Source organism: Antedon mediterranea, chromosome 9 (genome assembly GCF_964355755.1).
Source record: "Antedon mediterranea chromosome 9, ecAntMedi1.1, whole genome shotgun sequence".
Taxonomy (NCBI): domain Eukaryota; kingdom Metazoa; phylum Echinodermata; class Crinoidea; order Comatulida; family Antedonidae; genus Antedon; species Antedon mediterranea.
Genome location: NC_092678.1, coordinates 12768888 through 13033513, shown reverse-complemented (window position 1 = coordinate 13033513; position 264626 = coordinate 12768888). Strand labels below are relative to the sequence as shown.

Sequence of the window (264626 nt, the reverse complement as noted above, 5' to 3'; positions counted from 1 at the left end):
AAGAAATAATAATTGTAAACCATTTTCGATTTAGGTAGTTTTTCTTTTAAACAACATTTCTTCAGCTGTTTAAATTGTTTATTTTCATTTTACAACTCTGTTTTGTTTTATTTGTTCTTACATTTAGATAAGATATGTTGTAATTTAATTTCTATATTAATTTATATTTTATTATCTCGAATCAAGAAAGGTGATCAGTTCATCATTAATTGTGTATATAATTTTAGATGAAATAAATATTGACATAAATTAACTTACTTGTTTTAGGGCTTGATTGAGGTGTTGGTACTGAAAATTTATAGAAGTATGTATTATAAGTTTATAAGAAAATTGAATTCAAACTTGGCCGGCTTCAAGTCATTTAATATGAACATTTTTTAAATCTGTATTTATTTATATTTATTTAAATATAAAAATGCATATTAGAAGCATAAATATTTTTATTTTCTGGAGCATAACTTTGTGCTACTGTGTATGAAAATCAAAATAATAGACAATTTTGTTTCCATACAATTTTTATAACAGGTGCTGCATTAGAACAAAATAAATATAAAAAAGTACAGCTGAACTTACCAGGAACTGATGCACGGTTCATTAATTGTGTGGATCTGCGTCCTAAAGTATTTAATAAAAAACAACTGAACAATTTAACATAATACACAAATATAAATGTGGGGTTAGAAGAACCAGTACGGTGACTTTAACAAGAGAAATACAACAGCATGCAAAATAACAAAATTATGAGTTTTTCCCTTAGTATTTTTCATTTTATTCAAAACAGTAATGTATGTGACATCACACAAATGAAGTTCCACGATGACATTTGTAATCAAATAGTTAATTTTTGCTATTAACTTTATTATTAACTGCGGGTAACATTTACAGCTCAATATGCTGGTCGGTCGGTCGGTCGGTCGGTAAACACTAACTTGATCATGCGACTGCAGCCATGTATAATGACCTTGTTTATATTTGTATTATGTTGCGGAAGTTTTTACATGTGTGTAGATTAGTTACATTTTACTGTACCACAAAGTTTTAAGATTTGTATCGAAAACAATTTATTTTGTCGTTTTAAAAGACAAATATGAAAGCATAGTTTCAGGTAAGTAACCGAGACGGATATATTTCCATTTTTCGTATTATTCCCGCCTAATGTATTATGATTATAATATGCTGGCCTACCTAATTTGAAACGTATGTCTTGTAGAACGTACCTCCATAATAATATCTACTTCTAGGCCTATACTGATTTCCATAAAACCCTCTTCTTCCATAAGGTTGCCGTCCATAATAACCACCCCAAGGCGGAGATATAGCTGGAGCTATTATAACGAGAGCAAATGATGTATTTTTAAAAGAATAAGAGGTGCTAATGTTTTAGAGATGTTATTTTCAACAATTTTGTTTTCATCTAGTAAAATAAAAAAAGATTACATTTAAAATTTGAAACTTACGGTGTGCAGATTTGTAACTATTAACAGGAAAACTTCCGGATGAGACAGACCCAGAACTTCCTGTAAAACGTAAATATTCAATACGTATTATTAAAGTGTTGGTTTACATGAATATTGTGTTTATTTATTAATTATTATAAATTCGGTAAAAATTGCGAATAACGGAATATGCAAAATACCCATCACAAATTCAAAACATTCCATAAGCTCTCTATATTTTATTCAGAGAATTTAAACTTTTTAAAATCCCTTCTTTAATATATATATATATATATATATATATATATATATATATATATATATATATATATATATATAGCAGAGTAAAGTGTTTTATTATAGTGTTCTTAAATATGTTGACACTTTTTAATCAACAGTTTTGACTATTTGAGGACAAAAAAGTGAAATTTGCTTAGGACTACGTAATAAACTGAAATGCAGTCAAGATGACATAAACGTACATACTCACAAGACTGTATTAATGTACATAGATAGGCCACGATTTTTTGAAAAAAACACATGAAATCTTTAATTTTATTTTCAAAGCAAGTAATTTGTTATAATATAGCTCTCAGAGTACTGTAGATCTATAAACGTTTTTAACAGTTCTGCTTTCACTTCTACATACAGTTACCGACAAAACATGAACAAATTAAGAATAATAAAATCAGACTAACTTGTTTATATTTTTACTTATAAAAACACAAAACAAACGGGTAAAACGAAACCTATTTTCTGACAGACAAATTGAATATTGTTTTCTTTCAATTAAAGTTGTTCCGGAAAGTCGTTTTTTAATCCAATTTGTGGTAATATTATAATTAGCGTGTAAATAGCACAATACTTATAATAGTGTAACCATTTAAATGCATTTTCAGAAACGGAGTATCCCTCCTAATTAAATTACCTTTACTCTTACTGTTTGTAGGATGAGAATCAACCTCTACCTTTCGTCCTATCGCTTTACGCTCTAAAGTAGAAAGAATTACATTTTAATTATAGGACTACTACCGTTAAACATTATTATTAGTAGTTTTTTTATGGATTTGGGTACGTTTATCCTTTTGTATACAAAAGTGCCTGTCCAGAAAGTAAAACTTTAGCGTAGTGAACGAAATGTTGTTGTTTCATCGATATACTGTCTGTATAACTGTGAAAGGAGGTAACACAGAAAGACATTTTAATAGCATAGTTATGAGGAGGAGACCCGGAATAGTCAAACATTCACGCACACGGATATTGGATTTTGCTGTTAACCTGAAAGAAATTAGTCAATACAACCCAGGATATTGTCACAAAACATGAAATCATGAAGCTTTCGACGCATCAATATAAGATTGGATATGACAAAGGATTTGCAGCAATGTCTTGGTCTATATTGATATGCAAAAGCTAAGCATTATTGTATTACAATAAGTTTTTTATGGCAAAAGTGACTCACAAATTATATTATATTAATGTTTTACCAAATGAGTATTAAACCGGTGATATTTTTTAATTGTATGTAATATATATTTAGGCCCAGTAGGAAAGTAAGCACAGCAAACATGTATGATTGTATGACAGTAAACAGTAATATCAAGAATTTTTAGATTTTCAAAAAGTAAAACCGAAAATCATATCTCACGTATTGGTTGTTGAGGTTGTTTTGTTATTTTAGATGAATTCCCATTTTCTGGCTTTACAACAATAAGCGATGTTAATGGAGTAACAAAATGATACTCTAATGACAGTTTCAAAGCTTTTTCTTTCAGATCATCTCTTTCTGATTGATTGTCGCTTATATTTCGTTTTTGCAGAAGTTCTTTGATCGACAGGTAGGCCCACAGCCTTTGAGCAAAATCATCAACCGTATCCTCACCGAGAAGCTCTTCGTTTGGCTGAAATAAAACATAAATCAGCTATGTTATGTAGCATTTATATTATCTTTCAAAAAATGTCATAATAGTAATACAAAAACATTTATTATACTCTTTAATTTCTATTGAGATTAAGACCTAGCAAATCGTCGCGTTGTACGCGGCATCCATATTTTATGTCTGGATTAGCCTATCAATACTAGACAATCGGTAAAGAAAGGATTGTTCATGTCATGTAAAACAATGAGAAATACGCCAAAAACAGAGACGATGCCCGGTGCATATTGATACACAAGTTCTGTTGACGACACAATCGATAAGAATTAGAATAGAGTTTATTTGTTTAGTATATTCTATTCGTTGTGTCTGTGTCATACATTTCATTTCACCTCGTATGTTACGAGATTATTATACGATTTGAGAATTACACGTGCACATGAGTTGATCAATGTACGACATAACCTAACTATGGTACGTTTCTTTTTGTTTTCGTAATATTGTATTGCCTTTTAATCACCCGATTCTCAGTGCTGTATCTCAACATTTCACTATATTTGTCCAGTATCATAGAAAAATTCCGGGTACAACATCTTTTGTATCTCACTTGGGGTTTCTATATTATGTAAGGTTAGGCCAAGAGTTGAGGGTCTGTTACAAAGTGATACATGTGAAACTCTGTTTTCCTATGATAGGATATGAACAATTATTTAAGGTACATGCCAACAGAATGTATTGTTAAATCCAATGGCCCAAAGTTATGTTCTTGTCAAATTAAATACGTTTAAATTAATTTCAATTAAATTAAAAACACTTTTGCTGCAATGTAATCGTAGTCTAAACTTGACCTTATCTCATGTAATAATGATAATGCCATTAAACAACCACAAACAACAAACCAGTTTTAATTTGTGTAGAAATGACTTGTAACGCGACCTTTGTTATAAAACAAAATACAAAAACCAGTTTCAAAGTTCCAATAGAAACCGGTGAATTGTTTGTAAATACAACAATAATAACAAATAAATGATAAATAATACTAACGCACCTCTGTGTGAATTGTAAGTGGAAATTCTAAAGAGTTTGCTGCAATCGTTACATCAAGAATGTCGTTGCTGTTTGATGCTTTCAATTTTCCACTTACAACAATCTCAGTTCCTTGAAAGTAATTAGGAAACGTTGTCTGCGTTACGCTGTTAAGTTCTATCAAATCTTCTGGGTAGTTAAACACAATGTTATGGAGAAGTGGAGTTGAAACTTCGTCAAAGAATCCTTTCAACTGAATGCTTGCAAATGAGTCGTCGTAAATCTTCCTTGCCAGACCGTCGTTTCGAAGCGCTAACTTTTCAATAAATGAATAGTCAACATCATCTCCAAATCCAATGTTAAATAGAGAATATTTGCCTTTTATTGCTTGTTTTATATTGGTTTGTATTCTTGTAAATGAAGTCACTCCATTTGTAGGTAAGCCATCGGTAAGCATGACAACCATAGATACGCCACTATTGTCACTAATACGTAGTAATCTGATGCCTTCCATAAGACCACCATTCAAATTTGTTCCTGAAAAAAAGAAACACAATTACTATTAGTGATACTAAAAAAATACTAATAGTAAAACAAATAAAGTTATGCTTACTGTATCATTTCCTTAACAAGTGTTCAGCACTCTATCTAACTTACAACATTGATTGAGATACAAAAATAATCTTTCAACAATTGAAATGATCATTGTTTGTTAACAGTATATAAATAACTTTTTCTAGTACATAGTATTATTACGTGTTTATTACTATTATCTTCTATTCATCAACACAAAGTTCACTACATATAACTGCTTCTTATTAAACGTAAACCTAAAATTTTATTGTTGAAGGTTCTTTGTAATTTGTTTTTATATACATATTTATAGATAATCTTTGTTATTGTTTTTAATATATCAATAATTGTTTTATTTTCAAAATGTGTTAAATATTATTAGTAAAGACAAAACCTCTTTATTACTATTATGAGAGTCTTCTCAATTGTTTTCAAATTTTATACTGTTATAATATTTTTCTTTTTATGTTTTTAGGGGCCTATTAATTACACTCAACTATATTTTATTTTATTAGTAAAGCAAAGTAAAATAAATGAATCAAATGAATGTGTTTTAAACGTCATCATTACATTAATATATAGTTCATTATTCTCACTTCCTTTGGCATGTAACGACTCTATATAGTTCTTTCCACTTCTAATATTGTCAGGGCTTGCTTGTTTCAGATGATCTTTCCATTTTCTTATATTACAGCTAAATGTTACAATACTGAAGAAGTCAATTTCTCTTAAGTCATCCAATATCGTGTACATAGCTTGCTTGGTTTGTTGAAGCTTCCGTCCAGACATAGAACCACTGACATCAATAACAAACACAACATTCTTACGAACCGCTGGTAAGCCTTCAGGAGAAAAGTAATGAACAAAATAACCATTCACAATCTGAAAGAAATAAATTTGGGAAAAATGACATGTGATTCTCTTTAATATATTATTAAAATAATAATAATTTGAGTTATAGTAATTGTTTTGCTTTAGTTGCCTCTCATCTTTGTGCTTTGTTTCTGTTCTGTATCTGTGTATTGGTCAAATAAATAAATAAAAATGTATTCGGTTGATAAATTGGTTCTGTGCAGTTACTATAATTGATAATAAATGCAATGAAAGAAATTCATAGAGTAAATTTGAATTTGTACTATAATATTTTATTTTAGAAATATATCTGAATGCTTTAAATAATTTCAACTGTGAAAATAATTATTTAGGTGCGAATTACTATTTTTCAAAACTTTGTAATGCAATAAGTTTTTCCTTTAACCATACGTAATTAAAATGTATCTTTACCTGTAGTTCACCTCCATTTTTTGGGTGTTCAACGTCGTACCGAATGACAAAGTCTCCGTGAATTCCACCTCTCGATTGCTGACGTTGTTCTTCCATGGTCGGTGCATATCTTAATACAGCTTTGGTATTTCTGTCTTGAAGCTGTATTTCGCCAACATCGTGTTTTGTTACTTCGTCTCCATTATTGCGACGTTCGACCCAACTAGAATTAACTTCTAACAAGCCTTGTACCTCAATAATCACCATTTGTATGTTCATTTCCTTTACAATCTAATGTAACAGTTTGCAAACAATGTTTTCCAGATTATCTTCATAATTGAAATGCTCAATAATGCAGTGGACTCTGAAGCCCTTTACATAGGCTAAGTTCTACCTTGATAAAGATTGAGATTGAGCACCTCTGATCAAAATTTAAAATTGACCTAAGCCACGATTATTTTCAAATAGCATGATTTGTTTTATCTTTAAAGTTTCAAGATATTATTATAGAATATTATGTTTTTGGTTTTGTTTTGTCTTTTGTATGGGTTCTCCCTATAACGGTTCATTATGGTGATATGAAAGTTATGAATATGAAAAAGTAAACATTTATGTAGGATAACTTAAAGAACACTTTTATCGCCGGTGTTTAGTTGAAGGGAATCGACATTACAAAAGACCACTAAATTAAAAAGCTGAGTCCAAAAGTGGCTATAATTAGAGAGAGACCTGTAGTGAAAAATAATTGAACTATTTCAATAATTGAATTGTTTCAATTTTTGTTAATAGATCTACAGTATATTTGTAATAAAACTATAGGATCTTCATAACTGTTTTATATAATCTCCATTTTCATGAATAAATATCATGTAATGAGATGAATTAAATGCAACATTTAATTATAAGAAAAAAGAATTATCCTAACCTGGCCCGGGTGAACACTTGTTCGATGCTCAAAATAACCACGCTTACGTCTCAGCATCTCTTGGTAGATAAGTTCAAACGTTACATAGCTTTTCTTGGCTACATTTACGGATACGGTGAAATTCTTTTCCGATCTACAATAAAATAATACTCTCATACTGTAGATATATATTATACTATTTAGAAACAATTCAAATAAAAAATATATCAATTGTAAATGTAGATAGGTTTTAGTTTTTTCGCCATTGATTTAGACTTTGCTTACTTTTGCTTTACTTGAGCTACACTTTGACCTCTACTCCTGGCTTCTTGATACATTCTTGTAGCTACTTCTTTCTCTTTTATTTCTGCTGGATATGTAACGTCGTCTATTTCCCTAAAGTATGTGAATAATAATGATAGGCCTATAATCATACTTTATTTCATCTGAATCATTTATTACAAAGTACGAATAATGTATTGGAAAAAATTATTGTTAAGAAACTAGTTAGTTTCTAATTCTAATTAGCTACTTTATTGTTTCATTGACACATAAAGATAGGCACTATATTATTAGAAATGGTATATTGATAAACGGGACTTGTGTGAAAGGAGTGTCGTGGTTGTAAATGAATAATAACACTGCTATTATTACTAATATTTAAAATATTGAATTATAACACTAAGAATTCTTAAATGTTTAAAGTTATTTAAAATTAGATTACATATGTGTTAATAATAATAACAGTAATAATGCTTAACAGTATCATAAGAAAGAGATGCGAGGTTGTATAAATTCCAACTACATTTCTCTAATTTCGTGCCTGTAAAACTAATAATAAAAAGACAAAATAATAGGTACTTAAATGTGCATGAAATGTATATTGCATTACTGTGTCTTACCGAATGTTGTATTGAAGTACAGTGATGGCAACCATGTTATAGGTTTAAGAATTAAACTAGGCCTAAATTATGCTACATCTTGAAGAGCTATTATTTTATTCGTATTATAAGTAACATACATTGAAAAGTTTGCAATGAACGCTTCCTCTGGTAGAGTGAAAATGAAAACAGCTTCCGCTGCGTTGTCGGCATGATTCATCAAAACACTGGTGACTGTGGTGCTAGAAAATCTGGACGTCACGGAACTTTTTATATTTAATTTAGTGATTTCTGGTTTGATCTGTAAAAGAGTTACATTATAGAGTACGGTATTACACATATTCTTTGTGTAAACACAGGTTAAAGAGGAAATACGATACACGTCTGTGAAAGGGATACAACATGACTAACTTAGCTTTGAAAGAACTTAAAGAAGTGTTTTACTTTCATAGTAGATAATATAAAGACTTGCTTAAAGGTTTATAATTGCGGTAAGAGGGGTCTTAGGTCTCAGACAGATCAGAAATGAACTACTGTTATCTTGAAAAAAAATTGAACTCTACCAATAACCCTTTTGGTGTTAGAACGATCTTCTTTCCGAAATAATTCGTGAACCAACCGCCGTTTTAAAATTTAGAATAAAAAAATCATAAATCCTAATGAATGACTCCTTTTCCAATTGTCTTTTATGAATAAAATAATACTAAATAATAAACTACTAAAACTAAATATTTTCAAATTTAAGTAAAATTATAGAAAAACAACAGCAAAGATAATTGACGATTCGTTTACTCATATATTAATTTCTTTATGATCCGATTTCTACATTTACAATCAGCAGAATTTCTCATGGAAACTTTTGTCTAGCGTGCTGATATGGAATATCAATTGTAAATAATTAAGTTACATTTAATGGAAACTATAATTAATGATAAAAGAGAATATAGAAATATAAAAGTTCACAACAATTTCAGATGTAATCATACACAATTTATAACTTACGTGTGCTGCAGTGCCTACATCTCTTTCCACTCTCTGTAATATAATTTGTTTCAATTAATTAATTATTACTGCAAGCTCTTTAAATTCTTAAAGGCCAGGTGCGGGCAAAAAATTTCTATTGATCATACATTCAAATAATTATTGATCTATAGTTTCCCCTATGTTTCATAATTATTGGGATTTTATTTGTGTTACACGAGCTTGTTGAAAATAAGCACTTTCTTATCAGTGGGGGGATAGTTCAAATTACACAGTGAAATCTTTATTTTTTTTGTACACAAATTTTGTAAATAGAGAGGCATTTTATAATAAACGGTGTGGTAAAAAAATGTTATCAGATGACTAAATATAGGTAATATAACTTGAATTTTACATTTCTGATATTTTTATTCAACTTCAGGTTTTTTTTTTCATGCTATAGCAAAAATTATCCACCGTATATATACCGTCTTTTTTTTACCTTCTAGGGAGTCACCAGAAATGTTATTACATTAGGTTAAACTACCTAACTACTGAAAAAAGTCTTCCTGGTTTTTATGGCAAAATTTTTTGTATTTGACCATATTAAGGAAAATTCATTTCTGTTTCAAATATTTGTTTTGTGTACAATTAACCAGATATTATATTTAAAATTCATGCCTGTACCTGAGCTTTAAAACATCATTAATGAATAATTAGATAACACCAATATTATAGTATACATTAAGGTCCATCAAAAAGACTGCCGTCTAGTACAAAACATCCTGAAGATATCAGCATGTTTAAAAAACCTTTAAAAAATAGGTTCAAACGGTAGCAAAAACACATCCAATGTGTGAATCCAGTCGTCTCGAAAAATGTACTCGTTTGTTTTAAATGCAAAATGGCAGCCAATTATGTACACTGAACCAAATTTATATAGTCCTATAGTCCAGTCAAAATAGTACCTTCACCCACCACTAATTGCAAAAGAATTTTTTTTACTACAATACATTTTAGTATGGTCCCCTAAACACTATACTAAAAGTCCCCCAAAATCCCAACATGGGAAATTTGTCTAATTTACATAATATGCAAATTAGCATTTTTTCATGATGAATTAATCTATTTTCTTTATAAATGTGCATAAAATGCTGCAATTCAATATAACTAAGCAGTAAAACTCACATTTTCATGGTCAATAGAAAGATTAAACACGCGTTAGGAATAAATTAGAATAAATTTGCATATTATTCAAAATTAACATTGCAAATGTCGTATTTTTGTTTTAATAGTGAATTTTCGAAATGAAAATATGCATATTAATAACATTAATAGGATTATGTATAATTTGTAATTAGCTCCTTCATACAGTAATCACGCAACAAGGATCTTGAATTTGGATTCAATAAAACAATGTCTAAAGAACCACATTGATTTTAAAATTTAAATCAAATTTGCATATAATTTAGGCAAACTCGGATCATCTAAAGTGTAATATTGTTCTTGATTTTACCTGTTTAAAAATAATCGGGAAAAATAAAAAACTTTATGATTCTGGAATTTCAAATGTTGTAAAGCATATCAATCATTATCACTGAGATCATCTATATCTACTGAAGAAGAGTTTGTGCAACTGGAACCTTTGCACACCCCACATATCCATGTACAACTAATTGAATATAGTTTACAAGTGCATCTGCAAGTACTGCAACCAGTTTTGCAGTTACATCTGATTTATCTTGATCAACTTTTCAGGTGCAGCCGGGAGATGTGTGTGCAGCAGTTGTCCATTAGTTACCTTCCATCTCCATTCTTCTGCTTTCATTTGTGCAGCAGTTTCTTTCTTTGTATCTGAAAATATACTCGCAGACTATGGTATTGTGTAGCTGCAGATGTTGGAGGCAATGTCTGTGGTTCAACACATGTGCTACTCTTTGCCACCTTCTCACAGAATCGCTTGTACCGTAGAACGTATATACTTTCACCATACTTGCCCTTATAGAGATGAATCAGAGAGTCCTCTCCTGCTGCAATTATATCTTTCTTTGTCGCACCCTCTTTAGTAACCAGGTCAGAAAATTGCTGGAAATCAACACTGTTCTGGACTTGCTTCAGTGCTACATTTCCGATCTATACCAAATACTCTCGACGTTGTGTCGCATCCAAGTAAAGCATGCACAAAGAAAAGTCTGGAACATAATTTATTCCCCAAGATCATCACTGTTTTCTGTATGTTCCATACCTTGTGCTTTTTGGTGTTGGTCTTTATTTCTGGTATAAAAAAGAGGTCCTTCTCAATTGTATCTCCATAATAGCAAAGCAGGATTAGCAAATCAGATCGTCACCAACAAGAACTCCCTTGCTGACTCAACTGCTGTCTTGACAATTAGGATATCTGCATCTCCTTTGGCATGAATTGTTGTATAACCTGCCTTTTCAAGATGTAAACTCAGCAAATGAAGAAATCGTTGCTTGTTTACTTTGTTGGTCAGAAATTCATTTTTCTTCTTAATTAGCAAAGTCTCTCCTGTAAACAAAAAATTTGGTCCATTGGAACTGCCTGTATGTCTGCAGTGTGTAGCATCTTTGATTGCAGGTCCATCTTCATAACCATCAAATACAATAGTTGGAATTCCATACCGACTTGTCACATATGATACATATTTATGACAAATAGTGTCAAATGTTTGACCTCTTGACCATGATAAACGTTGCAAGAGGGCACCACAATCAAGCACATAATGTGGATCATTAGGGGGGGGGGGTCTGTCTGATTCTGCTTTACAATCTCCCAAAGGGCATCGGCTAGTGTCGCCTTATTTGCCTCCCTTGGAAGCCCAACATTATCGAATAATGCAGTTGGATGACTGCAAAATTCATATTTAAATAAATTTGCGGGATCTCCCACCTCTTCACGTGTTGCGATAACACTTAATCGCTGAAAGAGTAATTGTGGATCAACTGGGACTGGATCTCCGCAAATGACAACAGCTGTTTTGGATCCAAGTGTGACTGCTTGTTTTTTTCTTTGGAAAGAGAACTCATCAATGTTCTTTCCAACCATCGATTCAAGTATACGCTGGCCCACAGACCTTGCCTGGTCAACATTTACATTGTCAGTAGCAGCAACACCACTTACTATGCTACGCAGTGATGACTCACTACCAAATGGATCCCACTCCTTGAATGCTTCGATTAGTTTATAAGTATCTTCTGTGTCTTTTTTTTGACGAGATTGTGATGTGTCTTTGTGTTGCTCCCTAGTGTTGTAGTTAACACTGGTGAGCTCTTGCATTGCAAAGTTTACCTCGGCACAAGAAGGCATTCCCAGTACCCAGGTCAACCGATGAACTTCTGTCATGCTTCTACCTCTCGTTAACCCACCACTTGTTTTGACACTTCTCATTAGGACTTGCTCAATAATAAGATCGGTAGATAGTCCTGCCCAGTACCGATCACTTCTTCTAATCACATGAAAACCATTTATGAAGTTGGTGCAGACATTGGGGTGAGTCTTTTCGAGTTGGTACATTTTTTGCAAGTACAGATACGCAGATTTTGTGTACAGGTTATGCCCAGCCGCAGCAAAAAAAGGTAACATATCCTTTACTGCTGAAAGATGTAAAGTCCAATTCCCACGTTCAGCTTTTATGAATTTTTTTAAAACAGCAACCATGTCCAAATATTGCAACCAGAGTTGGGCAGTCCTTTTATCACTAAGTAAGTTCCGCTCGTCTTTCAATCTATGAGTAATTCTTGTAAGGACATCTGAAGAGGAAAGGTCAATATGAGCGTCGGGATCATTTATTAGATTATCCAAAATCTTACTGGCTTCGAGCAAATCTTGATCTGGCCGTGTGTTTGGAATAATGTCAGCATCAACTTCTATTTCCACTTCTTCTGAATGTTCTGTTGTTTGATCGTTCTCACAGGTTGTTTCCGTGTCTCGATTGTGTTGTAGTTGATCAGGTTGAAAAGGGGATATAGGAAGATTATATGCATTAGCTAGTAATATGGTATGTAAGGCAGCATCAACCAAGAGATGTCCTCGGACTGCTCTGGAGATTGCTTTTCCACTCAGCATGCTTGACGGCATTTTCTGCATATGCTACTTCAAGGATCACTTGTAGACCACTTCCTGCCATAATATAACCAATGTAGCCCAAGAAGCTCATTTCCATATGTAAGCCCCCTAGTCTCAGAACAATGGACTTCAGATAACTGCAATCTGGCTCTGATTCGATGATCATCATGGCTTTCCACCAAAGTGGTTGATCAAATGTAATAACCAGTGTGACATTGTATGACTTAGCTTGTTCACAAACATACGAGAGTGTGGAGAAGATACATGACATGTCAGATGGATTTAAATCTATCATGAGCAGGAATCGCATCGATGATTTTCCAGGATAATTACCATGATTTACGGCCTGCATTAGACCTGACCACCCAGGCATTTTGGGGCGAAGAGCAAACGTCCCACAGAAGATCAACATGATACGTTGAATCATACACTTCCATTGATTGAAGTCCTGTGTGCTGGGATTTGAAAGTTTTGATGTTAATCCTGCCTACTTTGATGATGTTGTAACTGACATTCTAGGTACAGGTTTATGTAGACATTTTTCTGGTGTAAAAGTGGCAATGAGTCCCATTCTATGAAATGTTCCAAAATGATTTATATAACTGATTCCTAACAATCTGGATGCAGTGTATGGTAAAACCTGAAATTCATGATGTACAATATTCACACATAGATGTGATGACTTTTTTATATGGTTCATGTATTCAGGAAAACCCCACTTGTTTGTTGTATATTTGTGTATCCAGTCTATTGGTAATTTGCATATTTTGTAAATATTCATAAACTGTAATTTGATTAAGGGTATGACTGTCTTGTTTATATATTATGAATACTTTTGCTGACTTTCTGATATATGACTTCTAGTTCATTTATATTTTCTGCCAAAACCTTACCGGTACTTGCTTATTTAGTTAGGTGCTTCCAGTCTAATGTTTGTACCCAGAATAAAGGTACTTCTATTTATGAGCTAATTTGCATATTATGTAAATTATATGCATTATACTGAATTGAAATAAAAATATGGCTATCATGGTAATTGGTCATTAATACTTCTGAACATTTAATTGTTTAAATCAGACCATCCAAACTAAAGTTTTAGCATAATTCTGATCTGTTTTACACAATTTCAATAACTAATTTGCATATTATGCAAATTAGAATCAAATAATTAATTTAAAAGTATGTTTATCTTGTTCACTGACCATGACAACATACCTTTGAACACTTAATTTGTTTCAATTGGACAGTCCAATCCAAAGTTATGGCAATATTTTGATTTTTTTCTAATGGCGGAAGCTAATTTGCATATTATGCAAATTAGCAAATTTCCCATGCTTAGATTTTTGGGGACTTTTAGTATGTTGATTAGGGAGCCATGCTGAAATGCACTGCAGTGAAATAAATTCTTTTGCAATTAGTGGTGGGTCACCCCCTTATATTTGCTAGATTGACTGGACTACTAGCCAGAGACGATTATTTGGTTTTGTGAACCCATGTCATTCGAGCAGTAATGGATTACGACGTCTCTCACTTAACTTATCTGCTCTGTCAATACATATTATCTAGTATGTTTTTATCTACGACAAAGGTTTGATTATAAATGAATTTGACATAAATAAATTAGACCGAGTAAGTAGTACAGTTTAATATTAGTTTTAACATTGATCAAATCAACAAAGTAACAATGCTAATGATGTATACAACGTTACTTACTTCTGGAGTTTTATCTATTTCGTTAACAGAATTCCGTTTCATGGTAAGGAAGGCTGACACAGCACTGGCATCATTCACTAACCAGCTGGAGATCAGTACCAACACCAAAGGAAAATATGCATGCATTTCCATCTAAACACGAAAACAATTTACTATCAAACAATATAAATGTTTGGAGAATGTTCTGTATCTTGCATCGTAACTAACTACGCGAAATAGGTGAAATTAAAAATACAACTAAATTTATTTTTCCTTTTGTGTGTGTGTGTATTGGACAGCCAAACGCGGAAAAAAGCTGAACTGGACACCTAAATAACGTGCTCACGAGCCGTATACGTAAACTGAACCTCCCGTTTCCTACCACCAGAACTAATGTTCAAAAAAGAGGCTTGAACCTGTGCCCATCTTATGGGTATGGTTGCGGTGCCTTAACGCATGACCACTCCGCTCAACCGGCTGCAATAGACTGGATTTTGTTTAAACTACACTAATTTATATTTTAAATACTGTTGAAAAAGGCATTCTCAATTATTAAGCCTATTTAAAAATATAAAAATATAAAATAATAATATAAATAATCGACGTAGGCCAACTATTATTTAGATAATAGAATAGTATGTATAGCAATCAATTTTATAAAATCTCACTTACCTTTCAAGAAGTAGGCAGCCAATAGACAGTCAATAAATTTCATTCATTTCAATTTTATAGCAGAGTTCACAGTTGATTTTTTGTAACTAGCCAATAGCGTTAGACAATGACAATTAGGAAATGGTAAGGTAACTCCGTGAATAATTATGAAACTTGTCAGTTTATAATGTTTACTTCCGACCATAAATGCCTACTTAAATTCACCACGTTTGTACAAACATCTGATTATAGGTCCACTGAATGTTCCTTAGTAAGGGATCCTAATGGAACGGGAAAAGAAAAATGAAGAAAAAAAAACATTTTAAAATAGCTTTATAAAACTGATTCAAAACGCGATGTCGATTTAAGCGTTATTAATATATACGGTACGTATGTGGAAGAATATTTAAAGAATGTATACATTGTAAGATCAATGAAAATAAGGCCATATACATGACTGAAGTCGCCTGCTCAAGTTAGTGTTTACCGACCGACCAACCAACCAAAATTGCTGAACATGTTTAAAAATGTTTAAAAAGATTTATATTTTTTTAATATACACGTGCGTAACCTGTCACTTTTGACGTGCTCGTATAACGTAAATTTGAGTTGGAAAGTGAATCAAATATGATGACATTATTAAAGAAAGAAAGAGTGCGTACTTTAATTTTAAGCGCGCGTACGCATGTGTTATATGCGCTACGCACGTAATTGTATTGTCATATGGTGCAATATGACCTTGAATGTATGAGTACCAAATTTTATTTAATTGTGATTCATGCTTTCTTGTGAAGATATGATTACAAACGTGATTTATTTAAATCTTGCGTAGATTGCGTAATTTTTGATTGCGCACCGTGAAAAACAACTACATCGAGTCCTGGTCATAAGGAATATACTCTGAAAAATTGACTTAGCTAGATGAAACTGATATCAAGACACGGCCATATACAAGTTAGTGTTTACAGACCGACCAACCGATCGACATAGTGAGCTGTTGCATACGACTAAAAAACACCAAATCCAGATTTGAACCAGGAATCCTAAGCTTGACATGCAGTTACTTTACGATTTAAATCCGAATGGTGGATAACTTCGACTCTTTAAGGTCCTCCTTGTGGTCCTGTGGACGATTTTCATGGAATCGATTGTAGGACGATATGTCAATCAACTCAACAACTATTACCTATAAGCAGATGAATCTACTTGCAAGTTAAACAGAAACTAAACATTGAAGCAATACTGATTACTACAAGATGACATTATGTAGGCCCCTATTATATTTACAATGAATGTAGGCATTTATCTGTGACTCCCTGGAAGAGGAAGAAAGCTGACTCAAATAAAAGATGATGATAGTTGGGCATGTATTTGTAACGAACGTTCGATTTGCACAATAATTCCCGCATCGGCTAAATTGTTCTGTATATATATATATTTTTATTTTAAGCCTATCCTGTAAGTTTCTCATTAAAAAGATGTAATCTTATCTTCGATAACAATTATCCGATGCATCTCATGATGCAAATAACCTGTGACTACGGAAATATTTGAAACCACACAGTTCGATACAAACAATATAACATAAACAAAATCTCCTTACATTACATAATCGCGTTCGTTGCTAACCACTAACGGCATAATTTTCTCACACCAACAATTTTTTTTTATGTATCTTTACTGCCCCAGTACACCACTAGCACAATGTACAACACTTCGTTTATTTAAGGTAAAAACAAAATAAAATAAAAAACTAGAATATAACTAAAACTATAAGACAATAAAAAAGAATGAGTTTATAACTTTAGCAACTTGTTAATGTTATACAATTGTGATTGCAATCACGGGAAAAACAAACGATTATTAGAACTTGACTTTGAAAGTAGGGGGAGGGGCAGATTATTTTACTATTTAGTCCAAACGTTCAGTCGTCATATATTATTTTTTTTATGAGATAACATTTCTTTTCGAATCAGCACATTAATAACATAATGTAAGCTTTTTATGGGTATAATGCACGATACCAGTGTACCTGTATTACAACGCATAACATTTAATGCACGATACCAATGTACCTGTATTACAACGCATAACACTTAATGCACGATACCAGTTTACATGTATTACAACGCATAACACTTAATCTAACAGCGAAAACATTTCAAACCACCACACAATAAAAGAAATGGGACAATAATAACGAAGAGAGAAAAAATATAAACCATGTTCTATTGACCGTTTTTCAACATAACCAATAAAAACCAGGCCATATATACATGGCTGCAGTCACGTGCTCAAATTTGAGTTAGTGTTTACCGACCAACCAACCGACCAACCGACTGACATATTGAGCTGTAGAGTCGCGTTCGCACGCGACTAAAAACTTACATTAAAAAAAAACTAGCAATTTGTGAAACTAAATTCTAGTAATCGTTTGAAAAAGTTACGTGGGTACTGGAATTCACTGCTGCACACTTTCTATTGACAATTTTTGTTAAAATGGCCACATTCATGGAAAGGACACATTTTAAAATGGAAAACACATTAATATTTTCCATTTATGGTGCGTTCCCGTTCGTTAGGTTACTATCATATGCATTTACTCGAAAGGTTTTGTATTGACCGTTTTCTAGGAAGCAAACATTTCTAGTGGTTTCTTTTTTCTTGCAAAATTGGTTTCCGTATATAATTTATCTAATGCCAGTACATCCTTTTTAGTGCACTATAATGGGTACTTATAGTTAACCAGAATAGTTTTGTGCAACCTTCTAAGAAAATTGTTAGAGGTCAAAGTAAGTTTCACATTTCTGGTAGGCCTATTATTTGTTTTATATGGAATTATTTTCAGGTGGATGAAGAATGGTTTACAACATAGGCCTACTAATTCGCATTGAATAAACAAAATAGAAATATTAGTAAGTTTTTCAAAAAAAGTTGGCAAAAAAAAAATATCTAATAATAATGTAGATTTGGAACTAACAGTGAGGTTGGGCCCTACTGGTGGTACGCTCTTTACTTTCTTGACTATTTTATTTATTGTAATTGGCTATTCGTTCACTCGAGGTCCTATTTTCCAAGGTGAATATAGACCTACTCTGTAAATAATTTGTTTATTTGTTTAAATTATTTTAGTTAAGTTCTTTTTTATTGTTTTTTTTTTTGTTCTTTTTGATTCTTATAGGTTAATTTTTAAGATATTTTCTTTCTTTTAAATTTTGTTTACTTGTATTAATATATGAATATGGAATTATAAAAGTTATTTTATGTGAGGCATCCTAAAGGCAATGATCTGCTTATTGTAAAATGTTTGTTTTAATGCAATTAATGTTCACTCATTTAATCTTCATTACCGGTATTTGGCAAAACACTAATATAATAATAATAAAAATATTATTATTTAAAATTTCCAATTTAAAAATAAATAAATAATGAATAACGGAACCGCAGTCCTTTTTCGACAATAGGGAGCTTTCGCATCGGGACGGTAAACGAATGGATCATTAACAGATCGTAACGCAGACTATGCAGACGCGGGTTTAGTGGGCGTTTTGGAAAAGTTTCTGTGTTAGAGCCTGGACGACTAAGACTTAGATTTGCGAAGTTCAAAGGATGAACTAAAAACACCTAATTAAAACCTTACAAGAGGCGAACGAAGATTCTTATTTTTTTTTTTTATGAGTCTATAAGAATGAAAGTGAAATCACAGCCTATATACGCATACGCAGATATGATTAATTATAATATAAATTTTATAAATAACCGTATCCTAATCCTATGTACCGTCCCATTTCGTCTATCGTCCAGATGCGAAAGCTCGGTATTGAAAATTAATTGGAGGGACCATAAACTAAAACGGAAAAAATTACTACAAATCTACCATTATGTTTAAATTTTTCTCAAAATAAATTAAGTTGAACAATCTAAGAGTAGGCCTACGGTCATTCAATGTCAATTTGTGACTTTTGCAACAGCGCGCCAGAAATCAGATGCTGCGTTTTTTTACTCGCTATTAATAATATAATTTAGATTGCCTTTATAATTATGATACACACATCAATATATAAATTATGGTTAATTCTGACATAGTTTTATTATTTATATAAAAAAAATAATGATGATGCAATACACTATGACGCAATCTGTGGTAATTTTTGTTTTTGTAAATAACACTTGATTGAGGTCGCACTACAAGTAATTCTTAAAAGTTTTGTAGAAAAGCTATATTATTTTATTGGTGGCGCTGTTTAAAATTGTACACACCACCACCACACCTGCGTTTTTGTTTTTACCGGTTGTGTTCTCGTGGCACATCATCTGTTTACAAAAATCATGGTTTTAGATCTTGATTTATTCCGTGAAGACAAGGGAGGAAATCCCGATAAAATACGAGCAAATCAGGCAAAACGTTACAAAGATGCCACTCTCGTTGATAAGGTTGTAGAAGCCGACACAAAATGGCGAAAGCGTAAGTTCTGATGCACACGCATGGCCGGCCCCGGTTCGCGGCCTGATCCTAGGCCTATCTCAGCCTATAAGGCCTAGGCCTAGCCTAGTAGTGCAGGCCTACATACATAATACTATCCGGCTGACAGCCGCCTCAGCCAAGGTTTTTACTTAGTAGCTTACTAGAGGACTAGGCTTGGTCTGCATGCTATCTAGTAGGGAGCCTATAGTAATCAGTAGAGTAGGTAGGCCTATAAATAACTAGATATATTACTATAGATAGTTTAAATTAGGCCTACAGTAGTATAAGTTAGACCCTAGCTAGGTTAGACTAGCGTAGGCCCTACTACTAGGCCTAGCCTAGTACTACTACTAGTAGCTAGGCTAGTAGTAGTAGTAGGGTGGAACGTAGGGTAGCCGATCACTCCGGCCGCCGTATCAGTTTAGCGCGATGGTATGCACTCCGGCCGCTATTCAATTCGACTTCCTGTGCAAAGGGGCCGTTAGTATGGAGCGCCCATATCTACGTTTTCTATACTGTTCAGTGTTATAACAAATTCTTGGTGAATTTAAATGGAACTAGTTGAATATTTATTAGCAACAATTTTACTTTTTTCATTAACAATAACATTCAAAGAAGTTGGAACTGCTTTTTCTTTCAAACTAAACTTAATTAAATTCAATAATAAAATAATAATCAAATACCCGTCTAATTAATGCTTGAATAACACTATTTAATTTCTTTCTATGTACATTTATTTTTATAGCTTTACATTTATTAACATTAAAAATTTGTTAAAACCTTTATTTTTATAACACTTTATCTTGCCAGTACCCATACTTACTAATTATAGTTATTAATAACAATATGTAAAATATTAATTTATTTATTTCAAATAATCAATTTTTATTGATGTTTGTTATAGTTAATAACAATATTTACAATATTAATTTATTTCAAATAATCAAATCCGTGTAATTAATGTTACCTGGAATTGTATCAAGAAATAACATATTATTTTTGTACAGTCCAATTTACAATGATTTTATATTTTAATTTATATATGATAACAATAATAATTATGACATAGGCCTAGGGTACATTGCAATAAATTACATTAATTAATCACATTACAATTAATATACTAGCCTATTACATTTAATTGGATACAACACATAAATTATTTTGTTTTAGCATTAGACCTAATTTAAAACACTTGCGATGTTGTTGTGATCCTGAAAGAGAAAAAATATACTGTATGATTACAAATATTTATTTTGATTCTCTACAAAAAAACGTGTCTCAGTTGTAAAAGACTCATTGGGCGCTCCATAGCTGCGGCCGAAATGAATCGCGGCCGGATTGAAGCGCGGCCGGAGTGATCTGTATTCGAACGTAGCCTACGTGGCACTGCAGTTTCGCACCTAAAAGGAGGCACTGATGGACTAGGCTAGACGTATTATAACTGACTTATCATCATTGCTGTATCTGTATGCATCCCAACAGTAGCCTGCCAAAGTTAGTGTGTTACAGGCTTTTAGGCTAGGCCTTGATTTAAGAGGGACTTGTTGACTAATAACGTCACAAATGTATCTTTTCTTTACACTATCATCTATCCTTATACAAATATTCATAGTCACGTCATAGTTTTTTGTACGCCGTGGTTAGGATTCCGCAGACATTCCAAAAAAGCAAAAAAATGGAAATTCCATTTAATGTACACGCACTATACCCCTCTTGTAAAAATCACCACGTGTATTTATCGTGCGAGCCGAACGGTTGTTGTGGTAAGTCACAGACACCAGGCTGGGCCGGCTCTGCAGCTTGTCGTAAGTAGAATGTACCACAATACTACAGATCTCCCTGCCGTTACATGTACATTTTTGTCTTAGCGCGCGTAGAGTCGGCTGGGTTCCCTTCTACCTGGACCACCGACGTCTTACATGCGAGCATGGACTATGATGCGATGCAAGTGAGTTATGACTGCAGATAAGGAACAATCGTACTCGTTCATATTTGATTGGTTATGAAATATAAAGGCGTATCGTCTTTTAATCGTAGTTTCCAAAAATATTGTTTCGTTATTTTTGTTTACTTATTAAATATTTTGAAAGTGGGACAATTCAGGGGTCGGGCGGGACAGCAGGACACAACATCAAAAAGCGGGACAATCCCGCCGAAAGCGGGACAGTTGGAATCTATGATTCCGGCACCGGAACTCAACTGCCCAGCGTTAGGGAATCCGACACGCTATTGCGCATGCCCAGAGCGAGGTAATCAGCGACTCTATACTCTACCAGACTAACAACGATGGATCATTTAATAGCTGCGCGACGGCGAACTAGCCTCGATGCCTCCAGCTTTATATATAAAGTTTGTAGAATTATGAATAATTATAATTTACATGACTAGTTTTATGATTTTCCAAGTACAAAATAAAATATTTCATAAAACGCATTATACTGTACATAACATGCAATCGTATACAACCAAGTTGATTTAATTGACAGCAGCTGCCGCGCACTGATTCTTATCAATATCATAATAATTATTTTAATGCGTAGCGTAGTCGTATTTTAATTATTAATTCATGTATGGCCTAGGCCAAGTTTCATCCATCGCTCTCTCTCCCGCGCGACGATTAACTAGGCTACAGTAAATCCCTAGTTGTAACACTCGGACTCTTGGTGGTGTGGTGTGGTGACATGCGCGGTCTGTGGCACTAGTGCAAGCTATAATTACTTCGCTCTGGGCATGCGTTTGTCGGATTCCCTAACGGTGGGCAGTTGAGTTCCAGTGCCGGAATCCTAACCACGACGTTTTTCGTATTCTGAATACAGTAATAAGAAGTTCCGAAACTAGGCTAGGCCTACTGCCGCTGCACTTACTGTGGTATTTATTGTCATGTTGGACTTGACGGACTTGCGCAAACAAAATGTTCATTGATGACGTTAAATCAATCATGTCGTTGTTTGGCCAGAATCCACATTTACCGTGCAGTATTTTCACAAAATTGAATCTTTTTATCCTTGAACAGATTCGCCCGTCCGCTCCGCGTTCTGTGTAAATTGGCCTTTATACATTTTGCGATAGATCTGCCAATTGACATATTGCCACCACTCACTCACTGGCCTTATAATTTGTTATTCTTTTTTAGTTCGTTACCAGGCAGACAACTGGAACAAGCAAAAGAATCTATGTAGTAAAATAATTGGCGAAAAAATGAAGGTAATGTAGGCCTAGGCCTTATTATTACATTTAAGAATTAACCAACCTTAACTCAAAATGTACCTAGTAGTATGGTGTAGGCGTCATACAACATTACTGATAGTCTTTATATCAGACTCATACAATAAACTGAATAGTGTTGCGGAAATGGCCAAAAAAAACCATAACCTTAATTAACTTTAGATGATATGTGTTTATGATTGTGTTATAAGAAAGTTGATAATTGGCTGATAAAAGACATCCTTTGCATAAAGAGTTTTCAACAATACTGTGCACATAGTAAAGTCTGGTAGACTGAAAGTGATGTTTATAAAACAACTCAATGAAAAATTATTTTTCATAGACTCAACCACTGACAGGGGCCAGAAAATGTAACCCCAGTTAGAGAGATTTTACCATGTTTGTCAAGGAAAACATGATTTGTATTTAAATTCTGTATGTTAAAATGTTGGTATTATTTCATTTCTTCTTCCGTACATGACTCTCAGATAGCCCCTAGTTTTACATCCATACCATTAAGCTCTGTCTATACTATCAAACTTTATGAATAAATGTGAATATGCCCATATATGGACATGATGATGTCATATCACTACCATATTTGGGAATATCACTACCATTATTTGGGTACATCACACTTTTTTGTCAAACTAGTTTGATGATAGTATAGACAAAGCTTTAGTTACTTGGATTAGTTTGTATTGCTGGTATCAAGCTGATACAAACACCATCTGTATCTTTAGAAGCAACTAAATCACACTTGAGAAATGTCAAGGTTCCCTTTTCTCCTCCAGGGCTTACTGTACTACTATACGGTACGTACAGTATATTACGAATTTACCTTTTTTTTATTATTCAGAAAAAAGAGCCTGTAGGTGATGATTCAGCCATCCCTGAAGATGTGGTGGCAAAATTGGATTCTCTGTCAGATGATATACTTAAGGTACAGGTAACAATGCATCATGATGCAAATATGTCTTCATATAAAAACACAAACTATACTGTACAGTACAAAAGCAACAGATAGAAAAAAGAGTAGTAGCTGCTTGCTATTTTTTATTTCACTTTTATTTTACCTCAGTCAAATAAAAGAAAAAATAAAAGATAATCTCATTTAGGAATCTAAATTTCCAATAAATAGCACTTGTGTTGGCTTTCTCTCTTAGATAAAATAAACAGCACGACGTAAACAATAGGAGGTAGGTACTGTGGTTTGCTCTCGCCACCGATTGTTTGAAATTCATTACAAACTGTGCCCCTACCCCTTTTCTTACGCTTGGATCTGCCCATGTGGGAAATAAGATTGTTTTTAATTTTATATCAAGATTTACATGCATCTTAAATATAGATTTGTAAATTTCTTTCTAATTATTCAGGTTTTAACAGTAAATCAAATAAAGAAAGTGCGGCAACTTATCAGCGATGCTATGGTCAAGTGTGATGAAGATAGAATAGAGGTAGAAAGGATACGAAAAGATAGTCTGTGGGAAATTGGCAACTTTGTGCATGACTCTGTGCCTGTCAGCAATGATGAGGTATGATTGGATATTATATACCACATGTTTTAAAGTGTTGCCATCTGATTGGTTATTTCTTCTTCTTCTATTTTTAAGGAGCAAACTTCATAGTTAAAGGCTACTGCTCCACTAAGGATCCCATTATGTCATCGGTAGCCAATGGCGCTAATACGTCTGTCCACGACAGTGTGTGTGTATGAATAAACTAGTACACCGGGGTAACCCCCTACTCGTCTCGAAAGATGTACTAGGTTCTTTAAAGTGCACATGAGCCAGATGTACACTGGACCTACGGTTTATAGTCCTTTTCCAAGAAGACTTGTTCTACCACCAGAACCATGGAGCAAGTGAGCCTCTAACCCTTGCCAATGTTATGACTATGAATTTCGGTTCCACTGTCTTAATCGATTGGCCACACTAACTCATAGGCTAGCCTGTAGTATATTTTCAACTATTTCTCCTGCAATCAACTTTTTATAGAGCTTCCATAATATTTGGAAGCTCTTTTTGTGGAAAAATCCATGGATATATAAAATGAAGAACAATTGTTTTCTAATTGAACACCATTTATATAATTATTTTTGCTTTACGGTGACATTTTAACCTGTAAAACTGTTCAAATGTTATGGAAGTGAACTCTTAAGAAAGTGTATAAACCTTGTAGTAAAGTATTTTGAATGCCCTGATTACAATTTCCGAAATTTAGAGAGGGCCCGAGCTGGCTGGGCCCTGCTTTAATGTAATGCATTATTTTTAGATGATTGCACTTAATATTAAATTCGATTTATTTCAAACATTAAAAGAGTTTATTTTTTATTCTTTAAGGATGAAAATAGAGTTGAAAGAACGTTTGGAGATTCATCAACTAGAAAGAAATACTCCCACGTTGACCTCATCCACATGATAGACGGAGTTGAATGTGAAAAAGGCGCTGTAACGGCTGGAAGCAGAGGCTACTATCTAAAGGTATTGATCATTTTTGGATCAAACACGTATGGAAGCGTCCTCCCATAATGCAGCTAGTAAACGTATGTAAAGTGTCTTACAAGCAATGCGGCGAACGTTACGTTCAGTAGTCCAATGTCCAACACACTGCACTACATGCCTCTACAGTTCAGTTACTACAATTAATAATACTAATATGTCTGTACAGTACTCACTGATTCCTTGGGCTTGAATCTAACCCTAGACATGAGCTCAAGTCCCATATAGGAACGCCTACAGGCTAGTGATCTGGACGTTTTTTATTCCTATCTTATAACCTTTTGACATTTGCAAAACTTAACAACTTCTCACATGTTCTCAATGTACTTTATAGACTTTATATGATTGTCAGAGTTAGAGTATAAAGCTGCAGACTTATCAATATTAAATTAAAATGCATGTTATTTAAAATTGTATAATCAATAAAGATATTATAAATAAATACTTACTTTTACTTTGTATCTTTAGGGTCCAGCAGTGTTTCTGTCGCAAGCTATTATTCAGCATGGCTTGCAATCTCTTTACAAGAAGGGCTATGAGGCCCTATATACCCCATTCTTCATGAACAAACAAGTCATGCAGGAGGTTGCCCAACTTAGCCAGTTTGATGAGGAACTTTACAAGGTTTTTTACAATTTGTTATTTTGAAAATTGCAAAATAATGATACTTTAGTATATAATTGATTGATAAATTTAAATGAATGGCATGAGCTGAATGATGAGAGGTTATGTTTTATAAAGGATATATAACCTTTCATCATTCACCAAATGCAATTTGTTTTACCATTACACGCATATAAAACATTCATTATTTGTTTTATAATATAACATCTAAATAGATTCCTGTCATTTGAATCAAACAAAAAGTAGGCCTAGCGAAGGCCTACATTTGATTCAAATTGAATAAAATAGTAATATTTGGTTTTTAATATTTATATTAAATATTATTATTTATATGGATTTTATAAACGCACCTACTGTAGTGTTAATTATGTCAACAAACGACCAAACAATCCTAGGCCTACAAAGGCTAGAACGATTAGAGGCCTAGCCTAATACTAACAGACCTAGCTAGGCTGAAAGGCAACAATACGATAGGCAACTGGAACTCATCTAGGCTAATTATTTTTTTTCCAACGATTCCACATCTTGTAAAGATGTTCCCATTATTTATTTAAAATCCTAAAATAAATTTAAATGCCTTTTTGATCTAAATTAGTAGATACAGTATATATCTCTCCAAAAATGTACTTACGAAACCAGTCACAACAATAATATTCGTGGCGAAGGTACAAAATAGATGGCGCTGTTGTATTTCAAAAGCAAAGGTAGAAATATTTTCCAAACGCGAAAATAATTTTCGCATCAAATTTCAATATCAATATCAGGTTATTGGAAAAGGCAGTGAGAAGGCTGAAGAAACGGTCTATGAAGAAAAGTACCTGATTGCAACTTCTGAGCAGCCAATCGCAGCTTACCATAAAGATGAGTGGATGGCAGTTAGTGACTTACCCAAAATGTACGCTGGCTTCTCTACCTGCTTTAGACAAGAAGTCGGGTCACACGGAAGAGACACGAGAGGGATATTTCGTGTTCATCAGTTTGAAAAGGTTTGTGTATGATGCTTATGGTTTGTCAATTCACCATAGTAGAGTTATGGCTTGGTGGATTTGATGCTTGGCTACCAGTCCAATTGTCCTTGGTTCAAGTCCTGCGTTGTCAGGATATTCCATTCCATTCCCAAAGACATAGAATAAGACTTTGTCTATGTAGAAGATCTTGTGTTTATTTGGCTTGTGAACAGGATTGCCACCTTTAAGAAGGACAGTGAATGATGATTCACTTATGGTTATTCTTGGCAATTTAACAAATATAAACAAAACCAAATTACAACAGATCATATGAATTATTAAAATAGTATTACAATTTTAAAAATTCACTTATGGTTATTCTTGGCAATTTAACAAATATAAACAAAACCAAATTACAACAGATCATATGAATTATTAAAATAGTATTACAATTTTAAAAAATTACAGTTTTAATACTTTTAGTACTATAATTGGAACAATGATTGAATCTGTCCACAAAAACCCCCAACACAGTGAATAACGCATCCATTCTTAGTTTTATTCGTTTTGTTTTTAAGGTGGAGCAATTCTGCATTACTTCTCCTCATGACAATAAATCCTGGGAAATGTTTGATATGATGATTGCCAACGCTGAGGAGTTCTGCCAATCGCTTGGACTGCCATACCGTGTGGTCAATATTGTGTCAGGTAAGACACTTGGTAGTGGTGTTGGTGGTTGAAGGATGATGTAGAGGTGATGCTGTACCTAGTGTCTAGTGGTGTGTAAATGTAACTTCGGAGTCTGGTGTTGGTTGTATCTGGAGTGTGATTGCTTAGTATGGTGGAGTCATGTGAAGCTTCTGGTGAGGAAAGGAATCAGAGAATTGGTTATGAGAGTACTCTGAGCCTTAACTATATGATGTGTATCGAATCTAAAGATACTGTTTTATACTAGAATCTATTATATTACTGTTTCTGGAAGTTTGAAAGTACTGTAATATATTTACACAGTACATGACAGTTGCTAGTTATTACAGTAACAAGAAAATGTTCCATTTGTGTGAGGAAATTTGTTATTGGTAGTGGGTCTAGTCAGAGGTTGTAATATACAGCACCTGATATACTGTAAAGATGGCTGCTGTAAAAAGAAAATTGTTGTGGAAACCTTGCTTGTCATTATTGTGATTTTTGGCCTTATTTTGGTTCTAACAGTATAAAATACCATGCGGTAGCGGTATTCAAGACCGTAGACCACCACAAGTTGCTGTAGAGTTGGATTTGGAATCTATTTGAATTGATGCAAAGTAGCCTCAAACAATCATCTAATTTTTTAATTTACAGTTTATCTAATTTATTTAACAGGCGCTCTTAATAATGCAGCATCAAAAAAATTGGACGTAGAAGCATGGTTTCCAGGTGGTGGCGCTTTCCGAGAATTAGTGTCATGCTCAAATTGTACCGACTACCAATCAAGAAGACTCCTAGTACGATATGGACAGGTTAAAAAAATGAATACACAGGTAAATCAGAGTTACAATGTGCTTTTGCTTACATCATATCTTGTACTGAATACAAATCATTGTTATTTGCTATGAGTTGTCTTGGTACAGTAATAATCCACAACTAGCATGGTAAGCAACTGTGCTATATTGTATTCTCACCAATATGATGTACCAGATGTAACAATATTTATCAACAAACTCTTAATAATTTGTATCATTATTAGAAAAAAATATACATTTGTCAGTCATAATAAGATAAGCATTGTAGTATGTGCTATTTAAAATATTCTATGTTACAAATTATCTAAACAGCTAATAAATGTTTGGGTGTTTTACGGGTTTATTACATGAGTAGGTTGTTTTTTCAGATAAGACATAAAATAACACAACAAATACAAAAAAAGTCTTTATTTCAAAAAATATGTTGACCAATACCACTACTTTTTGTTAGTTTAAAGAAAAGAAATAATCTCTGGTGGCTGGTATATTTTAAAAAGCTCTAGACACAGCTGCATGTAAACTAATAGACATATGCAAAATAGCTGACCTGTCCATTATACCAGAGGGGTGTTTATCACAATTTTAAATTTGAATTGTTGTTTTTTATATACCTGGGTAACAGGCTGAGTATGTGCACATGTTAAATGCTACAATGTGCGCTACCACACGTGTCATCTGCTGTATACTTGAAAATAATCAAACTGAAGAGGGCATTGTTGTTCCTGAAGTTCTAAGACCATTTATGCCTGAAGGTAAGTCAAAAATTAATTTTGTTTAAGTAAAATAAAAACAAACCATCTAAAGACTTTTTGTTTGCATATGTTGAGGTGTTGATTAGCCATGTATGGTTAAGATGATTAATCATTTAGTTTGAATTCAGCACTTTGTAGAGTGTACTGCTTGTTATTCTTCAAGAGCTTTTATGTGTGAAACTAAGATAATTTGTTTTTAGCCGCATGGACGCGACTCTATAGTTCACTATGTCACTATAACTAGCTAATTCAATTTTTCACAGTATATTCCTTATGGCCAGGAATCGATGTGGTTATGTTTTCACGGTGTGCAATAAAAAATTATGCGGTCTATGCACGATTTAACGAAATCACGTTTGTAATCATATCTTCACAACCATGAATCACAATTAAATAAAATTTGGTATTCATAAATTTCAGGGCATAAATCATCATATGGCAATACAATTACATGCGTAGCGCATGTAACGCATGCGTACGCGCGCATAAAATTTTCAAAATTTATTAATTAAATAAAATTTGGTACTCATAAATTTCAGGGCATAAATCATCATATGGAAATACAATTACGTGCGTAGCGCATGTAACGCATGCGTACTCGCGCTTAAAATTTTCAAAATTTATTTTCTATGAAATAAGAGTACGTTTCAGGCAATTTTAAGCGTTTACAAAATTGCCATGAGTGCGGAGATTTTTGCGTGCGCACTCTTTTTGCCCGATTTCTGTTTTCTTGACTTACTTTTCAACTCAAAATTATATTATACGAGCACGTCAAAAGTGACAGGCTACGCACGTGTAAATTAAAAAAATATAAATGTTTTTAAACATTTCAACATTTTTAAACATGTTCAGTAATTTCGGTCAGTTGGTAGGTTGGTCGGTCGGTCGGTAAACACTAATGAGCACACGACAGCAGCCATCTATATGGCCTTGTTTGTATAAAAATACTGTATATGTAATAATAATAATAAATACTGTATATGTAGCTCATGTATATGTTGTGTTCATTGCAGGCTTGAAAGAATTAATTAAATTCACTAAACCAGCACCAATTGAAGAACAACAAGGAAAGAAACAGAAGAAACAAAAAGAAGGAGGAAAGAAAAAAGGAAAAACAGAAGATGTCTCTGCCAAGGTTGAAGACATGAAACTAGAATAACAATATTAAAAAAGATGTTTATTGGCCAAATACTTCATTAACACACTGAACTAACCATGTCCATTGTAAAGTAAACAAATAACGAAGGTTCAAGTCAATCAATCACATTAAAAAGAATACAGAATACATTCCTTATTTTGTTTAACCCTGCTTTCCTAAATGTTATTATGTTGCTTTCTGTCAAAAACTAGATCACAACCGAAAGGTGGAACAGAAAATGTTGACCGAAAATCACAGCAGTTGTAGGCTGTGTACTTGGTTTAGATTGTGGATAATTGGTGTCATATGATGACTGGGTCATTGATATTCAATCGCATTTCATAAACTAGATTGTTGATATTTTGTCACATATATAATAACTAGATTGGTATTTAAGTTACATGTCACTCAGGTTATATCTAATGACTAAAATGTCAATATTTAGTCTCATGTAGTGACTAGCGATATTTGGTCACTTTTAGTGAGTAGCGATATTTGGTCAAATGTAGCGACTAGCGATATTTGGTCACCCGTAGTGACTAGCGACATTTGGCCACACGTAGTCACTATCGATATTTGGTCACATGTAGTGACTAGGTTGTCGATATTCAGTTACATGTACGTAATGACTAGATTGTCGATATTTGGTTAGTTTGCAATGGCTGCAATATCGCTCTTCATGTTTACATGGAATGCCCATCTTGTTTATATATTCAGGTCACATGTATTAACTAGATCACTATTAAGTTGTTTACTATTTAGGTTTATGTGATTAAAACAAAATGTCAACAAAAAGTACAATCACAAAAAGATAAAAACAGTATCATTTGCAGCACGAAATTGTCACCAAATATCTGTTATTATTTGCTTGAGTGGAGCAAAGCAGCGAGCAGTCTCTAATTTGTGTATTTTTAGCAAATTTTAATAAATTTTAACAATTTAACGTAATGTTAACGATGTGTCTATAAAATTGTTATGGGCATGCAACTGCGATAGCATTTGATTGCATTACTTAATTACCCTTTTCACAGTATTTAAGTACCGTATTTATTCGAATAAACGTCTTTTTATTGTTTGCATCTTAAAGTGCGTAATACAGTTCAATACAATATTCACTCATGATATTTGTTACTGTTACATGAATAAACATGGTTTAACATTATTTATATATGATATAATTTAATAGCATTGACCAACAAAAACGTGAAAGTCACCAGGAGGTATATCTACTTTTCATGTTTATAAGTTCAATGCACTAGTTTTACTACAGTATGCTAATCTTTCCTTAGTCTGGGTTCTAGACAGAGTTTTGACTTATTATTAGTAAAAAGATCAATGTTTTGGCACATATGGCGTCTTATACGTATCCTATTTGAGCTCGTAACATCGAAATGCCGACTGGTGAACTACAGTATATAAAAAAGAAAAAACTCCAAATTTTGGACAAGTCCAACCTTTCCTCTGTAAATGCGTACAATTTGAATATCATAAAGTACTGTAACAATAAAAGAGTGTATAACCTTAAGAATTAATGTACTCAAAACTTAAAAATGCAATGTCACCCAAAAACATGAAAATTAATCAAATTAATGGCTGAATAGATCATTTTGCAAAATGGCATTCACTTCCGTAGAATAAAAATCCCAAACATATTCAGTACAAAAAGAGACAAAATAAACTGTTAAATTTAAGTTTTCAAGTATCCAACTGTTGGTTAAAGTAAATAATATGTGACTTTAAAAATGTTTTTTTTTAATTATTATTTTTGTTCTGTTTATTTGACATTTAACTTTGGATTTCACAAAACTTGCTTATTAAGATAAACACTTTATTATCTGTTTTATAGATATATTATTTAAATAATTTATTTGTACTCGGATTTATGTAGTGGGATATAACAATTATTATAATTACATTTCGTATGTATCGCGTTTAAAATCTCATTACTGTAAAGAATGCTATGAACTTTGAAAATAAATATAATAATGAACATTATTTTTCTATGTATTTCTTTGTGTGGCAAATTTATACCGCCAATCACTGAGAAACTTATTTGTCTTACATTTACAACATTCTAATTTTGATCATAAATAATTACAATCTTCGATGAAATTTAACAAAAGTATTATACCTTCTTTCATGTGCATTAGCGGTTACCTAACAAATTTAATAGTGTGATTATTACTTGTTTGGATATTGATTTATTTTATGATATTTTAAATGTATTGAAAATTGTTAAACCTCTATCCCAATCTTTGTTGTTGTTGCTTATTTGGTTTTATTATAGTTTATTATGTTTAGATTCAACCTGTTAGTGGCGGTTTCATCGCTGTTGGTTGTCAACTGAATAAAATATAGAAACAATAACATTTTAAAAAAAAATATAAATTCAGGAAATACTGTTCTAATTAATTTAGAGCAAATTTAGAGAATGTTTTAAGCATTTTAAAATTATCCACATATATAACAATTTAAAAACAAGGTTTTTATTTTCTATACGTGGTAAATTCCAATTATTATGATGTAACGACACACGTACACATCAATCTTAATAGAGAGACGCGCCATAATGACGTAATGCAACGTGATTTGACCAATCACAAGCAATGGGTTATTCAAACTATCGCTTGCCATTGGTCAACTCGCTCCTTGCATTGCGTCTCTAGAGGAAACCAAGCTTTAGCTAATATTACATTGTCAATATTCGTATTAGAAGAAAAGGGTTGCCATCCATTTAACCTGTGACAATGGATAATACAAAATTCTGTATTACCTTGCACGTTTTGGTTTTATGAGCAAGTTTAATGCCGCTCTCATGAAAGTATAATTATTTTTAAATAATTATACTTTCATGAAAATATCAAAACAACATCAACTCATTATTCAACATAGTACAATATAAGTATTATTCTGACTCCCACATGGCATTAAATTAAAAACTATGAAATATGATTATAGGGTGTGTTATGAATTAAAAGTATCGTTTTATTGAAATTGTGTGACTCTGAATAAATTATCTATTTTTATTTAATATTGATTTAATTTATTAATAATACAATTGCCACATTTAACCTTGAATAATAATTAAAATTCATTAAGAATATGACATTTCTTATTCACACTTAACACTATAACTGTTATAAGTTAAAATATCGACACAAATCATTACGTGTGTCAAAGCGAAATTGTTATAGACGTAAAGCATTCGGGTTTTTTTTTTTCGACGGATTGGACAATGTCGATTAACTGCGGATTGTTTTGATAACTTCATAATGGCTTGTTGGACAATTGTCTGTGTTTTTCTTTGGATAATACTGCATATGAGTAAAGGTATGAGGGCCTTCTGTTATATTTTAGATTAATAAATGCTGAAACAAAATAAAATTTCATTTGTTATTAGGACGATAACGATCCACTATAAATATACATTTTCCTGTAGAACAAAATGAATTAGAAAATATTTAAATATATTTTGCTATTTTATGGTTTATCTTTATCTTCACATTTATCTTTAAATGTTGTTGTGTGTCTCTTAATAGTTTAAGCCATTGAAAAGTCAAACTTTTTAGATCTGAATCAAATTTAACCTGAATTTTTATAATTAAATGTAAAATTATAGGCATATTATAACCCATTAAAGATTTAATTTAAATTAAAAGTTTAAGAAATAGCAGTAGGCCTAAGTTTCATTCAGTAGTAATTTATATGACATTTACATTCTTGGCTTTGAGTGATTTTAGCTATTCATAACGCCTGTTTGTGTTTGTACCCACAAGTATGTTCCATACTGTTGATATGGAGAGGAAAAATGCCAAACAATGCTCATCTTAATAGACCTAAATTTAAAATATTGGAGAAAGTTATGTTTCAATATTGCATTTATTACCAAGACGATACGACTTTTGCGGTTTTAGTTTTAATTCACCTGAACGAATAGCAATTTTATTTAAAAAAAAAAAACCTTTTACAAGACTGATCTTTTTAAAATTTATTTATAGAAAATTTTCACTATTATCTGATTACTTCAATAATGTTTACATTAAAAATGTTAATCATGAAAAATATTTTGTGAGACTAAGAGAATGAAGACTTTATAAAGTTACTATTTTATTTAAAGAATCATGCGATAGGGATCTAGGAATTGAGAGTGGTGACATCCCTGATAACCAGATGAATGCATCAAGTTCCTACGATAATGTTTCAGCCCATCATGGAAGGCTACATGGCAATAAGTCTTGGTCACCCGCTACCGCCAATGTCAGTCAATGGATTCAAGTAGATCTTGGTAACATAACGTATATAACCCAAGTGGCGACTCAAGGAGGTAGTCGAGGTTCAGTCTCGAAATACAGCATCAAATATGGCATCGATGGCACTAACTTTATTGACGCTGAAGGTGGTGGGGTATGTACATTTTTACATCGTATCAGGATAAACAATTAATTAGTAGTTTTGTTTTCCAAACATTTTCAAAAACCGTTGAAATGATATAACTCGCCCTTTGATATCAGTATAAGTCTTGTCACCTGAAACCTTCATTTTTTTTTTATCTTTAGTCCATGATCCCACAACACTATTCCTTTCTTCTTAGTATTGTATTATTTACACGGTAACTAACAATTTTTAATATATCTATATACGTGAGGGCATGTGGCGCAGGGTGTTGGACGTTGGACTACTGATCGTGAGACCGAGGTTCGAATCTAACTCTCGCCACATTGCTTGTATCCTTAGGCAAGATACTTTACTTACGTTTTCCTCTCCACCCAGGTGTATAAATGGGAACCCGGTTAGATCAAGACACAACTTTGCTCTGATTACTACCTGTATTATGGGAGTATGTTTCCATACGAAAAATTACTGGGGTAACAATGTTAATAATAATAATAATAATAATCAGCGTAGAGAAGTTTGCTTGTAGAACGCAATATAAGAATGAACTATTTTATTATTATATTTTTCTTGTTAACATCATTTTGTTTCAGAAGAAGTTTACCTGTTGGTGGGAGGGGGAGGGGGTGCATGGTAACCCCTACAGCCCATGAACTACTAGAGTTAATGTTGATCTGCTGCAAAGAACAACAGATCGCACATCGCACGAGGTTGTTCAGGCGATGTTGCTTTTCGATATATTAATTATGTATAAGACCAAATATTTATATCTGGAAGTGTTTAGTTTGTTTCTGTATAAGATTGAAAGAATGTTCTTTCATACCCTGAAAAAGGGTCGATAAAGAAATAAAGAATCATTGTCATTGTCATTGTCATTGTCATCGCACGAGGTTTTACTGTATAATGACTACTACCACGATCCGATTTCGAACTGTTCGCAAAGCAAGTAGGCCTATACCTTTAATAAAAATTTACCTAAGATTGTTGTAAGCTCTTTTGTTCAAACTTGTTAATATTTATATAGCGATAATCCAACCGTTCCGACATGCACATAATGCCTCTAGCCTAGGCCTCAATCGATCGATGTCTCTGGTGGTGGGATTTTTCCCGCGATAAGAAATCGGCGAAATATGGCCCATAACGGCCAACATTTTAATGTTATATCTTTAATGCCAGTGTAATTACGTATAGATAAAACTCAATATTTTTCATCTGATCATAGAGATATTATAGTGAACATAATATCTCTATGATCTGATATAATATCATATGTTAACTCGCGTAAGGTGGCATATAGCGCGGAAATAGTTTATTTCGATCTTGATTGTTTTTGGCTTTCAAAATGGTAGTTAGGCCTAGCAGCCCTCTAGGCCCGGATGCCTAAAAATGCTAGGCCGATGTTTAATAAACCTTTTTAAAACTATTTTCGAAACAATATTTATAGCTAGCGTCCGTGAGCCTAGGGTGCTATGAAATATGTGTAAAAGTCTTTTTGTATCATTTGTGTAAATTGTTTATTTTTTTCCCGCCAACACATTTTTGGTCTGAAAAAAAAAAAACAATTTTCTACCGACATACCCATTTTTGGGATTTACCCAAAACGTAGCCAACACAATAATCTTCTTTTTTTTTGGCATTATAATCGATACAGAAATACTTTAACCAAAATACTCAGAACTGCTGAAAGACATTTTTTATAACGATTTAATTTCAAATAACAAAAACGATTCCACAAAAACATGGCAGATAGTAAATAACCTACGGTACTTGATATCGCCAACCAAACTACCAGACAAAATCACAGTCTCTAAACCGGACGTTGATGTTAATGTTATGGATGGTAATGCAATTGTTAATGAATTTAATCATTTCTTTACTAATGTCGGTTCTGAGTTAGCTAAAGATATTCGCAATGATGACCTAATAAATTTTTCTTTTCTTGTCCAACCATCTATTAATTCACTGTTTCACCAGTTGAGGTTTTTAATTTACTTTCTTCTTTTGTCAAGAAAAAAGCTACAGTTTATGATAATCTACCCGTAAAATTAATTTCAATTTCAACACCATTTATATATTTGCCTCTATGCTATATATTAAATATCTCATTTCAATATTTCCTTCTTCCTTTAAAATTGCAACTAATTATATGATTTTTCATTCTAAAAATTAAGTTATTGGAATTCAATGTTATTCAACTATTAACAATGTTTTAATTAAAGGTAGTTCATTTATTAAATTTGTTAGAATTAACTTTGACAAACACTTATCTTGGAAACTCCACATTGATGATGTTTGTGAAAAGAGCTAGAAAAAAGGCTGGATTTCTATCTAAATTAAAGCATTTTTTAGAGATAATTTAGTTACACTTTATAACCCATTTATATTTCCTATGTTAACATATGGAACGTATTTTCTTTAAAAAATGATTGTCAGATGTATTTCTTTTTCTCATTTCAGAGATCATATACCGCCATTGTTCTATAAACTTAAAATTCTTGATATTTATAAATGAAATGAATTATATTTTCTTAAATTTGTTTATGATATTTATCACAACCGAACACCACATTCTATTACTGATTACTTCCAAACTATTGATCCTTCGTATCTATATATAAATTATGGTTAATTCTGACATAGGCGAGCACATTGGAAAACTTTGGGACAAATCTCCGCCTTGGTTACCTACCTTATCTATCTCAGATGTAACGCAAAACGTAGATTTGATAACATTATTTTCCACTTTTACGATATTGTTCCATAGTTATTAGGAAGGTATTATAAAGGGTTTAACACCAAGTTTCTGATTTCATCAGTAGATTTTCAATTCAAATTCAATTTTACGCGGTCCAAGTAATTTCCAGGTTCACCTTGCAACATCCTGGTTTCTATTAATTTGGACGTTAGTAGCTATAGCCATTTTAGTTTTTTTGTTTACTTTGGGATCGAACCGCGCGCGTGAAGGTATAGTAGTTGAAAAATTAAATGGTACTGCAAATTAATAAAGATAAAATTAAATATACGCAATAAAGCATCGGAGTATATTATGGGGAATAGTATTATAACATTAGATAGGGAGATCTGATGATAAGACCTTTTGTTTAAAATCGAGTGAATCCCGATAGCCGAGTTTTATTGAGTAAGCTGGCAGGGATAACTGTGGGCTATCTGTGTCCAGTTAGGACCAGGATACGTCTGCCCATGTTGCAAGCCGTCTACAACGTCTTTCTTCTTGGGCAGAAACGGCGCGGAAGTTAGTTTCAAAAGATGTTTAAATTAAATAATGTATTAATTATTAGGATGGTATTTATTTGAATAACGCCCAAAACCTCCCCAATAAAAAAATCACTTTGAATAATAATCCCCACTCGAAAATTTGTTGAAATTGTTAAAAGAAATTTATTTTAATCCACCAATCAGCATGATTATTTTTAAATTTGTTTGGGTGATATTTCCGAACATCCCTATGCTTCCAAAGACGTTGCGTCAGAATATATGCCGAAGATGACGTTCTTTGTGACGTCACAGGTATTTTAAATAAAATTATAAAATTCACTTGTTGGCACAGATATATACTGTTTCGTACGTTTTCTGCGTTTCTTGAAACCATTATAAGGCGTTCCATGTGATACAATGTCAAAATGATAGCTACAACATACATATCTAGGGCATTTAAGTCATTACCTGATTTTTTTCTACGAAAGTATTCAGTGTGTTCCGTTAAAGTTCTGGTCATGTACAGCGCCATCTACCGGTGGTTCTGGCCTAACATCACTCTAATAACTCAAAGGAACAATCATTGGGACGATATTCATAAATATTAAAATTAATGAATAATCGGCAAAATCTTACATAATTTAATAATATAATAATGATATGTTTATTTCCTAAATTCTAGATGTTTATCGGAAATGTTGATGAAAACAGTGTTGTTATTAATTCGTTTTCCTCTCCTGTAAACGCTCAATATATTCGTATTTATCTAAAAGCCTGGGTTGATTGGCCAAGTTTGAGAATAGAACTTTACAGCTGTGCAGGTAATTACATAATAAGGTTCAAATATGTGGATTATTATGAAGTTTTCGGTACACCACGTATGAGAGATAGAGAAAACTCAACAGAACTATATACATTTACATATATATTTACAATAATGTTCAAATAATAAATTTGGCAGTGTTTATTCCATAAAAACCCAAGTCTATATTTTCTTTGATTGATTGATTGCTAAAACATAATATTAAATGATAATGAATTGAATTGGTAAGCAAGATTTTACTCATAGAATCGTGCAATACAGCTCTGGGAATTGAGAGTGGTGCAATTTCTGATAATCAGATGACGGCTGATAGTTCTCTTAATTACTTTCAACCGTATAAGGGAAGACTTCATGGTAGATCGTGTTGGGCATCTGCAACAGGTAATCCCAAAAATCATTGGATTCAAGTTGATCTTGGTAACATTACCAAAGTAACTAAAGTCGCCACTCAAGGAAATACCAAAAAAAAATATGTTGAGGAATACAGGGTCAAATACAGCACAAATGGAACTACTTTTTGGGAAATAACTGCTGAAGAAGGTGGAGTAAGTAATTTTACTCTTAGCATTTTTTTTATTTTCAAGACTAGATATATGGCAGTAACAGGCAGTCAAGTGTCTGACTATTATCAATTTTATTCAAGCAAGATAAAAGCCATGAATTATTAAATTATCGTAATATTATTAAAAAGGTAATTGTAGCTTAAAATTGGGTTTAGCTTTGCAATGTATATTAGTTTATTTTATCATATAATTTATGTAAACCTTTAAAGCAATATTATGTTCGAAATGTCTTTATTTATCAATGTAAAAATATACAATTTTATCAAAGTATTTACACAAACCACAATCTTAGCCTATAGTGCAATATATCATTTTATCATTATTATACCGAATCTCAATACTGAATTTCAATCTTTATATCGTTTTAGCTCTGTAATATAAATTTTCTCAGACAGATAGACAGATATCTATCTAACTTTTATCATATTGTTTTTCATATGTGCAATAATAGTGGACTGCCCCCACAAAAGAGAAAACAAAATAGATCATCAAAAATTGATATCTGTACATCTTATTTGTAGCGGTTTCCGGGAAATTTTGATAAATACAGTGTCGTTATCAATTCTTTTAATTCTCCTGTAAATGCTCGATACATTCGAATTTATCCATATAAGGCACGTGGATGGCCAAGTTTAAGAATGGAACTGTACGGTTGTCCAGGTAATTATTTGTTAAACTTTATCTTAAAATCCGCAAAAAGCATTACATGTATGTTGTAATTTGCCGATTTAAACACAGTGGAATATTCTTCGCTTTCCAAAAATCACGATAAAGTATCGTAAATAAAATCATATATTTTTCTAGCTAATCGTAAACCATTTGATTTTTTTTTACTGTTAACTTAAGTTATTGATACCGTCATGGATGTGAGCATAAATGTTAACGATTCAAAATTCTACTATGGAGCAGGAGACAAAGTGAAGACGGACTTCTTCATCAATACTACTGGATTGACATCCGGAACAGACTTTACAGTCACCCTTACAGCTGAAAATATGGAGGTATATATCTTTATTATCGTGAAAGTGCTTATCTAAGGCACTGTGACAGTAGAACTAACATGAATACATGCTTATAATATATTACTCTGTTTCATTTAACTAATCTTTAAGAATATCAACCTGGTTTTCTTTACTTGTACCCTACCAACTCTCAGTTAACATGCACATACGTAATTCCCGTTAGTATACTGTTTACCGTACGGCTAAATTTAACTAGAATACCACTAGCTTTACGGAATTATGATGTGTAAGTTCTAGCGGTTTGGAGGTGATACGTTTGAAATACGAGGCAATAATAGTAAAGTAAGTAATATTTCTGCTGCCATCTCTATCAATCTTTTTCTCTGGTAACTAAATAAATTTGATTCTTCTTTGAAACATAACATTTTAATTTCAAATTAATAAAATACAATAAAAATAAAATATGAATAATTTAAATACATTGGGTCAAAGTTTAAAGCTTATGCGTGTGTAATATAACGGCAATATTCGCATAGGCACGTTAAATTTGATGTTGTCGAATTTGTATAGCCCCAGAGCACTTTTAAGATGGGAAAAAAATAAAAAAGGGTTTTGACAACTTCAATAGAATGTGTATCATGAGTTGAATTAGAGAAATGTTTAATTGTTCCACAGTATATGAGCTGCAAATGCATTATCAGCATTTTAGGTCTTTGTTGGGTAAAATACAAAAAAAAATAAGATTAATTATCATAATTAGTATAAAAGATGAGCTATTGAGAGTCGTCAACATCACTTACAGTAAATCTAATCTAGTATAAACCTCGTTTTCAGTTCGATATGTCCTCTAATCCTTTTGTATGGACTCTGACAAGAAACGGAAATACAAACTCAATCTAATCTAGTATAAACCTCATTTTCAGTTCGATATGTCCTCTAATCCTTTTGTATGGACTCTGACAGGAAATGGAAATACAAACTCAATCTAATCTAGTATAAACCTCATTTTCAGTTCGATATGTCATCTAATCCTTTTGTATGGACTCTGACAGGAAACGGAAATACAAACTCAATCTAATCTAGTATAAACCTCATTTTCAGTTCGATATGTCCTCTAATCCTTTTGTATGGACTCTGACAGGAAATGGAAATACAAAATCAATCTAATCTAGTATAAAACTCATTTTCAGTTCGACATGTCCTCTAATCCTTTTGTATGGACTCTGACAGGAAACGGAAATACAAACTCAATCTAATCTAGTATAAACCTCATTTTTAGTTCGATATGTCCTCTAATCCTTTTGTATTGACTCTGACAGGAAATGGAAATACAAACCCAATCTAATCTAGTATAAACCTCGTTTTCAGTTCGATATGTCCTCTAATCCTTTTGTATGGACTCTGACAGGAAACGGAAATACAAACTCAATCTAATCTAGTATAAACCTCGTTTTCAGTTCGATATGTCCTCTAATCCTTTTGTATGGACTCTGACAGGAAACGGAAATACACACTCAATCTAATCTAGTATAAACCTCGTTTTCAGTTCGATATGTCCTCTAATTCTTTTTTATGGACTCTGACAGGAAACGGAAATACAAACTCAATTTAATCTAGTATAAACCTCGTTTTCAGTTCGATATGTCCTCTAATCCTTTTGTATGGACTCTGACAGGAAATGGAAATACAAAATCAATCTAATCTAGTATAAACCTCGTTTTCAGTTCGATATGTCCTCTAATCCTTTTGTATGGACTCTGACAGGAAACGGAAATACAAACTCAATCTAATCTAGTATAAACCTCATTTTTAGTTCGATATGTCCTCTAATCCTTTTGTATTGACTCTGACAGGAAATGGAAATACAAACCCAATCTAATCTAGTATAAACCTCGTTTTCAGTTCGATATGTCCTCTAATCCTTTTGTATGGACTCTGACAGGAAACGGAAATACAAACTCAATCTAATCTAGTATAAACCTCGTTTTCAGTTCGATATGTCCTCTAATCCTTTTGTATGGACTCTGACAGGAAACGGAAATACAAACTCAATTTAATCTAGTATAAACCTCGTTTTCAGTTCGATATGTCCTCTAATCCTTTTGTATGGACTCTGACAGGAAATGGAAATACAAACTCAACCAAAACAGTAAGTTTGGTTTCTTTCTTAATAATTATTTGTTACTTGGCATTCTTCTGTTCATGAGGTCAATTTTAGAGAAAGAGAATTATGTTTAGGAAATAGGAAAGCTATCTTGCAATTGTTGCCGTCTATGTTAGCCATGACGTCACGGGATTATGTGAAATGGAACCTATATTCACGCTTCATTGTATGACTATACTTACGTCACAGTAATAATTTTATTCATATTAAACAGCGTAATTTCTGCCTTAACAATATTTCGATCTGCTGGGATTATTTTATTGTAGAATTTTCTTGTTTAAAGTATATTGCAGTTTGTTATATTTATGAGATATCATGCTTCAGTTATACTTTCTTTTTCAGAGCCACTTTGTTGTCACCCCAGCCGTAGGTGTTACATCAGAAATTATCTTGTCTTTTAGTAGTATTTCTTACTTTTTATCTGACATTCAATTTGAAGGGACGATAAATTCTACTGTTAATGGTAATTAAATTGTGTTTTATTATGAAGATTAATTGTAATTTTACACTGTAAATATTAAACTGATTAGTAAATCTTTAAAATGGTTGAATCGTTTACTGTCCTGAGCATCGCTTGCTAATTCTGTCGCAAGTGTTAGTATACAGTACAAGTTACTTCAAAACATCTGACCACTATTAATGATGATGATGATTAACAATGTTTTAAGGTTCTTATCTACAACCTAGGTGCATCAAAAGATATCATCCTGTCTAAAAAGTACTAGAGAATGTTTAAAAAACGTTAGCTTTAGAATTACAAATAAAAGAAAATGATATTTTATCCATCAGGGTTTTTTTTTAGTTTGTGAGGGAATCATAAAATCAACTGTTATTTACTACCTATTCATGCTTCAAATTATTTTATATGTACATGCTTTTATAGATGATGTGAAACCTGGAATTAATCTACGAGTTAACATTAAGGCTGAGATTAATGACCCCGGCTTAGTCTCCGCAGAAGAAGCTGTCAATGTCGGTTTCAGCAAACTACCGCATTTCTTGATGAACGTTACCGAGCAGTCTGAAGATGGTAACGTCTATGTTAACGTTGGTCAAACGGTGCATATAAACCTTGTTGTTGAGTTTCCAAGAGGAATCGCCGATCCCATAATTGAAGTCACGCTGCCATACAACTTTTCAACAAACAAGACAAGCAACCAGTGGAGTATTAACAAAGTGTCGGTTTCATTTGTTAGTGACTCTTTATACTGTACATACTCGACAGAGTTCTGTTATTATGCTCTTCAGACGCAGTACATTGCCACCGACGATGTCTATGGCATTCTTAAAGACTGTTCGGTGACGCGGATTGAGGGATTTATCGAGGTGACCGACCAAGACGCTTCCAATAACGTCTTAGCGTTTGAAGTAGAAGTTGTTCTAGACAATACAGACGAAGTAGTCAATGGTTCTGAGCACTGGTTAGGAATAGGAATGCAGATTGGTGACGGTACTCACATCTGGGTTGGAGAAGTACCTGTCCATACATTGATTAACAAAGTCCAAGAACCGAAGATGTCATTTAAGATTTTATACGAAACTAATTCATTTTATAAAGGGTGAGTAAAACGGTATGCGTCTTTCTTGGATAAAACTGTTTATTTTAATATAATAAAAGTATAGACTAAACCAAAAATGTAGAAACTGGATTGGTAGCCAAGGCTACAAATATAAAAAACCTACTGATTCTAAATAATATCAAATTCACAATCATCGTCAGAATATTTACTAATCATCTAATCTTCCATCAATACGATGATACTGTAGCTGATACGGTAACGTCTGTTATAAATAATGCTGATATTTAGAAAACGAATGTAAAATACCGATGATCTCTAAAAATTCCTGTTTGATGTACATTATTTGATTGACAGGTATAAACATTCATGAATGTTTATAGTTGGTGAAATTGTTATGACTACAACGAACAAATTAATATTGTATTCTGGTCTATGTTTCTAGTGAAGATGTAATACTATTGATTGCAATATGGCATAAGGGGAACTCAACAGGAAAAGCGGTAGACGTAACTTTTACAATAATGACGTCGAAAAACGTCCAGTATATTAGCATTGAATCGGAATACACAGAGCTGTTGCAGCCGCCAGTGGTAAACACAAGTATGCCTGGTCCAACTCCTGTTCGATTGAATGTAAGTTATTCTGCAATAAAGTTACCGTATATCATTCATTTATGTACGGTTCCACAAAGCAAGCTTGTTAAAAATGCAAGGAAACCTACTTCAAGTTTTGAATGATGAGAGAGAATATTTCGAGCATCCTCCTCAGAATGATAATAATAAGTAAGAAATAACCGTTGGTCTAATATCAGCCAGGAAAAAATCAAGCTTGGCTTGACAGATGTTCTTTCGGCCTATATAAATTACTTTATTTCAACACGATTGGCGTGGGTGTTTTTTTTTTTCATTTTCAGTTTTCCAAAAGGAAGAAAATACTAACTAGGGCGATAGAAAATGTATTAAGGCTTTATTTATTTTACAGCTTGGAACCATTCAGATTGCCGCAAAGCCAACTTTCCGTGTACGCTTGGGAATCGACAAAAATGGTAAAAGTGCTCCTGGCACTCGACGTTTTGTCGGGGTGGCTGATTTGTTGTGGCACTCAACGGTTAGCTCAAAAGTTCTAGGTTCTACCAATCTTTTTCAGTTTGAGTATTCGGACAGACCAGATATTGGATGTGGAGGTAAGCGTTACATTTCAGAACCTAAAGCAAAATCGTTCTAAATGAATAAGCGTAAATGTTATATTTGCTATAAACTCATCCAAAGATTGGTAATATTTCTCCTATGCTTTGTCACGAACTCATTTTACGTATGTTTTCGAGCGGTTGAAAATACTTTAGGAAGTCCCTTGTGACATAAAAGTATATAAACAAAATCCTCAAAGTTGTAAAATAACTAAAAATTAATTTCAATCAACTTCAACTTTCAACAATCCAGTAAATACTTTAAACAACGGCTTCACAATAACTTTTACAATCTAATATCCAACCTTCTTCAAAATAAATGCTTTAATCAAAAATCCTTCTTCTCCCTCTATTACAAATGTCATACTTCCATTTATATACAATATGTTCATAACCTTCCAGATCATTCCTTATACTTATTACTCTTTTGGATTACAGTTTTTATTAATAGTATACTTCTTCTGGAATCTATATATAAATTATGGTTAATTCTGACATAGGCGAGCACAATGCAAAAACTTCGGTACAAATCTCCGCCTTGGATACCTACCTTATCTATCTCAGATGTACCGCGAAACGTAGATTTGATAACATTTTTTAGTTTTCACATCGACGCTATTGTTCCATTTTTGTCGTTTACAACGACAAAATTTAGCGTTACCTATCGAAATTTGTGGATCACACACTATACTGTAATTGCATTGTTCTGATTAGTCAATAAACAGTTGCCTCGATTCCAGTGTTGACATTGTCCTTGCTTTCCAAAAGTGTGACAATATTATTTTTCCAAACCTGAAACAAATTCAATCAAGTTACTGTAGTTTAAAAAAAAAATAATACAGTAAAAAATTAATTGAAATATTTATTGTCCCCAAAAAACATGAACAATGAAGATTAATACAATCATACTTTGAATACCTTGCCATTTTGCAATTTTAACAATTTAGATATTCACTTGCCGTAGAAAATAAACAAAAACAATAAAGATTTCACTTAACAAAAATACAAAATAAACAGTATATTTAACCAAAAACCAATTGTTTGTTTAAATTGTCCCCCTTTTCAGTTACAAATGCATTTTTTTTAATCTAATTTTTGGTCAAAGTGAACAACTATATAGTGACGGCATATTCAACAAAACATTTTTTTTTTTAAATTGTTCAGTTCTATTATATATCTTTAACACATTGTTCAAAAATCATACTGTACATAAACAAAAATTCAATTCAGAACATCATTTCACACTTACACGTAAAATATGCAATCAATTCAATTTATGTAAATAATATTGCAACACTGTATTAATATTTACGCCGTGGTTTGGATTCCGGCACCGGAACTCAACTGCCGAGCGTTAGGGAATCCGACACGCTATTGCGCATTCCAAGAGCGAGGTAATCGGCGACTCTATTTTTGTCTACAACAGACTAAAGCGTGGTTCCCACTAGCGACACGACGCAACACAAGGACGTAACGCAACGCAAGTGAATTGACCAATCACAAGCGATGGCTTATTCGCTTGTGATTGCTAACTGTCTATAACTTCGCTTGTCATTGGTTAAAACGCTTGCGTTGCGTTTACGTCCTTGCGTTACGTTCTAGTGGGAACCAAGCTTTACAGCGATGGATCATTTTAATAGCTGCGCCACAGCGAACTAGCCGGCCTACATGCCTACTAATACTAGTAGGCCTACCAGCTAGATGTGACCATTGGGCCTATTTATTTCGTAATTTAAAAAGTCGTTGCTTCATTCATATATAAAGTTTATATAATTATGAATTATAATTACATGACTAGTTTTAATTTTTATGATTTTTCAAGTACAAAATAAAAGATTTCATATAACGCATTTATACTGTAGGCCTCATGCAATCATATACAAGTTGATTTAATTGTTGAAAGCAGCCGCCGTGCGGATGTGAAAAAAACACCAGAACTGTTCAGGAGAAGTCAGTGTCGCAACGCTACGCTATTCATTTTCGTACATTTCTTGAAATACGCAAGCTGATTCTTATCAATATCATAATAATTATTTTAACGCGTGGCGTAATTATTAATTCATGTATGGCCTAGGCCAAGTTTCATCCATCGCTCTCTCCCCCGCGCGACGACTAACTAGGCCACAGCAAAGATATCTTTGGCTACACAGTACATCCCTAGTTAACACTCCGACTCTCGGGTAATGTGGTGCGCGCGGTCTGTGGCACTAGTGCAAGCTATAATTACTTCGCTCTGGGTATGGGCAATAGCGTGTCGGATTCCCTAACGGTGGGAAGCTGAGTTCCGGTGCCGGAATCGTAACCACGGCGAATAAAGAAAGTATTGAACTAAATAAGGCCTAATACATACCATTTTATAACCATAAGTACAGTACTGTAGTTATCTTTGGCAAGGCAAATGTTTCCCCTTGACAGGCATGATACTAAATGCTTCCACTAGGCCTAGTGAGTGAATTCAGTTCATCAGTTTGGCAGCCTGCCTAGCCTACCTAGGCCTAGGCTAGGGCCTAGCCTCTAGGTATAGCCTAGCTTAACTGGGGCGGATCCAGGGGCGCAGCCAGTGGGGGGGTCACGGGGGTCCTGACCCCCCCTTTTTTTTAGAAAAAATAAATAAAAACATGAGACAACAATACAGATCAAATCATCCTGGAGATACTGTGGAAGATTACTGCCGAGCAGTATTACCAAATCAACTTCTTGATTACAAACCGAGTTAAAAACCCGTTTTTCTGCCGATAACAGGCCATGCTTTAAAATATTTGGCGTAGCACCCGAGTCTATAGTGAAGTGTAATGTTGAAGAAGTCTTCAAGGAACTTGAATTTGGTACGATGATCTGCCAAGACACGAACATCTTCATTCCGCCGAGCTTCAGTGATGGAAGCGACTGTGTAAAATTAGCGGATCCAAATGTGTTCCCGAATGTGCGTGCACTTCTTCTAATCGCGTAGGCCTATGCCCGTAACGTCTGAGTTTTTCGATTTATGGAGAACGAAAACCTGTTTGGGAAATCACATGTCTTATGAGCAGCTTTTGGGATTGTGCCTCATGAACATACACTTTAACATGAACATTAATACAGAGAATGTCATTCGCGAATTCTGTCTCCAAGCCAAGAAGAATGTATGTTCCAAACTTATGTTTAAAGATGCATCACGCGATGTCAAGAGCGCCGTTTATAGTAACTAACGTAAAATGTATGATAATAATTTAGAAGTTAGTTATTACAATTATGTATAAGCTATCACCTATACTATACATTCGAACAAAATAGGTATATTTTTAAACAAAATATTGTATGTACTGGGTATGATAAGCGTCTCACATACACACGGAGCCAAGATAGCTTCTTGGACTTCCACAGTGTATGAACTCTAACCTTACGGTTCTCATTTAATAATATCACTCCCTCCATGCTATCATTCTAATTTCTTTTTTCAAACTTTTGCATCTCTACGTTCATTTCATGCAACTTTTGTATTGGTGAAAAGGGAGGAATTCAAATAATTCCTCCTCTGAGTTAACAGCCTCTCTACACAAATCAACAAACAAGCAAGAAAAAAAGTGTTTGTCTGTGGCAGCCTGGAATATAAAAATGTTCTGTAATGAAAATGAGAGTTGTTTTTTGTTTTCTTTGTTTCAGTTTTTTAGTGTTAACATGTCATATTTGTGTGTGCGTAAACCGATTCAAATGATCTAGATTGCCCTAGACCGCCAAAGCTTCCAGGGGGCTTCGCCCCCTGGACCCCAACCGGGGGCCCTTGGCGGCCCCCTGGCCCCCAGCCCATGGTTGCTCGCTTCGCTCGCAAAATACTCACATATTGGTTGACCCCCCCTTTAATTCTTTGCTGGCTGCGCCCCTGGGATCCAGACATTTTTGAGAGGGGGGGTCCGCCGATAAAAAGGGCACATCAGGTATTGAGTATTTGAGCCACAGCCCCCCCATGGTGGGGGTTGTGGCGAAGCGAATTTTGTCACAGGACACACTTAGATGGCCGGAAATGGCACTCTCGCACGCAAAATCCATGATAAATGGCACCTTTCTAGTTCGCCGGAAATGACACTTTATTAGCAGGGATAACGATGCAAAATTAAAAGTTGTTATTTTCAACCAATTTAAACATTATCTGTTGGTATTTTGTTTCAATATTCCAATAAAGAAAGAATTACGAAAATCTGACTTGTAGTTTTCGAAATATACGGTCTAAAAAATTGCCGAAAATGATCGTTTTTAGCCACGAACGTTAACAAATTGCGCCATTTTTCGCTAAAATAATTACATATAATTACGTTTTATAGTAATTTCTTTTATATATCAACATTGGAAATATCAATAAAATATGTTATTAGGGCCTAAATGTTTATAAAATATATAGAGTTGTTTATTTAACGGAATTCGTACAAATTCATTGCTCTAAATTTGTGTAGTTACCGTTCAGTACAGAGAGATCACGTGACTTCTTGGCACACGCGAGAGAAAACATTCCGCGCTGTGGGTGATTCGCGTCCACCAATCAAATAGCCAGAATCCAAAATCATTCAACCGTGAGCTCTGCCGATCGCGGGCAAGCTCAGCTTTGATTGGCTTACGATGACATCATATCACAAAATGGTGGTTTTGTAGTTGAGCCTCACGTAATTTTCACAAATATTGTTTCAAAAATGAAATAAATGAACCTTCTTTATGGTATGTGTGATTTTTCTTTAAAAGATTTGAATAATAAAGGCTTCATATCGAGAAAAAAACATTTTTTTGCCACTTATAATAAATATTTCTCAGAGAAAAAAGCACATGGCTTGTAGAGCTATATTATCTTGGCGTAGGAAGACAAACAAATCCCAGGTCATGAGAGGTTGAATAGTGTAAGGACCGTTCGATGATTTTTGAGTAAACAATCTACCGCGTATGGTCGTACGCGCTAGATAGTACGATATTTTAACTACATTTTTTACATGTTTGGTTGGATGTAATGGAAATAAAAAATAGTTGATCTGATGGAATGATATGTAAATAAACAAATACTCAAAAGAATTATGTTTACAGTTCAATTATTTTCAGAATAATAATACATAAAAATGTGTTTACCAATGGACAAATAATCGCGTCAATGACATATCGCGCATGGTAACGTACGCGGAGTTGAATCGTAAAAAGTTTACATGCGCCCTCTGTAGTATGTGAAACGATCTATTTTTAGAAGTTTAAGTAGAGATCATCACGCGTCACCACCTCTCACGATGCTCTTTGATCGGCCGCCGTAACTTAACATCGCGCTCATTGTGATAAATTTCTGTTTTTATTTTTGGGGTTAGTGTAGCCTACTCTGTACACACAAATATGTCACACGAATAAAATATTGAACCTCTAAAAAAAGGGCACCCTTAAAATTTAGGATGGGTCCGGACCCCGTGGTCCCCCCCCCCCCCTCTGGATCCGCCCAAGAGCTATGCATTACTACAGTAGACTAGAGGCTAGCTATTGATCAGGGTAAAATAGTCAAGCTCTAAGCTTATAAATTAGTAGATTACAAATAAAAAAGATTGTTTTCCTACCTGAAAACATACTTATTTGACAATTTCAATGATGAGCCTTTTTTTTTCTACACACCACTACTACTGTAGGCGCGCCTAGCCTACGTCGAAGTAACTGAAATTACTGACACCAGTTTCAAAATTTTATCAAAACGAAACTAACCAATGACAAGCTCGTATCTTATGAAATTTGATCTTGCATGAATGATCATTCAATTTTCAACACAACTTCTAGAACATTTTTGTATTATACAGAGACAATAATATTTGTCAATCTAAAATTCCTAAATAACCAATAATCATTTGTTTTACAATAAAGGATGATAAAATAAACCGCCAACTGAAATCTAATGTTAATGTAACGTTGAAACATCAATGGCAACGCACTTAAACACATATTATTTAATATTAAACGTTAAAAACATGTCATTTTAACCAAATTATTAAATAGAATTTATCTTTAATTTAACGTTTAATTAACATTGAAAAACAAAAATAATAATTGTTTGAAAAAACAACATAATTTCAAGAGTTTTTCAACGTTGAAAACATGTCATTTGAAAATGACAACTGGATTTCAACGTTAAAATAACGTTGGAATAACATTGAAAAACAAAAATAATAATTGTTTGAAAAAAATTTCTAGTTAAAAATACAATGTTATTTCAACGTTGGATCAACATTGACAAATTAACGTAAATTACTAGTTAGAAAGACAATGTTATTTCAACGTTAAATCAACATTGATAAATTAACGTAAATTACTAGTTAGAAGGACAATGTTATTTTAACGTTGGATCAACATTGATAAATTAACGTAAATTTCTTGTTAAAAATACAATGTTATTTCAACGTTGGATCAACATTGATAAATTAACGTAAATTTCTAGATATAAAGACAATGTTATTTCAACGTTGTATCAACATTGATAAATTAACGTAAATTACTAGTTAAAAATACAATGTTATTTCAACGCTGGATCAACATTGATAAATTAACTTAAATTACTAGTTAGAAAGACAATGTTATTTCAACGTTGGATCAACATTAATAAATTAACGTAAATTTCTAGTTAAAAATACAATGTTATTTCAACGTTGGATCAACATTAATAAATTAACGTAAATTACTAGTTAAAAATACAATGTTATTTCAACGTTGGATCAACATTGATAAATTAACGTAAATTACTAGTTAAAAATACAATGTTATTTCAACGTTGGATCAACATTGATAAATTAACGTAAATTACTAGTTAAAAATACTATGTTATTTCAACGTTGGATCAACATTGATAAATTAACGTAAATTTCTAGTTAAAAATACAATGTTATTTCAACGTTGGATCAACATTGACAAATTAACGTAAATTACTAGTTAGAAAGACAATGTTATTTCAACGTTGGATCAACATTGATAAATTAACGTAAATTTCTAGTTAAAAATACAATGTTATTTCAACGTTGGATCAACATTGACAAATTAACGTAAATTACTAGTTAGAAAGACAATGTTATTTCAACGTTAAATCAACATTGATAAATTAACGTAAATTACTAGTTAGAAGGACAATGTTATTTTAACGTTGGATCAACATTGATAAATTAACGTAAATTTCTAGTTAAAAATACAATATTATTTCAACGTTGAATCAACATTTATAAATTAACGTAAAACATTTGTTAGAAAAACAATGTTATTTCAACGTTGGATCAACATTGATAAATTAACGTAAAACCTTTGTTAGAAAGACAATGTTATTTCAACGTTAAATCAACATTTATTAATTAACACTTTACATCTACATCTTTTCTAGTATCACGAATACATGACACAAATGTCCTAACATAGCCCTATGTCTTCTGTTTATGTTATGTATTTTTTTACGAGCTCAACAACATTGATTCTAGCTCACGTATACCTATGGCACGCCATATGTTTATCTTTTAGCAATGTTAAACCAAATCGCACTAAAAGTCGTCACATGTGAAACATAATATTTGACGCTATAATCTTGGAATTTGCCCATGGTGTTAAATAGTAATAATGTCATTTTTAGAGAAAATATCGATCATTTTGCGAAATGAATTATTATACTATTAACTTTAAAATCTAAGCTGTATGTCGACATGGTTATACACCTTACAAGAAAACGTGTTACCGAGTGTTCAACGACACGCTAGAAACTTGGGATGCAGCAAAAGTGGCTTGTGAAGCAGACACTGCTCAATTAGTCACGATCAAAGATGCTTTTGAACAACAATTTCTTCGGGGCCTTGTTTCTATACAATCTCCTTACAGATATTGGATTGGTTTGAAAGACGTTGGAGTAAGTATTATATTATATTATTATATTTTTATATTTATTACTTTTAAAGGATAATAATTGTTTAAAAACGATACCATGAACAAAACGATGTAATAAAAGAAGTATTGTTGAAGATATATCGTGGCTAATCGAATGACGTGAATTTAAGTAGAAATTATTACACGTTTCATACTACTAGTGTAATATGGTGTTATGAGGTTTCTGACTTGTAATGAAGACTCTACTCGCTTGAATGTAGTAACACATATATTGTTTATTCAATAATACGTTATATACTCAATACAATACAATATAGAAACAGGAACAGAGGATACGGTGATGCTGTCGGTGAGGTGTGAGGCGTGTAGGTCTGCTTCTGTAGAAGTGGCTGTGAGGTGTGTCTGGGCTCTTCGGAAACTTGGGGGTATATTGGCTTCGATTCATTAGCATATGTCATTACATCATTTCTGGAGCTAATGATTGGTCCTAAGTTGATCCAGGGGTGTTTAAGTGGGAATGATTGATCTTATCTGGGGAGGTTACAATGATGAAATGGCCCTGTTGAATCTTTGCTAAAAACTGTCAATATCTAATTGTTTTACGATGGGAATGGTTAGAGAGGTCAAATAAACTGTTTACTTTTGGGATTTAATTATGAACTAAATGGACATTAAAACATCTGGATAATTTCTCCTCTGGTCTTTCTGGGCCAAGTTCGTGAACTTAGTTGAATTCTAATACAAAGGTTGATTTCTTAATTATAAAAGTATATCATTGCATTACATCCCTCTGTCTCCTTCTTTTTCATAATCTATTTAAAATATAAAAATGGTTATATTAGTGGCATGCAAAATTAAAGTTATATAAAAGAAAAAAAACATTATTATACATATAAGCAAAATTGAGTTAGCCAAAACCATTGACTCTGAAGTGTAACCTTATCATTTTAACTCTCTCTCTTCTCTCTCTTAAAAAAAAATTAAAATTAAAAAGTGAATTTTGTATAAAATTCAGGAATTCATAAAACAAAATTGGAAAAAAATGTATAAAAAACGAAAGTGTTGTTCAAGATCGACGTAATTGTGGGTCCGTTGCTTTGGAGGCATGCTACACTCGGATTACCGAAATAAAGACATCACAACGGTGGGGTTTCACTAAAGAACATCGGTCACGAAGTCGTTAATTATCTTGTTAATTATGCACTCTAATCTATAATAACGGGATTCGCGTAAATCAAACAAAAATCGGTTAAAAATAAAAATACAAAACGTATAGAATAATATGTTACATTGAACATACCTCCGATCGTGCGACAACTCATCGCGTTCTAATGGCCTTCAAACATAAATCAATCAAATCAAAACATAAAACTCAAGAAAACTGTCGCTGATTAGCCTAAAATCAATAATTGACTCAAAATATAAAACACAAACTTATTCACAATATATTGTTATCGTCACAACTTTATCGATTTAAGCATTTTTATTCACAAGTAATTACGATTTCGATCGGTCGACAAAATTCAAAATTAATCTTTATCAAAAAACTCGTTACAAAATCAATACTTAAACATAAATTCAATTCTCTTTTAACTAAAATCACATCATTACTAAACACATCTAATCAAATACGTAGACTATGCTATCATTAATTTAGCAAATGTCGTAATTTTAAAAAAAAATCTTGCAAAAAAATTAATTCAGTAACTGTTTGCATTATACAAACGTTTTATGAATCGTTTTGGCGATCCACTTATCGGTATCTGTTTATTATTAATAATCTCTTTAATCAATTTATCTGTATCGTTATATCTGTCGTCAATATTCCACCAAAATTTGCGAACATTAGGTTCGTGTTTTGTATTATCGGTGTTACGTTTGGCTAATGTCAGTTTAGAATACGAAACTAAAACTTGGAAATGTCCTGCTTTAAATCTACCTCGGTTTATTGTCATATTAGAATCATTAGGTGCTGTCATGATTAGATTAGTTTGTTCCTTACTTTGTTCTTCTTTCATTTGGAATGGGGCTGCTAATCCCATGTTATTCTCTACACAGTCAATGTAAGGTTGCAAGTTAAGGGGTTCTACTTTAGTTGGATGTGTAAATGTATCAGATTGCAATTGGGCTAGTGTCCTATCATGTTCGTCGACAAATTAAACATTATTTTCGTCATTTACTACGTTAACGGTGTTCTGAAATTTCTCATTATTATCGGTGGGTTTATTCAACAATTATTTTAACAATTTAAAAAACAATTTTAGTGTATACCATGAACTTTCACACAGGGTGATGAGTTCAAGTGGACAGACGGTTCATCAGCGTCATATACAAAATGGCTACCTAACAGACCCGGGACAAGCTCGAATAAAGACTGTGGAACTGCGGCTTATATAGAGATCTATGACGCAACAGACGACGTCAGTACTGATCTTGGAGACTGGGACATTATGGAGTGTACCGCTATCTTACCAGCCATTTGTGAATATTCTATGCCTCAAGGTAGTATAAAGAATACATAGCTACTGTATTTGAACGAATTGGAGAAGCGCCAAATTTGGTCGTTTCAAAGTAAATCAAGATTTTATATAAACAAAATTGATCCATTGATTTATTTGAGTATTCTTAGTTTAATCAATTCAATGTTTAGTAAAACAGTTTTTAAGCCTACAAACCAGCACCACGTTTTTAAAATATTGTAGTCGAATAAAATGGAACCAAATTGAACTCTAAACACAAAATAAAAGAGAGTACATAATTATTCGTCAGAGATACGTGTACAAAACTATGCTAAAGAAACTGTGATGAGGTACAGCAAGTGGGCTAATACTCAGACATGCGTCTGCCATTACGACTTGGGATCTAACCAGTGTGATTGTTGTGTAGCTGGTGCCCATAAATGTGAAGACGGAAAGCACACTGTGTGTGTCAGAGATTCTAGTAACTGTCCAGTTCCAGGTACTTTCTTAACAATGCTTAGTAAACAAAATGATTTTAATATTTTGAAGAAAAAACCTTCTTTTACGTAGGCCATAATTGATAACATCCAAAACACCACGTTCCAAGTCTGGGTATTTAGTGTAGACGTCTGCAAGTGCGATCTTTAGAAATGCCATACTCACTCACCACTAATACAAACAGCTTTAATATACAATGTTATCAATTTGTTTTAATGCTCTTTTATACAATGCTGTGTGAACATTATTTTTTTTTAAATACCATGCAACTCAGTTATAACTGCGATTTATAGCACGCTGTATTAATATTTAGATTAATTTCAAGAACAAACGAATAACTCGTACATTGCCCACATTGCATTTTATTTGTGTTGCTTTTATGTTGACAGATTATTATGATCGGGGTTTTGTAATAACTAAGAAATTGAACGATCCAGCTAATTACATCATTTTTGCTTGTAATCCTTCATATGGACGTCTATCCCAGAAGTTTGTTCCGTCCTGTTATGTACAAGATGATCCACCAAATGGGAGATGGAAAGGTGAGTTTAATGATTTATTATTTTTTGTATCTTTACTCCAATGATAGCACTGACCCATGGACTTCTACAAACTTAAACACTTTCAGCTGCCACAAACCACTACCCTATGTCGAATCAAGTAGCAGAGGGTTTAAAGCAGAAGCGCCTTAAATCATATCCATTTTGTTTAATCGGCAACTTTAGTTCTGATGGTGAATAGTGAAATGAATTTGATAAATTGCGTTTAAATCATTCTCCGTGAACCTAAATACACATAATTCACATTTTTCGTCAATAGCACTGCCAATGTACCTCCACAACGTTATTGCTTCGGACCAATCCAAAGGGCATATCTATGGAATTCACAAGGATATGCGCAGTTACATGCGCAGTAAAGATAATGGAGCAACATGGCAGTTTGTCAGTAAGGACAAGTGGGACTCATCAAAAGAGTTGCCAGACTTCAAGACCGCAGGATCTAATGAGGGTAACTGGCTATGTGAGTTATTATTATTACCTTAATTATCACTAAAATCATAGTTCCCGTATACAGCTACATTTTGTTTATTTTTACGGACAAAGTCCTGTCAATTCTTTGTTTAATGTTTCCATTATTCAATCAAATGACGCAGACCTTCGTTCCATTCAAGTGTGTATGAAGCTTACGACAGGTTAAGAATGTTATTATGGTTGGTGCGCAATGCAAAGACTTACGCACAACGAAATTAATTTGACAAATCAAAAGTGCTAGCTCATTTCAAATGCTTGTGAATGCGTTGTCAGTATATCCATGTGGAAATACACTAAAAAGAATATTTTATTTTAAGTACTACGTAATATTTAAGTTTGGTCAAAGCATCTCGAGTTGTAATGATTCGTACAGTGTGAGACGTTGTGTGCAATATGTTCGAGTTGTAATGATTCGTACAGTGTGAGACGTTGTGTGCAATATGTTCGAGTTGTAATGATTCGTACAGTGTGAGACGTTGTGTGCAATATGTTCGAGTTGTAATGATTCGTACAGTGTGAGACGTTGTGTGCAATATGTTCGAGTTGTAATGATTCGTACAGTGTGAGACGTTGTGTGCAATATGTTCGAGTTGTAATGATTCGTACAGTGTGAGACGTTGTGTGCAATATGTTCGAGTTGTAATGATTCGTACAGTGTGAGACGTTGTGTGCAATATGTTCGAGTTGTAATGATTCGTACAGTGTGAGACGTTGTGTGCAATATGTTCGAGTTGTAATGATTCGTACAGTGTGAGACGTTGTGTGCAATATGTTCGAGTTGTAATGATTCGTACAGTGTGAGACGTTGTGTGCAATATGTTCGAGTTGTAATGATTCGTACAGTGTGAGACGTTGTGTGCAATATGTTCGAGTTGTAATGATTCGTACAGTGTGAGAGTTGTGTGCAATATGTTCGAGTTGTAATGATTCGTACAGTGTGAGACGTTGTGTGCAGTATGTTCGAGTTGTAATGATTCGTACAGTGCAGGCCCGTAGCCAGGGGGGGTTTTTATGGTTCGGGCGAACCCCCCCTTTACAGCGAACCCCCCTTAACCGACTGCGAACCCCCATCCCCGACATGCCCAATACCTCACCCTCATCTCCGAAAATCGTCCAAATACGTGCCCCACAGTACAAAAAGTTGTTTGTAAATTAAAAAATTCGTAAACTCGTTCGGAATAACTCATACAGTACCTTCTTCCCTGTATGAGCGTACTTCGAGCGATATAGTCTGTAAAGAGTTGCAAATGAATTGCGGATTTTAACCTGAAAAATAAATGTAGGGTCCCTGCATGTAACATGATATTGACGCGTCTCACAGCGAACTGGGGGACGAACGATTCGTACAAAGGACACCGCCAGACAACTGCGTACCAATTGTTTAGATCACTGGCAGTCAGGCAGCATGCATAAAGTATATAGCCTTCCGACATACATCAGTATTTATGTGTGGCTATGAAGTATAATGTATCATAGAGGATTATAGTGAATATTAATATTTTACACTATAATATCTATGGTATCATGTACTGTAGTTCACATTATGGCATCCGATTATACTCAAATGTATCAATATCAGGGGCGCAGCCAGTGGGGGGGGGGGGGGTCACGGGGGTCCTGATCCCCCTTTTTTTTTAGAAAAAATAAATAAAAACATGAGACAACAATACAGATCAATCATCCTGGAGATACTGTGGAAGATTACTACCGAGCAGTATTACCAAATCAACTTCTTGATTACAAACCGAGTTAAAAACCCGTTTTTCTGCCGATAACAGGCCATGCTTTAAAATATTTGGCGTAGCACCCGAGTCTATCGTGAAGTGTAATGTTGAAGAAAAGTCTTCAAGGAACTTGAATTTGGTACGATGATCTGCCAAGACACGAACATCTTCATTCCGAGCTTCAGTGATGGAAGCGACTGTGTAAAATTAGCGGATCCAGATGTGTTCCCGAATGTGTGTGCACTTCTTGGTACGATGATCTGCCAAGACACGAACATCTTCATTCCGAGCTTCAGTGATGGAAGCGACTGTGTAAAATTAGCGGATCCAGATGTGTTCCCGAATGTGTGTGCACTTCTTCTAATCGCGTAGGCCTATGCCCGTAACGTCTGCTTAAGCTGAGCGGAGTTTTTCGACTTTATGGAGAACGAAAACCTGTTTGGGAAATCACATGTCTTATGAGCAGCTTTCGGGATTGTGCCTCATGAACATACACTTTAACATGAACATTAATACAGAGAATGTCATTCGCGAATTCTGTCTCCAAGCCAAGAAGAATGTTCCAAACTTATGTTTAAAGATGCATCACGCGATGTCAAGAGCGCCGTTATAGTAACTAACGTAAAATGTATGATAATAATTTAGAAGTTAGTTATTACAATTATGTATAAGCTATCCATGCACCTATACTATACATTCGAACAAAATAGGTATATTTTTAAACAAAATATTGTATGTACTGGGTATGATAAGCGTCTCACATACACACGGAGGCAAGATAGCTTCTTGGACTTGCATAGTGTATGAACTCTAACCTTACGGTTCTCATTTAATAATATCACTCCCTCCATGCTATCATTCTAATTTCTTTTTTCAAACTTTTGCATCTCTACGTTCATTTCATGCAACTTTTGTATTGGTGAAAAGGGAGGAATTCAAATAATTCCTCCTCTGAGTTTACAGCCTCTCTACACAAATCAACAAACAAGCAAGAAAAAAAGTGTTTGTCTGTGGCAGCCTGGAATATAAAAATGTTCTGTAATGAAAATGAGAGTTATTTTTTGTTTTCTTTGTTTCAGTTTATTAGTGTTAACATTGTCATATTTGTGTGTGCGTAAACCGATTCAAATGATCTAGATTGCCCTAGACCGCCAAAGCTTCCAGGGGGCTTCGCCCCCTGGACCCCAACCGAGGGCCCTTGGCGGCCCCCTGGCCCCCAGCCCATGGTTGCTCGCTTCGCTCGCAAAATACTCACATATTGGTTGACCCCCCCCCCTTTAATTCTTTGCTGGCTGCGCCCCTGAATATCACCTATTTACATTGGCATATTTAATTTCCTCAACACATTGCTGTAAATAAATATTATAGATAGAGCTATATAAGAATTGCATTTGCCTTCACCCAGTGTGCTTTTTTCGGTGCTTCTCCTAGACGTACGTTCGCATTGAACTTGAACGCAAAACAAAATATCGAGTAAATGATCAAACAATCGGCGGTTCCGCACAGAGCACGCGCATCTAACATACGGCAACAAATGTTATCGTTGAAATAGTCAACGAGTCCAAGTACGATCGTTTTGCTCATTGGTAGCATGCTGTGCATGAGAGTGTCTTTTCCGGCCATCTAGGGGTGTCATTTAACAAAACATTTAACATTCAACTACTTAGTGTGCGAACCCCCCCTTGACAGATCCTGGCTACGGCCCTGCAGTGTGAGACGTTGTGTGCAATATGTTCGAGTTGTAATGATTCGTACAGTGTGAGACGTTGTGTGCAATATGTTCGAGTTGTAATGATTCGTACAGTGTGAGACGTTGTGTGCAATATGTTCGAGTTGTAATGATTCGTACAGTGTGAGACGTTGTGTGCAATATGTTCGAGTTGTAATGATTCGTACAGTGTGAGACGTTGTGTGCAATATGTTCGAGTTGTAATGATTCGTACAGTGTGAGACGTTGTGTGCAATATGTTCGAGTTGTAATGATTCGTACAGTGTGAGACGTTGTGTGCAATATGTTCGAGTTGTAATGATTCGTACAGTGTGAGACGTTGTGTGCAATATGTTCGAGTTGTAATGATTCGTACAGTGTGAGACGTTGTGTGCAATATGTTCGAGTTGTAATGATTCGTACAGTGTGAGATGTTGTGTGCAATATGTTCGAGTTGTAATGATTCGTACAGTGTGAGATGTTGTGTGCAATATGTTCATCCTTAGGATGATAAGAAAATATATAAAAATACTAATTAAAATGTCTCTTTTATTTTCATAAACATAATAATATAATTATAATTCCATATAATATAATAAGTTATGGTATTATGTAATAATAACAATTGTAATTTCTATCTCTTTAACAGATGATGACAGCGGCCTAAAGTATAACAACGTTGTGAAAATAAAAACAGACTGCTGCTAAAAGTTAGCGTCTCAAATTGCGTCGCAATTATTACGATTTGTCCATTGTTGTATTTTCAAAATGTAACAATGTTTACAATTTCATTTTTGTTTTTTAATGTAGTATTTATGATATTTGCATTTTGCGTATTTAAATATTGAAACTAGAACGAAATATTTGGTAATATATATGATTCAAAATTGATAATAAATCTTGTTTATTAACCCTAACCCCAAAAAACATGAACTCAGACTTTGAATAGGCCATTTTGAAGTTTTAATCAAGTTATTCACTTACAAACAAACAAAACAGTTCTACTTATAAAGAGACGAATTAAACGGTTAAATGTAACCGAAACCGACTGGCTGGCAGCCAATTTTTTTTTTTACTTTAAATTAGGCCTACAATTTTTTTTCCATTTAATAATTTTTTATCCAATTTTTAGTCAAAGTGAATACCTATTATGTTACATGGCATATTCAACAACAAGCATTTTAAATCGTGATCTTTAATTATATATCCAATGAATGTGTTGTCACGTGATTAAATGAATAATAGTAGGCTAGTATTTTTATAGCCACGCAAAAAATATAGATATTACTGAAATTCAAAATACTTATTGTTTAATATTTACAGAGATGACTAATATTTTGTGCATCAGTAAATATAAATGTGGGAGAATAAGATGTGTCTTGCAGTCTACCTAAGTTGAATTGCGCATGCGTGTGGATGACACATACACTAACTTTCATTTTATAAACCTTAGAAGCACTTATATAATTATTATTAATATATGGTAATATTTAAAAGAAATAAATGTATTACATTACATTATGCATATTGAAACTGGATTTCTGCGTATTTTAATATATATTTATTTATACCATTTGATTAAATATTGATATTTATTTTAATAAATGTAATTTAATGTTAATTAGTATTGGTCAAAAGCTTATTATACATATTTTCTTATATGGTCAGTGAACGTTTTTATCTGTATTGGTACTTATAATAGGCCTATTTAAGTAGCTATAAATCTTTAGTGAACTAAATTATAGTTACAATAGTTAATCAGACAAACGTACGTATTTGCAAATATAACCAAAAGCTTATTTACTGCTATTAGCAACCAGCGTTTGTATCATCAGAAAGTATGATCACACCTGTGTCCTCTCTTCTTTTCTGATTGTGTCGACGACTTTGCTGGATTTCTGAGTTGACATACGCTGCTTGTTCTTTCGACGACGACGACGACGACTTACTTACTTTTGTTGTAAAAACTTCAACAGTACTTTCATTTATATTTGTACCTTTAAGGAATGCGTCTTTAACCTGATATTTAATTAAAATATTAAAATATTAACAACGTTTACTCAAATGATAAATGTTAGAGGCAGAATGATGTTTGCACGGGAAATGCACATTGTTTTACTAAGATACATGTAATAATTAATTTTATTTGGTATGTAAATCGGATAATAAAATGGAAAGCCTTTTTTTAATTTTAATACATGAAAAAGTGTTGATTGAAGTACTCTAATTGTTCACTATTAGTTCAACTGTTTAGTACAGTATAGTAAAGCCGACGTGTATAGATCAGTAAATCTCTTTCTGCTGGTACACTATCAAAAGATCTGTATATAATTATTTATATTTACCTCTCTTAAATATTTGTCCGTAAATGAATGAAGATTCACTAACACACTCGACTTCTTAAACAATGTGCTAAATGGCTGAGAATAAAAAACGTTAGTATTAGTATATAATGTTACCGTATTTATGTCTATGTTTGTATTTATTGACATATGCCTATGCCTTGACCTATGCCTATTAGTTTCTTTGAGAAATAACAATATTGATAGTCTTTGTACATACCTGTATAAGAGAATTTACTTCATCAATAACGTTCATGCGATCACAAGATGGAGTATGCTTGACGTCACTATAGAACTTAGTAACAAGTTGGCGGTATCTTGGAATCTCTTTTACATACATCTGTCGATGACTTGGCGAATTCTTTGAAATAAAAAATTTAAAGTTAAACAAGCACTAAAGAACACATTTTGACCTGACTTTAACCAAAAATAGGCGTTTCATATTAAATGACTGATGAAATATTACAAAATAGTCATGTAGCTATTAAAACATAAGTAGCTTGTGAATGCTTGCATCATTCAATATGTATAAAGATATAAATATTAATCATAATATTGAAACCGTAGGGTGATCTACATTGATGAGCTGTGAAGCGATTTGCAGATGAAGGTTTGGAATATAAATAATCAAAACAAAGTGTATTCGCGATAAAAATTATGCCAGATTTAGAAAAACTGTTCGTTTACGGTATATTAGGTTTAGTTCTTAATTTCAACAAAATCGTGCAAATATATAACTAAAAGAATAATATGAACAAATGATTCTCAACAGAAACAAAAGCAGTAAGACTGATTCATTACCGGTAACCTTTAGAAGTAGGTCTACGGTCAGATGTTGTCGATGACCGGAAATAACACATTAAATTAGCCGGACATACGATAAATAAATAAATAAATGCATTGTTTTGCTTACCTTTTTAAAACCAAACAGCTCAATTGACCAAGATTCTCGAAAAACAGTAGAGATGACACCGAGAGTGATATCAATAGGGGGCGTTTGGTGAATGTCACAGACATAAGCAGGGTTTCTCAGAATTCTTAACCAAAACATCTCAGCTAAACTAAAAAAGGATACAAATATGATTATTGATCTAGTCCATTTCTGGTTTCTCTTGCTATTTTGATTATATTGTATGGACAATGGAAGAAATACAAGATGATATGGAAATTGTAAGGAAAAATCATTTAAAAAAATGCTCATTATAAATGAAGAAATAAACGCTCATAGGCCTATATAAAAATAAATGATTACATTTTTAATTTGAATTTTAAATAATTATAATTTAAATTTCTTAACATTGTTTCTCTTAATATTAAATAATTAAATAATTGGGAGCTAATTCTTCGATGTAAATCGTAGATACACCGTCGTGAGCTTTAAGTAAAACCTCATTATCTAACAATTTTTTGCAATTTCCATACCTGTTGTTCTTCCATATCTTCAATTCATTGATACTAACACCATGCTTAGTCGCCATGTTATCCAGAAAATCAAAAAGATATTTAACAAATAATGATAGGTGGATGTTCGATGATGAGCTGAACACATTATTCATTATGGAGTCAACATGCTGCTGGTATATTTGCTGTGGACATGTGAGATATTAATATACTTATTACTGTAAAATATTAAGGAAAAACATGATTCATCAAACCAAACCAATGATGTTCGATATATGCAGAACAACAATAAAAGTGAGTGAAACAAGTTCCCAGTATCCAGACGGCCAACACAAGTTTGACCAACAACAAGATACATTCAGAGTGATTCGTCTCATATGCATGTCAAGCTGCATCCTATTAAAACCCAACTGTTTCAAAATAGTTTAAATCAAAAAAATTTGTTTTTATTTATTCCTACCTTAGTTTCAGTTAACCTTTCAAAGATGGATTCATCAATATCTGGCTTCTCGCCGTCCATTGCATCATAAGCACCCGTGTACACATTTCCTTCCAACTAAACATTCAAAAAAATTCCATTTCAAAATCAAAACTGACCGACTACACTTGTCAATTGTTTCTTTTTACGTATCGCCACGAGCGGTGATTTTGGTTTAGTTATGACAAGCAATGTATGCCAAAATATTTTTTAAACTAGAACGTCTAAACGACCAACAGTAACTGGTGTAACGTCAGATTATCAACTATCGTAAAGCTACTTTCCTGCATATTTAGTTCACAGTTAATTATTAGATGTCCAATAAGCAATAAGATTTGTTGATATCAAATGTTATTCAATTAATGGTTCAAAAATATTTGAACTAAAAACACTCACAATGTGGAAAGTGCCATCTGCATTGATTGATGTTTGGTAGATGTTAGTTTCTTAAAAAGTAAAGTTAGACCATAGACAATAATAACAATAACAATAGCACAAACAACAACAAATAACTTGGTCTATTCTGCCACTCATTGGCGCAATAAAGCTGTTTGATGTTGTTTGTTAATGTGTTTGCCGAAATATAACATAATACCAATAAGAAATATTTAGTATAAATGGCCGTGACTTTATAAACAGTATTGTTTTTTTTTATATTATTAATCTATTATTGAATAATTATAATTACATAAAATAAGAAGAAACTGAAAAAGTAAAATATATTAGTAGATACTGGTAAGGTTGGAATGTAGTATGTATACCAATACATATTATCATTATTACCATGTCTAGCAACTATTGGTTGCTTAATTGTATCATACTGGTCTGACGCGTTGATATCTTCCTTCCAAACGTCTACAAACGCTACCACTGCTTCATTTTGAATCTGAAAAAAAATAATTCTTCAAATTTACGATCCGAGTAGTGATTGATTTAGAAAAGTGTGTAGAAAAGTATTTTTTTTTAATCAATTAAGGTACATGCGTCATGTTCAGCTTGTGTACACTGACGTCCGGCCTGTACACAGCCTATGTCTAGTAAGCCTATTATAGGTTTAATACATTTTTCTAACAGTTAATTTATTACAAAACAAAAAATACTACAGTAATATTACTCCAAAATCTGCAATTGTTTTTAGTTTTCTTTCTGTCTGTAAATCGATATCTTGTAAAATAATTCGTTGATCTACATTCATTCTCCATTCTAGATTTTAAAAAAATAGGTTATTATGTATTTAATTGAAATCTACAGAATAAAGGAGCAAGATACAATTAAATTGCCTGTTTGTTGGTGTACTAACCTAACTGAACGTATGAAACGTTGGGTCTTTTTGAAAAAGGTTGTTCCTTAAACATAACATTTAACAGTTTTTGTTTTACTTGAAATAGCGTATCACAACTGTTTACTTTCACAATTTCTTGTTTTTCCTCATCAACTACCAAACTCAAATTCTAAATTGAAACAAAATGCCATTGAATTTGTGTGGAAATTCAGTATTTTTTGGATTGGCTAATAATTAAATATTTACGGGATTATCTGACCTTCTTAAACATTTTATTATATACACATTTACTTGTCATGAGCTCTAAAAATGTATTAAAATAATTGTTTGCAAGTAGTATTATGCTTCAGTGTTATATGTTATATACTCAAATGTTTCCAAAACATTTGCAGATATCTTACTATATTCTCTCCAGTAACATCAATTGGCAGAAGGCAGTTCTCGTCTAAAGAATATTGACAATGATGATGAACAGCGTCTACCGCACCACTATCTATTCTCGTAGTTATAGCATCTACAAGTTGCAAAAGAGGCCCTGATACATACTTCTGCAAAATTGAAGTGAACCAAGTAGTTTACAACACACATAATATATTTATATACAGTACGTTATTTTAGATCTGATCTTATTTGATTGATTGATTGATTAATTGATGATTGATGGACTTTATTTGATATTCCTAACTAATCAAGGTAACTTATAAAAGAGTCAAATTTGTTACAAATAAAAAAGAGACTTTTATTGTTTAGAAAAGATAAGATAAGATAAGATAACTTTTATTGATCCTCAAAAAGGAAATTCATTGCTCGTCATAATAACAAAGAAAACACTATAAAAACAAATATAGCATAAAACCATTCATATAAAAACATCTAAAAAATTACAATATAAAATTATCTTCTTGACTTCCTGTTGTACTGGATGATACCGGAGGGAATAAAGGATTTAGCAAATCGATTTGTTTTCACACTGAGGAGCCTCAATCTACCACTTGGATTAAGTTGATCTATGATCACTTTGTGGAGAGGATGAGAGGCATCCGACTCAATGCGTTCGAAATCTTTCTGGAGGTGTTCTAGGTGCACATCGGTAAAGGAAGGCAGTTCCAGACCAATCATTTTACCAGCCCGACGGATGAAAGTTTCAAGGCGTCCTTTATTCCCTCCGGTAACATTACCAGCCCAACAGGAGAGGCAATACGTCCAAACACTACATATAACGGATCTATAGAACGAAAGTAACATCAAATCACAGGAGTTAAATTTATATAAAGTTCTCATACAATACATTCTGGGACTTAATTTTTTGCTGATGAAGTCTATATGGTCTCCCCAACTCAGTTTATCATTGAAAACAATTCCTAGATACTTGTACTGGTCAACAATTTCAATTTCTTTACCTTTGATTGGTTGAAAATTAAATTTATGTTTAGTCCTAAAATCAATGATCATCTCCTTTGTTTTTGATGCATTTATTTGGAGATAATTATCGTCACAAAATTTAACAAATCTTTGTATTTCGCTACGATAATTTTCATCATTGTTTGAAACTATGAGACCAATAGTACTAGTGTCATCAGCGAATTTAACAACGGGGCAAAGCTCATCATTTAAAGATCTGTAATCCGCCGTATACAAGGAATATAATTTAGGTGCGTTGACAGTACCCTGAGGAACACCGGTGTCAGAGGTTACGATTTCTGACTTAACACCATTAATATTAACAAATTGTTTTCTATCACAAATGAAATTTAAAACTAAACGAACAATCGGACGGGGAAACTCCATATTCAACATTTTGTCTGCTAAGATATGGGGTTGTATGGTATTAAACGCAGATTGAAAATCAAAATACATAATACGTGCCGAATGGCCTTTCTTTACATTATCTAGATGTGAATACAATTTATGTAATTTAAAATAAATCGCATCACTGGTACTACGGAGTGATCGGTAAGCAAATTGCAACGGGTCTAACACTTTTTCAGCATAAGGTTGCATAATTTTTAAAATAATACGTTCCAATATTTTCATTGCGACAGACGTGAGTGCAACGGGTCTCAAATCATTCATGCTGTTAATCTTAGGTTTCTTAGGTACCGGTATTATGCATGAAAGTTTCCAAATATCCGGGAACGCATGATAAGAAAGACACATATTGAAAATAAATGTAAATATACCATCAAGGTGAGGAGAGCAGACCTTAAGTACTCGTGGTGGGATTTTATCCGGCCCAGCAGCCTTCGATGAATTGAGTTTCATGAATTCGTTATGTACATCAGAAATGCTTATACTAAATTTGGGATCATCTTCAGTCACCCGACACAAGCTAAATAGAGCCTCTCTTTCTTTTTTAAAATCATGAACATTAAAACGGTTATAAAATTCATTTAACTCATTAACATATTGCACAGTAACATTCGGAATCGAGGTGGGTGTATTACCACCGTTTGTGTAACCACTCATAAGTTTCATACCCTGCCAAACTTGTTTCATATTATTAGACCTGAAGTTATGTTCAACTTTTTTCCTATAAATGTTCTTCTGTTTCATTATTTCAGATTTAATCTCTCTAGTCAATATTTTCATACGATTAGAGTCGCCCATCTTAAAGGCTTTACGTTTCTCACACAACAGTAATTTAACGCCTTTCGTGATCCATGGCTTGTTGTTAGGGTAGATTTTCACTTTTTTAACTGGAACGCATTTATCAATACAAAAGTTTATGTACGAGCTCACTGCATAAGTAATACTATTCAAATCTTCATCCTCCGTAAAAATATCCCAATCGGTAGATTCAAATTCCGCTATCAGGGCTTCCTCGGCTTCAGGAGACCATTTACGTACATTAATAATTTTTGGTTGGCATGTCTTATTTAACGGGCGATATTTAGGACTGAGTAAAATCAAATTATGATCAGATTTGCCCAAGTTCGGTAGTGGGGTCGAAATATAGGCATCCTTCACACTAGAGTAGCATAAATCAAGAATCGCGTTGTCCCTCGTTTTACATGTAACATGCTGATAATAAGTGGCCGTTGTTTTCTTGAGCTTGCATCTGTTGAAATCGCCATTGATAATTACAAGCGCCTCAGGGTGACTACACTCAATACCTTCGATAATTTCTGCGATCTCATTTATAGCAGGCTTTTCAAGCTTTTTGTTAGGTATGTATACCATAACATTGATAACATGCGAGAACTCTCTCGGAAGATAGTAGGGGCGAATACCAACAACCAGCACTTCCGAGTGTGGCGAACATTTATGAAGCTTAAGCGTAGAGTTATTTGGATGACAGTATTTCTCATTAATGTAGAGGCAAAGACCACCACCGCCATCTTTGTTCGCTTCGGCTGTACGATCCCCACGAACAGATTTAAAGCCAACTACTTGAATATGTTGATCGCTATGCTTATCGCTCAGGTAGGTTTCCGTGAATGCAAGTAAGCTGGCATTCCTAAAATCGCTGAAGTGTATAAATCAAATGACTTCTTCCACAATACAATACAGTCCAAATATACGAAAATAACGTCAAAAAATGAGTAACAATAGTGAGACAATGAGACGAGCTGTGTCGCCGTGTTGCACAGCGCCACTTGATCTTGACTGATAGAAAGAAAATCTTATATTATTAAACTAACATAAACAAAGCTAATTTTACATTACGTAAACCAAATCACATCGTATTACTTACTAATATTTAGTAGAATAATGTAGATATAATTATTAACTTATAAAATAATTTACATACCATTGTGTATTTATACATGCATAATGCCACCACGTGAGATATCATATGTTCGATAACAGTTTCGCCGTTTCTGTAATTGAAGGTAATTGCTATATTACATTTGATTAATATAGCAATAGATTAAAAGTATATGAAGTATATAAGAAGTATATAAGTACATATTGAAGTATATTTCACATTCACAGTCACTAAAAGTAATATGTCATAACTTGATAAACACACGTTTGCAAATTAGGTTTTAATAATTAATTATTAAAAACACAAAATAACTGTACCCACTTGCTTAAAGCTAACTTGACATTTTTGGCCTTCACTTTGTTAGCAATATGTTTGCTTAGAAGCATATCCATAATACTAAAATATTTAATCACACAACATATTAGAATTAAGCGTAACCATAGAATTACTTAATAATAACTATTGTATAACGATCATTGCTACTGTGGACTTAGATAATTTACTTTCCAACTACATCTTGTCGCTTAAGTCAGTCAGTGCTACCAATTCTATCGTTCATTCTTGCATACGTAATACACAAGAATTGTAAATTAATAAGGTATATACTAAGTATTACTCACTGAAATAGATATTCTGTTTTATCATCACCAACCATGGCCATTAAGAACAAAGCGGAAAAGTTTTGCCTAAAGTAAAACAGATAAAAGTTTGTAATAATTGTAGGCATAATTATAGTATTATAGTAACCAATAGACTGTAACGGTTTTTCTTACGTGTTCTGCCACCAGAACCATATAATAGACAAAGTTAGACGTGAACCATTGTAACTTAAAAGTGGCACTGATTGCAGCGTCCTTGTAGGCCCTACCTCTTGTACCGATATTGTATCATAACCATAGACTTATTATCTAAATCTAAATCTAAAATCATTACAATTTGTTTAATATACCTTTGTACAGATGTAAACGATGAGTCATTGTCTAAAATGTTAATTATTTTCATTAGAATCTTCTCGTCCAAAAATAAATCCAGTTCAGGTAAACCTCGATGATCTTCCAACAGTTCAGTCTACAAAATAATAAAACAATACCACATAACATATAAAGAGTAATAATGCTTGTTGGATTGGTAAATGGAAGAACAGAATAGATAGACCTTTAGAATTAAATTGGGTAAAACACCCGATCAAAATTTTAGGCATATATGTAGGGTATAATACAGAAGAATGTACCAGAAAAAACTGGGATGTTAAATTAATAGAGCTAGAAAAGACTTTAAAACAATGGAATGCTAGAAATCTCTCAATTTTTGGTAGAATAATCTTCCTGAAAAGTCTTGCACTATCTAAATTAACATATGCTGCAAATATCACTGATGTTCCAAAATATGTATATACACAAGTTACAAATCTAATGTATAATTTTATTTGGAACAATAAAAGGGAAAAGATAAAAAGAAAAACTCTAATTGGTGATGTTGAGATGGGAGGTATTAAAATGCCTGATTTTACTCTTCATGTTAACGCACTCATGTGTGGCTGGTTAAAAAGAATTATGAATGATGATGGTGCTAAATGGAAAAATATTCCAATGTATTATATTAAAAAAATATGTGATGTTAATGTTTTACTTAATATGTCATGTTATAACATTATTGATGTTAATTCTGATAAAATTCCACTGTTTTACAAAAACATGATAAAAGCCTACATAAATTATAACAGAATCTCTAAAAAAAACCTGAAACTTATAACGATATAATGGTGAAACTACAATGTAAAACAAACTGGTTGAGTATCTGTGCATTATTAAGGCAATACCAATTCAATGGAAATGTATTATTAAGGAGGTAGATATTTTCAATTGTAATGATAATGATGAATTAGTTGGGACCAAGTATGAGATTAATACTACCAAACTAATATACTCATGGTTTGTGAAAGAATATTTCATTATTCCAATGTCACAACTAAAATGGGAAGAGTACTTCAATGATAACAACATTGATTGGAAAACTTCTTGGTTACGGAAAGTATGTAAAATGAAAGATAAGAAACTAGCACAATTCAATTATAAGATGTTACATAGAATACTGCCTACCAACAAACGGCTGTATCAGTGGAAAGTTAAGGAAACACAAACGTGTGACAAATGTGGAGAAATTGAAAATGAAAATCATTTGTTTTTTAGTTGTAGATTTATTCAGAAATATTAGAGGAAAATGCTTAGTATCTTTGTAAGTTTAAATCACAATAATATATCATTTAAACAATTAATACTAGGAACGGGAGATAAGCTAATAGATTATATTTACACTTTTGCAGCATTTACTATTTATAGAATAAAAATGTTATCTGCACTAAATAAGCCAGTGGGTATTTCTTTATGGAATTCATTTAAAAGCAATATGTTATATAACATTGAATGTGAAACATATAACAATAAAGAAACAAGTATAGAAAAATGGGTAGCTTTAAGAAATAAGATTATGATAATATAATTTCTAATTTGATACGATTAACCGAAAAAGAATTACAGTGATACGGGTTACTGGTGGTACTGAGCTATTATTGTTTTTTTTAACATGTATATAAATATATTGTATAATCCGGGTTGTAAAATGAAAACAAACAAATGAAAATGTGTGAACTATTTTAAAACGGGATAGATGATAATGATGATCCTGTCAAGTGTATAACAAAATATAAGAAAATTTATGAAAAAAGAAGTCATACAGAATTCATATAATGTAAAAATGTTAATTATGAACTGTAACGACATTTACAAGTTAAATAATACGATTTTATGTAATATGAGATAATATGAATGTGAATAAAAGTGGTGTTTGCGCCACAAAAGAGAAAAAAAAGAGTAATAATATTATAATATTATATCGTATTCTCTTACGTATTTGTAAATAAATGTAAAACCATAATTTTCTAAAACAAGATTATGTAAAGTTGAGAATTTTTAATTTTTAACAATTTCCTTTCTTCCTTTCGGATGACATGGTGTAAATACTGCAAAATCCTTACAAAATACAATTAATCATTGAGGTAACACCCTGCGTTAATTGATATCCAACAAAATGTTTTGTAACGTTGTGTAATCACAAGCAAGTCGCAATATCTTACATATCCACTTTCTTGCATTACTGGAGTCATCTCACATCCTAGAAACAGCATACATTGTATATAATGCTCTTTACTCTGACTAAATTTCCTTGCTATTATGCTGTCATGCGCTATGCCCATATACCTTACTTCTGAATTATCGTCATTTATTTCTAGAAACTCCTCTTCTTTTTCTTCTTCTAAATGAATGAATTTATTAAAAATTACTTAAATTGTAGGTATTGACTTTCTAAGTATATACTGAATGTAGCTTAATGTGTAATTTATTGTTTCATTATAATGCCGATATGCTATCATCATCATCTATATACAGTACCTAAAGCCTAAACCCGGCGCTACAAATTTCCAAACATTTTGATTAATTGTGCATATTAATTTGCCAGTAGCGTATTCATATAGGCACTCCCATTATCTTGTTTGTTTTGTTGAGCATAGGTAGATGCCATTTATTCTAAATAATGCATTAATAGTGAAGATCACAAGGTAATTGTATTTATAAAAATTTTAGATGACTTGCGATAGTAATTTAAAATCTGCACCGGTGAAATCTGCCTATTTCAAAAAGTAAATCACTACTCTTAGTTTATTGAACATTTTTGTAGAAATAATCAGTTATATTTTACATCAATCATATATCCAAATTTAGTTTTTACTTTTCAAAGCCCCATATGATGTAAAATAGTTTGAATTTATCTATACTGCTTTCTAGCTTACTTTTTCTAAAAAATCTCACTGTTGTTTCTTCCAATTTTCTCTCGAGTATTCTTGATCTACGCCAGTAGACAGGTATGATCGTAATGGTGATAGCCACAATCACAACAATCGTAATTATAATAATTATGACGGTGGTAGACAATCCAATGCCTACATATCTTATTGCACCGAAAGTTAACTTTAGATTTCCATGACGGATCTAAAGTTATTTGGAGACAATCAATATTAAAACACTAACATTGGTTACATTCTGTAGTACATTTTTTTGTTAAAAACAATCTAGTAGTAATAATGTTAGAATGAATATATTCAAAAATGTTTAAGTAGAATTTTGTAAAATTAGGATCTTGACAAACACTTTTTGTCTCTAAGTTCTACACGTTGTTTTACTTATTCAGCCTAAGTCTAAACAGCAATTAAAACAGAACAACATAAATAACGTAGTCCATCTTAAAAATAAAATAAATTAATTAATATTACAATATTGCTGAGTTCGTTTACAAAAAATTTGTGATTTTGACATTATTGGTTACAGACTATTGAAAATGATAAAAATATTATATATAATATTAAAAGTATTATCTAGTGAGCTCACGACCTACCATAACAATAGGATGATCTTCACCATCTACTGGATTAGGTTCCTTGTCTGGTATCTCAACAAGAACTACTGTACGTGTTATTGAATTTACAGTGCATTTAACACTTCCTATGAAGACTTCAACATCCTCAACATCACTAGCAAGGTTGATGTCAGAACCCTAATGTACAAAAGCATTTGTTAAATTAATAATAACTAATCACAATCAGTAAATTACTGATTCAATAAGGATTTGAAAAGTTCTTTTTTAACAAAATAAATGTAGCTCAATAATACACTTTACAAAAACCAACTATAATAGAACTAAATTCAATTATAACAATTCTGAGATTTGTGTAAATATTTTGTGCAGCAGTAGAAACTATAGTTAGGTTGCCACTAGCACGCATCGCATGATGTAAGCACAACACAAGTAACTTGGTTGCAACTAGCACGCATCGCATGATGTAAGCACAACACAAGTAACTTGGTTGCCACTAGCACGCATCGCATGATGTAAGCACAACACAAGTAACTTGGTTGCAACTAGCACGCATTGCATGATGTAAGCACAACACAAGTAACTAATTGGTTTCCACTAGCACGCATTGCATGATGTAAGCACAACACAAGTAACTTGGTTTCCACTAGCACGCATCGCATAATGTAAGCACAACACAAGTAACTTGGTTGCCACTAGCACGCATCGCATGATGTAAGCACAACACACGTAACTTGGTTGCCCCTAACACGCATCGCATGATGTAAGCACAACACAAGTAACTTGACTATTCATTAGACGACTGATGCATTATAATAGTCAAATGACTTGCGTTTCAATTACATCCTTCTATTGTGTTAAGTCGAGTTGATTCAATGCTTTTACGCAATACACTGCTGAAGAAATAAAACTATATAATTACCATCAACTTCATAAATTCATCAATATGTTTGTCAAATCTGTATATTCCATCTACTACAGTCTCTCCATAAAAAGACATATTATCAAAGGGATAATATATTGGATTAGGGTAAACTGAGAATCCAAAATCACCCCTCAATGCAGGAATGAAACCATCAAATGAAAAGGTCAAAGGTAAAACTGTCTGGTCTGCCTGTCGTCTGCTACGATGACCTGATGTGGAGAGATCTGCTGGTGGACTTTCACAATCCATCTCCTCATTTGACAGAGTTATACAGTTCTGAAAAAACACCACACAATTTCTTTATTTAGTATGTACATTAAAGAACAATTTACAAGGAATTTTAAAAATAAATAATTAATGTTCTTAAAGTCATATGCTTTGCTTAAATCTGAAAAAAAAATCTACTTTGTTTAGTAACAATTATAACCAAAATAAATACACAATAGGTCTATTTTGTGTAGAAAAGAGAAAATCAGCGATCTTAAAATTATCTACTTGACATCTAACTATACTTGATAATCAGATGCTTTTGCAGATGATTTAATGTACTGAGCATTGAGTACAATTACATCAGAGAAGGGACTATGCTTGGTTCCTACTAGAGATGCACAGGGACGCATGTAACATAAGTGATTTGACCAATCAGAAGCAATTAATTATTCCAACTGTTACTTTTCATTGGTCAACTCGCTTGCGTTGGGTCTACATCCTTGAGTTGAGATGGATATGGATTATAGATATATTCATATGGATGAATGATATGGATGTAAACATTGTTGACATTGAATGAAAACCTCTCTTTCTGTTGAAATTTATTAAATTAGAAATGTAAATCCTGTATCTAAAGCTTACATTTTCAGCTGATTTGCTATTTAACAACATCATTGCTTTCTGTACATATTGGAAATTTGTTCCGGTCACTCTGATGGTTTGACCACCTCTGCAATAATAAGCATTTTAAACAATATCATTACTTGGAATATGGTGCTTTAATTGTGAAGGAGTCAATTGATTTTACTTCCAATTTCTTCATACAAGCCAAAACGGACACTGAGGTCATCATCAGAGGTTTTACTCAGGCCTATACCTACACAGCCTTCAACAAAATATTATCGACAACGCACCTGTTCCTGTTCAGCTGTTGTTCTTCTCAAACTGAATCAGGACAGCCGCTCGCCACATTTAAACAACTCCTCAAATTTCACCGTTATATTTTGCCTTTTCATTATTAAGCCTTTGCTCTTTTATAACATTTTCTGTTGATTTTTCAGCAATTAGAGGCGCCCTGTATTTTGCTCTATATAAATTGAACATTATTATTATATTAAGAAGATTCTTCTTACGCTTGAATGCCTTTATTAGGTTGGAAGTCAGTCACAGTGGGATTTGTAGTGTAAGTAAATGTAGGACCATCTCTAACAGCATTTCCAAATGTAACTGTTACTGCAACTTCAGCTCCAGATGTATAATTTGATGTTGTACACATTATCTGATTTTCATTGATACTGTAAAATAAAAAAAACAGTTGTTAGAATTTGGTAAAGGCAATCATTTACATGTCAATATATATACAATTATGATTTATTTAGTAACATAACCTGCAGCTTCATTAAGATCATTGGACTTGAAAATAATGAATGTACAAAATGTTATTTCATACCTCCTGGTAACATAACATTCACTTCCATCAATATATACCATTACATCATTCCCAGTGTTCAGATTAGATCCACTGAATGTTAGTGTAGTTCCACCAGCTTGAATGCCAAACCTTGGACTCAAATCAGATATAATTGGATTCTAAAATGAAACAAAAAATGTTTATTTTAATAAATATATACTAATAAAACACAGGTATTACAATCTGTATGATTAATAATTGTTTTTAATATTTAAAAAAAAAACAAATGTTTATATACAAACATAACAACATATATATAATATATATTTATAGTATGAAAATTGGTCAGCGGAAAATATTTCATAAAATTGTTAATGTCGTAAGGTGGTTTCCCGATTAATCGTACGATCAAAACGGTACTGGGTATGATCAACTAGCGTTCGTGTTCCCACCGAATCATCCATTCATAGAAGTACTGATGAAGATATCAATCTGTGGCGACAATAGAATGGACCCGAGACCTGGCTATCTTCGACTTTTAAATAATAGAAAGTTTAGAAAAATGTTTTTGTTAAAATAGAAATGTACGTTGTATGTATATAGAAAAAAATGGTTGTAGTTTTCAAAATTACGTTGTATAAGTTGCGATGTGAAAAAACTGTTATTTGATCGTTAGTTGTCGTGTACATAAAGCAAAAAATATAAATAGCCTATAATAAAATAAAATAAAAATCGTTAGTAAAACTTTTAAAAAGAGTAAAGATATAAGGAAGAAAAGCAAAGAGATCATGGAGCGGCTGTACCAGAATATACAACACTAAGTATTGTAAAGTTAAAAACTAAAAATTTAGGCGATCTTGTCAAAGGTCAAGCGCCTTCAGCCTGCCACGTTTCGATATTCAATATTGAACTTGACCTGACGTGGTTCCACAATATCTTTATATGAAAATGGTAGAATTGATAGAAAATAATAATTAATTCAAAATTTACCTAAAAATGGTATTGAACTGAATCGATGGATGTCTTGTCGTTGTATGGTTTTGGTTTGGTTTAAAAGTATGTTCGATAAAGTGCGTGAGCGTATTAGAATGAAATGCTAGCGTATACAATGTGCGCGATGTCAAGTTGTGTACTGTGTGGTACATGTAAGATTATAAGTGTATCGTACATTGTAGTAGAGCGAAAATAACATAGGTATAAAGGTAGGATATAAATAAGTAGTATAGGATGTATAGAAAAAGGAATGGGTTGTTAGTTACAGGAAAGATTTTGAATGTGAGGAATGACTATGATGGTTAACTCCCACTAGAGATCTATGTCGGCACCTAGGCCTGTATAATGTCGTGAGGTGGTTTCCCGATTAATCGTACGATCAAAACGGTACTGGGTATGATCAACTAGCGTTCGTGTTCCCACCGAATCATCCATTCATAGAAGTACTGATGAAGATATCAATCTGTGGCGACAATAGAATGGACCCGAGACCTGGCTATCTTCGACTTTTAAATAATAGAAAGTTTAGAAAAATGTTTTTGTTAAAATAGAAATGTACGTTGTATGTATATAGAAAAAAATGGTTGTAGTTTTCAAAATTACGTTGTATAAGTTGCGATGTGAAAAAACTGTTATTTGATCGTTAGTTGTCGTGTACATAAAGCAAAAAATATAAATAGCCTATAATAAAATAAAATAAAAATCGTTAGTAAAACTTTTAAAAAGAGTAAAGATATAAGGAAGAAAAGCAAAGAGATCATGGAGCGGCTGTACCAGAATATACAACACTAAGTATTGTAAAGTTAAAAACTAAAAATTTAGGCGATCTTGTCAAAGGTCAAGCGCCTTCAGCCTGCCACGTTTCGATATTCAATATTGAACTTGACCTGACGTGGTTCCACAATATCTTTATATGAAAATGGTAGAATTGATAGAAAATAATAATTAATTCAAAATTTACCTAAAAATGGTATTGAACTGAATCGATGGATGTCTTGTCGTTGTATGGTTTTGGTTTGGTTTAAAAGTATGTTCGATAAAGTGCGTGAGCGTATTAGAATGAAATGCTAGCGTATACAATGTGCGCGATGTCAAGTTGTGTACTGTGTGGTACATGTAAGATTATAAGTGTATCGTACATTGTAGTAGAGCGAAAATAACATAGGTATAAAGGTAGGATATAAATAAGTAGTATAGGATGTATAGAAAAAGGAATGGGTTGTTAGTTACAGGAAAGATTTTGAATGTGAGGAATGACTATGATGGTTAACTCCCACTAGAGATCTATGTCGGCACCTAGGCCTGTATAATGTCGTGAGGTGGTTTCCCGATTAATCGTACGATCAAAACGGTACTGGGTATGATCAACTAGCGTTCGTGTTCCCACCGAATCATCCATTCATAGAAGTACTGATGAAGATATCAATCTGTGGCGACAATAGAATGGACCCGAGACCTGGCTATCTTCGACTTTTAAATAATAGAAAGTTTAGAAAAATGTTTTTGTTAAAATAGAAATGTACGTTGTATGTATATAGAAAAAAATGGTTGTAGTTTTCAAAATTACGTTGTATAAGTTGCGATGTGAAAAAACTGTTATTTGATCGTTAGTTGTCGTGTACATAAAGCAAAAAATATAAATAGCCTATAATAAAATAAAATAAAAATCGTTAGTAAAACTTTTAAAAAGAGTAAAGATATAAGGAAGAAAAGCAAAGAGATCATGGAGCGGCTGTACCAGAATATACAACACTAAGTATTGTAAAGTTAAAAACTAAAAATTTAGGCGATCTTGTCAAAGGTCAAGCGCCTTCAGCCTGCCACGTTTCGATATTCAATATTGAACTTGACCTGACGTGGTTCCACAATATCTTTATATGAAAATGGTAGAATTGATAGAAAATAATAATTAATTCAAAATTTACCTAAAAATGGTATTGAACTGAATCGATGGATGTCTTGTCGTTGTATGGTTTTGGTTTGGTTTAAAAGTATGTTCGATAAAGTGCGTGAGCGTATTAGAATGAAATGCTAGCGTATACAATGTGCGCGATGTCAAGTTGTGTACTGTGTGGTCATGAGGTAATTTCCCGATTGATCGTAATCAATTCGGTACTGGGTTTGGTCTACTAGCGTTCCTGCTCCCAACCAGTACATCCATTCATAGAAGCCTTAATGAAGTAAGCCTACCTGGTGGTGGCCATAGAACGGTCCCGAGATAACGACTATACTTCGGCTTTAGTCGATAGAAGATTGAATAAATTGTTAGAGATAGAGTATACGATGTTATGATTATGTGTAGATATGTGATTTGTTCTTTTTATTCAAATGATGTTATGTATTTAATAAATTTGTTAGGCCTAGCCTATATCAATTAATTAAATTATCGTAGATTGCATATTATGCGATGAATATTATTTAATAAATTTTTAATATATTATTATTATTATATTAATAAAAAAGATATTTGTTAGTATAAATTAAAAAATATAGATATAAGGAAGAAAAGCAAAGAGATTATGGAGCGGCTGTACCAGAATATACAACACTAAGTATTGTAAAGTTAATATATTAAAAATTTAGGCGATCTTGTCAAAGGTCAAGCGCCTTCAGCCTGCCACGTTTCGATATTCAATATTGAACTTGACCTCGGGACCGTTCTATGGCCACCACCAGGTAGGCTTACTTCATTAAGGCTTCTATGAATGGATGTACTGGTTGGGAGCAGGAACGCTAGTAGACCAAACCCAGTACCGTTTTGATTACGATCAATCGGGAAATTACCTCATGACGTTATATAGGCCTAGGTGCCGACATAGGACTCTAGCAGGAATGTACTTTCTAGTCATTTCTCACATTCAAAATCTACACTTTTGCACTAACAAACTTTTCCTATTTCTACATCCTAAACTGCTTTTTATTTTTCTACCATCATACCTTCTGTATTTTCATCCTTTATCTATTATACGATATAAACAGCATTACACGCGTACATCGTAACGCGAGCATTTCATTCTATACGCATACGCACTTTTATCGAACATAATTTAAACCAAATCATACATACAACGATAAGACATCAACCGATTCAGTTCAAAACCAGTTTAAGGTAAACATTTTAAATTTAAATTAATTTATGTTTCTATCCACTCTACCATTTTCATATAAAGATATTGTGGAACCACGTCAGGTCAAGTTCAATATTGAATATCGAAACGTGGCAGGCTGAAGGCGCTTGACCTTTGACAAGATCGCCTAAATTTTTAATATATTAACTTTACAATACTTAGTGTTGTATATTCTGGTACAGCCGCTCCATAATCTCTTTGCTTTTCTTCCTTATATCTATATTTTTTAATTTATACTAACAAATATCTTTTTTATTAATATAATAATAATAATATATCAAAAATTTATTAAATAATATTCATCGCATAATATGCAATCTACGATAATTTAATTATTTGATATAACAAATTTATTAAATACATAACATCATTGGAATAAAAAGAACAAATCACATATCTACACATAATCATAACATCGTATACTCTATCTCTAACAATTTATTCAATCTTCTATCGACTAAAGCCGAAGTATAGTCGTTATCTCGGGACCGTTCTATGGCCACCACCAGGTAGGCTTACTTCATTAAGGCTTCTATGAATGGATGTACTGGTTGGGAGCAGGAACGCTAGTAGACCAAACCCAGTACCGTTTTGATTACGATCAATCGGGAAATTACCTCATGACGTTATATAGGCCTAGGTGCCGACATAGGACTCTAGCAGGAATGTACTTTCTAGTCATTTCTCACATTCAAAATCTACACTTTTGCACTAACAAACTTTTCCTATTTCTACATCCTAAACTGCTTTTTATTTTTCTACCATCATACCTTCTATATTTTCATCCTTTATCTATTATACGATATAAACAGCATTACACGCGTACATCGTAACGCGAGCATTTCATTCTATACGCATACGCACTTTTATCGAACATAATTTAAACCAAATCATACATACAACGATAAGACATCAACCGATTCAGTTCAAAACCAGTTTAAGGTAAACATTTTAAATTTAAATTAATTTATGTTTCTATCCACTCTACCATTTTCATATAAAGATATTGTGGAACCACGTCAGGTCAAGTTCAATATTGAATATCGAAACGTGGCAGGCTGAAGGCGCTTGACCTTTGACAAGATCGCCTAAATTTTTAATATATTAACTTTACAATACTTAGTGTTGTATATTCTGGTACAGCCGCTCCATAATCTCTTTGCTTTTCTTCCTTATATCTATATTTTTTAATTTATACTAACAAATATCTTTTTTATTAATATAATAATAATAATATATCAAAAATGTATTAAATAATATTCATCGCATAATATGCAATCTACGATAATTTAATTATTTGATATAACAAATTTATTAAATACATAACATCATTGGAATAAAAAGAACAAATCACATATCTACACATAATCATAACATCGTATACTCTATCTCTAACAATTTATTCAATCTTCTATCGACTAAAGCCGAAGTATAGTCGTTATCTCGGGACCGTTCTATGGCCACCACCAGGTAGGCTTACTTCATTAAGGCTTCTATGAATGGATGTACTGGTTGGGAGCAGGAACGCTAGTAGACCAAACCCAGTACCGTTTTGATTACGATCAATCGGGAAATTACCTCATGAGGTCTCGGGTCCATTCTATTGTCGCCACAGATTGATATCTTCATCAGTACTTCTATGAATGGATGATTCGGTGGGAACACGAACGCTAGTTGATCATACCCAGTACCGTTTTGATCGTACGATTAATCGGGAAACCACCTCACGACAATATCTTTTCTTTTACTAGTAGGAATGAAAGTAGAAGAGAAGAGTAAAATTGCATTAATTTCACTTTTATCTTGTTCTAGCAGGAGTGAAAGTAGACGAAAAGAGTGAAATTGCATTAATTTCACTCTTATCTTGTTCTAGCAGGAATGAAAGTAGACGAAAAGAGTGAAATTGCATTAATTTCACTCTTATCTTGTTATAGCAGGAGTGAAAGTAGAAAAAAGAGTGAAATTGCATTAATTTTACTCTTATCTTGTTCTAGCAGGTGTGAAAGTAGAAGAAAAGAGTGAAATTGCATTAATTTAACTCTTATCTTGTTCTAGCAGGAATGAAAGTAGAAAAAAGAGTGAAATTGCATTAATTTCACTCTTATCTTGTTTTAGCAGGTGTGAAAGTAGAAGAAAAGAGTGAAATTGCATTAATTTCACTCTTATCTTGTTCTAGCAGGTGTGAAAGTAGAAGAAAAGAGTGAAATTGCATTAATTTCACTCTTATCTCGTTCTAGCAGGTGTGAAAGTAGAAGAAAAGAGTGAAATTGCATTAATTTCACTCTTATCTCGTTCTAGCAGGTGTGAATGTAGAAAAAAGAGTAAAAGTAGAAGAAAAAAGTGAAAGTAGAAGAAAAAAGTGAAAGTAGAAGAAAAGAGTGAAAGTAGAAGAAAAGAGTTAAAGTAGAAGAAAAGAGTGAACGTACAGTAGAAGAAATAAGTGAATGTATCTTCACTCTTGGCTGGTTCTAGTGTTCATTTAATATCATGAATACCACAAGTTTACAACAAATATACATGATTACTGTAGAATAAACATTTTAAAATAACTTTAGTAATTATATAAAAATATTTATTAAGGTTGACTCTTCTTTCTACATTAAGGCAAGATTAAAACAATTGTGAAATTTGAGTGAAAAAATATACCTGATAGAGTATGACTACAGGTGCGCTTGTCTTTCCTTGAACAGTTATGATGACTTCACGTTGAGAGACACTATCAAACACAGGAGCTTTACATTTCACACTGTGTATAGTAAATAATAGAATTTTCTTTTTTACTGATATACACCACAAAAATAATTATAATAAAAAAAATAACATGCAATGTTACTCCCAATGTTGAGGATGGATCGCAATAATGCATGGCACATGATGCTTAATAAACGAACCAATCAAATAGTTTATGGATTATGTTACGGTTACGGTTAAGGCAGGGGCGCCGTTTACCGTACCTAAAGAGCCAACAACAACCTCGGCAAGGGTTCGAGGCCGACTCGCTCCTAGTTCTGGTGGTGGAACAAGTCTTCTCGGATAAGGACTATAAACCGTAGGGCGAGTGTACACAGTTATGACCTGTGTGTACTTTAAAGAAACCCAGTTCATTATTCGAAAAAGAGTAGGGGGTTACCCCGGTGAACTGGTTCACACAATAGCCCCTGTATCAGGGGGATTACCACCTATGTGATAGGACAGTGATTAATTCACTATTGGTAATCCTTGGCCACATTGCCTAAAGACATAAAATAAATAAATAAATAAATGTGTGATAAGTTACAGAAGTGTTGTGTATTTCATCTCATGTTAGTGGTGGTTTTCCATAAAAATGCTTTTAGAAAATGTTTGTATAAGATGAGACAAATTTGAGGCATCTTAACATGGTAGCACAGAGTTGTCAAAGATACCCGTCTGTAGGATGGGTATCAACTACTTATATTATGATCTGTTTTGCATTACATCAGTGAAAGCTGAATACATACAGTAGCAATCATAATATATTTACTTGTTGTCCATACACACATTATCACAATACACAGAAAGAGAGGCATATTCGGTTAAACTGAGGGTATTACCTGTGTTGTGCACTGAACCATGAAATAGGTTTGGTTCACGGTTCAATCGCCATCTCTCTGTGTTCTAACTTATGGGTTGGATTACATGAATATAGTGCACTATCTTCCGGATGAGATGTTATTCCGTTGGTCCTGTATGAAACTTGGCTTATGTACAGCTTGAAGGATCTCACCAGAAACAAGTACAGACTTAGTGCTACATAATTAATGTTAAATTAAATTTTATTTAAAATACCTTTGTAAAGCTATGTTAAATCCATCAGCAACTATTACACATTCTTTGTTATCTATCATAAAGTTGTCAATATCTGACATCATCTGTCCAAAATCAGTTCCGAACAGTTCAATGACCTCTGTGAAATCAGGTTCAGGTTGAGTAGTTACTGTAGCAACTGAGATGGGAAGAGTCTGAAAATAATATTAGTAAAACATAAAAGCATGATGGATATTTAAAAAAAAACAAACATGATTGGTATAATCACAAAAAAAAAACCATTGGATATTTTGGAGTAAAACAATTTGCTCAAATATCATATACTCTTTCAGTACCCTTTTCTTCTAATCTTCTAATTTTCAGACTAAATGTTCTGCCCTTTCTGCGATAAATATATACTGTAATGTAAATTACACACTACTAGATGGTACGCGAGCGAAGCGAGCGTACCATCTAGGTCGTGCCCACAGATGGTTCTCGAATACACAGTAATTTCAGCGTTAAAAAACTGGCGATTTCAAATGTACAATAATGCAGGACAATAATATATGTCGTTTACATGAACGATTAAATAGACACTGTGATTTATGTACTCAACTAAAATTAGCACCCTGAGAATTACTTCCGAAAGAGAAAGTTGTCACAAAATGAGACCAATTGTTTAAGTCAAATTTAAACAAACTTAATTTGTGTTTTGTATGTAACATTATGGTTGAGAGATGGGGAAGAGGATGGGTGCAAAGAGGAACAATTTTTAAATATATTCTTTATTTTGTAACGAAATATTAATTAACATGTTTTACAAATAATATACCACTAAACACAGTAAAACATTGCGATGTAATACTTTGTTGAAACTTAACTATCACCGTCGTAGTCGATTGAAATAGTACAGTACATGTAACGATACACTACGACGTATGTTTATATATAATGTTAAACAATTTGTGAAAACCACCTCTATTCGGGGCAAATCATAAATTCGATTTAATCGGTAATAAATATTAAATTACGGTGACTGAAAACGCTAGCTCATTATCCGTTTAAAAAAAATTATATCCAACCTCTGCAGCACAGATTGAAAAAAAAATGGATCGAATTTCTGTTATGAGTATACAGTACTTTCCTTTACGACGCCTGAGGGAATAGACACTTGTGGAACGACACAGAGATTGGAATGTTCCATTCATCGCAAATCAATACATTTGTATAAACGTATATTAAATCTATCAAAATAGTATTTTTTTAGGAAAACCGGCCTGTCTTCAACATTATGATACTGTACTCGAGCTGTTCAACCGGTTTTCAGCTATTAAAAACAATTATCGTAGGAGGAGATAGGAAAATGCGAAGCCTCCTCGCATTTTTGTGGCGGGTATTTTTCAAGATGGACATCCATTAGACAGTGTATACCACGATCGGAAAACACCCCTATCTGGGGCAAATCGTTGAACCTAAATTCGTTTTAATCGTCAATAACTAATTATCTAACTTAATTTAATTAGTAAACAGGGTTACATCAGGTGGTTAAAATCAGTACCGAAAGTACGAACCAACTTTACATTCTAAAGTAAGGCGCGATTTACCGAATTTTGCCCTTACGTAAATTTATATATAGATGAACGAGTAATAGAGGGCGACTAGCAAACAACATTTCAAACAAATTTAAGTTAGGCTAGAGTGCTGGATTTTAAAGGAAGATAAAATGATTCAAATTACCTGAATAATGACAGGTGATGGACATTCATTCACTATTGATGAACACAATGGACTGTAGGAACATTGGTCTCCAGTACACCAGACACAATCAAGTCCAGACCTAGTGGTGTTCATTGAATAGCATCGACTGCAGTCTGGACGTTGAACACTACACTTGTACAATGTGACTGGTAAATAAAAGTAGAGAAATTAAATGTAAAAATGAAGCATTAACTGACAAAATATCATATCATTAGCATATTACGAAGGTGTCACTATCAGTTATGATCTTGTGACTTTGTTTTGAATATTAAAATGCCAAAAACAACATAAAAAAAGAATGATACATATTTTTATCATATTTTGACAGCGTTCGTATAAAATGGCTGTATGCTAACACATGATATTTAATAAATTGGTTTTATTTACCAGGTTTTGAAAACACGTCTCAAAGCCTGGTTGGATGAGAGTAGATAACATTAATATTATATATGTATTATGACAAGACATATGTCATGATAACATTTAAGGATAAACTAAAAACTGTAACTAATAATTATTCAAACAAATACACATTATCCATCCATTATGGGTATAATATTATTTGCACAGAATGACACCAGAACAATAAAGGGAATGAAGTAGGGGTTTATAGTATACAAACAAATTGACTGTAATTATATACATCCTGTTGTTTGAACAATGTGGTGTTGAGTCAATACTTAGTAAAGTAAATTGTTGTTAAACTTCCTGTTTAAAATTTAAACAACCATTTAATATGTTCATTAAAGAACAATTGTACTATGTTAAAAACACTTAATTGTCTGTCAGTGTCAGCTGAAACCACATCTCTGAATATCTGAACCAGGAACCTATCATAATGTTCAAATGTTTTTATTGTATTTACATGTGGACAGTTTGTCTGAAATCAAGTTGAACAAAAGCGTTGAATTCTGTTTATACTTAACTAAAACTGTATGTAAAATTTATTTGGAAAACCAGACTTTCAAGAATATGACAGTTTGGGCGAGCTTAAAGAATTTTCAGTTGACTGTTTTTAAGCTGTTAATAACTGTATAATGTTCTTTTTTTTGGTTAATAACTGTTTGAATAAATTATCCCTAATTTGTAGCATAAATGAGACAGATTTGTGGTTGTTAAATGGCATTCACAAAATAAATAAATGTTTGTGCATAATTTGATTGATTGTAGTTAACCTTGGGTGAACTACAGTAGCATTCCAAAGCTTGAGCGGTTCTCAGCATTTTGGGTAATCTTACCGTTTTTTTTGTCCACTATACACCGCACACTGATTTACTGGTTTTTTGGGAGCACAAAATAAGCAGAAACAGTCAATATAAAAATAGGGTTGTTAAAGAGGTACTAGGAATACTGTATTTGTTTCAGGAGTTACATTTTTTTTTAATGGAAAATTGAACAGGGGTATGTGGATATATGATAACAAAATGTATGATGTTATGTTTACCAAGTAAATAATTGATTTAATGATATTTATCAATGTAAACAATCAGGTGAAACCAACCTTGATAAGCATTGTCAATTTCATTGTCGTTCCAAAATACTTTAATATATGCGTTTACTTCCTGCTTGTCCTTAGCTGTGTAGTCATACTAGATAGAAAGAAATGTTTTCCAAAAAGCCATTAAAAGTACACAATAATGCCAAAATGAAATATGACATTTACAGGAAAATTATACCACAAAAACTTCCTGAAACTATGGAACGCCGTTTACGCAACATTTCGATGATATGAATTTTATGACGCGATATGTGAATGAAATGCATCGATATGAATTGAATGGCGCGATATATGAATGAATTGAATGCTTTGAATTTATTGTTTTGAATGAAATGTTTTGAATGAAATGTTTTGAACGAAATGTTCTGAACGAAATGTTTTGAATGAAATTTTTTGAATGAAATGTTTGAATTGAATTGAAAAGTCAAACTATTGGCGGCGTATGTCATTCCCGTTCGCGATTTTTTTCTCAACCTCTTATGCCTAAGCCTGGGTACCCTCATCTCTTTTCCACGTTGCCTTTACAGAGAATCCTTACAGACCTGGATTTGGAAATATGTATTACACTGTTTCAGGTCTGTTAGCATTCTCTGTAAAGGATCCATATTGATGACAGCGTGGAAAGGAGATGAGGGTACATTCAAAACATTTCATTCAAAACATTTCATTCAAAACATTTCATTCAAAAAATTTCATTCAAAACATTGCATTCAAAACATTTTATTCAAAACATTTCATTCAAAATATTCAATTCAAAGCATTCAATTCAAAACATTTCATTCAAATATCGCGCCATTCAATTCATATCGATGCATTTCATTCACATATCGCGTCATACAATTCATATCATCGAAATGTTGCGTAAACGGCGTTCCATATGAAACAACAAGTTTTTGGAAGTGGAGTTGTTATCGAGAATTCTAGTGTATATGAATTAACTAACATGGTATTGGTAGAAATAATTATTAAGTAACAAGCTAGATACATCCATTCATTTTAAAATAATATCTCTATCAATTTTTGTTTTGTGGTTTTTAAAAATAGATTTAGGCCTAAGTTTAATAAATAATTATTACAGAGTAAATTTATGAATAGAAAATTAATAAAAAAAACTTTATAAACCACTTCTAACAAAATCAGAAAACATAAATTTAATTACATATAGTTATAATAACTTTTTGTATATCTCTTGCTATTGAGATTAATTATCAAGCACTCTTTAACAAGAGGTTTGTAAGACGTGTATGTACATGATAAGAAGTACCATGGACATATAGGTCCATGGTTGTACTACAATGTGTCAACTTTAATGTAATATCTTTGTTTCATTATGCATTTGAAAATGTAACTAAATGCTATTTGATTTGATGCTGTTCAAATGTCTTGGTTGCTACTATACTTACAGTGTATTGTGAACATGTGATATTTGAGTTTGATTCATCAACTGTTGCTGGAATCCTGACAGTTTGTGTTTCAATTTCCAACTCACATTCATAGCTGTTTATCTACAATAAACAGCTCAGACAAATAAATGAACATGTATAATCTAGGTAGGTGTATATTGGTGTTTTTCTACATTATGAAGTAAACTTTCCTACCTATTAAACAATTCTATATTAATACCCAACTGTATCTCTTGCGGGAATTGATTCCTGGAACCTTAAAGTAGACGGAAATCTCACACACATCTCACTACTACGCTTCAAGTTCCTTTAATTATTTTATAATTAAGTTATTTATATAATATTGTGACCCATGGCTAATTAGCATATTGCATGGTCCTCCTGTGATTAAGTAACAACTCTGTATTTAATGAACAGTGTGCTATTGTTCGCTCTCTGTTCGCTCACGGCTGGCATTGAGCTTATATGTATATGTTAACACCAATATATGATTTTCTGAGATTTAGTTGTTGTCTGGCCATCTTACTCTAACAATATTCATTGCAAACTAAAAGTATCAAAACTTCATTAATATAGTACTTAATCTACAAATTCATTGAAGTTTTTAGTAGTGCACTTTTACCAGCTGATAAGTTTTATAAAAAGAATTTAAGTGCAAATTGCCTGCTATAAAACAGGAAGAAAGTTTAAATAACTTAGTCTGTCAATGGGTAAAACTTCTTTTCCATTCACATTTTGAATGGAATATAAACATTGAATGGAATAACATTATTGGTCAGTTGAAATCATGCAGTGTATTATCATGACTATACAGTAGTAAAACTCAAGAGTTGAAAAAAAGTTTATTTGTGGAGAGTGAAAGGTTTTTAATTTTCAATAAATGAATGAATTAAAGTTCAGTTTATTTCAGTGTAAATTATCATGGAGGAAATAAATTATGAAAATTCATAAAATTATCAACTTTAAATGTTTACCTTTGTAGCATTTGGTAAATTCATAATTGGTATTCTGACTTCTTTCCGTATATTTGCATGAATAAGTTCCTCATTTGGTTGATAAATTTGTGGACATGACCCTTGACCTTGAAAACCATTTGGTGGTGATACTGCCTACATATTTAAACAATAGCTTATAAGTGATAACAATAACATAATTAAACATTTTGGATGCAATAATTACATAGATAATCTTCTGTTTGTTTTTCACACCGATAACTGTAGAGGATATAATGGAAACTGTTAGTGTTAATACGAACCGTGGTAACTACTGTAAAATACCGACAAACATCACTACAATATAAAGAATACTCCATTAAGTTCTATACCTCGCACCCAATATTCCATCTGCATAGATTGAAGTATCTTGCCTAAGGACACAAGGCATGCATCAGCCACATCATACTAATAATTTCCATTAGTGTCATACTGAGCAACCCATTCGCACCTTGCCCAACCCCTTCCAAAAACAATTAGCCTATACCATGTTGTCTTAAAAAGTGAGCAATAGAAGTTCAGCTTCCATTTGATTATACAGAACAAAAAGGGAAAAAAAGTCATAATTACTTACGTTTCCATTAAAAATAATTTTGTCGTCTGCTGTGCACAATGTTAATGTATTATGGGTACATTTATTGTCGTAGACACACCAATCACAAGTAAAACTTGAAGCACATTCAGAACAGCTACAGTATTGAAAATAAAACAAAATAACATTGTTAAAAAGTAAAATATCTTTTACTTATTTTGCACAACAAATAACAAAGTGCCAATCATTACCTCCGCCAATGAGGTTATATTTTCACCCCTGTATTTTTGTGTGTGTGTGTCTGGGAACAGCCTGGAGGCCACAGTTTTTATCCGATTCTCACCAAATTTGGCCGCAAAGGGTCAGGGTCAAAGAAGAAGGTCCACAAAAAAAGAAATAAAAAAATAATAATAATAATAAAATATCATAGGGGCCGGGAATTTTACAGTAGGCGGAAGTTTGTACTTTCAGAGTACCCTCTAGTTATCTTATGTAATGTCAACGATATAAAGATGTTATTAAAGATAATTATTAAATCATATACTATCATTTTTCTACTCCTCAGGGGACATTTTACTGCCAAACGAGGGGCACTGTTTTAACACTGCGGCCAACCCTTACAAAAGGAACACCTAGACTGGGCCTCAAATCACTGAATTAACATAATGATCTATTGTATTTATTTAACAATTCTGAGCACAAATGTAAACAGTAATTTGTTGAGGTAATGACCAGTGCAAACGCATCACAGTTTGCTAAAGTTTAAAAAGGAGATTTTTTTAGATCCCAATAGTGTCCTCTAGGGGTCTACTGTATACTATTTTGATGTATATTGTTAATATTACTTTGAACAATGGGAGAAAATAATTCACAGTACATGGTACGAAATTAACCCAGTAACTGTTTTTAAACATGGTGTGAGTATCACCCTGGGAAAATTTAGTCAAAATAAGTATTTATGATGAGGCCAAATACAATATATAATTGAGTACCGTACAACTTAAGTTTGGTCTCTCAACAGCTATGTTTTAAAAATGTGTAAATACGCCACATAAATAGTTTTCTATTACAATCTAAACTAAATTCCTTCCTGTAGTATGATTTATGACATATACAGTCAACTTTCTGTCAGTTAAAATTAGAAACTAAGCTGGAAAAATCACAATGTTCTTAAGAATCCAAAAGTTCTGGATATTTGTTGGAAAACCTTAGTGTGCTCTAAGGTGTTGGCATGCTTTTATAAGCAACCAGATATTTATTTTGTTTTTCAGAAATGTTGGAACAACTCAAGAGCTTGATTGATACTATTTTAATTTTCAAAACATAATTACAAATTATAAGAATAAAGATGATTAAAAATAGTATTTCATTGCCTTACAAACTCAAGTTGATTAAGGGGACCTTTCTTTTATTTGATTATAAATAGGGCCTAATGTAATACAAATAAACTAAACACAACCCATAACTGATAAGTTGATAGTTCCTTGTTGCAAAATGTCTTAAAACTAAGTTTTATTGGTTAACTTTAATGAAATATTGTATATCTGATTTCAAATACTGAAGAATAAAACAATACTTATTAAGTGTTGACACATTATGGTTTTAAATATTTGATTCTGTTTATTAATTCCCTCAGAGCTATAAATATGTGTTATGTTCACAATCCAAAATATATTTGAAATATAAAGAACCAATCTCGTATGCTTTGTACATGTTGTCACCAGTGGTGGCGCCAGCGGGGGGGGGGGCTACGAGGGCTGTAGCCCCCTCGTCGGGGAGCCTAGCCCCACGTCGGGGAACGCGAGTACTTTTCGTCGGGGAATATAATATAAAGTAAAAATCATTCGCGTTCACTTCGTAGCTTCAGCGACTAGAAAACCGCGAAGTTCCATTTTTGTTAAGTACGTCGGAGGGCTATTACACTTTATTATGCATGCATTATTGCCAGCGATCTAATAAACAAGAGGTATGCACTTGTCTGGCGGTGTCCCTTTGTACGAATCGTTTAACATTGGGCCCGGCCCATTGCGGTTTACGCGTGATACAGAGGTGGCGCCAGGATCTTCCCGACGCGGGGGCTACATTCCCTGACGAGGGGGCTATGCGAGCGAAGCGAGCATCACAAGGCTGGGGGCCAGGGGCCGCCAAGGGCCCCCGGTGGGGGTCCAGGGGGCGAAGGCCCCGGAAGCAACGCGTTCTAGCGTCATTTGAGGTCATTTTAATCAGATTTAGAGTAGCCATTTTTTCCATTTTTTATAATGCATAAATAAAATACTGCGTGCAAAAAACGATGCGTGATGACTGTTTCAATCCATATTTTTCAATTTAAAAAATAAAAGTTCAAAGAAATTTAGAAAAATAGAGTTGGAGGTCCTGGAAATTGGACTTATTATACTTCAAAACATGAAACAAAATATATAAGTCCCTATCATGGTTGTGACTGAGCTAAGAAATGTTTGAAAAATAGAGATGTTAGGTCCCGGAAAATGCACTTCTTGTACTTCGAAATATGACCAGCTTTATTGTTGGGGCTGAGCTAAGAAAATGTTTCAAACTAGAGCTGCAGGTCTTCAAAAAATTGCATTTTATACTTTGGAAACATCAGGCCTAGAGGCTTAAAAAACGCAAGCGTAGACCTTTTTCAGTCGGGGAAATAAGTTTATTCCTCCCAAGTGTATGCCTGCGTACCATCTGGAGTTCCGAGGGGTGTCACGAAAGCTCAGACCCCCTAAGACCTAAGATCACGAAAGCTAAGACCCAACACCTAAGATTACAAATATTTATCTTTCGCACCTGCCTTGTATTTTAACTCCCAACATTTTTATTCTGAATACCACACCTTAGAATTGGCACTTTCATGAAAAAGAATCACATAAAAAGTAACAAATACATTTTTAAATTGATGATTTTACAGACGTTTTTCTCGCACACAAAATGACTAGCCTACAGTACAGTAGGCCTACCCCATGGGCCATGTTCAATGTTTTTGTTTCTATGGAACGTCAAAAGAGCAAAAATTATATAGAGGGCTGAAAACTCTGTGGAGTCCATATCTACAGTGTGGATGGAACAATGTAAAATTAAAATTGTTATGATAATAGTATAATCATGCAAGTACGAAGAAATAAATACTGGCAAATAAATTGTAATTTAAAAATCATGATAAGTTTTTTTGTTTCGTTTTCTTTCTGTTTTTATACTTGTACTATTATTGTTGCTCTTTTGGCGCTCCATAGAAACAAAAACATTGAGCATGGGGAGCTCGAGGAGTTACATTGTCATTACAGTATACAAAGAAACACATCTGTAAAATCATCAATTTAAAGGATTTATTTATATGTTATTATGTGTTTCTCCTTCTGAAAGTACTTATAAGTCCTAATTTTAAAGTGTGGTGTTCAGGATAAAGTTAGTCAACAAATTTGGAGTCAAAATACAAGAAAGGCAGGTGCGTAAGAAAAACATCCTCTGAAGCAACACAATGGAGTAAATATATACCAACAACAAGTTTGTTTGTTGTAAAGAAAAAATATACATTTACTCAACGGGCGAAAATAATGTGAGTTTATCTATGTTTTTCGGTAGTATTAAATTATATTTATGGTAATAAATGAAACCTACTGTGTTTAAAATTATGTATGGATAAACAAGTATTGTTTTTAAGCTGTAGTATATCTTAGTATTTGTAATCTTAGGTGTTGGGTCTTAGCTTTCGTGATCTTAGGTCTTAGGGGGTCTGAGCTTTCGTGGTCTGAGCTTTCGTGACACCCGACTTCCGAGTGGTGAGAGAGTCATGACATACAAGACATTGAAAATTTAATAACTTAGCTATAATAAGATGTTGGCTAAGCGAAAATGGCATGTTTTTTTGTTTAGTAATGGATGAAATATTTATTTTAGGTGCCCCACGGTACAAAAGGTTACTTGTAAATTAAAATATTGGTGAACATACGAACAATTAACATAATTCGTTTTTGCTGTAGTGTAGCGTACGTCGACACAGTACACAACGTAACCGTCGGTAAACTTCGCCTGGAAAATAACTACAGTACACATTTTGGTCCCTGGATGGAACATGATATCACAACCCAACGTTGAACGATTCGTACAAAGGGATACCGCCAGACAAGTGCGTACTTGTAGCTATTGTTTAGTAGTAAGTTAGATCGCTGGCAATAATGAATGCATATAAAGTGCATAATATCACTCTGACGTACTCTCACGGTCAATGAAACGTCGAAGTTTTCTAGGCGCTGAAGCTACGAAGTGAACGCGAACGAATTATATTCCACGACAAAAAGTACCCGAACCGTCGGTAAACTTCGCCTGGAAAATAACTACATTACACATTTTGGTCCCTGGATGGAACATGATATCACGCGTCTCGAACGATTCGTACAAAAGGATTCCGCCAGACAAGTGCGTACCTAGCTAATGTTTAGTAGTAAGTTAGATCGCTGGCAATAATGAATGCATATAAATTGCATAATAGCACTCTGACGTACTCTCACGGTCAATGAGACGTCGCGGTTTTCTAGGCGCTGAAGCTACCAAGTGAACGCGAACGTTTTCACGCTGCTGCTCTAGCCCGCTACGTCACACGAGATGACTCATTCATTAGATGAAATCAAGCAGCTTTATAGTACTACACTTTGACATTTTTGTTAAAATGGAAACTCCACTATAATTTATTGGTACCACCTGTTGAATCCAAAAACGGCTGAGAAAAGAGTCTAATGACAAATCCCAAAGCATTCTGGTATTTATGAGTCCCATGATATAATTCGCTGTCAGATAATCATTGAATTATTATCAAAACAGTCCATTGAAGTTTTTGTTTGTAATAGGATACTTGAAGTATCTAGGCGTGATGAAGTGACCCCCAGACTGGACCTTAGCAATACCAATAAGCGAGCAGCGTTTTTTGTAAGAAATATTCTTGTTTATTGTATATTATATTCCCCGACAAAAAGTACCCGTGTTCCCTTCGGTAACCGTCGGTAAACATCGCCTGGAAAATAACTACATTACACATTTTGGTCCCTGGATGGAACATGATATCACGCGTCTCGACCCAGTCGAGTGCGTACTAGCTATTGTTTAGTAGTTAGATCTCTGGCAATTAGTAGTTAGATCTCTGGCAATAATGAATGCATAAAAGTGCATAATAGCCCTCTGACGTACTCTCACGGTCAATGGAACGTCGTGGTTTTCTAGGCGCTGAAGCTATATGAAGTGAACGCGAACGTTTTTTACTGAATGTTATATTCCCCAACAAAAAGTACCCGTGTTCCCCGACGGGGGGGCTAGGCTCCCCGACGAGGGGGCTAGAGCCCCCGTAGATGCTACGCTTGTGGATGCATTCCCCTCCAAATAAAAGGTAAAAAGGGTAACTTGTTTAGGCCTCTATGTCTGAATTTTTTTAAAGTATAGGTGTAATTTTTGAAGACCTGCATCTCTAGTTTTCAAAATTGTCTTAGCTCAACCGTCCCCAATTATAGAGCTGGTCATGTATACTTACCGTACATTTTGTTTCATATTTCGATGTACAATATACAGTCAGTGCATTGAACCTAGAACTCTATTTTTTCAATTTTTTTAAATATCCATGGTAGGGCTGGTTCTGGAGACGTACCGGTATATATCTTGTTTTATGCTTCGAAGTATAATAAGTTAAATTTCCGGGACCTAGCTCTACTCTATTTTTCAGAATGTTCTTAGGTCCACCCCAACCATGGTGGGCTGGACCTATAATTTCGTTTCATATTTCAATGTTTTGCAGGGACCTAGCAGCTCTATTTTTGACAATTTTCTTAGCTCTGGTTCTGTAGACTTATAATTTCGTTTCATTTATCAATATGGGCCTATATAAATGCAATTTCCAGGTACCTAGCAGGTCTATTTTTCACAATTTTTTTAGCAGCTGAACACTAATGGTATGGCTGGTCCTGGAGCCTTATATATTTTGTTTCTTTTTTTCGAAATACTATAATCCAATATCCGGGGACCTAACAACTCTAGTTGTTTAAATGTCCTTAGCTCCATCTCAACCTCGGTGGGCTTGTTCTTCTATAATAGACTTGTAATTTCGTTTTATATCAATGTATAATTGCAATTTCCGGGGACCTAGCAGCTCTATTTTACAAAATTTTCTTACAGACCAGGCCATGGATATCTCGCGCATTTACAATTTTCGCACCCCCAGACAGCAACCTGCCTACGTCTCTGCGATTATAACGATATACCTCTTGGCCCGTGGGTAGGTTTTACGTTCGCGTATATTTTCTATGATAGGCACATATTGAACTTTAAAAACTTCATTTTTAAATTTGAAAGAATGGATTTACACAGTCATCGTACCGGACCTCTTGCAATATGTTTTTCACACAGTATTTTATTTATGTACCATACAAAATTGAAAAAATTGGCTACCCTAAATCTGATTAAAACGGCCTCAAATTACGCTATAACGTGTTGCTTCCGGGGGCTCCCCCACCTGGACCCCCACCAGGGACCCTTGCCACCCCCCTGGCCCCCAGCCAAGTGATGCTCGCTTCACTCGCATTGCCCTCCCGTCGGGGAATTTAGCCCCCGCGTCGGAAAGATCCTGGCGCCACCCCTGGTTGTCACAATTGTGACATAAAGTTGTATATATATTTTGCTAGTCCATTTTTACTTTCCCTTTGTTTTTCACTATTTGAACCTTTCTTTTGTTTTAGGAAGCTACTGTGTGAAGCTAGTGAAGCAGAGTATTTGTGTTGCAGAGAAGGATTGTGTGGAGGTTGCTGATTGGAGAAGAGGTATAAGAGTTAAGTTAGTGTGTGAGTTGCTGATTGGTGGAGAAAGATAAGGTGGTGGCATGTGTATAATTGAGGGAATTTGGGAAGAGATGAAAAATGAGAGGAGACAGGAGAAGGATGAAATGTTAAGCAAGAAAGGGATAGGTGAACGAACATTGGTATGAGAAACAAGACGTACAGTGGAGAAGAAAGTAATTGTTGTGGTGATAAAGCAGAAGCATAAAGTAAATAAAGTGAGATACATAAAGTAAAATACATAGTGAAATGGAAGTAATCCTATAAGGCTGTACTTAAATGTAGAACTGTTAATTGTTGAGATTACTGAAGATTAATTGAAATTTTGTATGTAAATTGAAGAAAGAAATAACTGTTGGAAATAGTAGAATTAATTGAATTTAAAGAATTGTTGAAAATATTGAAGAGTAACTTTACGTGAAAGGAGAAAGAAATAATTGGTCGGGGAGCGGATTGCAGTACAGAACGACATCAAGAAACATTTTAACTTTCTTTTTAATTTATTTATATGTAAGAAAATAGTTGCAGTTTGGGAAGAATTATAATTGGTAATACCAGCAAAACAGGAGCAGAGGCGTGGGAGTTGTTTAGTTGCAGAATCGTTTTTATTTTTCTAATTTTTTTTGTGTCAGCGTAGGAGAGAAAACAAAAAGGAACGATATTGTGGACCTTTATTATTCGTTTAATTATTCATCCTGTGATATTATTGTATTTGAAAGGGGGGTTTCTAGGATTTATTTGGCAATAAGAAGATTGTTGATATTTTGTCTGGAAGGATTGGGAAATTTGGAAAATGGTATAAATTGTATTGGGAATAGGGATACTGTAAAGGGCGATTGTTTGAGAATTGGTTGGTTTTTTTTTGTTGCATTACATTTCTTGTTACATTATTGAGAGTTGTCCAGTTGTGGCTATTTACTGTTGTTTGTTGTTGGTGCAAATGAATTATATTTTCAAAAGAGCCGTGGTTGCTGCTGTCTGACACATGTTTGTACAGTATCGTATTACACAATTACAACTGTCCCATTACAACAATATTATCAATATTTTATTTTAATTCCTATACTTTACATTACATTACAGTTTATGTTTACATTCTGGTGCAGTAGAAACTAAATAAACATTTATTTCCTTAAAATAATGTGTCACTTGAATTTTAGATCCTTTTATTTTGTTATTATCTTTAGAAAATGTGTGTTTACAATAAAAAATGTGATAGTTTAAGTAGTGAATTTGAAATATTTTAAATGTTTATTTTTTACACATGCTTATAAAAAAATTCAGTCAGTACTTACGAAGTAATGGCACTGCAGTCAAAGAATGTAAAGTCAGTGGAAACAAAATCAACATCAGTTACAGATGAGTGAACTGATAAAATAACATCTACAAAAGCTGTAAACAAATTATTTAGAGGTTAGCTAATGTGTAGGCCTAGGCCTTAATTTCAAATGCATTTCATGGGTAAATACAAAAAATCTCTACAAAAAACCTAAATGTAATATTTAATTACTTACTTTTTCCCGAGGTAGATAGGTTTAAATAGTTGGTGCAAATAACTACCAAAATATGTTATGTGCCCATATATGGAGAGGATGATGTGATATCACTACCATATTTGGGCATATCACTACCATATTTGTTTTGTTAATCTAGTTTGATAGTGTAGACAGAGCCTAAGATATCACTAGGTTAAAACAAGGGTCACTTTGGGGGATCCCCCTTGTTGCCAATGTAGAGTAGTGACGTGTGCATGATTTCTGTACTCCATGGTGTGTGTACAAAAACCTATTTCCTCATGAGCTATTAATAGTATACACCTCCTACTGAGAAGAATGCATACCATGTGTGAAATACTAGCCACTGCTACAGTTACATTAAATAAAGAACAATAAAACAGAAAGTAAAGCATATTAGCATAATGTTTAACTCACCTTGGCTGGTTGGTATCTGTGGCACATGTGATAAAGGTGGTGAATTACAAGTCAATGTTTCTCCATCTTTTATTGCGGATGATTGAAAGTCACCAAATGTACAATTATAATTTTGGTTGATGTTTAAAGAAGGAAGTTGCTCAACAGTTACAGAAATCTATGAATAAACACATTTAAGCTATGAAGTTGCATACATATTAAAACTTGTTATTATATAAATGGATAATTCCCTTTTTGAACAAGCATCACAAGCCAGATGTACACTGGATCTCCAGCCAGTTTTGAGTCCAGAATTACTATGGCTAAGGATAGGCTTGAACCCTAAGATAGATGTGCCGATAATATAGATATAGTTTGTACTAGTACCCCTGCCTTAGTAGTGCTAAAATTCTCCAGCCAATGGCATGTTATTTATTATTAAATATTAAAAGCCTAGAAAACAATTTAATAAATTGTTCTTTACAACTCACGCTGATATTTTCAAAAGTTTTAGGGATAAAAGGTGGTTCAACATTTGTAATCTCAATGCATTGTGCACTGTTGCTTGGCAACCAGGGAGACTGTTGGCATTCTTTAAATCTGGTACATCTAAAATAAAAAAGACAAATGTAAGTGCTATCTGCACTGAAGAACATATAAATTCTTTATTTGTATTAAGATTTGTTTTAAACTGTTTAAAAAACTATATATAAAATAAAATAAAAATATTGAAGAAATAATTAAGCCTGAAATAATTTAGCATTTAGACAGTTACCTAATTTCTAACATTTATTATAATTGTTTGCAAAAATATCTGAAAAAGAAAAAAAAATAAAAAAACAAACAAAAATATCTTAATAATTTGTCGAATGCATTAGGAAAAGACAAAATAATAATTTGGGATTGAAAAAGAAAAGAAAAAGAAAAGAAAAAGAACTCTATTTACTTTTTGTGTAGTGTACACCATCCACAATAAGGATCTGCATCTAGTTTACCTGGTCTGATACACTCATCACATGTGATAAACTGACTGCAGTTTGCTACTTGTAGCTTGACCAACTAATCAAAAGTATAAAAACATTAAGCTATTTTATTATCAATTCACGCAAAGGCACATTTCGGTAAATTTTTTAAATAGCATGAAATAATAAAAATAAATGTAAAATCGTGTATTTTCAGGATGTTTTACTGCTTTTTATTCTTTTGGTGATTGTCCCGGCCTTTGTGAAGAGACGGGGAAATTTTTTTTTTTGTTTTATCAAATATTTATATATGAATGTTCAAGGAAAATATACTATGTATAAAACAAAATCAAATATTAAAAATAAATTATGATAAACATAACATAAAATTAGAATAAACTGACCTTATTTGCTGTGAGTGCTATTACATAATAAGATGTTTTATCTATAAATGTGTCTGATCTGACCTCTTGACCTGTATCTATGGTGATAGTTTCATACGGTCTAGATGATGTTTTGTTTGTTAACTCAGCCTGACAAATTGGAAGAAAATAACTTATTTCACAATACTTAGGACCTGCCTCATTATTGTAGGAATGCTAAGAGCTATTCCTAATTAGGTCATGTAAAGAATGTTCATCCGATGCAGCACATCCGACGAATGTTGGTTTTTTTTTCTTTGCTGAAGGAAATGCCAAAATTGTAATCATATTTATATAAATTAAGTCGACAGGGAAAATACTGATACACAAAACATAACAATCATACTTCATTTTTTCTTTGTTGTCCCCAAGTGAGTTTTAAAAGACATACATTATTTGTTTACGTGCCCTTTGCGATTTCTTTGTGGACACTTGTTATATTGAAATAAAAAAGTGTATTTGTATCTCTGTAACTTTATAATCAATTTCAAAATTTCAAATTGAACAATTCGTAGTAGGCCTACTAACCTTAATAAGTTGTCCATTACCTGTGCCTATGAATGCTATTGTACGATTCTCTTCAATTTCTGTAGTGACTGATGTTAGTATTTTATCATTAACTGTTAGCAATGCCTCTGATACTGCTGCTTCTGTGTAGGTACCTTGTGAATAACGTCTGTATAGTTGCCTACCGTCATTTGGAAGACTCATCAATGACTGAACATCAGCAGCAGTAAAACTGAAAGACTTTCACAAACGTACAACGTATTATGATAACAGTAAGCATATTATTGTCTTTTTATCTTTAATGTTTTTTGCTACCAACTATTTTTTAACTTTTGCAACGTTTTAAAGTTGTAACTGTTCAGGCACATTGGTAATTTCAGCTTTGGTAGCTTTAAATCTACGAAAAAAATAACGTGATTGCTAATTTCTTTTTACCAATTTTATCGCTTTTATCATTTCCCCCAAAAAATATTATAGTAAGACTTCAATTTACAAATTTACAACCAAGACAATCGTTTATTCTACAATTCTGTATAACTAAATTAATATTGTGATGATAATTTTAGGTTATATAATGTTCATTAGTAGGCAATTGGCAATGTCTTTAAGTCTATTTGTTGTATATGAAAAGCAGCTCGTTGCTTTCTTACGTCGTGAGGTAATTTTCCGCATGATCGTAATAAAAAACGGTACTGGGTTTGGTACTCTAGCGTTACTGCTCCCAACTAGTCATCCATTCATAGAAGCGTTGATAAAGCAAGCCAGTCAGTATTTTTAAATCACGACTGAAAGCCCATCTGTTCTCATCCGGTATTAATTAACTTATTCATTCATTCATGTATTCCTTCCCCGAAACCTTGACTCAGAAATACCGGGATGGTGTCCGGCGGAGGATAGTTTAACCGTAGCTTAAGTTAGTGCATGCTTCATTTACTCTCTATTCTTAATTCTGGCCCCGAAACCATGACTCAGAAATACCGGGATGGTGTCCGGCGGGGGATAGTTTTACCTTAGTTAAGCATAGTTAAGCTTAGTTACTTTTTTTTCCACATTATTGATTGTCTCCATCCCCGAAACCTCGACTAAGAAATACCGGAATGGTGTCCGGCGGGGGATAGTTTATTACCATTAGTTAAGGTCTAATGTAAAGTACCTAGAGGGGTCAGTGATCAATTAGGCGCTATATAAATACTGTTTATTATTATTAATAAACACCTATAATCATAAAAATGTAATAAAAGACCAAATTGTGCTGCAATAAATGTGTTATAATACATATACATAATACATTGTTGTAATTGGTCAATTTTGAACTTTGACCCTTATATCTAGAAAAAGCTTCCTATCCTGATCGATTACCTTCCATATTCGTAATGTACGGAAAATTTTGGTCTAGAAAAGTTGGATGGCAATTTGTCCCCTTTCGAGTGGTGATTTCTCCTGCCACCGGACTATTAGGTTCTTAATAAAATCATGATCATATAATTTCTTTACGGCAGTATCTGGACTAGAGCTCTCTTCAAATCCAAAGATTACATTTTTTTTTCCTTTCGATCTTTCATTAATATCTTCACATTTTAATCAACAAGCTCAGAAACCTCCTCATTAAATTTACCAACATGATAATCTACCTTACTAGACTTCTTGGTCAAGATTCTAATCTGATCTTTATTTACTTTCACATCTTTCTTCACCTCATCAATATCCGATTGCATTCTTTCCTGTCCGATTTTAATGTCGCCGAGTAAGGTCATAATTTTGTTTGCTAATGCAGAACACGTTCTGCAATACCAGAAAAACTAGGATCATCATTCTTTAACCAATTATATTTTACCTTAGATACTTGTTGACAAATGCAATGAAACCAAAATTGGAACACACCACCAACACGTATCTTGTGGTACCCAGGATGCGATTTTTTTTTTCGTACATAAGTTGGGGACCCCCTCATGAAACGTCACAAAATATACATGAATAATTCATCAGTTAAATTTGTTGTTCCGTGTGCACCCAAGCGTATAGCAACAAGAAGTGATCTGATTACACAACAACCGCGATACGATTCTTTCTACTTAAACAAACTGTTATTGATCCAAAAGAAAACCGTAAGATACATAGCAAATGCTCTCCTTTATCCCATTCCAATCCTTTATTTTCTTCATTTGGTCTTCTTAAAATTCAGGATATTAACCATCTTCAACAAAGTGTTTTCCTCTATTCATGGCTAAACTCGATCCTGCCATCACACTTTAATGATTTATTTAGTTTCAATCTTAATTTTCATAACCACAGTACTCGAAGCGCAAATCAAATACGTATTCCTTTTTTTAAAACTACTTCTTTTAAACATAGCATTAAGTTCACTGGTCCTAAACTTTGGGATAACGTACCAGTTAATATAAAAAGTGCTTTGTCTAAGAAGAGTTTTCCTTTTAAATTGAAACGGCACCTCTTATCTAGTTATGTTTAATTATCCTTTCACTCATTGTAGTTTTGATATTTAGTCTTTTCGGTACCCTGAATCTAAAAGTCTTCATTACTGTTTTTGTCCTGTTTCCGGTTCCCGTGTTGTCCTGTTTTTTTTTTTTCATTTTCTATGGGCTGCCTTATACAAGCTTTGCTTTTTAGGAATGTTGCCCCTCTTATTTTAAAAATTTTTACTGTTAATTTTTATTTTCTATGAAAGACAAGAGAAATAAATGTTACTTTGATTGATTGATTGATTGATTGAGGCCTAGGATTCTAGGTCAATTCACGTGATTGCCTTCGCGCACCTCTTCTTCACACACACGTCCACTATGCAAAATGTGTTGAGGCTAATCGACACCTAGGCAAGACATTAAACTAAGTAGTAATTGGACATAGCCCAAAGAAAGCTTAGACCCACAAGAATAAAGAATGTGTATAATTTGTGCACTGTAATTTTTTAATTCTGCTATCAATTATCAAACAATATGCATGTACTCAAAGGAACTTTAAAAATGCGCGTATATGAACACATGAGATGGGAAGATTAGACCCACGAGAATAAAAAATGTATTTTTGTGTAATGTTTATTGTTTAATTTTGCTGACTTATTACTCGGACTGTGTCATACCTAACTAACACACACGTCACACACACCAACACAGCTACTACTAGAATAGACATGGGTTTAGAGACTAGTAATTAGGCCTAATAGTATCATTAGAAACTATAATTTTAACACGTAATTCTTTAGTAATAAATTATATTAAAAACACCATAAACTAAAGGCTGATTATTTCGACAATCCACACAAAACGCCGCTATTCTATTATGAAATAATCGCACGCGGCAACCACAGCGGAGATAGGCCTAGAATCGTACCGCACTTGTGTAAACTGTAATCACTTCGCTATACGCTTGGGTGCACACGGAACAAGAAAATTTAGCTGATGAATTATTCATGTTTATTTTGTGACGTTTCATGAGGGGGTCCCCAACTTATGTACGAAAAAAAAAATCGCACCCGGGATGCAGCCACATTGGATATCTGTTATTCCAATGTGAAAAACGCGTACTCGTCGACGAAACTACCGAACTTAGGAGGATCACAAACTTAGTTCTCCGAAATATAAGCCCCTTGTACAAAGACAGAAACAGAGGAAGATAGTAGTGAAATGTTGGTCACCGGAAAATATTGATCGATTAAACTTGACGCCACCAACTGGTCTGTTTTTACTGAAAAATCGTCAGATATAAATGAATTGACAGAATCCGTGAGTTCATATATTGGTTTCTGCACAGATATCGCGATACCGTCCAAAGAAATTAAGTTATACAGCAATAACAAGCCATGGATCACTCCGAGTGTTAAAGCAATCATCAATAGGAAAAAATCGAGTTCAAAAGCGGTGACAAAGATCAACTTAAAATCATCCAACATGAACTTAAACGTGAAATAAAGGAACAGAAACGTATATATAAGAAGAAAATTGAAAAAAATCTCGGTGATAACGACGTAAACAAAGTTTGGAAAGGCATGCGACAAATAAGAGGTTATTCAAGCGTATCAATGCCGGGAAGTAACAAATAGTAATATGAATGGACAATACGCAAATAAACTTAACAACTTCTACAACAGGTTTGACAAATATGATTTTGCATCTGAACAGAAGGTTATCAAGGACACCCTACTATCAAATCACGACGCCTGTGCATACGAGTTCCAAACTGATGTAGCTGAAGTGAGGAGATATGTTTCCCGCCAGAAAGCTTCTAAAGCAACTGGCCCGGACTTTATCTTATCAAAAGTTATTAAAACATGTTCCTCACAGTTAGCTGGAATTTTTAATACCATTTTTAATGTTTGTTTCTTAAATCATTTACTGCCCAACATTTGGAAAAAATGTATCGTCCCTGTCCCGAAAAATAATAGTGTCAAATGTATGACCAATTGCTTTAACCTCTGTTGTTATGAAAGTGTGTGAAAGGATTGTCCTCAATAAGTTAAAGCCGTTAATCTCCCAATATTTAGACTCGCTGCAATTCGCGTACAGAAGTTCACGAAATACTGAAGATGCTATATATTGCTTAAACTCGAAAAGATATTATACTCTCATCTTGAAAGCGTAGCTAAATTCGTTCACTCTGTGAGAATCATATATTATGACTTTAGCTCCGCCTTCAACACTATCCAACCTCTCCTAATTAATAAATTGTTTAATATGGAACTCCCGCACTCACTAATATTCTTTATATATAATTTTTTAGTAAATCGTAGTCAATATGTTAAGTTAAGTACAGGAGCCATCTCGGATTTAATTTTTACAAACACAGGCGCACCCCAGGGTACGGTGTTAGCTCCATTTCTATTTTCAGTCTATACCGCTGACTTTAGATCTAATGACCAAACCTCCTGTCCTGCTATTAAATTCGCTGACGACACTGCTCTCATTGGTTAATCAGGGGGTATGATGATTCTCAGTATATTTCAGAAATTAAACGATTTGTAGAATATTGTGATTTAAATTATTTGGAATTGAAAGTCTCAAAAACCAAAGATATGGTGATAGATTTCCGGACTGAAAAGAGGGTCGAGGCTAAATACGTGCTTATAAAGAATACTAAAGTAGAGAGGGTATCTAGTTTTAAGTATCTGTGGGTGGTTTTTGCTGAATATCTGTCCTGGGAGGAACACATAAATTAAATTATAAAGAAACTAAATTCACGCATGTACTGCCTACGTAAACTACGCTCATTTAATGTTGATAGCCACATCCTTCGTATGTTTTATTTGTCAGTGATTAGTTCTGTTTGGGGATATTGTCTGTTGGGTTGAGGTTTGGAATGTTGGTAGGGGATATAGGGATAGAATAGACAGGTTGGTGAGGAGGGCAGGGAGGATGGTTGGATGTGAATTACCTGTGGTGGACTGGGTCTATCATGAATGGTTGCGCAATTTGTTTAGAGTGATATGGAATGATTTTAGTCATCCCCTTAACTCGGACATTGCCGACTGCCTTATTAGACCGGCAGCCCAGAGACATTTGGTTAGATGAGCTAGGTACCAATATCTGACTATTTAAGTGTGTTGTGGGTCACTTGAAGTCAATGAAAATGGGAGTCTGCCGGGTACACCCTGCTGCGTCTAGACTGGGGGGGGGGGGCCCAAAACGTGCTAAAAAATCGGCCCCGGTTAGATGAGAGAGATAGCACCTAATTTTACCACCATGGGATGCCCATTGGCATCCTTATAACAGTATCACAAATGACAGACTTTTGTCTGCTGTAAAAGGCCCGCCAGACCCCCCCCCCCCCTTCTCCCCCAGGGAGGGCCTAAAATGGGGTTAGCATAGATGAGTGAGGTACCACTCAAAATTAATGCCAAATGAACAAGTTGTGTTCATACAATACTAAATGGATGACAACAGACTAATTGTCTGCTGCATCGCAGACACCTGCGAAGTTAGACTACTCTCCTTTCCCCCACTAGCCCAGCTTAGATATTATAGATACCACCAGCAACCAATGTTACATAATTTAGCACATTGTAAGCAATACCAAATGACCTATTACAGACTAGTACACTGCCTTGGCCCTGGCAGACCCCTCTAAAGTTCGATTAGAGACCCCATTTACCCCAAGTATGGCGTAGCTTAGATATTGTAGATACCACCAGCAGCAAAAAAAACACCTAAAACAACATGTTTAATTTAATAAAGTTTAACTAACACAAAACAAAAAATATATCACATCAATGACGATAAAATGATCATTACCATTCTAAAAGGAAAAATAGTTTAAGAGTTTCACTTAAAACGTATATAAGCCAAATATATATAACAAGTACAGACTCGGGTAAATTTTTTTTTTCTCCGACGTACTGTTTTCCACAAATATTACAGTATATGAGATAAATGACGTTTTTGGTTAAACGATATTAATTGATTGTCTTATCCGAATAATGCGGCCAGTTTGGTTACTCTTAAATTTTTCATTAGAACCAACCAATGAACAAGTTTTGCAAGATTTGCCTCAAAGGTGACTTTTTATTTTGTCAAACTAGTTTGATAGTGTAAACATAACTTAAAATCAATGAACTGTTTCATTAGAATATGAGATTTCACAATTAAATTAGGATCTGACTAATATATCACGAAGGTTGGGAGGTCTACGAAATGCAATAATGGGTGGTTCCGGAAAAACAGTTCTGGGAGGTTCTGTGGACTTTAGAATGAGCATATGTTTCTCAATAAATTAATAGCCCGTAATGGAGGCAACCTAGGGCGATAGGTTGTGACCAATGGCACCAGTCGAATTTGGCTGACGTAGTTTGTACGTCAGTGTTTGACATCGAGGAATATTTTTTGCTTTCTTTATAGCAGTTTTGATGCATTCCTTCTTGTAATTTCTATTCCGGAGATGTCCGGTTAGTTCTTCGGTACGATTCTGAAAATCTAAATCTGAAGAACAGATGCGTCTGACACGTAATGCTTTACTGTTCGGTATGTTTTTAGTACAGTGTTGGGGATGACAACTGCTAGAGAGCAGGTACATATTTTTATCCGCAGGTTTACGGATAAAAAAATCAACGCTACTAGTGGATTTGGTAGCTGTAAATTTGATAGTTGGGTGGGCTGAATTAATATTGAGAAGAAAAAATTACAAATTAACTTCACCATGGGTCCAGATCATGCAGATGTCGTCAATGTATCTATATATATTTTATTTATGGCGATCCTGTTTTTTCTTTACACTGTTGGATCTTGAATAAATAAATAAAACCAAAAAAAGTGGTTTATTAGGTTGGAGGGACAGACATTTGGCCTCAAATTGTCCCATAAATAAATTTGCAAAAGATGAGGCCATTTGTGCCCATCGCTGTGCCATGAATTTGAAGGTAAATAAAATTGTTGTTGTTAAAATCAACATGACCTGTTCTCATAAATGAGCTTTAGTAGGCGTTTTGCCTGTAATTTGCTTGTAATTTAAAATACATGCGTCAGCTCCTTCTTTGTGAGGGATATTCGTATACAACGATGAAACATCTAATGTAGTCAGAAATTTGGTTAATTTTGCGGATAAAGCCCGTGGAGTTCTGAATGTATGAAGGGAGATTAGTCACATATGGTCTAAGTAAATCATCCCCATATTCAGAAATTTCCTCTGTAGCAGTGCCATTGCCCGAAATAATGGGTCTACCAGGATTGCCTGCTTTGTGGATTTTAGGTAGGAAATAAAATCTGCCTGGAACTGGATTGACCTGTTCCAAATGAAGTCCAATCTTAGGATCGATAGAGTGTTTTTTTACCATCACAGAAACAGATTTGGCCACCTTATCCGCAATTTCCGGGGGGGGGGGAGGGGTCCGTTTACGATATATAATGAAGAGGATTGTTTGGCTGTCTTAAGGATTCCTTTTCATAAAATTTGATGTCCATAGCAACAATGGCAGAACCTTTATCAGCGGGTTTAATGATGATATCATTACGCTGACGCAACTGGCCTGCCTCTCTTGTTTTGGGAGAATGTCACGTTTATCTGGACTCGGGACGTAGTTTTGTACATCCTCCTCAATAGCCTGGATAAATGTTTCTAAAGCTGGACAACGATTTTTAGGTGGATTCCAGGAACTATTTGGTTTAAATTTGGTAATGTTGCCTTCGTTTTGCATCGTGCTGCTGTCTAAATCAGCAAAATATTCACGTAATCGTAATCTTCTGGAAAAAGACTCTATATCAAAAGATAGTTGTTGTGCGCCGACCTGCCTTGGTTTGGGGTCCTCGGGAAAGACGTTTTTTCTCTCCTTTAGAAAGTCGACAATTATTTTTAACAACTGAATCAGAGGTGTTGCCCTGATTCTTGTTATAAGTCCCAACGAACCTTCTGCAGGGTTTCCTAAAAGCCCTGAAGTCATCCGAAGGTAGAGTCATTTTTGTTGAAATGACTAAGTCTGCAGGTAGACCAAATTTGTGATGTCCCTTTCAGGCCATTACCGTTGATTGCTTACGGCAATCATTGCCAATAATCCTGAGTTTGTTTTGAAACTCGGATGCAAGAAGTTTTCTTTTTAACTTCTTAGTTCTAGAGTTTTATAGATATTTATATTCACTGTAATGAAAAAGTTTAACAAAAAATGGTCAGAAATGCCTGTTTTGATATTTGACCCTAAATTTGGATTATCTCAATATCTCATCAACAACTGGCCGTAGAGACTTCAAAGTTGTCCCAAATTATTCAGAATGCCCAACTTTCTATTCTATAAAATATGACCAGATCAAGGGTTCAAAGGTCAAAATAGAAGGTTTCTAAAGGTTTTTGGTATTTTTCTTTCATTAAAGTAGATAGAAAGTTGGGCATTCCGAATAATTTGGGACAACTTTGAAGTCTCTACGGCCAGTTGTTGATGAGATATTGAGATAATCCAAATTTAGGGTCAAAGTTCAAAACATGCATTTCCGGTCATTTTTTTAAAAACTTCTCCATTACAGTGAATATAAATATTGGTCTTCTGAGTATTTTGACACCAATTTCACTTATGTACTCCTATCGATCACTAAGATGTCTATAAAATTAAAATATGCTTAGGTCAATAGTTCAAAGGTCAGAACAGAAGGTTTCTAAAGGAATTTAGTATTTTACTTTCATTAGAGTGAATAGAAAGTTGGGCATTCTGAATAATTTGGGACAATTTTGAACTCTCTACGGCCAGTCGTTGATGAGATATTGAGATAATCCAAATTTATGGTCAAAGTCCATTTTTTTAAAAACTTCTCCATTACAGTGAATATAAATATTGGTCTTCTGAGTATTTTGACACCAAAATTGTTTACTTACACCTACTGTTTGTCAAAATATGGTAAATAATGTTAAGATGGCCGCCATTTTGAAAAATGGCCCAATCAGGTTGAAGCACAACGGGGAAACCCGGGGACTTTTAGTATGTTGTTCCAGACAACATTGGGGACCTATCCTGAAAAATTCAGCTTTAGCATATTTATTTCTACCTTTGGCCCTTTTTTGTCTAATACTCCTGGACTTATAGTTCAAGTCCGTAGTATTTTTCAGTAAAACAGGTAGTGCCTCATGTCTTGAAGTGGCTGCTGCACCCCCCCCCCCCCCCGTTTGGTTTATATACAAGTGACCGGGGGGATCCACTGAACGCCATCGTCTCTCCTTCCTCCCAAATGGGCATACGAGACTATAATGAAAGATATCAAAGATAGGGGAATTTATTACGATACACTTTTATTTTTATTATCGTTATCACACTTATATATTAGGCCTATCATTTCTCTTTTCTTTACGGCATTGTTATAAGACAGCAACACAATAAATAGTTTCTTTGTATCCAACAGATAGCCCTATCACTATCCGATACCGGACTATTACAAGAACCTCACTTGAGCTTAGGCTCAGCACGAGCCCTCCTTCTGTTGTATGTATTGTGAATTCGAATATGATACAGATCTTCTTTTTATTAGGTTTAAACTGAAGAAGCACATCGTCTGCAGATGTCGAAAATGTTGACAGACATTTCAAAGAACATACCAGAAACACGTTGAATATTTTAGATAAATCATTTTTGTAGTAGGATGCTAAAATTGACAGTTCCTGAAATTAGACAGACATGAGGTGTAGGGAACCAAACTCAATTGCTTATAAAAAAAAAATGAATGCTATCCTTATTCTTTATGGCTTCGAAAAACTCTAATATGATATAGGCCTAATGTTATGTTCTGACGGTAACTCAAAGAGATTTTTTACAATTTCCATGTTTTGTGACAAAAACACTGCATTCAAAATTTAACAAAAATTGATACTATAGGCTTTAAAATATTTCCGAAAAAAAATACAGTGAGCGTTGAAATTATAATGAAGCGGATGTAATGACATGTAAAATCCAACGTCAATATCTGATGGTATCAGACAGGCGCACTGGTCATTGCCTTCATCGTCCGATGTATCTGTGTCATAGCTGGATTACTATATGATTTTGCTCACCTTTGCATGTTACACGAAAATAACTACTGACATGTTCTCTATACCACAGGCATACAAATCTTGAGTTATATGATCTCTCCATTGACGATAGTGCTTATCGCATTCCAAACACCACCAAACAAATATCAGTATTTTCATTTCCAATATAATGGAAGCCAAAATAAATATTGGTCAAATAAGAATAACAATGAAGTGCTTGTTGTTTTCTTTTTTTTTGTAAAAAACTCAATTTAATTGTTGATGAATTTTACACCATACACTTACGATGTACTTTTATATAGATTTAAACTAAGTTCGGCGGACCTCTTAGTGTCGAAGACGTTCGTTTTATTAATCACGCTTGGTAGTATAAATCTACAAACTGAGCAATGTCTCGTGTTGATCTAAGCCCAAGATACCAAATATGTTTTTTTGTATTGTCAAATTTTAAAAGTCATACACATGTTTTGTTTGTATTGTTTTCCATTTTAGGCAGTATTTGTTATAACATGTCATCACACATACATCAATAGAAATAGGCATATAGCCTAAGTATGATATTTATAAAACGCTTTTATTGTTAATTCTTTATATAAAATTAATTAAAGATGTTGTAAGGGACCTTTTAAGGGTCTAATTTATGATTAATAGACCCATTTAAAAATGCTTTTGATTGATTTTCAAAATATTAAAATGTTTTAGTTTATTATTAATATTCTATAAGAAAAGAATGAAGCTGTTTAGTGTGCAGCATTGTATATTTTTTTAATTTAATATTTTTGAGGTACAGTATCATTCAATATAGAAACTTCTTCATCGTTATTCAGATATTTATATGCTATTATAATGAAATTATAATTACAACAAACAGGTAATACCAATGCAGATGTAACCTATATTAAACATGCAATAAAGAAATGTTCTTCTTGTGAAAACAACTATGTACATGCTTCACTTTAGTATGACTGATTGGTTATGAAGACAAAAAGAATACAATGCATACCTGTGGACAATCAGCATCCTCAGCATAGTCTAGAGTATGAACATCATTATTAACGTTTATACATCCATTTAAAGCTTTGAAGAATGCATCTTCTATGTCATTCCACTTGTAAATACACACTGCAGATTGTCCAGTTGCAACTCCACTTCCATCACCTTTAGCAAATACTCCATACAATACATTATCTCCAGCTTGTAGTAGTGAGGTAGCCAATTCAGATCCTACAGGACCCATAGACATGCCTTGTATCAAGTTGTAATCTACATGATTAACTACACAACGAATGTAGACCTCGGAAAATGTGAAGAATGAGTTGTCTTGACAAACACGACTCAGTCGAGAATGAAAGTAATCAGTATCATCAGGTCTAAATGCAGCAAAGTGAGTGTATCCTTTATAAGTAAATGCTGTTTTGAATTGAATAAGGTTATTATAGGATGGTGAGATAGCATTGAATACAGAGTTAGAAATTTGAAATAGCCGTTCATTATCAAGACGTCTTCTAGAATAAACATAATTGTAAGAATATTCTACGGGATCCAATGATGTATGTCCAGATGAAACATATAACAAATTTTGTTTAAAAACATCATCTCTATCATCAGTACCATCACCCAACACTCCAGGTGCAATGATTCCAACTGCTGACAGTTCACTTACTATTCCATCAAATACATCACTTCCATCTAAAGTTAAATCCACAAGAGACCTTCCTTCACATCTTCCATTGTTACCCCCTCCACACGTGATCAATCTATCATGATCATAATCAATTTCTAATATTTTATTAATATTATTGCAATCACCTGATGAACATGTTGAAATACTATAAATAATAGTAAAATCTTCTGACAGTCTGTACAGTGAGTTGTAGGCCCCTATGTAGATATCTCCTGTTGTACTATGGATTCTGATATGGTACAGATCTTCATTTTCACGAGGTTTAAATTCAAGTAACACATCATTGTCAGATGCTTGGATGGTTAGCAGAAATATTGTAGAATATAGCAGAAATGCAAAAATGTTTAACAACGTTGAAAAACTCATATTTAATGATGAGAGAACATCATTACCTTATAAAAGAAAATGTTTAAAATTACTGTAAAATACAGTATACGAGAATAAATACAACGGATCTGTATGCCTATTTAGTAGCTATTATTCTAACCATGTTATATTATTAAACAGCACTATTCATTCTTTCTTATTTCGTAAAATGAAGTATAAATACCATACAGTGAATAACAGTGTATATTATACAATGTAGAAGACTCCTCATGGATTTTGATGTGATACACATTTTCATTATTTTGGCTATGTTTAAATTGATGAAGTAGATTGTGGGCAGATTTTAACATTTCGTTAAAATCATTATAGAACATACAATAACAAACACATTGTTGAATATGTAATGTTGGTACTAGACTTTGCATACTTTGAATTTAAACAGACATGAAAGTAGCAAAATATACTCATTGTACTGTCATTGTTTACTAGCAATAATAAATGTTTGCTTGCCCTGTGTAGCGTCGAGAATGTTAAAAAATATAAAAAAATATATGCATTATTAACTGGTCAATGTATCATGTTGTTTTTGTAGTAGGCCTATAATACTGGTGGTCAAACTCTTCATCACTAGACAGGATGACCGGCTACCAAGTATGACATATCAAACAATGTATTGATTATTATAAAACGTCAATAAGGTCATAATTTACCTAATTTGCTTCTGAATATGTTACTAGTTTGAAGTTTCTTTGTTCATCTTATGAGCATAATTATGTTGAAATACTATAAGGCATGGTAACGATCTCAAATAAATAAACATACATTTTATTGATGAATAAAACAAGCGAAATTGATTTCATTCTAGAACTATAACCATTTATGTCTGTTTATTTTATGATAAAAATATTAATTAAAATCAAATGAAATTATGTCGTGATCATTAAAGAACAAATAGACCGGCAGCCCAGAGGGATTTGGTTAGATGAGCTAGGTACCAATATCTGATGATTTAAGTGTGTTGAAGTCAAGTTGGTAAGGTCAATGAAAATGGCAGTCTGCTGGGTACCCCATGCTGCGTCTAGACCGGGGGGACCCGGAAAGGTGCTAAAAAATCGGCACCGGTTAGATGAGAGAGATATCACCTAAGTTTACCACCATGGGATGCCCATTGGCATCCTTATACCAGTATCACAAACGACAGACTTTTTGTCTGCTGCAATAGGCCCGCCAGATTCCCCGAGGGAGGGCCTAAAATTGGGATAGCATACATGAGTGAGGTACCATCAAAATTAATGCCAAATGAACAAGTAAATGGATAACACAGACTAATTGTCTGCTGCACCGCAAGTGCCAGACACCCTAAAGTTAGACTAGAGATCCCCCCCCCCCCATGTGCGCGTGCGTACAACTGAGGACTAGTGCTGTTCCTCCGTACCACGCCGGGAATGTTAAAGAGTCGCTATCCACTCGAGTTTGAACAATACCATGAAAGCCCCAGTGGTCTAATGGTTAGGACATCTGCATTTCAAGCAGGCGGCCCGAGTTCGAGTCTCGGTTGGGGGGACTTTTTCTCATTGTCACAGATTTCCTCATCTTTATCTTTTCAAATTAATTAATTAAATTTAAATATATCACCGGGCGGTTTCGAATTAATGTTCATTGCCTAATGTGTTTTCTTTTTCTCATATATAAATCCAAAGGGAAATTACTGAAAAAAAAATGAAAATGCTGTAGGTATCAGTGGCTGGATCTCAATGGAGATACAAAAATAAAAAGCGAAAAGCTAAATCAAAACGATAAAGCAAACAGCCAGAAAAGTTAGCAGAGCTTTCGGGCAACATTAGCCCTTCATCAGTGCAAGTGAAGGAATTTGGATAACGTCATAGTATAAAGCTGGCAAGTGCTGCCTGGGTGGACAGGAATAAAAGAAATATAACAAGGGGGGCCAGGGTGGAGTCTGAATAAGAGTAGAAAACAAAGAAGGTAGCTTGGTAGTAGAGATATAAACACTTTTGGAATGAGACTAAAAAACAGCTTAAATGGTGGTTAATATTGAAACTTAAATTGTGGTAGTCAATTGAATAATTTTACCGATCTGGGAGTATGTTCCTAATGTTAAGTCCAAAAGGTTTTGTGGTTTTAAGTTGTAATTCCCAGTGGTTTTCTGTCTTTGCGAGTTTTGTCGCTCCATTTGACATCGTGGTCTATTGCAATAACTCTGAAATTTGCAATCGAGTGACCAGCTGAATTAAAATGTTCGGCTACAGGTTGATCAAGCTTTAAAGCTTTGATAGCTGATCTGTGTTGTGTCATTCTCATACGGAGAGTGTTTTTTGTTTCCCCAACGTACTGTTTGCCACAATATTACAGTACAGTATATGAGATAAATGAAGTTTTTGGTTACTAGACAATTTATTGATTGTCTTGTCATATATATAATGTACATTAACAATTTGTAAGTAAAAAACTGTAGTTGTAGCCAAATTCTTAATTAGAAGAGTATATTAATATTTTCAATAAGTACTGTAGCCCAATGCTGATTATAAATGATTATACTAATTTTGTTTAAGTACCTTTTTTAATAGATACAGTACTACATATCTAGCCCAATGCTTATTACAAGAGTATATTAATCATTATTTTGAACAAAGTTTGTGATTAAATAAATAACTTTTACAATAAACTGGTTTCCAGAATGGCATTACCCGAAAACCTTTTTGAAGATGTACCTGTGAGCGTTAGCGAAACCAACGAAGATGATATAAGTTCTGGGCCGGAATGGAGCGATGACTCTGACAGTGAACTTGAGATGTTCTGTTTATAGAAATTAGAAATTTACAGAATAATTCATAAATCTCCCGTTAGATCGTTTTTTTTAACTTAAAATTGTATGTACAGAAGGCTATAGATAAATAGTTCAGTATGTTGTACTGTCCCTAGAAAAAGGGTATTTAAAGTTATTTCTGTAAAACTACAGCGTTTAGTCAGTAAAATATGTTTCAGGTACATTCCAACCATATCACACGTTGAAAAGTTTTTATTATTTGGCTTATATAAGTTTTAAGTGTAACTCTTACATTATTTTTCCCTTTAGAATCGTAATGGTCATTTTATTGTCATTGATTGGATATCTTTTCAATTGTTTTGTGTTAGTTCGACTAAAGTTAAATTTTATTCAATTAAATTCTTTTTCCTGCTAATGGTATCTACAATATCTAAGGTAGACTATGGGTAAATGGGGTCTCTAGTCGAACTTTAGAGGGTCTGCCAGGGCCAAGGCAGTGTACAGATAGTCTGTAATAGGTCATTTGGTATTGTTTACAATGTGCTAAATCATATAACATTGGTTGCTGGTGATATCTACAATATCTAAGCTGGGAAGGCGGTCTCTAGTCTAACTTTAGGGTGTCTGGCACTTAAGGTGCAGCAGACAATTAGTCTGTTGTTATCCATTTAGCATTGTATGAACACAACTTGTTCATTTGGCATTAATTTTGAGTGGTACCTCACTCATCTATGTTATTCCCATTTTAGGCCCTCTGTCTGTTTGTCGTTTGTGATACCGGTATAAGGATGCCAATGGGCATCTCATGGTGGTAAAATTAAGTGGTGGTATTTCTCTCATCTAAACAGTGCCGATTTTTTAGCACCTTTCGGAGTCCCCCGGTCTGCAACAGGGGGTACCCGGCAGACTCTCATTTTCATTGACTTCAAGTGACCCCCAACACCGTTAAATCATCAGATATTGGTACCTAGCTCATCTAACCAAATGTCTCTGGGCTGCCTGTCTATAACATCATTGTATTGACACGATAATAGTGCTCTTAAGCTCTGTCTACACTATCAAACTAGTTTGACAAAAAGAGTGTGTGCCCAAATATGGTAGTGATATTACAAAGATACAAGGCAATAATTATAATACAAAATAAAGGTAGACATACTCACAATTGAGACAGCAAACGAGTTGTATTTACGTCAAATGTAAACAAACACGTCAGCTGAAGTTCATGATTGAAAGAAAATATCACTACGCTTTGTTGATTATTACAAATCCTTTTTTATAAACTCATCGGAGCAAGACCAACTGAATTTACTATTTGAATATTAAACCACACTAGATTACTTCCTTATAACAAAAATATTAATATGTAGCAATATGTGTGGATTCGCTATAAAACATCATTAAATGTGTTGACGGATCAACATTTTAATTCTAAAAGTTCCGTTTTCCAACGTAGAAAGCAAAACAGACTGCAGTACTATTTAATTTTTAACACTTCCAAGAAGATTGAGTAATGAACAACTTTGTGGAGTTGAAAATGAAACATTTATAAAGCTATAGTGTTAAAGATGTGAAAGAAAAAAATATATATATGCCTGAATGCCATCACATGACACAATAAAATAAAGACTTTTGTATATATGTTGTGATGGGTTTGTCACGGTGACTACTTCTTCGCATGCAGCTAAAGTAAAATGACGTCACGTTAAAGCGTGTCGTCACAGAGTCTCATGCATATGCAAAAGGAGGTTTTGTCTCTGCTTCTTGTGCGCTCATGATTTTACAAAATGTTTTCAGAGTGATTAATTAATGATGGTGCGATCAGTGGTACAGAAAATAATCCGATATTGTTCCAGATAACAAAGAAGCAGATTAAATATAGTTGTTTATTCGACCCATTTGGCTTATAAGCAGATTAAATATAGTTGTTTATTCGACCCATTTGGCTTGCTTAGATGCCTAGCCCTATAGACAGACTTTCTATGATACCTACTCACTAGCGGCCTAACTAAAGACAAGTAAAATACAGTACACTACCCACTATCAGGCCATCCATATCCTCCCCTTCATCGTTACCGCGTGGCATTGTGCAGATACTAACCCAGCATACTAGCTAACTTCCCACCCACCCTAGCTCTCAGGTATGCACTGCGCTGCCACTAACTACAGACAGTAGGAGGCCTAGCCTAATTCGGGCCTCAGGTCTTGCACTCAGCATTTGAAAATACATACTAATATTGTACATTATTATTATTTTGTATTCGCACTGGGAGTATCTAGGCTCTCCTGTCATGTTAAAATTAAAGTATATTATTTATTATCCTCAGCAGTGAAAACAATTATAATTTTGTTGTATATTTTCGATAAATCTCGCGTCGCGTGTGTGTGGTGGTGGAAAAAACTCTCAGCAAGTTTGCTTCATTTATATGCATGAGACTCTGTGACGACCCACTTTAACATGACGTCATTTTACTTTAGCTGCATGCGAAGAAGAGTAGTCACCGTTTGTCACAACTACAACGTGTTTTGTTATGTTCTTATTGTTGGTTTCAGCCTAACGAGCGAGCCCGTAACAAATTGGGGGGTCATCGGAGAACAAAGTACGGAATTGTAGTTGTAGATCGAACTAATGGTAATTTTAGTTGTTTATTCTAAGCTGGTTTTAGGTTTAGAAGCGCGTTTTATAACGAACGAGGTTTGGCGGTCGTCGAGCCAGTACACTGTGGTGTTGTTTTAGGCTTGTGTAGGCTTGCCTGTGATAGTAGAAGTCTGTTTGGCTTTGATTTTAGGGGTCTAGTTATTGAGACCACGGCGCACGGTAGGTTTAATACTGTGTGGGCTTGGCAGGTAATTTATTACTGGTGCCTTAATTATCGTCATATTGGTTATTTTAACCTGTGTTTTTGTTTGTTTGTTTCGAATAGAAACTATGTCAGAAAGTGATTTTGACGAGGAATTTTTGGATAGCATGTCCATTGAGGTGGTAGCTCAGCTATCAGAGGAGCGTTTGCGACTCCTAGATACTAGGGTTGGAGCATCTATAAATGATTCCATGAATAAATATGACTTGATAAATGTGATTGGAAATCATGTTGGTTTAATTACCGTAAAAACTGCGGGGAATGAGGTCGAGTTGGCTAGAATTGAGTTGGAACGTGAAAAATTGATTTTTGAAAAAAGAAAAATAGAGATGCAAACTCAAAGAGAAATGGAAAAAGAAAAACATGAATTTGAGTTAAGGAAATTAGAATTAGCTAACCAAATGGGTCACACCACACGGGTTTCTACACCTAATGATTCAGAGATTACTCAGAATATTAAATGGGTTCCCAAGTTTAATGAGGACGAGGTAGAGACATATTTTTTAGCTTTTGAGAAAATTGCTAATAGATTAAAGTGGCCTACTAGACTGTGTTGTTACAAACTGCTCTTGTGGGTAAAGCCCAAGAGGTATTTTCTGCATTGGCTGATGATCAATGTGAAGGCTATGATGCGGTTAAAACTGCTGTTTTGTCAGCTTATGAGTTAGTTCCAGAGGCGTATCGTCAGAAATTTAGGAACTTAGGTAAACCTTATGATCAAACGTTTACAGAATTTGCACGTAAGAAGCAGATTCTTTTTGATAGATGGTGTAGTTCGGAAGGAGTAAAGGGTGAATTTGAAAAGCTTCGTGAGCTTATGTTAGTTGAGGAGTTTAAATCTTGTTGCCCTAAGTGAAGTTTGTACACATCTAGAGGAGCAGAAAGTTGATAATTTAATGAAAGCGGCTTCTGTTGCCGATAATTATGTGCTCACGCACAAGGTGGTGGATACCAAATCGGTTTCCAAATCTGTTGATGATTCTAAGGTCCAAAGTCAGAAAACTACAGTTAATAGTAGTAGTAAATTTGTCAGAACTTGTTTTTACTGCAAGAAAAAGGGTCATATAAAGGCAGATTGCTGGCTGTTTCAAAGCAAATCTAAAGGGGATAATAAGAAACCCCAATCACTTCCAAACACGTTAGTAAATACAGTCCCGTTGAAAGTGACAGCGAGTCATGACGTTGATGAATGTGAGAAGTTGATCCAATCTTCAGGTCCGGAAAAAGTGCGAAAGCTATTTAAGCCTTTCCTCTCTACTGGTTCTGTAGCATTGATCAACGATGTGAATCTGAGTAAAGTTCGTGTCTTAAGAGACACAGGGGCGTTACAATCCCTGATAATAGAATCGACATTGTCATTTTCAAACGAGTCTTCTGCTGGAGCAAGTGTGCTCATTTAAGGAAGTCCCACTTCATGTAATTCGGATTGAAACAGATATTGTTAGCGGAGATTTTGTTGTCGGTGTCATTCCGAGTCTTCCAGTATGGGGTTTCACCCTCCTTTTGGGGAATGATTTGGCCGGAGACAGAGTGACAGTAGAACCGGTTGTGTGCAAGAGTCCTGTTGAAGACGAAAGCACGGTGTGTTTAGAGAAAGAATTATCACATGTGTTTCAATCATGTGCGGTGACGCGATCTATGGCAAATATAACCATAGATGAGGATGAGAGTATTGACTTATGTGATAGTTTTTACGGAGACATTACGGATCGCGTTTCCCAAGAGGCTGTCTGCTCAGGTCCCGAGTCACACACTGCCCAGGCTGAACAACAGCACATAAAAGTGTGTGATTTCGGTCCGACAGTTCTCAATCGGTCCAGGTTAGTGGAAGAGCAGAGTAAAGATCCTGATTTGGTGTCATTTGGTCAGAAAGCTCTTTCTGTAGAGAAAATGTCTATTGTTCCTGTTTGTTATAATATAAAGGATGGCATACTTATGCGTAAGTGGAGGCCACCAGATATTCCAAGTAGTGATGTTTGGAATGAGATTCACCAGATAGTTATTCCTAGTGGATACCGTCAGGATATTATTGGTATTGCGCACGATGATCCTCTTTCAGGGCATTTAGGTGTCAATAAAACGGTAGACAAAATTCTCAGGCATTTATTTTGGTCAGGTCTTAGAAAAGATGTGTCTAACTATTGTAAATCTTGTCATGCGTGTCAGGTAGTGGGGAAGCCTAATCAAAAGGTTCCAGTAGCCCCACTTAAGCCTATTCCTGCATTCGGTGAACCATTTTCAAGGGTTATTGTTGATTGTGTGGGTCCATTACCACGTACTAAAAATGGAAATGAGTATCTATTAACAATAATGTCCAGAAGCGATTCCTCTTAGGCGTATTACAGCTAAGAATGTTGTTATAAAGCATTGGTAAAATTCTTTACATGGGTAGGATTGCCTAAAGCTGTTCAGTCCGATCAAGGATCAAACTTCATGTCAAAGATATTTAAACAAGTCTTAGAGCAGTTAGGTGTTGCCCATATAAGTTCAAGTGCTTACCATCCACAGTCTCAAGGGGCACTTGAGAGATTTCATCAAACACTTAAGAATATGATTAAAACCTATTGTTTTCAATGTGAAAAGGAATGGGATGAGGGAGTTCCCTTATTGTTATTCGCTGTTCGTGAAACAGTGCAAGAGTCCTTAGGGTTTAGCCCATTTGAGTTGGTGTATGGTCATTCGGTCCGAGGCCCTCTTAAAATAGTCAAAGAAAGGCTGTTAGGGAATGCAGAAGAGTCTGTATCGATACTAGACTATGTGTCTGAATTTCGTGATCGATTAAATCGTGCTCGTGAGATGGCTAGAAAGAATCTTGTGAAGGCTCAGGGTAAAATGAAGAGATTGTTTGATAGGAAATCAGAAAAGAGAAGCTTTAGTTCAGGTGATGAAGTGTTAGTTATGTTGCCTCTTCCCAGTCAACCATTATCTGCAAGATTTGCTGGTCCTTACAAAGTATTAGAAAGAGTAGGAGAAGTTTACTATGTGTTAGATACTCCAGATAGGCGTAAGAAGAAGCGACTGTGTCATATAAACATGTTGAAACCATACACAGCGAAAAATAATACTGATACCTGTACGTCAACACCAGTTACGTGTGTTGTTGAAGAGAATTCTGAAGAGTTTGGTGATCCTGATACATGTGTTAAGTTCAGTAATTCAGATGTTCTTGCAAACATTGAAGAGAAAGTTGGTCATTTATCTCGTGATCGTAAGGTTGAAATTGTTAGTTTGATATTTGGAAATCTGCAGTTGTTTTCGGATGTTCCTGGTCGAACAAACTTAGTGGAGCATGATGTTAAGACAGCTGATTGTTCACCAATAAAACAAAATCCATATAGAGCAAATCCGTTCAAGATGAAGATATTACAAAATGAGATTGATTACATGATTAAGAATGATATCATCGAGCCTAGTTGCAGTGCTTGGAGTTCTCCGTGTATATTAGTTCCGAAGCCAGATAAATCGTATCGTTTTTGTACTGATTATCGGAAGGTTAATGCTAAATCTACTACAGATTCATATCCCATACCGAGGATAGACGACTGTATTGATCGTGTGGGTAGTGCTAAGTTTGTCAGTAAATTTGATCTTCTAAAGGGTTACTGGCAAATTCCTTTAACAGAGCGTGCGAAAGAAGTGTCAGCTTTTGTAACTCCTATGGGTCTTTATCAGTATAAGGTCATGCCTTTCGGTTTAAAGAATGCACCAGCCACGTTCCAGAGATTGGTTAATGGTATAATTTCAGGGTTGGAGGGCTGTGAAGCTTATATAGACGATTTGGTTGTTTATAGTGATACATGGGATGTCCATGTGCAGAGAATTAAGGCATTTTTTGACAGGTTAGCAGCTGCGAAGTTGACAGTAAATTTGTTGAAAAGCGAGTTTTCCTGTGCAGAAATTGGGTTCTTAGGTCATAAAGTTGGTTGCGGAAAAGTGAAACCATTAAGTGCTAAGATTAAGGCAGTCTGTGATTTCCCAGTTCCAAAGAGTAAGCAGGAGTTAATGCGGTTCCTGGGAATGGCTGGGTTTTATCGACGTTTTTGCAGAAGTTTCTCAACGCTTGTAGCTCCATTAACGAATCTGCTGAAAAAGAATGCGAGCTTTGTGTGGTTGGAGGAATGCAGTGATGCGTTCATTAAAGTTAAAGCGATGTTATCAAACGAAACAGTTTTGATGGCTCCACAATTTGATAAACAGTTCTCGTTGATGATTGATGCCAGTGATGTTGGTTCTGGTGCTGTGTTGGCGCAAACAGACGAGAATGGTGTTGACAAGCCTGTGTGTTTCTACTCGAAAAAATTCAACCAGCATGAGAAGCGTTATTCTACTGTTGAGAAGGAGACATTAGCTTTGATGTCAGCGTTAAAGCACTTTCAAGTGTATCTTGGATCTACTCCGTTTCCAATAATAGTTTGGACTGACAGCAACCCATTAACGTTCTTGGCAAGAATGAAAGACAAGAAACAACGCTTGTTGAGATGGAGTTTAGCAGTTCAAGAAATGAATCTGGAAATTCATCATATCAGAGGAAAAGACAATGTTGTAGCTGACGCTTTGTCAAGAGTTTAGATAAAACATGCATGAAATGATTTTAAAAGTTTTGTTGATTTTAAAAGTGTTTATTTAATTATAATATGTTAGTTGTGATAGAGTGATGCATTAATGGCATACACAGATTTAAAGTAATTATAACTTGTGAAATTTTAAAGAAGCAGTTAAAGTAAATTCATATCAACGACCTGTTAAAATAACTACTGTATAAGAAAAGATTTAAGATGTTATAGTAAACAGTTATAAGTTTAATCATATCAAACTTTCTTTAAGTGGGGGTGTGTGATGGGTTTGTCACACGGAAGTCAGCCCTCTAGAGTAAAAGAGGGGAGATGAATAAAGATGGACGACAACTACAACGTGTTTTGTTATGTTCTTATTGTTGGTTTCAGCCTAACGAGCGAGCCCGTAACAATGTTCACATCACATTTTTTTGTCACATAAAGTTTTATTAATGTAGACAGAGCTTGAGTTTGGCCTTTTTAACTAAGATAAGATTCATGGCTTGCATCAATAAGTTTGCTAAGGGAATACCTATAAGGGTCATTCTTCAGTAAGTGTCTAAAATCGTGTCCCGATACTTTGGTGGGATAGAGACTGAAAATTCATTAAAAAACAAAAATTCTTGACTTATATCATAATCAACATTATTGTAAATATTATTAATTACATAAACCAAAGATAATAACATTGATATTGTTAATTTTTATTAAAATGTTTCAGGCAACCCCCTAAAACCTCATGTCCCGATCGTACATCTTCAATTTTATGATCGTCGTATACATATTGATAACAGGACTTTTGTTATTTAAAATATTGTAAAAAGTTAGTTAATCATGATTTCATGCGATTTTATTCTTCAAAATACATCTCTACATACATTAATTCTCAAATTTTTAAGTTTTTGTTTGGAAAAAGCTTGTCCCGCAGTTTTGTGTCATATCCGTCACATAATTTAAATGTGCCGTCTACAGTTTAATGAACGACGGGGGAAAAATTTATTGTGCGTTGTAAACATGCGAAGATATTGAAATAAAACTAGCCGCACATCATTTTCAATAAAAGAGGAAAAAGCTAATTAAACGAGGTTTTAGGAAAATTACAGTTGCGTACCTTTATTGAATGTCATTTCCGAACGGTATAGAACTCATTTGATAATTACAATTTTTGTTCTCCGTCACGGTCAGCTCCGTCACATTTCCCAATGTTTCGTTGTGACGGAGATGACGGCCAGTGACGGATATGATTTTTTGTTATTGCCAGGGCCTTTTTTTGTTGTACATTTTGTTTTGTTTATCTTTATTATGTTATTACATTGTATATCTGTGTGACTCTGGTCAATAAACATATTCATATCTTAAAGTCATTTCCGTCACATGATTTTTGAGGTTTGTCATATCCGTCACGGTTTCATCTCCGTCACATGGAAATTTTATCCTTTTAAATCCTAAAATATTTAAGTAATGAACGCAATTATGTGGTATAATTGAAATATAAACCATATTCTTCCACTATGTCAATGGTTAGTAATATTCGTTCAACAAAATTTTGTAAAACATCACTGACAGTCATACTATTTTCTGAAATTTATTATTTTTTGGAATAGTAAACGGTTTTGAACGTATAACCATACTAATAAATGTTAAAACAATCATTTTTTTATTAATGGAGAAAAAAATACTGTATAGTATCAAAGAATTAATAATGGAAATAATGTTATAATTCCTAACTCGTTATTTTTTGTATCTTTGTATATTCCATAAACGTGACGGATATGACAGTAACATAAACCCATGTATTCATAAATACGAATAAAATACGAAATGTACAATAAAGATTGCGCCAAACATACGCTTGCCATGTAATACATGTTCATTTATCTGAATAAACTTTTAAAATTTAAAAACAATTTTTTATAAACCTGAAATTAGACACTTACTGAAGAATGAAGTGCGTCGCCTATTCCAAATCAATTTTGTTGTCTTATAAAATAAACTTCGTCATCTAAGATTTAATAATAACAAAATTATAAAATATATTTTTAAAAAGGTATTAAAAACAAATAAGTAAATATTTGCTTATGTGATTTTAAAAACTGTCTAAAGCAACTGAATAACTTTGATAAGCACATTGGATCAAAGCTGGATTGCGTTTGATTGGTTTTAATCTGAAGATCGGTAAACTTATAATGCTGCCCTCTCTATTATAAACCAAAACAAACTACTTATAATGTGATTTGCGCGAGGAGGTAGTAGTAGGTGGAGACGTACATCAGAGGGGACGTGACCCAGCAGGAGGAGGAGAGAGAAACGATCGAATCGAATCTGACTTACTTTTGTTGGTTACTTGTTAAAATAGGGCATAGCCTAAGGCTACAGCAATAATTTGGATTTTCGTGTGAAAAACTCTTGGATGTTGGTGAACAAAACTGGGCTAAAAGTAAATTCTATTTTTCTAACTCTAATCTTATTCCTACCCTACTTACTTCGGGATCCCTCTTCTTAGGCCTAGCCTAGCTACGGCTAGGCCTAGCCTAGGAGGCCTAGGCCTACTTCTACTAGCCTAGGCTAAGCTAGGCCTAGGTAAGCCTAGGCCTAGGCTAGCCTAGAGGCCTAGCTAGGCCTAACCCTCTAGGATAGGCCTAGCTAGGCCTGGCCCTCTAGGATAGGCCTGACTAGACCTAGCCATCATATAGGCCTAAGAAGGGGGCTAGGCCAGCTAAGGCCCTAGCCTACTACCCAAGCCTAACTAGCTAGGTGCTAGCCTATGTTACGTATGTATGTAGGTAAGCTATAGATAGCCTATAATTCTATATGATGATGTATGGGTATGCTACCTTACCTAGGCCTAATGCCTATATAGCCTATTTAATGTTGAACATGAACGTCCCATTTGTTTGGCGCCGCCCCATATACAATAGCCTAGCTTACTGTACTGTAGCTACCCTAACTAATGCTGTTTCTACAAAAATGCAATATGTGAAATTGATCTTTATTGTTAACACTATTAACAGTTCGGTTTTTAACACTAGGCCCTAGGCCTAGGCCTAAATCATTTTCGCCGTGGCTAAAGATACGGGTACCATATCCTAACTTCCGTTTACTAAAGATATAGTAAAATTGCATTATGTCATAATCGACCAATAGAGTGCTTGTACGTGTGTGACGTCATCGTATAAGGATTTTTTTCACATCGCGTCTGTAGAGAATGCCTACCGGCGGCACCAGGTTGCATGGATGTGTGCGCTGATTCTGTGACTCAGTAGACCTGGCAATGTTCGTTCATAGTTACTATATGAGGATTTTATTTTTATTCCAAATCGCCTAGGCCTATTTAGGCCTATATTTTTTTATTAAATTTCGTTTACAGATGGTGACCATAAACAAAAAGCAAATGCGGACAATAAAAGGGCCCTCAAATACTATGATTTAGACAGTAGGCCTTTCCCCAGGTCTCAGTCACAGAAATCAGCGCACACATGCAGCTGGCCCAGCCTGGCAAACAAATATAGATTCAGATTTGATTTATTAAGTCATTCATACATAGTATAATGATAATTGTTTTCTTGGCAGAAAAACACAACCAAAACAATACACACATAATATTTACATTCGTGATCAACTTGGAACTAACAAGAACAAATGATCAGCAATAAAAAATACAACAGACCTAATGACCTATCTTTGAAACTCACTGTTGTATAGTCTAATAGCACTAGGTAAGAATGAACATTTATGTCTATTTGTTTTTACTGAAATTGTTGTTAATCTACCAGATCCAGGCCTCGAATTTGGGGATTTTAGGGGCAAGGCCATTTGGCCTCCGGTTTTCATTGATTTTAGGGGCACCAAGGCCAAATGGGAGGGCACCAAGGCCATTTGTTTTAAATCAAAGGGGCACCAAGGCCAAAATTAAAAAATATTTTAATAACTAGGCCAAAATTTAAAAATAGCTTGTTTCCGGTTGAGGGTGGAATTTTTTTCCAAAAAAAAAATTCTACCCGCAAAATGTTTTGGGATTTCCCCCTATTCATCAGATCGCGGAGTAGTAGTAGGACTGTCTACAATACATCTTTTTGTATTTCATATAAATATTACGTGTATTTACGATCTATATAAATAATAAATAGGTACGATGTTTAGCGTTTATAGTTTACCGTCCTGTGTTGAATGTTTCGTTTAGTTTCAAATAATGCGATAAAAAGGCATGTGAAGCCAACCAAGTAAGGCCCGGAAAAGGTATAAAAACCCTTCCAACAGCAAGCTACTTAGCCTTACTTAGCTAGCAGCCGACGGAGAAAACATGATACAAAAACAATTTGTTTGTAGGCCTTACCTACAACTATTCATACACAGAGTGTTAACCACGGTAAAAATAAAGCCAATTACATTATGTAGTAGAATATAAATTATAGTTATTTTCCGAGTTTCGATTTCTGAAGCTTTTTTGTTAGTATAACCCATATTTATAGGAATTCAAAAACACGACGGACACCGACCCCTTTCTCTCTCTGTTTAGCCTTCGGCACGTGTATTCTGGACTATACCATTTCCTTGAATTCGGTAAAAACGCGTTTGGTAATTTAGTGTACGACGTTGTTAAACAAGATTTTTCGATGATCTGTCTGCTGGATTATTGAGGTGGGTGCGATAAAATATAAATATGATATACTTCCAACGATCTTCGGGTTGAGGTGCAGGTTTAACTTTGGTGCTAAAGGTAAACACCCCTAATTTTACACGTATAATGGACTACACCATGCAGGAACGCACATGGTATTTTCTTCTCAGAGGGTGCGTGTACGTCAAAAGGAATTGTTTTTCCAACGATCCGCCGATCCTTCGCGCGTGGTACTCTCACACGACGTTTTCTTATCAGAGGGTGCGTGTGCGTCAAATAGAATTGTTTTCCCAAATGCATTGAATTGCGTGTGTTCGACCGGATCGGCGGCGGGAGGATAGGCTAGGCTAGCTAGGAGTGCGTGTAATATTTTTTTCATCGAAGGCGGCTAGCTCGATTGTTGTGCGACTTTAATACTTTCAGTAACCTCCGATCGAGGAACGTTTTTAGCTTGATTATTAAAAGTTTACACCCCTGTATTTTAATGTACTATCTATACCATTATTTACCACGCACGGCGGCCGGGATGATATTGTTTTGGTTACCCTTGCAATGTTCGATGTTTTGTTTACTGTTTGTGTATTAATAAATGCGTTTAGGGAAATCCCCTTGCAACGAAGACAGGCGATAGTTTTGCGTCTCGTCCGAGTCGTGTAAACAAATCTTCTTGACATTATTTTCTATCTAATTCAGTGGTTTTTATTGTGGTAAAACTCGGGAAGGGCACTCGCGGCCAGCGATTTTTTTTTTCGTACATAAGTTGGGGACCCCCTCATGAAACGTCACAAAATAAACATGAATAATTCATCAGTTAAATTTTCTTGTTCCGTGTGCACCCAAGCGTATAGCAACAAGAAGTGATTACACAAGTGCGGTACGATTCTAGGCCTATCTCCGCTGTTGAAGAATAATAGCGGCGTTTTGTGTGGATTGTCGAAATAATCGGCCTTTAGTTTATGGTGTTTTTAATATAGTTTATTACTAAAGAATTACGTGTTAAAATTATAGTTTCTATTAATACTATTAGGCCTAATTATTAGTCTCTAAACCCATGTCTATTCTAGTAGTAGCTGTGTGGATGTGTGTGACGTGTGTGTGTGTTAGGTATGACCAGGGAGTTAACAACTCCCTGGTATGACCAAAGATAGTTACACTATCTTTGGTATGACACAATCCGAGTAATAAGTCAGCAAAATTAAACAATAAACATTACACAAAAATACATTTTTTATTCTCGTGGGTCAAATCTTCCCATCTCATGTGTTCATATACGCGCATTTTTAAAGTTCCTTTGAGTACATTGCATATTGTTTGATAATTGATAGCAGAATTAAAAAAATACAGTACACAAATTATACACATTCTTTATTCTTGTGGGTCTAAGCTTTCTTTGGGCTATGTCCAAGAACGCTTGGGTGCACACGAAACAACAACTGCGATACGATTCTTTCTACAATAATAGGCCTAGGATTCTAGGTCAATTCATGATATTGCCTTCGCGCACTCTTCTTCACACACACGTCCACTATGCAAAATGTGTCGAGGCTAATCGACAGCTAGGCAAGACATTAAACTAAGTAGTAATTGGACATAGCCCAAAGACACAAGTCACACACACCCACTACTCTAGAATATACAGGGGTTTAGAGACTAGTAATTAGGCCTAATAGTATCAATAGGAACTATAATTTTAACACGTAATTCTTTAGTAATAAACTATATTAAAAACACCATAAACTAAAAAGGCTGATTATTTCGACAACCCACACAAAACTCCGCTATTCTATTATGAAATCAGCGGAGATAGGCCTAGAATCGTACCGCACTTGTGTAATCACTTCTTGTTGCTATACGCTTGGGTGCACACGGAACAAGAAAATTTAACTGATGAATTATTCATGTTTATTTTGTGACGTTTCATGATGGGGTCCCCAACTTATGTACGAAAAAAAAAATCGCTCGCGGCCAACGCAAAAAAAGGGCAGGCCAGTAGTGGCCGTGGGTGCTATTCATTTTCGAGGGCATTGAGGCCAACTGGGAGGGCACCGACGGCGGTGGCCGCGGTAAAATTCGAGGCCTGCAGATCTGGTAACTACTAACTTATTGTTGAGAATATGAGATTCATCAGCTAAAATACTATTTAATTTAGATATCATTCCATCATTACACATTTTGTGCGATACCTTTAATTTCGACACCAGTAATTTTGCTTGCATTCCTAACTATTCTGTTTAACTTACTCAAATTTTTCTTTGTTAGACCATTTACCCAAGTAACACAGCAAAAGCTTAAAACAGATTGAATAACACTTTGATAAAAAAGAAATAAAGAATCACGGCCTATATTATATTGTTTCAACTTCCTTAAGGAATACAGTTGTTGAACACCTTTAGCATACACTTAGCACCGATTCGTATCTATCCAAACCCCTAAATATTTATGAGACTCTGGATTTTCAACATAATTTCCGTCAATAACAAGTGGAATGTGATTAACATTTCTTCTGAAGTCAAATATAAGCTCTTTGGTTTTTTTAGAATTAATACAAATAATTAGTATTACACAGATCTAAAACCCTTGTTACTTCTTCTCTATATACAAATTCATCCCCTCCTGTAATAAGACCATTCAACAAACACATGTCATCCGCAAACTTGATAATGTTACAGGAATTAACATTACATCTTAAATCACTAACATATATTGAAAATAAATAAAAGTGGGGATAACACACATCCTTGCGGTGTTCCAGTATTAGAGTCAATATAATTTGAATAAAAATTGTTAACCGTAACTCGTTGACTTCTACCAGTAACAAAATTGCTTATCCATGAACATAAATAAGGATTTACATTCATTGTCATCAGCTTCCTCAATAGTACACTTGGCCGAATAGTATTGAAAGCGGAACTGTAGTCAATAAACAATGATCTTACATAACACTTTGCCTTATCTAAGTGCTCATAGATTGGTTGTAAGAGACACAAAGTAGCATCCTCTACGCTTCTGTTTGAACAATAAGCAAATTGGTATGGGTCCGCTTGATTCTTTGTTTCTTTAATTAACTTGTTTTTAATCAATCTTTCAAAACTCTTCATAACAAGCGATGTTAATGCAATGGGCCTATAGTCATTCATACCTTTAGGTTGAGTAACCTTATTTAGCCGAGTAATATTTGCAGATTTCCATAACTTGGGAACCTTGCCACTCTCTAGCGACCAATTAAAGATGTCAGTGAAAATCGGCGCAAGATCCTTACAAAATAATTTTAGCACCTTCCCAACAATTTGATCTGCCCCAGCAGACTTCCTTTCCTTTGTACATTAAAAAATGTTTTCAACATCTAATACATTTACTCTAAAATCATCAAAAGCATTTTCATTATCATACTGTACATCTTATCAATGATTCTTTCAATGTTATGAGTTCATCTTCCAATTCGTTAATATCAAACCAGCCTGTTAAAAAATTCATTAAGCTTATTTGCAAAATCACAAGGTTCAACATCTGACGGAATAACCATTTTCTTTCTCTTATCATTAACAATAATAGATTTTAAACCATTCCATGCACTCTTGGGATTACCATTTTTAAAACTATCCCTAATCTTCTCGCCAAACTTTCGCTTCCCATCTTTAATCAACTTATCTAAGTGCAATTGAACTATTTTCTTTTGATCGTAATCATTATTATTTACAGCAGTTTGTTTTAATCTATGTAATCTTTTAATATCTTTATTAATCCTAGGCTTGGAATTTGGATAGACTTTAATAGTTTTCTCCTTAACACAAGATATAATACAAAAATTTAAATAGCTACTTATAGCATCGGTTGTCTCATCAATCGAATGTGGATTTACAAAAATGTCCCAATTTGTAGACTCAATACAGCACTTGAGTTCATCAATCGTCTCATCAGTCCAAACTTTAACTTTCTTGATTTCAGGCTTGCGTTGTTTCAGTTTCTGCTTATACTTGGGTATTAGGTGAATAATACTATGATCTGATCGACCCAGGCCTGCTTTAGCGTTCGCTTTGTAAGCACCTTGTCCTTTGATACTACTTCCATAGCATTTATCAAGTATATTGTTGCCTCTAGTCGGAAAAGTAATGTACTGTTGATAATGCGGGAACGTACCTTTAATTTCACAAGCGTTAAAGTCGCCAAGTATAAGTTTAAACGCGTCTGGTGATTTCGATTTGCAATCATTGTTAACTTCATAGATAATTTGTAGCAACTCTAGTATCAGCTGTTTTTATTTATTTTTTTTTTTTATTTATTCAATTTCTGCCATATACATAAACAAAGAAGACAAAACAATTATAAAAGGAGGCAGGAAAGACCAAACAGGTGCTAAACACCAATGCTAGTTGGTCAACCCAGAACATTGTTGGTGGTATATAAACCAAGGTAACATAAATATAGTTTATTTTGCGTGGGAGATAGAACGGCGGAGTGCTACAGTCAAAAGTTCAATATTTTCAGAACATATTCGTTTCTTGACGGAAATGTTTTTACACCAGCGATTATTTACATACACGCATACTCTACCACCACAATTTTTCCCGGACTCTATAGATCTATCAGCTCTGATACAAGTAAAACCATCAATTCTTGAATCACATTCTAAGTCACTATCTTTAAACCATGTTTCAGTGAAACACATCAAATTCGATTCTCTGAACTTGAACAGATGATCCGTACATGACTTCAACTCGTCGACTTTATTTCGAAGTGATTGTGTATTTCCTAGGATAACTGAGGGGAGTGGAGAATTAAACTTACGATTTCTAAGTTTAACTCGAATTCCTCTCTTCTTCCTCGTCGCCTAGGTTTCCTAACAGATTGATATACTGAGGCTATAGGTTATAGCATGGTTATAGTACGTAGTAGGCCTCTTTTAAAACGATTTTCTGTATTCTAGAATTAAAATCAACTTGTTTTGGCCTTTCAATAATAACAGACGTAGGCTACATTTAGTATCACACGACGGCGATAATAGCGATAAATGAAGCATAAAGAAAATGTTAAGTTGCCGGTTGATCACTGTTTTTGCGATATGAAAAAAAATCCAAAGTCCTTATACGATGACGTCACACACATACCAGCACCCCATTGGCTGATTATAACGTAATGCAATTTTACCATACCTTTATCTTATCTTATCTCTTATCTTTTTTTTAGATATATTACTATACAATGTGGATATAGAATTAAATTAAAAAATGATATCCATATGACTTTCCGAATTATACAATTTTATAAGTTAATTAAATTGTTCATAATCAAGCTTTTTCTCGTAGAAGCTTCTGGTCTCTGTTTAACTTTGTTTGGTTTTTGTATTAATCGTCTTGATAATATTGCAACAGTGTAATGTACTAAGTCTAATTGTACAGTAATAAATTGAAGAAAAAGAAATTGAATTTATTCCATTTTTTACATAGGTTGGCTGATGGTAACTGTACATCCATCAGAGATACTTATCAATAAATATTTATTACATAAAAATAAACCAGTTTTAAGTGGAGAACCCAAAATAAATCTTCAAATTGTTTGACTGTTCGAAACTTAGTTAGTTATACCCTTTTCACATTGCAAAATGTAATGTAACAACTTTATAATGTAAGAAGTTGTAACCAGTTTTGCATAGTGTGAACAGGATCTCGGGAGAAAAACACAGAGAGAGGCCTGTGTTTGTTCTGTGCGCATATGTATTGCCCTGGTATTAAACTGACCAATCATAGTAATCAAATAGCGTGCAACTACTGTACACTTTCCTCCCGATATTTCCCAGCATATGCGTGTATGAAAATGTGCAATAAATCAGGAGATTAAACACTGGTTACAAGTTGTTACAAGTTATACAAATTTATGCAGAAAAAGGGTATTAGACAAAATTGATACTATACTGATACTATACATACTGTACTTAACTATCAGTCCAGCATGTAATCTGAAATGAGCAATATTATCTGTGTGGGATATTTTTCTATGCTTGTTGGTCTTGTCAAAAAATCAATCTTAGTACAATCCAGTTTTAGCTTTTTAATTAATGAGTATAGGTAGTACAATGCTATTCAGTACAGGCATATAAAACTTAATCATTAATGATTCATTGTATTTCGTATTTTAAAGTAGTGTTTTGTTATTTTTTTTTATAAGGTAATGACGTTCTCTCAACTTTAAATATGGGTTTGCCAACATTGTTCAACATTTTTGCATTTCTGCTATATTCTTCAACATTTCTGCCAAGCATCGAAGCATTCGACAATGATGTGTTACTTGAATTTAAACCTCATGAAAATGAAGATCTGTACCATGTCAAAATACATAGTACAACAGGAGATATCTACATAGGAGCTTACAACTCACTGTACAGACTGTCAGAGGATTTTAACATCAGTGCTAATATTTCAACATGTTCATCAGATGATTGTGATAACATTAATAAAATATTAGAAATTGATTATGATCGTGAACGATTGATCACGTGTGGAGGAGGAAACAATGGAAGATGTGAAGGAAGATCTCTTGTGGATTTAAGTTTTGATGGAAGTGATATGAAAGATAGAATAGTGAGTGAACTGTCAGCAGTTGGAATCATTGCTCCTGGTGTGTTGAGTGATGATGATAAGCAATATGACCGTTATATCAAACAAAATGTTTTATATATGTCATCTGGGCATACATCATTGAATCCTACTAAATATTCTTACAGACATATTCATTCCAGAAGGAGTCTTAAAACAGATAGAATATTTCAAACTTTTACTCCATTTAATGCCATCATACATTCTTACAGTAAACCTGTGCAATTCAAAATTGCATTTGATTATGAAGGATATACTTACTTTGCTGCATTTAGACCTGATGATACTGATTACTTTCATTCACGACTGAGTCGTGTTTGTCAAGAAAATTCATTTGATACATTATCCGAGATATACCTCAGCTGTGTGTATAGTAATGTTGATTACAACTTGGTACAAGCCATGTCTGTGGGTCCTGCAGGAGCTCAGTTAGCTACGTCACTAGGCTTACAAGCTGGAGATAATGTATTGTATGGAGTGTTTGCTAAAGGTGATGGAAGTGGAGTTGCCACTGGACAATCTGCATTGTGTATTTACAAGTGGAATGATATTGAAAATGCATTCTTCAAAGCACTCAATGGATGTCTTAACGTTGATAGTGATGTCCATACTCTAGACTATGCAAATGAAGCTAATTGCCCACAAGTATGATATTTATTTTCAAACTTACATTATTTAGTCTTGTTACTTATTTGGTGTGGGAACCTTATTTCAAACATGTGGACAGATGCTGTGTTTTCTAAATCCTACAGTATGGCAATACTAGTCAATCAGTCTATAAACACTCATTCTGGTTTGTTTTCAATTATAAGACATGTGAAAAAGTGGATTTATTATAATTCTAAAATTTAATCAGTTTATTAACTGATACAAATTCAAGTTAATAATACTGTTTTGTTTTTTATAATGAAGTCTTTCAGTTTTACTGCTGCTGATATTCAGTCATTGATGTGTCCAGCAAACGGTGCTACACTGTTCAGACTTTATTCACAAGGTACCTACACAGAAGCAGCAGTATCAGAGGGATTGCTAACAGTTAATGATAAAATACTAACATCAGTTACTACAGCAATTGAAGAGAATCGCACAATAGCATTCATAGGCACAGATAATGGACAACTTATTAAGGTTAGTATGAAATTAGTACTGTACGCGACAATGGTTTATATAAAAACTACTATTTTATCAATTTAGAAAAACGACTGGTGATATTAAGACCTAAGATAAGGTACAGAGGCATATTTGTCAGCAGCATTTATTCACAGGTTGTTCTACTAAATTAGCATTCTGTCACTAATATTGGCTAGTTTTAACACTGCTTAAATGTAGAAACATGTTTTTTCAGGCCGAGTTAACCAACAAAACTTTATCTAGAATGTATGAGACTGTCACCATAGATACAGGTCAAGAGGTCAGATCAGACACATTTATAGATGACACATCTGATTATATAATAGCACTCACAGCTAAAAAGGTAAGTCTATTTTATTAATTGTTTGTCGTTTGTTGTGGTGTTTGTTAAATACTTGTTACATAATGTTTTTAACCCTATATAAGGCATTTTTTTAATTCAATTTAAACCCCTACAGTTTATAAAATGTTTTCATTACTTTTACAATTATCATTAATTGATCCTTGTTTGTAATGGTAAATTTGAGTTTTAAAGTTTCTTGTACTTTTTGTTGTTTTAGTTGTTGATTATGTTTCATAATATTTCTTTATTTTTCATAATTACCACATTACCTGTTATTAGTTGGTTAAGTTGCCAGTAGCAAACTGCAGTCAGTTTATCACATGTGATGAGTGTATCAGACCAGGTCAGCTAGATGCAGATCCTTATTGTGGATGGTGTACACTACACAAAAAGTAAATAGAATTATTTTCTTTTTTTCAATCCCAAAATATTATTTTATCTTGTATGGGCTCTGTCTAAAGTGTCTTTTTCTAATGCATTTGACAACGTTGAAACACCGGTTCTCGTCAGATCACCGAAGTTAAGCAACGTTGGGCCTGGTTAGAGCTTGGATGGGAGACCATCTAGGAATAGCGGGTGCTGTATACGAAGCTGGGGTCTCGTTAGGCATTTGAAATCCGCACTGCTGACTCTTATGGCAGCCCCTGCATCTAGTATCTGCCTTAGACCTCTGGTCAAGGTGGGCACTGGACGAGAGAAGCCCTTGATCAATGTCAGGACCAATCAAGGTGCTTTAAAACTGTCCTGGCTTTGTTTGTATCAAACCTGTTAGTGGCAGTAATTATCGCTGTTGGTTTCGATTGAATAAAATAAAAATAAAAAAATTTAAATAAAAATCTGTTTGGAGATTTTGAGTTTTTTTAACTTTTTCAGATATTTTTGTAAAATAATAAACTATTACTTATTAGAAATGAGTTTACTGTACTGTCTAAAGGCTACATTATTTCAGGCTTAATTATTTACTGTATTCAATCTCTCTTTTTTAAATACAAACAGTTAAAAAAATCTGAATACAAATCAAGAATTTAAATTTTCTTTAGTGCAGATGGCACTTACACTTGTCTTTTATTATTTTAGATGTACCAGATTTAGAGAATGCCAACAGTATCCCTGGTTGCCAAGCAACAGTGCACAATGCATTGTGATTACAAGTGTTGAACCACCTTTTATTCCTCAAACTTTTGAAAATATCAGCGTAAGTTGTGAAGAACAATTTATTAAATTTGTTTTCTAGGCTTGTAATATTTAATAATAATAACATGCCATTGACTGGAGAATTTTAGCACTACTAAGGCAGGGGTATTAGTACAAACTATATCTATATTATCGGCACATCTATATTAGGGTTCAAGCCACTCCTCGGCCATAATAATTCTGGACTCAAAACTGGCTGGAGATCCAGTGTACATCTGGCTTGTGATGCTTGTTCACAAAAGGAATTATACAATTATTTAATAACATGTTTTAATATGTATGTAACTCCAATAAACCGATAGTTTAAATGTTTTTATTCATAGATTTCTCTAACTGTTGAGCAACTTCCTCCTTTAAACATCAACCAAAATTATAATTGTAAATTTGGTGACTTTCAATCATCTGCAATAAAAGATAGAGAAACATTAACTTGTAATTCACCGCCTTTATCACATGTGCCACATATACCAACCAGCCAAGGTGAGTTAAACATGGTAATATGCTTTACTTTCTGTTTTATTGTTCTTTATTTAATATAACTGTAGCAGTGGCTGTACTAGTATTTCACACATGGTATGCATTCTCCTCTGTAGGAGGTGTATATACTATTAATAGCTCATGAGGAAATAGGTTTTTGTACACACTATGGATTACAGAAATTATGCACTCATTACTCTACATTGGCAACAAGGGGATTCCCCTAAAGTGACCCTTGTTTCAACCTACTGATATCTTAAGCTTTGTCTACACTATCAAACTTGATTAACAAAACAAATATGGTAGTGATATGCCCAAATCATTGTCTCCATATATGGGCACATCGCAATTTTTGGGAGTCATTTGCACCAACTATTTAAACCTATCTACCTCTGGAAAAAAAGTAATTAAATATTACATTTAGTTTTTTTGTAGAGATTTTTGTATTGAATTTTCAATTATTGTATTTACCCATGAAATGTATTTGAAATTAAGGCCTAGGCCTACACAGTAGCTAACCTTTAAATAATTTGTTTACAGCTTTTGTAGATGTTATTTTATCAGTTCACTCATCTGTAACTGACGTTGATTTTGTTTCCACTGACTTCACATTCTTTGACTGCAGTGCCATTACTTCGTAAGTACTGATTGTTGTGACTGAATTGACTAAAGCATGTGTAATAATAAATTTCACTACTTTAACTTTCAAATTTTTAATGTAAACACACATTTTCTAAAGGTAATAACGAAATAAAAGGATCTGAAATTCAAGTGACACATTATTTTAAGGAAATGAACATGTTTAGTTTCACTGTCATCTTTACCAGGTTGCAATGTACATAATTTGTTATAATCTCACTGTCATCTTTACCAGGTTGCAATGTACATAATTTGTTATAATCTCACTGTCATCTTTACCAGGTTGCAATGTACATAATTTGTTATAATCTCACTGTCATCTTTACCAGGTTGCAATGTACATAATTTGTTATAATCTCACTGTCATCTTTACCAGGTTGCAATGTACTTAAGTTGTTATAATCTCACTGTCATCTTTACCAGGTTGCAATGTACATAATTTGTTATAATCTCACTGTCATCTTTACCAGGTTGCAATGTACTTAAGTTGTTATAATCTCACTGTCATCTTTACCAGGTTGCAATGTACATAATTTGTTATAATCTCACTGTCATCTTTACCAGGTTGCAATGTACATAATTTGTTATAATCTCACTGTCATCTTTACCAGGTTGCAATGTACATAATTTGTTATAATCTCACTGTCATCTTTACCAGGTTGCAATGTACTTAAGTTGTTATAATCTCACTGTCATCTTTACCAGGTTGCAATGTACATAATTTGTTATAATCTCACTGTCATCTTTACCAGGTTGCAATGTACTTAAGTTGTTATAATCTCACTGTCATCTTTACCAGGTTGCAATGTACATAATTTGTTATAATCTCACTGTCATCTTTACCAGGTTGCAATGTACATAATTTGTTATAATCTCACTGTCATCTTTACCAGGTTGCAATGTACATAATTTGTTATAATCTCACTGTCATCTTTACCAGGTTGCAATGTACATAATTTGTTATAATCTCACTGTCATCTTTACCAGGTTGCAATGTACATAATTTGTTATAATCTCACTGTCATCTTTACCAGGTTGCAATGTACATAATTTGTTATAATCTCACTGTCATCTTTACCAGGTTGCAATGTACATAATTTGTTATAATCTCACTGTCATCTTTACCAGGTTGCAATGTACATAATTTGTTATAATCTCACTGTCATCTTTACCAGGTTGCAATGTACATAATTTGTTATAATCTCACTGTCATCTTTACCAGGTTGCAATGTACATAATTTCTTATAATCTCACTGTCATCTTTACCAGGTTGCAATGTACATAATTTGTTATAATCTCACTGTCATCTTTACCAGGTTGCAATGTACATAATTTCTTATAATCTCACTGTCATCTTTACCAGGTTGCAATGTACATAATTTGTTTTAATCTCACTGTCATCTTTACCAGGTTGCAATGTACATAATTTGTTATAATCTCACTGTCATCTTTACCAGGTTGCAATGTACATAATTTGTTATAATCTCACTGTCATCTTTACCAGGTTGCAATGTACATAATTTGTTATAATCTCACTGTCATCTTTACCAGGTTGCAATGTACATAATTTCTTATAATCTCACTGTCATCTTTACCAGGTTGCAATGTACATAATTTGTTATAATCTCACTGTCATCTTTACCAGGTTGCAATGTACATAATTTCTTATAATCTCACTGTCATCTTTACCAGGTTGCAATGTACATAATTTGTTATAATCTCACTGTCATCTTTACCAGGTTGCAATGTACATAATTTGTTATAATCTCACTGTCATCTTTACCAGGTTGCAATGTACATAATTTGTTATAATCTCACTGTCATCTTTACCAGGTTGCAATACATAATTTGTTATAATCTCACTGTCATCTTTACCAGGTTGCAATGTACATAATTTGTTATAATCTCACTGTCATCTTTACCAGGTTGCAATGTACATAATTTGTTATAATCTCACTGTCATCTTTACCAGGTTGCAATGTACATAATTTGTTATAATCTCACTGTCATCTTTACCAGGTTGCAATGTACATAATTTGTTATAATCTCACTGTCATCTTTACCAGGTTGCAATGTACATAATTTGTTATAATCTCACTGTCATCTTTACCAGGTTGCAATGTACATAATTTGTTATAATCTCACTGTCATCTTTACCAGGTTGCAATGTACATAATTTGTTATAATCTCACTGTCATCTTTACCAGGTTGCAATGTACATAATTTGTTATAATCTCACTGTCATCTTTACCAGGTTGCAATGTACATAATTTGTTATAATCTCACTGTCATCTTTACCAGGTTGCAATGTACATAATTTGTTATAATCTCACTGTCATTTTTACCAGGTTGCAATGTACATAATTTGTTATAATCTCACTGTCATCTTTACCAGGTTGCAATGTACATAATTTGTTATAATCTCACTGTCATCTTTACCAGGTTGCAATGTACATAATTTGTTATAATCTCACTGTCATCTTTACCAGGTTGCAATGTACATAATTTGTTATAATCTCACTGTCATCTTTACCAGGTTGCAATGTACATAATTTGTTATAATCTCACTGTCATCTTTACCAGGTTGCAATGTACATAATTTGTTATAATCTCACTGTCATTTTTACCAGGTTGCAATGTACATAATTTGTTATAATCTCACTGTCATCTTTACCAGGTTGCAATGTACATAATTTGTTATAATCTCACTGTCATCTTTACCAGGTTGCAATGTACATAATTTGTTATAATCTCACTGTCATCTTTACCAGGTTGCAATGTACATAATTTGTTATAATCTCACTGTCATCTTTACCAGGTTGCAATGTACATAATTTGTTATAATCTCACTGTCATCTTTACCAGGTTGCAATGTACATAATTTGTTATAATCTCACTGTCATCTTTACCAGGTTGCAATGTACATAATTTGTTATAATCTCACTGTCATCTTTAAGTACATAAGGAAATCAAATACAATATTGATTATATTGTTGTAATGGGACAGTTATAATTGTGTAATACGTTACTGTACAAACATTTACAATGCACACAAGATTGGTTCCTTCAAATTGAATTTGGATTGGAACCATGATAGCAAATATGATAGCTGTGAGGGAATGAATAAACACAGTCAAATACAGTATTTAAAACCATAATTTGTAATCAGATAGATAGTTCAGCAAAATTAACCAATAAAACTTCCTTTCAAGTCATTCAACTCTTCAGATATGTGTTTATTGATAGATTAGATAACACTTTTTTTATTTATCTTAGTTGTAATGTATAATTTAAGTATTTTTTTAAATTCATTTATTATCAGACTCTTTGGTTGGTCAAAAATGTCTGGAAAGTTTTCAGAGTTCCTATCAGAACAAAATAAATATCTGGTGGCTTTTTAAAAGTATGGCAACACCTTAGGAACACAATATGGTTTTCCCACAATTATCCAGAACTTTTTGATTCTTAAGAATGATTTTGACAGCTTAGTTTTTTTTTTTTCTAATTTTCACTGACAGGAAATAAAATCATAAACTACTTTGTGTATAAAGTACATGAAGAAATTTAGTTTAGAGTGTAAGAGAAAACTGTTTATATTTTAAAACATAACTGTTGAGAGTGATACTCTCACTGTGTTAAAAACAGTTACTGTTAGTGTTTTGATAATTGAACTAGATTCAAAAGATTCATTTCATTTGATTATTATTATTGTATTAAGTTGAGTTATTATTTGTGTTATTTTGAGAAAGTAGTTGTAAGCCTATTAAATGTATAGGTTGTAAGTATGATTGCTTTCCTGAATGATCTTTAACCTTCACAGAAAATTTAACAAGAAGTCGAAAAAGCATGTGGACAATGTCCAGTGTAGGCTGACAGTGACCAGGAATTCATATAATTCCCTCAACCCTTAATAAATTCCACAGTATAATTGTATGCAATCTTGATAATCAACGCCGTTTACTTGACTTGCATGTGCAGTCAAGTATGCTTTAATGCCATTCATTTACAATCAGGTTATTTAATCAAGCATAGAAAATACAACAATGTTTGCTTTTACTGTTTCTTGGTATTAACTTGTCAGCCTCTGACTTGCTGTTACTGAAACCAGAACTGTAAACCTTCTCTATTATGTCATCAAGGATTTGATTCTGTTGGTAAAGTTTTCTGTATTGTTTATTGAATTTTATTTCAACAATAACTTTACCTAAATTTAGCCTATTATTTTTGTAACAAAAAAGGTTATTTTGAGTCAAAGGGAAGTTGCCATGGGAAAATATGTTCATACCTTTTTACCAATACTGTACTTTTGTATGTACAATTATAACAAACTAATACTAGTGCTCTCTCAAATCTGAACTCAGTGAGTTATTCTGTTGTTAAATGTACTATAACAGACCTAAGTGTATCCACTGATTTCCTTGGTTAATTTCGTACCATGTGCTGTGAATTATTTTCTCCCATTGTTCAAAGTAATATTAACAGTATAATCAAAATAGTTTACAGTAGACCCCTAGGGGACACTATGGGACCTAAAAAAGTCTCCTTACAAACAAAAACAAAAAATATACGCGTAAATGAATGAATTGAACTCTTGATTTTGAGAAGAATTTTAACTTTAGCAAACTGTGATGCGTTTGCACTGGTCATTACCTTAACAAATTACTGTATACATTTGTGCTCAGAATTTTTAAATAAATACAATAGATCATTATGTTAATTCAGCGATTTTGAGACCCTAGGTGTTCCTTTTGTTAGGGTGTTAAACCATAATTCCCCTCGTTTTGCGTTTTATGTCCCCTGAGGAGTGGAAAAATGATGAAGTATATGATATAATTATTATCTTTATTATAGAATAAAAACATATTTATATCGTTGGCATGCGTGTCAATAAGATAAAGATTGACACACTTGTAGTACAAAATAAATACATGGTGTTTTACTTTTAACAATATTGTTTTGATTTTGTTCTCAATACTGTAGTTGTTCTGAATGTGTTTCAAGTTTTACTTGTGATTGGTGTGTCTACGACAACAAATGTACCCATAATGCATCAACATTGTGCACAGCAGACGACAAAATTATTTGGAATGGAAATGTAAGTTATTATGAATTTTTTTCCGTTTTTGTTCTGTATAATCAAATGGAAGCTGAACTTCTATTGCTCAAATAAGCACTTTTTGAGACAACGTGGTTAGGCTAATTGTTTTTGGAAGGGTGCGATTTGGTTGCTCAGTTTACAGTATGACGCTTAAGGGAATTATATTACGAGGTGGCTGATGCATGCCTTGTGTCCTTAGGCAAGATACTTTAATCTGTGCAGATGGAACATTAGGTGCCAGATATAGAACTAGTAAGAATAATGGAGTATTCTTTATATTGTAGTGATGTTTGTACTACAGTAGTTACTACAGTTGGTATTAACAGTTTCCATTAGATCTCTACTGTTATCGGTTTGAAGAACAAACAGAAAATTATCTATGTAATTATTGCATCCAAAATGTTTAATTATGTTTAATTGTTATCACTTATAAGCTATTGTTTAAATATGTAGGCTGCATCACCACCAAATGGTTTTCAAGGTCAAGGGTCATGTCCACAAATTTATCAACCAAATGAGGAACTTATTCATGCAAATATACGGAAAGAAGTCAGAATACCAATTAAGAATTTACCAAATGCTACAAAGGTAAACATTTAAAGTTGATAATTTTATGAATTTTCATTATTTATTTCCTCCATGATAATTTACACTGAAATAAACTGAACTTTAATTCATTCATTTATTGAAAATTAAAAACCTTTCACTCTCCACAAATAAACTTTTTTTCAACTCTTGAGTTTTACTACTGTATAGTCATGATAATACTTGCACTGCATGATTTCAACTGACCAATAATGTTATTCCATTCAATGTTTATATTCCATTCAAAATGTGAATGGAAAAGAAGTTTTACCCATTGACAGACTAAGTTATTTAAACTTTTTTCCTGTTTTATAGCAGGCAATTTGCACTTAAATTCTTTTTATAAAACTTATCAGCTGGTAAAAGTGCACTACTAAAAACTTTAATGAATTTGTAGATTAAGTACTATATTAATGAAGTTTTGATACTTTTAGTTTGCAATGAATATTGTTAGAGTAAGATGGCCAGACAACAACTAAATCTCAGAAAATCATATATTGGTGTTAACATATACATATAAGCTCAATGCCAGCTGTGAGCGAACAGAGAGCGAACAATAGCACACTGTTCATTAAATACAGAGTTGTTACCACAGGAGGACCATGCAATATGCTAATTAGCCATGGGTCACAATATTATATAAATAACTTAATTATAAAATAATTAAAGGAACTTGAAGCGTAGTAGTGAGATGTGTGTGAGATTTCCGTCCACTTTAAGGTTCCAGGAATCAATTCCCGCAAGAGATACAGTAGGGTATTAATATAGAATTGTTTAAGTGTAATAGGTAGGAAAGTTTACTTCATAATGTAGAAAAGCACCAATATACACCTACCTAGATTATACATGTTCATTTATTTGTCTGAGCTGTTTATTGTAGGTAAACAGCTATGAATGTGAGTTGGAAATTGAAGCACAAACCGTCAGGATCCCAGCAACAGTTGATGAATCAAACTCAAATATCACATGTTCACAATACACTGTAAGTATAGTAGCAACCAAGACATTTGAACAGATGGATTTAATGTACACATATCAAATAGTATTTAGTGACATTCAAATGAATAATGAAACAAAAATATTACATTAATATTGACACATTGTAGTTCAACCATGGACCTACAGTATATGTCCATGGTACAACTTAACCATGTACATACCAGGAAAAATAAATATAAATTCCAATACACGCGTTACAAAACCTCTTTTATAGAGTGCTTGATAATTAATCTCAATAGCAAGAGATATACAAAGAGTTATTATAACTATATGTAATTAAATTTATGTTTGCTGATACAGTAGTGGTTATAAAGTTTTTTCATTAATTTTCTATTCATAAATTTACTCTGTAATAATTATTTATTAAACTTAGACCTAAAAAAATGTTATCAGATGACTAAATATAGGTAATATAACTTGAATATTACATTTCTGATATTTTTATTCAACTTCAGATTTTTATTTTCATGCTATAGCAAAAATTATCCACCGTATATCCACCATCTTTTTTCACCGTCTAGGGAGTCACCAGACATGTTATTACATTGGGTTAACTACCTAACTACTGAAAAAAAGTCTTCCTGGTTTTTATGGAAGAATTTTGCCAAATTTTGTATTTGACCATATTAAGGAAAATTCATGTTTTTTCGTCTCGATTTCTGTTACAAATATTTGATTTATGTACAATTAACCAAATATTATTTTTAAAATTCATGCCTGTACCTGAGCTTTAATAAAGATTTGCTACCAATTCCATGTTAGTTGATTCATATCCACTAGAATTCTCGATAACAACTCCACTTCCAAAAACTTGTTGTTTCAGGAAGTTTTTGTGGTATAATTTTGCTGTAAATGTCACATTTCATCTTGGCATTATGCCAAATGTTATGTGAAATTCAAGTGTACTTTTAATTGCTTTTTGGAAACATTTCTTTTTAGTATGACTACACAGCTAAGGACAAGCAGGAAGTAAACGCATATATTAAAGTATTTTGGAACGACAATGAAATTGACAATGCTTATCAAGGTTGGTTTCACCTGATTGTTTACATTGATAAATATCATTAAATCAATTATTTACTTGGTAAACATAACATCATACATTTTGTTATCATATCCACATACCCCTGTTCAATTTTCCATTAAAAAAAATTTAACTCCTGAGACAAATACAGTATTCCTAGTACCTCTTTAAAAACCCTATTTTTATATTGACTGTTTCTGCTTATTTTGTGCTCCCAAAAAACCAGTAAACCAGTGTGCGGTGTATAGTGGACATTTATGCTACAAATTGAGGATAATTTATTCAAACAGTTATTAACCAAAAAAAAAACCTTTTAATAATGTCAGTTTAAAAACCCAAAGAACATTATACAGTTATTAACAGCTTAAAAACAGTCAACTGAAAATTCTTTAAGCTCGCCCAAACTGTCATATTCTTGAAAGTCTGGTTTTCCAAATAAATTTGACATACAGTTTTAGTTAAAGTATAAACAGAATTCAACCCTTTTGTTCAACTTGATTTCAGACAAACTGTCCACATGTAAATACAAAAAAAATATTTGAACATTTTAGCTAGTTATGATAGGTTCCTGGTTCAGATATTCAGAGATGTGGTTTCAGCTGACACTGACAGACAATTAAGTGTTTTTAACATAGTACAATTGTTGTTTAACCTTTAAACAGGAAGTTTAACAACAATTTACTTTACTAAGTATTGACTCAACACCACATTGTTCAAACAACAGGATGATATATCTTTAAATTACAGTCAATTTGTTTGTATACTATAAATCCCTACTTCATTCCCTTGATGGTTCTGGTGTCATTCTGTGCAAATAATATTATACCCAATTTGTTGGTGCCAAACCTGTGGATAATGTGTATTTGTTTGCATAATTATTAGTTACAGTTTTTAGTTTATCCTTAAATGTTATCATGACATATGTCTTGGCATAGTACATATATAATATTAATGTTATCTACTGTCATCCAACCAGGCTTTGAGACGTGTTTTCAAAACCTGGTAAATAAAACCAATTTATTAAATATCATGTGTTAGTTAGCATACAGCCATTTTATACGAACGCTGTCAAAATATGATAAAAATATGTATCATTCTTTTTTTATGTTGTTTTTGGCATTTTAATATTCAAAACAAAGTCACAAAGTCATAACTCATAGTGACACCTTCGTAATATATTTTATTATTTAATGCTTCATTTTTACATTTAATTTCTCTATTTTTATTTACCAGTCACATTGTACAAGTGTAGTGTTCAACGTCCAGACTGCAGTCGATGTTATTCAATGAACACCACTAGGTCTGGACTTGATTGTGTCTGGTGTACTGGAGACCAATGTTCCTACAGTCCATTCTGTTCATCAATAGTGAATGAATGTCCATCACCTGTTATTATTCAGGTAGTTGGAATCATTTTATCTTCCTTTAAAATCCAGCACCCTAGCCTAACTTAAATTTGTTTGAAATGTTGTTTGCTAGTCGCCCTCTATTACTCGTTCATAGTGTGTAATTTACATTACAGTATATATTTATGGCAGAAAATGGCAGAACATTTAGTCTGAAAATTAGAAAATTAGAAGAAAAGGGTACTGAAAGGGTATATGATATTTGAGCAAATTTTTACTCCAAAATATCCAATGGTTTTTTTTTTGTGATTACACCAATCATGTTTGTTTTTTTTTAAATATCCATCATGCTTATGTTTTACTAATATTATTTTCAGACTCTTCCCATCTCAGTTGCTACAGTAACTACTCAACCTGAACCTGATTTCACAGAGGTCATTGAACTGTTCGGAACTGATTTTGGACAGATGATTTCAGATATTGACAACATTATGATAGATAACAAAGAATGTGTAATAGTTGCTGATGGATTTAACATAGCTTTACAAAGGTATTTTATTTTAATTTAACATTAATTATGTAGCACTAAGTCTGTACTTGTTTCTGGTGAGATCCTTCAAGCTGTACATAAGCCAAGTTTCACACAGGACCAACGGAATAACATCTCATCCGGAAGATAGTGCACTATATTCATGTAATCCAACCCATAAGTTAGAACACAGAGAGAGATGGCGATTGAACCGTGAACCAAACCTATTTCATGGTTCAGTGCACAACACAGGTAATACCCTCAGTTTAACCGAATATGCCTCTCTTTCTGTGTATTGTGATAATGTGTGTATGGACAACAAGTAAATATATTATGATTGCTACTGTATGTATTCATCTTTTACTGATGTAATGCAAAACAGATCATAATATAAGTAGTTGATACCCATCCTACAGACGGGTATCTTTGACAACTCTGTGCTACCATGTTAAGATGCCTCAAATTTGTCTCATCTTATACAAACATTTTTTAAAAGCATTTTTATGAAAAACCACCATTCTAACATGAGATGAAATACACAGCACTTCTGTAACTTATCACACATAATCCATAAACTATTTTATTGGTTCGTTTATTAAGCATCATGTGCCATTCATTATTGCGATCCATCCTCAACATTGGGAGTAACATTGCATGTTATTTTTTTTATTATAATTATTTTTGTGGTGTATATCAGTAAAAAAAGAAAATTCTATTATTTACTATACACAGTGTGAAATGTAAAGCTCCTGTGTTTGATAGTGTCTCTCAACGTGACGTCATCATAACTGTTCAAGGAAAGACAAGTGCACCTGTAGTCATACTCTATCAGGTATATTTTTTCACTCAAATTTCACAATTGTTTTAATCTTGCCTTAATGTAGAAGAGTCAACCTTAATAAATATTTTTATATAATTACTAAAGTTATTTTAAAATGTTTATTCTACAGTAATCATGTATATTTGTTGTAAACTTGTGGTATTCATGATATTAAATGAACACTAGAACCAGCCAAGAGAAGAATACAAGTGAAGATACATTCACTTATTTCTTCTACGTTCACTCTTTTCTTCTACTTTCACTCTTTTCTTCTACTTTCACTCTTTTCTTCTACTTTCACTTTTTTCTTCTACTTTCACTTTTTTCTTCTACTTTCACTCTTTTTTCTACTTTCACACCTGCTAGAACGAGATAAGAGTGAAATTAATGCAATATCACTCTTTTCTTCTACATTCACACCTGCTAGAACAAGATAAGAGTGAAATTAAAGCAATTTCACTCTTTTCTTCTACTTTCATTCCTGCTAGAACAAGATAAGAGTGAAATTAATGCAATTTCATTCTTTTCTTCTACTTTCACACCTGCTAGAACAAGATAAGAGTGAAATTAAAGCAATTTCACTCTTTTCTTCTACTTTCATTCCTGCTAGAACAAGATAAGAGTGAAATTAATGCAATTTCACTCTTTTCTTCTACTTTCATTCCTCTAGAACAAGATAAGAGTGAAATTAATGCAATTTCACTCTTTTTTCTACTTTCATTCCTGCTAGAACAAGATAAGAGTTAGATTAATGCAATTTCACTCTTTTCTTCTACTTTCACTCTTGCTAGAACAAGATAAGAGTGAAATTAATGCAATTTCACTCTTTTCTTCTACTTTCACTCTTGCTAGAACAAGATAAGAGTGAAATTAATGCAATTTCACTCTTTTCGTCTACTTTCATTCCTGCTAGAACAAGATAAGAGTGAAATTAATGCAATTTCACTCTTCTCTTCTACTTTCACTCTTGCTAGAACAAGATAAGAGTGAAATTAATGCAATTTCACTCTTTTCGTCTACTTTCACTCTTGCTAGAATAAGATAAGAGTGAAATTAATGCAATTTCACTCTTCTCTTCTACTTTCATTCCTGCTAGTAAAAGAAAAGGATATTAACAATTTTATGAAATAGTTTCCGCTGACCAATTTTCATACTATAAATATATTATCTTTCAAACATGTTGTTATGTTTGTATATAAACATTTGTTTTTTTTTTAAATATTAAAAACAATTATTAATCATACAGATTGTAATACCTGTGTTTTATTAGTATATATTTATTAAAATAAACATTTTTTGTTTCATTTTAGAATCCAATTATATCTGAGTTGAGTCCAAGGTTTGGCATTCAAGCTGGTGGAACTACACTAACATTCAGTGGATCTAATCTGAACACTGGGAATGACGTAATGGTATCTATTGATGGAAGAGAATGTTATGTTACCAGGAGGTATGAAATAACATTTTGTACATTCATTATTTTCAAGTCCAATGATCTTAATGAAGCTGCAGGTTATGTTACAAAATAGATCATTCATTCATCATCAATTGTATATAGATTGACATGTAAATGATTGCCTTTACCAAATTCTAACAACTGTTGTTTCATTTTACAGTATCAGTGAAAACCAGATAATGTGTACAACATCAAACTATACAACATCTGGAGCTGAAGTTGCAGTAACAGTTACATTTGGAAATGCTGTTAGAGATAGTCCTACATTTACTTACACTACAAATCCCACAGTGACTGACTTCCAACCTAATAAAGGCATTCAAGCGTAAGAAGAATTTTCTTAATTATATAATAATAATGTTCAATTTAATATACCGCAAAATACAGGGCATCTCAAAGCGTTGAACAATCAACAGAAAATGTTATAAAAGAGCAAAAGCTTAATAATGAAAATGCAAAATAAAAAGGTGAGATTTGAGAAGTTGTTTGAATGTGTCGAGTGATTTGGCATTCCTGATTGAGTTTGGAAGGGCGTTCCAAAGAGCAGCAGCTGACCAGAAACAGGCGCGTTGTCCATTATATTTTTTTTAAGGCTGTCTAGGTATAGGCCTGAGTGATGACCTCTGATGATGACCTCGGTGTCCGTTTTGGCTTGAAAATGTTTTTGATAGAAATGTTGGAGCCATGTTTTGGAGTGATTTAAATGTGATGAAGTATCTTGTACATTACTCCCTTCTCAACTTGCCACCAATGTAGCTGTTCCAATACTGGTGTTATGTTATGAGATGCAAAGAATGACGAGCAACAATGTTCTGAAAATGCTAGACCTAAGCGATAGCCTTAGCTGCAAGCCCTCAAAGAAGAGAGGTTAATATACTTAATTTTGTAAATGGACAGAAACATTTTATTATCTAAAAAAATACTTGAGAATTATAGTCTTAAGGCATGTTCAGACCTAATCTGGGTTCCTGACGGAGTTTTGACTTAATATTAGTAAAAAGAAAAATATTTTGACACATATGGCCTTTCATACGTACACTGCTTGAGCTTTCAGGACAAAATCAAAACACTGACTGGTAGACTAAAATAATAAAAGACAATAATATAAAGTTGGGGCAATTAGTCTAGTTCAGACCTGCAGAGTTGTTTACTATAGTAAGATACAAACTGTACTGACCTTGACAAAAGCTCAGTGTATCAAATTATTATACAAAACAATGTGACAATGTTGGGCTTTAAGAATTGGAAGTAAAATCAATAAACTCCTTCATACTTAAAGCACCATATTCCATGTAATGATAATGTTTAAAATGCTTATTTTTGCAGAGGTGGTCAAAACATCAGAGTGACCGGAACAAATTTCCAATATGTACAGAAAGCAACGATGTTGTTAAATAGCGTATCAGCGGAAAATGTAAGCTTTAGATACATTTACATTTCTAATATAATAAATTTCAACAGAAAGAAAGGTTTTCCTTAAATGTCAACAATGTTTACATCCATATCATTCATCCATAAGAATATATCCATAATCCATCCATAAAATCTGAGTGCTTTAAAGCTTGGTTGCCACTAGAGACGCAACTCAAGGATGTAAACCCAACGCAATCGAGTTGACCAATGAAAAGTAAAGGTTGGAATAATCAATCGCTAGTGATTGGTCAAATCACTTATGTTACATGCGTGCTTGTGTTGCATCTCTAGTAGTAACCAAGCATAGGTCCTTCTCTGATGTAATTGTACATTAAATCATCTCCAAAAGCATCTGATTATCAAGTAAAGATAATTTTAAGATCATGTTTTTGTTTTCCAACATTAACACTCTGATTTCTCTTCTGTCTTATTTACACAATATAGGCCTTTTGTGTATTTATTTTGATTATAATTGTTACTAAGTAGAATTGTTTTGTCAGATTTAAGCAAAGTATATGACTTTATGAAAATTAATTAATTATTTTGAAAATTCCTTGTAAATTGTTCTTTAATGTACATAATAAATAAAGAAATGATGTGTTGTTTTTTCAGATCTGTATAATTCTGTCAAATGAGGAGATGGATTGTGAAAGTCCACCAGCTGATCTCTCCACATCAGGTTATCGTAGCAGACGACAGACAGACCGGACAGTTTTACCTTTGACCTTTTCATTTGATGGTTTCGTTCTTACATTGAGTGGTGATTTTGGATTCTCAGTTTACCCTAATCCAATATATTATCCCTTTGATAATATGTCTTATTATGGAGAGACTGTAGTAGATGGAATATACAGATATGACAAAGATATTGATGAATTTATAAAGTTGATTGTAAATATATAGTTTTATTTCTTCAGCAGTGTATTGCGTAAAAGCATTAAATCAACTCTACTTAACACAATGGAAAGATGTAATTGACAACGCAAGTAATTTGACTATTATCATGATGCAATGGTTGATCCATCAGTCGTGTCATGAATAGTCAAGTTACTTGTGTTGTGATTACATCATGCAATGCGTGCTAGGAGCAACCAAACTTAGTTTCTACTGCTGCACAAAATGTTTACACAAATCTCATAATTATTTAGTTAGTTAGTTTTTGTTCAGTGTAAAGTGTATTATTGAGCTACATTTATTTTAAAATTTGAAAAAGAACTTATTGAATCAGTTATTTACCGATTGTGATTTATTATTATTAGGGTTCTGACATCAACCTTGCTAGTGACATTGAGGATGTTGAAGTCTTCATAGGAAGTGTTAAATGCACTGTAAATTCAATAACACGTACAGTAGTTATTGTTGAAGTACCAGACAAGGAACCTAATCCAGTAGATGGTGAAGATCATCCTATAGTTAAGGTAAGCAAATGTTTGTGGTCACCAGATCACAAGAATAATAATCTAATTATTACTCCTTTTAAAAGTAACCTCTTAGACAGCATGGTACAGAAAAGGACATTTTATAATATTATTATATAGAATTTTTAGTTCAATTAAAAGCCAAGTGAGGTAACCTCTCATTTAAAAATAAAATACTCTGCTCCTGATTTTGCCAAATCTTCTGCAATTGACATATCTTTTATCACAAATAATGGCTTTTATAACACCTCTATGATTGTACTCTTGGTACCCGTTAAATGGGAGCAGTCAATCTTTCAAATTATTAAATATTCTAACCATCAACTCATAAACATTCATTATGTGTATAATATCCAAATTAATGATTGTTCTTTTTCCACAACAACCAAGAATTTATGTTTTTAAATGCTTTTTAGAATTTTTTTAAACTACTGCAAAATATAAAAGTTCAAAATATTATTTTACAAAAAACAAAATAATGGTGTATAGTATTATAATTCAATTTTTTTCTTTTCAGATTCAGCATGGTAACATTAATGTGACGTTTGGGCCCATCGAATATTCTTCCAAAATTCAAGTAGAAATAATTATTGTAGTTTGTTCAGTAATAGGTGTTGCAATACTTCTCTTCTTAATCATTCTTCTGATCCATAGACGAAGAATTAAACAATATGACAAAGAAAACAAAAAAGTTTATGTTGAAATGGAAAGAATTCAAGAAGAAGTACAGGAAGAAGCTCAATCAGGTGAATCATTAAAATCAAGCATAACATGACCTTATTTGGGCATAACACTGACCAAATTGCAGGTTAACCATTATAATTTATAAATATTTATTTTTTTAATAATTTTGATAATGAAAATGTGTGTAGTTGGTCGCTTTCTTGTCGATGCTTTTATTGTAGAACGTAATTTATTTATTTTTCTCTGTTCTGGGTTGACCGACTAGCATAGGTGTTTAGCACCTGTTTGGTCTTTCCGTGCCTCCTTTTATAATTGTTTTGTCCAGAATATACAATCTTTACAACTGCCTTTTAATACATGTATACCTGGCTGTACTGTACATTCCTTAGGTGAACAATTCCATTTGTGCCATGATACTACCCCCAAACCCAACCCTGACCAACTCAACAGTTGCAGATTGTAGGCAATAGTCCAGTATAGATTTGTCATACAACCTTAATAAAGAAAAAAGGATTTTTATCAAATTTTGTATAATTATAAACAACATTTTTTTTTAATGTTTTTTCTATTTTAATTTAGATAAAGGATTGTAATTAGTATCATTCAACTGTTCATACATTATTAATCTCACTATACTTAAAATGTTGTACTTACCTTGTTGATATTAATAAATTTCCCTTCACATATTAATTAAAAATCATAGAGAAAATACAAACACAATAATATTGAATGAAGTATAGAAATGTGAACATTATAACCTAGTGTAGAATATTTGATTAAATACTTGGTAAACACAAACTTATCATTTTTATTTTATTTATTTTTGTAATAGCATTCGCTGATTTAACTGTTTACTTGACTGATTTGACGGCAGATGATTTTCAAGGGATTGTAATGCCTTTTGTTACTCATAAACAATATGTCTGTAACATGATGTTCAATGGCTTTGAGCATATTCCAGATTCACAAAACAAAGTAAGTTTGTTTATTGATTTCTCCACTCATATTATATCATATCACAGGCTTTGTCTCTTTAAAATTGCTAGTATGCTACAAAATGTACTCCTCAGCACATTTAGTGTGCTCTAGGTTTGCTGTTTTTCATGTGTAAAAGTTTACCAAACGGTAAATGGCACGACTCCAGGGAATTTTTTGGAGTGTATAGGCCCGTTCATATCGAACTTAGGTCGATAAATTTACTAGATTAACGAGATGATGTCGCCATAACTTCGATGTGAACAAATTATTAGGGCGAGATGAAGGAATTTCCTCGACTACGGTCAGTCAAGGCCATCGTCTCGACGGAATAGTAAATCCACTGGTAAAGCTAGAAAACGATTAAGGTAATTAACACAGCATGAGGCATTCAGAATTGGAGGTCACCAATACACCAATCAGATTAAAGCAAATTTCAACTTTGACATTATAAACATCAACAAATTAGCTTTATTTCTGAACCACATGTTAACCGAGAGCGACGATCTGTCATATTACTATTTTAAAACTTATTTCAATACATCTGTACCGCATTCATCATGTCCGAAAAAGTAAAAGCGAAGACAAAAAATGTTACATCTAGGCTTGTATGTAAAAGAAACATGATCTTCCCAAGTTCGCGCTGTTCCTCGGCATATCGTAGGTATCTGAGCCGTCGTCGTTGTCGCATCATTCGCTGGGATTCCATGCAGCTAGAAACGAACTCAACTAACGCAAACAGCAGCAAAGCAGTACCTTCATCTAGTTCAGTGTCGTCATTAATCATTTGTAAAAATATAGGTAAAAACTCCGATAATGATAATAACTGAGGAAGCATTGTGTCGACGGATCGTTAAGCAGTACTCGAAAAAGAAGAAGAAGGTGGTAGAATGGGTGCGTATACACACAAGGAATAGCCCATAATAAAGTGCCCTAACCTGTTCAACTGTACTTCCTGTTTGTGTCGGCGGGGTCGCGAGCACGTGATGCTTAAGTTATCTCGCCCTAACATGAGCCGTTGAACGCAATTTAATGAATTTAATCGAATTACCGCTCTCGTAAAATTTAACTAGATCAGTACTTATCTCGCCCTAAGTTCGATATGAACCCAACTTATTAGGCAAGCACTCCCACGCCTGATCTTATGAAGTGATAATTAGAAAGAGTTAAAACAACTATGAACAAAAATACTTAACATTCAACTATTCCCTATTCAGTTGTATTACAACCAGAGTTGTACTCCATGGTCATATGCCATAAATATGGATGAGTGATAGTGGTCAAAGTAACAGTTAAGCAGCAAACATTTCTGTTTGTTGTCCTAGAATCTAAGGGTATGTTCAGACTCACAGCTTTAGGTTAGTTATCTAACGCAAGGCGTACGGTAATCTGTGGCCTTAAAAATCCCGGTGTTCTTAGACAACGATCAACATTCCAATTTCTTGCCTTTAAACACTCTGATCAATAAAATTAATAATATGAAATAAATATTTGTGTTGTAATTATTTCTTTTCTAATAATTTACTTCACTTAGGATATTGAAAACATTACAACACGTTTACAACAACTTTCAGAGCTTCTTCTTAACAAGAGTTTCTTGTTAACTTTCATCAAAATGTTGGACAGCAATTCAAAAGTTACTGTTAAAGAGAAGTAAGTTTTTTACCCTTAATACTGCACATTTCAATTATTAGTGAGCCATCTTTACGTATGTTTTATATACTGTTTCAAATTCCACACAATCTAGCCAGTACTAGAAAATATTGTCTCAAATTGAATTTACAAACCGAAATTATAAGACTTTTAAAGTATACATCAACTCAAAAAAAAACTTTGCCTTAATTAAGATGTCTCCTGAATAGTGGTTAGCCGTAGTGTTAAAACACATTACCCTTTGTCTGTTTCACAAGAAAGTGTCCACTAAACAAGGTAATTGGCCATAATGTTGAAACAATATTGCCCTTGTTCATTTCAAATGACAGTAGTGTTTTAATAGAGGTGTGTATTCCCTTAATAGTGAGGTCTCAAAGAAGGTGTTTCACTGTAGTGTGTATCACAACATGTATTTTTTTAATTTGCCTCAAGTTAATATCATACCATTTCTTCACAGCTTTTACAGTTTTCAGTTCATTGTGGTAAAGTTTGGGTTTTTAACCTTTTGCACTCAACATTTTTTTTTTTATTTCAGTTAATTTGTTTGCATTCAAATTGTTTTATTCTTTTTGTTGTTGATATGGTTACATTGTTTGTACCACATTTTATGTTTACCTCCCTTACATATTGTTGTTCATTCCATTTTATTGAAAACTTGCTGCATGTTTGAAATAACAAATGGGGAAAATATTTGTGGTGTAACATTTTAAATCAAATTATTTTTACTTTAATATTGTGGTTTTTGTTTTTCATTTAAATTGAATATGATTTGTTTTTTTAAACCAACTTTAAAGATAATGTAATATAATGTTGCGTTGTTGAGGTACTAATGAAGACTCTTACTCGCTTGACTGTCGTAACACATATATTATTTATTCAGTATAATACTTCAGTACAATATACAACTATAAGTATAGATAAGGAACGGACAATCAATGATGCTGTCAGTGAGGTGTGGTGTGTGTAGGTCTGCTTCTGAAGAAGTGGCTGTGAGGTGTAGATGTTCTTCTGAAGAAGTGGCTGTGAGGTGTGTGCTCCGTGAAATGGCTGTAAGGTGTGTCTGGGCCCCCCTGAAACTTAGGAGCATATTGGCTCAGTTCATTTGCATAATGTCACTACGTAATATTAGAGGGTAACGATTGGTCCCAAGTTGATCCAGGGGTGTTTAAGTGGGAGTGATTAACGGTATAATAAGGTATTTCTGTGATGGATGACACTGTCAAATCTGTACTTAAATAGTGTCAATCACTCCTGGTTTAACGATGGGAAAAGTCACAAAATTAAGCTAAGTGTTTTCTTTAGGGATTCTATTATAAACTAAATGGTCATTAAAACATCTGGACAAACTCTCCTCTGGACTTTCTGGGTCAAGTTTGTGAACCTATTTGAATTCCGATACAAAGATCAATTTCTTAAATATAAAAGTATATCGTTATATTACATCCCTCTGTTTCCCTTTTTTTTTCTTCTAATCTATTTTAAATATATAAAAATGGTTATAATAGTGGCATGCAAAATTAAAGTTATATAAAAGAAAAAAACATTATTATACATATAAGCAAAAATTGAGTTAGCCAAAACCATTGACTCTGAAGTGTAACCTTATCACTTTCACTCTCTCCTCTCTCTTTAAAAAAATGAAATTAAAAATGAATTTGGTATAAAAATTCGCGTAAATCAAACATAAATCAGTTAAAAATAAAAATACAAAACTTAAAAATAGTATGTTACATTGAACATACGTCAAATTGTGCGACAACTCATCGCGTTCTAATGGCCTTCAAACATAAATCATCAAATCAAAACATAAAACTCAAGAAACTGTGGCTGATTAGCCTAAAATCAAAATGTCAAACTTAATCACTTAAAACTTTAAAAGAAACAAATGTGTGTGTCCCGTTGACACAAACTTATCCACAATATATCGTTATCGTCACAACTTTATCGATTTAAGCATTTATATTCACAGGTAATTACGATTTCAATCAATCGACAAACTCGACTTTTGTACTCAATGTCAAAAAATTACAATTAAAAGTACTAAGAAAATCTCCTGTTATTGTATATCAATTAATTAATGCTTGAGATTAACGACTCAAAGGTTAAACAAAATATTTGTTACAAAATATTTGTTACAAAATGATTGTCGTTCTTTTCAATATCTCAATATATCGATCATCAAAATTCAAAATTAATCATTATCAAAAAACTCGTTACAAAATCAATACTTAAACATAAATTCAATTCTCTTTTAACTGAAATCACATTATTATTAAACAAATCTCATCAAATACGTAGACTATGCTATCACTAATTTAGCAAATGTCGTAATTTTAAAATAATCTCGCAAAAAAATTAAATCAGTAACTTGTTGCATTATACAAACGTTTTATGAATCGTTTTGGCGATCCACTTATCGGTATCTGTTTATCATTAATAATCTCTTTAATTAATTTATCTGTATCGTTATATCTGTCAATATTCCACCAAAATTTGCGATCATTAGATTCGTGTTTTGTTTTATCGGTGTTGCGTTTGGCTGAAGTCAGTTTAGATTATGAAACTAAAACTTGGAAATGTCCTGCCTTAAATCTACCTCGGTTTAATGTCATATTTGAATCATTAGGTGCTGTCATAATTAAATTAGTTTGTTCCTTTATTTGTTCTTCTTTCATTTGGAATGGGGCTGCTAATCGCATGTTATTCTCTACACAGTCAATGTAAGGTTGAAAGTTAAGGGGTTCTACTTTAGTTGGATGTGTAAGGGTATCACTATCTGATTGCAATTGGGTTGGTGTCCTATCATGTTCGTCGACAAATTAAACATTGTTTTCGTCATTTACTACGTTAACGGTGTTCTGAATTTTCTCATTATTATTATTATCGGCGGGTTTATTCAACAATTATTTTAACAATTTAAAAAACAGTTTTAGTGTGTATATATGTAAACTCTCACTTTTTCAATCAAGGTTACAAATCAAAAATCAAAATGGTTTTGACTTACCCCTAATGCTTCGGATCCAATTAAAAATGAATTAAAGGAATGCAAAAAGTGTTCAAAAATGTCTAAATGTTCAAACAACGAATTAAAGAAATGTTAAAGGTGCTCATCAATGTTCAAATTTTCAAACAACGAATTAAAAAAATGCGAAAGGTGTTCATCAATGTTCAAAAAAGTAAATGTTAAAAAAAACGATCGAAAAAAAAACGGCGTGAAGTTGAAAGTCTCTAAACGAAACAGTTCTTGTCCGCTTGCTTCTGTTTTGATTCTTCTTGGGTCTTCCTCGATTATCTTCTTTGTCTTTATCCAATGGTTATAATTTCATAAAATTTCTGCTTGTCTCGATTTCATTCAAATATAATTTCAGCTTGTCTTTTGTGTCTTCCTCGATTATCTTCTTTGTCTTCATCCAATGGTAATAATTTGATAAAATTTCTGCTTGTCTCGATCTCATTCAAATATAATTTCAGCTTGTCTTTTGTGTCTTCCTCGATTATCTTCTTTGTCTTCATCCAATGGTTATAATTTGATAAAAATTTCTGCTTGTCTCGATCTCATTCAAATATAATTTCAGCTTGTCTTTTGAGTCAAAGTAAATTTCTGGTTTTCTCCTTTCAAACAAATATGGTTATTTTTGTCTTCGTCTTCGTGTCTTGTTAAGTGTTTATTTCTTGTTTTCTCACTCCGTTCCTTATGAAATTTGGGTCTTCCACCATGTAATATAATGTTGCGTTGTTGAGGTACTAATGAAGACTCTTACTCGCTTGACTGTCGTAACACATATATTATTTATTCAGTATAATACTTCAGTACAATATACAACTATAAGTATAGATAAGGAACGGACAATCAATGATGCTGTCAGTGAGGTGTGGTGTGTGTAGGTCTGCTTCTGAAGAAGTGGCTGTGAGGTGTAGATGTTCTTCTGAAGAAGTGGCTGTGAGGTGTGTGCTCCGTGAAATGGCTGTAAGGTGTGTCTGGGCCCCCCTGAAACTTAGGAGCATATTGGCTCAGTTCATTTGCATAATGTCACTACGTAATATTAGAGGGTAACGATTGGTCCCAAGTTGATCCAGGGGTGTTTAAGTGGGAGTGATTAACGGTATAATAAGGTATTTCTGTGATGGATGACACTGTCAAATCTGTACTTAAATAGTGTCAATCACTCCTGGTTTAACGATGGGAAAAGTCACAAAATTAAGCTAAGTGTTTTCTTTAGGGATTCTATTATAAACTAAATGGTCATTAAAACATCTGGACAAACTCTCCTCTGGACTTTCTGGGTCAAGTTTGTGAACCTATTTGAATTCCGATACAAAGGTCAATTTCTTAAATATAAAAGTATATCGTTATATTACAATAACCTTTACAGTTTAACCAAGTTGTGTTAACTTTTTTAGTTTTTAATAAGTACTGTACTCTATAGTGAAGGGAGACATTTTAGTGCATAATAATTAGGTAACATGTTGTCATGGAATTCCGCTTTCAGCCTTTTTCTTGATTAACTTTCACTTGAATGTTGTTCACAGCGCTTAAAGATTTTTTTTTTTATTTGCGCTTTATAAATTCAGAACCTGTTATCATTAACACAAAATGATGAAAAAGCCTGTGAGTTCAGGTCTACAATTTACAGTCTACAGTTTTTTAACCAAATTTAAATTGCAAAATCAGCTCAAATTCATTTAATTAAATTTAATGCATTGTTAGGCAACATATTTTTTTTCTTGTTGACCAATGTCATATGTTGAACATTCTTTTATTTCAAGATACAACATAACAATTTACAATAAACTTTAATTTCAATCAATATACAGTACATAACATATAACAACAATTTAGTGATGTTCAGATAAATTTTTTTGTTTATTCAAAAACATTTATTAAATTTTAATTTTAAAAATAATTTTAATAAGGCCATTTAATGGAATTTAAAAAAATCACAATCACATATTAATTATGACATTGTTGTTTTAAGCCTAATGATGATAGTTACAACGAATGCATTTTATTTTGACATCTGACATCAAACTTATTTTTACTGACTAAGCAAAATGAAAGCAATTTAAAATGTGTAAGATGTATTGTTTTTTGACCCATAATTATTATAATACAGGATAGGGTGAATAACACACTATTTATTGCTAGACACCTTAACCTATTTGATTGTATGAAGCCTTACATTCTATAACCTAGCATGTTTTTGTTGGATTCAATATTTGCATGTTAACTCCTCTAAAAACCATTTTTTTACTTATAAAGTTGTGATCTACTTGTAGTCCAAATTGATTGCAAGATATGCTAATGTTTATACTTTCATTGATTACTTTTTATTGTAAATTGCCACTTTTCCCATAATTTTATATCTAAGATTTATATTTAAGAAAAATATTAATTTGTTCTTATATTATTTTGTCCTTACAATAGTTTTTAATAGTTTTTGCCAAAAAAGTTGTAATTCAACAATGATTTAAAGTGTATTATTTTGTCATGTTTTAGGTGTAACATTGCATCGTTACTTGTGGTGGAATTTCTCATCGAAGATAAAATGGATTATTTTACTGAGTAAATTACTTTTTTTTTATATTATAATACATTTGATGGAAATAATTTCACTTCCATTTTGTCTTAATCAAATTGAACAATTTTGATGTTCAAACCGTGTTTTTTTTTGTTTTTTTTTTTCGTTTTTATTTCACACTTCATCAAACATTAATACAGATTATCAGTAAAACAATAAAATACATAGGCTGGAAGAAAGCCAACCTTAAGTGTCTTTAAGTCTTGTTTCACCACAACAATCCAGCAAATATAGACATTTATTGGTTACAATTAATTGTGTAAATAAATGAAACTGACAATAATTTGTGTTGTGTTATAGGGTACTTGAGGAGTTGTTAATAGACAACATTGATTATTGTGTGTCATCGCATAAAGCCAAGCAGGTCCTAGCCAGGTCAGTTTGTTTTTATTTATTCTTTGTCAACAGCGTATAATAATGTCCGATATTATACTAAAGCAAGACAACAAAAACACAAGATGATCTACAAACCTAATCCAATATTAGATAGCATGGAATAAACTAAATCCAAATATAATAATGAGATGGAAGTCAGTTTTCAACGTTTCAATCTTTATTGATCCAATAAAGATCAAAACGGTGGCTCAATCATAGCTTCTGTCTCATTATTTTGAGTCAGATGTATTCTATGTTAAAATCATTGTCTTTGCAAAATGGAGTTGCTGAGGTGATCAGACATGGCATTAGTTTCTTCATTGAGTATCAAACCAAATTGTTAAAGTTGTTCACTGTCATAACTACTTCAGGTCATCTTGTGTATATTATCTTGTGTTCTATGCAAATTAGAGGGCACATTCTTTCTACCAAATAGAAAATATTTTACTACCATGTTACTGTACATTGTTAATGTTGGTGCAATGAAAGTCAATTTATTTATTGTTAGTTACAGTAAATGTGAAAATATGTTTACAACATATTCAAACTGAATTATTGTTTAACATTTATAGAACAGACTCTGTGACTGCAAAGCTGTTGTCCAATTGGATAGCTTTATCGATGTATAATTGCCTTAAGGTATGTTTATATTGCTTTTCTCACATTCATATAATAAAAATAATCATTTGGAAGATTTACTTAAAATGTTTATTAGTTTTATATTAACTAAACATTGAAATTAACCCAGAAATATTGCACATTTTTATCATATTTATTGGTTCGACTTTCATCTATTAATGCGTATGCGTTGTGATGCAATTATATGCCAATAAGTTCAATTCTTAGTCTGTGTGTAGGAGTGTGGTTCTATCGTGAAAATTATTATATTTTAATTTTTTCTTTCCACTCCCTGAGTGTAGTATGTCTTCATACTGCACATTGAACAGAAAAGCATAGCTTATCGCATTGTAGTGGAGCTGTAGCTTGGTGGTTAAAACATGCTTGCCTTCCAATCCCAAGGTCCAGGGTTCAATCCTGACCCCGTGGCAGGGTTGTAACTCAAGACTCTTTTAACTCCACTCTCTAACCCTCAAATGAGACTTAGTTTATAAGCACAATAAAATATTTCATCCATCCTGTAATTGGCGAGTTTGTGCTCGCTGTTGGATGTGTATGAAATAAAATAAAAGAATAACAAATAAACTAGCACACAGTTAAAAACAATTAACTATCCAAGAAGACTCGTTCTACCACCAGAACCATGGAGCAAGTGAGCCTCAAACCCTTGGCATAAGGCTATGGATTACAGTTCCAATGTCTTAACTTTTTGGCCATTTGCTCATTTAAACATTCATGTGTTTTGCAGGACTATGCCGGGCATCCACTGTATGTTCTGTACCATGCACTGAAGTTAAGGATTGAGATGGGTCCAGTAGATGCCATTACTGGACGTGCTACATACTCATTGAACCTTGATGATTGCCTTCAGTCAGACGAACGTCCTCAAGTCATTGTATGTATTCTATTTCCCGTATACATTCATTCCGTTTTCATTATATTAGATGAAATTTCATGGCCACAATGGATTTCTATTAAAACAACAGTAAACAGTCAAAGTTAATCTCTGTATTTACTTTGTCTTGTGTGTGTACTATATTAATTACTTTAATTACAACTTAATATTCTAAAAATATATATTTTTTTTATTTTACAGACACTGAATGCAATACAAAATTCTGACAGTGGTGAATTTCAAAAAGTGAAAGTTCTTAGCTGTGACACCATCAGTCAAGTAAAGGAGAAGATACTGGATACATTGTACAAAAATGATCCATACACAGATCGCCCAAAAGTTCAACATTTAGACCTCAGTAAGTTGAGTTTAAGTCCTTTATTAACCAATAGCAGGCCTTGTCTTTTGAGGTGTGGGAGTGTAATAGAAACCTAATGCCCTTCCAGCACAGTTAAACTTGGATCTCATCTCAGCCCCCGTTAACCCCATACATGAACCAATGGAGACAAATTGTCTAAAACGTGTTTATTCGCACACGCCAACTTCCATAACCCCATGTACATCGTATAAATAAATAACAAATAATAATTGCAATCTTTGTTTCTGGATGACAAACGAAATGATGAAAATTAAATAGTCGTGTGTTATTTTACTTTTCTGTTGAACCAAAATTGTAATATAAATAATACTGTATGAATTAAAATTAAATATAAATTTCTTAATTGATTTTTATCAATTATACCTGTATAACCTCAATATATCCAATCATGTTAACATACAATTAAATGAACTGAAAACAAATGGATGCTAACCCGTAATATTCTACTAAAACACTCTTAACCTTGAGATAGGCAAAGAATAAACGCCTGATAACTGAATTGGGGGAAAATCTCTACAAATTCCTATCTAGCCCTGAGTGGCGACGGAGCGTACAGCACATGTTTTTGAACAATATTTAAATCTCCAAGGTCAAGAGCGATTAATATTAATGCATAACATATTACAATAAAATATCTGGCATGAACCAGATATCTCCCTACCGGTGTAAGCAACAGTACAGCATAAAGTTGTATGGCAGGAAAGAGTTAATACAATACTAGGCAACTTCTAATATACAAGATTAGTAAAACAAAAACTCATTTACATAACAACATACGGCTTACCAAATCGTGTAGTTACAACTACGATCAAATATAAATTCTTTTCTAAACATTATTAAAAAAAAAATTATTAATAAACTTCTACACACCAAGATACTATACTAACAGCACACCACAATCAGAATACCTGAATGTGTTGAAGCAATTTTCAAAGAGAGAGAGATAATTTCTTGTCAAATCAAAATGGTACTGGGTTTAGTTTACTAGCATTCCTGCTGCTTATTCATTCATAGATGTACTGAAAGGTGTTAATGCAATTCAATTCAACTTTATTTCAGACAAACTGTCCATATGAAACATATAAATACAATAAAAAATAATACAAAGATTACGTGACAACCGTCATGGAGAGAGGACTAATAATTATTTGTTGACATATAGTGCCTCTTAAAATACATGTGGATTATGTTTTGGGATTTATTGGATGTAGACTGTAGACATTATTATATTATTGATTACTATAGTTTACAAAACAACACATTATTATGGCTAAACTACAGAAAGATCTCTTTTATCTTAATTTAATGTTCACTCTCTATTGCCTCCTAGCAGTTTCCTACTATGAACATGCAAACCTGCTATTATAAACAGTCTATTGTTTAGTCAGTCAAAGATCATCTTCAACTCTTGAAATACATCCAGATATTACCAACTTTTCCTACAGTACTTCGTTTTTAAGAATTATAGAGGCCTTTGGGATATGTTTTGATTAATTATTAGTATATTTGGTTTATTTCGATACCATACAAATAAAAATGTTATGGAATATCTATGTTGTTTGAAGATAGATGAAGGTACAGTAAATTCAGTTATCCTGTTTTCCTACCCTTTCATATGCTCTACTTTTTTTTATAGGCTGGCGCCATGGGCGAGGTGGACACCTAATTCTTTCTGACATCGATGCAACATCACAACGAAATGGTCAACTGATAAAACTCAATACCATTGGTGACCTCATACCTAAAACTGTTAGTAGAATATTTACACATACAGTCAATCATATCTGAATGATAATTAATCTTACTGCTTATTTTTTTTAATTTAGAATTAGGGACCTTTTTAAAAAGTAATTCTATTTTGCAACATGAATAAATTGTAGAATTGCATTAACATTTCTAGAAGTATATAATAATAGAATCTAAGAATTGCATTCCTAATCGGTGTCGCAGATCGCCAACAGAAGATGATTGCCTCTTTTGCCATTCCTTTGGCACACTCAAGCTATTTGTGGATGTCTGTTAATGTTTGCCAAAATTAATAAAATAAAATAAGTACCGAAAGTGATCCAATCATTAATCCCAAATCACTATTTAAGTTTATGAAGCTAAAGTAAAGTAGTACAACCCCAAAAAATGTATTAGAAATTAATTATGTATTCTTCTTATTTGCTATTATAATGATATTCTTCTAAGCGCTTAACATTATTACGCCGTTCATTTTTTTTCAAACACTTATTGAAACATTCTCCCATAATGCGGCTAGTAATTATCTTTCTGTCTTGATCTAACCGGGCACCCATTTTATACACCTGGATGTAGAGAGACAAACATAAATAGTTGTGTCTTGCCTAAAGGATACAAGCAATGCGGCAAGAGTTGGATTCAAATTCACAATCAGTAATCCAATATCCAACACACTGTGCCCTTATTCACAATCAGTAATCCAATGTCCAACACACTGTGCCCTTATTCACAATCAGTAATCCAATGTCCAACACACTGTGCCCGTATTCACAATCAGTAATCCAATGTCCAACACACTGTGCCCTTATTCACAATCAGTAATCCAATGTCCAACACACTGTGCCCTTATTCACAATCAGTAATCCAATGTCCAACACACTGTGCCCTTATTCACAATCAGTAATCCAATGTCCAACACACTGTGCCCTTATTCACAATCAGTAATCCAATGTCCAACACACTGTGCCCTTATTCACAATCAGTAATCCAATGTCCAACACACTGTGCCCTTATTCACAATCAGTAATCCAATGTCCAACACACTGTGCCCTTATTCACAATCAGTAATCCAATGTCCAACACACTGTGCCCTTATTCACAATCAGTAATCCAATGTCCAACACATTGTGCCCTTATTCACAATCAGTAATCCAATATCCAACACACTGTGCCCTTATTCACAATCAGTAATCCAATATCCAACACACTGTGCCCTTATTCACAATCAGTAATCCAATGTCCAACACACTGTGCCCTTATTCACAATCAGTAATCCAATGTCCAACACACTGTGCCCTTATTCACAATCAGTAATCCAATGTCCAACACACTGTGCCCTTATTCACAATCAGTAATCCAATGTCCAACACACTGTGCCCTTATTCACAATCAGTAATCCAATGTCCAACACACTGTGCCCTTATTCACAATCAGTAATCCAATGTCCAACACACTGTGCCCTTATTTATTCTTTTACTCATTTAGCATTATTATTTTTATTATGACTTGCTACCTTTATTATATTATGCTTCTTTGCATATTAATCATGTTGGTTATCAACACTGTAGGTTGCAGACAATGGATGCACTGTAGCTCTTGTCAAGAAGCAGACGGTTGCAAATGCTGACATTGATTTAAATGCTGTCAGTCCAGCAACAGCAACACCTGCAGATGGTGCAGCTTCTAAGTTTGGTTAGTACAGTATTTGTCTGTAAGTTTTTAGGATTTTGATGAAGTAATGGGAACATCTCTAAAAGACGTGGAATCATAATTAGCCTAGATGAGTTCTAGTTGCCTGTCGTATTGCGGTCTTCAGCATACTAGGCCCAGGCCTGTTAAGATTAGGCAATGCCTAAGCGTTTTAGCCTTGTTAGGCCTAGGATGTTTGGTTGTTTGTTGACATAGTTAACACTAACAGTAGGTGCGTTTATAAAATCCATATAAATAATAATATAATAACCAAATGTTACTGTTTTAATCAATGTGAATTAAATGTAGGCCTTGATTAGGCTAGGCCTACCTTTTATTTTATTCAAATGAATCTATTTAGATGTTATATAAAACAAATAATGAATGTTTTATATGAAAGGTTATATATCAACTCGGCTGTTGCCTCATTGATATATAACAACCTTTCATCATTAACCAACCTCATGCCATTATTTGTACCATTACAGTCATTATTTGTATATTATCGCACTGGTTTTTTTGTTATTTCTAGTGTTTGACAATGCAGCATTGGAACCAGATAATGGTGCGATTTCAATGAAGTCTTTAGAAGAATCTGGAATGAAGCATTATCATCTGGTAACAATATATGTTTTATCTTTAGTGACATATTTGCATTTGACCTTTTTAAACTTGACATGGTGGTCATCTCATTTCAAATACATGGAACATGTACACTTCATTGAAATATGAAACTTTATTTTAACTATTTTTATCAACTAGTAAAACAGTTGTATGTAAAGATAAGTTATTTATTTTAGACACTAGATAATGTCGGCAGAAGTGATCCTAAAAGAAAAAGTCTCTTCAATATGCATAGAAATGCCAAAAGAGACATCAAAGAAATCAAGTTTCTCAGAGCAATGGCAACAAAGGTAGTTTATCATTTATTTTATATATTGGTTTATTTATTCAGTTTGAAGAGCTTATAAGTGACTAGTCAAAACCTAGTTCACTGATGACTGCAACACAAAACTTTTTAATTGAAAGATTTTCTTTTTTGTTATATAGGAAGCTATTAAAGAATATGTGGATGAGATGTTTAATACAATATTTTGGGCATCCAGCTCTCATCCTCCAATTCCTCCATCTGTTAAGTATCTGTTTGATCTATTTGATCAAGAAGCAAAGAAACAAGGTGTTGATGACCTCACGTTGACCACCTGGAAAAATAACAGGTGTGTTCCAAATTGATTTTTTTTTGTCCAATCCATCATTTCAGTGAGTTTTGTATTTTGTTTTTTATATTGGTATTGTTTCTATTTTGACACAGAACACTTTATAGAATGTTTTTTTTTTCTTTTCCTCTTAGCGTACCCTCTAAATTCTGGGTACAGGTTATTAAACACCCTGAATATATATTTGACATCAAGCAGACAGGACCCATAATGGGTACTTTGAGCATTATATCAAGAACATTTATAGAATCTTGCTCACCAAAGAAAATACAACTCACAAAAGTAAGTAGGTTCACTGCCAGGGACCAGTATCGTCCAACATGGTGTTGTAGGCCTAGTAGGTTCACTGCCAGGGACCAGTATCGTCCAACATGGTGTTGTAGGCCTAGTAGGTTCACTGCCAGGGACCAGTATCGTCCAACATGGTGTTGTAGGCCTAGTAGGTTCACTGCCAGGGACCAGTATCGTCCAACATGGTGTTGTAGACCTAGTAGGTTCACTGCCAGGGACCAGTATCGTCCAACATGGTGTTGTAGGCCTAGTAGGTTCACTGCCAGGGACCAGTATCGTCCAACATGGTGTTGTAGGCCTAGTAGGTTCACTGCCAGGGACCAGTATCGTCCAACATGGTGTTGAAAATGAGCCAACGATACATATCCTTTATTGATCTGATTAAAATCTATATACATCTGCCGCTAGTTATGGTTAGGAAATATTGTACTTAAGCACCCATAGTAAATAGCAGCAGTGAATACTGATACAAAAAATAAACCATACATTTTTTATTTTTGTTTTTATTTTACCTTCAAACAATTGCCAAACATATTAAGGTAATGATTTTATAGTTTTATTTGTATGGTCTGTGTTTCGTTTTTTATTTCATATTATTGGATTTTTTTCTTGCCAATAAATGTCAAGGCAATGTTTTATGGTTTTATTTTATGGTTTATTTTTTGGTTATTAAATTTATACATTGTTTTTTTTTTTTGTTCATTTTAATTTTCAAACTATCGCCACAAATGTCAAGGCAATTTGTTTTATGAATAAATTAATACTCATTACTTTATTTCAATATCGTTTTTTATTTCATATATTATTGTTTTTTTTTTCTTTCCAAAAATGTCAATGCAATGTTTTTACGGTTTTATTATAGTTTTTGTTTTGTTTTTAATTGTATACATTTTTTTTGTTTATTTTACCTTCAAACTATCGCCACAAATGTCAAGGCAATGTGTTTTATGAATAAATTAATACTCATTACTTTATTTCAATAACTATATTATATGTTCATTGTTTTTTAATTAATTACTTTATATCAAGAGCAACCAAATTTTCAAAATTAGGATTTTATTCGATGTATTTATTTTATTTCAAAGGAATCTGAAGTAAACCGTTTGCTGTATACAAAAGAAATGCCACACTACAGAAGTCTTGTTGACAATTTCTATAAGAAGGTTCAGACAGCCGAGTTCCAGCGTGCAAGCTTTGTCCAAGAACTACACAATTCTGGCAAAGTAAGAATAATAGTTTTTTTTATATGTTGTTCAAACATTTCCAGAATATTTAAAATAAAAGTTTTGTGAGTTTAATTTAATGAATTTATATTTTTTAAATAGAATTTCAGAGATATTTTTAGACGAACCAGTACACTTGAGCACCTTTTCAGCTATCTAAAAAACCACACAGATAAGGTAAGTTTCAATATTCTAATGGAACAACCAAATATTTTTTTTATGTATTTTTTATTTTCTTTGCAATCCATTGAAAACCAATCCGTGTTTTGATATTCTCTTCCTATCAGTTCTGTGACTTTTCCAAATTCTAACATCAAGACACGTTCTTAATTATTTTAAAAGTTTTTTGTATACAGTACTTCCCTAAATGATATCTTTCATAAGCCTGTTCTTTCTTTATATTCATCATAACATGGTCACACACCAAAGTTGATGCTGACACCCTTTTGTTATACAATTTTGATCAGGTTCTATGATAATTTACCAGCTGTAAAATAAGGCCTTTTGCGTTAAGAATTCCTCATAATTTGGTGCAATAAAAATGTTTGTCCTTTTTCTTAAACTGAACCTCACATAATGTTGTGTTTGTTTTAATACAGCTTACAAGTCTTCTCCAGCAAGATGAGGGATATGAAACACAACGCAATTTACGTCAGTTGCGGAGCGTCTTTGCAGAACCTAACGAAGAATCATCTACCAGTCAAAATTCTAAAAATCCATATGAAGATGTTCATTAAGCAACAGTAATTATGTCGCAAGTTACTTTAGGACTGTACTCAATGTTTTACGTCCTTACTTTGTGCCATGCTCATAATTTGTACAACATTGCAGTCAAATATAAACAGTAAACTTCACATTTATGTACTATTCTGTATGTGCATTTCTTAGACATTTCATACTCATAAATTCTATACAATACAAGCAACTAAATTATTAAATTGTAGTAAAGTTGCATAAAATCAGTTTGTTTCCCAAATTGAAAAACCCAGGTAAATAAAACACTTAAAGATTTAATGAAATCGTTATAATATCGGATGAGAAGTGCAGTGCAGTTAAACATATATTAACATTAAAATATCATTAAATATTGTATGCGCTTAGGTATTTTAATATTATTCATATTTTACAAAATCATCTGCTGTATACTAGAAAATAATCAAACTGAAGAGGGCATTGTTGTTCCTGAAGTTCTACGACCATTTATGCCTGAGGTAAAAATTAATTTTGTTTAAGCAAAAGAAAAACAAACCCTCTAAAGACATATTGTTTGCATACGTTAAGTCGTTGTAGCCATGTATGGTTTCATTATAGTTTGATTTCAGCACTTTGTAGAGTGTACCGATTTTTATTCTTCAAGAGTTGAAACTAAGATAGTTTGTTTTTTGTATATAAATATTGTATATGTAGCTCATGTATATGGTGTTGTGTTCATTGCAGGCTTGAAAGAATTAATTAAATTCACTAAACCAGCACCAATTGAAGAACAACAAGGAAAGAAACAGAAGAAACAAAAAGAAGGAGGAAAGAAAAAAGGAAAAACAGAAGATGTCTCTGCCAAGATTGAAGACATGAAACTAGAATAACAATATTAAAAAAGATGTTTATTGGCCAAATACTTCATTAAGATACTGCACTAACGCATGACCATTGTAAAGTACAACAAATAACAAATTTTCAAGTCAATCAATCACATTAAAAAAGAATACAGCAACATTCCTTTTTTTTAACCCACTTTCCTAAATGTTATTATGTTGCTTTCTGTCAAAAAGTAGATCACAACCAAAAAGTGGAACAGAAAATGTTCGCCGAAAATCACAGCAGTTGTAGACTGTGTACTTGGTTTAGATTGTTGGTAATTGGTTTCATATGATGACTAGGTCATTTATATTCAATCGCAAATCGTAACTAGATTGTTGATATTTTGTCACATATATAATAACTAGATCAATTAGTGACTAGCTATATTTAGTCACATGTAGTGACTAGTGATATTTGGTCACATGTAGTGACTAGCGATATTTGGTCACACATAGTGACTAGCGATATTTGGTCACACGTAGTGTCTAGCGATTTTTGGTCACAGGTAGTGACTAGCAATATTTAGTCACGTGTAGTGACTAGCGATATTTGGCCACACGTAGTGACTATCGATATTTGGTCATAAGTAGTGACTAGCGATATTTAGTCACAAGTAGTGACTAGTGATATTTGGTCACATGTAGTGACTAGCAATATTTGGTCACACATAGTGACTAGCGATACTTGGTCACACGTAGTGTCTAGCGATTTTTGGTCACAGGTAGTGACTAGCGATATTTAGTCACGTGTAGTGACTAGCGATATTTAGTCACGTGTAGTGACTAGCGATATTTGGTCAAACGTAGCGAATAGCGATATTTGGTCACCCGTAGTGACTAGCGATATTTGGCCACACGTAGTGACTATCGATATTTGGTCATACGTAGTGACTAGCGATATTTAGTCACATGTAGTGACTAGTGATATTTGGTCACATGTAGTGACTAGCAATATTTGCTCACACATAGTGACTAGCGATATTTGGTCACATGTAGTGAATAGCGATATTTGGTCACACGTAGTGTCTAGCGATATTTGGTCATACGTAGTGTCTAGCGATATTTGGTCATACGTAGTGACTAGCGATATTTAGTCACATGTAGTGAATAGCGATATTTTGTCACATGTATTGACTAGCCGCTGCCGCAGCGTTATTTGGTGACACGTAGTGACTAGCGATATTTAGTCACGTGTAGTGACTAGCGATATTTGGTCATACGTAGTGACTAGCGATATTTAGTCACATGTAGTGAATAGCGATATTTTGTCACATGTATTGACTAGCCGCTGCCGCAGCGATATTTGGTGACACGTAGTGACTAGCGATATCTTGTTTATATATTCAGGTCACATGTATTAACTAGATCATTATTCAATTGTTTACTATTTAGGTCATGTGATTCAAACAAAATGTCGACAAAAAGTACAATAAAAAAAAGATAAAAACAGTATCATTTGCAGCACGAAATTGTCACCAAATAACTGTTACTTATTTGCTTGGGTTGAGCAAAGCAATGAGCAGTCTCTAATTTGTGTATTTTTGGCAAATTTTAATGTTAAAATGTAAATGAAGAGTCGTTTTTTAAGTTTAAACACAGTTTAGAGCAACATTTTATAGATTTTTTAACTGTTCATATTTTTATTAACATGATTGTACCTACTTTGAATTTTTAGCTTTTTAACTTTTATACAATCAGAAGTTTTAACTTTTATACAATCAGAATTTTTAACTTTTATACAATCAGAATTTTTAACTTTAATACAATCATAATTTTTTACTTTTATACAATCAGAATTTTTAACTTTTATACAATCAGAATTTTTAACTTTTACACAATCAGATTGTTCAGATATTAATTGCATTTTTATTACACTTTTGTTAACATTTTATTATACCATATTTTCTATGTATTTTTCTAAATTTGTTAAATGTCGGTTTTATTGTATCGTTCAAGTTGACAGGGGCTGGTCAAGCACATCACAAGATGACAGTTTTATACTTTTTACTTTTCCGCTACTCCCCTGTTATACTTATATGTTTGTTTTTTTGCTATGTAGAAAGATTGAAAATAAATAAATAAACGATGTGTCTATAAAATTGTTATGGGCATAACAGTTGAATGCATTACTTAATTACCCTTTTCACAGTACATTTAAATACCGTATTTATTCGTATAAACGTCTTTTTATTGTTTGCATCTGAAAGTGCATAATACAGTCCAATGCAATACGCACTCATGATATTCTTACTGTTACATTAATAAACATTAATGGTTTAACATTATTTAAATATGATATAATTTAATAGCATTGACCAACAAAAACGTGAAAGTCATCAGCAGTTATTCAATTCAATTTTTTTTTCGGAAATATCATCCATATTAATAAACGTATAAACAGAAAAAAAAAATCGTAAACTCTAAACTTAAGTATATAGAATGCTTCTCCATCTACAATACATTTTGGAGTTATGGAGCATATTTTTGCAAACACAAGCAGCAAGGATGTTACCACTATTCAACATACGTTGCATGAAACTTCCATAGGTAGATTTTCGCATGTAGGCCCTACTCATTAAAGGAAGGGTCACCATGTTCAATAAACATTGCACTGGCACTACTACTTCTAGAGACATTAAGTATACGGCACAGAGCATTATTGTAACATACATTAAGAGATCTAATATTTTTCATACGATAGTTACCGTACACCAAAGGGCAGCACAATACATATTAATACAGTAAGATCTAAAGAGACAACATTTAACATTGGTATATAGCATTTCATAAATTTGCGATTGAGTGAGTTGCTTCTAATACACAAAGATCTGTACTGACTTTGAATGTCAGCCTCATCACTGCAATCACACATAAGAATATGACCAAGGTACCTTTCTCAACATAAGCAAGTTTTTTACCAACAAGTTTAGTAATAGAATTACCTTCAAGTTTGCAAGTACGAGGACAGAAGCACATACAAAAAGATTTCTTATCATTAAATAAAACATCATTCTCTTGCGAAAACTCTTCACAAACATGTACCAATTGCTGGAGACCAGCAACTACTTGTAGGCCTACTGTTTATAAGTTCAATGCACTAGTTTTACTACAGTATGTTATCTTTCCTTAGTCTGGGTTCTAGAAAGGGTTTTGACTTATTATTAGTAAAAAGATGAATATTTTGGCACATATGGCTTTTTATACGTATCCTATTTGAGCTCGTAACATCGAAATGCCGACTGGTGAACTATATAAAAAAGAATTTGGGACAAGTCTAACCTTACCTCTGTAAATGCGTACATTTTGAATATCATAAAGTACTGTAACAATGAAAGAGTGTATAATCTTAAGAAATAATCGTGTACGCAAAGCTTAAAAATGCATTATCACCCAAAATCATGAAAGAATGAAGACATTCACTTCCGTAGAATAAAAAATCCCAAACAAGATTATTTCACTACAAAAGGAGACAAAATAAACTGTTAAATTTAAGTTTTCAAGTAATATTTTTTTTTCGATCCAACTGTTGGTCAAAGTGAACAATATGTGACTTTAAAATGTTTTTTTGGAATTATTTTTGGTCTCTTTGTTTGAAATTTAACTTTGGATTTTAGATATACAGTATTATTTAAATAATGTATTTGTATTCGGATTTATGTAGTGGGATATAACGATTATTATACAGTAATTACATTTCGCATGTATCACGTTTAAAATCTCATTACTGTAAAGAATGCTATGAACTTTAAAAATAAATATAATAATGAACATTATTTCGCTATGTATTTCTTTGTGTGGCAAATTTGTACCGCCAATCACTGAGAAACTTATTTGTCTACAACTTACATTTACAACATTCTAATTTTTATCATAAATTACATTCTTCGATGAAATTTAACAAAAGTATACCTTCTGTTAATGTGCATCATAGAAACAACAATTATTTTCTATACGTGGTAAATTCCAATTATTAGTATGCAAAGACACACGTACACATCAATCTTAATCTTAATAGAGAGACGCAACATAACGACGTAATGCAACCTGATTTGACCAATCACAAGCGGTGGGTTATTCGAATTCATTGGTCAGCTCGTTCCTTGCATTGCGTCTCTAGAGGAACTTCCAAGCTTTAGCTAATTTTACATTGTCAATATTTGTACTAGAAGAAAAGGGTTGCCATCCAATTAACCTGTGACAATGAATAATACAAAATTCTGTATTACCTTGCACGTTTTGGTTTTATGAGCAAGTTTAATGCCGCTCTCATGAAAGTATAATTATTTAATATCAAAACAACATCAACTCATTATTCAACATAGTACAATATAAGTATTATTCTGACTCCCATATGGCATTAAATTAAAAACTATGAAATATGATTATAGGGTGTGTTATGAATTAAAAGTATCGTTTTATTGAAATTGTGTGACTCTGAATAAATTATCTATTTTTATTTAATATTGATTTAATTTATTAATAATACAATTGCCACATTTAACCTTGACTAATAATTAAAATTCATTAAGAATATGACATTTCTTATTCACACATAACACTATAACTGTTATAAGTTACACAAATCATTACGTGTGTCAAAGCGAAATTGTTATAGACGTAAAGCATTCGGGGTTTTTTTTCGACGGATTGGACAATGTCGATTAACTGCGGATTGTTTTGATAACTTAATAATGGCTTGTTGGACAATTGTCTGTGTTTTTCTTTGGATAATACTGCATATGAGTAAAGGTATGAGGGCCTTCTGTTATATTTTAGATTAATAAATGCTGAAACAAAATTAAATTTCATTTGTTATTAGGACGATAACGATCCACTATAAATATACATTTTCCTGTAGAACAAAATGAATTAGAAAATATTATTTTGCTATGTTATGGTTTATCTTTATCTTCACATTTATCTTTAAATGTTGTTGTGTGTCTCTTAATAGTTTAAGCCATTGAAAAGTCAAACTTTTTAGATCTGAATCAAATTTAACCTGAATTTTTATAATTAAATGTAAAATTATAGGCATATCATAACCCCTTAAAGATTTAATTTAAATTAAAAGTTTAAGAAATAGCAGTAGGCCTAAGTTTCATTCAGTAGAAATTTATATGACATTTACATTCTTGGTTTTGAGTGATTTTAGCTATTCATAACGCCTGTTTGTGTTTGTACCCACAAGTATGTTCCATACTGTTGATATGGAGAGGAAATATGCCAAACAATGCTCATCTTAATAGACCTAAATTTAAAATATTGGAGAAAGTTATGTTTCAATATTGCATTTATTACCAAGACGATACGACTTTTGCGGTTTTAGTTTTAATTCACCTGAACGAATAGCAATTTCATTTAAAAAAAACACCTTTTACAAGACTGATCTTTTTAAAATTTATTTATAGAAAATGTTCACTATTATCTGATTAGTTCAATAATGTTTACATTAAAAATGTTAATCATGAAAAAATATTTTCTGAGACTAAGAGAATGAAGACTTTATAAAGTTACTATTTTATTTAAAGAATCATGCGATAGGGATCTAGGAATTGAGAGTGGTGACATCCCTGATAACCAGATGAATGCATCAAGTTCCTACGATAATGTTTCAGCCCATCATGGAAGGCTACATGGCAATAAGTCTTGGTCACCTGCTACCGCCAATGTCAGTCAATGGATTCAAGTAGATCTTGGTAACATAACGTATATAACCCAAGTGGCGACTCAAGGAGGTAGTCGAGGGTCAGTCTCGAAATACAGCATCAAATATGGCATCGATGGCACTAACTTTATTGACGCTGAAGGTGGTGGGGTATGTACATTTTTACATCGTATCAGGATAAACAATTAATTAGTAGTTTTGTTTTCCAAACATTTTCAAATATCGTTGAAATGATATAACTCGCCCTTTGATATCAGTTTTGATATCAGTAAAAGTCTTGTCACCTGAAACCTTCATTTTTTTTTTCTTTAGTCCTTGATCCCACAAAACTATTCCTTTCTTCTTAGTATTGTATTATTTACACTGTAACTAACAATTTTTAATATATCTATATACGTGAGGGCATGTGGCGCAGGGTGTTGGACGTTGGACTACTGATCGTGAGACCGAGGTTCGAATCTAACTCTCGCCGCATTGCTTGTATCCTTAGGCAAGATACTTTACTTACGTTTGCCTCTCCACCCAGGTGTATAAATGGGAACCCGGTTAGATCAAGACACAACTTTGCTCTGATTACTACCTGTATTATGGGAATATGTTTCCATACAAAAAATGACTGGGGTAACAATGTTCAGCGTAGAGAAGCTTGCTTGTAGAACGCAATATAAGAATGAACTATTTTATTATTATATTTTTCTTGTTAACATCATTTTGTTTCAGAAGAAGTTTACCTGTTGGTGGGAGGGGGAAGGGTGCATGGTAACCCCTCCAGCCCATGGACTACTAGAGTTACAAATGAATCTTCCACTTTAAATGACCGTATTTATTCAAATATTTGTAAACTTTAGCTTGTATATATTCTGATCATTTCTCTTTTTATTCGAAAATAATTACGTTTCCACCAAAGAAGATATATTTTTTGTTTGCGACTATTCCAAATTCAACTCAGAGGCGCGCTTTTCTTAATGTTTATCAAATGTTGATTGGTTTGATGTCTATTCATGTTCTGATGTTGAATCATATTATAATTTCTTTTCTGTGTGATTTGCATGCCCCTGTTGTATGAAGTCTTACAAAAATTAAAAGGAAGAAACTTTGGATAACCAAAGCAATTTAAAAAGTCTATAAGAAAGAAACATAAATTATATTCTAATGTTTTAAAATAAAATTTTGAACCAACTTTATTTTCTGATTAGGCCAAAAAAAATGATTATGTTGGCCACGCCCGGCCGACCCTAAACTGACGAAAATGAAGGTCGTCTTTTTTTTCTTTTTTTATTGTGAGCCAAACGGCAATTGTGAATCCAAATGGTGAAAAAATGTTGTCTTATTCGCCAAATTGGCGAATATACTTCACCTCCGCCGGACATGTAAAAAAGAAGTGTACAAACAACCGTGAATCAGTCACGTGGTAACCGGAATACGCGATTATCAATTTTGGGGGATCCAAGTTTTAAATAAATAAACGCTTTGATTACACAGTGGTTGAGACACGTTTTGAATAGTTATCGAATTTGTAAAAACACCCTCTACCAATGTTGATCTGCTGCAAAGAACAACAGATCGCACATCGCACGAGGTTGTTCAGGCGATGTTGCTTGTCGATATATTAATTATGTATAAGACCAAATAATATTTATGTCTGGAAGTGTTTAGTTTGTTTCTGTATAAGATTGAAAGAATGTTCTTTCATACCCTGAAAAGGGTCGATAAAGAAATAAAGAATCATTGTCATTGTCATTGGCATTGTCATCGCACGAGGTTTTACTGTATAATGACTACTACTACGATCCGATTTCGAACTGTTCGCAAAGCAAGTAGGCCTATACCTTTAATAAAAATTTACCTAAGATTGTTGTAAGCTCTTTTTTTCAAACTTGTTAATATTTATATAGCGATAATCCAACCGTTCCGACATGCACATAATGCCTCTAGCCTAGGCCTCAATCGATCGATGTCTCTGGTGGTGGGATTTTTCCCGCGATCAGAAATCGGCGAAATATGGCCCATAACGGCCAACATTTTAATGTTATATCTTTAATGCCAGTGTAATTACGTATAGATAAAACTCAATATTTTTCATCTGATCATAGAGATATTATATTGAACATAATATCTCTATGATCTGATATAATATCATATGTTAACTCGCGTAAGGTGGCATATAACGCGGAAATAGTTTATTTCGATCTTGATTGTTTTAGGCTTTCAAAATGGTAGTTAGGCCTAGCAGCCCTCTAGGCCCGGATGCCTAAAAATGCTAGGCCGATGTTTAATAAACATTTTTAAAACTATTTTCGAAACAATATTTATAGCTAGCGTCTGTGAGCTTAGGGTGCTATGAAATATGTGTAAAAGTCTTTTTGTATCATTTGTGTAAATTGTTTATTTTTTTCCCGCCAACACATTTTTGGTCTGAAAAAAAAAAAACTTTCTAAAACAATTTTCTACCGACATACCCATTTTTGGGATTTACCCAAAACGTAGCCAACACAATAATCTTCTTTTTTTTTTGGGCATTATAATCGATACAGAAATACTTTAACCAAAATACTCAGAACTGCTGAAAGACATTTTTTTATAACGATTTAATTTCAAATAACAAAAACGATTCCACAAAAACATGGCAGATAGTAAATAACCTACGGTACTTGATATCGCCAACCAAACTACCAGACAAAATCACAGTCTCTAAACCGGACGTCGATGTTAATGTTATGGATGGTAATGCAATTGTTAATGAATTTAATCATTTCTTTACTAATGTCGGTTCTGAGTTAGCTAAAGATATTCGCAATGATGACCTAATAAATTTTTCTTTTCTTGTCCAACCATCTATTAATTCACTGTTTCACCGGTTGGGGTTTTTAATTTACTTTCTTCTTTTGACAAGAAAAAAGCTACAGTTTATGATAATCTACCCGTAAAATTAATTTCAATTTCAACACCATTTATATATTTGCCTCTATGCTATATATTAAATATCTCATTTCAATATTTCCTTCTTCCTTTAAAATTGCAACTAATTATATGATTTTTCATTCTTAAAATTAAGTTATTGGAATTCAATGTTATTCAACTATTAACAATGTTTTAATTAAAGGTAGTTCATTTATTAAATTTGTTAGAATTTGACAAACACTTACCTTGGAAACTCCACATTGATGATGTTTGTGAAAGAGCTAGAAAAAAGGCTGGATTAAAGCATTTTAAATTAAAGCATTTTTTAGAGATAATTTAGTTACACTTTATAACCCATTTATATTTCCTATGTTAACATATGGAACGTATTTTCTTTAAAAAAATGATTGTCAGATGTATTTCTTTTTCTCATTTCAGAGATCCGCCATTGTTCTATAAACTTAAAAATGCTTGATATTTATAAATGAAATGAATTATATGTTCTTAAATTTGTTTATGATATTTATCACAACCGAACACCACATTCTATTACTGATTACTTTCAAACTATTGATCCTTCGTATCTATATATAAATTATGGTTAATTCTGACATAGGCGAGCACATTGGAAAACTTTGGGACAAATCTCCGCCTTGGTTACCTACCTTATCTATCTCAGATGTAACGCAAAACGTAGATTTGATAACATTATTTTCCACTTTTACGATATTGTTCCATATTTATTAGGAAGGTATTATAAAGGGTTTAACACCAAGTTTCTGATTTCATCAGTAGATTTTCAATTCAAATTCAATTTTACGCGGTCTAAGTAATTTCAAGGTTCACCTTGCAACATCCTGGTTTCTATTAATTTGGACGTTAGTAGCTATAGCCATTTGAGTTTTTTTGTTTACTTTCGGATCGAACCGCGTGCGTGAAGGTACAGTAGTTGAAAAATTAAATGATACTGCAAATTAATAAAGATAAAATTAAATATACGCCATAAAGCATCGGAGTATATTGTGGGGAATAGTATTATAAAATTAGATAGGGAGATCTGATGATAAGACCTTTTGTTCAAAATCGAGTGAATCCCGATAGCCGAGTTTTATTGAGTAAGCTGGCAGGGATAACTGTGGGCTATCTGTGTCCCGTTATGACCAGGATACGTCTGCCCATGTTGCAAGCCGTCTACAACGTCTTTCTTCTTGGGCAGAAACGGCGCGGAAGTTAGTTTCAAAAGATGTTTAAATTAAATAATGTATTAATTATTAGGATGGAATTTATTTGAATAACGCCCAAAACCTCCCCAATAAAAAAATCACTTTGAATAATAATCCCCACTCGAAAATTTGTTGAAATTGTTAAAAGAAATTTATTTTAATCCACCAATCAGCATGATTATTTTTAACTTTGTTTGTGTGATATTTCCGAACATCCCTATGCTTCCAAAGTCAGAATATATGCCGAAGATGACGTTCTTTGTGACGTCACAGGTATTTTAAATAAAATTATAAAATTCACTTGTTGGCACAGATATACTGTTTCGTACGTTTTCTGCGTTTCTTGAAACCATTATAAGGCGTTCCATGTGATACAATGTCAAAATGATGGCTACAACATACATATCTAGGGCATTTAAGTCATTACCTGATTTTTTTCTACGAAAGTATTCAGTGTGTTCCGTTAAAGCTCTGGTCATGTACAGCGCCATCTACCGGTGGTTCTGGCCTAACATCACTCTAATAACTCAAAGGAACAATCATTGGGACGACATTCATAAATATTAAAATTAATGAATAATCGGCAAAATCTTACATAATTTAATAATATAATAATGATATGTTTATTTTCTAAATTCTAGATGTTTATCGGAAATGTTGATGAAAACAGTGTTGTTATTAATTCGTTTTCCTCTCCTGTAAACGCTCAATATATTCGAATTTATCTACAAACCTGGGTTGATTGGCCAAGTTTGAGAATATAACTTTACAGCTGTGCAGGTAATTACATAATAAGGTTCAAATATGTAGATTATTATGAAGTTTTCGGCACCACGTATGAGAGATAGAGAAAACTCAACAGAACTATATACATTTACATATATATTTACAATAATGTTCAAATAATAAATTTGGCAGTGTTTATTCCATAAAAAACCCAAGTCAATATTCTCTTTGATTGATTGCTAAAACATAATATTAAATGATAATGAATTGAATTGGTAAGCAAAATTTTACTCATAGAATCGTGCAATACAGCTCTGGGAATTGAGAGTGGTGCAATTTCTGATAATCAGATGACGGCTGATAGTTCTCTTAATTACTTTCAACCGTATAAGGGAAGACTTCATGGTAGATCGTGTTGGGCATCTGCAACAGGTAATCCTAAAAATCATTGGATTCAAGTTGATCTTGGTAACATTACCAAAGTAACTAAAGTCGCCACTCAAGGACATACCAATAAAAAATATGTTGAGGAATACAGGGTCAAATACAGCACAAATGGAACTACTTTTTGGGAAATAACTGCTGAAGAAGGTGGAGTAAGTAATTTTACTCTTAGCATTTTTTAATTTTCAAGACTAGATATATGGCAGTTACAGGCAGTCAAGTGTCTGACTATTATCAATGTATTCAAGCAAGATAAAAGCCATGAATTATTAAATTATCGTAATATTATTAAAAAGGTAATTGTAGCTTAAAATTGGGTTTAGCTTTGCAATGTATATTAGTTATTTTATCATATAATTTATGTAAATCTTTAAAGCAATATTATGTTCGAAATGTCTTTATTTATCAATGTAAAAATATACAATTTTATTAAAGTATTTACACAAACCACAATCTTATAGTGCAATATATCATTTTATCATTATTATACCGAATCTCAATACTGAATTTCAATCTTTATATCGTTTTAGCTCTGTAATATAAATTTTCTCAGACAGATAGACAGATATATCTATCTAACTTTTATCATATTGTTTTTCATATGTGCAATAATAGTGGACTGCCCCCACAAAAGAGAAAACAAAATAGATCATCAAAAATTGATATCTGTACATCTTATTTGTAGCGGTTTCCGGGAAATTTTGATAAATACAGTGTCGTTATCAATTCTTTTAATTCTCCTGTAAATGCTCGATACATTCGAATTTATCCATATAAGGCACGTGGATGGCCAAGTTTAAGAATGGAACTGTACGGTTGTCCAGGTAATTATTTGTTAAACTTTATCTTAAAATCCGCCAAAAGCATTACATGTATGTTGTAATTTGCCGATTTAAACACAGTGGAATATTCTTCGCTTTCCAAAAATCACGATAAAGTATCGTAAATAAAATCATATATTTTTCTAGCTAATCGTAAACCATTTGATTTTTTTTTTACTGTTAACTTAAGTTATTGATACCGTCATGGATGTGAGCATAAATGTTAACGATTCAAAATTCTACTATGGAGCAGGAGACAAAGTGAAGACGGACTTCTTCATCAATACTAAGATAAGATAAGATAACTTTTATTGATCCTCAAAAAAGAAATTCATATTCATTCACATCATAATTCCGTAAAGCTAGAGTCGATTGAGTCCGAAACGAACCGATGGAGGAACTCTCGTACGGAAAAAAAAATCGCCGGCGGCGCATGTGGTTTAATCCTCTCCTTTGTTTTAATTAAGACTAAACCTACGTCCTGCGTCAAAACTCAATTTTCAAATTCCATTTCATCGTTGTCATTATATATTTGGAGAGTAATTTTTCGTATCACATCCTAACTATTCGACGGTGATTTCTTCAGAATTCAACTGTATTTTACGCATTCTCCCTCGTTTCTGTAAGTAACTGTTTTAATTTATAAAGGTATCATGCCAATTACGGTATGCCTTTTCGGGCACTCCTTTATTCGGAGGCTACGTGACTATGCCAACACGCCGTTCAACAATGCGGCTAATATGAGACTATCGAAACACAACTTTGTTATTGCCTACAGATGTATTAAACTTCATCAATACCCATCTTTATTATATGCTTGGCCTGTGTCGCCTGATGTTGTAATTATACAACTTGGAGAAAACGACCTAGCTGACCGAGATAATCGCTACATAGTCGCACGCTTATGCACTTTAGTTGACTTCCTGCTATGCGGAACAGGTTGTAAACTCGTGATGATTTGTCAACTCCTTAAACTGGATTGACATCCGGAACAGACTTCACAGTCACCCTTACAGCTGAAAATATGGAGGTATATATCTTTATTATCGTGAAAGTGCTTATCTAAGGCACTGTAACAGTAGAACTAACATGAATACATGCTTATAATATATTACTCTGTTTCATTTAACTAATCTTTAAGAATATCAACCTGGTTCTCTTTACTTGTACCCTACCAACTCTCAGTGAACATGCACATACGTAATTCCCGTTAGTATACAGTTTACCGTACGGCTAAATTTAACTAGAATCCCACTAGCTTTACGGAATTATGATGTGTAAGTTCTAGCGGTTTGGAGGTGATACGTTTGAAATACGAGGCAATAATAGTAAAGTAAGTAATATTTCTACTGCCATCTCTATCAATCTTTTTCTCTGGTAACTAAATAAATTTGATTCTTCTTTGAAACATAACATTTAAAATGGGAAAAAAATTAAAAAGGGTTTTGACAACTTCGATAGAATGTGTATCATGATCAGTTGAATTAGAAACATTTTAAATTGTTCCACAGTATATGAGCCGCAAATGCATTATCAGCATTTTAGGTCTTCGTGGGTAAAATACAAAAAAAAAAGATAAATTATCATAATTAGTATACAAGATCCGCTATTGAGAGTTGTCAACATCACCTACAGTAAATTTAATCTAGTATAAACCTCGTTTTCAGTTCGATATGTCCTCTAATCCTTTTGTATGGACTCTGACAGGAAACGGAAATACAAACTCAATTTAATCTAGTATAAACCTCGTTTTCAGTTCGATATGTCCTCTAATCCTTTTGTATGGACTCTGACAGGAAACGGAAATACAAACTCAATTTAATCTAGTATAAACCTCGTTTTCAGTTCGATATGTCCTCTAATTCTTTTGTATGGACTCTGACAGGAAACGGAAATACAAACTCAACCAAAACAGTAAGTTTGGTTTCTTTCTTAATAATTATTTGTTACTTGTTTAAGAGGTCAATTATTTGTTACTTGGCATTCTTCTGTTCATGAGGTCAATTTTAGAGAAAGAGAATTATGTTTAGGAAATAGGAAAGCTATCTTGCAATTGTTGCCGTCTATGTTAGCCATGACGTCACGGGATTATGTGAAATGGAACATATATTCACGTTTCATTGTATGACTATACTTACGTCACAGTAATAATTTTATCCATATTAAACAGCGTAATTTCTGCCTTAAAAATATTGCGATCTGCTGGGATTATTTTATTGTTTAATTTTCTTTTTTAAAGTATATTGCGGTTTGGTAAATTTATGAGATATCATGCTTCAGTTATACTTTCTTTTTCAGAGCCACTTTGTTGTCACCCCAGCCGTAGGTGTTACATCAGAAATTATCTTGTCTTTTAGTAGTATTTCTTACTTTTTATCTGACATTCAATTTGAAGGGACCATAAATTCTACTGTTAATGGTAACTAAATTGTGTTTTATTATGAAGATTAACTGTATTAAATATTAAACTGATTAGTAAATCATTAAAATGGTTGAATCGTTTACTGTCCCGAGCATCCCTTGCTAATTCTGTCGCAAGTGTTAGTATACAGTACAAGTTACTTCAAAACATCTGACTACTATTAATGATGATGATTAACAATGTTTTAAGGTTCTTATCTACAACCTAGGTGCATCAAAAGATACCATCCTGTCCAAAAAGTACTAGAGAATGTTTAAAAATCTTTATAATTATAAATAAAAGAAAATGATATTTTCTCCATCAGGGTTTTTTTTTTAGTTTGTGGGGGAGTCATAAAAGAACTGTTATTTACTACATATTCATGCTTCAATTTATTATATCTGTACATCTTGTTATAGCTGATGTGAAACCTGGAGTTAATCTACGAGTTAACATTAAGGCTGAGATTAATGACCCCGGCTTAGTCTCCGCAGAAGAAGCTGTCAATGTCGGTTTCAGCAAACTACCGCATTTCTTGATGAACGTTACCGACCAGTCTGAAGATGGTAACGTCTATGTTAACGTTGGTCAAACGGTGCATATAAACCTTGTTGTTGAGTTTCCAAGAGGAATCGCCGATTCCATAATTGAAGTCACGCTGCCATACAACTTTTCAACAAACAAGACTAGCAACCAGTGGAGTATTAACAAAGTGTCGGTTTCATTTGTTAGTGACTCTTTATGCTGTACATACTCGACAGAGTTCTGTTATTATGCTTTTCAGACGCAGTACATTGCCACCGACGATGTCTATGGCATTCTTAAAGACTGTTCGGTGACGCGGATTGAGGGATTTATCGAGGTGACCGACCAAGACGCTTCCAATAACGTCTTAGCGTTTGAAGTAGAAGTTGTTCTAGACGATACAGACGAAGTAGTCAATGGTTCTGAGCACTGGTTAGGAATAGGAATGCAGATTGGTGACGGTACTCACATCTGGGTTGGAGAAGTACCTGTCCATACATTGATTAACAAAGTCCAAGAACCGAAGATGTCATTTAAGATTTTATACGAAACTAATTCATTTTATAAAGGGTGAGTAAAACGGTATGCGTCTTTCTTGGATAAAACTGTTTATTTTAATATAATAAAAGTATAGACTAAACCAAAAATGTAGAAACTGGATTGGTAGCCAAGGTTACAAATATAAACAACCTACTGATTCTAAATAATATCAAATTCACAATCATCGTCAGAATATTTCCTAATCATCTAATCTTCCATCAATACGATGATACTGTAGCTGATACGGTAACGTCTGTTATAAATAATGCTGGTATTTAGAAAACGAATGTAAATAGCGATGATCTCTAAAAATTCTTTTTGTTTGATGTACATTATTTAATTGACAAGTATAAACATTCATGAGTGTTTATCGTTGGTGAAATTGTTATGACTTTAATCGTAACTAATGATTTGGAAACAAGGAATTGACGGTTAGATTACATGTTTGTATTCCTAAAATCACTCTCCGTGTTCTATAATTAACATATCATTAGATATTTTACAAATTAATATTGTATTCTGGTCTATGTTTCTAGTGAAGATGTAATACTATTGATTGCAATATGGCATGATGGGAACTCAACAGGAAAAGCGGTAGACGTAACTTTTACAATAATGACGTCGAAAAATGTCCAGTATATTAGCATTGAATCGGAATACACAGAGCTGTTGCAGCCGCCAGTGGTAAACACAAGTATGCCTGGTCCAACTCCTGTTCGATTGAATGTAAGTTATTCTGCAATAAAGTTACCGTATATCATTCATTTATGTACGGTTCCACAAAGCAAGCTTGTTAAAAATGCAAGGAAACCTACTTCAAGTTTTGAATGATGAGAGTGAATATTTCGAGCATCCTCCTCAGAATGATAATAATAAGTAAGAAATAACCGTTGGTCTAATATCAGCCAGGAAAAAATCAAGCTTGGCTTGACAGATGTTCTTTCGGCCTACATAAATTACTTTATTTCAACACGATTGGCGTGGGTGTTTTTTTTTTCATTTTCAGTTTTCCAAAAGGAAGAAAATACTAACTTGGGCGATAGAAAATTTAGTAAGGCTTTATTTATTTTACAGCTTGGAACCATTCAGATTGCCGCAAAGCCAACTTTCCGTGTACGCCTGGGAATCGACAAAAATGGTAAAAGTGTTCCTGGCACACGACGTTTTGTCGGGGTGGCTGATTTGTTGTGGTACTCAACTGTTAGCTCAAAAGTTCTAGGTTCTACCAATCCTTTTCAATTTGAGTATTCGGACAGACCAGATATTGGATGTGGTGGTAAGCGTTACATTTCAGAACCTAAAACAAAATCGTTGTAAATGAATAAGCGTAAATGTTTGTTATTGGCTATAAACTCATCCAAAGATTTGTAATATTTCTCCTAAGCTTTGTCACGAACTCATTTTACGTATGTTTTCGAGCGGTTGAAAATACTTTAGGAACTCCCTTGTGACATAAAAGTATACAAACGAAATCCTTAAAGTTGTAAAATAACTCAAAATTAATTTCAATCAACGAACTACAACTTTCAACAATCCAGTAAATACTTTAAACAACGGCTTCACAATAACTTTTACAATCTAATATCCAACCTTCTTCAAAATAAATGCTTTAATCAAAAATCCTTCTTCTCCCTCTTTACAAATGTCATACTTCCATGTATATACAATATGTTCATAACCTTCCAGATCATTCCTTATACTTATTACTCTATTGGATTACAGTTTTTTATTAATAGTATACTTCTGGAATATTCCTAATTGTTCTTATATTAATTATACATGGTTTCTTAAATCTAAACATACTCTTATTCTGGAAAGTTTATGTAGATACTATGTTACTGTAGGGAATGGTAATTTATTACATGCTTAAATAATTCTGGAACTAGATGTGTGCATACATCGTTTAATTTAGTTTCTTTTCTAGTTTCATTACATTTGATTTCTGTTTGTTCGTTTACAATCAATGTAATTATACAGTACACATTTGTCGTACTGTATCTACATCTTTTCTATTATCACGAATACATGACACAAATGTCTTAACATAGCCCTAAGTCTTCTGTTTATGTTATGTATTTTTTACGAGCTCAACAACATTGATTCCAGCTCACGTATACCTATGGCACGCCATATGTTTATCTTTTAGCAATGTTAAACCGAATCGCACTAAAAGGCGTCACATGTGATACATAATATGTAACGCTATAATCTTGGAATTTGCCCATGATGTTATAGTAATAATGTCATTTTTAGAGAAAATACCGATCATTTTGTGAAGTGAATTAATATACTATTAAATTTAAAATCTAAGATGTATGTCGACCTGGTTATACACCTTACAAGAAAACGTGTTACCGAGTGTTCAACGACACGCTAGAAACTTGGAATGCAGCAAAGGCGGCCTGTGAAGCAGACAATGCGCAATTAGTCACGATCAAAGATGCTTTTGAACAACAATTTCTTCGGGGCCTTGTTTCTATACAATCTCCTTACAGATATTGGATTGGTTTGAAAGACGTTGGAGTATGTATTATATTATATTATTATATTTTTATATTTATTACTTTTAAAGGATAATAATTGTTTAAAAACGATACCATGAACAAAACGATGTAATAAAAGAAGTATTGTTGAAGATATATCATGGCTAATCGAATGACGTGAATTTAAGTAGAAATTATTACACGTTTCATACTACTAGTGTAATATGGTGTTATGAGGTTTCTGACTTGTAATGAAGACTCTACTAACTTGAATGTAGTAACACATATATTGTTTATTCAATAATACGTTATATACTCAATACAATACAATATAGAAACAGGAACAGAGGATACGGTGATGCTGTCGGTGAGGTGTGAGGTGTGTAGGTCTGCTTTTGGAGAAGTAGCTGTGAGGTGTGTCTGGGCTCTTCGGAAACTTGGGGGTATATTGGCTTCGATTCATTAGCATATGTCATTACATCATTTCTGGAGCTAATGATTGGTCCTAAGTTGATCCAGGGGTGTTTAAGTGGGAATGATTGATCTTATCTGGGGAGGTTACAATGATGAAATGGCCCTGTTGAATCTTTGCTAAAAACTGTCAATATCTAATTGTTTTACGATGGGAACGGTTAGAGAGGTCAAATAAACTGTTTACTTTTGGGATTTAATTATGAACTAAATGAACATTAAAACATCTGGATAATTTCTCCTCTGGTCTTTCCGGGCCAAGTTCGTGAACTTAGTTGAATTCTAATACAAAGGTTGATTTCTTAATTATAAAAGTATATCATTGCATTACATCCCTCTGTCTCCTTCTTTTTCCTAATTTATTTAAAATATAAAAATGGTTATATTAGTGGCATGCAAAATTAAAGTTATATAAAAGAAAAAAAACATTATTATACATATAAGCAAAATTGAGTTAGCCAAAACCATTGACTCTGAAGTGTAACCTTATCACTTTCACTCTCTCTCTCTCTCTTCTCTCTCTTAAAAAAAATTAAAATTAAAAAGTGAATTTTGTATAAAATTCAGGAATTCATAAAACAAAATTGGAAAAAAATGTATAAAAAACGAAAGTGTTGTTCAAGATCGACGTCATTGTGGGTCCGTTGCTTTGGAGGCATGCTACACTCGGATTACCGAAATAAAGACATCACAACGGTGGGGTTTCACTAAAGAACATCGGTCACGAAGTCGTTAATTATCTTGTTAATTATGCACTCTAATCTATAATAACGGGATTCGCGTAAATCAAACAAAAATCGGTTAAAAATAAAAATACAAAACGTATAGAATAATATGTTACATTGAACATACCTCAGATCGTGCGACAACTCATCGCGTTCTAATGGCCTTCAAACATAAATCAATCAAATCAAAACATAAAACTCAAGAAAACTGTGGCTGATTAGCCTAAAATCAATAATTGACTCAAAATATGAAACACAAACTTATTCACAATATATTGTTATCGTCACAACTTTATCGATTTAAGCATTTTTATTCACAGGTAATTACGATTTCGATCGGTCGACAAAATTCAAAATTAATCTTTATCAAAAAACTCGTTACAAAATCAATACTTAAACATAAATTCAATTCTCTTTTAACTGAAATCACATCATTACTAAACAAATCTAATCAAATACGTAGACTATGCTATCATTAATTTAGCAAATGTCGTAATTTTTAAAAAAAAATCTTGCCAAAAAAATTAATTCAGTAACTTGTTGCATCATACAAACGTTTTATGAATCGTTTTGGCGATCTACTTATCGGTATCTGTTTATTATTAATAATCTCTTTAATCAATTTATCTGTATCGTTATATCTGTCGTCAATATTCCACCAAAATTTGCGAACATTAGGTTCGTGTTTTGTATTATCGGTGTTACGTTTGGCTGATGTCAGTTTAGAATACGAAACTAAAACTTGGAAATGTCCTGCTTTAAATCTACCTCGGTTTAATGTCATATATATATATTAGAATTAGAATATTAGAATCATTAGGTGCTGTCATGATTAGATTAGTTTGTTCCTTAATTTGTTCTTCTTTCATTTGGAATGGGGCTGCTAATCCCATGTTATTCTCTACACAGTCAATGTAAGGTTGTAAGTTAAGGGGTTCTACTTTAGTTGGATGTGTAAATGTATCAGATTGCAATTGGGCTAGTGTCCTATCATGTTCGTCGACAAATTAAACATTATTTTTGTCATTTACTACGTTAACGGTGTTCTGAAATTTCTCATTATTATCGGTGGGTTTATTCAACAATTATTTTAACAATTTAAAAAACAATTTTAGTGTATACCATGAACTTTCACACAGGGTGATGAGTTCAAGTGGACAGACGGTTCATCAGCGTCATATACAAAATGGCTACCTAACAGACCCGGGACAAGCTCGAATAAAGACTGTGGAACTGCGGCTTATATAGAGATCTATGACGCAAGAGACGACGTCAGTACTGATCTTGGAGACTGGGACATTATGGAGTGTACCGCTATCTTACCAGCCATTTGTGAATATTCTATGCCTCAAGGTAGTATAAAGAATACATAGCTACTGTATTTTAATGAATTTGAAAAGCGCCAAATTTGGTCGTTTCAAAGTAAATCAAGATTTTATATAAACAAATTTGATCCATTGATTTATTTGAGTATTCTTAGTTTAATCAATTCAATGTTTAGTAAAACAGTGTTTAGGCCTACAAACCAGCACCACGTTCTTACAATAGTGTAGTCCAATAAAATGGAACCAAATTGAACTCTAACCACAAAATAAAAAAGAGTACATAACTGTGATGAGATACAGCAAGTGGGCTAATACTCAGACATGTGTCTGCCATTACGACTTGGGATCTAACCAGTGCGATTGTTGTGTAGCTGGTGCCCATAAATGCGAAGACGGAAAGCATACTGTGTGTGTCAGAGATTCTAGTAACTGTCCAGTTTCAGGTACTTTCTTTAATAAACAAATCAGTTAATATTTTGAATTTTTTTACGGGGGCCATAATTGATAACATCCAAAACACTACGTTCCAAGTCTGGGTATTTAGTGTTGACGCCTGCACGTGCGATTATTAGCAATGCCACACTCACTTACCACTAATAGAAAGAGCTTTAATATACAATGCCATACATTTGTTTTATGCAGTGATGTGTGAACTTGTCTTTGTGTAGTAACTTTATATTCCACATGATTTTTTTAAATACCATGCAAATCAGTTATTACTGCAATGTATAGCACGTGTATCATTATTTAAATTTATTTCAAGAACCAACGATTAACTCATACATTGCCCACATTGCATTTTTATGTTGACAGATTATTATGATCGGGGTTTTGTAATAACTAAGAAATTGAACGATCCAGCTAATTACATCATTTTTGCTTGTAATCCTTCATATGGACGTCTATCCCAGAAGTTTGTTCCGTCCTGTTATGTACAAGATGATCCACCAAACGGGAGATGGAAAGGTGAGTTTAATGATTTAATATTTTTTAACCCCAATGGTAGCACTGAACCATGGACCTCTACACATTTAAAAACTTTCAGCTGCCAAAAACCACTATCCTATATCGAATCAAGAGCAGAAGCGCCTCAAACCATATCCATTTTTTTTTAATCGGCGAAAATCCAAAGTAGGTTCGCCTTCACCTTAGTTCAGTGAAATGAATTTGATAAATTGCGTTTAAATCTCTCTCTTTGAACCTAAATACACATAATTTACATTGTTCGTCAATAGCACTGCCAATGTACCTCCACAACGTTATTGGTTCGGACCAATCCAAAGGGCATATCTATGGAATTCACAAGGATATGCGCAGTTACATGCGCAGTAAAGATAATGGAGTAACTTGGCAGTTTGTCGGTAAGGACAAGTGGGACTCATCAAAAACGTTGCCAGATTTCAAGACTGCTGGATCTAATGAGGGGAACTGGCTATGTGAGTTATTATTGTTACCTTAATTTTATCACTAAAAATAGGTCCCGTATACAGCTACATTTACATGTTTTTCTTTTTACGGACAAAGTCCTGTCAATTCTTTGTTTAATGTTTCCATTAATTAATAAAACGACGCAGACTTCCGTCCGTTCAAGTTTTTATGAAGCTTACGACAAGTTAAGAATGATATAATGGTTGGTGCGCAATGCAAAGACTTACGCACAACGCAAGTAATTTGACAAATCAAAAGTGCTAGCTCATTTTAAATGCTTGTGAATGCGTTGCCAGTATATCCATGTGGAAATACACTAAAAATACTATATTATTTTAAGTACTGCGTAATATTTAATTTTGGTCAAAGCATCTCGAGTTGTAATGATTCGTACAGTGTGAGACGTTGTGTGCAATATGTTCGAGTTGTAATGATTCGTACAGTGTGAGATGTTGTGTGCAATATGTTCGAGTTGTAATGATTCGTACAGTGTGAGACGTTGTGTGCAATATGTTCGAGTTGTAATGATTCGTAAAGTGTGAGACGTTGTGTGCAATATGTTCATCCTTAGGATGATAAGAAAATATATAAAAATACTAATATTAAAAACTTCTTTCATTTTCATAAACATAATAATATAATTATAATTCCATATAATATAATAAGTTATGGTATTATGTAATAATAACAATTGTAATTTCTATCTCTTTAACAGATGATGACAGCGGCCTAAAGTATAACAACGTTGTGAAAATGAAAACAGACTGCTGCTAAAAGTTAGCGTCTCAAATTGCGTCGCAATTATTACGATTTGTCCATTGTTGTATTTTCAAAATTTAACTATGTTTACAATTTCATTATTGTTTTTTAATGTAGTATTTATGATATTTGCATTTTGCGTATTTAAATATTGAAACTAGAACATATTTAGGAAATTTATCACCTTGTTAAACGAAAATATATATATTATTACTAATAACTATTATTGAAATATTTGGCACTTTCTTTTTATGATATGTAGCAGGTATTTTTCAGCAATATTTGTATTCAGATGTACAGTATTTTATAAATGCAAAGCAATATTAGTCAATAACAAAATATTTGGTAATATATATGATTCAAAATTGATAATAAATCTTGTTTATTAACCCTAACCCCAAAAAACGTGAACTCAGACTTTGAATAGGCCATTTTGAAGTTTTAATCAAGTTATTCACTTACGAACAAACAAAACAATTCTACTTTTAAAGAGACGAATTAAACGGTTAAATGTAACCGAAACCCACTGGCTGGCAGCCATTTTTTTTTTTTTGCTTTAAATTGTTTATCCTATTTTTAGTCAAACTGAATACCTATTATGTTACATGGCATATTCAACAGCAAGCATTTTTAATTGTGATCTTTAATTATATATCAAATGAATGTGTTGTCACGTGATTAAATGAATAATAGTAGGCTAGTATGTTTATAGCCACGCAAAAAATATCGATATTACTCAAATTCAAAATACTTATTGTTTAATATTTACAGAGATGACTAATATTTTGTGCATCAGTAAATATAAATGTGGGAGAATAAGATGTGTCTTGCAGTCTACCTAAGTTGAATTGCGCATGCGTGTGGATGACACATACACTAACTTTCATTTTATAAACCTTAGAAGCACTTATATAATTATTATTAATATATGGTAATATTTGAAAAAAAATAAATGTATTACATTACATTATGCATATTGAAACTGGATTTCTGCGTATTTTAATATATATTTATTTATACCATTTGATTAAATATTGATATTTACTTTATAGTAGAGGCTATATATAGTTTGACCTTGAAAAAATTCTAATAAAAGGTCTTTTGGTATTTTCTTGTAGCTTTAGGTGTCAATAATTACCAAAAAATTTTTGCAGCCTTCTAGTTGCTGCGTTAGTGAGATATTGAGGGTCAAAGGTCAGTGACCTTTTTGTGGCATTTGATGGCTCATAATTCCTCAACTCCTGGGTTTAAAAAGACAAATGTGGTTTCTACATCTATGTTTTAGTGGTCAAACAACAAAATAAAGTTTTTGCCAATTTCGGGTTACTTGTGCCATTGGTCAGATAGTCGGGTCAAAGGTCATTGACCTTTATTCATTAATAACTACTGCTAGTGTAGGACCTGAGTAAGATTTGTATGCATTCAATTTAGGAGAGAATATCTCAACTGTTATAGGATAATTTGACCCCAAGGAACAATATGGGATATGTGTCAAATTCGTTATCTGGGGCGAAAATGCCCAAAATCGGGGTCAAGGGTTAGAAATGTGTGGTTCTTATATCTCGACAACCACTTGTCATACAGATTTGCTTTTGGTGTCAAATTGTTCAGAATATACATATTTATATTCAGTCTAACACAACTTTTACCCAAAAAAATGACCGGAAATGCTTTTACTGACCTTTGACCAAAAAACACATTTTTGGGTTAAATTATTATTTAAAATGTCAATGGACACACTGTATGGTATCAAATGAAAGCATATACAATATGCTACCCATTGCTACCCAACTTATATTGAACATTTTTTAATTAGGAATCTAATCTTATGGAAAATGTGCCTAATTTGATTACTTTTATACAAAAAATGAATATTTAGTAGCGTAATTGTTGTGCTTATTTATATAATGTTAAATAATTTTAAATAAGTGTTTGGAAGAACTATTTGGTATCAAATAAAAGCCCATACAATATTCTATCCATTGCTATCCAACTTTTAATACAAATCTGTAATTATGATGCTACTTTGGTGAAAAATGTGCATATTTTATTGCTTTTTGACAAAAATGGGTATACATTACCAGATAATTTATTTTGGTTTATTTATGATATTAAATAATTCAAATGTTTGAAAAGACATATTTGGTATCAAAGGAAAGCACATACAATATGCTACCTAACTTGTATATAATTATGTGATGTTATTTTTGGAAAATATGCATATATTTTATTAAATTTAGACAAAAATGAGTATAAATTAATGTAAGTTTATTTTGGGTGAAATAATTCTAGCGTTGTAATGAAATTTGGTATAAAAAAGAAAAGAATTAGTTGTAGTTTATTAAGTTCTTTATTTGGTAGACCAAACAAAATGGCATTGCAGTAGTCTAACCGTGATGTTATTAGTGCATGGACAAGTTTAATAAGCGAGGAGTGGGTTAAGGATTTGCGAATTGATCTTATGTTACGAAGGTGGTAGGTATCAGATTTACTAATGTTGTTGATATGTCTGGACATAATCATTGCTGAGTCAAATACAACTCCGATATATCTAACCTCCAACGATGATGTGATTGATGTTTCTAGCAATGGCCAATTTCTTGAAGTGTTTTGAATGAATAAATAAGATTTCTGTTTTACCAGGGTTAAAAAGAGCATGTTTTTAGTTAGCCAATCCTGAACATCAACAACACAAGCTTCGATAACCGACTTCGCCTCATTAAACTCTGCTGAATTAAAGCTGATGTATCATCTGCGTACACATGATATTGGACACAATGTCTCTTAATGATATCACTCATGGGCGAGGTGTAAACTAAAAACAATACTGGACCCAGTATTGATCCTTGATGAACACCGCATTTCAGGTCGATAGAGGCGGATTTGACATTACCAATCTGGACCTGCTGCTTCCTAGAAGACAAATATGACTTGAACTAATTTAGAGCAGATCCACGGATACCAATAAACGAAAGTCTTGCAATAATAATGGAATAGTCCATGGTATCAGAAGCTGCCGACAGGTCGAGGTACACAGAAAAAAGACAATTACCTTTATCCAGAGCTAAAATTATATCATTATGCACCTTGAGAATGGCTGACTCTGTACTGTGGCGCTTTTTATATGCTGATTGAAGAGGGTTGAACAGATTATTGTCGTCAAGAAAATGTATGAGATCTAAAGCAACGCATTTCTCAAGGATCTTAGATAAGAAAGCGACATTAGAAATAGATCGAAAATTTGCCATGCAAGTATGTGAAGGCGTCTTTAAAATAAGTGTAACTAGACCCAACTTCAAATCATCAGGAAAGTTCGTACCAGTTGATAAAGATAAATTAATAATAATTCTAAATGCTGAAGTCAATTATGCACATTTTCCATAAAGTTATATTCCTAATTAAAAATGTTTAATACAAGTTGGGTAGCAATGGGTAGCATATTGTATATGCTTTCATTTTATACCATATAGTGTGTCCATTGACATTTTATGGAATAATTTAACCCGAAAATGTGTTTTTTTGGTCATTTTTTGGTCAAAGGTCAGTAAAAGAATTTCCGGTCATTTTTTGGGGTAAAAGTTGTGTTAGACTGAATATAAATATGTATATTCTGAACAATTTGACACCAAAAGCAAATCTGTATGACAAGTGGTTGTCGAGATATAAGAACCATACATTTCTAACCTTTGACCCCGATTTTGGGCATGTTCGCCCCAGATAACGAATTTGGCACATATCCCATGTTGTTCCTTGGGGTCTAATTATCCTATAACAGTTGAGATATTCTCTCCTAAATTAAATGCATACAAATCTTACCAAGGTCCTAGACTAGCAGTAGTTATTAATGAATAAAGGTCAATGACCTTTGACCCGACTATCTGACCAATGGCACAAGTAACCCGAAATTTGCAAAAACTTTATTTTGTTGTTTGACCACTAAAACATAGATGTAGGCACAACATTTGTCTTTTTAAACCCAGGAGTTGAGGAGTTATGAGCCATCAAATGCCACAAAAGGTCACTGACCTTTGACCCTCAATATCTCACTAACGCAGCAACTAGAAGGCAGCAAAAAATTTTTTGTATTTATTCACACCTAAAGCTACAAGGAAATACCAAAAGACCTTTTATTAGAATTTTTTCAAGGTTACATAGGATAAATGTCACATATAGCCTGTACTATTAATAAATGTAATTTAATGTTAATTAGTATTGGTCAAAAGCTTATTATACACATTTTCTTATTTCATTTCATTTCATTTATTCCACATTTATTTAGTCATCAATTACAGTACATCATAATTACAGTACAACTGAAAACAGGGATCCTGCATAAAAAAGCTGTAGCTTCGTTTTTTTGTAGGACCCTTTTACATAAGAACCAGTATATAGAACTTAAATAAACAAAGGTGCTGTTAATCAGCATATAGTGATAAAAAGTATTTTTTTAACTGTTTTTTTATACATTTATTTTGTTTCTTTAAGATAACCGGTTTATTACCACCATTACAAGTGAATTATTTCCACAATTTTGGTCCATATATGTGTATAAATTGTTGACTGCAAGTTAGTCTTGTGAAGGGAATTTCGAATTCAGTTTCTGTTCTGAGGTTATGAGTAGGCCTAATACTGTCACAGTAATTAAAAATATTTAAAATGTGATGTGGTGATTCATTGAATTTTACGTTTGCCATAAATCCTATGACGTTGACTTTGTAAATATCATAAACGTTTAATATTTTTAGTTTCTTAAACAGTGGCTCTGAGACTTGTCTGGATTTAGAGAAGGTGCATTTTACAGCTCTCTTTTGGAGTTTTAGTATTACTTCTAACGTGCTCCTGTATACTCTAGTAGCTAGATCAACTTTCGTATGCACTTTGAGGTCCAGAGAATTTGACTTCAGAAATTGGTTTAGGGTGGTCAAACAATCATTTTTGGCTTGGTTACACATTTTGAAAATGTGGCGAAAGGTCAAAAGGTCGGGGTCAAAGGTTATAAGATCAAACACCATTATGTCCTTAAATCTCGACAACCACTGGTCACAGCGAGGTAATTTTGGTCTCAAATTGATCAGAAGGTATACATTCATATTCAGTCTAATGAAACATTTTAGTCGAAAATGACCGGAAATGCCATTTCTGACCTTTGACCCATAAACCAGGGCATGTCTGTATCTCCGTAACTATTGGCCGTAGAGACTTGAATTTGGGCTCAAATTGTTCGAAATATACATTTAGTTATTTGTTACACATTTTGAACAATGTTACAAAAGGTCAAAAGGTCAAGGCAGGGGTTATATGAATAAACACAATTAGGTATTTGTATCTCGGCAACCACTGGTCACAGCGAGTAAATTTTGGTCTCAAAATGTTCAGAAGGTATACATTCATATTCAGTCTAATGAAACATTTTAGTCGAAAATGACCGGAAATGACATTTCTGACCTTTGACATACATACCAGGGCATCTTCTTATCTCTGTAAGTACAGGTCGTAGAAACTTAAATTTAGTATCAAATTGTTAGAAATACACATATTTACATTCATTCTAACAGAAACGGATAAAAGATGATCAGAAATACTATTAATTACTAATCTTTTAAATGAAAAACATATCTACCCAACTTATCATTAGACAGTAATGTTATGCAATAATTGATGCTTAATAATTTCATTATAGGAATTAAAACAAATCCTTTACTGTTTGTAATAATTGTACTTTTGCTTATAATAATGCTAGAAAGTATTGTTAACATTTTGAGAATGCTAAAAGTAATTTACTGTAGTTACCCGAATAAAAGCCTCGGGCATTTATTTATTCAGGGAAGGCGTTTATTTTGTTGGGTGTAATAATAGTAACATGTATAATCTAATAAATACACCCCAGATATATATATGAAAAAAAAATATATATATATATAATAAGAATAATAACGAGATTAAACCTCATTCTATCCTGGTGGAAGTACAATCATGTAATAAAAGGTATCGGAGACCACAATAATAGACCAAGTCATTGTCATTATTACGTAACACTGTTGCATAATAGTTTTGAATGTCAACGACAAAACTTATACATATACACGTCTGTTCCCAGTGTAGATAATAAAACAATATATATTTCTGGAGATTTATTATCAATACCACTAGAAACTTTGACATGTTTTAGGTACTGAATGCATTGACAATAAAAGCATCAGAAGTTTATCATGATAAAATCATACTACAACACTGTACTACAGTACACAAGGGTGTTTTCAGGAAAGCTGGACATATTGTACAATATTAATGAAACTATGTATTGGCATTTAAAACTATGCAAAAGATTGTTGTCAAATTTGTAGTTACAAACAAATAGATGATAGAATGAAGATCCATTATGAGTGCAATCGTGTCAGGAAAATGATGTGTCATTGTTTTATATCATTATACTGGCACCTGGAGGAGAAGATTCATTTAATGGAATCTATCACTTTTATTTTAAAAGACAGAAACATTTCGTTAAAAAGCATAAAGAGGAAAACGAATCATGTATTAAGTACCTTTTATCAGTTGAGAAACGAAATACAATGATTAAAATTAGAGTATTCCTTCAAATAAACGCCACCATTCCCTCCAATAGAACACCATGTGGAATAAACACCCCGCCACATGCATTGACACAATAATTGTATCACGTCAACACATTTCATTAACTACCATAATCTACAATTTACCAAGCATTTTGACATAATTTTATCACTTTTTTATATTAATTGTGCAGTATTTTTTTACATCTAGGTGGTATTTATTTGATTATACATGTTACCATATTATACCCCAAATAAAGATGCCTCCTTTCCCCCTAAAAACCCTTTTGAACAATAAATGCCTGGGGCGTTTAATCGGATACATATGGCAAGTTACTTCTAGCATTCTGAAAAGAACTGTTGAGCTTAACGTTTCTATCAAAATGTCCTCGGGGACAGCAATAACTAGTACTTGAAATTAAAACAATTTAAAGTATCAGTTATTGCATAACATTACTGTCCAAGGATAAGCTGTGTAGATATGTTTTTTGTTTGAAACATTAGTAATAGTATTTCTGTTCATCTTTTAACCACATTTTCTATTACAATGAATGTAAATATGTATATTTCGAACAATTTGATACCAAATTTAAGTTTCTACGACCTGTACTTACAGAGATATGAAGATGCCCTGGTATGTGGGTCAAAGGTCAGAAATGGCATTTCTGATCATTTTTGACTAAAATGCCCCATTAGATGGAATATAAATGCATGCCTTCTGAACATTTTGAGACCAAAATTGACTTGCTGCGACCAGTGGTTGCCGAGATACAAGTACCTTTTTTTATTTGTTCAAATAACCCTTGACCTTGACCCTTTGACCTTTTGTAACATTTTTCAAAATGTGTAACAAATAACACAATATATATTTCGAAGAATTTAAAACCAAATTCAAGTGTCTACGACCAGTAGTTACGGAGATACATACATGCCCTGGGTTGTGGGTCAAAGGTCAGAAATGGCATTTCCGGTCATTTTTTACTAAAATGTCCCATTAGACTGAATATAAATGTATACCTTCCGATTAATTTAAGACCAAAATTACCTCGTTGTGACCAGTGGTTGTTGAGATTTAAGGACATATTTATGTTTGGTCTTATGACCTTTCACCTTGACCTTTTGACCTTTCGCCACATTTTCAAAATGTGTAACCAAGCCAAATATGATTGTTTGACCACCCTAAACTAATTTCTGAAGTCAAATTCTCTGGACCTCAAAGTGCATACGAAAGTTGATCTAGCTACTAGAGTAGTATGTATTTCCCAATATTAAGTTACCATACTGAAGGTGAGGTAATACTTGTTACGGCTCATTTTTAGTTTAGCGCCCTCTATAATTAAAGGTTGTCTAATATGTCCGCTCACAAAGATAATGTGTTCTATGCGTAGGTCTATCTAGAAGAGACACAAACGTAAGTTTTAATCATCTAATGAATAATATTGTGATAATAATAAGAAATTATGATTAATGCAGTAGTTGATTGAAGTTATATTATAGTTAAATTTGACTCCGAACGCCGTCTAAATGGTGCGTGGAGTGTAGGCCTATCTGTGGCCAAGATTGAAAGCATGTTCATGCTTGTTTTATAATGTTGTAACGTTCGCAATTCTCCCGCGGTTGTCATGGGATGAAATCCAGTGTGATGCGGACGGTGCTCGTTCCGCTTGATTGAGCACGGCTCTATTCAAGAGCTATTTACACGGAAGTGTTTGTTATTGTTATGTTTGGAGCTCCGTAAGAGTTATTTAAACGCAAATGCTTCTTATAATACAAACATGTTATTATCTTTTGTTTCTAGTTGAAACCATCATCATCATCATCATTATCATCATCAGTAAAGTCAGTCTTTATTCAATAGCTGATCATCATCAGTGTCATTATCGTGATCTTCATCACATCGGCAAGTTGCCATGGCCATCGCCATTGAGAGTTGAATAAAGTGTTTGATGCGTTACAAGTTGTCTGAGATTGTTTATTTGATTGTTCAAGTGAAAACCTACGCCCAACAGTAGAGGCTGTTACAGTTTCAAGTTTATATTCTAAAGTACGATGGCGTTATCAGATGAACGAGAACGCAAGTCCACTATCAAGGGACAAGAATATGCAACCGAAATGAAGTATAAAGCTCTTGGTATAGCCTGGAAGAACCTACAGAGGAGTTCGGAGGAGCTGAGAAACTATATGAATGAGAATCCGCCAGTGACGGAAGCAAGATTACGATACACAAAGTGGATGACTTCTTATGAAGCATTCATCCTGGCTAATGACCAATATTGCAACACACTTAATGAAGATGCCCTGCAAGATCATGACAATGATTGGTTTTGTGAAAAAACTGTTTATGCAGAAAATAGAAAGTCTGAAGCAGAAAAGTGGTTCTTGAGTAAGGAAGTAGTACAGCCTGTGGCAGGGAAGGCAAAGACATCCAAGTCTCGTAGTAGTATGGGATCTGTGGCTAGAAGACAGGAAGAGTTGAAGCGGTTAGAAGAATTGAAGAAGCAGAGTCGGATTCTGAAAGAAAAACAGGAAAGTGAGAAGAAAGTCAAACTGTTGGAAATCGAACTAGAGCAAGAGAAAGAGAGAAATGCTCTAGATAAGGAAATGGCAAGGTCAGAGGCCAGACAAGAGATGCTAGAAGAACTGGAAGCTGAAGAAATTTCTCTTAGTCAAGATTTGGAGGAAGAAGAAGCAAGCAGCTTGAGTGGGCCATCGTCAGGCGATGACCAGTCCTCCGTAAAGCAAACTGCCAGGATACCTTCAGTTGCAGTGTCACCCAAGGTTAACAAGGTCAAGCAACCCGCTGCTAAAAAACCAGAGAAAAGAGTTAACGACGCCATAGTAGAAATGAGGAAGCCCAAATTAGAAATAAAGAAGTTTAATGGAAATTGTATGGACTTTAACAAATTCATGCGACAATTCAAAACACGAATAGAAAGTGGCTGCACCAACAATGACAGAATGGCATATTTAGAACAATTCACTACAGGAGAGGCTCAACAAATTGTTATTGGATACTCCTACTTGGAAGCGGAAGTTGGTTATCCAGCTGCAATGAAAGAGTTGAAAAGACGTTACGGGGATCCAGAAGTGATCGCAAACTCATATATAAAAAAGCTGCTATCTTGGGCACCCATCAAGGCAAATGATCCAAAGGCCCTAGATGAGTTTTCAGTGTTCCTTATGGAATGTAAGGCTGCTACACTCTGCGTTGGGAGTCTAGGTGTGTTAGAATTCTCTGAAAACATAAGGATGACCATGGAGAAGCTTCCGCAATACTTGCATGATCGTTGGAGAAATGTGGTGGAGGTTCACCGAAATCAACAAAGGCCCATACGCTTCAGTGACATTGTAGACTTTACACAGAAAGAAGCCAAAAAGCTTAATGATCCGGTTTATGGCAAAACCCCGGTATCTCGTGAGACCACAGAGCTACAAAAGAACAAACGCTCGAATACCACATTTAGCGTTCAGTCATCCGACACAGCCAAACCCAAGATGTCGTGTCATTATTGTCAAGAGCAACACTGGCTGTCGCGTTGCCCTGGTTTTAAGGCTAAGTCTGTGGATGGCAGAAGGAAATTCGTACGAGAAAAGAAGCTTTGTTGGAATTGTTTTAATAAGGGACACTTTGCATCGTCTTGTCCGAAACCAAGTTTTTGTAAGATGTGTGCAGAAAAGCATTCATCCTTCTTACATCCAGTCTCTCCTCCAAAGGGTGAGCATACCACAACACAGCCTGCTGAAAATCAAAAGGCAGCACCTCCTGAGACGCAAGCACATTCGTTACCAGCCACGTCCACGTCATTGGCAGTTGCAGGCAGCTACCAAAGAATTGGCTTGTCAGTTGTACCAGTCCAGGTTAAGGCTGAGGGAGGAAAATCTATAATTTCAACTTATGCTTTTCTAGACAATGGCTCGAATATTACATTTTGTACAGAAGCACTTGCGCAGAAGTTAGGTGTCAAGGGCAAAGGCGTTGACCTTAACCTTATGACAATGGATGGTCAATCTGTCACTAAATCGACAACAATATCTCTATCAGTGGCAAATCTAGATGGATCAAGTCAAGTAAAAATTCCAAGAGTATATACCAGACAATCCATACCAGTGTCAACAAACACTATTGCAAGTCAGGCAGAAGTTGATAGGTGGCCTCACCTGCAAGGAATATATATTCCGTCTATCACTGCAGAAATAGAGTTATTAGTTGGTCAAGATGTACCGGAGGTACACCAACCTTATGAAGTGCGAGCCATGCAAAATGGCGGTCCATATGCCACTCGAACTCTGTTTGGCTGGGTGGTAAATGGCCCTTTGAGTTCTTGGCAAGAAAACAAGATATGCGGCTTTGTTGGGAATCTAGACGAGCAGTTCAGAAAATTCTGCAGCATCGAGTTCAATGACCTCGAATCAGATCAGGTGACAATGTCACAGAGTGACATACAGGCATTAACAAGTATGGAGGAATCTGTGACATACAAGGATGGACATTACCATGTTGCTATGCCTTGGAAGGCTTCCCCATCAACATTACCAAACAATCGTGTATTGGCCGAACGCCGACTCAAAACGTTGCAGGCTCGCCTTGAAAGGAGTAATGACACCCACAGCAAGTACACAGAATTTATGGAAACGTTAGTGGACAAGGGATATTCCAGGAAGGTTTCGGAGGTCATCGATGGATCAATTCCAAAATGGTATCTTCCGCACCACCCAGTTTTACACCCGCAGAAACCGGGAAAGCTAAGGGTTGTGTTCGACTGCTCTGCCAAGTTTCACGGAGTATGCCTAAATGACAAGTTAAACCAGGGACCAGACCTTACCAATTCATTAGTTGGAGTTTTAATGAGATTCCGTAGCTCTCCAGTTGCCTTTTGTGCCGATATTGAGAAAATGTTTTACCAGGTCAAGGTAAAGGAACAGGACTCAGACTTTCTCCGCTACTTGTGGTGGGAAATGGGAGATCTGAAGAAGGCACCACAGGAATACCAGATGCTAGTGCACCTGTTTGGTGGCCGATCATCTCCGAGTTGCGCCAACTTTGCGTTGAAGAAAACGATAAAGGACCATGGAAAGGACTACGATCCAATAATCACGCAGATAGCAGATAGGCATTTTTATGTTGACGATCTTCTATATGCGACAGACGACGAACAGTGTGCTATTGATATAGCCATTCAAGTAAAACAGTTGCTGGCAAGAGGAGGCTTCAACCTCACGAAATGGGTTTCAAACTCGAGAAAACTAGTGAGCACGCTGAGAGATAAGGGAGATTCAAACTCAGTTTCTTTATGTGGTGGAAACCAGCAACGTGCCTTGGGTGTTCGCTGGTTTGTCAGTGAAGATAGCTTGGGATATACCATATCTCCAACAACAAAGCCTGCGACTCGAAGGGGTATACTGTCAGTTGTTTCGTCTGTATTTGACCCGTTAGGGCTGGTATCACCGTTTATCCTCAAGGCAAAGTTATTAATGCAGGAGCTCTGTCGACTTGGTTATGATTGGGATTCAACAATCTCAATTGAATATGAGACTAGATGGCAACAGTGGCTATTCGATCTGAAGAAGTTGGAGACTATTCGAATTCAACGATGCTACAAATCTGCAGAGTTTGGGACCGTAGTGCGTCGTGAACTGCATAGCTTTGGAGATGCATCATCCACAAGTTACGGAGCAGCATCATATCTCTACCAGAAGGATGAATCTGGAAACGTAAACCGCACCCTTGTTGCAGCAAAGTCCAGATTGGCTCCTCTTAAAGCTCAAACAATTCCCAGACTGGAGTTGCAGGCTGCACTGTTAGCAGCACGCTTGGACACAATGATAAGAGAAGAGCTTAAGGAAATTAAAATTGACCAGTCCGTGTGTTGGACCGACAGCACGTGTGTGCTCAGATATCTGAGCAACGATGAAACCAGGTTCAAAACATACGTGGGAAATCGAGTTTCGGCAATCCTAAGTAGGACAAACAAGGACCAATGGAGGTTTGTGAATTCAGCTGAAAATCCGGCCGACCTAGCTTCCCGTGGGATGACGGCAGAGGAAATGATGACGAGTGAAATGTGGTATTGCGGTCCAAAATTCCTCACACAAAATGATTCCAAGTGGCCAGAGATGCCAGACGATCTCGCCCTCAGAATGAATGACCCCGAAGTGAAGGGCGTAACAGCGTTAGTTGTGGCCGAAATCAACACCACTCTGGATGAAATAACTTCACAGTTTTCAAGTTGGAAGACACTGTCAAGAGTTACTGGCTGGGTGCTACGATTCACGAATAACTTAAAGAATGTTAAACACAAGAAAACGACAGTACAGAAGAGGACAAGCAATCAAGTTGTGAAACCTCTCTCAGTGGATGAACTGAAGGAAGCAGAACTGGTACTCATCAGACGTGCCCAGAAGCGTTCGTATCCTGAGGAATTCAGAAGCTTAGAGACAGGCAAGACAATAAAGTCAACTAGTCCACTAATTAGGTTGGACCCGAAATTAGAAAATGGTGTATTGAAGGTTGGAGGTCGACTGAGTATGGCCGATGTTAGTGGAGATCTGAAACATCAGATTATACTACCAAGGTCCAGTGATCTGACTATACTCATCTTAAGACACTACCACAACTGTACTGGGCACTCGGGCGTCAATCATGTCCTATCTGAGCTGAGGCAAATCTACTGGCCAGTAGGAGGACGAACAATGATCAAAGGGATCAGTAGGAAATGCGTTCAATGCAGAAGAAGAAATGCTCCGACAGCACATCAAAAAATGGCTGATCTGCCAGCCGAGAGAGTTACACCAGCGCACCCGCCTTTTACCTTTGTGGGGATTGATTGCTTTGGACCATTTAAGGTTAAAAATGCTAGATCAGTGCTGAAAAGATATGGAGTGATTTTTACCTGCTTATCAATCAGAGCAGTGCATCTGGAGGTCGCGTCATCATTGGACACAAACTCATTCTTAAATGCTTATCGACGTTTCGTTGCTAGGAGAGGCGTACCAAAGCATATCCGGTCTGACAATGGAGGAAATTTTATTATGGGGCAAAAGGAGCTTCGATCGGCCATTAATGATTGGAATCAAGGACAGATACACCAATACCTCTCGCAGAATCACGTGGAATGGAAATTCAATCCTCCGGCAGCTTCCCATCAAGGTGGGGTTTGGGAAAGATGCATTCGCACAGTACGCAAGGTGCTCAGCTCGCTGATGGAAGAACAAACAATCAACGATGAAACATTGCAGACGCTGTTCTGTGAAGTCGAAACGATAGTGAATGGGAGACCAATAACAAAGGTGTCAGATGATCCAAAAGACAATGAGGCATTAACACCGAATCATCTTTTACTATTGCGAGCAGGTCCCAGCCTTCCACCAGGACGATTTGTTGCAGACGATTGCTACGTGAGAAGGCGCTGGCGCCAAACTCAGTATCTCGCAGATGTTTTCTGGCGTCGCTGGCTCCGGGAATATTTGCCTGCACTTCAAGAGCGACAGAAATGGTGTAAGAAACAGCAGAATGTTGCGAATGGCGACATTGTTTTGGTTCATGACCCATCGGTTCCACGATGCTCGTGGCCGCTTGCTCGAGTGATAGAGGTGCTCCAGAATGATTCAGATGGAATGGTGCGTTCTGTGAGATTGAAAACGTCGGTTGGAACTCTAGTAAGACCAATCACTAAGATCATACTTCTAGAAGTCAACGGAAATGATTAGACATGCACATTGTGCGATGTTTGCCAGTGATATATATGGATTTGGCTTATGTGAACTTTATAAGAGACTTATTACCTTTATTGTTTGTCGTTACCCGTAACATATGTATATATAGTAAAGGCTCGATTTAATCGCCTTTAAGGGGCCGGGATGTTACGGCTCATTTTTAGTTTAGCGCCCTCTATAATTAAAGGTTGTCTAATATGTCCGCTCACAAAGATAATGTGTTCTATGCGTAGGTCTATCTAGAAGAGACACAAACGTAAGTTTTAATCATCTAATGAATAATATTGTGATAATAATAAGAAATTATGATTAATGCAGTAGTTGATTGAAGTTATATTATAGTTAAATTTGACTCCGAACACCGTCTAAATGGTGCGTGGAGTGTAGGCCTATCTGTGGCCAAGATTGAAAGCATGTTCATGCTTGTTTTATAATGTTGTAACGTTCGCAATTCTCCCGCGGTTGTCATGGGATGAAATCCAGTGTGATGCGGACGGTGCTCGTTCCGCTTGATTGAGCACGGCTCTATTCAAGAGCTATTTACACGGAAGTGTTTGTTATTGTTATGTTTGGAGCTCCGTAAGAGTTATTTAAACGTAAATGCTTCTTATAATACAAACATGTTATTATCTTTTGTTTCTAGTTGAAACCATCATCATCATCATCATTATCATCATCAGTAAAGTCAGTCTTTATTCAATAGCTGATCATCATCAGTGTCATTATCGTGATCTTCATCACATCGGCAAGTTGCCATGGCCATCGCCATTGAGAGTTGAATAAAGTGTTTGATGCGTTACAAGTTGTCTGAGATTGTTTATTTGATTGTTCAAGTGAAAACCTACGCCCAACAGTAGAGGCTGTTACAATACTAAGGTGTTATAAAGACTAATACGGACTTTATGAGGAAAGAATTCTCTTACTTTTAAAAGTATACCAATTGCCCTAGACATTTTTTTCCTAATAAGCTGTATGTGATGTTTCCAGTTAAGATTTCCGTTTAAAATTACACCTAGAAATGTCACATTTTCTTTTCTATCTAATAACACATGATTCATTTTTATTTTAAACTGGTTTTTGTCAAAGTACTTTTGGTTAGTTCTAAAAACAATATATGGTCAGTGAACGTTTTTATCTGCACTGGTACTTATAATAGGCCTATTTAAGTAGCTATAAATCTTTAGTGAACTAAATTATAGTTACAATAGTTAATCAGACAAACGTACGTATTTGCAAAGATAAAGAAAAAGCTTATTTAGTGCTATTTACAACCAGCGTTTGTATCATCAGAAAGTATGGTCACACCTGTGTCCTCTCTTCTTTTCTGATTGTGTCGACGACTTTGCTTGATTCCTGAGTTGACATACGCTGCTTGTTCCTTCGACGACGACGAAGACTTACTTACTTTTGTTGTAAAAACTTCAACAGTACTTTCATTTCTATTTGTACCTTTAAGGAATGCGTCTTTAACCTGATATTTAATTAAAATATTAAAATATTTAATACAACGTTTACTCAAATGATATATGTTAGGGGCACAATGATGTTGGCTCGGGAAATGCACATTATTTTACTAAGATACATGTAATAATTTTGTATTTTTATTTGGTATAGGTAAATCCGATAATAAAATTGAAGGCTTTTTTTTAAATGTTAATACATGAAAGATTTTTTGATTGTAATACTCTAGTTGTTCACTATTTGTTTAACTGAATAGTACAGTATAGTAAAGCCGACGTGTATAGATCAGTAAATCTTTTTCTGCTGGTACACTATCAAAATATCTGTATATAATTTATTTATATTTACCTCTCTTAAATATTTATCTGAAAATGAATGAAGATTCACTAACACACTCGACTTCTTAAACAATGTGCTAAATGGCTGAGAATAAAAAGATTGTTTTACCATATTTCTTTCAATGTTTGTATTATTGACATATGCCTCAACCTATTAGTTTCTTTGAAAAATAGCAATATCGATAGTCTTTGTACATACCTGTATAAGAGAAGTTACTTCATCGATAACGTTCATGCGATCACACGTTGGGGTATGCTTGATGTCACTATAGAACTTAGTAACAAGTTGGCGGTATCGTGGAATCTCTTTTACATACATCTGTCGATGACTTGGTGAATTCTTTGAAATAAAAAAATGAAAGTTAAAAAAGCACTAAAGAACAAACTTGGCATGACTTTTAAATTAAATGACTAATAAAATATTACAAAATAATTATTAAAACTCAGTACGGTAGCTTGTAACTGCTTGCATGATATAATATGTATAAAAATATATATATTAATTATAATTTTGAAACTGTAGGGTGGTCTATATGAATAAAGAGTGAAGCGAATGTGACGGTTTCGAATCCAAATAATCTAAACAAAGTGTATTTATGATATTTCAGATTTGGACAAACTGTAGGTCTACAGTTAGTTCTTAATTTCAACAAAATCGTGCAAATATAAAACTAAAACAATAATATGAACAAATATGATTCTGAACAGAAGCTAAAGTAGTAAACTGATATTCATTAAACGGTCTCGGTAAGATGTCGTCGCACATTAAAATACGCAGCCATACAATACAAAAATAAATACATTGACTTTTGCGTTTTACCTTTTTAAAACCAAACAGCTCAATTGACCAAGATTCTCGGAAAACAGCAGAGATGACACCGAGAGTAATATCAATAGTGGGCGTTTGTTGAATGTCACAGACATAAGCAGGGTTTCTCAGAATGCTTAACCAAAACATTTCTGCTAAACTAAAAAAGGATAAAAATATGATTATTGATCTAGTCCACTTCTGGTTTTTCTTGCTATTTTGATTATATTGTATGAAAAATGGAAGAAATAACATGCTGATATTGAAATTTTGTATCGTAATTTGAAAAATGCTCATTATAAAAGAAGAAATAAACGCTCATATATAAACATAAATTATTAGGCCTACACTTTTAATTTGAATTTTGAATATTTATAATTTAAATTTCTTAACCTTGTTTCTTTTAATGTTAAATAATCAGACCTCTTAGGAGCCAATTCTTCGATGTAAATCGTAGATACACCATTGTGAGCTTTGAGTAAAACCTAATATATCATTTTCTAACAATGTATTGCAATTTCAATACCTGTTGTTTTTCCATATCTTCAATTCATTGATACTAACACCATGCTTAGTCGCCATGTTATCCAGAAAATCAAAAAGATATTTAACAAATAGTGGTAGGTGGATGTTGTTCGATGATGAGCTGAATACATTATTCATTATGGAGTCAACATGCTGTTGGTAAATTTGCTGTGAACATGAGAGATAATAATATACTTATTACTGTAAAATATTAAGGAAAACCAAACCAAAGATGTTCGATATATGCAGAACAACAATAAAAGCGGGTTTACTCCCATAAAAAAGTTTCGAGGTCACAATAGACGGACAATACAAGTTTGACCAATAACAAGATACATTAGAGTGATTCGTCTCATATGCACGTCAAGTTGCATCCTATTAAAAACCAACTGTTTAAAAATAGTTTAAATCAACAAATGTTGTTTTTATTTATTCCTACCTTAGTTTCAGTTAACCTTTCAAAGATGGATTCATCAATATTTGGCTTCTCGCCGTCCATTGCATCATAAGCACCCGTGTACACATTTCCTTCCAACTAAAAAAAGTCCATTTCAAAATCAAAACTGACCAACTACACTTGCCAAGTCTCTAGTTATGATAAGCAATGTATGCTAAATATATTTTTTTTAACTAGAACGCCTAAACGACCAACAGTAACTGATGTGTAGTCAAATTATCGACTAGCGTAAAGCTACTTAAATGAATATTTAGTTCACAGTTCATTACCAGATGTCCAATAAGCAATAAGATTTATTTATATCAATTGTTTGTTGTTTATTCAATCAATGGTGATTGTAAATGTTTGAAAGTATTTGAACAAGAATCACTCACAATGTGGAAAGTGCCATCTGCATTGATTGATGTTTGGTAGATGTTAGTTTCTTAAAAAGTAAAGTTAGATCATAGACAATAATAAAACAATAGCACAAACAACAACAACAACAAATAAATTGGTCTATTCTGCCACTCATTGGCTGAATATAGCTGTTTGTTGTTGTAATACCAATAAGAAATCTTCAGTATAAATGACCGTGACTTTATAAACAGTATTGTTTGTTTTTTTATATTATTAATTTATTATTGAACAATTATAATTACATAAAATAAGGAGAAACTGATTTTTTTTAAAAGTTGAAATATATTAGTATGTATATATATATATATATATATATATATATATATATATATATATATATATATATATATATATATATATATTAGTAAGGTTCAATTGGAATGTAGTATGTATACCAATACATATTATCATTATTACCATGTCTAGCAACTATTGGTTGCTTAATTGTATCATACTGGTCTGACGCGTTGATATCTTCCTTCCAAACGTCTACAAACGCTACCACTGCATTATTTTGAATCTGAAAAAAAAATTATTTTTCAAATTTACGATCCGACTAGTGATTGATTTATTTGTTTGCTAACGTGCTGGTGTAGAAAAGTATTTTTATTAATTAGTTAAGGTGCATGCGTCATGTTAAGCTTGTGTCCACTGACGTCCGGCCTGCGATTTTTTTTTTCGTACATAAGTTGGGGACCCCCTCATGAAACGTCACAAAATAAACATGAATAATTCATCAGCTAAATGTTCTTGTTCCGTGTGCACCCAAGCGTATAGCGAAGTGATTACAGTTTACACAAGTGCGGTACGATTCTAGGCCTATCTCCGCTGTGGTTGCCGCGTGCGATTATTTCATAATAGAATAGCGGCGTTTTGTGTGGATTGTCGAAATAATCAGCCTTTAGTTTATGGTGTTTTTAATATAATTTATTACTAAAGAATTACGTGTTAAAATTATAGTTTCTAATGATACTATTAGGCCTAATTACTAGTCTCTAAACCCATGTCTATTCTAGTAGTAGCTGTGTTGGTGTGTGTGACGTGTGTGTTAGTTAGGTATGACACAGTCCGAGTAATAAGTCAGCAAAATTAAACAATAAACATTACACAAAAATACATTTTTTATTCTCGTGGGTCTAATCTTCCCATCTCATGTGTTCATATACGCGCATTTTTAAAGTTCCTTTGAGTACATGCATATTGTTTGATAATAAAATAGCAGAATTAAAAAATTACAGTGCACAAATTATACACATTCTTTATTCTTGTGGGTCTAAGCTTTCTTTGGGCTATGTCCAATTACTACTTAGTTTAATGTCTTGCCTAGCTGTCGATTAGCCTCGACACATTTTGCATAGTGGACGTGTGTGTGAAGAAGAGGTGCGCGAAGGCAATCACGTGAATTGACCTAGAATCCTAGGCCTATTGTAGAAAGAATCGTATCGCGGTTGTTGTGTAATCAGATCACTTCTTGTTGCTATACGCTTGGGTGCACACGGATCAACAAATTTAACTGATGAATTATTCATGTATATTTTGTGACGTTTCATGAGGGGGTCCCCAACTTATGTACGAAAAAAAAAATCGCGTCCGGCCTGTACACAACCTATGTCTATTGAGCCTATTATTATAGGCTTAATACATTTTTCTAACAGTTAATTTATTACAAAACAAAAAATACTACAGTAATATTACTCCAAAATCTGCAATTGTTTTTAGTTTTCTTTCTCTCTGTAAATCGGTATCTTGTAAAATAATTCGTTGATCTACATCCATTCTCCATTCTAGATTTAAAAAATAAATTAGGTTATTATGTATTTAATTGAAATCTACAGAATAAAGGAGCAAGATACAATTAAATTGCTTGTTTGTTGCTGTACTCACCTAACTGAGCGTGTGAAACGTTGGGTCTTTTTGAAAAAGGTTGTTCCTTAAACATAACATTTAACAGTTTTTGTTTTACTTGAAATAGCGTATCACAACTGTTTACTTTCACAATTTCTTGTTTTTCTTCATCAACTACCAAACTCAAATCCTAAAGTGAAAAGAAAAAAAATGCTATTGAATTTGTGTGGAAATTCAGTATTTATCGGATTGGCTAATAATTCAATATTTGCGGGATTATCTGACCTTCTTAAACATTTTTTTTTCATATACACATTTATTTGTCATGCGCTCTAAGAAGTTATTAAAATAATTGTTTGCAAGTACAATTATGCTTCAGTGTTATGTGTTATATACTTAAATGTTTCCAAAACATATACAGATATCTTACTATATTCTCTCCAGTGACATCAATTGGCAGAAGGCAGTTCTCGTCTAAAGAATATTGACAATGATGATGAACAGCGTCTACCGAACCACTATCTATTCTGGTAGTTATAGCATCTACAAGTTGCAAAAGGGGCCCTGATACATACTTCTGCAAAATTCAATTTTAAGTGAACCAAGTAGAATATACAACACACATTAGTGTTATGTTTATACACAGTACCATACGTTTTTTTTATCTGAAGATACGAAGATATACATGTACCTGCTGTATATCTAGAAAAGAACATCTCAATTATGTTTAACTAACACAAATAAAAGTATAATATTTAACAGGAAATACTTTTTCTCTTCTCTGTTAGAACACTATTAAGTTATTATTAACAATAATATGTTTATAATTAATTGTCAAGTTATACAACTAATTTACATACCATTGTGTATTTATACATGCATAATGCCAACATGTGAGATATCAAATGTTCAATAACAGTTTCGCCGTTTCTGTAATAAGTAAATTGCTATATTATATTTCATTAATAGTAAGAAATATATTTCACATTGAGTCACTAAAGTACCATGAACTGTCATAACTTGACAAAAGGTATATTAATTAATATCAAAGATATTCAGATAAACCACTGGGCTAAACTGGGTTAACCTCTTTAAAGATAGTTGAAATAAAAACAAAATATAAAAAACACACGTTGTAAATGTTGGTAATGTTAATAATGAACAATAATTGATAATTACCGATTGATAAGTACTACAATTAACTTTAAAAAACAAAATAACTTCACCTACTTGCTTAAAGCTAACTTGACCTTCTTGACCTTCACTTTGTTAGCAATATGTTTGCTTAGAAGCATATCCATAATACTAAAATGTTTAAGTTTAAGTATACTTAATTAGACATTAAATATTAGAATTAAACATAATCATAAGAATTAGTTAATAATACTTTCAAATTGTAAAACAATCATTGCAACTGTGGACTTATATAATACACTTTTTAACTACATCTTGTCCCCTAAGGGTCATGTTAGTGCTGCCAATTCTAGCATTCATTCTTGCATACGTTAATTAATTAGGTATATACTAAGTATTACTCACTGAAATAGATATTCTGTTTTATCATCACCAACCATAGCCATTAAGAATAAAGCGGAAAAGTTTTGCCTAAAGTAAAACAGATCAGACCTTGTATTAATTATAGGAGTAATTATAGTATTATAGTAAGCAAAAGACTGTAACGGTTTTTCTTACGTGTTCTGCCACCAGAACCATATAATAGACAAAGTTAGACGTGAACCATTGTAACTTAAAAGTGACACTGATTGCTCGATATTGTATCATAACCATAGACTTATTACCTAAAACTGTTAAAATCATTACAATTTTTTTTAATATACTTTTGTACAGATGTAAACGATGAGTCATTGTCTAAAATGTTAATTATTTTCATTAGAAACTTCTCGTCCAAAAACAAATCCAGTTCAGGTAAACCTCGATGATCTTCCAACAGTTCAGTCTATAAAAACATAATAAAACAATACCACAAAAAGAAAAACATATAAAAAGTAATAATATTATGTTTTCTCGTAAATAAATGTAAAACTATAATTTTCTAAAAAAAGATTATGTGAAGTTGAGAATTTTAATTTTAAACAATTTGCCTACTTCCTTTCTTCCTTTCGGATGACATGGTGTAAATACTGCAAAATCCTAACAAATACAAAATGTTTTGTAACGTAGTGTTACCACAATAAAGCAGTTCAATGTCTTACATATCCACTTTCTTGCATTACTGGAGTCATCTCACATCCCAGAAACAGCATACATTGTACATAATGCTCTTTACTCTGACTAAATTCTCTTGATATTTTGCCGTCATGTACTATGCCCATATACCTTACTTCTGAATCATCGTCATTTATTTCTAGATACTCCTCTTCTTTTTCTTCTTCTAAATATGAATTAATTTATTAACAATTACTTAAATTGTAGTTATTGACTTTATAAGTATATACTGAATGTAGGTTAATGTGTAATTGATTGTTTCATTATAATGCCGATATGCTATCATCATCATCTATATACAGTACCTAAACACTAAACTCGTCACTACAAATTTCCAAACAGTTGAATTATTTGTGCATAATAGATTACCAGTAGCGTATTCATATAGGCACTCTCATTTTGTTTTGTTGAGCATCGGTACATGCCAATGTATGTATTTATGCTAAATAATGCATCATTAGTGAAGATCACATGGTAATTTTAATACAAAAAACTTGTTAAAACTCGTTTCTAGATGACTTGCGATAGTTATTTAAAATCTGTCTAATTTCATGTAAAATTACTACTCTTAATTTCTGTGGGTTTTTTTTGTAGAAATAGTTAGTTGAATTGTCCATCACTCATATATCCAAATTTAGCTTTTACTTTTCAAGCCCATTATGATATCAATAGTTTGAGTTTATCTATAATGCTTTCTAGCTTACTTTTTGTAAAAAATCTCACTGTTGTTTCTTCCAATTGTCTGTCGAGTATTCTTGATCTACGCCAGTAGACAGGTATGATTGTAATGGTGATAACCACAATCACAACAACCGTAATTATAATAATTATGACGGTGGTAGACAATCCAATGCCTACATATCTTATTGCACCGAAAGTGAACTTTAGATTTCCATGACGGATCTAAAGTTATTTGGAGACAATCAATATTAAAACACTAACATTGGTTACATTCTGTAGTACATTTTTTGTTAAAAACAATCTAGTAGTAATAATGTTAGAAAGAATATATTAAAAAATGTTTTAAGTATCAAAGTCTAAAATTTGAATTTTGTAAAATAGGATTTTGACAAACACTTTTTTGTCTCTAAGTTCTGTACGTTGTTTTACTTATTCAACCTAAGTCTAAACAGCCACTAAAACAGAAGAACATAAATAACGTAGTTCATCTTAAAAATAAAAATAAATTAATATTACAATGTTGATGAGTTCGTTTAAAAACAATTTGTGATTTTGACATTATTGGTTACGGAATATTGAATATTATAAAAATATTATATATAATATTAAAAGTATTATCTAGTGAGCTAACGACCTACCATAACAATAGGATGATCTTCAACATCTACTGGATTAGGTTCCTTGTCTGGTATTTCAACAAGAACTACTGTACGTGTTATTGAATTTACAGTGCATTTAACACTTCCAATGAATACTTCAAAACCCTCAACATTACTAGCAAGGTTGATGTCAGACCCCTATTATGTAAATACAGGTTTTTTTTAATGTTGGGTATAAATAAAATACTGATTCTCAAAACTATAATCAAGTTTAAAACGCCATTGCATTTTTATATGAACCAATGTAACAATGTATTGAATGTATTGGTCACTTATTTTCTCACGCACTTGTAATGAGAAGAATTTACAGTTACGTCAGAATTGGGCAAAACATCTGACCAATAAGAATTTCATATATGAAATTTGAAACTGAATAAGTTTATGACAATTCAGATGTTATGGATGTAGTGTTTCTGGTGGTCCGATTTTGCAAGATTTAATTGTAAACCTTGTAAATATTTACAGGCAATCAGAATAATATCAATTGTTATTACAAATTAAACAAGAAGAAATATAGGACTCTTTTCCTGACACTAAATATCAAAACCATCAAGTGGCTGGAAAGAAGCCCAATCGGCATCATATCCACAACAACTGACTATGTCGAACAGCTTTAAATGGTTTACAATGATGAATTCTAACTCTTAAATCAAAACCAAATAAAAAAAATTTCACATATTATAATTACCATCAGAATCATGAACTCGTCAATTTTGTTGTCATATTTATAGTCACCATCTTCCGTTTTCTCTCCGTAAGAAGACTTATTATCAAAGAGATAATAAACTGGATTAGGGTAAACTGAAAATCCGAAATCACCATTCAATATAGGAACAAAATCATCAAATGAAAAGGTCAAAGTTAAAACTGCCTGGTCTGCCTGTCGTCTGCTACCTGGTGTGGAGAGATCGGCTGGTGGACTTTCACAATCCATATCCTCATTTGACAGAATTATACAGTTCTGGGAAAAAAATTATTTTGTTTCCTGTCCAATTATTTCATATAATATTCCTCGATAGGCCTATATGTATTTCTACAAAATTATACAATCATTTTGAAAAAGAAAGTGGTAAATAAATTGACATTACCAAGTTCTTAATGGTGGACATATGTAAGTATGCACTAATATTAGTAGCTAAGTGTTATTTCTTTCAATCGAAATTCATCAATTCATATTTTAAATCTTACATTTTCAGTTAATACACTATTTAACAACATCTGTGCTTTCTGTACATATTGGAAATTTGTTCCTGTCACTATGATGTTTTGACCACCTCTGCAATAAAATTATTATTTTTAATTTCAATACACTTAAATTATTTAAAAATATATACATTTTCTTGTTTTATTTTGAATATTTATTTAATATCATAAATTTTAGGAGAATGTTTAGAAAAGATTGTCCGAACAATTTAGATACAGACCCACTTTGGAGACCCACTTGATAGTTTGATTTAGTTCGCTTTTGGGAATCCTGTCTCCCTCTATTGTTTTTTTTTTATCTAAGACAAAATAAATGAAATGAAATGAAATAGGTAGGCAATCAATTTATTGATCAATCAATTATTGTTTGTTACTGAAGCTGTGTATACTTTGCAGTACTCCACCATTTTTTCTAAGATAAAAATGTTAATAAAATACTAAAAATAAGACTAAAGTACAAAAATAATTAGGAAAACATAAATAATAATAAAAATAGTACCACTGTAAATAAATTACAATTAACGTTCATAATAATAATACAGTATTAACAAGAACATAAATAATAATAATGTATAAATATACTTTTATACAGTAGGCCTATACTCCATCAAAAGTTAAGTGTTGTACTTTTTCACTATTGTATAATTCATTTCCTTTCCTTTTTTTTTTTTTTTTAAACGTGTTATAAAACGTGTGCCGCTGTTCTAAAAGCGTCTGTTCAATAAAGTTATTATTATTTATTCATGAATACATGTATTATAATTGAGAACATAAAGTATGTCTTCTTACGCTTGAATGCCTTGTTTTGGTTGGAAGTCAGTCACTGTGGGATTTGTAGTGTAAGTAAATGTAGGACCATCTCTAACAGCATTTCCAAATGTAACTGTTACTGCAACTTCAGCTCCAGATGTTGTATAATTTGATGTTGTACACATCATCTGGTTTTCATTGATACTGTAGAATAAATCAACAGTGGTTAGAATTTGGTAAAGATACATCCTTTTGAAGTACGCTCTAAAATTAGTAAAATAATTGTCCTGAATTAGGATCCTTGTGTGGATTGCTATTAAAAAGTAATGGAGTATTCATTACATCTATCTGTGGTTTAAAATCGGTCAAGATCTGTCTAATAAATATTGCAAAATATAACCTCCTTGGCAGTAGTAATAATCTACATTTTAATCTATATACAAAAAAAGATTTATTTTGTAACATAACCTTCAGCTTCATTAAGATCATTGGACTAGAAAATAATTAATGTACAACATGTCATTTCGTACCTTGTGACATAACATTCACTTCCATCAATAGATACCATTATGTCATTCCCAGTGTTCAGATTGGATCCACTGAATGTTAGTGTAGTTCCACCAGCTTTTATGCCAAACCTTGGTCTCAACTCAGATATAATTGGATTCTAAAATGAAAAGAAAAATGTTTAGTAATAAAACACAGGTATTACTATATATATAATTAATAATTGTTTTTAAAAATATTTAAAAAAACAAACGTTTTTATACAAGCATAATAACATGTTTAAAAGATAATATATTTATAGTATAAAAATTGGTCAGCGGAAACTATTTTATAAATTGTTAATATCCTTCTCTTTTACTAGCAGGAGTGAAAGTATAGGAGAAGAGTGAAATTGCATTAATTTCACTCTTATCTTGTTCTAGCAGGTGTGAAAGTAGAGGAGAAGAATGAAATTGTATTAATTTCACTCTGATCTTGTTCTAGCAGGATTGAATGTATAAAAAAAAGAGGGAAAGTAGAAGTAAAAATTAAAGTAGAAGAAAAGAGCGAAAGTAGAAGAAAATAGTGAATGTAGAAGAAAAAAGTGAAAGTAGAAGAAAAGAGTGAAAGTATAAGAAAAGAATGAAAGCAGAAGAAAGAGTGAAAGTAAAAGAAAAGAGTGAAAGTAGAAGAAAAGAGTGAAAGTAGAAGAAAAGAGTGAATGTAGAAGAAAAGAGTGAAAGTAGAAGGAAAGAGTGAAAGTAGAAGAAAAGAGTGAAAGCAGAAGAAAAGAGTGAAAGTAGAAGAAAAGAGTGAAACTAGAAGAAAAGAGTGAATGTAGAAGAAAAGATGGAAAGTAGAAGAAAAGAGTGAAAGTAAAAGAAAAGAGTGAAAGAAGAAGAAAAGAGTGAATGTAGAAGAAAAAATTGAAAGTAGAAGAAAATAGTGAAAGTAAAAGAAAAGAGTGAAAGCAGAAGAAAAGAGTGAAAGTAGAAGAAAAGAGTGAAACTAGAAGGAAAGAGTGAAAGGAGAAGAAAAGAGTGAATGTAGAAGAAAAGAGTGAAAGTAGAAGAAAGAGTGAAAGTAAAAGAAAAGAATGAAAGTAGAAAAAAGAGTGAAAGTAGAAGAAATAAGTGAATGTATCTTCACTCTTCGCTGGTTCTAGTGTTCATTTTAATATCATGAATACCACAAGTTTACAACAAATATACATGATTACTGTAGAATAAACATTTTAAAATAACTTTAGTAATTATATAAAAATATTGATTAAGGTTGACTCTTCTACATAAAGGCAAGGATTAAACCAATTGTGAAATTTGAGTGAAAAAAATATACCTGATAGAGTATGACTACAGGTGCACTTGTCTTTCCTTGAACAGTTATGATGACGTCACGTTGAGAGACGCTATCAAACACAGGAGCTTTACATTTCACACTGTGCATAATACACAATAACATTTACTTTTTACTGATATTATACATAAAAAATAAGAATAAATATAAAATACATAATTTACCAAGTTACACTGGCTGCGAGGATGGATCGAAATAATGCATGGCACATGATACTTAATAAACCAACCAATCAAATAGCAAGGATACATGTTATGTTTAATAAGTTACAGTTGTGATTTGTACTTAGGTTTGGTTCACGGTTTAATCGCCATCTCTCTGTGTTCTAACTTACGGCTTGGATTACATGAATATAGCGCACCATCTTTCGGATGAGATGTTAATCCGTTGGTCCTGTGTAACACTTTGCTTATGTAGAGCCAGAAGGATCCCACCAGAAACAAGTACAGAGACTTAGTGCTGCATAATTAATGTTAAATTAAATTTTGTTTAAAATACCTTTGTAAAGCTATGTTAAATCCATCAGCAACTATTACACATTCTTTGTTATCTATCATTATGTTGTCAATATCTGACATAATCTGTCCAAAATCAGTTCCGACTAGTTCAATGACCTCTGTGAAATCAGGTTCAGGTTGAGTAGTTACTGTAGCAACTGAGATAGGAAGAGTCTGAAAATAATAATTAGAACTAAGCATGATGGATACTGTATTTAAAAAAAAACATGACTGATGTAATCATTTAAAAAAAACAAATTCCTTAAATATCATGTTATACTCTTTGGTTGACCTTTTCCCCTAATTTTCAGACTAATTAATGTTTTCTGCCACAAATATAACTCTAATGTAAATTATACACTATGAAATAGTAACAGAGGGCGACTAGCAAACAACATTTCAAACAAATTTAAGTTAGGCTAGGGTGCTGGATTTTGAAGGAAGATAAAATGATTCCAATTACCTGAATAATGGCAGGTGATGGACATTCATTCACAATTGATGAACAGAATGGACTGTAGGAACATTGGTCTCCAGTACACCAGACACAATCAAGTCCAGACCTAGTGGTGTTCATTGAATAACATCGACTGCAGTCTGGACGTTGAACATTACACTTGTACAATGTGACTGGTAAATAAAAATAGAGAAATTAATGTAAAAATGAAGCATTAACTGATAAAATATCATAATCATTAGCATATTACGAAGGTGTTACTATGAGTTATGACTTTGTGACTTTGTTTTGAATACTAAAATGCTGAAAACAAAATAACAAAAGAATGATACGTATTTGTTATCATATTTTGACAGCGTTTGAATGTATAAATGGCTGTATGCTAACTGACACATGATATTTAATCAATTGGTTTTATTCACTAGGTTTTGAAAACACGTCTCGAAGTCTGATTGGATGAGAGTAGATAACATTAATATTATTTATGTACTATGCCAAGACATACCGTATGTCATGATAACATTTAAGGATAAACTAAAAACAGTAATTAATAATTATGCAAACAAATACTCATTATCTACAGGTTTGGCATCAAAAAATTGGGTATAATATTATTTGCACAGAATGACACCAGAACAATCAAGGGCATGAAGTAGGGATTTATCAGGCCCGTAGCCAGGGGGGTTTTTTGGGGTTCGGGCGAACCCCCCCCCCCCCCCCCTTTTACCAGCGAACCCCCCTTGAAAAACAAAGGCCCCACTTCCAAAATCGTGCAATTAATTATCAATTATAGCAGATTTTTTGGTCATTTTACTTCTATTGACTATGTTTAAATCGATCGAATATACAGATTGTCCGATGTCAAAGTCACTGCTGAGCGTCAGATCGAGAGATTGTTGAGAGATGATGGTTATAAATATGACAGAAAAATGGACTGACCAATCGCGTGCTTCGGCCGGGCTTTTCGGAACGCACAAGATCACGTTCAGTTCAGTTCAATCTTTTTGGGGATTTTTATTTTTTTCCTGGAAAAATTTTTCATTAAACCAAAGAATTTCACTGTGTAAACTTGAATAAAAATGGTGCTGAGTTAAATTGGTACGTGTACGTAGGCCTACCGAATATTTCGGTGTATAAGACGCACTTTTGACACGCAAATTTGACCTCTAAATGTTACCCTAATTAATTTAATTACCTACTAATACTTAAATTAATTAAAAATAGTGTACTACTCTGCAATGTAGGCCTAGCTAGTTACTCACTTCTGTCTAACCACAGTGTGGTAACAAGTTTATTGAATTTTTAGTTAGGCTAAGGTAAATTGTCATCCTCGACTGTATTAATATTACAGTACGCATTAGATATTCTACCCAGGCCTAGTAATACTCTCTGAACTCGCGGGTGTGTATTCTAGCAGCATGCAGCATCACAGCGCTACACATTTATGGAAGAGTCCATTAATTACGGTGGTGTCACATTTTAATTACACAATAACTATTTCCCTTGATCACGGTGGTTTATTTTTATTACATCTCTATGTCAACAATCACATAATTTTATAATCATGTAGGCAATAGTTTGTATGTCAAGCGATATCTAAAAGAGTGTGTTGTTATTGTGTTAAGTAGCTTCCCCTAATCTCATAGTGTATATGGCCAACAGTGCTGGACACCAGGCATGCAAGGAGCACATGGTTAGTGCTCTCCTCTCCTCATGTAATGCATGCATGGAAATAGGAAAGATTTTCATATAGGCCTACCCAACATGATATTCCTGGTTCATTATCAGCCCAAAAAACTGAACATCATTTGGATTTATTTTATAATGGTCATACACACAATAAGAAGGTATATATTTAAGTAATATGAAATTAAAATTACTTAAATAGACATAGGCTAGCCCTCCCACACAGTGCATCGTAACTGAAACAATATGGGGATTTCCCTTTTCATTGAACGTTCAGTTGAAGTAGAGACTGATTACGATGTAATAAAGGCAATCAAACAAAATTATATCATTTGATTCTAATAAATATGTCTCAAATATCGTTGTTTTATTATTAAAATACCATTGTTTTGATTGTAAAATGTTTAAATTTCGGCCTAGAAATAAGTGCGTCTTATGCATCGACTACATACAAAATACTAATATTTCAGTCTCCGTTATGGGTGCGTCTTATACACAGGTGCGACTTGTACACCGAAATATACGGTACTATTTGTTTTTTATGTTTATAGGATAAGAAATTATTTAAGGGCCTAATATAATATACTTTTTTGCAACAATAAAGCTGTATTTCATGATCAGTACTACTGTACTAACTTCCATAATACTGTACTACTGTATATAATTCCTCTGCATAACTCAGATTTTAGTAGGTAAAAAATGTCTCTGTAAGCTTATTAAAACAACCGAAATTGCTCTGAGAGCCAAAGCTTCCAGGGGCCTTCGCCCCCTGGACCCCACCGGGGGCCCTTGGCGGCCCCCTGGCCCCCAGCCTACAGTTGCTCGCTGCGCTCGCAAAATACTTGGTGTCAAGAAAACCCCCCTCTGATGCATTCTGGCTACGGGCCTGTTTATAGTATACAAACAAATTGACTGTAATTTAAAGATTATATCATCCTGTTGTTTGAACAATGTGGTGTTGAGTCAATACTTAGTAAAGTAAATTGTTGTTAACATTCCTGTTTAAAACAACCATTTTATGTTCATTAAAGAACAATATACTATGTTAAAAACACTTAATTGTCTGTCAGCTGAAACTACAGTCTCTAAACCGGAAACCTACTATAACCAGATAAAAGGTTTAATCTTTTTTATTGTATTTAGGCCTGTATGTTTCATGTGGACAGTTTGTCTGAAATAAAGTTAAATTAAAGGGGTGAATACATGTTTATTTAAACGTAACTAAAACTCTGTGTCAAATTTATTTGGGAAACCAGACTTTCAAGAATATGACAGTTTGGGCGGGCTTAAAGATTTTCAGTTGACTGTTTTTAAGCTGATAAAAAGTGTATAATATTCTTTGGGTTTTTAAAAATTACTTCCTGAACAAATATCACCAAATATAAATCTAACAACTACCTTTCTAGGACAATTATGGCTAAAATGACTTGCTTCTGCTGCCAAAGAATAACCATGATTAATAACTGTTTGAATAAATTATCCCAAATTTAAAAAAAAAATGTTTTCATGTGTTCTATCTGTATATAATTCGTTACGTTAAACTATGAATACGAACGTGTGCGACATTTTGAATTGTTCCAAACATAAACTAAGCGTAACTCTTATGCATAGATGTAACATATAGTATCAAAGGTCGAAAAAAGAGGAGAAGAAATGAAGAACTGTGGATACCCTAGTTGGACAGTCGATAAGGTAAAACAACAATAGAAGGTAAAATCAACTAAGAAAACGCAAGACACATCCTAGTGAAAAATTAGGATATATTGTACTTCCTTACATCAAAGGTCTATCAGAAAATATTAACAGAACATTATACACTCACAACATTGGAAACATTTTTCAAACCTACAAACTTAAACTTCTACAACAAGCAAAATACTCCTAGCAACCACTAACATCTAGTCATTGCAAGGTGAAGACTTGTTGGAAACAGTCGAAACGTCGCACATGTACGTATTCATGGTTCAACGTAAAGAATTATATACATATAATTTAATTGGGTCAACTACAGTAGCATATTGGAAAGCTTGACCATGTCCTGAGCATTTTGGGTAATCTTTTTTTTTGTCGACCATGCACCACACTGAATCAACTAGCACAAAATTTATTTCATTTATGCGCAGTAAATATAAAAATAGGACTTTTGTTAGAGGTAATTGCCCTAAGAATAGTTTTTTCTGTTTATAGATGATTTGTTGTTTTTATTTTTTTTTGGTAGATATGTGAATATGATAACAAAATGTATTTACCAAGTAAATAATTGATTTAATGATATTTATCAATGTAAACAATCAGGTGAAACCAACCTTGATAAGCATTGTCAATTACATTCCCATTCCAAAATACTTTAATATATGCATTTACTTCCTTTTTGTCATCAGTGGTGTAGTCATACTAGAAAGAAAGAAATGTTTCCAAAAAGCCATTAAAAGTACACTTGAATATCAAATAACATTTGGCATAATTTCAAGATGAGATTTATTCATTATCATGTGACATTTACAGGAGGATTGTACCACATAAACTTCCTAAAACAAAAATTTTCTGGAAATGGAGTTGTTGAATTGAAAATTCTAGTGACGTGGATATGAATCAACTTGGTTTTGGTAGTAAATCAATCATTATTAAGTAACAAGGAAGATACATCCATTCATTTTAAAATAATATCCCTATCAACTTTTGTTGTGGATTTTTAAAATAGATTTAGGCCTAAGTTGAATAAATAATTATCACAGAGTAAATTTATGAATAGAAAATTAATAAACAAAAACTTTATAAACCACTTCTAACAAAATCAGCAAACATAAATTTAATTACATATAGTTATAATAACTCTTTGTATATCTTTTGCTATTGAGATTAATTATCAAGCACTCTATAACAAGAGGTTTTGTAACACGTGTATGTACTTGGTAAGAAGTACCATGGACATATAGGTCCATTGTTGTACTACAATGTGTCAATATTAATGTAATATCTTTGTTTCATTATTCATTTGAAAATGTAACTAAATGCTATTTAATATACGGTGTATATTTAATCCATCTGTTCAAATATCTTGGTTGCTACTATACTTACAGTGTATTGTGAACAGGTGATATTTGAGTTTGATTCATCAACTGATGCTGGAATCCTGACAGTTTGTGCTTCAATTTCCAACTCACATTCATAGCTGTTTACCTACAATAAACAGAGACAAATAACCTCTAATTATAGGTAGGTAATATGTTACGGGTTTACAATTACAATTGATGAAGATTTTAAATTGAATTGCCCTGCCTAATTTATAACCTCACAAAATTCTTTAAGAATTAATTCCTGAAACCTTGTAGATTGAAATCGAGCATTATTGGTCAGTTGAAATCATACATGTGCAAGTCTTACCATGACTGTTGTAAAACTCAGAGTTTAAACATTGTGGACAATAACAAGGTTTCCTTTTCAAAAATATTACAGTTTATTCCAGTATGAATTATCAACTTTAAAAGTTTACCTTTGGTGTATTTGGTAAATTCTTAATTGGTATAATGATTTCTTTCTGTATATTAGCATGAATAAGTTCCTCATTTGGTTGATGAATTTGTGGACATGATCCTTGACCTTGAAAACCATTTGGTGGTGACGTTACAGCCTAGATATTTAAACAATAGTGATATTAGGCCTATAACAATTCTGAACAACATTCTGAATGCAATAATAACGAAATTATTTTCTGTATCTTCACACTGATAACAGTAGAAGATCTATGAGAAACTTGTGAAACTATAACTGTACACCACAACCTGCAATTCTCCACATCTTACAGTATTTTATCTGGCACATAATGTTCCATTTGCTTAAGAGTAAAGTAAGGATACGATGCATGTTCTGGTTCTTTTCTTAAAATATGATTTACATAACTGTCATACTGTAAACTGAGCAACAATTCCCCTTCATTAGCTTAACAATGTTGTTTCGAAAGTGCTTATTTCAGCAATACAAGTTCAGCTTCCATTTTATTATAAAGTCCTCAAAAAAATATTTACTTACGTTTCCATTCAAAATTATTGTGTCGTCTGATGTGCACAATGTTGATGCATTATGGGTACATTTGTTGTCATAGACACACCAAGAACAAGTAAAGTTTGTAACACATTCAGAACAACTACAGCACAAAAATATATAAATGACGGATATTTAAATGGAAACCAAATTAATTGAATTAACTTTGTAAATCTTTCTAAATTTAAATTGCCAGGCATAGGCAGTTTTAACATTCATTATTAATATTCTTATTATGATTATTAAATGTCCGTTAACTTCTTTATCTTTCGTTCCAAACACAGATCACAATGTTACTATAATACGGATCAGTATTTAGTGGAAGTATAAACTTTCAAAAAAACGTTTTGTGATCAAACAATCATAAATGGTTAAATGTAGGGCAATTTGTTGAACAAAGTTCAATAAGAAAACAAAGCAACACAATTAAATTCTTGGTTACACAAAAGAGAAAGAAAGTTTATAATTCAGAACGTTGAACGTTGTTATATATTATTTGTGCATGATTGGTTTATAGAACTACAAACTACGTACTGGCATTGTCTAGCTAGAACAAACTTTTATAAGAAAACGTTTACAATGGAAGTAGAAAGGAAAATATTACATTTCCCTATTTACTGGTTATCTGGTAGAATCATTTTCTTAGATTTTCTCTCAAAACACTAAAGTTTAAACCAAATTGTCTTTAATTGCAATTGATTTGGACACAAAAGGCTTACTATTAATTATTATAGGTGACTATGGGCTTGAAACTTGAACACTCATTTTGTGTGGGTATAAGAGTTCCACAATCAAGTTATATCTCGTGGCCAATAATGGTATAAGAGTCTTCAATCTTACTTCAAACAAAGAAAATGCATTATTAAAAATCGTATGGCAATGCATTCCATTGATTGATTATTCTCATACTAAGTCAATTTTGTCACAACTCCAATCCCTTCTTTATTGAAGATTTGTATAATATAATAAATAATATACATACATAATACATCAATCATTTTCACAATATTGACACAAACTATTATAGAAATTACTATTACTATACGTTTGCATATTTTATAGTATATTAACTCCAATATTCAACTCATAAGGCTAGCCTCTACCCCTGTCGGACAGGGTTCCTACTTGGTACTAACATCGATCATAATGAATGTTGAAGTCAAAGGTCAAATTTGTAAATTATCAGACAACAAAAGATCTGACCAATTTTCTCCTACTACTATTACCAGCCATTATTTTTGTTAAAATCACTTGATATGAATAAATATAATACAAAATCAGCATAGCAAGGAGATATTTGAAGATTTCTTCATAATTCTATGAATTTTTTTTAAACACATTTTTTAACCATAAAACTGGTTATTTTGTTGCTTTTTAAAAAATTTAACATTTTATTTAGAAAAAAAGCTATGCTATGTCAAATATATTTGTTTGAACTATCTTTTTTGACTAAATTTGAATAAGGTATTTTTAAAATGTATTTTTTACATACTGTATTTAAAATACCATTTTTTAAAACGTTTTTTTTTTTGGCTAGGTAATATAGAGGCTAGCATCTATACTGTATGCCTACTACTATTTACTACTATAAGGTACTGTGACTAAATGGTTCCATCCACCTCGTGGTAGAAAACACTATAAACAATGTTTTCATTTTCATGTGAACAGGAATAATAACTGATTCAAATGTTGTATTTTTAGACAATCCATAAAAAACATCTTTATAACATCACAGCTAATAATGTAAAACAATACCTTTGAATCGCACAAAAAAAAACTAAAACGCGTTATACTTACGTAGTAATGACACTGCAGTCAAAAAATGTGAATTCGGTTGAAACAAAATAAACATCAGTTACGGATGAATAGACTGATAATATAATATCTACAAAAGCTGTACAGAAAATGTAGTATTAAACAAAAATTCATTTAAATACATTATGACGAAGACCAAGATTAGCTGTTTGGAATCTTCACTGTAAGCTTGAAGTGGATCTTACCCAGCCATCTCAAGTTATAATTTAACTCCTGCTGAGGTAAACTAATGAAGGAAGGCAACCATGGTCCCAAAATTTAAAGGAATGGTCCTTGACCACATATCTATCTGTATATTCAACAAACAAACAAACAAACAAACACACGCGATCTATTACCGGAGCTAAATAAATAGAAAATTAAACCCACCTTGGCTGGTTGGTATTTGAGGCACATGTGATGAAGGCGGTGAATTACAAGTCAATGTTTCTCCATCTTTTATTGCAGATGATTGAAAGTCACCAAATTTACAATTATAATTTTGGTTGATGTTTAAAGGAGGAAGTTGCTGAACAGTTAATAAAATCTATTAATACAAAAATTACATATCTATTTAATTGGATTTGCATAAACTACATACATATACTGTATATTAAGTAAAACTGAATATATTCTGTAATTTACTTTTTAAAATACAATAGGCTACGGTTGCACTGAAATGTACATCAATGAGAATTTAAGTTATTGTGGCCGTAGTCGTAGTGCGTAATATAGTGCTCACACGTTTTAGGCTAGCTAATAAAAACATGAATTTCTTTCTCTTTTTTTAATTAAAAGCTTAGAAAACTGATGTAAACTACTTTACTCACTCTGACATTTTCAGAATTTCGAGGAATAAACGGCGGATCTAAACTTTCAATCTCTATGCATTGTGCACTGTTGCTGGGCAACCAAGAAGTATGTTGACAATCTTTAAATCTAGTACATCTAAAAACAAACAAAAATGAAATGTGGTGCAAACGTTTCCGTTTGAATTTGTTTTTTCTTTAGATTAAAAAACGTTTGTATACAGTACTTTGATAGAAAGAGAGTAAATTTATTTATTTATTTTTATTTATTTGGGTATACAACTTACAACAAGTAGCCGCAAGGCTAAAAACGTTGCATTTACAAAATTACTGTAATCTTCACTTACATAACAATAGAAAGGATTTAATAAAAATGAAATAAAAGGTACAATATCACTCTGTCGCTTTGGCCCTATGAACTATTGTTTAGCATATTAATTATTGTAGGGATAGGTGAATTTTTAAATAATAAATAATAATGTAAATAAATAATATAGCTGCATTTAAACTGTAAATAAATGAGCCAAAAAAAACGCAATAAATGATTAAACATTTTACATACTTTTTGTGTAGTGTACACCATCCACAATAAGGATCTGCATCTAGTTTACCTGGTCTGATACACTCATCACATGTGATAAACCAACTGCAGTTTGCAACTTGTAGCTTGACCAACTAACCAAAAGTATAAAAACAGTAATCTATATTATTAATTTACGTAAAGGCACATTTTGGTAAATTTTTTGAATGGCATGAAATAATGAAAATAATGAAAAATCGTGCATTTATACATCTTAGCTTAGACAAGATGTTTTACTGCTTTTTTTTTTTTTTAATTCTACCGGCCTTTGTGAATGGTCGGGAAACATTTTCTTCTTGTTTTCTTTTATTGTTTTATTTTTTGTAATTATAAAAAATAGCGAAATAGGCCTAAATGAAATAAAACGAATACATAATTATGAGGATGTACAGGAAAACTATTAAAAAAAAATCAAATTAAAAAAATAAATTAGGATAAGCATACCATAAAATTAGAATAAACTGACCTTTTTTTCTGTGAGTGCTATTATATAATTAGATTTTATATCTATAAATGTGTCTGATCTGACCTCTTGACCTGTATCTAATGTGATAGTTTCATACACTCTAGATGATGTTTTGTTGGTTAACTCAATCTGACAAACAAAATTGGAAGAAAACAACTTATTTAACAATACTAAGGACCTAGTTCATTCAAACTTTATTTTAGGAATGGTAAGAGCTAGTCCTAAGTAGGCCATGTAAAGAATGTTGATCATCCCCTTCGAACATCCCACCAATTTTGTTTTCTTTCATTTTTATTTGTATAAAGTAAGTCGACAAGGACAATATTGATACACAAAAATAACAATCATATTTCATTTTTTTCTTTGTTTTCCCCAAGTGTGTTTAAAAAGATGATCAATTATTTGTTTACGTGGCTTTTGCATTTCTTTAGTGAAGACTTTTTATATTAAAATAAAAAGTGTTGATTAAATATCTGTGTCTCTGTACCTTTATAATCAATTTTCAGAATTTCAAATTAAACAATATATTTCGGTATCTTTTATTCATCAAGTATATACATAAAACAATTCATGGCAGTATAAACTGAATTGCGAACTGAGTAGTTAAAAAACATTTGTAATAGTAGTCGTATAGGCCTACTAACCTTAATAACTTTTCCATTATCTGTGCCTATAAATGATATTGTTCGATTCTCTTCAATTGCTGTAGTAACTGATGTTAGTATTTTATCATTAACTGTTAGCAATGCCTCTGATACTGCTGCTTCTGTGTAGGTACCTTGTGAATAACGTCTGTATAGTTGCCTACCATCATTTGGTGGACACATCATTGACTGAATATCATCAGAAGTAAAACTGAAAAACTTATCAAAAGAAAAACATATTACAGTATATTATTAAATTAAATTCATAAACTATAAATTAAAATTATAATAAATCACCTTTTTCACATATCTTATTATTGAAAGCAAATCAGAATGAGTGGTTCTAATATATTCTATAGTATTGTCATATGACTTAGTAACATCTATCTACAAATAAGGAAGATTGGACAAGTATGGTCAAACAAGCGTAAACCACACCAATAAGTAACAAGACTAAATAATGTAAGTTTGAAAATAATATCATACTTGTGGACAATCAGCATCATCTGCATAGTCTAGAGTATGGATATCATTATTAGCAGCTATACATCCATTTAAGGCCTTGAAGAATGCATCTTCTATATCATTCCACTTGTAAATACACATTGCAGATTGTCCAGTTGCAACTCCACTTCCATCACCTTTAGCAAACACTCCATACAGGACATTATCTCCAGCTTGTAGGCCTAGTGAGGTGCCCAACTCAGTGCCTACAGGGCTGACATACATGTCTTGTACCAAGTTATAATCAACATTGTTAACAACACAACGAATGTAGATCTCAGAAAATGTGACGAATGAGTTGTCTTGACAAACACGACTCAGTCGTGAATGAAAGTAATAAGTATCATTGGGTCTAAATGCAACAAAGTAAGTATATCCACCGTAATTAAAAACTGTTTTAAATTGTATGGGTTTATTGTAAGATGGTGTGATAGCATTAAAAGCAAGGCTGGTGAGTCCAAATAGTACATCAGTATCAAGACCTCTTCTAGCATTAATGTACCTGTAAGAATACTCTACTGGATTTAATGATGTATGCCCAGAAGAGACATATAAAACATTTCCATCTCTAGTGCCATCACCTAACACACCAGGTGCAATGATTCCAACTGCTGACAGTTCACTCACTATTTCCTTGTCTACATCACTTTCGTATAATGTTACTAAATCCACAGGAGATCTTCCTTCACATCTTCCATTGTTTCCTACTCCACATACAATCAATCTATCATGATCATAATCAATTTCTAATATTTTATTAATGTTATCACAATCATCTGATGAACATGTTGAAATATTAGCAATGATGTTGAAATCTCCTGACAGTCTGTACAATGAGTTGTAAGCTCCTATGTAGATGTCTCCTGTTGTACTATGGATTTTGACATGGTACAGACCTTCATTTTCATGAGGTTTAAATTCAAGTAACACATCATTGTCGAATGCTTGGGTGCTTAGCAGAAATATTGAAGAATATAGCAGAAATGCAGAAAAGATTAACAATGTTGACAAACCCATTATTTAAATGTGAAAGAACGTCATTACCTTATGAAAGAAAATTTTTTAAAACAACTGTAAAATACAGAATATGAGAATAAATACAATTAATCTTTATGCCTATTTTAGCTAATGTGCTAATAATGTTAAAGCCTGTAATTCGTTTTTGGATATCAAAGAGCATGGCATAATATTACCAAATGTTTGCTGTAAGTTTATCATTTCATTTTTTTCGTCAATGAAGTACAAAAGCCCTAACAGTCAAAAACAGTGTAGATTGTACAATGTAGAAATCTCCTGTTGTATCATGGATTGTGATTGTTATTTTGGCTCGGTTTAAATTGATGATGTAGGTTGTGGGCAGATGTTGGGCATTTCCTTATAAAATCATTATAGAGCATACAATAGAAAACAAATTGTTGAATAAGTCATGTTGGTACTACACTACAAAATATAATCACAAAATATACTACTGTCGTTGTTTACTAGCAATAATAACCTCACATTTGTGTTCGCTTTCCCTGTGTATATAGCGTCGAGAATGTGACAAAATATAATATTGCTTGATTTAAACTGGCCAATGTATCATATTGTTTTTGTAGTACTGTCAAACTTTTCATCACTAGGCAGGATGACTGGCTACCAATTTGACATATCAAACGTATTTGTATTGGATATTGTAACACTTCAATAAGGTCATAATTTACTTAATTTGTCTATGAATATATTACTAGTTTGAAGTTTCCCTGTTCATCTGATGAGCATAATTATGTTGAAAATATAGGATGATAACGATCTCAAATAAATAAACATACATTTTCTTGATGAATAAACAAGCGAAATTGATTTCATTCTAGAACTATAACCATTTATGTACTATAAAATGATCAAAATGATCAAAGAACAATAACATCGTTGTATTGGCACGATATTTTTGCTCTAAGCTCTGGTTACACTATCAAACTAGTTTGGCAAAAATCGTGTGATGTGCCCAAATATGGTAGTGATATTACAAAGATACAAGACAATAATATAATACAAAATGGAGGAAGCATACTCACAATTGAGACAGCAAACGACGTATTACGTCAAATGTAAACAAACACGTCAGCTGAAGTTCATAGGGATTGAAATAAAATGTCAATACGCTTTGTTGATTATTATAAATCCTTTTTTATAAACTCATTGGAGCAAGACCAACCGAATTTACCATTATAAACCAAAATAGATTACTTCCTTATAACAAAATTATTAATATGTAGCAATTATGTGTGGATTCGCTATAAAACATCATTAAATGGATAAACATTTTCATTCTAAAAGTTCCGTTTTCCAACAGTAGAAAGCAAGACAGGTTGTGCACTATTTAATTTCTAACACTTCCAAGAACTTATTGAGTAATGAACAATTGTGGAGTTGAAAATGAAACATTTTTAAAGCTATAGTGTTAAAATGAGGAGAAAAAAAGAAAGATGCGAAAGAAAAGAATATATGAATCACATGACACAATAAAATAACAACTTTTATATAATAATAAGTTTACTATCTATGGCAGTGTGGCACATCACATGGAAAGCTGGATTGCTTTTGATTGGTTTTAATCTGAAGATTGGTAAACTTATGATACTGCCCTCTCTATTATAAACCAAAACAAACTATTTATTTATAACCGATGTGTTGCGCGAGAGCGAGGAGGATCGGGCCGGATCGGAGGAGGAGGAGGAGAGAGAACGGATCGAATTTGACTTACTTTTGGTTACTTGTTATAATAGGGCCTAGCCTACAGCAATAATTTGGATTTTCGTGTGAAAACTCTTAGATGTTGGTGAACAGAACTGGTGTAAAAGTAAATTATATTTTGTTTTCAAACTCTAATCGTATTCCTAGCTAGGCCTAGGCCCAGGGCATAGCCTAGGGGCCGCTAGGCCCTAAAAATAGCTAGGCCTACCCTACTTGGCAATGCCGGAGTATGGTCGAAGCGGCCGCCAACCAAAGCGGCCGCCAGTTTAATATCATATCGTCATTTGTATGGAACACCGTGTGCGCTTTAATCTTGGATTTATTGCAAAGGTTTATCGCAAATAGCTTGAAATCGCAAGGAATGTCATTTTACAATGCATGATGGGAAGGGTTTGGGAGCAAACGTCTCAACGCGTACGTACAAACAACAAATCACGTACGTACGCGTTGTGACGTTTTCTCCCAAACCCTTCCCATCATGCGTCTCGGACGCTACTGTATTTGCGATAAACTTTATGGCCTACAGCGAGTTGAGTTACAGCTCTTTATTTCTATAATAATTTGTATAATAAGTTTGCCGGCCGATAAATCAATGTATATTTTCTATGTATTTTAATATTAACTTACACGCTATCGAATCTTAGATTCTATTTTTAATATTTACATACTATCGAATCGTTATACAGTATTGAATTAATAATTTACGTACAGAATTGCCGAATCTTTATATCTCAATTACCTACTATCGAATCTTTATACTGTATTGCAATAATAATTTACGTACGGTATTGCCGAATCTTTATATCTCATTTACATACTATCGAATCGTTATACAGTATTGAATTAATAATTTACGTACGGTATTGCCGAATCTTTATATCTCATTTACATACTATCGAATCGTTATACAGTATTGAATTAATAATTTACGTACGGTATTGCCGAATCTTTATATCTCATTTACATACTATCGAATCGTTATACAGTATTGAATTAATAATTTACGTACGGTATTGCCGAATCTTTATATCTCATTTACATACTATCGAATCTTGGTTTTTATTATTAGTAATAGGGTGTGTTCTACATTAAGTGTAATACAGTGTCAAGTGTTTTTAATAAAGCAACGCGATGATGAATACGCCAGAGGAACGCGCACCTTCTACAGCACTATTGCTGGCCGCCAGTCGAGTTATTAGCAAAAATTGGTGTAATTAATTACCGTACCGTACAGACACTTGCATCTTATATTAGTATTTAAAACTCATTTTAGACATAACTTGTCAAAAATGATCAATAATAAGTAGCCTATAACACTCATTGTCTTACAACGCTGTTTGTTTTAAAGGGGGATTCTGGGTTTAAAATTGCTTTTAAATATCGTTTATTTATTAAATAAAAAATATTATAACAATATAGACATGTATACTATATGTGAACTTTATTCAATCAATCCTACATTTGTTATCTATATATAAATTATGGTTAATTCTGACATAGGCGAGCACAATGCAAAAACTTCGGTACAAATCTCCGCCTTGGATACCTACCTTATCTATCCGATATGTACCGCGAAACGTAGATTTGATAACATTAGTGTGCACGCCGACGCTATTGTTCCATATTTATATCTTAGGAAGATATTATAAAGAGTTTTTTAACAACATTTATGATTTCAACATTGGATTTTCCTCTCAATTTCAATTCTTCCCGGTCAAAGTAATTTCCGGGTTTAAGATAAGTTCACCTTAGTTTCAAATATTTTCTCTCTTTTATACACAAGGGAGCAGTTAAAATAATAGATTTGACCCTAAAGGTGACTGGAAACAGGCACTTTCCATCAATCAATACAGTGTCCCTTTGGAAGATGAAAAAAAAATTGGCCATTAATCATAGCCATTTCAGTTTTTTGTTTATTTTAAAACATACCACACGTGTGTGAAGGTACAGTAGTTAAATAATAGGAATTATACTGCAAATTAATAAAGATCAAATTAAATATACGCCATAAAGAATCAGAATATATTGTGGGGAATAGTATTATAAAATTACATAGGGAGATTTGATAAGACATTTTTCGAGTGAAATCCCGATAGCTGAGTTTTATTGAGTAAGCTTGCAGGAATAACTGTAGGCTATCTTCCTGTGTCCCGTTAGGACCGAGATGTCTGCCCATGTTGCAAGCCGTAATGTCTTCTTTCTTGGGCCCACTCTGTCACGGCAGTTAGTTTCAAAAGATGATTAAATTAAATAATGTATTAATAATTATTAGGATGGTATTCATTTGAATAAACGCCTCTCCAATAAAACATCACTTTGAATAATAACCCCCCCCCCCCCCCACCCCACAACCCAACTATCTAATAAACGTCCATCCACATATTTATAATAACACAATTATACTATTTGTAGTAGAATTCACCGCACTGTTATCTGCAATTTACCAAGCATTTGTTATTCTTTTTTACCACTTTTCATATCTATGAGAGGATTTCATTTGATTATAAATGTTACCATATTATTAGAACTAAAAAATTTAACATATATCCCTCGAATAAGCACCTCCCTCAAATGACCTCCGCCTCCCCAAAGGGCCCTACCAAACAATAAAAACTATACTTTAAAATGTTATTAATCATCTAAAACACTGTGAAACAAAGTAGTTTAGTTTTACGAATGTCAAGCATTTTCAATAATGGTAACCGACAGAAAATGTATAAGGAGAACATTATCATTCCGAGAACCATCGTCTACACTTCCTAGAGGGGGAGCGAGCGAAGCGAGCTCACCCTCTAGTAATGGTAACCACAATAAGGTATTATATTACAGTAGATTTTTACAAACAAAAAAAACAAGACCAATATAAATATAAATTATAAAATATATACAATGATTATTTACAGTAATGATAAAAATAAAAATTAATTGTTTATATTGACTATTATTGGAAACAGAAGTTGAATAATAAAATACTGGAAAGTTTAGTTAGAGGTTTACAATCAATGGTAAAGATGAAAACATATAATATTGTAAGTATTAAAAGTAGCATTGTTTAGGGAGATTACTGTATATTGGCAACGGCCTACAGTTGAACATGGTTTTAAGCAAAAGTTATATATTGATTGATTGAATCGGGCATCACTATAAGCAAAGCTTTAAAATGTGATGTCCTATGTAAGAATTAAAAATTGGAAAAAATAAATAAATAAATAAATTACAATAAAAACAATAACAATTAGTAAATATATATGTAAACAATAGAGACAATAAGCAATAATCATAAATGACAGTTGAATAAAAAAATATATATATATTATTGTACATGTAATAAAAATTTCAAAAATATGACCAGAATAGATCATTCATAAAAAAAAAAAAAAAGAAATCGATAATGAAAAATATTTTGTTCATAATACGTTGTGATTTTAGGTATTAGAATATTTTTTTAGGAGATTAGTATGAATTGTTTTTTTAAATAGTCCTATACTCTTGATTTCTCTTACTGAGTTTTCAAGGCTATTCCATGTCTTGGCACCCCTATAGCATATACTCTGTTGTCCTATTTTGGTTCTTTTTAGTACAGTGGTATAGTTTTTTCACGCTGCTGCTCTAGCCCGCTACGTCCCATTAGGACTACTCAATCAGAAGCTAAAGCAAGCCGCAGTTATAGTTCTAAGGACAGACAGTTTTGTGAAAATGGAAACTCCACTATGATTTATTGATTCACAGTAGACCCAAAAAACGTCTGGGAAAGAGTCTATTAGGACATGTCATGCTAAAATTACAAATCCCTAAGCATTTCTGGTATATTCACTGTCAGATATTCATTGAATTATTATCGAAACAGTCCATTAAAGTTTGTGTTTGTAATAGGATACTTCACAATTGAAATATCTAGTGTGATGAAGTGACCCCCAGATTTGACCTTAGTAATAAAATTAACTAAAGTGACAGAAATTGAGTATTCACTTCTGTAACAAAATATAATATTTATTAACATATAAAAAGAGAAAAGAAACCCAAAAACCATTGTCTGACAGACAATTTAAGTATTTGTTGCTTTAAATTACATTTTTTTTTCAGGTAAAATAACTATTATGTGACAATAAAATGAACACATTAAAAAACATTTGAAATAAAAAATATTTTTCAATAAGCGAGCAGCGTTTTTTGTAAGAAATATTTCTTGTTTATTCCTGGTATCATAATTATGTGTTGATTCAATGGTTTGAAAGTAAGTGTCAAACGTAATTGGGAGCTGTTTATTATAAAATTGGAAGAGTAGTATTGCCATATGTTTTTCATAAAGATCGAATATATTTAATGTGTTGGTTTGTATAAATAGCGGTTGGGAAGGATGTTGATAGTGGACTTTGCATATAATTCGTAGTGCTTTTTTCTGGAGGATGTGAAGTCGGTTTAATTTACTTGGTCCGAAGGAGCCCCATACTACTATTGCATACGTTAAATAAGGATTATAGATTTATAAATTTGCAATAGAGTCATATATGGTAAAAAATACTTTAATTTATTCAGAATTCCTATTATCTTTGAAACTTTGTTTGCAATGCCATCAATATGGGTACAGAAGGACAAAAATTTGTCTAAGGTAACTCCTAAGAATTTGATATGGGTTACCTCTTCGAGTGTGGTGTTATTTACGTATAGTTGCATGTCTGTGAAGTCGGTTAAATTCTGGCGCCCTCTAAAGATTATATATTTAGTTTTATTTGTATTAATTGAGAGTTTGTTAGCTCTAAACCAAGTGGTTAGTCGTTGTAATTCGCAGTTTAGTATATTACATGCAACTATGGGGTCATTATGTTTGCGGAATATGTTTGTATCATCCGCGAATATGATAAGTTCGACAACTTTGCTTACACAAAATATGTCATTTATAAATAACAAAAATAGCAATGGGCCAATGATAGATCCCTGTGGAACACCAACTTTTACTTCTCTTTTTATTGATTTGTGTGATTCAATAGTAACATACTGAGTTCTGTGGTTTAGGTAACTCCTGAACCAGTCTAACACAATACCACGTATGCCATAGCATTCCATTTTATTGATTAGAATTCTATGATCGATCGTATCGAAAGCTTTTGACAGATCTAGGAAAACACCTATAATGAATGAGTTGTTATCAATTGCTGATGTTATTTTTTCTAGTGTGTGTAGTAGAGCATGTGCAGTTGAATGTTTTTGTCGGAATCCATATTGAGATTGATTTATTATGTTGTATTTATTAAGGTATGAAATGGTTTGGTCGTAGACAACTCTTTCATATATTTTAGAAAGACATGGTAAGATTGATATGGGTCGATAATTATTAAGGTTTTGCCTATCGCCACTTTTAAAAACAGGTATAGTTTTGGCACATTTTAGTTCATCAGGGAATCGGCCAGTGGCGAGTGAAACGTTTATTAAGTGTGAAATAGGTTTTGTAAGGTAGACGGAATTGTACTTGATATAGTGAGCACTGATATCATCGTGACCTGGTGTTTTATCTGTTTCTAATTTATTAATGTATGTCATTATTTCGTATTCTGTTGTGGGTCTGAAATACATAGAATTAAGGTAGTTAACAGTCAAATATGACGTTGGATCAATGGCAGGGTTGTTATCATGGTTAATTTTGTCAGCTAATTGTTTCCCAATATTAATAAAGTAAGAATTGAATGCATCGGATTTTGTTTCTGGGTTAGTGTATGTCTCTGTCACATGTTTTAGGTTTGATGGCAGTTTGGATTTTTTCTTCCTACCTAAAAGTTGATTAATGGCATTCCACGTTTCTTTCATATTATTTTTATTTTTTTCAAATTTATTAAAATAGTATTCCTTTTTTCGTTTTCTAATAATATTGGTAAGTACGTTTCTATAGTTTGTATATTTAGATTTATTTATATTTGTCGGTATACGTTTGTATTTGCTATATAATTTGTTTCTAGTAACAATTGACTTAGCAATTGATTCCGTTATCCAAGGAGATTGAAGTTTATTAGCTTTGAGTTTTATCTTTTTTATTGGAAAGCATATATTAACTAATGATTGCAGAGTTGTGGAAAAATGTTGATATACTTTGTTTGCGTCATTTGATTCTAGGACATCCTGCCACTGTTGATTTGCAAGTTCATGCTTAAAATGATCAATGTTGTACTGTTTGTTTTCGCGTTTATAACAGTATACGTTGTTATGATAATGGTGAGTTTCGGATGTGTTTATGCAGAATATTGGAAGGTGGTCGGATATATCCGAATATATGATACCAGTGTTTATGTTATTTGTTAGATGGGAATTGTAGAGAATATTATCTATTATGGAAGCAGAGTTTTCTGTTATTCTTGTGGGCTTATTAATAAGAAAAGTGAAGGACTGGGACTGGATATTGTCAAGGTGGAATTCGATGTTTTTGTCTCTCATGTGTTGGCTAATGTCTAAGTTCATATCACCAGTAATGTATGCTAGCTTATTTTCTTTGTTAATCATCTGCATGACTATTGACAACTGATTGTTGAAAGTTTGTACATTTGTATCAGGGGGCCTACAGTATATATTACTCCGCAAGATATTGTTTTATTTTCTATTTTAACATCAATAAATATAGATTCTCCTTCGGTCAGTATTGAAGCGAGGTCATTTCGTATCTCGTAACTAAGGGTTTCTGATAGATAGAGAGCAACTCCTCCTCCTCTTCGTCCTATCCTATCTTTATGAATAAATGTATATTTTGGTATTTTGTACAGTGATGTTGTAGAATTTGGAGAAATCCATGTTTCTTCTAGGGCAATAATTGAAAAGGAGTGATTTATTGAATTAATAATATCATCGAATTTGTTGACCATGCTACGGCAGTTCAGGCTTAGAATGGAGAAGTGATTGGCATGTATCGAGTTCTTAAAACTTAGATTAAAATCGTTTATCTGGTAATATTTAGTTTCTTCAATATTGATATCATCATTAGGGTTAATGTCATTTAAGTTAAATATCATAATGCAATTTTTAAGTTTAAAAAAGAATGGTCAGAGAAAAGATTTAAAAAAAACAACAACAAAAAACAGTATAATTAAGATAACTAATTTATCTATAATCAGGTCAACCGAACAATGTGGTTGCTCCGTCATATTATTAGTATACATATATTTCGCTAAGTAAAACAATTGAGTGCGAAAAGTGTAAACACAGTGATAAATCTTAATTACAGCACTAATCTTATTTTCACCCACCCTCAACTCCACCATCCCCCAAAGACCCACCATCTCCCAACCCCTCCATCCCCCAACCCCTCCCCACCCACCCACATCGTTCCAATTTTATCCCATTCTTAATCCAAATCATAATACTTAATAATAGTGTGTGAATGAAAGCAATAGGGAGTCGTGTGTTGTGTTAAGCAATTGAGTTTTTCACTACTTGATTCAAAAACAATTGGCAAAGTATGTGACACGCAACACAGCAACAGATTACGTAACATGGTATTTAAGTCAGTGTGCCAATTCTTTCACCTGTTAATGTTTAGGTTATGTAAACACATAATCGCGATCGTGTTGATGTTTCAATTCCGTACAGTTTGAATTCTCCTAGTGGATACAATAAGTGGTACCCATTTTCTGCATATGGTTTAATGCAGGCAGGATATAGTCACAAATTGAATTCAATTAAAAACAAACGAACGAAAATAAAGAAGTTATGTATACATTTTACCGTTAATGTAAAGGTTGCCATTTCTGAAGACAGTCTTTTTACCTTCTTCATACGCTTTCATCATAACTTCTCGCAGGCCTCGCTTTTTGATAATATCTGCTACTGGCATATCTTCTAGTACAAACATCTCAGAATTTTTCATTATCGACTTAGCTCTTCTGAGTACTTCAAATCTCTGTGGTCGATATATAAATTTAACAATGATATGTCTTGGCTTACCACTTATTGTTGATGGTTTTCCTGTGCGATGAGCCGTTTCAATGACGAAGTCGTTTAGGTTGAGTGTTTTATTTAGTAATTCCTTAATCTTTTTTGTTGCATCTTCGTTTGGTTCATCAGTTATCCCACCAAATCTCAGGTTAAAACTCCTTGAATACCGTTCAAGATTCAGAATATCATTTTGTATACTGGTAATTTTTTTCTTTTCTGTTTCAAGTGTTGTTGAAATATCTTTCATTTCGCTATCATACGTTGTTACTTTCTTTTCAAGATCGTTGATTGAATCGGAGGTAAAAGTAATGGATTTCTCCATATCTAATTGTTTTGCCTCCATTGAGTCAATTCTATTCATAATTGAGGTTTGATTTTTAAGTACGGAGTCTAGTTTTGTTTGCATTTCAGTTGTTAGCGTTTTAATCTTCCGCCTTAATAACTGGATTTCGCTGGTTTCTTCGGTGGGTGTCGCCTGGGTCGTTGAGGTGTCCGGAGGGGTACGTTCAGTTTGGTCCTTTTTTCTGACCATTTTCTTAGTTTTAGATCAAAAGACGATGACAGCATTAACCAAATTGTAATACTCACTTATTTAGCACAGTTGTCTTATGGCTATTTTTGGCAAAACCTTACTTTATTTTTAATGAAGACGGAGCACTGTTTATACGGTTGCTAACTCATGATGCGCCCTCATGTCAGAATGAAGAAGTAATAACGAGAAATTTAAAAAATTAAATTTCATATACATTTTAGGGTAAATTCATGGAAAGTCTGTTTTTCAGCAGCTTAGGGAAGCTCATTAATATTCATGAGATATTCACAAAATCACGTCATCAGTGGATTCCACTCGCGACGTCAAGCTTCTTGTACGTTGTGTTCTCTCTCCCCTGTCAAACGACGACCACCCGATCATTGTGAAATACATTTTTTGTAGATTTTCTAAGCTGGGCCTAAAGTGTAGCATATATTTATTTGACATTTAATGAAATACAAAATTTAGTACAGATTACGGAGTAGTACACATCGTATATCAACTTATATACGGCCATACTGCGTTGAAACACCGGTTCTCGTCAGATCACCGAAGTTAAGCAACATTGGGCCCGGTTGCGTTCTGGATGGGAGACCGTTTAGAAATCGTGGCGGGTGCTGTATATACTGGAGAGTGATGGTGTAATGGTAATATCGGACTAGCATGTGATAGGCATGGGTTCGAGGTTATCTGTACCATACTAATTGCATCCTTAGGCAAGATGCTTTACTCTCATTGCCTAATCTGGTAGGCGCTGCACTGCTGGCTGCCGTGGGTCCGTGGAGGGCCTAATCCGAATTTCCTCACTGAGGACAAATATTAATACAAAATACAAAAAATACAAAATACAAATACTTCACGTACTAGGCGTACAAACCCATCCTATCAACCAAACTCCTAAACAATCTAAACTTAAAGCGTTCTACAAAATCGGCTGTAAATATTGAGGCAAAACAAGGTCCGATCGCCGTCCGCACGTATGGTGTCCCGATCGTCTAATTAATAAGTAGGCCTAAAAAAATAGGCCTAGGCCTAGTTTACTCTCCAAAAAAGCGGATACTGCATCAAGCAAGTAGACCTCCTAGCCGATCCGGCCCAGTTAAAAATTGAGCTAGCTAGTGCTGTAGTAGACCCTATGCGAATTGATACTACCAGGCCTTTTACTATAGGCTACACTTGTTAAAATTAGCAATACTTATGTTTATACAAATATTCCAACTCTCTCATTCGAGCTATATTATATATACCATTCCGGTAGGTCGAGTCGACCTTCAATCAAATACTGTACATCGTTCATGTTGTGATTATAGACGGGGTATACTCGACCCGACCAGTTTGGTATTGTATACTGTATCTGCTTATCACGTGACGATGCCAGGCATGGGGCAGAAAGAGCACGTGTATCGTCGTCTCGCTCAGCAGGAATGTATACATTACGCTTCATTGATTTTGAAGGCTTTCCCTAAGTCAGTGCGAAAATCGGCAAACGTAAAGTGCAAACCTATCTAATTTTTCACTGTTTTGATGAATTTTCATAGAAAATTGACTTTATAAATGGGAAGACCGACTAAAATTACATCAGATAAGTATAATTTTACGAAAGTAATTGATATGGTTAATGATAACGAGTCGTCGGAAGATTGACCATTTCACAAATTTCCTATTCTGTAACCACAATGTGATTTTGCCGTAGCTGCACTTTTAATCTGGCCTCATTTCACAGCCTTCGTTCTGCTTCACTGGGCGCTTATATAAATTTAAACTTTTACCGTTCAAGAGACAAACAAATATATTTTAAATTTTTTACTATTCATTTTAAACCCGGAACCCCCCTTTAACTAATCTATACGAAGGACTACTACACATGTATACATTTATAATAACTAGATGGCACGCTCGCTTCGCTCGCGTACCATCTAGGGGTGCTCACAGATGGTTCTCGAATACAGTAGAATCCACGGACGGGGACTTTTTTGGGACACTAAACAAAAACGGAAGTGTCCCCCTAATTGGGGTATTCAGAAATAGAGACAACAAAACCAATACTGGATTCCATAAAGGACAATTAATTTATGTGGATTAAAGAAATTAGGGAGAAATGGAACTGTATGTACGGGAATTTGGCGACACGTGGTGGTGGTGATGGAACCGCAGTAATAAAGTTGATTGTATTTATATATTATAAGAACCAAACTAAATAAATAAATAGACCTAGACATTCTGCGAAATGAAAATCGGAAATGCAAGCTCCTATTCAGTGAAAAATTAAACTGTAGTCTACCTAAATATTTAGGGCAAATCATCGGTTGTGGTGTTGAAATTCCTGTAAACATTTGTGTGAACCAAACTGGGTCGAATTTCTGTCATGAGTACTGATTTGTTGGCCTGTGATTTATGACGCCTAAGGGATCTATCTAGACTTATTTTTTAGAATAATGTACGTACCTGTCAGATACAATTGTCTTGTGTCGTATAATAAATAAGTACTGTAATAGTTACTGAAGTTACTATTACAATCTCGTCAATGAAAACACGAAAATGTATATGCACTTACTTATGAAAACGTATACAGTATTATACTCAGTTATTGAAACAGTAGGTTTAAAAGTTTCGTTTGTCTGTAAAATGATGTAATCAAGCTGTTTACATGAGTCTTAATTTATAAGCACATCAATAATAAAATAGTTTATCTATCCTGTAATTGGCGAGATTATGGTCGCTGTTGAATGAAATAAAGCCAATCGGTATCATATTTGTACAGAAACGTTTTCGCGGCCGAAGGGTGTAACCTAAATTCGTTGTATTATCGTCAAGAACTAACTGTAACTAAACTTACATAGAAAGTAGGGTATCATAAATTTGGCCTTAGCACTCGGGGGAGTGGCTGAGATGAAGTCCGTGGGACTACTAAATATAAATTGTAATAAACCTCGAGGGACATAAATAGGAATATTTCATGTTTCATTATCAATGTATAATAAATGGAAACTGTTTACCGATTCAAATAATAGAAATTGGTTTTTAACATTTTCCGAACCTATTGCAAGTTTATTCTCAAAGGGCCCATATATTTACCTACCGTATGTGTTAAACCAAGGGCTCATAAATTTACCTACAGTACTTGTGTTAAACCAAACTCTGGCAGACTGAGAGATTGGGATGTTCCATTCATCGCAAATCAATACATTTGTATAATCGTATATTAAATCTATCAAAATAGTATTTTGTAAAGAAAATCGGCCTGTCTTCAACATTATGATGGTGTACTCTAGCTGTTCAACCGGTTTTCAGCTATTAAAAACAATTATCGTAGGAGGAGATAGGAAAATGCGAAGCCTCCTCGCTATGTAACATTAGGGTTGAGGGATGGGAAAGCGGATAGGTACAAAGAGGAACAATTTATAAATATATTCTTTATCCACTGAGTAACGAAATATTTTGTTCATGTTTTATAGGCCTATAAATAATATACCTCTAAATACAGTAGGCCTAAAACATTTGCGATTTAATACTTTGTTAAAACTGTCACTGTCATAATCAATTGAAATATTAAAGTACATGTCACGATACACCACTACGACGTTTATATTTTTGGTAATTATTAATTAATACAAACGTTGAGAAGGAACTGTCAGTATAAAGTTTATTTGTATATCTAACAGTAGAGCCTATCCACAGTCTCAGTAATAAAGTTTATTTGTATATATTTTTATATTACATCTAACAGTACGAACATTCACAGTAAGAAATGTTCGATTCAAATGAAAAATAGTTAATAGGTATTTACAGTATTGTCAAAGTATTGCAAGTTTATTCTCAAAGGGCCCATATATTTACCTACCGTATGTGTTCAAGGGCTCATAAATTTACCTACAGTACTTGTGTTAAACCAAACTCTGGCAGACTGAGAGATTGGGATGTTCCATTCATCGCAAATCAATACATTTGTATAATCGTATATTAAATCTATCAAAATAGTATTTTTTAAAGAAAATCGGCCTGTCTTCAACATTATGATGGTGTACTCTAGCTGTTCAACCGGTTTTCAGCTATTAAAAACAATTATCGTAGGAGGAGATAGAAAAATGCGAAGCCTCCTCGCATTTTTTTGGCGGGTATTTTTCAAGACGGACATCCATTAGACAGTGTATACCACGATCGGAAAACACCCCTATTTGGGGCAAATCGTTTAACCTAAATTCGTTTTAATCGTCAATAACTAATTATTTAACTCAATTTAATTAGTAAACAGGGTTACATCAGGCGGTTAAAATCAGTACCGAAAGTACGAACCAACTTTACATACCATCGAGTGAAAATTCTAGAAGTAAGGCGCGATTTACCGAATTTTGCCCTTACGTAAATTTATATATAGATATATTATCTTAAAAAAATGAGCTGACCAGTATCCACTTGTAGGTTGAAGAAAGATTCGTAATTGTGGCTCTGGATAACAAAATTTTAAAATCATATTAAATTAAGCACAGTACTCCATTAAAACCTGTAAAATAATTAAAACACAATTAAATTATGTATAAATTATAATAGAATTAAACATTATAATGATACCACATTTTAGCGCGACCAAAGTAACAATGCAACCGATATGATTAAAACAGCGTACTACTAGCGGCGGCGCTTCATAGTCATACCGAAATAAAACCGTGGCCAACTTTGCGTTGGGGCGACTTTGCGATGGGGCGACTTTGCGATGGGGCGACTTTGCGATGGGGCAACTTTGTATTGGGCGACTTTGCGATGGGACGACTTGACTGGATTCCCTAGCTAGGCCTAGTAGGTCTAAGGCCTAGCCTAGCTAGGCTACTACTACTGGGAAACAGACAATCTGGACTACGGACTATCGGGCCCAAAGCGTGCGACGATCGGACCCAACATGGTTTTAAGACGATCGGATCGGGACCAGAGATGATCGGGACCAAACGTTCAGGCCCGTTTTATTTTGGTTGCAATTAAACCAATTTTTTTATTGCGCACGCCACTTGGTCTAGCTATGCATTTTTTATCATTCGATCGTGTTTTTTTAAATCGATTGGGTTTTATTGCATCGCGCTATTTTGTATTTGGCGCACTAAATACATCTTCGTGATCATTATAATTCGTGATCGTTTTTATATTTTAGGTATGCCTACTGTTTTACTGTCTGGGTATTTTTAGACAATGAATGAGTATTTAGTATGCTACTGTAATTATTTTCTTTACTTTATTACAGGAGGAGGAGAGGATGTGCTTTTCAAAATTACCATTATTGTAAAAATATGATTGTTTATCATTTTAATATACTAATTAATTAAAGATGTATTGTCCCCCTGAAAAAATAATTCTTAACAAAATTTTTGTTGAATATGCCATTTTAATGTAACAATAACATAATAGTTATCCACTTTGACCAAAAATTGGATCGAAAAAAATGTATTTACCTTCAGAAACTGTAATTTAACGCAGTGGCTAAAGATACGGTACCGTATCCTAACTTCTGTTTGCTAAAGGTACGGTAAAATTGCATTACGTCATAATCAGCGTGTGTGTCGTAATCGTATAAGGACTTTGAATTTGTTTTATCTACAGTGATCAACCGCTTTAATATTTTCTTTTTGCTTCATTTATTGCTATTATCGCGGTCGTGTGTGACAAAAACTAAATTTAGTCTACGTCTGTTATTATTGAAAAGCCATGTTGATTTTAATTCTAGAATACAGAAAACCGTTTCAAAAGGGGCATACTACTGTACGTACTATAATTATATGAGTTTGTTTCTGTAGGGAAAGCGGTGCCAGACTGTAACGTCCACCAACCACATGAACTTGCTCTATTACTACAGCATCGATGTTGTCACCCGTTATTAAACTTCTGGATTCAACATTGCTAGGTCTAGCCCCGGGGCTGAGTCACAGAATCAGAGCACACATCCATGCAGCCTGGCGCCGCCGATAGGCATTCTCTACAGACACGATATGAAAAAAAGTCCTTATACGATGACGTCACACACGTACCAGCACCTCATTGGCTGATTATGACATATAATGCAATTTTACCGTACCTATAGAAAACGGAAGTTAGGATACGGTACCGTATCTTTAGCCACGGTGGTAATTTAAAGCAAAAAAATTGTCAAATTGGCTGCGTGCCAGCCAGTGGGTTTTTGGTTGAATTTAGCCATTTATTTTGTCATTTTATAAGTGAAAACATTTTTTTTTTTCGTTTTTTTTTTTCTACGCAAGTGATTACCTTTATTAAAACTACAAAATAACATATTAAAAGTCTGAATAATAATTAATCTTCATTTTTCATGTTTTTGTAATCATTTTAATATAATAAACGTCAATGGTTGGATAAATTTGGTAGGAGCTGATGAGATGAGTAAACCTTCCTGTGCGCCTGTTGTTCTTCACCACGTGATTTTGTTGACCGTGACACAATCCGGGGATTCCCCTTAAAATAAAACATAGCGTGTTACGAACTAAACATTAAAGCGGTAACAGTTGCCTACCAAAAATGGAAACAGTTTGATTATGATACTTATGTAATTATGTTCTCTATCATTGTAATTGCAGTAAAATAAAAAGCAAATACAAAAAATTCTGCGTCTTATGCATAATGGTAATGCCGTTTATGATTAATTTCTGCATGTACACTTTTGTGGGTAAATCGCCCACCTTTTTATTATTCTTCTATCCATATTGTCTTGTCAATACGCTACGGTAGATTCATTCCTCAATCAACAGATTGGTTTATAAGGCCAACCTTAAAACAAGTCTAGTATATATCCACTTGTATTGTAGGCATAGAAAGAACATCTCATTGGTAATAAATACTCTATTACTAATTATAAACTATTTTAACTATTCATTTTTCTTTTTTTTTTTCAGAAATAACATTTTTACAATGATTTTCAAAGAGCACATATTCAAAAACTTCTTGCAACCACCTGTAAAATAAATTGAAAACAGACATTTATATATTATTAGGCCTAAATAAACATTCATCCCTTAAGTTATACCTAACAAATATTGATCAGAACTAATTACAACCGCAAAAGCATATCACCGGCGCTCCATACCGATACCCGATTTTATCTGAACCAAAATAAAACGCGATCAATTTTATCGAACACAAGACTATCGGGCCTTGCGCTAAGACGGTCGAGCCCAGCAAATGAGATGATCGGGACCGAAATGGTTCTTTACACATGAGACGATCGGACCCAACGCTGAATACGATCGAGGCCACATTTTCTGGACCCGATCACCCGTGGTCCCGATTGTCTGACAACCCTACTACTAGGGTAGGCGCACCTAGGCTACTATGCTAGGCCTACTACGGTACCTAGACTTGCTAAGGCCTTGGCTTAGCCTAGCTAAGCCTAACTAGCCTGTTGTCCCTAGAGGCTAGCCTGTGCTACTGTACCTATGCCTAATATTTAATGTTGAGCACAAACGTCCAATGTGTTTGGCAAGGGTATTAGACAAAACTGATACTTTACTGATACTATACATACTTAACTATCTGTGCAGCATGTAATCCTGGCGTCTAGGACAACTACGCCCTCCCTGGACAACTTAACTACCACCCGGACAATAACCCCCTGGACAATCACCCTCCTAGGACAACTACCCCCTTAGGACAATTATCCCCTAGGACAACTACCCCCTAGGACAACTACCCCCTAGGACAACTACCCTCTAGGACAATTGCCTCCTAGGACAATTTTCCCCTAGGAAAAATACCCTCTAGCTACCCACTAGGAAAATTACAATTGGCCCATAGGACAACTACAGCTTCGGAAAACTACGATTGGTAACCAAACAAGCTGCTTCTTTTGGTGCCAATTGTATTGTAAAATTAAATTGTGTGGGAAGAGGAGATTACGAGGGCGTTGTACCACACTATTATACAGTTAACAATATTTGACGTGAAATTATTAAAATATCGACGTATGTACCTAAGATTTGTAGTCTATTTTGTAATAAGTGTAGCGATATTTATTATTCCTCAAAAGGCGCAGTTAGCTAAGTTTTCATAATAGGAAGACTAAGGCTGTGTTCGGACGTACAGTAAAACCAGTTACATGTTTAACTTTACATGTGTAATCAGTGATCGTTCAGATGATGAACAATTTACACGTGTAAACTAACAAAAAAAATACCCAGCAGGGTCATATTTCATGCATCTCTTTACACTATTAAGGTCAAATTGCTCCTTATCTTGCGGTTAATCGGCTTGCGGTTTAAGGTGTAATTGAAAAATCCACCTCATGAGGTGAATTTTTTAAACAGCAAGTTTATCTTAAAATTTACACCACACGCGACCATTACACGTGTAATTTTGTTCCGTCCGAACGGACTCTATTAAAGAAATGTATGAACCTGTGAAAAGGGGGGAGAGAGAGAGATTTATTTTCAAATCATCTAATGTAATCAATTGATTAATAGTGTAGGTTTTTTTTTTTTATCTAAAGTAAAATTAGGAGGTTCTTTGCTGTAGAATACAATTGGAATAAAATGAAATAAGTAGGAATGTTTAAGTCATAAACACATTATGGATATAATTATTCTTTAGGTTCTAAAAACGTATATTGTCCTATTTTCTCAGGAGTGGGGAGAAAATGTAAAAAACAAATCAATTAAAGTTATTCTATGAAGTAGTAACAGCTAAACCAATATTCCATTATTACTGGACTTGTAGTAGTAAACGTACTGTACATAATGTCATTAAACAGCATGACATAAGCTCTTATGGTAAAACATTTGTTTTGAAAAAGAAAAGAGCGAACAAAATCGGGCCAATTTTATCAATATTAAGGGGCTGCTCCAGTCCCACTATCTTACAACTACCCTCTAACTGCTATGCCCCTAGGACAACTACCCCTCTAGAACAACAACACTCTCTGAACAACCACACCTACACCATAGGTTATAATTACAATCTTGTACTGTACAACTTTTACTGAACTTCAAAACATAGGGAGAGAGATTGATCTTAAATGAAAGAATGTTTGATTGTCTGGTGCAGCAAGGTAAACTGTATGTTCATCGATTTATACGGCATATTCAAGTCACACAAGAATAAAATAAGCCCACCCATTTATTTTTCAAGATTGGAATTAGTTTTAATAATTTGATCGATTCTCGTTTAATGTAAAATAACTGCTGACGATACGCATATTAAAAAATTCAAAAGCTTTCATTTAAGATCAATCTCTCTCCCTATGTTTTGAAGTTCAGTAAAGTTTTACAAGATCGTAATTATAACCTAAGATGTAGGTGTCATGATATAGGTTTGGTTGTTCAGAGGTTGTTGCTGTCCTAGGGGCATAGCAGTTGGACTAGAGGGTAGTTGTCCTAGGAGGGTAGTTGTCCTAGGAGGGTAGTTGTCCTAGGAGGGTAGTTGTCCTAGAGGGTAGTTGTCCTAGAGGGTAGTTGTCCTAGGGGGTAGTTGTCCTAGGGGGTAGTTGTCTGGGTGGGAGTTGTCCTAAGGGGGCAGTTGTCCTAGAAGGTAGTTGTCCTAAGGGGTAATTGTCCGGTTGGTAGTTGTCCTAGGGGGGTCATTGTCCGGGTGGTAGTTGTCCGGGTGGTAATTGTCCAGGGGGTAGTTGTCTAGATACGATATTTTTCCATGCTTGCAGGTCTTGTCAAAAAATCAATCTTATTATAATGCAGTTTTAGCTTTTTAAATAATTTTAGCTATTCAGTATAGGCATGTAAAAATTAATCAATAATGATTCATTGTATTTCTTATTTTAAAGTAGTGTTTTCTATTTTCTTTTATAAGGTAATGACGTTCTCTGACCTTTAAATAATGGGTTTTTCAACATTGTTAAACTTTTCTGCATTTCTGCTATATTCTACAACATTTCTGCAAAGCATCCAAGGATCCGACAATGTCTTACTTGAATTTAAACCTCATGAAAATGAAGATCTGTACCATGTCAAAATCCATAGTACAACAGGAGATATCTACATAGGAGCTTACAACACACTGTACAGACTGTCAGAAGATTTTAATATCATTGCTAATATTTCAACATGTTCATCAGATGATTGTGATAACATAAATAAAATATTAGAAATTGATTATGATCATGATAGATTGATTGTATGTGGAGGAGGGAACAATGGAAGATGTGAAGTAAGATCTCTTGTGGATTTAGTAACATTATACGAAAGTGATGTAGACAAGGAAATAGTGAGTGAACTGTCAACAGTTGGAATCATTGCACCTGGTGTGTTGGGTGATGGCACTAGAGATAGAGATGATCTTATTAAACGAAATGTTTTATATGTCTCTTCTGGGCATACATCATTAAATCCAGTAGAGTATTCTTACAGGTATATTTATTCTAGAATTCAACTTGAAACAGATGATATATTTGGAGTGCCAAATAATAATTTCAATGCTATCACACCATCTTACACTAAACCTATACAATTTAAAACAGCACTTGATTACGGTGGATATACTTACTTTGTTGCAGTTAGACCGAATGATACTGATTACTTTCATTCGCGACTGAGTCGTGTTTGTCAAGAAAATTCATTTCATACATTATCTGAGATCTACATTCAGTGTGCAGTTAATAATGTTGATTACAACTTGGTACAAGCCATGTCTGTGCGTCCTGTAGGAGCTGAGTTAGCTTCCCCACTAGGCCTACAAGCTGGAGATAATGTTCTGTATGGAGTGTTTGCTAAAGGTGATGGAAGTGGAGTTGCCACTGGAACATCTGCAATGTGTATTTACAAGTGGAATGATATTGAAGATGCATTCTTCAAAGCTTTAAATGGATGTATAACCATGGATAATGATGATTATACTCTAGACTATGCTGATGATGCTGATTGTTCACAAGTATGATCTTCAAACATTTATCTATTCTTAGCGATGACTAGTAAAGCTTTAGGCTACCTACTAGTCATGCTGATTTATTTTCTAAAGATAAAATATTTTGGACAAAAAAAATGTGATTTTAATATAATTCTGAATTTATCATTTATCATTTATCAGAAATAGAATAATTAACATATAATTTTTTGTTTTGTTTAATGAAGACTATAAGTTTTACTGCTACTGAGGTTCAGAATTTTATGTGTCCATTAAATGATGGTAAAAACCTCTATCGACGTTATTCACAAGGTATCTACACAGAAGCAGCAGTATCAGAAGCGTTGCTAACAGTTAATAATACAATACTGACATCAGTTACTACAACAATTGAAGAGAATCGTACAATAGCAATTATTGGAACATATAATGGACAACTTATTAAGGTTAGTTTGAAATTATTACTTGACAATGCTTTAGATAAAAGCTACTGTACAGTAATATCAATTATCAATTTAAAAAAATCCAAAATACTGGTGATGCAGAGACATGCATACAGTATTTGTCAGTAGCATTTATTTACAGGTTCTACTAAACTAGTATTCTGTCACTGATTTAATAAGGCTAGCGTTTAACACTGCTTAAATGTAGAAGTACAGTACTGTATGTTTAAATGAACTATGTCTTAAAATTGAGTTTTCTTCCAATTTTTCAGACTGAGTTAACCAACAAAACCTCATCTAAAGTGTACAAGACTATCACCATAGATACAGGTCAAGAGGTCAGATCAGACACATTTCTAGATAAAAAATCTAATTATATAGTAGCACTCACAACAAAAAAGGTCAGTTTATTTTAATAATTGGTTTATATTTATTTTTTTATAAAGACTATCATCATCAGCACAATTCCAACCATTGTCAGCCCACTGCAGGGCAATCTATCTTTCCTGTCCTGTGCAGCTCTTATCCCATCCAAGATTTTCCATCAAATACTGCCATCTCATCTCTCTGGTCATCCTCGGGTCTGTGTCCCTGTTGAAGTCCATTCCGTAATACGTAATAAGTTTTGTGTTTCTGCCCTATCTTCATTTTTTTAAATATTTGTTACATAATGGTTTTAACCCTATAGATATAAGGGATTTTCTAAATTCAATTTAAACCCCTTCAGACTTTTAATCAGTTTATAAAATATTTGTATTACTTTTACATTATCATTCAATTGTATCCTAAGAAAAATTGTAATGGTAAATTTGAGTTTTCTTTTACTTTTTATTGTTTTAGTTGTTGATTATATAATATTTCTTTATTTTTTTATAATTATCATATTGCCTTTTATTAGTTGGTCAAGCTACAAGTTGCAAACTGCAGTCGGTTTATCACATGTGATGAGTGTATCAGACCAGGTCAACTAGATGCAGATCCTTATTGTGGATGGTGTACACTATACAAAACGTAAATAGAGTTCTTTTTTTCCTTATGTTTTTTCAATCCCACATATTATTTTAACTTGTATGGGCTTTGTCTAAAGTGTCTGTTCCTAATGCATTTGACAATCTGTTATGAAATTTTGTGTTTTTTTAACTTTTTGAGATATTCTTTGTAAAGTAATAAACTATGAAAATAAATGAGTTTACTGTACTTCCTAAAGGCTTAATTATTTACTGTATTAAATCTTTTTTTTTTAAATACAAACAGTTTAAACAAGAAATATTTCTTACAAAAAAACGCTGCTCGCTTGTTGACGTAACAGTTTTAAAGATATATTGTCCCCCTGAAAAATATTTTTTATTTCAAATTTGTTTTTGAATGTCATTTTATTGTCACATAATAGTTATTCATGTTAACCAAACAATTATTTACCTGAAAAAATTGTAATTCAAAGCAAAAAATACTTAAATTCTCTGTCAGACAATGGTTTTTGGGTTATTGTTAAACATTTCTTTTCTCTTTTTATATGTGAATAAATATTATTTTTTGTTACAGAAGTGAATAACTTTTGTATTTGAAGTAAAATACAACAAGAATTTTACTTTGATATGAAACAGACTCAATTTCTGTCATTTTAGTTTATTTTATTGCTAAGTCTGGGGGTCACTTCATCAAGCCTAGATACTTCAAGTGTGAAACAAACTACTATGGACTGTTTTGATAATAATTCAATGACTATCTGACACTGACAGCAAATTACAGTATTATATTACATAGCCTATGTAAATACGCGAACGTGATTGGTTGAAACTGCATCACATGACTACCGCTGCGAGGATCGTAAATCGTATATATTTTCGAGAACAATGATATTGACTGAGTATTTTTCGCGTAATTATAGTAGTAATTTATATCTGTATATAATTCTTCGAAAGGTAAGGTGTCTGGGCATCTTGTTTACATACTAGGCCTAGCTACCCAACCCAGTAGATATTCTACTTGTTGTTGGCTATGTAATATAACAGATATCGCCTTTTATATCGGTAAAATATAAGATTAGACATCCTCTCGGGAATGATATTAAGTTCTTGGGAATTATATTTCCCTCAGCTGGCGCTTCGGGAAATATATATTCCCTCGAACATAAATTCCCTCGGGGATGTCAAATCTTATATTTAACCTCTAAGCAGTCAATATCTGTATAATAATATCAGTCTAGATTGACAGTCAAATGGGACTCATTGTGAATACCAGAAATAATGTTTTGATTATTTTGACAGTGAATTACTATAATACTGGCCTAGGTTAACAGCAAGAACAAATTCATTATTTATTGAACAAGATTTTACAGATTACTGTCTACATGCTTCTATATAATACTGTATTATAATCTAAATTTTTTCATAGACTCTCTCTCCCAGACGTGCTTTGGGATTTGTAATTTTAGCATGACCTGTCCTAGTTTACAAAAAACCAAAATGTCGCCTTCTAGAACTATAACTGCTGCTTGCTTTCAGCTTCTGAATGAGTAGTCCTCTTGGGACGTAGCTGGCTAAAGCAGCAGTGTGAAAAATCTGAATACAAATAAAGAATTTAAATCTTCTTTAGTGCAGATAGCACTTACACTTGTCTTTTATTATTTAGATGTACCAGATTTAAAGAATGCCAACAGTCTCCCTGGTTGCCAAGCAACAGTGCCCAATGCGTAGAGATTAGAAGTGTTGAACCACCTTTTATTTCTCAAACTTTTGAAAATATCAGCGTGAGTTGTGAAAAACAATTTATTACATTTGTTTTCTAGGCTTGTAATATTTTATAATGCCATTAGCTGGAGAATTTAAGCACTACTAAGGCAGGGGTACCAGTACAAGCTATATCATATTATCGGCACATCTACAGTATATTAGGGTTCAAGCCTATCCTCAGCCATAGTAGTTCTGGACTCAAAACTGGCTGGAGATCCAGTGTACATCTGGCTTGTGATGCTTTTTAACAATGGGAATTATACAATTATTTAATAACAAGTTTTAATATGTATGCAACTCCAATAAACAGATACCTTAAATGTTTTTATTCATAGATTTCTCTAACTGTTGAGCAACTTCCTCCTTTAAACATCAACGAAAATTATAATTGTAAATTTGGTGACTTTCAATCATCTGCAATAAAAAATGAAGAAACATTGACTTGTTATTCTCCGCCATCATCACATGTGCCACAGATACCAACCAGCCAATGTGAGTTAAACATTATGCTAATATGCTTTTAGACTGTGGGCTCAAACACGGGACCCTCCCCCCCCCCCCCAAAGGTAGTAGTTTCCCCTTACAAACAAATTCACTGGTTGTGTCACAACCACTGAATGCATGTAATGCGGGAAGGGCATGACACATCATTTCCCACATCACTTATGACTTTATGCACATCTACAAGACGTCTTTTATTGCCAACACCTGTATCAAATAGTATTGTTTGAGTCAGTTCCTGGGTGTGATGAAGCAGAAGAATGAAGACATCTGTGTCTGGAGATCGAATGATTATGGTAGAATTGGATGATGAATTTCTGGCAATTTGCAGACAGTGGAGAATCAACTTCGTATCAGCCTCTTCCTGTGTTGAAGATAACTTCTGTAAGTTCCTCAGACATAGTTTCTCGGCCATCATTGCTCTTCAGACTTATGCATTTATTCGTATAGCCAAATACAACTTCTCTTCCATGAAGATTTGGTGCATATTTATTCTTTTTCTATTCACTTAGTAGAAAATGTGTTAATGTCATCTTATTGTCAAACGATTTCCAGTCTCGTGGCACTTTAGTCTTGACTCCTTTAATTATATGGGATTTAGAAGAACCTCTTCTAGCCCTTTCAATTCCTTTGATTGATAGTGGGAGGTAGGTATCAGTTACAAAGTCCACACGTTTTACCTTAGGAAGCTGTCCAAATATACTCTCTGCCAGGTCTCCAAATGTATCAGGCAAAGCCATCTGTGCTTGCAGCAGAGCCATTCCGTCAACAATATATGTGGTTTCTCCAGCCGGCCTTTCTATTGTGTTTGATTCGCCTACCAATGCATGCATAAGCTTTGCCTTGTCTGTCTTCACTGGAACACCATCAGCCGTTGCAAGTACCCATGGAACAGGGCCCAATGAGAAACTAAGCACCCTCTCCATACTAATGTCATGCTTCATTGCTAAAACTAAAAGCTGACCAATTACATTTCTTTCAGCTTTTACTTCTTTGGTCTTCTTTGACTGTCCCGAGATCTTACAGGATTTGGCAAGTTGTACAAATGTCTTTAGTTTACACTTCTTGATTGGATGATGAAAACTTACTGTGCCTTCAACAAGTCGTTGCGTAACAAATTTGTCGTAAGCCTGTTTTCCAATATTATCAGCCTGGAGGAGATCATGTTCGATCTCATCTGATACTGGTGCACCTGATGACAGACAGTAGAGGACGTTCTTGTTTTCAACAACAAAAGGATTTACAAAGTTATGAAATGCTGCTAGAACCTTGCAAGTATCTTGTTCACTGTTGATGATGTGTGAGGACTTCAAGCCCTTGTGTGAAGTCGATTCCATGTTATCCATGTCTGCCATTTCCATTGTGGCTTGCTGGTAACCAGCCCTACTGTGTCTTGTCGTGCACCACCTATGATATGCCGAATAGTTCCTGCTGAATCCTATGATTGCACCATGGCACTTTGCGTGACGGTTGATAGTTTGTTCAATTGTGATGTCAACAGCATTTCTCGACATCGGAATTTGTGATCGTTTAACACTGAAACCATTGTGTCGCAAAAGCTCCTCTGCTCCGGGATGTGTCTCTGATATGTTTAGGAGAGACAGGAAATACACCATTGTATATCTAGCATAGTTTTGGTGGTCGTAGCTAAAAAACAGACTACACATTCTTTGTAGGCTAGCTAAATGCAAATCAAAATTGTTTTCCTTAGTTGGTCTTTGAATGAAGGATAAGCCAAACTCGATCCATATAGTTAAGCCAGAACTGTGCAGTTTTACCAAATTCTCCTAGGCCTAGGCTAGTCCACATTTTGCACCATGTACTGTACTAGGAGAGCAAATTGCTTGTAATACTTACTATGAATTAACTTTGTTGTTGAAAAAGCACAATTTTCTTCAATAATTTAGTTCAATGTTATATAGACTAGACTGGTTTCATACAACTGATCAACTAGACTACTACACTGCTATCTGTGTTCTGATTGGTTTAAAGTTGAATGTCACGCATCAACTAATTTGTTTGATAGAAGTTTTTGTATTATTTTAATAATAATAATATTATTTTATTAGTTTAATCAAATAATGTCAGTACCAGTTAAATTATTGAATGGTAAAATGACATTCTGACATTTTTCTGATTGTTTATATAATCATTTCTAGTAATTACTTCAATTTTGTTAAGTTTTATGATTTTCGGCGGCCATTTTGAAATGCGCCCTCTATATTGACTTTTTGGAATACAAACATATACCATGACCTGACCACACATTATTTCATACAGAACAATTAAAAAACAAGTTAATTTTAGCATATAAATTACTGTTTTATCAATATATAATATTTTATTAAATTTGGCGGCCATTTTGGAAAAAGCGCCCTCATCGGTATACGCACCACTGCGCAATGTCACTGTGCAGACAACCTGATTTGAAAACCTATATGTGTGAGGTTTCCAAAAATGTATGGGTCATAAAATCCCCAGGGGGGAGGGGGAGGGGGTTACGGTAGCCCACAGTCTATTTACTTTCTGTTTTATTGTTCTTTATTTAATGTAACTGTAGCAGTGGCTGTACTAGTATTTCACACATGGTATGCATTCTCCTCAGTAGGAGGTGTATACTATTAATAGCTCATGAGGAAATAGGTTTTAGCACACACTATGGAGTACAGAAATCATGCAGTCACTACTCTACATTGGCAACAAGGGGGATTCCCCAAAGTGACCCTTGTTTCAACCTAGTGATATCTTAAGCTCTGTCTACACTATCAAACTAGATTAAGAAAACAAATATGGTAGTGATATGCCCAAATATGGTAGTGATATCACATCATTGTCTCCATATATGGGCATAATCACATTTTTTGGGAGACATTTGCACCAAGTATTTAAACATATCCAGGGGCGGTCGCAGGACTATTATAAGGGGGTTGCCTAAGAGTCTAGGGCCATATAGAAACCAAGTGCTTCGCCTGTGGCGAAGCAAATTTTGTTAAATGACACCTCTGGGTGGCCGGAAATAGTACTCTCGCACGTAAAATTCATGATAAATGGCACCTATTATAATTCACCGGAAATGACACTTATATCTACCGAGCTACATTAGTAAACAGCAGTATTTATCCCGCCTATTTTTTCCATAAGGATAACATTTTTTTGCGTTCAATGCAAACGTCAGAGGAAGTCCCCGACGAAGGTACTTCCGGTAAGGTAATATTAGTCTAGCAATTATAATCAATTATTACTAGGCCTATTATCAATTAATAATTTTAAAAAGTTAGACAAAACATGTGTAGCTGCTGTTATAAATATATTGAACAAAACGTTGAATTGTATTATTTTGAAATAAATGCTAAATAAGTCGGTGATTAAACCACAATTTCCGAAATTCATTTTCATTTATCCACTATACTGTACAACAGTGTTGCTTAAACCACACTCCAGAAAAGAAAATATGATCGAAATTTGCAGAAAGAAGCAATTAAACACTGTTATTTCAAAGTTCGGAACGTCCGTAATTACTACGGAAATTCTTCCCAATATTACGGACGTAGGGAAATGAAGATAAATATATGGTACTACGGAAATACTTAAATAATGGGGAATCCCCGGCAAAATGCAATAATTACGGACAAATCAACAACCCATATGACAGGGTTTTCCACGTACCTTCTCAAGACGCACACAAGCAAACAGTCAGAAATTCATTCTGAGCATGTTCAGAAACATGATTGTATATAAAACATTAAAAAAATTACGCTGACCGCCGCCGTTAAATTGTGCGCGTTTAATTATACGCTGCAGTCTGTCAATTTACATATAGACTCTTCCAACCGTGGACTTCTATAACGTTAATGGTTAATAATAAGATGAAATGGGATCTAAATTTTAATTTAGTAGTAGAAAAAAACATTTAGTATGAAATTAAGGGTGTTGCCCGGGCGACTGGGGCATCACCCCTCCGTCCGCCCCTGATATCTACCTCTGGAAAAAAAAGTAATTAAATATTACATTTAGGTTTTTTGTATTTAATTTTGTATTTACCCATAAAATTCATTTGAAATTAAAGCCTCGGCCTAGACAGTAGCTAACCTTTGAATAATTTGTTTACAGCTTTTGTAGATGTTATTTTATCAGTTCACTCATCTGTAACTGATGTTGATTTCGTTTCCACTGACTTCACATTCTATGACTGCAGTGCCATTACTTCGTAAGTATTGATTGTTGTGACTGAATTGACTGAAGCATGTGTAATAATAAATTTCACTACTTTAACTTTCAAATTTTTAATGTAAACACACATTTTCTAAAAGTAATAACGAAATAAAAGGATCTGAAATTCAAGTGACATATTATTTTAAGGAAATGAACATATTTAGTTTCTACTGTACCAGGTTGCAATGTACATAATTTGTTATAATCTCACTGTCATCTTTACCAGGTTGCAATGTACATAATTTGTTATAATCTCACTGTCATCTTTACCAGGTTGCAATGTACATAATTTGTTATAATCTCACTGTCATCTTTACCAGGTTGCAATGTACATAAGTTGTTATAATCTCACTGTCATCTTTACCAGGTTGCAATGTACATAATTTGTTATAATCTCACTGTCATCTTTACCAGGTTGCAATGTACATAATTTGTTATAATCTCACTGTCATCTTTACCAGGTTGCAATGTACATAAGTTGTTATAATCTCACTGTCATCTTTACCAGGTTGCAATGTACATAATTTGTTATAATCTCACTGTCATCTTTACCAGGTTGCAATGTACATAATTTGTTATAATCTCACTGTCATCTTTACCAGGTTGCAATGTACATAATTTGTTATAATCTCACTGTCATCTTTACCAGG

General features: G+C 33.4%; 8 protein-coding genes, 2 long non-coding RNA genes and 1 other non-coding gene across 12 annotated transcripts; 5 read left to right on the top strand and 6 right to left on the bottom strand.

The window, feature by feature from the left end:
• The first annotated feature begins 19614 nt into the window (after positions 1–19614).
• LOC140058787 (serine--tRNA ligase, cytoplasmic-like) lies at positions 19615–30711 on the top strand. Of its 2 annotated transcripts, none has more exons than XM_072104528.1 (11): positions 19615–19815; positions 22952–23022; positions 23882–23965; positions 24399–24557; positions 25365–25505; positions 25992–26147; positions 26912–27133; positions 27673–27802; positions 28457–28614; positions 29219–29348; positions 30362–30711. In XM_072104528.1, the coding sequence occupies exons 1-11, from the start codon at positions 19680–19682 to the stop codon at positions 30505–30507; spliced, it is 1533 nt and encodes a 510-aa protein (XP_071960629.1). In that variant the 5' UTR covers positions 19615–19679; the 3' UTR covers positions 30508–30711. The 2 variants fall into 2 exon arrangements, with proteins under 2 accessions (XP_071960629.1, XP_071960628.1); XM_072104527.1 differs by having other exon boundaries at positions 26912–27139.
• A 3047-nt stretch (positions 30712–33758) lies between these two features.
• On the top strand, positions 33759–40640 carry LOC140058185 (lactadherin-like). Its single transcript, XM_072103747.1, has 7 exons — positions 33759–33816; positions 34604–34890; positions 38777–38915; positions 39164–39462; positions 40002–40140; positions 40327–40481; positions 40593–40640. The coding sequence occupies exons 1-7, from the start codon at positions 33759–33761 to the stop codon at positions 40638–40640; spliced, it is 1125 nt and encodes a 374-aa protein (XP_071959848.1).
• Positions 40641–61123: 20483 nt separating this feature from the next.
• LOC140058764 (plexin-A4-like) lies at positions 61124–70769 on the bottom strand. Its single transcript, XM_072104499.1, has 14 exons — positions 70733–70769; positions 70404–70469; positions 70105–70179; positions 69826–69895; positions 66476–66622; positions 65907–65995; positions 65576–65678; positions 65189–65238; positions 64775–64870; positions 64336–64499; positions 63827–63974; positions 63134–63274; positions 62917–62991; positions 61124–62590 (listed from the first exon to the last, which is right to left on the bottom strand). The coding sequence occupies exons 6-14, from the start codon at positions 65985–65987 to the stop codon at positions 62381–62383; spliced, it is 1068 nt and encodes a 355-aa protein (XP_071960600.1). The 5' UTR covers positions 65988–65995; positions 66476–66622; positions 69826–69895; positions 70105–70179; positions 70404–70469; positions 70733–70769; the 3' UTR covers positions 61124–62380.
• Positions 70770–70793: 24 nt separating this feature from the next.
• Positions 70794–73812, bottom strand: LOC140059231 (uncharacterized). The gene is made up of 3 exons (XR_011847154.1): positions 73631–73812; positions 72917–73095; positions 70794–70851 (listed from the first exon to the last, which is right to left on the bottom strand). It is a non-coding gene; the product is annotated as an uncharacterized lncRNA (long non-coding RNA).
• Positions 73813–74046: 234 nt separating this feature from the next.
• On the bottom strand, positions 74047–235105 carry LOC140058184 (plexin-B-like). Its single transcript, XM_072103746.1, has 20 exons — positions 234050–235105; positions 233564–233782; positions 232920–233048; positions 232436–232548; positions 231895–232012; positions 231455–231611; positions 231068–231164; positions 229259–229373; positions 228723–228860; positions 228308–228409; positions 227536–227623; positions 223550–223716; positions 223088–223260; positions 222572–222671; positions 76797–76936; positions 76480–76641; positions 75989–76076; positions 75134–75412; positions 74233–74391; positions 74047–74079 (listed from the first exon to the last, which is right to left on the bottom strand). The coding sequence occupies exons 1-20, from the start codon at positions 235082–235084 to the stop codon at positions 74047–74049; spliced, it is 3612 nt and encodes a 1203-aa protein (XP_071959847.1). The 5' UTR covers positions 235085–235105.
• On the bottom strand, positions 82474–101659 carry LOC140058664 (plexin-B-like). Its single transcript, XM_072104358.1, has 14 exons — positions 101467–101659; positions 100921–101049; positions 100501–100613; positions 100046–100163; positions 99576–99732; positions 98940–99036; positions 90872–90986; positions 90280–90414; positions 89306–89407; positions 87906–87993; positions 86384–86550; positions 84686–84858; positions 83525–83624; positions 82474–82625 (listed from the first exon to the last, which is right to left on the bottom strand). Exons 1-14 carry the CDS (start codon positions 101647–101649, stop codon positions 82623–82625), a joined length of 1680 nt encoding a protein of 559 aa, XP_071960459.1. The 5' UTR covers positions 101650–101659; the 3' UTR covers positions 82474–82622.
• Positions 115394–115465, top strand: Trnae-uuc (transfer RNA glutamic acid (anticodon UUC)). The gene has a single exon. It is a non-coding gene; the product is annotated as a tRNA-Glu (tRNA).
• LOC140059288 (plexin-B-like) lies at positions 135020–174794 on the top strand. The gene is made up of 38 exons (XM_072105153.1): positions 135020–135029; positions 135146–135951; positions 136219–136434; positions 136652–136780; positions 137060–137172; positions 137858–137975; positions 138298–138454; positions 138992–139088; positions 144071–144185; positions 144642–144776; positions 145654–145755; positions 146712–146799; positions 148030–148196; positions 148520–148692; positions 149404–149503; positions 150802–150941; positions 151108–151272; positions 152274–152361; positions 152973–153251; positions 153620–153778; positions 154296–154524; positions 155295–155437; positions 156972–157090; positions 162588–162653; positions 162970–163044; positions 163617–163683; positions 164411–164557; positions 164759–164915; positions 166573–166685; positions 168248–168371; positions 168901–168986; positions 169169–169282; positions 169419–169585; positions 169720–169867; positions 170962–171099; positions 171202–171276; positions 171699–172310; positions 172537–174794. Exons 1-37 carry the CDS (start codon positions 135020–135022, stop codon positions 171834–171836), a joined length of 5463 nt encoding a protein of 1820 aa, XP_071961254.1. The 3' UTR covers positions 171837–172310; positions 172537–174794.
• LOC140058665 (uncharacterized) lies at positions 193214–195149 on the top strand. Its single transcript, XM_072104359.1, has 4 exons — positions 193214–193369; positions 193740–193892; positions 194162–194362; positions 195070–195149. The coding sequence occupies exons 1-4, from the start codon at positions 193216–193218 to the stop codon at positions 195126–195128; spliced, it is 567 nt and encodes a 188-aa protein (XP_071960460.1). The 5' UTR covers positions 193214–193215; the 3' UTR covers positions 195129–195149.
• Positions 210207–217475, bottom strand: LOC140058798 (plexin-A4-like). Its single transcript, XM_072104540.1, has 16 exons — positions 217442–217475; positions 217067–217185; positions 216768–216833; positions 216459–216533; positions 216089–216158; positions 215659–215805; positions 215268–215418; positions 215079–215167; positions 213801–213903; positions 213359–213408; positions 212967–213062; positions 212529–212695; positions 212015–212162; positions 211394–211534; positions 211205–211279; positions 210207–210866 (listed from the first exon to the last, which is right to left on the bottom strand). Exons 1-16 carry the CDS (start codon positions 217469–217471, stop codon positions 210657–210659), a joined length of 1737 nt encoding a protein of 578 aa, XP_071960641.1. The 5' UTR covers positions 217472–217475; the 3' UTR covers positions 210207–210656.
• Positions 217484–218824, bottom strand: LOC140058799 (uncharacterized). Its single transcript, XR_011847061.1, has 3 exons — positions 218774–218824; positions 218159–218357; positions 217484–217620 (listed from the first exon to the last, which is right to left on the bottom strand). It is a non-coding gene; the product is annotated as an uncharacterized lncRNA (long non-coding RNA).
• Positions 235106–264626: the final 29521 nt, after the last annotated feature.

What these genes read in the sequence shown, in the direction of transcription:
- LOC140058764 (XM_072104499.1), bottom strand. Translation starts at nt 65,987, where the DNA reads ATGAATGTAGATCAACGAATTATTTTACAAGATATCGATTTACAGACA. An exon ending in AAAGGTTAACTGAAACTAAG is followed by an intron (nt 64,500 to 64,774) that starts GTAGGAATAAAT and finishes ACATGTCCACAG; the next exon opens with CAAATATACCAGCAGCATGT. An exon ending in AGCTGTTTGGTTTTAAAAAG is followed by an intron (nt 63,275 to 63,826) that starts GTAAGCAAAACA and finishes TTTATTTCAAAG; the next exon opens with AATTCGCCAAGTCATCGACA.
- LOC140058787 (XM_072104527.1), top strand. Translation starts at nt 19,680, where the DNA reads ATGGTTTTAGATCTTGATTTATTCCGTGAAGACAAGGGAGGAAATCCC. An exon ending in GCAGAGGCTACTATCTAAAG is followed by an intron (nt 25,506 to 25,991) that starts GTATTGATCATT and finishes TTGTATCTTTAG; the next exon opens with GGTCCAGCAGTGTTTCTGTC. An exon ending in TTAAAAAAATGAATACACAG is followed by an intron (nt 28,615 to 29,218) that starts GTAAATCAGAGT and finishes CCTGGGTAACAG; the next exon opens with GCTGAGTATGTGCACATGTT.
- LOC140058184 (XM_072103746.1), bottom strand. Translation starts at nt 235,084, where the DNA reads ATGGGTTTGTCAACATTGTTAATCTTTTCTGCATTTCTGCTATATTCT. An exon ending in TGGTGTACACTACACAAAAA is followed by an intron (nt 232,013 to 232,435) that starts GTATGTAAAATG and finishes GTTTGTTTTTAG; the next exon opens with ATGTACTAGATTTAAAGATT. An exon ending in TTTAACATAGCTTTACAAAG is followed by an intron (nt 222,672 to 223,087) that starts GTATTTTAAACA and finishes TATTATGCACAG; the next exon opens with TGTGAAATGTAAAGCTCCTG.
- LOC140058185 (XM_072103747.1), top strand. Translation starts at nt 33,759, where the DNA reads ATGGCTTGTTGGACAATTGTCTGTGTTTTTCTTTGGATAATACTGCAT. An exon ending in AGAACTTTACAGCTGTGCAG is followed by an intron (nt 38,916 to 39,163) that starts GTAATTACATAA and finishes TTTTACTCATAG; the next exon opens with AATCGTGCAATACAGCTCTG. An exon ending in TTACAGCTGAAAATATGGAG is followed by an intron (nt 40,482 to 40,592) that starts GTATATATCTTT and finishes CTAATCTTTAAG; the next exon opens with AATATCAACCTGGTTTTCTT.
- LOC140058664 (XM_072104358.1), bottom strand. Translation starts at nt 101,649, where the DNA reads ATGAGTCTTCCAAATGACGGTAGGCAACTATACAGACGTTATTCACAA. An exon ending in AAATTATTTTTAATGGAAAC is followed by an intron (nt 90,415 to 90,871) that starts GTAAGTAATTAT and finishes TTAAATATGTAG; the next exon opens with GCAGTATCACCACCAAATGG. An exon ending in TCACATGTTCACAATACACT is followed by an intron (nt 87,994 to 89,305) that starts GTAAGTATAGTA and finishes CTTTCTATCTAG; the next exon opens with TATGACTACACAGCTAAGGA.
- LOC140059288 (XM_072105153.1), top strand. An exon ending in ATGAAGCTAATTGCCCACAA is followed by an intron (nt 135,952 to 136,218) that starts GTATGATATTTA and finishes TTTATAATGAAG; the next exon opens with TCTTTCAGTTTTACTGCTGC. An exon ending in GAATGAAGCATTATCATCTG is followed by an intron (nt 168,987 to 169,168) that starts GTAACAATATAT and finishes TATTTATTTTAG; the next exon opens with ACACTAGATAATGTCGGCAG.
- LOC140058798 (XM_072104540.1), bottom strand. Translation starts at nt 217,471, where the DNA reads ATGACTCCAGTAATGCAAGAAAGTGGATAT. An exon ending in AAAACAGAATATCTATTTCA is followed by an intron (nt 216,534 to 216,767) that starts GTGAGTAATACT and finishes TAAACATTTTAG; the next exon opens with TATTATGGATATGCTTCTAA. An exon ending in CAGATGGCACTTTCCACATT is followed by an intron (nt 213,063 to 213,358) that starts GTGAGTGATTCT and finishes GACTTTTTTTAG; the next exon opens with TTGGAAGGAAATGTGTACAC.
- LOC140058665 (XM_072104359.1), top strand. Translation starts at nt 193,216, where the DNA reads ATGAGATACAGCAAGTGGGCTAATACTCAGACATGTGTCTGCCATTAC. An exon ending in TAGTAACTGTCCAGTTTCAG is followed by an intron (nt 193,370 to 193,739) that starts GTACTTTCTTTA and finishes TTATGTTGACAG; the next exon opens with ATTATTATGATCGGGGTTTT. An exon ending in TAATGAGGGGAACTGGCTAT is followed by an intron (nt 194,363 to 195,069) that starts GTGAGTTATTAT and finishes TCTCTTTAACAG; the next exon opens with ATGATGACAGCGGCCTAAAG.